The sequence below is a fragment of the Rousettus aegyptiacus genome, unplaced genomic scaffold, assembly GCF_014176215.1.
Source record: "Rousettus aegyptiacus isolate mRouAeg1 unplaced genomic scaffold, mRouAeg1.p scaffold_m13_p_4, whole genome shotgun sequence".
Classification (NCBI taxonomy): domain Eukaryota; kingdom Metazoa; phylum Chordata; class Mammalia; order Chiroptera; family Pteropodidae; genus Rousettus; species Rousettus aegyptiacus.
This window is the reverse complement of record NW_023416307.1, coordinates 7,963,280-8,230,904: the sequence shown is the minus strand read 5'-3', so window position 1 is coordinate 8,230,904 and position 267,625 is coordinate 7,963,280. Positions and strand designations below refer to the sequence as shown.

General features: G+C 34.9%; 9 protein-coding genes, 1 long non-coding RNA gene and 1 pseudogene across 12 annotated transcripts; 2 read left to right on the top strand and 9 right to left on the bottom strand.

The window, feature by feature from the left end:
• Positions 1-32,633: 32,633 nt before the first annotated feature.
• Positions 32,634-34,831, bottom strand: LOC118601674 (keratin-associated protein 19-7-like). Its single transcript, XM_036219459.1, has one exon. The coding sequence runs from the start codon at positions 33,251-33,253 to the stop codon at positions 32,948-32,950; it is 306 nt and encodes a 101-aa protein (XP_036075352.1). The 5' UTR covers positions 33,254-34,831; the 3' UTR covers positions 32,634-32,947.
• A 6,184-nt stretch (positions 34,832-41,015) lies between these two features.
• LOC118601679 (keratin-associated protein 20-2-like) lies at positions 41,016-42,826 on the bottom strand. The gene has a single exon (XM_036219464.1). It carries the CDS (start codon positions 41,536-41,538, stop codon positions 41,359-41,361), a length of 180 nt encoding a protein of 59 aa, XP_036075357.1. The 5' UTR covers positions 41,539-42,826; the 3' UTR covers positions 41,016-41,358.
• A 15,435-nt stretch (positions 42,827-58,261) lies between these two features.
• LOC118601608 (keratin-associated protein 6-2-like) lies at positions 58,262-58,525 on the top strand. Its single transcript, XM_036218913.1, has one exon. It carries the CDS (start codon positions 58,262-58,264, stop codon positions 58,523-58,525), a length of 264 nt encoding a protein of 87 aa, XP_036074806.1.
• Positions 58,526-62,221: 3,696 nt separating this feature from the next.
• LOC118601673 (keratin-associated protein 6-2-like) lies at positions 62,222-62,530 on the top strand. The gene has a single exon (XM_036219458.1). The coding sequence runs from the start codon at positions 62,222-62,224 to the stop codon at positions 62,528-62,530; it is 309 nt and encodes a 102-aa protein (XP_036075351.1).
• Positions 62,531-79,216: 16,686 nt separating this feature from the next.
• Positions 79,217-249,210, bottom strand: LOC107519591. The gene is made up of 3 exons (XR_001599127.2): positions 248,248-249,210; positions 214,374-214,440; positions 79,217-79,953 (listed from the first exon to the last, which is right to left on the bottom strand). It is a non-coding gene; the product is annotated as an uncharacterized LOC107519591 (long non-coding RNA).
• On the bottom strand, positions 183,223-183,343 carry LOC118602640 (annotated as a pseudogene).
• LOC118601672 (keratin-associated protein 21-2-like) lies at positions 184,413-192,897 on the bottom strand. 3 transcript variants are annotated; one of them, XM_036219457.1, is made up of 2 exons: positions 192,838-192,897; positions 184,413-184,949 (listed from the first exon to the last, which is right to left on the bottom strand). In XM_036219457.1, the coding sequence occupies exons 1-2, from the start codon at positions 192,858-192,860 to the stop codon at positions 184,745-184,747; spliced, it is 228 nt and encodes a 75-aa protein (XP_036075350.1). In that variant the 5' UTR covers positions 192,861-192,897; the 3' UTR covers positions 184,413-184,744. The 3 variants fall into 3 exon arrangements, with proteins under 3 accessions (XP_036075350.1, XP_036075349.1, XP_036075348.1); XM_036219456.1 differs by lacking the exon at positions 192,838-192,897 and adding an exon at positions 185,040-185,939 and having other exon boundaries at positions 184,413-184,901; XM_036219455.1 differs by lacking the exon at positions 192,838-192,897 and having other exon boundaries at positions 184,413-185,939.
• Positions 195,676-196,099, bottom strand: LOC118601678 (keratin-associated protein 21-1-like). Its single transcript, XM_036219463.1, has one exon. It carries the CDS (start codon positions 195,960-195,962, stop codon positions 195,690-195,692), a length of 273 nt encoding a protein of 90 aa, XP_036075356.1. The 5' UTR covers positions 195,963-196,099; the 3' UTR covers positions 195,676-195,689.
• On the bottom strand, positions 199,296-202,704 carry LOC118601675 (keratin-associated protein 6-2-like). Its single transcript, XM_036219460.1, has one exon. It carries the CDS (start codon positions 199,730-199,732, stop codon positions 199,436-199,438), a length of 297 nt encoding a protein of 98 aa, XP_036075353.1. The 5' UTR covers positions 199,733-202,704; the 3' UTR covers positions 199,296-199,435.
• LOC118601677 (keratin-associated protein 21-1-like) lies at positions 202,736-203,439 on the bottom strand. Its single transcript, XM_036219462.1, has one exon. The coding sequence runs from the start codon at positions 203,437-203,439 to the stop codon at positions 203,161-203,163; it is 279 nt and encodes a 92-aa protein (XP_036075355.1). The 3' UTR covers positions 202,736-203,160.
• On the bottom strand, positions 203,632-208,961 carry LOC118601676 (keratin-associated protein 21-1-like). The gene has a single exon (XM_036219461.1). The coding sequence runs from the start codon at positions 207,171-207,173 to the stop codon at positions 206,895-206,897; it is 279 nt and encodes a 92-aa protein (XP_036075354.1). The 5' UTR covers positions 207,174-208,961; the 3' UTR covers positions 203,632-206,894.
• Positions 249,211-267,625: the final 18,415 nt, after the last annotated feature.

Genomic DNA, 267,625 nt, shown 5'->3' with positions numbered 1-267,625 from the left:
ATATCTGACATCTTACACAATCACTTTTTTTAAACTAACAGACTCATTTTTTAGAAGTTTTAAGGTTATAGAAAAATAAACAGAAAGTACAGAGAGTTCCTATAGGCACCCTAGCACACACATATATGCACATTTTCTCTATTATTAAACATGTTAAATTAGTATATTATGTTAATTACAATTAATGAATCAATATTGATTCATTACTATTCAAGAGAGTTCACAGTTCACATTAGAGTTCACTCTTTGCATTGTACTATTCTATGGATTTTGACAAACGTATGTCTTATAACCACTATTACAGTACATAGGGAAAATATAATTTCACTGCTCTAAAAATCCCCTATGCTATACCCATTCTTCCTTCCAGTTTCCCAAGCTCCTGAAACCACTAATCTTTTGCTTGTCATTGTATACTACACAGTTTGTTTATCTGTTCACTTATTGAAGGATATCTTGATTGCAATTATGAATAAAACTTCTATAAACACATGTGTTTAAGTTTTTGTGTAGACTGTTTTTAACTTACTTTGGTAAATAACCAGGGAAAGTGATTGGTGTATCCTAGGTATAAGGCCATGTATACCTGTGTAAGGAACTGGCAGACTGTCTTCCAAATTTGCTGTATCATTCTGCATTCCCACTGGTAATGAATGAGAGTACCTGTTGCTTCACATTCACACCAGCATTTGTTGTTGTCAGTGTTTTGAATTTAACCATTTTACTGGATATGTTACAATTTCTTCAAAATATCACGTAGCCTCTGTCCTTCCAATAACTATTAGGCTATAGTGGTTAAGTAAAATTGTGAAGTATGTAAAAATTCTCCTTGACGCCCATCATTTTTTATTCAATCTTAATTAATCTTCCTTCCTCTTGTATCTTTACTTCTACCATAACAGTCTTCCTCTTGTATTTCCTTTGCCTATTCTGTTTCTTAATTCTTCTCAGAAAATACTATACTAGTCTCTACTAAGATATTAAATGATCTTTAAGGTTTTAGATGTTAAAAAAATAATCCAAAGTCTCTGTTAAATTAATAAGATGACATTAACATTGGAAGCATCTTCAGAGTATTCAATAGCAGATATAAGGTTTAACAATAAGGGTGGGAAAAGAGAATTGAGGCAAAAGAAGTTATAGTCACTTACAGACAAAGCTAATCTCAGACCTGGTTAAGTTCTTCTAGTTGTGCCCTTACTTTTAGGCTTGAGCCTTTAAGGCTTTGTTAACTTCATCTGACCTCAAATATTGTGTTCGGGTTCATTCAGTCTTTTTATTTTTAAAGGACGTAGTGTTTGGAGGGAGAAGTATTACTTCAAAAATTTAACTTTTAAATGATGCATTTTCCCACCTGGATTTCTTTAACTCTCTTTAATAATTACCAAGTAGTATAAAACACACAGAAAAAAAAAAGTGTTGAAAGGATGAATAAATTTTAAAGTCTTTAAAAGTTGGCATCATGCTTCTCTTCGACACAGATAGCTAGCTAGCTCTCTGACGGCATCTAAATAATAAGGATTTAAGGAAGAAATAAGTTCAAATGGCTTTATGGCTTTAGAAGAACATATAACTATAATTTTACACATAATTTTAAGCATAATAATAAATTATGTTACCTATACATTGAAGCATAAAGTTTGATGAATTTTTGCAAATACGGTCATGTGCCACAGAACAATAGTTCGGTCAATGAAAAACAGCGTATACGATGGTGGTGCCATAGGATTATAATAGAGCTAAAAAATGTCTATCATCTAGCAACATTGTAGCCATCATAACATTGTAGTGCAATGTGTTATTCACATGTTTGTGGTGAGTCTGGTGTAAACAAACAGACTGCACTGCCAGTAGCATAAATGTATAGCACATACAATTATGGACAGGACATGATACTTGATAATGATCATAAGCAACTATGCTACTGGCTTACGTATGTATTATACTTTTTCATCATTATTTCAGAGTGTACTCTTTCTACTTACACAAAAAAATTAGTTTTTGTGAGACAGTAGGACGTCTCATACATACCAGCTTCATACATACCATGTTTGCTGCGCCTCTTGATTGCACTATTATCTCTGTGTTTCATTTCATCTTGTCATGTTTTTGTTCTTTATTATGACCCATAGGTGTACAAACTTCACTACTATTATTTCTAGAAAAAGGTCACACTGTGTGATTGACTTGGAAACAAAATTAAAAGTGGTTAAAGCCTTTAATGTGGTGGTTATTGCTTGTCGGTCAGGCATGTTCCATTTCACCATAGCTATGATCTTAAAGAAAAAGACGCTGTCAAAAAAATCTGCTTCTTTGAAGGGATTGAGACTAACAAAAATTCTAGAAGGGCCTACATCAGATATGGAGAAACTTCTGATGACCTGGATTGAAGACCAGATACACAAGTGTATTCCTCTCAGCACCATGACAATCACAGCTATAGCAAAAGGTTGTTTGTCATTTTTTTTTTTTTTAAAAAAGAAAGGTTGAACCCAACTACAATGTTGAATTTACTGGTAGCTCTCAGCGGTTTAAAAAATTCAAGAATTGTTGTTTATTGCATTGTGTAGAAGTGAGTGAGGACCCTGCAAGTGTGGACTGAAGGTGGCTAGAGAATTTTTGGAAACTCTAGATAAGATGATTGTGGAGAAAAATTACTTGCCAGAGAAAATATTCAATATGGCTGAAAACTCCCTATTCCAGAAATGAATTCTTAAAAGGACTTTCACCTACAAGGAGCTCAAATCAATACCAGGTTTCGAGGCTCTTAAGGATAGGATAATTGTCTTGCTTGGGGCCATGTTGCAAGCTACAAATTGAAACTCTTTGTGATCTGGCACAGTGAGAATTCCAAGGCCTGTAAGCACGCATTGCCAGTATTCTGCAGGAGTGATAAGAAGTCATGGATGACCCTGCTCCCCTTCTAAGATGTTCTACTAAATTGATGCACCAGGGAAATGAGGAACTAATGTTTATAGAATAGCACACCTTCTCAAGCTTTTGCTTGTTGTTGATAATGTGCCTGGATATTGTCCTTTTATTGGGGATCTTGATTTTAATATCTAAGTAATATTTCTCCCTTTAAAAACTACCTCCTTGATCTAGCCAATAGACTAAGGAGTTATAGCATCTTTAAAGGCCTACTAAACGAGGAGAACCTCTGCCCAGGCTATTGTTACAACTGCGAAAGACACTGATGCAATTCTGGAAGGATTACAACATCTGTGATTGCATCAAGAATCTTGCTTGAAGGGTTGGATGATGTCACCAAGCGGTGTATGAATGGCATCTGAAAAAAGACACTCAAGAGTTTTGGCCATGACTTCAAAGGATTTTCTAAGGATGAGAAGGTTACAAAAATTAACAAGGCTGTGGTTGAGATGGCCAACAACTTCAACTGGGTGCGGATGAGGATGACATTGAGGGACCCCTAAAGGTGCTTCCTGAGGACTTGACTAATGAGAAATTGTTGGAACTGAAACAGTAACAAATAGTTGAAAATGCGCAAGAGAAAACTACTGAAAAAAAAAGAAGCCCCACCCCCCAAAAAAATTCACAATGAAAGATTTAGCTGAAATTCTTGCAGACATCAACAAGCTCCTTAATAAGTTTGAAATCACTAACCCCAACACCAAAAGGTTTTTATTAATGCAGAGATATGTTTATCTTTTGTCATCTGCTTACAAACAAATCTACGATGAAAACAAAAACAAAAACAAACCAAGCAAACCACCATGGACATATTTTTGAAAAGAGTGACACTTCCTCAAGAAGAGCCTCAGGTAGGTCCTCAGGAGGTATTCCGGAAGAAGGCATTGTGATCATAAGAGGTGACAGCTCCATGTGTGTCACTGTCCCTGAAGACTTTCCAGTGGGACGAGATGTGGAGGTGAAGACAGAGATACTGATGATCCTGACCCTGGTTTGGCTTAGGCTGATGGGTATGTCAGTGTCTTCGTTTTTAATGAGAAAGTTCAAAAATTAAAAAAAAAAATTTTTTTTCATTTGAAATAGAAAAGAAACTCCTAGAATAAGGATATAAAGAAAATATTTTTGTGTTTCACAATATGTGTTTTAAGCTAAATGTTATTACTAGAGTTAAAAAGTTTTAAAAAATAAGTTTATAAAGTAGTTACAGCAAGCTAAATTAATTTATTATTAAAGAAAGATTTTGTTATAAATTTAATGTGCCTTAAGTATACAGTGATTATAAAGTGCATAATTGTGGACTGTCATGTCTTAGCCTCCATGTTCACTCACTCACTCACTCACCTGGAGCACCTTCCTGTCCTGCAAGCTCCATTTATGGAGCTATACCACTTTTTTATCTTTTATACCATACTTCTACTATTTTTATGTTTAGATATGTTTAGACACACAATTATCATTGCGTTACAATTGCCTATGGTATTCAGTGCAGTAACATGCTGTACAGGCTTATAGCCTAGAAGCAGTAGGCTGTGCCATAGAGCCTATGTGTGCAGTAGCTAGGTTTCTGTGAGTTCACTCAATGATGTCCGCACAAGGACAAAATCACCTAACCATGTATTTCTCAGAACGTAACCCCATCATTAAGCAACTCTAATGATATGCATATATTAACCATATCTTAATTCCAAAAAAGGCTCTATTGCTCTTTTTCAGTCAGTATCTCTCCCTAAAGAAAACCATCCTTCTAGATTTTGACAATAGCTTTAGTTGATTTTGTCAATCATTTTCCAAACTGATTATTACATTTACAGTCTCACCAGCAATGCAAAAAAGTTCCAGGTGCTCCACATTTTTACAAAATTTGTCATTTTCAGACTATTTAATTTTTTTCACTCTTCTAGTCATATAGTAGCATCTGAGCATTATTTTAATTTGTTTTTTACCTGAGGAATAATATTGGTTATCAGTATATATGCTTATTGGCCACTTAGAAGTCTTTTTTGAAGTGTCTGTTCAAGTATTTTAATATTATTTTGTAGGAACTCTTTATACACTTGGGGACAGGTAGTTTTTCTGATCTATGTTTTGAAAATATTTTCTCTATGTGGCTTTTTTTTACTTTAAAAAGCTGTCTTTTTATATAAATAGAATTTGTTAATATAATGAGGTCCAATTAATTTTTTTAATCCCACGTTGGATGCTTTTTTGGTCCTAATTTAGAATCTTTGACTAACTCATATCTTATTCTTTAATTCCTCTTGAAAACTTTTACCACTCTTATTATTCACTGAAACTAAAAGACAGTTGTTAATTTGAATATTTCATTTAGATTAAGTCAACCAGAAGCCATAAAATCACAAATAAATCAGACAGATTTAATGACATCATGCTGTAATGCTAAAACTCTGCCAGATCTTCCCTCAGTTGTGGGGCTGATGATTCTGTGATGCATTTTCTCTAGAGAAGGTGACAACTTTTCTTTCAAAGGAAATGCATTCTTGGGCTCCTTCTCTCAACTCCAACACAAGTCAAAACACTCCAATAATAAGTATAATAATATAATAAAACTGTATTATACTAAGAGTGTTAAATAGTTTCTCCAAATAGTTATATTGATTGTTCTTTTTATTTGGATATATAAGGGTTTTCTTCAGACTGTGATGCTATTATCTAGTCAAAGAGTAAAATAGTTTCATGTGAAATTTTTTATCAATCAAACTAAATAGTATAGTCCTCCAGTGGTGACACTGAAATATATCGACAGTGATCTGGTCACTGTGAAGCTCCCTCTCCTGAACCGACTGGAAGTATTGTCTACAAAATCTGGCTGAGCAAATCAATTCATGTGTTCAGTTAAACTGGTCTGAGATTTTCAAATGTGTTATAATTTTAATTGAATTTGAATTTAGCCCTATTTACTAGTTATTTTTACTCAACTACGCCATAATTAGAAATAGATAGTTCAAGATTCTAAATCAGAATATTTAAAAATCAAAATAAATAGATCACTTACAATAATTAAACTTTTCAAAGATATATGACCAGAACTTTCAAGATGCTTTAATTGACAGCACGAAAGGGAAGTACACAATGAGTGGAATAGCACGCATGGGGAGGCAGACTATCTGGTATTCAGCGAAACTGGTTTTAGCCTAAGGCTCTTCTGCTCATCTCATTTTTGATCCTTAGTAATTTATTTCATTTGATGGAGTCTCATTTCCATCCAAGATTGTGTTAAGGTAAGTATACAGTACCCCTGCCAGCTTCACAAATTCATTATTATATTATTGCCTTGGTTTTATTGAATTTGGTTCGCTGGGAAAAAAAAAAGATATTCTGCTTTGTTTCACTATTTAAATATATAACTTTTTAATAACGATATTTTATTATGTATTTTTCACAGGCAAACATTTATTTGAAGTACTAACAAGAAATAGCTCACTTTTTGAAGGTTGGCATTACAAGATACCTGCAATTATGTGTAAAGCTGCAGGTCCCACCCATAACCTCCATAAAGATATGTCATAAGTGATGACAGTGATTTTTTAATTTTCCTGGTGAACTGCAAAATATTTCAATGTACTAATAATATTGAAGAACAATACATGTCATATCATGAGAAAACATGATGGAAATTCACAAAAAGAAGCTTATTTTCAGTATATAGTTAGAGATATATTTTATTCTATCATTTCTTTTTTTATCACTAAGAGCTAAATAAAAACATTTTCTTAGCAAAATGGGAAAATACTTCGTGTTGACCTCACTTTAGATATAAAAATATATAAAGTTGATAGTTCAGTGCTAAATTTAAATACCAGTGTTGTCTAACTACAGATATTGAATAAAATCTGGTCTCGTATTCAGAGAAAAAAGCTGCACTTCAACTGAGGGTTATGGTTTATATCTAACAGGCTATATGGGTGTGTGTGTGTGTGTGTGTGTGTGTGTGTGTGCGCGCGCGCGTGCACATCCATTACTTTAGCTTTTCATGGGTAAAAGTTTATTTTTTTCAATGTCATCTGGGTGCTATTACAAATAATTACTTTGATATTTTGAGATAAAAATAAAAGCCATGTGTGCTGTTTTAACATAGAATATTTTATTGAAAAATGAATACATTCCACAGTTATGAAAGCACAAACAAAGACACCAGGAGACATGAAGCAAACAATTATGAAGAGATAAATATTTCTAAAATCTTAGACACTAAATGCTTTTTTATCTTGTGTTGGTCCTGGATGATCTTGTTTAGTTTCTATGTTGTCTGCGGAAATGGATATAACCCTTTCATGGCCTCAGAGGTTAGACTCTTGGGGCAAGATTTCACTAGAAGCCAGAAAATTCTTATCCTTCAGAGATGATGGGCGACAGCAGCCATACCTGCAGCCTCCAAAGCCACCATCATATGCCACATCCGTGGCCATAGCCACAACCACCGAAGCTCCCTAGCCACAGCCAAAGGATCCATGGCAGTTGCTATAGTAGCTCATGGTGTCAGGCGTGGTGAGTTTGGTTTGCTGCTCAAGGCAAGCTCCTAGGTGTGAATGTCAGAGGCATGCCTATACATCCTGAGCACAGCAAGTGATGAAGCAGTTGTATGTCATTCCTTTGTGTCATTATGCATATTACTTGTAATGTAATTACATTAATCGGCTGGCTCCTGACACAGAGAGGGGCTCTCATCCTCATTAAAATAGTTTAGCTTACTTAGCTTTCTATTTAGTGTATCTTTGAGCATGTTGCTTTGCTTTTATGGAAAGAAATGGCTTACTCTTCGAAATTCATACATTCCAAACCCTAAACTGAATTGCTTATTACCAGGTGTATTACATCATTTACATTTGATGGCATTCATTTTATAATTAAACATTTCTCCTGCTTTGTCATCTCCTGAGTAGATAATTCCATCTCCAACTAAATTCACAGATATTTGTTCAGTTTATCAAAAAGCAAAGCAAACTTATTTATCAGGGTGAGGACTGAAAAAGTGTCCCTATTCAGAATACATGAAAACATGTTAAATTAAAGAAAAAAAGCACATGTTGATTTTAGCATTTCAATAAGAATAATCTATATAATATTTTTGTCTTTATAGAACTTTTTGGTTGCAAAACATGGAACAATTAATTTCAGAAATTGAAGGCACAAAATCCATCTCAAAAGCAGGCTTGTCAGAGTAGTAGTTCAATTTTTATTTCACATCCTAAAACTCTCCTCCATAATTGATTCTATTCAAATTCCTACTAAAATTGCAAATTACAGCCCCCTCTACATTCTTAAAATATGCCAGCTAATTTCTCCCTTCTTTTTCCTTCTTCAGTATTCCACATATGAATTCTACTTTCATTCTCACTTTAGTTTTCATTCTTCTCTTCCTCTTAATACCTACTACAAACAACCAGGTAAAAATTTAAAGTTGAAAATGTTTTCCCCCACCCTGGGCTTCCATTTGCTTATTTCAATAAACTCATCTTTCTATCTTCTTTTTATATCCACCATAATATTGTTCTTTTTGTCTATAGAAATCTATTCTGTAGCCATATCTTCTCAGGCAATATCTAACTACTCTCTACTAATCTGTTAATGGTTCATTAAGGTCTCATTTAAAAAACGAAACAAAACATGCAACAACAGCTAAGGCCTTCTGAATGTTAAAAGAATTTCTCAAAATTGAGACTATCTTCAAAGTTTCCAAAATGAAGACACAACGAGAAGAAGGCATGGAACCAAGGAATGTATTTGAAAATATCTGGCTTGGACTTCATGAAATCTCTTAGCTAAATTCATTGAGTTAGTCAACTGGGGCTGAGGCTGACATTATACCTGATTAATCTCCATGTAGTACCTGTCTGTTGACTTAGGCCACACAAAAACATATTTAATCTACGTGATTTTGAACATGCAATTGAGTTTTTATGAAATTTTCAAGTATTTTATCAAAGATAAATTTCCTCAAATGGCTGTTTCAGTTTGAAACAGCAAAATAAAGAGTTAAAAACTGTTTATTGAATTAATGTAGAAATTACAAGTAAATTTACAATAAACTACCATGGTATCACAATCTGTGAGATGCTCTGACTACACCTTAGCAAGCTAACTTTTTTTGAGACCAGAATATGGCCCAATATGCCAAAAGTCAACATTTTCCATGTTTCTTTTATCCAAATAGCTGAAATTTTTATTCTCAGTGAGTACCTTTGAAGATGTAAAACTACAAATAACTCAAACTGAATCACATTTGCCCATATACCTCAATCACATCATGTGAGAATGATTGATGGATAATTTGTTGTTTGTTTGGGTTAGAAAATGATGCATCCACTAGAGGTAGAACACTAAACAAGACATAAATGAAAAACTTCAATAGCCAAATAAAAACTAATACAGTTTCAAGGAATAAAATATGGTAGTTTTATATAAAACCTTTTAGTAATCATTAGAAGTACAATATCAACACTAAAATATTATAAAATATATAGAATACTTCATCTTGTTTTGTCCTAAGTGAAAAATAATCAAATGGAGTATTCATTGGATTTGTGAAAGTATTGGTTTTATGATTCGTTATTAGACACAAATTAGATTGAACCATGATTTTTATTTGTGAAAGTATTGGTTTTATGATTCGTTATTAGACACAAATTAGATTGAACCATGATTTTTAAAAAATTTTTCCCTCTTTTCACTTTTAAGAAATCTCTTTTGAAATGTTAAATAACCTATGATAATGGGTAGAAAAGAAGAAAGTGTGTTTCTACTTGGGATAAGTAATAGATTTTATCTATATAAAATAGAATTTTTTGCAATAAATTCTAAAGGTTTTCTTATAATTCAGACACAAGCCAATAAAATAAAAAGTAGACAAAAATATATTACATTATTATATTATGTTATATTATAATTATAGTGTATTATACTAGGAGTGTCACACATGCTTTTTTCTCTCATTTTAATTACAGTTATAATTCTTTTTCTTTGCAACTTTGTAATATCTCCCTCAGGCTGTGAAGATACTAACCTGTGTAAGGATAGAATAGTTTCAAATGAAATTTAGCTATATGGGTTAAAGTTCCTTTAACAGAGTTACCAACTTTTATCTCCCTACTGTATCCTCTTCTGCGCAAGTACATCTGAAAACTCAAGGGACAAGAACTGGCTGAGTTTTATTTTATTTTTTTCTATCTTCAAGTTGTAGAAACAAATCTAAATCTAATCAAAAACCTTGAGAATGGAGTTTTAATCTTCTTTTATTGAAGTATAACAAAATTAAAAAACTGAGTAGGTCATTATATATAATAAACTAAAATTCTAACAATAAAAAATGTTAAAGAAAACACAATAAAAAGTAGTTAAACTAATAGAATGAATTCCCATAAACTCAGCCATAAAATTGTAGCTGTTCATGGAAATATGACAAGAAATTTCCAGATGGTATTTAACTTTATAAATAGACAATGAAAGGGAATCAGCATGTGGACTACAGCACTAGGATTCAGATGAAATTGTTTCTGGTCTTGGTTCTAACCCATAACGCTTGTGACTCAAAGAAATCTCTTACTCTTTGGAGTTTCCTTACATGTACTGTAGGGGGCAGCACTACAGTCTTTAATGCGAGGTCCTGCTCTGCGGCTGTCCTTGTGTTACTGAATTTCACCAACTTGAAAAAACAAAAAACTTCACTTTATACTATTACCTGGATATGCCATTCGAACTTTAAAAGGCAATATATTTTATTATATTTTCTATTATGTGAAATGCCAAAAACAAATGCTTACTTTTTGGTGATTGATTATTGATTAAAATTCCACTTAAAAATTTTGGGGGGATGAATAATGATTCTCATTAAATAAAACTGCAGAGTGATCTATTTCTTTATATCTAGGTATTTTCTTTCATTTACAGTTGCAAAAAGCTTTAATGTTATGATGATGATGATAATGATGATGATATAGTAAAAAAAGAGGATCATGCATACCACAGAACAGTGACATTATAAAAAACTAAACCAATTGCTATTTTAATATGAGATACATTTCAATTACGTGATTTGAAATATTTTTTGTAAGTTTATAAAATAACTGTTTTTTTAAGAATACCAAGTGAAATGACAAGAAATAAAGATTATCTGTAATTAAAAAATTCATTTAAAAATATTTTTTTATAGAAGTTTAGAGAAATATTTTGGTCTAATATTGTTATTTTCTTAACACAAAAAATCTAAATAAGGACAAATTTTGAAAGATGGTATGGATTATTCATGTATTTTTGAATCATATTAATAATAGAATTTAATAAATAGAATTTTATGAAATGTAAATCATATTTTTTTATTTATTACCATAAATATCCAGCTCAAAATTGTTAAAGTTGATTTTTTATTATTGTTTAATTTAAATCTAAACATCTAATTAAAACTAAGGACATAAAATACCAACAGCTATATTTGAGACACTATTATTCATTTTGATCTAAATTTATTGTTTTTAATGTTTTTTATCTATGAAATAAATATTTAATACACATGAAAGTACATTGATTTTTCTCATTGAAAATGGAATAGTATTTATACTTATTACATATATAATTGAGAATAAATAAATTAAACAAAGCTATATTTGCTGTTTCAAATTAAGAGACTTTATTAAAGCCATTGAGGAAACATGATGGAGTCAAAATTGTGTAATTATAAATATACTTAAAGTCTTAGGTGCCAATTAATTTGAACAAATAGACGACCCAGCATAATCTTTACTGGTCCAAGGGTTGAACTCAGTTATAGCAAGGCCACTCATGAAACAACAAAATATTAGATTCACATAAAATTTTAATAAAAGCTAGATAATCCACATCCTCCATACTGAGAAGGGCAGCAGCAGACAAATCCTTTGCCTCCATAGCCACAGCCATAGCTCAGTCTCGGGAAGCTGCCACATCCACAGCCATAGCCACAGCACAGGCCACCGAAGCCTCCAGAGCTGAGGCCCAGGCATCTGCACTGGTTGCCATAGTATCTCACAGTGTCAGGAGTCAAAGGCTTGGTTTGATATTGAAGTTTTGTTTTCCTGCATATCAATGTCAACGCCCGTGCAGAGGTTTTCATGCCCTAAGTTTTGGTTTTGGAAATCACTCAGATCTACCATATTTTCATTCCTCAGAAGAAATTTTAGTAAACAAACATTATTGGTATTTTTGTTTTGTTAATACGCATGGAGTAATCTTCCATCTCAGTAGAACTTTTCAATTAACTTTTAGCTAATTAGGATTCCTGTAATTAAATTGTGTCTATAATGAGAAATATTATTTGCAATGTCAAAGACTTCTTTCTTATCAGGGTGAGCATCGACTCTACCTCATTTAGGCTGTCAGGCATCTCTGCAGTCCATTCAAGTAGCTGTCTGACAATAGCATCAAGATGACACTCCTTTGCTGCATATGCTCTCTTTCTTTATTTTTCCATAATGATTACCTCTTATTATTTGAGGTAAGTAGGACACTCATTTTGCTCTTAAATCCATGCTTGATTTGAAACTATAATCGCATGTCAAATGGCTAAAAATATTGAGATACAAACAACTTTTACTCAATGTCTATTGAGACTGACATGGAAATAGTCTCGTTAATAGTGCCCCCCATGTTTTCTCTAGCTTAGCTTACTTCTCAATTTTTAACAGACAATATTTAATCTCGATGCCTCTTTAAGACCATTCCAAACTTGAGACAGAAAGGATCAGGAAGGAGGGAGGGAGGGATGGGAAGGAGGGAAAGAGGGAGTGGGGAGGAGGAGGGAGAGAGAGAGAGAGAGAGAGAGAGAGAGAGAGAGAGAGAGAGAGAGAGAGAGAGAGAGAGAGCGCGCATGCAAATAAATGTTCTTAGTCCCCTATATTTAAGCATAATTAAAACTGATGGTGCCAAGTTGAATAAATGTCAATACTGCTTTACAATCATTAACTCAAAAAAATCAAGAGCGCATCCTAGCAATTGGGACTGCTTTCTGGGATCCAGGATTATGATACCGTGATAGAAAGATATAAATGTCTCTATTAATCTTCTTGTGCAGGAACTGGGGAAAGCAACAAAAATGTCAACAATGTGAATTATAGTGATTTCTTTCAGAGATTAATCCAAGGACATCTTTAATATGGTAAATTTTTTAAAATTTGGACACATTTTAAAAATAATCACCACCAAAGAATGAGCAAATTAAACAAATTATTAAGGTTTTACACATAATTATTAATAGGATGTTTGATATTCCACTGCCCAGTATCCATCTGTTTCAATCTTGAGAATCTGCTCTTAATAACTAGAGACATATCTGAAGTTCTTTTGAGGAGAGACGACTACATAAGTTCCAGATCATTGTGGTAATTTTAGAAATCACAAAATACTTTATGCCATTGATTTATTCTATAATCCCAATTTTGGTTCTATTGACCTATATCGATGGTATGATTTATGTATATTGACCAACCGATCAAAACATTAGTACAGATTCCACTCTACACAGGACTAATACAATAAAAAATAAATAAACTAACTGGATTTTCGAAAGGCACTCTTAATACCAAATGAGATCAAAAGCAAATGCTTGTACTGATTTTTGTACTGAAATATACTCATAATGCTTGGAAGATGTCAACAAATTCCTCAAAATAAAAAGTTCATTAAAACTGACATGAGAAGAAATAAGAACCTAAAGATTATATCTCTTAAGGAAATTAAATTTGTATTAAACAAATCAAAAGCAAATCTCTAACAAAGAAATCTCCAGGTTCACATTGTCTTAATGGTGATTTTTAGCAATTATTTAAGGAAGAAATAATACTAATGGTACACAAAATAAACTCAATCTACAAATCTAGGATGAAATTTTATATGAAAAATAAAATACAAAAATGTTATTAATAATATTATCAGGAAACACAAAATACAAATAATTTTAAAGAAAATTGTGCAAGACCTAATCTTAGTCCTTGGTAGTTAAAAATTAATGCTGGAAGAAATTAATTATGTATTTTAAACAGACTAAATATCCTGAAAATTATATATTAAATGAATCCTAGTCATAATGAAAGTACAAGGTAGATAGTTAACAAAAAAATTAAAAGATATAATGAAATCCAAATGACCTAGAATATGCAATGCAATTTTTAAAAAGAAAAATATAACTAACTGATTTTTAAACTTATTCAACTAGATTACTGAAGAGAATGTGATATTACTATAAGTACATACAAACAAGTCAATGGACACTATTAATCTAGAATTAGACTATTTTTCTTCCTTTGATAAAAAAAAAACTTTTTATCAAATGGTACTGAAAAAAATAGAATATTAATGTGGAATAAGAAAAATGACTTTAATTTCTTCATAGTGTATATAAACTCAATTCAAAATGTATTATAGATCTAAGCATGAAAGCTAAAACTCTAAAGTTTCTAGAAGTTTGTTGTTGTCCTGTTTCGTTTTAAGACACAAAAAGCACTATAAAATAAAATATTGTGAAATGAACTTCATCAATAGCCACAAACTTGAAAAAAAATGATAGCTATAGACATATAGATATAGATGTCATAGATAGGTATAAGTAGATAGATATAGATATAAATATAGAGATTAGATATAAATAGATGATAGATTGATAGAGATCGTGATAGAGATAGAGACAGATATATAGATATGTAGATAGATGATGTAAATATAGATGACAGAGATATACTGAAGATATCTTATCAGGATAAGAAATAGAATAGAGATAAAACAGAGATAAAGATAGAGGTAAATATATCCATCATATGTAATGATCTCCTACAAATTAAATTCACCCACTAGAAGTGCTAAAAGAAAAAGTGTTTTTCTTACTCAATGAATTATGTAGATTATGATTTATATAAAATTTCTAACATGAAAATATTTCTTATATTAGTGTGATTTTTAAGTCAGTTTTCAATATAATGTCTCAACTGAAATTATGGCCTTATGATAGATTCCCAAGAGAGTAAGTCTAAGGTTATGGAAATGCCATAGTTCCAAAGATTCTATCAACATGCTTAATTTAAAGCTATTTAAAAAAAAAAGTAGAAATAGTAAAGATTTAGAGAAAGAAAACCAGTCCCTAAAAGCTCTGGCTGAGGAGGAGATTAAGTATTCCTCACCCGACCAAACAACTCATAAGAAGGCTACATTAAAAGAGAATAAGTAACAGGATCTGTATGACTAGATCCATAGGCTCCTGGGTTCAGGTTCAACATGAAGCTCCATGTAGCTGCTTGATATCAATTTCCCTTCAGGAATTCAGAATACTGTGCATGTAACCAGGGTCTAAGTGGTCAAATAAATTAAAGTCATAATCAAGACTACAACTAGAATCTCAGTCCAAGGATTTTAGTTCTCAAATTATTGCTATAAATTAGATTTTACACCAATGTAAATTTTATAAAGAACTCAAAAAACCATCTAAGTCATATTTTCTGTCTAATAAGTACATTCAGTGCTGACTAATAAAGCTACTTGGGACTGGAAGTCTGGATTCTGACTCACGAATATAGACTAGGGAAGAATAGAAACCACAAAGACCAACCAGCAATTTCTCTCTCTCAAATGTAATCGTGATATTTGTTTTTCACTGATTTAATAATATGAATAATATGAATAAGTATCCTCAGGAAAGGAAACAGTTGCCTTCCTCTAAAATATCATAAAACTAAGGAAACTTATTAAGATAAATGACTAACGGTAAGACCATATTGTAATGCCATATTAAACACATTTATTGGAAAATGATTATAGAGCATTCTCCCAGTGAAAATATGTTTAAAATTTTTCAGATGAAAAATTAGTATCTTGTGAGTAAAAGGAGGGATAACTGTTGTGGTAAAATAACCAGTATTTACAGAATAAGTCCAAATTGCTATTGAACAGCTGTACATCCAGACAGCTCTTAAATCTTATGCCAACAAGTTTGCAAGCCTGTAATTCATCTTCTCTGACTGTTACAAGCTGGAAATAGAATTGACAGGATGAAACACTTGAAAAGTTAGATTCTGTTGTTGGATTTTTCCCACAAATCAAAGTTTCTAAAACAACAGAAACCAGAGGTCCAGTATCTTCCATAACAAATCAGATGACAACATTCATATCTACAACCATCATAACCAGAGTCATATCTATACCCTGTTCTCAAAGGCTGCCACATCCACAGACATAGCAACAGCCTGACCACCAAAGCTAGAGCCCAGTCTGGGCAGTTGTCAGTTAGCTCATTGTGTAAAGAGTTGAGGTTTGATGTTAAAGATATTTAACATCTTCAGTGGTAAGCGCAAGAAGTCTTAGGTACTCTAAGTGAAACATTTACACAGAATAACATACATGGTAAAACTAGATTTGTTTTCTCTTGTGTAAGGAGAGGGCATCACCTCTATTAAAACTAGGCTTGCTTTGGTGGATCAATCGATATTTCCCAATTCATGCTATTAGGTTTTAATACTGTTTACCACATGTTCACCTTGAGTACAGGTTTCACACTATGCCTTAAAGATCCTCAAGACACTATGCTTTTAAATAACATTGTATTTTTTTTCTGCTATCGTCAGCATGTCTCAAAAAGCAGATAGCAAAAATACCAGGCTGCTAATTATCCTGAATTTATGTATTAGGAAGATTTCATGCTCACCCTATAAGTATTATCATTTTCCTATTAGAAAAAAAAATCTATAGTTTCATTTAAACTCCCATTTCGAATTCTGTTTCTACCTCTCTTCTACCATTGATCATACCATATTTTGTTGTAGGTATTTGATGACAGGTCAGCCTCTGCTAATTTGCAAGCACCAGTTAAGATCTATTAGAGTCTACATAAAATGTATCTTTTTATCCATTGAATGCCTAGGACATAAAGTCTGTGTTCAACAAGTCTTATTGAGTCGATGAATGTACCTTCATTTGATTTGATTATATACACAAACCTCGATTACTGTGGCATTGTATTTGGCACACAGAGACAATGATCTGCTTTTCACCACTTTGGAAAAGTCAGACTTCTTTCTCTGGCATTCCAAAACTATTGTCTTCACTTAAATGGTACTTTCTCCTTTCCTACTCTTTACACCTCAAAATAATTTACTAGGACAAAGAAAATTACCAAAGAAATGTTTCCTTGAGTCTGCTAAGGATACAACAAAAATGAAAATTTTTAGGGCCACAATTTTCCCATTCACTTTTATTCCACACTGGGGAAATAAAAACCATCTGAAACCTAAAGTGCATTTGTAAGAAAGAGTCAAGATCATTATTATTTCTGTCACGAAGAAGTAAATTTTTTCACACTCTTATAGCTCTTTTTAAAAATTAGGTCCCATCAAATAAGCAAAGTCCAAATACTCCTTGGAATATCTTGGCTCAGTCACTTAAAAAGATCGTGGCCAAGGAAACAATCATGAGGGGAAAAAAATATCCCACTCCAGAAAGAAATTTTATTTTGCTGATTGGAGATGTTCTGTATTTTTAATCAGTTGTGGGTGGTAGAGGAGTAGACAAGAGAAGAATTTGTGGTGTCATAAAAACTTTATTGAAAAAAGCAACAAATGAACAGGACAAACAAACAGAAACTCATGGACATGGACTATAGACTAGTGTTTACCAGAGGATAGGGAGTGGGGAAAGGGAGGAAATAGGTGGAGTAAAGGGGTCAAATATGTGGTGACAGAAAGAAATCTAACTATGGGAGGTGAATATACAGTGTAAATATATATATGCCTTACTGTTGAAAAAGAGAAAAAAAAAGAAAAACCGTTACGGAAATGAAAACAATGACTGTACATGAGGAATTTAATGGTTTGGACACAAATCCCAATTTCAGCTACAGAATCCACAATCTTGCTGCTGATGCTGTTGCCACTTGTAGTTTTTGTGAAACATCCCCAGTGTTATGAAAGCTTTTTATAGCATCCGAGAAGAATATATTTAAAAACCCAGTGGGATAAAGATCTAGAAGTTGAACTTTCTGTCTCTAAGGCCCAGAAACACCAATAGGTTTTTCAGTAGAAATTAAATCCATATCTCCCAAGGTCAGAGTCAGAACCAAGACCTCCATAACTAGAGCCAAAGCCGTAGCCCAGACTGTGTAGGCTTCCACAACCACAGCCAGAACCGGAGTCCAGGCCGCTGCTGTCAAAACCCAGGCCTCCATAACAGCTCACAGTGCAGGACTGCAGGTTTGGTCGAAGGTTATCTTAAGTTCCTCTGTGTGTGAACTAACGCATGCAGAGAGGCTGATATACTCCCACAGCAGTAGATGTGGCAAACCGTGCTGATTTACTTTAAGTTTATTAAAAACCAATCTATTCTACTATAGAAATCCAATTAAACTATTCTTTTCTTAATTAGAAGAAACCCAATTAAGGAAGCTCAAAATTTTAATTTGATTTTCCTGCTGAGCTTGCTTTCCACAAAACCTATTGTGGCCATAATAAGAGGAGTTGATGGGCCCTGCAAAGCCAACCATGACTTAATTCTCCAAGTCAGCTCGATGCCAGGCTTTGAGGCATCAGGAAGCCCTCTGATGACATCACCTGGGATAGCATCTCCTAATTCACTCTATTTCCTTAGCCACTTATTTTTCACCAAGTTAAATGTACATTATTTCTAACTCATCAATGTTCAAGACACCTCTTCGACACCTATTAGTTATTGAAGATGTAATACTGCATAAAATTACAATTAAACATGACAAGAAGACAATTGTTTAGTAACAAATGTTTTTTGGAAACTTTTGTCCTTCAATTTTTGTAAACTATCTCATTTTACATTTTAGAGCTTATTTCCTGAATCACGTTTCAATCTTTCGGTAAACACAAAAGTTACTAAAACAGAGCCAAGAGGATTTTGAGCCTGGCATTTTAGTAGTTGATCAACAAGATCAGTATTAAATGTTTATAATTTATGTTTAGGTAATAGCAAGAAATAGCATATTTTCATATTTTTTAGTCAATACTATTTCAATTTTTTTATATTGAAAAGTAATAAATAATTAAAGTGTTTCTACATTTACAAGGCCAAAACAATTTCATAATTTTATAGTAAGTCTTATTTGATTTTTAAAATAAAATTATATTTTATTTATACACAAAGATCTTCCTTCCTTCCTTTATTGTTTCCTTTCTTGCTTCCTTATCTCCTTCCTTCTTTCTGTTCTTACTCTTAACCTCACTCTAACGTGTGTGTGTGTGTGTGTGTATATGTGTGTGTGTGTGTGTGTGTTTCCTGCAGTGTTTAGGAACTATATAATATTCTTGAGCAATAAAGATAAATAATACCCAGTTTTTACCATTAGAGAAAATCAATAAAAAGTAAAGTCTATGTGCTATAATTTAATATTGTCATAGTTGTGGTAGAATCTAGAATCTTAAATTTTACAGTATTAAATCTAAACAGCAAGGGTCACCAGCTGTCCTAGTTTTTTGGGGACTGTGCCAGTGTGGGCACTGAGTATACCAAATGCTGGAAAAACTCTACATCATGAGTAAACTGAGATAGTCAGTTACCCCAGAAATAATTCCTATCTATGAGGGGCAAACCGATGATCCTCCTATAAACATAATTACACAAGTATTAGATCTTTCAGAAAAAGTAAATAAGAATTTAACAGGTGGGGAGGAAAAAGGACAAATAACCTTTAGATTGAAGGAATGTTAAGTGGCATGACACAGAACCACAATAGAACATTGTGTGTATGGAGATTACAGTTAAATGATGCGGGAATAAAGAGTGGGAGATTGGTATAAGATGAGACAAAAAAAACCCTCTAAATTTCTAAAAATCGTATATGACTATTAAAGCAAAGATTTTTTTCTTAAGCCTGGTGTGTAAAGTACCTGTGAGAATCCCCGGAGACTCATGAAGACCCATGGGTCTCACCCGGTTTATTGAGAGTCATGCGAGGGAACATCTTTATGTATGTAAAACTCAAAAGTGAAGGCTAGCATCCAAGGAAACCAAGACTCAGGCAAAAGTCAAAGACCATCTCAGGAACAGAATTGTGAACAAGGTATAAATTAAGAAGCAAAATCCATACTGAACTAAATTTGGAAAATACAAACACTAATTTAGAGTCAATTTCTAAGTTCTAAGGTGAATCTAGTCTTAACAATTGATTTGTATATAATAATGAGATAACCAAAAATGCCATGATGAATTCTCAGATTTTCTCTCTTTTACAGAGCAGAAGAAGGCTATTAAGCAACAAGTTTTTCACATTTGAATTACATAATGAGGAAACTAAAATAGTCAGAATAATGAGCTACAAGTCAAGAATACTGCTTTCTTGATGAGCTCAGAAAAATAGCACTATCTATTGGGTAAGTATAACTCTAAGAAAAGAGTTTCCTTATACAGTGCTGAAAGTCTCACTAACTGATCATTATATAGAAGAGAGGAGGGCTATTCCATCAAACTTTACATATTATTGAGGAGAAAATGATAAACATTAGAAATATCTGAATTTATTTGGTTCTATAGGATGCCATATAAAAATGGAGGCATCAACTTAGCAAAACAAATAATCTGAATGAGTTGTATGCCTAAGTTAACGATGACATAAATTTCTAAGGAAACATGAACAAAAAGTAAATATATTCCATGAGAAAATATTTTCCAATGCAAAAATACTAATAAATTTTGGAAAACATAAACATCTAGTGCTTAGAAATGGTTGAAAGAGATAAAGCTTAGTATTTAATGTTCACAAGGAAAGTTAATTCAAGAGTAAGTCCAGAAAAATCACAGATGCAAAAATGAAAGAAACACAGGTCATTTTCTAGGGAAAAAAAAAAAAACTGACTCTATCTGAACAGAGCATTCGAATCATTCATCAGAGGCAGGAATATCAACTGATTCAATGAGTTCCAAGTGCATGGCCATATCTTCTTTGAAGAATTATTGTATTGGATAATAGAAATTAGACAAACATTCTGAGTTTCAAAATAATGATCAAGTTCCTCAGAAGAATCCAGGTGATCAGTATCTTCAACAGAAAGAGGAATGAGAGTAGCTACAGCCATGACTGTCAGTCTCCAAGACCACAGCTGAAACCATAGATATAACCCAGGCCACTGAAACCACCAAGGCCATAGCCAAGGCCACCGTAGTATTTGCCATAGCAGTAGCGCATTGTGTCAAGGTTGAAGATTTACTTGGATGTTAAAGGTAAGTTTCCTAAGAATTAAAATCATCATCTCATTTTATACTCCCCAGGTAGAGGGGTGGCAGACCACAATACGTGAGCTCCATGTACTGTGAATTCTCTTTGAAAATTCATCTTTGGTGAAAAATAGTACTATTGAGCCATATTTTTCTTACTAAGGATAATTTCAATGACACATGAAGAAAATTTTCCTTTGAAATTTTATTTTAATTTCTCATAACTAATTTTTGTAATAAGTATTCTTAACTTCAAAGTTAACATTGTCATATATTTCTACATCTAAATTTTAACATTTAGGCTTCTTGTTTCACATATACCATGGTTTCTAATACTGTCAAATCATATCTCCTTCACTTAGACTGATTTTCAATTAAACACAATATTTTCTCAATATTTGTTTTCTCTGTAGTGAGTCAATTAACTAGTGTAATGATTATGGGGAAAAAATTCCTCAATGGCTATTTACTTTGATAGTACCAAAATATATTTATATCTTAAAAACATAAGTACGTATATTTTTCTCCTTGCTTTTATATTTTTTGCTAATAGTCTTCATAATAACTTCATGTTTGTAGACAATATTCAATTCTTGTCAAAATATAACCAAAGCATAGCTTTTCAGCAGTGTTTTTACTAAAACCTGATGTGAAACATCCACTCTATCTACATGAATCCTCTCAAGTTGTTTCTTAAAACTTCGATTAATTTTCTTGCTCTAAGCTTTTCCTCAGAACATTTTATGCATCATATATTTTTTCTTATAGCTTCCTTTAATAATTTTAGTCCATAAATACCCACTGACCTCCTCCAACTCTTCGATGCATTACTCATTTGACTTTGCCCCCTTAAAAAACGAGTTTTGCATTTTGTCACCAGTTACTTGACCTGCAATATAAACTCTTCGAGTCTGAGAATTTGATATTTACATCCCTGAGACCTAATGTAACATCTGGTAAAAGTATACATAATGAATGTCTGTTAACTAAAATTTATATTTTTCTGAAACATTTATTTAAATATACCATAGGATTTTATATTTTTTATAAAATAAACCTACCTTTTACTATACATATATGCATGCAAACAAGTAAGTATATATCATGATGTATAAAATATGATAGGTGATTATATTACATTTCTAGGACTACTGTAACCAAGTACCACTAATGTGTGTCTTAAAACAAGAGACATTTATTGTCTTACAGTTCTAGAGGCTGGAAGTCCAAAATCATGGTGTTAGCAGGCTATGCTTACACCTCTAAAGCAGTAGGAGAATCATTTTTGCTTCTTCCCAGCTTCTGGGGTGCTCTGCTGGTGTTCCTTGGCTTGCAGCTGCATTACTCCAATCCCCGCTTTTATTATCACATGGCGTTCTCTACGTTCTCTTTCCTCTATGAGTGCTTGTCTCTATGTCTAAATTTCCCCTACTTATATGAACACCAGTCATATTGAGTCACCACACTGAATTAAGACCCATCCAAATGACCTCATCTTGACCTCATCTCCACTTGATTAAACCTTCACAGAATGATTGAAAAGTAAAGTCACATCCACAGGTATGGGGGTAGAAGGTTAGGTCTTCAATGTGTTATTTGCTGGGAGGAGCATAATTCAACCCATGTCAGTAATTAATATTTTATGTTTAATATTACTTTATATAGATCATATAATTAATAAATAATAGAGTAGAAACAGATGATTCATCATAAGACTTTTGATTTGTCTTAAAATTATTTTCTAATTCTAAGTATCTCTTCCCATAACTAAAAGAGATTTGAGAAGAGAAAATAATGACTTTGCTTTAGAATGGATTGTGTTTAAACTGACAATTAGAGGGTCATTTTAAACTGACCATTAGAAAACTTGTTGTTTTAATTTATAGCCTCTAATAAATATGTGCAGCCAAACGGTCTCATTGACACATCTTTTGGAAAATGTATTTGGAGTGGTGTGTTCATTTACCATTGTGCACTACTATCCAGGACCAGCTGGATTTGTTTGAGCCAAAGGAAATAGAAATCAGTGAAATAGATTCAGTGTCAGTAAGAATAGTCAGGTTTCCTCTGCTAATTGTCTACGGATGAGAGCAAAGTGCCAAATTCATTTTATAATAAAAGCATCAACAAAACACGGGCCTGAATTATTTAGTGGATATTAATCATTAGTACTAGAAAAATAATACAAAACAACAGTTTCATTGCTGATGGATCAACAGGAATCTTATTTATATTCAAACCACAAAATGTGACGTTTAGTGCCAGTCTCAGCCTATCAATAAACAATGTTGTGTCTGGACCCGTCCTTGCGGTTCTGCTTAAGATTACAAGAGGCCCTCCAGCGATAACCATCAGGAAACTTAGAAAAAAAATAAAGATTTATTACTTACAGGACCTGGAAATTACACAGCACACCTGGGGCCACACAATGGAAGTTGCAGAGGGTAGAGGTTGAGAGAGACACAGAGAGACAGAGAGAGACAAAGAGACAGAGACAGAGAGAGCATGGGGTTCTGCTTTTAATGGGGTCTATGCGTCAATGCTGGAGGCCTATGGTTTTGCAGGATCACACTTTTCTGGTGAATTTAAAACATAAGAGCAGGAATTTAAAGCACAGGAAGATAAAAAGGAAAAAAAAAAAAAGTGGTCCAAATGGTCAGTTACTGAAAGTATCCAATACTTCTAAAACAAAGGAGCCTCTGTGTGGGGAGGTGGCCTGGCTTTTGATCTGGACCTGCGGCTGGTAGTATATTTATTTGAGTTGGCTATCTTTGAAGTGTATGCCTCAGGAATCAAAAGTTAAGTCAGGCACTCACATTACAAAATAAGTGGGGAAAAAAGAAGAGTTATAATATATGTGAACTTAAATTATGTATCAATTATTTCATAAACACGATAAATGGTCATTGTTTCATAAATGGTAGAAGTGTCAGTATTATAAAGCTTTGTCTGTCTAAGACATCCAGAAACAAGCCCTCAAGCAAATTTGACCTTCTGAGCCTCTAATGTGAAATGTTCTAAAAAGAATACCAATTATATCTGTTCCTGCAGGGGCTCTCAGAAACAGGATTAACCCAAGGTAGAAATAAAGTCTGTTCCATATTTCTCCAGTCCAGCAAATAAATGCAGGGTGGTTCATTTTAGATCTAAATTAATTTCCTTAATAAAAAAGTGACAATCTTATTTCACAACAATTTGACACACAGATATTAATTTAAAAATTAGCATACTTCTTTTTAAAAAAATCTCCTAAAGGTTTAGAGAAAGTGCTTGTTTAATTTATTCAAGGTGAGTCCCTTATCTTTGTATTTGAAAGAAAACAACCAGCAGTAACATGAAGCCGGATTGACATATGTAAAATTATTTTGCCAGTTTTATTTTTAATTTTATTTTATTTAAAATTGTTAAGACTAAATGATTTGCACGTTTCCCTGGAACTCAGTTTCCCCAGTAAGACTGTATATACTGAAATTAAGTATCAGGCAGATGTCTCCAAGAGCTTACTGAATGACCACATTGTAGGGAAAGGCAGCTAAACCAGAAAGCATAACAATATATAAACTGAACATACCGTTCCCATCTCTATTAAGAACTGGTCTGAAATAAACAGAATATAAACCATCCAGAGGAACATGGTATCATATGTTGTCTTTCGATATATTTGGTCATATCAGATTTCCCCTAGCTTTTCTTCTAGGTGTATAAAGTCTTCGTACTAACTTTTAGATGACATGCTCTTGAAAGGCGAAGCATCCGAAAGCCACCATAAAAACATTTTTCACTGGGAGGAAGGCAGGGGTAGAAAGTGATATCAAACCTTGTTATCACAAGAGATCTTGGATACCAAGGTCTACAAGGTGATTCTACAAGGAAGTTTTGACTAATAGAAAGTCTGGAGACCTATAACAAATTACTATTACAAACAAATTATCTGAGAGCATCCTCCAGGAAACTGAAGTGGTAAATGCACTTCAGGTGTTTTCAGGGCAGATAGTCCTCAGGCTTACTTGAGAACCATACCTTTTGAGAAGCAACATCCTCACTCTACAGGAGGAAAAAAGGGAAGACAAGATATTTAACTTGTCAAAGAAGCAGAGTACTCCTATATATATACACATGCACACACACACATATATGCATATATATATATATAATTTTATATATTTAAGATATAAAGTTGACCCGATTACATATAAAGAACATTAGAAAATTTTAAACTCAGTATTGGGTATAAGTTTTTTAAATAGCATTCTTTGTACCTTACATATCATAAATATCATTTTGTATCAGCTTAATTTTTTAAAATATTTTCTTTGATTACTATAGATTTACTATCCCATAATAAACCTTAGAATACAAACTATTCTTATTGGAATAGAATTTGTAATTAGTTATTATGTTTAAGTCATAAAAATAATAATGTACAGAATTATTTTGATGAAAATGAAATTATACACAAAAAAATACAAAAATATCCTGAAAACAAATAAAAAGTAGGCCATATGTACTTATATAAGTGCTTTGTCTACCTTGTTCTCCCATAACCTTGACTTAGAACAATCCCAGCACATGGAGACATGCAGCGAAACTCCGCTGAACCAAGTTCATTACTTAATCAAAACAGTATTGCATCAAAACACCAACTCAGAGGAAAGAAGAGTAACATCCTGACTGAAATCCCTTACACCCATTAGAAATATATTGAAGTGAATTGAGGAAGCCACGCTCCCTATACCAGTAAAATATGTTTACTTAACAATATTTTAAAATACAATTTACCAATAGTAACAACAGATATTAGTAACTAAATAATAATGGGGGAAACCCTGATTCGATGGAAAGATTCTAGATTCTTCCAGAGGGTCCAAATGAACATTCTAAGAAAACAAATTGGATCATTTTATTTTTTCAGCCATTACATCTTTAAATCATGAAGTAAATTACTTCTAAATGTACAAACAAGGTTTTTCATCACCAAACTAATTTTCTTTATCTTGGTCACTTAATCTACCAGATATTTCTTTTTATTTCATATGTAAGTAACAAAGACAAGAACCTACTGCATGATTTTGAGACTTTACAGGAGCTGCTTCTTCACTGTGGAATCCAAATTTTACTTTTTTTTTTTAACCTATTTTATCCCAACCTATCCTTTCAAACATAGGTCAAGTGTCGCTTTCTCCAAGAAAACATCAAAGACATCCCAAGCTACTTTTTGCCTCTGCCTCATTTAGACAATCCTTCAGAGAGCTACCAATTGCCCGACAAAACTGTCTGCATTTCATCAGATTTTAGTGCACTAATTAGTTTATTTACTATCTTTTCCATTATGCTAGCTACTCCTTGAGGATAAGAATGTTTGTTATAATCACATTTTATAACTTTTGTGGATGCAATAAAAGAATATATTGTTAGTTGAAATCATAAATTATTAAATGGACAGATTCAGAATCACAGAGAACAAATTCTGTACAATCTCTGCCCTTTGAATCGTAAGGGTTTTCCATTCTTCTGCTGTCGACACCCTTGAGCACCAATAAGGTTATTTATATTTGTTTTTATATTCTTCTACTCTACTAAGTGATCTAAATTGAACTTAATAAAGAATTCTGGAATTTTTTTTCTGTTAATAATAAGTATTTTAGATTTCCTAGGTATCAATTCCATAAGTTTGAATCTCCTAATATGTCATCTAAGAAATACAGACCAAGAGAAAATTATATAATCACAAATTCTATTCTTTCAATATAACTACAAAACAAAGGGTACTACAAACTTCAAATTACAAAAAGAAGTAGATGAAAAAAAATCTATTTCCACTGGCGATCTTTCTTAAGTTTCCCCCCTAATCCTTTGTGAATAATAAATCAGCATAAATAGTGAAACAGAGTGCCAAAAACTGAAAAACAAAATTGTCTCAAGAAAGAGAAAAACTTATCCTTAAAGAAAAATGCTATTAAAAAAAATAGTAAATCAAGGCAAACTACAAGGAAGTGGTTAAAACAATGCAAAAATAAAGTATCAGTCAGTTTCGGAAAGGCAGGGATTCTGGAAAGGATAATAAAAGAAGGTAGGAGAGTGTGTTTTACTTTATAGTGAAGAAAATAAAATCTAAGGGGAAAATATAGGGCCCTAGTAGATAGAAAGAAAAAAAAAACTGAGAGACAAACTATCAATTCCCCTCCAAATGAAATCATGCAGTTATTTACCAATGTTTGATACACAGAAACAAGAGAACAAGCCTAAACTAAGAATGTCATAATGAACCTCAAACCAACAGCCCTATCCACAAATTCAGAGATGCAAGCAGTCTTCATCTATACAAAGTATATAATAAACGCAACAATAGAAACTGATTATCAAAGCATTTAGCTGCCAGCCTTCCCCTCTCCCCACCCCCACACACAAGAGAAGCAGAAAAAAACTTCAACAAAGTGCTTGATATTGAATTAAACATTTAAACATTAAATGTTCAAGAGATAGGAGGAAATAAAATGGATTTAAAAACTTAAGAAAGAAAGAAATGAAAAAGATAAAAGATAATATCATATCAGAATGAAGACCAAGTTTCAAAATGCCTAAAGAAACATGGATTCGAATGAAAACAAAAGATGACTTTGAGGAAAAGCAGAAAAATAATAAAAACAATGAATAAGTGGCTAAAAATAAAAAATAAAACAGTTAGCAAGAAAGTGATAAAATAGGAGACATGTAGAAGTCCTTTAATGAGGTTATGGGAAAATAGTTATTTTAGTACAATGCTCATGAGCATGCAAATTGGTAAAATCTAGATGGAGATTTGGTAAGGATAGTAATGTACCCCCTATAATGTCCATACCCTAGAACTATAATATGTAAACTGTCACTTTTCATATCTGATTATAGTCATGAGACTTAAGATGGGGGGAATTATCCTAGTTGTCCAGGTGGGCCCAGTCTTATCACATGAGTCCTTGAAAGCAGAGAACCTTCTCCTGCTGCAGAGAATCAGCGAGAGGCTAGCTTTGAAGACGGAGGAAGGGGGCATGAGCCGCTATGTGTGGGCAGTGTCTAAAAGCGGGCAAGGCAGGGATATATTCTCCCATAGAGTCGACAGAAGGGCATGCAGCCCTGCCAAGTCTGTATTGGGTTTCTGATATCTAGAATTAAAAGGTAACAAATACGTATTTTTTAAGCAACTGAAATTATAGTAATTTATTACAGCAGCAATAGAAAACTAATACATAAAATAATTGGCAACAACTACAAATCATAAAATTGTGAATCACCAGTGGCTCTCCCAGAATTTACCTTGAAGATATATCCAGCAATATGTATAAGGTTATTCATTGCACCATTGTCTGTAATTGCAAATAAAGAAACCTAGGTGCCCTTACCTAAGAGAAGGTTGAATCAACTATGGTATAAGCACACAGTGGAGTATTATATGACTTGAAACATTTGAAACTTTAAATAAATAAAGAATATATTTTGAAACTGTTACAATGTCCATTATTGACAGATGTTTACCTTGTTTCTAATATGGGGCTACTGTGAATAGAACTACTTTGAATGCCCTTATACATTTATTTTGGTGGGCATATATACTCTTTTCTGTTGGACACATTCCTAGGAGCGGAATTGCTGTGTCATAGAACACATGCATGTTGTTTTAACAGGTATGACCAAACAGTTTTCTAATGTGCTTGTAATAATTCATATCCTTTGTGATCATGTGCAAAAGTTCCTGTTGATCTACATAAGAATGTATCTACATGAACAAAAGATTGAGCCCTTTCATTTTACACTTTTCTAATTTGAGCATAGTACTATGTCTCACTTCAGTTTTAATGTATGTTTTTCTGATGACTAGTGGAATCGAACACTTTTATCTGTACTAATTGGACATGTGGATATCTTTTCTGAAATAACTGTTTAAGCTTTTTGCAATTTTTTTCCATTTTCAGATTTTTTTCTTACTGAATTGATAGGCTATCTATAATAGATAATGTGTGCCGGTACCTCCATATATTTATGTCAAACATCTTCTTAATCTGGGGCATCCTTTTCAATTTTTTATATAGCTTTCTAGTAAGCAGGGGTTTAGAAGTTCTTAATATTTTTCCTCCTCAAGATTGTCTTGAGTATTCTGTTTTTTGCATTCCTATATACATTTTAGAATCAACTTTTAATGTCTACAAAAATTTATGCTCATATATTTTTATGATGTCACTGAATCTATAAATCAAATTTGACAGAACTGTCAATAATAATGATTCTTCCAATCCATAATCATGATCTATCTGTCCTTCTTTAATCTCTAATGTTTTAAAGTTTACTATTTAGAAGAATTGCACATTTTTGTTAGATTTATTAATTGTTATAGAATCACAACGGTTTGAAATGTCAGATTATCATGATACGCAAGTCTGAGTCAGCATCAGAATTACTAATGAAGAGCAAATACAAAAAGACATAGGAACTATAGTATGCTCTGCATGAATATCACAGAGATCTCACATTATCAGATAGTTTTTATAATTCCCATTTCCACAACAGACACATTTCTCTTTCCAAGCAAGGACAGCTGATGGAATAAAGATTCGATTAACACAGGAAAGATAAGATTTAAGGTATGTCAGCATCTAGACATAGTCTTTATCTGGCTACCTTACTGACTTCCAATCTTCAACGAAACTTTAGTCCATGAATTTAAGACTTATTTACAGTAAACAATAGATAAAGCAGATATGTACTGTTTAAAGCATTCTGGGGATAGTCAACAGCTGGACAGAATACCCATTCGAAACCCTCATTATTCATTTTCCTTTTCAACTAGTTCTCCGATCAATCGATCAATCGCTGAAGGTAAAATGCCTCAGATATCTCTTAGGAGAGAGGAAGAGGTTGGGGATTTGCCATTAATCCTTTCCTTCTTGCTGTGTATTTAATGTTTTGATGCTGCTGCAAACTATATTAATTGTTAACTTTGTTTTCTAATTATTTATAGATAGAAACGTGATGGATTTTTGCAAATTAAATATATACTAAGGAAACAAATATATTAATTAACTAGATTATTTTTCAATTAGTTATTATGATCATTACTACTATCATTATTATTTTTGTTTTGGGATAATTGCTAGGAACCACTAGGTAATAATAAATAGAAAAAGAAATGTATATCTTCCCAAGCTGAAGAAGAAAAAAATGTATTATTTTACCATTAAATAGTATGTTCGTTGTAGGTTTTACCTTTGTTTTTGTTTTTAGATGTTCTTTATCCATTTCTGGTTTCTATTCTGACATGTAAAGCACTAGCAAGTCATCACTCTAATCCTTACAACAAAGAAAAAGCAAAGGAAAAAAAACCCTGAATATTAATGCTTTTGAACCCACCAGGTAAGGTAACGAAAGTTCAAAGCAAATAACCACGCTAAGTCTGAAGAGACAGTGAATCCAGAGTCAAAACCTTGATCCGCTTACCATGAACAGAAGCCATTGGCAATATAGACTATAAGGAACACCTAAATGGTAATTTTGACAAACTGCTGGAGGCTGGGTGTATACTACTGTGAGAATGACAGATTCCTTGGGGACAAGGTATTAAAGGAGTCTCCACAACTTGCTGGGCTTTACTCCCAAAAATTGTATTATGTCCTCACTACAGAGATCCAAGAAAGAGTTCTTCATGGCTCTGGCAGGAAAAGAAAAGAATGATCAGTATATAGTACATCCAAAGCCTTTTTCCATAGCAAAGGCCTACTCACCAGGGACAAAGACCTGGCATGAGCTCTGGCTTACCCGGGAAATGAGAATTAGCTCCACACCAGCCCCTTTCAGCCTCTCTGCCTCACCTAAGAGAGGGGGGAAAGCATAGTGTATAAGGGTCAGAACTACAATTTTATAGAGAGAGAACCCTACATCTAGGAAGACAGCAGGGGCTGTACGGCTGAAGAAACACGGTGAATGTCAGCCTTTAGACGCAAGTCCACTAAAAGCCTGGGATTTAATTGTAAGGTAATAGAATGATTCCTTTCCCCTAAACCATATCATTACACAGACTGGGGTTCTGATATAATAGTGAATTACAGCAGATAGAGCTGCAAGACACCAATCCTCTCTAAAGAAGAGTAGTTAGGGACGAACAAAGTAAAAAGAAAACAAGTTTCTGGCCTCTACAGCTAAAAGAAACACTTAACACAGCCCAACTCCTAACCAGACACAAAAATTCTTACACTAAAGTCCTCTTTGCCTCAGTTTTCACCAGGAACTGAGTACCCAATAAAACATCTGACTTTTAAAACCAAAACCAAATCAAAATCTAATACATATCTATATATGACATGCCAAAAGATAAGAAGAACACAAATAGAAGAGAAAATAAATCATCAAAGCTAGACTCAGACATAACAAGAACATTGAAATAACAACCTGAGGAATTAAAATAATCTGTGGTATAACCGTTATGTTTTTTCTATTTACCCAGTGAATATATTGACTTAACATTTATGATTTTCTAATGGTAAACTTTTCTTGCATTTTTAAAATAAAACTCACTTGGTCATGACGTAGTATCTATTTGATTTTCTAATGGTAAAATTTTCTTGCATTTTTAAAATAAAACTCACTTGGTCATGACGTATTATCTATTTGTTTATGTGTTCTTTAGAATTTTGCTTATATACTAGCGAGAAATACCGTCCTGTAATTTTCCCTGCTGATGGCATTATATTTTTATTTTGAGATACTGCAGGCTTCAACAAAAAGTACAGAAGAAATGTTCCCTCATTTCATATTCTCTGGAAGAGAAAGTATTTAGAATTCACCAGTGAAACCATCTGGCTTTAAATTGGCATTTTTGGCAAGATTTTTAATCATAGATTTAATTTCTACATGAGATATAAAACTATTCAAATATTTTTTCTTCTTGAATCAGTTTTCATAAATTTTATTTAATGCAGTAATATATATTTGAAGTTAGGACAAGTGGGTTTTGATTTTATTTTATATTTTTTATTTCATGAAACATTTTAAAAATACCCCGAATAAGAAAGAATAAATATTACAACAAATATCAAAGGCCCATCACCTAGATTTAATAATGATTAATATTTGTTAATTCTTTCATGTTTATTTTCTCAAGTGTTCTAAAATAACTTACATGCAAACTAAAGTTTCTCATTATTTTGTTTTGAAATTAACAATGTAGTTCCAAGGAATAATAAATGTAAAAAAATTAAACTAAAGTTTTATTATCATTGCAAAGCCTGTTAAAATTTACATAGAATTCCTATCTTCTGGGAAGGGAAGAAAAGATAAATGATAATGAGGAGAGGAAGGATAAGATGAAGGACAAGAAGAGAAAAAGGAGGAGGGGGAGTAGTAAGGAAAAGAAGAAAGGAAGAAAAAGGGGGAAGAAATAATCATGAAATAAAACATATTGGTAAATGTCGTAGATATATGAAGAAAATATTGTCATAGTTGATGATAATATTAATGCAAATTTATTGTGACAAAAATAATTGAAACTGAAAACATGTTTACTATGTCAGGAAAGTTTATTATTAGGTATCAGGTACTGAAAGGCAAATTTTTGCTAGTGTGATGACTCTCCATCCTACATAGACAGGGATCCCTGAAGAACATCATGATGAAGGTCAACATCTAGCTCATCAAGTTTTGTTCACATTGTTGTCAGAAACTAGGTAGTAGAAATAACAGTTTAGTTATCAAGACAGGATAGATGAAGTAGGCAGGTGATGGGATAAAGTTTTCTAGATGAATAAAAGTCTCACAGAAGACTAAGTCCACAAATCATAAACTTCCAAGTGTTAATTCAGTAGAATCTAGAAGACCAGTATCTTCCGTAGGAACATGGACTCCAGTAGCTATACCCGTAGCCTCCATAGCAAGAGGGGCGGTAGCAGCCACATCCATAGCCTCCGTAGCCACAGCCATAGCCCAGTCCACGGAAGCTGCCCCATCCGCAGCCATAGCCACAGCCCAGGCCAGAGAAGCCTCCACAGCCGTAGCCCAGGCCTCCGTAGTAGCTGCCGTAGTAGCTCATGGTGTCAAGAGTGGTGAGTTTGGCTTGGTATTGTAGGTCAATTTTGTGACTGTGACTGTGACTGCACAGGGACATTTATATATATGGATGGGAGTGGAAAGCCACACCTCTAACGTCATCCAATAGAATGCATTACTATGTGAAAACTATGTCAATTACCCTGTTTTCTAAAAGCAAACCATGCCTTCCACTTGTTTACGTAACGAGTTATTCAAGAATAATGTGATGCATTTGCCTGATTCATTTGAATTCCTAGAAAAATATTTTACTGTCAATAAGATGCTCTTGTGTTTATAATTCATATACATGTTTGTGTTTCTGAGTTTTAAACTCTATAAACAAATCTCTGTAACTTGAGGTATTCTCCAAATTGATCCCATGAGATCTCATCTACCCTCTAATTGTACCCTTTCCTGTATAAAGAGTCTGTAGCCATTGACTCTTTCTAGGCCAAGGGCATTATATTTCTTCTCTCAAGAATTCACATAAGTTGAACCATAATTAGTACCTGAAATACTAGTCCTATAAAAAATGGCCATCAGCTATAATGTACATCTTAATTCAACATGCTTCTAATGTCAGCGGAGAACCACATTTTGTGGTGCAATGGTGATATCTATTTTTAAGAGAGCCACACACTGATATCAGAGGAATTTCTCAAGTATCATGTGCCATGTAGAAGAAGCCTGCTTCATGGATACCAATGAAGATTGTATAAAAAGAGTTCCCGTGATTCACTATGAATAGCTCCATGTAGTACTGTCCTGCTTAATTACTTGCATAAGGTCACACAGCTAACTAGTGGCTGAAATGAGTTAAAAACCAGTTTTCTGGCTCAGAAGCCCGTGCTTTTGAGTTCATTATGTGGCTCAGTATTACCAGGTATAATACGAGGGGAAAAGTACTTAAAAGTACTAGGTATAATGAGAGAAAAGTACTTAACTTTTAAACAAGAAATAATTAAACCATTAAAAAATGCAATTGCTTTGAAAAGAAATTACAAATAAATATTTCTTTTTAAATCTACTTTAGTTGACTTAACAAAATAAAGCATGCCACTCATAATTCAACCTTTCTTAATGCTGTAGGAACCTCATCATGAGTATTGATTAATGCAATACTGTCATGCAGAAATATTTTGGGGCGTTATCAGCCTGCTGAAGGCACAACTTTCAGCGGTTAACACATTCAACAAATGTTCACTTACTGATTACTACATTTGAGACACTAATATACTCGGTTTAGAAAAGAAAAGTTAGCTTGTGAACTAAACGGAAGTTACATTGTAGTATAGGACTAGATATTAAAGCATTGATATACAAGCAATACATAACTAATGAATTTTGTATAAAAAAGATGAATTGACAATAAATGAACAAGGAGCTCTGTTTGGAGATCTGGGCACTTGTCCAGTGGTAGTCTGTAACATAATCATGGGATACTGATTTGTTGGAAGACTGGATTATTGTCCTTTAGCTAAATCCCAACAGAAGTACCATGTGATTCTGGATTTGTGTTTCTACCTTGCCTTGCCCTCAAGACCATGTCACTTTTTTACTATCGTCCTGATATTATTTTCAAATGATTAGACATAAACGAAACGTTGTTTCTTTTAATCAGAATCTTCTCTTGCTGCTTCATCTTTCTGCTCTTGAAAACTGTGTTTTCTCTCATCCATATTTTCTATTTTAATACATATAATTTTAATAGTTTTTATTTATTTTTCTTCTTTATTTTTCTCTCCAAAATGTCAGTGGGGCTTATATTTGCCAGTTATGATTAGTCAAAAAACATGTCTCTCCTCAGATTTGTATTGAATCTAATGAAATTGTAAATTGTTCCTCTAGAAACATTTACTGAGTGCCTAATATAGTCTAAACATAGAGCTCTATCCTGAGCATTCAGGAATGAGCAAAACACCACCTCACTCTGTTTCAAGGAATACCAACAGTGTAACTTTCCAAATGTCATCTCTTCAGATATCCTTTTTCCTTTTACAATCCACAGCATTTTTACAAACTTCTTTATCAATGACTAGACTTAACATTACAGGGGATTGTATGTCTTATGTACACTGGCAAAAACTTTGTTTCACCGACACACAATATACTTCTTAATATTAAAAGAGGAAAGTCATTAATAAATGTAAGATGTGCACTATATTAGCAAATTAATTATATTGGATCTACTCTGTTCAGTTCAGGCCAACGAACCTCATAAAACTCTGAGGACTAAACACAAATGCATTGCCTCTAATCTCAACTGAACCCTCACTACTACCTGTAAACCTGACTTGATGTCCCAGTTAGTTCCTTCCCCCATACCCACAGTCATGCCAGACTTATTTTATTAATTAATATTTCTCATTTAAGTAAGGTTGGTATACAATATTAATTATATTAGTTTCAGGTGTACAATATAGTGATTTAACATTTTTACACCTTACCATGTGATCAATTACCCATAAATTCCAGTAATAATCTGTCATTGTAAAACATCACATTATTGATTACTGAGAAAGGGGGTCAAATATATGGTGATGGAAGATGATCTGATTTTGGGTGGTAAACACACAATGCAATATACAGGTGATATATTATAGAACCGTACACTTGAAACCTATATAATTTTATTAACTGATGTCACTCCAATAAATTTAATTTTAAAAAGTTTTTAAAGATTGTAATTTAAGACCTAAGAGGAAGTAAAGAAGAACACAGGAAAGCATAAACAGAACAGAGATGGCCTAGTGAAATCTCATCATCTTAGCAAGGGGACTGGGCTGCGGAGACTCTCCAGGGAGGGAGGTGGCTGTTCGTGACAAGTGTGAGGACATGCACATTCCCATTAGTCTGTATCCTTCATTCTCCATGTAATTTTTTTCAAGCCTTGGTTCTTTCACAAGGGAATGGGAGAGGTGATTTCTAAAGCCATCTAACTTCATATTAACCAATTCCCTAACTGATTTGCTGCCCCAGGAGGCACCATCTGATCACAGATGACCATAGTGTCAACATGAACGAGTCCATTAATTAAATTGTCTTTCTTTTAAATGCCTTCTCACTCTCCCATTCTCTCACTCTGGCCCAGCTCCACCTCATTTCACAGAGCAGTCACCATCAGGCAGGGACTTGCAACTTCCCACCTTCTCTCTCTCATCCACACACTTATTCACTTTGAAGCTTGTTTCAAATTCAGTATGTAAAAAAAAAGGTGAAGAAGAAGAAGAAGAAGAAGAAGAAGAAGAAGAAGAAGAAGAAGAGGAGGAGGAGGAGGAGGAGGAGGAGGAGGAGGAGGAGGAGGAGGAGGAGCAGCAGCAGCAGGAGGAGGAGGAGGAGAGGAGGAGGGGGGAGGAGGAGGAGGAGGAGGAAGAGGAGCAGCAGCAGGAGGAGGAGGAGCAGCAGGAGGAGGAGGAGGAGCAGCAGGAGGAGAAGCAGGAAGAGAAGCAGGAGGAGGAGGAGGAGGACGAGAGGAGGAGGAGGGGGGGAGGAGGAGAAGGAGGAGGAGGAGGAATAAGAAAGAAAACACTTATCATCTTACCTCCCGCACACCCCGCACTCAATCTTTTCGCTCTTTCCTACAGTTGCTATTTTGGCAAAGAGCTTCAAATTCACCAGTTATCCTAGCCAGGAACTGGGATTCATGCCTAATGCAAGTTTCTTTTTTTGCTTCCTCCAAATTCAAATTAATTCTCATTTATTTATTCAATAAATAATAGAGAACATTTACCTACTTGTCTTGGAAATAAAGCAGTAGAAAGGAAAAAAAAAAAAAAACCTTCCCTGTAGTAGGACTAACATTTTAGTAGTGGAGACAGATCATAAACAAATACAGACTTACTTTATTCATTCAACAAATATTTACTAAATGGCTACTTCCTGCTCAACATTTTTTCAGACACTGGAAAGCATATTTCAAGGCAGAAAACAAAACAGACAAAAGGCCTGTCTTCCTGAAGCTTGCATTCTAATGGGGGAGGGGAGGGGCGGACAAATGATCCATCAGTTAACCAACCAATTAAAAGGGTATGTTGTATACTGATAATGGCAACATTTAAGGACAAAATACAAAGCAGAGATGGGGTGCTATGCAATGATCATTTGAGGGTATTGAAATTGTAACGAGGTTGGTAGGGAAGGCTCATCCTAGATAAGTGGCCTTTGAGTAAAGGCTTAAGAATGAGAGCATGAGCCACGCGGTCATCCTGGGAAGGGCACGCCAGGCAGAGGGATCCAAAAGCACAAATACCCTGAAATGGAGTCTTACTAGGCTTCTTTGAGGAACAAAGAAAGGGAACGAACTGTAGGGGACAGGAGAGAAAGACTGCATCAAAGATATAAGATGATTTAGGTCTATGATGAATAGTTACACTCATAGTAGAACTATTTAAGAATATAATTTCACATAGATACCCAGGGAGGTCATGGCAAGGGCTTTGAGTTTCCCCTGAATCGGGTGGGAAGTGGTCATGCAGGGCAGTGTGAGAACATGTCTCTGAGTTAAGCAACATGTTACAATGGCCCCCAAGATCACCCTTCCTTCCAGGTGTACACACCCTGCAAAATTCCTGCATGAGCTTGTAAAAGTATAGAGTTTTCTCTGGCTGGAAGCAGAAGACATAGACTCAGCATGAGGAAGGTTTGACACATCTTTGCTGGCTGGAGGGTGGAGGGGGTCTATGGCAAGGAATGTAGATGGCCTCTAGATGCTGAGAGTAGGTCCCAGTTGAGAGCCACCATAGAAATGAATACTCAGTCTTACAACAATGGGAACTGGATTCTGTCAACAACCAGTATGAGCCTGGGAGCAGACTCTTCCCCAGTTTTCAGACAACAACTCAGCCCAGCTTCCAGACAAGAACTCAACCCAGCTGGTGCCTTGATCTCAGTTTTAGCATACCCTGAGCACATGACCCAGTGATGCCATGCCAGACTTCCGACCTATAGAAGTGGGAGCTCAGAAATGGGTGCTGTTTGAAGCTGATAAATTTGTAGTGATTTCTTAAGGAGCAATAGAAAACAAGTACAGTCTCTTAGCCCTTCCATCCTGAATGCTCTTAACACTCAAATTTCTAAAATTAAATCATTAATAATATTCCTACACTTCATTATATCAGTTTTGCCACACATTTACAATTCAGAAGGTGCTCAAGGAGAATTAAGAAAATAATATCATGCTAAATTTAGAATATTATGTCTATTATTACACAAGTCAACAGTAAATATATTACAAGTTGAGTTTCTAAGGATGTGCTTTATTACTCTTTAGCATGGATAAGAGACTGAAGCTACTTAATCCGCATTCCATCTGTCGAACTTCAAAAGAGCATGCTGTTTGTTATCCAAAGAAAGTTTGCTTCTCTGTATAGATCAATAAACTAAAATTAAACTATTTAGCTTCTAGCTCTGATTATGGCACTTAATGTGACATTAGGCATTATGTTAAAATTCTTTTTGAAAACTGGAATAAAAATGACTCCAATTCAAAAAGCTGTTGGAAATATTAAGAAAGAAAATATGCAGGAATGTGCTTTGAAAAGAACATAATATTCTTGACTAACTAAAAATATCCTTAAATAATGTTTTACTTAAGGAGAATTCAATGAAAACCTTCGGCAATATATTTCTGATTAAAAGCTGTGACCATCAAAATAATGTCTTTCTTCTACAATTGGTTTTATAACTTCAATTCTCTTTAGACTTATAATGGTTAGAAGACAGGGCACTGATTCTTCCCAGTTATCCCCCCTTCAATTTCATATTCTCACCTGTAGCAATTCCTAGATAACTGCCACTATTATTTTTGATGATGGTTATCACCTATGAAATAGAAGAGCTTGCCAGGCAATCAAACTCCACCTTCCATTTCTAGTTTCTAAATGAATCTCTTGAAAATGTCAAATGAGTACACATCTACGCATAGAGAAACCTGCATTTAGTTACTGGTTATAGGAAATGGGCGATCTAGGTCACTCAGGTTAACACGGACACTGTGCCCAACACATTCTAAATCCCTCCTTCTCCTACATTTCTCCAGTGCTAAGTTCAGGCAGCATCTCTGGGGGCACTTTCACTGACTACAGGTGACTTGATGAGATGCCCCCCGGTCCCAGTGCACCTAACACATGAATCTGTCTTAAAAGTTAACACAGAGAATTGTAAATGTTTATTTATCATCTGAATTTCCATCTGATCCATAAGCTCATCTAGATCTCAGGAGGCTTTATGTCGTTCTACCTCTGGTACTCAGTATGTACAGAGAACGAGGTACTGGTACATTACTCCTGGGAGGATGGCTGAATAAATGAATGATCGAATCCATCCTGGGAGGCCCCAGCCATCAAGGTATCACCAAGCACAGCAAAACTGAATAAGCTCAGGCTCTTGTGGACACAATTAGCACAGCTATTTTTTTTAGATGATCAAGTCCAGTTTATTTAGTCATATGGATTTTTTTTGAAATGTAGACCAATGTATAATTATTTCATAAAGTTCATAGAAATTTTGTTATTGGTTCCTTGAACTCATACTACATATGACATGCTGCCTCTCACGTCTACTATTTGTTACTGATCTCTGCTTCTACTGTTTTATGAGTCGATAGTTGAAGACACTCATTATCAATATGTTCAGGAATATAAGCAAAGATACCACTTTATTTGTCATGATCATCTTATGTTCTTGAAAGAAATTATATGTGGCATCTTTCAGGGCGCCCCTTCCGCCCCCTCCCCCCCCCCCCTGTTTTCTAGATTTTATGTGCTTCTGACTTTGATCAGTTTGGTTTAGAGAACCCAAAGCTAAGGATGCCATCATCATAAGTTAATATATAACCAGGTCAATGCTGACCTATTTCGTGGTTACAGCCTGAATGTAGTTGTCTTTCAAAAGCTGTCATTCATCCTAAGACATTTTAAGAGAACTTCCTTCCTGACAATTAAAAAAAAAAGTTCCTCAAAGAGACAATAGCATTCCATACAATCTCCATTTTTCAGGATTTTATAATCGGTGAAGCAAGTCTTGATTTTTTGTTTTGTTTTGTTGTTGTCATTATTGTTTTAAGGTTGAGTAAAAGGTGAAGACATCAAATAGAGAAATAGATAAATAGTACAACCAAGGACAACGTAGTCACTCCTGGAAGACTAGAAACAAATAATGCTCATACACACATACACGTCATAAACTTGGACTTTGGGCCCTTTAAATAGAATCACAAACTGAGTTACATAAATATAATTAGTCTGATAATCAAGGGATAAAACTAATCAAGGTAGGACATTTTGAGAAACAAATATCTACAGTATGACAAGGGTCTTTTTGGGCAGCCAGCGTAAGAACTTATTGAGCCACACATGCAAATGTGACAAAGCTCTGGGTGCCTAGAACACAGGAATCTCAACTTGGCTAACCAATTGCTATATGTTTGTGAAGGCTGTTCGAGCTCCTTCAACTGTCATTTAAGTGAGGCCAAAATAGCAGCAGTGGTGGAAGAAATTCATTAACAGCACAGCTTCCGACAACACAGCGGAGTTGCGTCTGGCTTAGAAACCATAAAAGACAGCAAGATCTGAGGATGGCAATGGCACGTGGTGCCATAATGTGGCATAAAGATGCCTCTGTGAAGGTACGAGATGGCTTAAGGTCAGCTGCGGCCACAGGCCATCTGCTTTACCGAAGTGGGGAAAGAACTGCTGGACAGTCCCTCTACCCCCGTGCTGACACGGGATTACAGGTGTATGTCAGCAGCCTTCGCAAAGCACAGATACACACATAGACCCACACTCGATGCTTACACGCGTGGAAAGCCTATCTGTGAGGGATAGACATGAAACCCCGACACATTTAAAATGCCAAAGTAAGTTTAATGTAAAGTGAATTTTCACATGTCTCACCTGAACAATTTGGAATGAGAGTTTAGCCAAAATGTGGATTTGGAAAGAGAACCATTACCCAACTATAAATCTCCCCCTCCTCCCCCCAAACATAAGAATGGCAAGTTCAGATGGGTTTTGTCAAGTCAGTTCTCGTGTCCGGAGATCGATCGAAGGTCCATCACAGAAACCTAGGACTGGCTCATCGCTTCATCTTCTGAGAGAGGTAGGAGGCGTGAAGCGTCCAGAAGGTGGAATCAGCAAGCAGATACTTTGCCAAAAGTCATCAGTCGCATGCAAGTTTTCTTTCTCAGTAGCAGCCGGATGACCAGTATCTTCCATAGCAGCATGGGCGGTAGCAGCTGTATCCATAGCCACCGTAGCCACAGCCGTAGCCAGAGCCCAGACCTCGGAAGCAGCCATAGCCACAGCCCAGACCGCCAATGCCATAGCCCAGACCTCCGTAGTAGTTGCCGTAGTAACAGCTCATGGTGTCAAGAGTTGAGGATTTAGGGGAGAACAAAGTATATGCTTGCAGAATGTGAACTTCTCTGCTTCCACGGGGCCTTTTATACACCTTCTGTAGTGGGCGTGACAAACAACAAGCAATCCTGCCTCGTGTTTTAGCAACTACTTTGTATGAAAACTGTCATTAACGTTGTGTTCATCTTGAGGAGAGGCCCTCACACCCATTCATTTAGAAATTCCTTTATTGATGTTTCTAAATTCTTTAAGGCATCTCGTGTACCTTTAATAACAAAACAAAATTTACTACCATACTTAAGATCCATAACCGAGCTTCATGAGTTTGCATAGCTTGAAAGACACACACATTGTTTTAGCTTGCTTTGGAATAATAACATCGTCCCTCTGCGGACTTAAGGCACCAATGCACGGAGCCCCCAAGTTGTGATGAGCAAAATTTACAGGTCCTACCATATTATCACCAACATTACCTTGATTTTTGTTTGGGGAGAGATTTCAAATGTCCAGACAAATGCTGCTTTTTGTTTTGTTTTAGTTTTTTGGCAAGATTGATTTTGGTGTTTGATTGCAAATAATGTTTTTAGACCAAGTCATACCACTCTCATTCTTATTGGTTTGGGTGTTTTTATGTGGTTATATGGTATTCAGTTTTATATGCATCAACATTTCATAAGCATGAGAGATCTAAAAGATGTTTGCCAGCGAAAGTAAGTATGTATATAATTTTGTGTATGTATGACAACTGTGTGTATTATATTAATGCGATACATGCATATCTGAGGTATATATGGTAAAATGTATATATTGAGAGCTATATTTTGTATACTAATATCTAAAATACACCCATACTTTGTTAATTAAACACTTATACTCTCTTTAAATGATTATCTGCATATTTCTTAGTAATATACTAGGTTCAGGAAAAGATACAGCAAAAAGTATTTGTCCAATACAGCAAAGATCATGTGAACATTAATAATACAATGTAAAAGCTAATATTTTAAATTCTAGACTATGGATTGAAATGTGTAACAGTGATGAGCAATGCTGCATCTGACCGAGTTCTGCCTGACAAAACAGTCTGAAGAGCTTTATAAAGTTTCATGTCGTGTTTCTTCGTTGCCAAACATAATGTCAAATTATAGTGCTATTTTTAATAAAATATGTTTCCATCTCCATCTATTGCTGATGTTATAAAGAATGACAATGATATAAAGAGTGATGGTGTAAATATGGCAGAAATCTATATTTACCCAAGAAAGGATCAGAGAGTCTTTAGGAAATGGAATTATTGGAGGCAAAACACATTTAATTTTCTTATAAATGAAGATTTTTTAAAATATCTGATATGAAATTTTTTAGATCATTTTCTTGACACAATCCCAATGGTGATAATAATTGGAAAAGATTAAGTCATAACTTTAGTATTAAATAACTCTATAAATATTTTGCTATAGAAAAGCTAACCATTTTCTATATTTGTAAGATGACTGCTTCCTCTTAACTATACTGTTAAATTTTATTGTCAATGTAAAAACCATATATATACTTTGAAAATAAACACTGAAATGAGGTAAAGATTTTCACATTAACCACTGTTATTGATCATCTTTCTGTAGAGAATGTCAATGCCCTGGAAAAGTAAGTCAACCAAGAGATGACATAGTGGGATATAAATATTATTATAAAATTAACTATATGGTCACACTTGGAAAACACAAGAAAATCAAATCAACTATCAGTGAGAGTAACAAAAGAAGGCAATTAGATTGATAGTTATAAAATAAACATTATAAAATTAAAGACTTTCACATACACTAACAAAACCTTTTGGAAAGTGTAATTGAATAATTGCTTATTTCAATTTTAATAACAATGTCAAATAGAGCAATGGATTTAATGAGAAATGTACATAACATTGATGAAAAACTTTATGTAGTTATTTTTTGTGATACTTTTTTAAAGTTTAAGTACAAGAAAATTACCTTTACAGAATTTATTTCCATATTGATCTGTCTGATCTTTGAAAGTCTAAAAAAATATCTTTGAAAGATTGATTGGATATATTTCTATTTGCTTCTATAATTACTACTTTAATTAAATTGTTCATTCCTTCTTGAAATATTTATATAGTAAAGCATGACTTTTACTGAGATATTTTCAGTATGCAACCTAAATGCTTTTGTCCTATACTTGGGGGAAAAAAATCTCTGTAGTCATTATATATCTTCTTGCTTATGTTTAATGTTATTATGCACAAACACAAACAAAATTGACATCACAAGATTTTTTTCTATTTTCTTGATTCCTCCAACTGCCTAATCTATTTATCAACTCTATTAACTTTCTATACACTAATTTTTTAGTGTTTGGTTTCATTTTTATTATTTCCTCTTTCCCTGCACTTTGTAATAGACTTTCTTTTGCCTTTTCCTAATTTTGAACTACATAAATACATCTTTAACTTCATTCCTTTAATTGTTAATGTTAAATAATAAACATATTTAAAGCTCCACATATGTTTCATTTTATATGCTGAGATACAAAACTAGATTTTTATACACAGTGTTCTTATTTTCCAAATGTTTTATTATTTGTTCTTGAGTTTTTCTTTCATTCATTACTTAATTAAAATGTGTATTTCAATAAAGTTTTTATTAAACCAATCTCCAGTTTTACAGCATCATGGGTTGATAAATACAATTTATTTTTATATTTTTAAGCTATTGAGATTTTTCTGTAAAATAGAATATGCTTGCTGTTTTCCTAAATATTCTACAAATTATTGAAAAGAACTTATGGTTCAGAACATTTCTGTTTTTCTGTAGCATTAATTATATTTTTCATTCCACTAGTCTTTTTTTAATACATAATTTCTCCTAAATTTATAGTTGTGTGATATGTTAGAATGCAACTAACATCAGTTGCATTCTTTTTAAATTTGGTTTTTTATATTTTACTTTCTATTATTTTAAGTATTATTATTTGGCTTACAGTTGACCAAAATTGTAAATTAATTACCAATTGCAGTCTTATCAATGTGTAATAATAAATTTAGACTAAGTAATACTTTTAATTTATACTTTATTTCAGAAGGCTTTTGCTGCTCTTATTTTTATCCTGTTCTGCCTTTTATATTTTTGGCTATCTTTTTTTAAACATATATTTACTTTTTTTGTGTTGAGAGGAGATGACCATTACTGACACCTAGTGGTAATATACTCCAAATGCATGAAGTAATCATTTGTTAGAAATACTACTGATTAGATAAATATACGTCTTAGGTGTTGTCACAAAGTTCTGGAAGTTACATACCCTTCAATGTACTAAATCACTAAAAATTGTAATTTTTATTTTCACAAAGAAAACTATGCATATACAGCTTTTAAAATATAATCTCAAGATGTATATATAGTCGGTAATTAAAAGCACATGAAGTTAATAAAAGCTAAGTTAGATGATTTCATAGGCCAGACATCTAGTGTAGGACACTCAAATTACTATAGCATTAAGACATTAAAGGACTTTTTTAGAAAATCAAAAAGCATTAAGCTTACTATTTTCAATTTCTCTTTAGACGAAGAGAGTCATTCTCTTATATATTGTAATAGTCAACTTTTTGAGTTATGTAATTACTTCCAGAAAGGACTAAATAGATCCACCATTGGAAAGCCAAAATTATGATTATCTGAGAGAAAATGTATCTTATTTTTTGACAAGCTTAGCACTGGAGTCTTAATATCGTAATAATTCTAGTCAGTAAGGAGAGTCTTTCCCAGGCATACGGAACAAACAATTCATCTAGCAGAGTCAAAGTATTCACTGATAAAGGGACTGTCATGCTTTTAGCGAGATTCTTCAGGAGGCTGGAGTTACATTGAAGGATCCAAGTAATCTTCAGGGCAAAGGTGACCTTAGTACAGGATTTTAAGTACTTCCAGTCACATTAGGATGATACACTATGTAATGACTTTATTAAGTTATCTTAGTCTGATGTTGTTAAACATTCAGTTTCTGTAACTCCCTATGTTCTGGTTTTTGGCTCAGAACACAGCTTTCTGATTATTATCAGTCTCACCATTTCTTATGATAAAAGAGTAAGCTTTGGATTTAAGCCCTTCAGCCATCCTGACAGTGATCTCTCAGGGTAAATTAATAAGATGGCCTCTGATTATGATTTCATTCCCCATATAAAATAAAGATGATATGGTAATAAAATGGGTTTGAGTATTTCCATTTCCCTGTGACAGTAATTTGTCTCTGCAAATTAATAAAATGATCTGATTATAATTTGGATTCCCATGTAGGTTAACTAAAAGGAGAGTTCACAAAAGAAGTAAACTCAGGTATTATAGTTCCTGCAACCATTATGTCTTACTGTATATTAATAAGTTGGCATTAGGTTTTATAGATGACCTACTTGAACTTGTTAATCTTAGCCCCTTGAGAAATGGATTTGTCCTCAGTGTGCTAACTGAAACCAACCAATTAACTGAGCCCACAGGCTGAAGGGCTAGACTTCGAATACAGATAAATTTATCAGGGCAATTGATGTTTTCCTAAGAGGTTTCTAGAAATTTGACTTTTTCTCCTTGGGTAATTCTGGATATCTCTCTGTCTTTTGTGAGCTAAGAATTAATTATGCAATGAAACTATTTTTGTCAACATATATCTGGGGCTCAATCCAATACTTACTGTATTCCAAAAATTATATTTACCCAGCTCATTTATTTAATGAATTTATTGAGCAATAATCTATTATAAGCACAAAAACATATATGATCACCTATTACAATGGCTCTTTTTCCTGCCTCAATGATGTGCTCCACTACCTCAGTTTCTATGGTAACAATAGATTGTTTCTGCTCTTGTTATTACTGGTTTCTCCTTTGATGTAATAGTGGGTTAAATATTGTATTTTGCTTTGCAACTAGATGTCTTTGCTTAATTCATGAAGTTTGTTATATATCTCTTTACCATTTTTAACCCCATAAACTAAATGGCTAACCATTAGAACCACCTTACCATATAAATACTTGAAATTTCTCTCTGGACTCTTAGTTCTTGGATGTCTTTTTTATGGTAACTAAGACAATTACTCCCATGTCAGTATCCTGGCAGCCTAACTGTCTAGTAAACACTGAGATGGTTCATGCACAAACGGTAGTGTAAAAGTAGAACATAAACTTCATTAGCAACATGTGGGCAGTTATTAATTCCACATTTTCTTTAGCACTTTCCTCTCAGACCAAAAACCAGACTGATCCAAAGTCCACAGTATTCGAGTATTATGAATGCAGTCTTCACATTCTTTTTAAAAACATTTTAATAGAAACAATGATTTTCATAGCTAATTGTTGAAGCACATGGCTTCCCACTTAACCACAACATAGAATCCCCCGAATTTCTGGTATTCACCCAGAAATTTAACCTAGGATTAAGTGGGATGACAAACTTAGTGAGAGAAAGAAAATTAAGCAGGATTCTTAAATGTGATGCTCATGATTTTTTAATGGAGATATTTTTGAAATACATTGTGGGATAAATTCAAAGTAGCAGAGTCAAACGTCCAGACTATAACACTTTCTTCAACTATAATAGGATCACACTTGCTGATATGTTTTTGTAGTTATGTCATCTGCTATTGCTGAAGACTCTGATAAGAACAAGTTTTTGAAAGTTTATTCTTAAAATAACAGGAAGACTTCAAGGCATTTGCATTCTCATATTCTATTTACTATAGAGATATCATTTACTATATTATACAGTATACTATGAACCCTCATAAAGCCAAAGTCATAGATCGTTCTTGAAAAATAAAAACAAAAAATACTTTCGAGTATACAATACCTGTAATAATCATAATAATTCATTTTAATGACAAGATACAAAGTGATATGATAGTGTATGCACAAAGACGGTTCATCTCAATAGTTTTTATAATAAGAAAAACAAAAATGAGAAACAACCTACATGTACAAACGTAGAAGAATGGTAAAACAAAGTACACTGACAGCATGAAACATGTTGCCATAATTAAAAACTATGTTTATAGGGCATTTTAATGCCATGGGAAATCCCTTGTGATATAATGATGGTCCACAAAAGCAGTATACAAAAAACGCTGCATGATTTCAATGATCTAAACTCTGTAAAATCTCATGAATAAAAAAAGTGGGGACAGGGGTTAAAATAATAATTATCTATCTGATGAGATTAAGAAACAGCTGGTCTGGCAATTAAAAAGAAAAAAAGCCCTAGCTCCTGCTTTTCTCTTGGACCTGCATAGGCTCAGTCACGTGGGCACACTTACCTAATGTCTGCTGTGCGGGGCAGGCCATGATCTTTTGTTTTTCAATTCTATTCTTTCAACTTAGTACAGAAATTTGTGGTCCCCAGTATTTGGTGAAGGAAGAAAGGGAAGGAGGAATCCCGAGCTTGTTCTTCAAGCCATCTTTCTCACTAATAAACTTTCAACTTATTAAATTAGTTTCCTTGTTTATCAATTTGTTTATCAATCAATAAGTAATCTCATATTTGACAGTCTGAAATAAGTAAATATATGCCCCAAAGATCTCTAATAAACAACAAATGAAGTATTTATAGTAAACACCAAGAACCTAAGTACGAGGTGCAAAAGAAAAAAAGTTGGCTACATATTTCTTGTTTAAACTGTACTCATCATCTATAAATAAGTTTTACCTTAGATATTAAAATTATTTCAATGTATGTAGGTTACATAAGAGAAAAAAGCTAAATTTTAGATAAAATTGAAGTCGTCCCTTGAGTTCATTCAATCTAGTGGATGAGGTTGAAATTCTAATGCTTTGCATGTTGTGGATGAGAATTTACTTGCCATCGTTTAAACTCAACATAAATCAGAAGTATAAAACAACTCAGAAGTAAAAGCAGAGGTTCGGCGGTAAACAAGAACAAAGGTACAGTTACATTACCAGAATTTAAGTAGAAAACATAGGAACAACATGTCCCAAAGTGGCATGGCTGGCAGCAGCCACCAAAGCCATAATCACATCCACATCCATAGCTACCATGGCAGTTGCCACAGTAACACACGATATCGGGAGTGTAAGGCTCGTCTGAGGACCACCTACACGAGTCCTCGTATACTCACTTAGCAGAGGGAGTATAGAGAAGCGCTCCACATCGTATAGACTAATTATATGGGGAAAATATTAATATATTTCTTTAGGCAAGAAAAAGTCTGTATGCTCATTAAAATTAAGGTTACTTTGCTCTGATATCATGTACCTTTATTGAAAAATGATTATGTTGGTTATAAACCTTTTGCTTCCTTTCTATCCCTAAGGATTAGGGCAAGAGAGATGGAAAATAAACTCTCCGACAAGTTGTCTTCAAATCTACTTACATCACATACATAATACAAACTGTACCTCGGTTCATACATCTTGGAAATAATAACTGGTATCTCACTGCCAGAGTCAAAGCCATGAAAACATCAGAATTAGAGGGAGGCCCCTGGATGACCCACATGACTTCAGGGTAGGTTACTTTAAGTGCATTTTTTCCATTACCACTCTTACCCAATCCCCAAAATCAAATGCTTGTGGTGCAGTCCAGATACATTTAAAGGCATGCTTAAACTTGGTTCCTGTAAACTTTTTGTTGTATCGTTGTTGTTGTTGCTGTTTTATCATGGGTTTGCCATGGGTTTCCTTGTGTCTAAACTTTCATAGACTCTCTTCGAAACAAGATTGTGAACACATTTCTAGTTTCAGTTCTCAGTGAAACTGTGAATCCTTGTGACCCTTGAATTTCACATGCTCCTTCTCGCCTGCCTCTGTGTCTTATGTTTGGTTTTGTCCCTTGCCTGTATAATTATCTGGGACAATGCCATGCACAATGGCTTTATAGAAAAAAAAAAAATTATGTAATGTTTATTGTTGACTCTGTACAACAAAGCTTAAAGCTTTTTATATTAAACTTAATTCAATCATTCTTTTCCCCAAAGGAGCTAAAAATCATTGTAATCCAAGTAAACTACTTTCTCGCAAACAAGTGACGCAAGGCAGAGCCTTGATAATTGGAGAGATGGTTGGTTACGGTCATGGGGTTTATATGTTTTGCTTTCACCTCTGCTTAGAGTCAAAGGCCAAAATGGCAAAAACCTTCTCGTTTTACTGGCAACATTGGAGGGCTGGTTGAAGGACTAATGTTTCTGTGGCCTCTAACATCACTGCCACCTGCATCCTCTCCTGTATTTTTCCTGTGTCCCAAAGGTGAAAATTATGCAAATAAATGAATGACACAAAGGAGACAACTAACGTCCATTGTATTGGAAACACAAACAAACAATAGTGGTTTCTTACACGCTCTTCTCTAAAAAAGGAGCACAGCACCAAGAAATCTTGAAATGGCTTCAATTTTCTTTGCCCAAGCTACTGAGAATGTAATATATTTTGTGACTATATTTTGTATATCTAATCTCACAATGAAATATATAAGGTTTATGGGCCCAATGCAATAATGTTCTACATGTCTAAAAAGTGTCAGGATCTGTACAAAATGATCATGTTGTAGAAGGAAGAACACATTCTATTTATAGTTTGCAGAAAACAATTATCTGTAAACAATATGAGTCATTAGCTTAGAGTATCAAGCTAGTGTTAATAATAAATGTCAATATACCTAGAGCACTTACTATATTCCAGGCACTACAGGAAGCCTTTCATGGACATATTATCTCAAAATGTATTCACAAAAGAAACCTCTGAGGCAGAGTGTCTGTGCGTCTTTTCCATTTTGTAGAAGGTAAGACTCATGGCTGAATAGTTTAAAATAGTTTTCCCGAATCACAGAAGTAGTAGGTGAGACATGAAGTTCAACAGTCTGGGTTCAGATCTGCATTCTCCCTCACTCCACCCTATGTATAATGACAGAGGAAAATTACTCCAATACAGAGGCACCAGCTCTGACAATAATGACAACTCATTAACACATCCTTTACACCTTCTCCCTGGTAAACTATTTGTTAGTTGTCCTTTCGGTATTTTTAATTTTGTAAACTCCTGTGCAAATGTGTCACTCCATTAAAAGTCAGAGGCATATAATTAAATTAGTCAGTCCTACAATAAAAACAGGAGGAGGAGGTGAGGCTAGAAATATTAAGCCAAGTGAAAGTGTAGATGACTTTACATGCCCTGCTAAGATGCTTAAACAATAGCCTGTCAGTAAATCTTTCTTGTTCATGCTGAAGAGCTTATGCATTTGCTGAACTACCCAAGACAGAACAAAAAAAAGGGGCATCTTCCTGGAACATAACTTTTACTCAAATACTTCGATGAACTTTAAAGTGATTAAAATCTTAAAGAATCTTAAAGAATGTAAAATCTGAAAAATAATAAGAATACAAAATTGCGAAAAAAAAAAAAACCTATAAATATTATGCTTAGAATAGGCTGCATCAGGCAATGCTTCCTGGCCCTGCAGATAATGAATGAATTTACACCCTGTTTAATAAATTCATTCAAAAATTACTTACCGAGAACTCATTCTCTATAAGACATTGACATTTTGCGATATCCAAATAAAGACTTTGATTTCACGGATATTATTTTAGCTTCGTCATGGAAAAATTTGAAAAGCTATGGGCGAGGTAAAGATGGGCTTTAGAAAAAGCTCTGTAAAGTCAAGCAGGAATATAAGTGAAGAGACAGACAGAATAGACAAGGACTATTGTATTGCATTGGTCCAAGCAGAGAATGATGGCCCTTGGACTATGGATATGACAGTGGGGACAGAGACATTTTTAAGATGTGTTTGGAAAAGGCAATCAATGGAAATTAATAATGGATTTAATTTAGGGGTGAGAGAGAAAGAGATGCCTTTAATGACTTCCGGGTGTTGGCATAATAAATTTGGAGGAAGTTGTTTCATTTTCGGAAATCAAATATATTGAAGAAATGTTAAGAATAATAGGAAAAAATTAGTTTTGAGATGTCTAAAAGTGTCTTTCATAGGTGGGTAGTTAGATATACAAGTCAAGTTGTGTTGAGAGGCTTGGGCTAGCAATAAACATGCAGAGTTTTTTGCAGACAGTCAGTATGTAAAGCAGTGGAAGGGACACAGACTGCTTAATGGAAAAGATGCTGCTGGTGTACCATCCAGTCCCCCCAACCAGATGGGCACAGAGCTACATCTTTTTGAGATGTGCCCCTGCCTTCCTGAAGAGATGCCCACAGCCAGTGGCTAACTGATATGGGAGTGTAAAACCCAACCCTCCTTCCTTAAAGGGGGACAGTCCTAGGGCACCCTTCATATTTCATTGATTCCTCTGAAACCAGGCAGAGTCTATACTTCAACTGCAAGTATGTGTTTGCCTACAAGCTTCTTCCATGAGTTATCCTGCTTATTTTACTTTCTTAGAGAATTGTCCTTGGAGAGTTCCCCAATAAACCAATTGTCTACAAATCCCATTCTCAAGCTCTACTTTGGTGGAACCTGCTCTAAGACAAGTTAGAAGAAAGTACAAGGGAGCAACTGCGCATGAAAATATCCACGGGGACTCCATTAACAACACAGCTGAGTGAAGAGAACTGTGGATTGCAGTGAATCAAATTTCACATCATCAAAGGAAGTTTCAATGATGTTCAGAACAACAACAAAAATTCGAATGAATTGATTTGGATAGACAGAATTGGCAACAATATGTACACAAGATTATTTTGAGAAACTTGCCTCTGATAGAGAATAAAGAAATAAAACTAGGGAATGTGGTACATGTAATCGGTATTTTTCTTTTATTTTGGGTTTTGTTAAGTTGTATTTTTATGTGTATTTATTGTTGATGTATGTGCCTATTGCATACTCCACATATTGGATTATCCAGGTAATATTTGAAATTGAGAAGGATATAGAAAATAGAGAACTTGAAGTCACTGGGGATTTAGTGTTGAAGGTACAAAAAAAAAGAGAAGTTCCTAATAAGGTAGGAAATGATGGGATACAGAAAAGTAGAGCTGTTGGATAAAGTTAAGAAGACATCTCCTTTGGAACAGAGATGGGGAAAAGGCTGACAAGACTAAGAGGATCCTGTCAGATTAAACAGAGTCCATTGTTCACTTTTCCCCAGATTCAGGACAGCTCCCGACAGAGAGCTCATCTTCAATAATTGTTTGGTAAATTAATAGCTGGATTAATTAAGTGCGACAATAAGAAAAGACCTCTCATTCTGTAGCTGTACTATTCACCTCAAGGTGAGTCTATGAAGTTGATGATTTAATCTATTCAGCTGTGATTAACAGCCTCGGCCCTTGTTTGCAAAATGAATGATATTTGTATTTGTCTTCTTGGAGAAGAAATGCTGAAAACACATTAAACCTCAGCTTTGTTCCGGTGTTGAGACAGTCTTTTTAATATAGAAAGACTTGAGCATGTTTATAGACTAGAGGGAAGGGGAGGTGTCAGTGGGAAAAAAAGAAGCTGAAAATATAGGAGACAGAGAGGATAATTTATCTAGCAAGGCGTTGAAGGAGACGGCATTAAAGCAAAGTGGAAGAATTATTTTTTGGACAGGAGAGAGGATATAGTTTCCTCTGAGACTAAGATAAAAGGCTAAAAGACAGGTGAAAATGTAGATAAGTGTGTGAGAAGGGAGTTGATGCAGTTTCCCCGATAGATTCTCTTTTCTCCATGAAATAAGAAGTGAGAGTTATAGACAGGAAAGGGCAGAGGCAGAGGGTAAGCATTGAACCTGAGGCTTTGGGAATAATGGTGGAGGGGAGGAATAGCTGTCCTGAAAGTGAAAAAGAAAGAGGCCTGAGAATAAGCGAAAGGATTATCAAACGGGACTGAGGACTCAGCCAAAACAACAGTGCTGTAAATGCGTGGAGGCATCCCTCCGTGTGGCACTGAGATTTCCTCCAGCAGCTGTTAAGAGTCAGAGTTTGGACTAGAGAAGACCAGGATTAACACACAGGTGAGAGTTTATAAGGTGGAGAGAAAGAGACGAGAGCTTGTGAAAGAAGTGTGATCGATGAACACACAGTAGAGCTAGGAGACCATATGACTTTTGTCCAAACTTGAACACTTACATATCAAAGATGGCACTATCAATAATAATTACATGGCAAGAGATAGAGACCATAGCATGTACAGGAAATTAAGTTAAAAACATAACAGATTAAAAGGAGGGGGTAAAGGAAAAATCTGCATCGATTCTCTAGAAGAAATGGCATGGATGTAATAGAGGTGGGAAGAACTGGGGGAATAAGAGATGTAGGGATGTGTTGTTGTTTTTAAAAAGGAGCACCTCTCATTATTAGCAAGTATGGATCTGGGAGTGATTGGCTGAAGTGGAGCAGACATCATGAAGGGATCAAGGAATTTAGAGGCAAGGATGCTTAAATTGGTTGTCCACATGATAATTCGATACACTAAATTTAAGAACAGAATTTAGTGGCAGGTGCCACGGCCTTCAAAACTTTTAAGTTTTGTGATAGGGGTAAGTGATAGATATCAGTAAATATGGGTAGAGCCTGGATCAAGAGCAGTAAAGAATCAAAGAATCAGGGATGCGAAAGAGTAGTACCCAATGAAAGAAATTCATTTTTACTATCTTGCAGGAAATCCAACCAGAGATGCCAGCTTTAACCATCTGCTAATAAGCACAGAGAACACAAAGGCAAACAGCCAAATGAGATTGTTCTCTCTTTACTCTCCTTCCCTACGCTTTGATTCAATATAGCAGCAAAAAAAAAAAAAAAAAAAGCAATCACTGTTCTCTTTTTTTCTTACTAACCAAAAATTTTGTCTTCTACTCACACAGAGAATTGTGCTCGAATGGATTATGAATAACAAAAATCAGTGAAGAAAGGGCTAGAAGAGAAGGCGGCAGCAGGAGAATAGATTATAGGGAAGGAAGCCAAGAACAGATTGACCTGCCCTCAGGACTAGAAGGACTGGAAGATTTGCGATTGAAGTGGCTGCTAATGAAGGAAGCTTCTGCGTAGACGGGTAGCTCACCACAGGGCAAGTGTGTGCGGACAGCACTTCCAGCAGAGCAGCATAAAGGTACCGTGTGGTGAATGGTATTGTTGTCCCCCATGAATTCTCTCTCTTCTTTGTTAAGAGGATTGCAATTCCCAGCTCCACTGATACTGAGTTTTCCATGAGACATGTTTGGTCAAGGAATATGGGCAGCTGTGATTTATATCACATCTAAACACGCCTTTTCAGAGCAATTGAAAGTTTTCCGCATACTCCTGCTTTTCTTTTATGCAATCAGAACGTCTGCAAGGACTTTACTCCTTCTGCCTTACACCCCAGTATGAGAAAGTACGAAGAACAGACCAATAGCACTTGACCCAAACACATAACATGAGTGAGAAATAGTGATCTATTTTTGTAATCTGCTGTGATGTGGAAATGGTCGCCTCAACGACACTGGCTAATCAATTATTACAAGAAGTGAAATATTAATGTACGAGGAAAGAAACTATGTGTCATTGGTTTCAGGTTCAAGTTGCAGGTAAAGGGGAGAGCTGTCAGCGGAGGGTGGAAAAATGGTAACTCACGTTATGTACCGCAAAATATTTGCTGAAATTATTGTTTGCAATCATTCGGAAGATAGAAAATAAATTTGTGGCTTCAGATGAAGACATCCTGTTGTTGTTTTTCAAATTAACTAACTGCTCTTTAATGTGTCAGAGGTAAACTGACTTGACTTTCTAGAAATAAGTCATGAATTACTAGGGATTAAATTAAAAAAATAAACATCGTTTAAGTAACTTCATTTTTATTTCATCGAATAAAATTTATTTTCTCTATTATTTATTATGACATAGGGAGGGAAAAGTGACCAGATAAAACTAAATTTTCATATTTTTAAATATTATTGAAGTTAAAATTCTCCAGGAACACAATTGTAAAAATAAATAAGTAAAAAGTGATGTTCATTTTGCTTGAGTTGAGTTACACGGAGCTAGAAATGGGAGCAGGACCAGCGAGAAGGTAAGTAAGACCATGGTTATTTTTTCTGGTATGGAATGTGTTTTAATTTTAATTCAAATAAACGTTTAAGGTTAATTTACAAGGGATTTGTTTTAAATAAGGAAAATATTAAATATTTTTTAGAAAAATGGAAAATAAAAAGGAAATAAAACATTTACACATTTGCATCACCTTACAATAATCGATGCTGGCATTATGTTGTATATTTTTTCTATATTTTTCTATTTCTATTTTAACATATTTTGAAATATTTAACATATTTAAAAAAATTATGCACATATTTTTAGGCTAGACTTTCCTCTTGGTGTTATTTAGGTTATATTTTCTGATGGCATTAATATTTTCTAACTGTTTATTTTGATGGTTGTACAAGATTTCCAAAATATCTATGATTTTCAAATCGATTCTATATTGTGGAATATCATTATGTCTCAGGCCACAGGGAACATCCCTCTGGGAACAAAGCTCTACTGTCATCATGTTGAATCATGTTTTTCTGCTTCATTTATACAGACGAACATCTGTGACAATTTTCCGTTGTTGATTAGCATGCTGCTCCAAGATGTGCATGTCCTTCTCCCAGAAGACAGAGAACTTTGGGAGAGAGGACAATGTAACACCTGCAGATTAACTTTTTTCTATTAGAGAATTTTGAAAATGCTGCTTAGAATAGTAAATGAAGGAAAAGTATGGGAACTGGATGTCAATAAGGGCACACGACATCTGTTCTAAGAGAAAGTAATAAGGAGGGTCTGACAAATGTCCCTCTTTAGGACATTCACTCACTTAACTTCCGGAGACTTGGCTGCACAGTGTGACTCAGGGGTAGGTAAGTCCTACTTCTGCTCTAGACACATTTGGAAAAGCTAATCTTCATGCAGAATCATGGGTGTAAAGACAGAATAGGCTGAATATTTATGAGAAATTATATATTTTTTAAAAATCTTTTTAACTTTCTTCCTCTTGTTCCAAGACTCACTTCACATTATCATTGAAGACGTCGAGTATATCATAATAACTGCTCGATAAATTGCAAATATTAGATCATTTTTATAAAAATGAGATCATTGGATTCATTATTCAACTTGCTTTTTCACTAATAATGCAATGTGATTTCTTTTTTAAAAAATAATAGCTATTTCCTTTGTTTAAACTGTGCACAGCAGAGAAACTTTTACTTTAATTGTGTCAGATTAGCTAGTACTGTACTTGCCTTCCCATCATATTAAAATGGGCAAAATATACAAAAAACTGCATTCAGAAATTGTAAAACAGGTAGCTCAAGACCATAATGTTTTCACAAAGGGAACCCAATTATATAAGCCCTAGCAGAGAGGAGAACTCAAGCAGAGCGCAATATTAATATTGTGTTCAATGAAAAAAAGATTGAATTTCAAAGAGTGGTTCTAATTTTGTTTGGAGTCATGATAGAAAAGAAACAAGAGTTAAGCAGTGGAAGAACTCCAGGTATTTCCATAGTGGTCCTCTTGAGCCTGCCTTATTTAATGCGCAGACAATCAAGTGTATGTCAAAATTCCATGAGGAAGGGCAAAGAACAACTGCACTTCTGAAAGCCATATAATCCCCAGAGATCATACAGGACTAGGATACTTTGAGTTCCACCAGCCAGAGTGAAGAGATTGAAAATTAGAGCCCAAAGAGGAAAACCTGAATAGTTGGGCAAACTAGTGCTAATGACTACATTACACCTGCAGCTGTGAAAAGATCAAGAGATACACAAGCAACCTGACTGCCTGACAAAACCAACACTATTTAAAGAAAGACAACATAAACCACATTCTAAACAACAGGGCATTGACATTGCTTGGCATGTATTTAAAAATTACTAGACAGAGAAAGAAGCAGAAAGGAGTCGTGATCAGAAAAAAAAAAAAATCAGCCAGTAAAAGCAAACCAAAAAAAAAAAAAAACCACAGAAAAAATGGAATGAGCACTCTGTGATTTTAAAAGAACTGCTATAATCTAAGCATGCTCAAGAATATAAAGACATACATGAAAATGAGAAGATAAGTGAAAGATAAGTATTTTAGATCTGCATCTCAAAAATACAATGTCTGAAATAAAAAATGTAAAATATACTATTAAAATCAAATTTAACCAAGAGAATGGGAAGAAAAGTGACTACTGAGAGAAATATTTTCCAAAGACATATCCAATGCACCAATTCAGATCTTCACCTCACCTGACTCTCGCCCCAGACACCACTGCAGTGGCCATTCTACCTGGACTCCATCCACTTTCTTACAGATAAAACCTGAGGATACCTCACATTATGATCCTGCTGTTTGCCTCTGACCTCCAGCCTGATACTTTCCTGTAAATATTGAGACGTGAGATGCTGGAGCATCTCTTAGTGCCCACATACAGGAACCTTGGAGTGCATGAGGATTAATACTCTCTGGAGTAAAAAATCTAAAATGTGTTTTATTACATTCCACAGACATACTTGTTCAATGTGTAGGTTACATCTGTTTTCTTATAATTACCTTGATTAGCTAGGGCCAAATCTTAAGACATAATTGCCTGAAAAAAAAAATGGGTCCTTATAGCGTCTTAAAAAATGAAAATTGCTGTGGTAGTGAGGCCACAGAGTTTGTGTTGTGCGCTCCACCTATTTCTGGTAGTATATAAAGGTCTCACGGCAGAGATGACATTCAGACTTCAGAAACCTCCACCTGATCCTCTGTTGAACTACTGACCCCTCACTTCTGGACACTATGTGTTGCAACTACTATAGAAACCCATGTAGTGGCTGTGGCTATGGCTGTGGATATGGCTCTGGTTATGGCTGTGGCTATGGCTGTGGATACGGCTCTGGCTATGGCTGTGGCTATGGCTGTGGATACGGCTCTGGCTATGGCTGTGGCTATGGCTGTGGATACGGCTCTGGCTATGGCTGTGGCTATGGCTGTGGATATGGCTCTGCCTGCTATGGATGCCGGCCATTTTTCTATAGAAGATATTATTCTTCTTGCTGCTAGAATGTAACTGCAGTGCACCTTTTCCTCTAACATGATCATTCCAAGGCTGTTTCTGTTTCAATTATAATTATATCAGATCCCACAGAATAGAGAGTAGTCAGAGCCTGTAGAACATTGTCTTCCTGGAAGTCCCTGTCATTATTGAAGGGTCCTGAGTTACTCCAAGATATTCTTAGAGGGCAGAAGACCTCATTTTGTCCATATCCAAATGTTAACCTACTACCTTCTTATTTTGTTTCTATATTGTGATTTCTAAATAAACATGTTTCATTGATCCTAATGAGTTTGTGTATCTTTTGTGTCAGACATGCTACTGCCTCATATTTTGTCCATTTCTGTGACCGCCTCAGTGATTGGCAGGGCTAATGCTCAGCTGTTCATTCTGATTGTGTCTGTCTCTCTTCCATTCTGATTGGTCAGTACCTGAGACATACTGAATGCTACGAATCTTGAATTGCATCTCTGTAAAAATGGCTTCTTCTTAGTCGAATGTTGTGTTCTTAATTCATTTTACTCAAGGGTTTATTCTCAAGCCTTTGTGTTTCATGAGCCTGGTTTTATCCATTTCTTTTTTTCCATAGTAATTAACACTTATGCACTCATTAACACATGCTTGCACACATATACACACAGACAAATACCACAGAAAAAATATTTTTAAGGTAAATGCTAATGTTAGAAGAAGAGAGAAGATGCAATAGTTAGGCATATAAATGACCTGGAGACAGGCTAATGAGCCTAGATTGAGGTGGTGTCATAGATAATTAAAAGTAATAGATGAGCATCAAGGAATTTGTGAAGATAGAACTGTAAGATCTTAGACATCAATGGTGAAAAAGGGGGAAAAACTTAGAGAATATGATATCGAAAAAGTATAAATTTCTTATTAACACTTATAATTGTGGGGAATTCAGGGTAGTACGTACAGTTATATATCGAAAGATTGGTATTTCAAAATTAGTATGACTGGCACTGCAGATTTGCTCTGTGTCTTTCTAGAGACACCAATTAGGGTGGGATTAATGGATGATCGTGACACACAAATTTCTCAGCACAACAGCTCTTTCTAATATGTGACATCATCTGAAACAAGAATGACTTCCTCATTAGGTGCTCTATCGCTATGTGTCAAACCCAGGAAGCACCACTGAACACTAGTTATTTTAGGAAAAAATTACAAACTGATTTTACACAACCACTTCTGTTTCCACCTTACTCCGGGATACTATGGGTTAAGAATGAATTTGAGCTTTTAAGCCCAATTGTGAAAATGATGATGCTAATGCTGATAACAAGAAAATACAGAACTGGAAAATTTTATGTGGCTATATCTTGGAGGGGAAACCAGTCACTATAATATATTTGTTTTTAGAAATTTCATCTTCATAGCACTCAGGAAGACTGTCAGAATTGTAGCCAAGATTCAACCATCATTGTTAAATAAATTCATTGCTCCTAGAAACCCATGCATCTTTAAAAAAATTGCAGTCCTGTAAGAGGAAGGCAAAAAGGGGGTAGATGGAAAGATTGATCATTAGTCTTAAAGAAATAGAACCAATTTTTATGAATTAGATAAATGAGTAGTCTCATTCAACAAATACTTATTAAATTCTTAATAAAGATTTTTCATTATGTAGTATAAACAGAAAACTAAAATGGTGCATCTCTGCTTCCTAAAAGTGTGGCAAAGACTAAAAATTACACAAGCTACAAAGTTCAGAATATTGCTATAATATTATTATACACAAGGGTGTTTGGAAAATACAGGGGAAGCAATCAGAAGAGAGGCTAGGACTAAGAGTAAGTAGAAAATAAAAACAAGAACCTTTCTGAAAAAGAGACAAACTTCTAGTCTAAATATGAAGGTTGAATAAGAGTTGGTCAATCATACAAGAAGGGAAATAACTTTCTAAACAGAGGAGAAAGAGACATACATTTCATAAAATGCCCATATGCTGGAACCTTATGGTGATAACTATCATCTGTTCTGGAAGAAATGTAATTACTAGTTTGACTCATGAAATATATTTACAGGTGTAGGTGGGCAGAATTCTAAGATGATCCCCAATGGCTACAGCCATGTACAATCCCCTCATAACATGGGGGGAAAAACATTACTCTGGTGATTACATTATATTTGGGTTGGTATATAAAATTCAGAATGAATAAATTTTCATTCTAGTTTAAAAACATAACTTTTTAGTATAAAAGTATTTCATGCAATATTTGGGACATACTTGCCAATTTGGCACCTCTAGTTAAATTATACAGCAAAGAGATTTTCACGTATCCTGGCAGACATCTTGATGGCAATATTGTAAGATTCTGAGCAGAGAACCCAGTTAGGCTCAGTTTAGACTCCTGATTCACTAAACTGTGAGATTATAAATGGGTGTTGTTGTAAATTACTGTTGTTGTGGTAATTTATAACAGACTTCCTCTGCTGTTATCTAAATTATCTGATAAGAGGTGTGATTGACTTGGATGACCTGAATATCATATCTGCAAATTGACAAAAATTAAGAGACCAGTCATACAGATGAATATCAAGAACAGACCACTCTGGAGTGACAGTGAAAGGGAGAAAGGCACTATCAGCCATACTTGATGGGACGGGCTTGTGAACAAAACACTGAAACAAATGTTATCTGAGACTCAGAATGACATTGGAGATAATGAGAGATTCTAAAGAGTATAAAAACTCTATAACAGAGTAATTTTACAATCAAATGGATCATCATAGGAAATAATGAACTCCCTGTTATAGCAAGTGCTCTAGCATCCAATTATTAGAAAGGGAGACTTACGTAGCATAATAAAGAACACATACTTGATTTTTGTAATATATTAGCCGTGGGACTTTTAGTCAGTTTCATAACCTTTTTGTACCTCAACTTTCATGTTATAAGTGACCTGTCATATTATAAGTGACATTTTTACTGGGATCAAATAGATTAAATGTCTGAGGAAATTTGTGATTTACCAAACACTCAACAGTGTTATTGTAAAGATTATTTTTTTCTGTTTCTCTGATTTGAATTAAATGACCACCTAGAGCTGATAAACAATTGTGGAGGAATGTCTCTAGGGGTAAAATATATCATGAAAATAGTATATTCATGAGTATTTGGATTGATAATAGCTCTGTAACATAAAATTTTAGGAGTTTCTGTATAGTGTAACACTGGGATCTAATGTAATCTACTGCAAAATAATTAGTAATGAGTTAGCTAGTCAAAGTATTTAGTTGAGCTCATTTTAATAGTCGCATTCCAAAACACAAACTTCCTTCCCTCTGCAGAGCCCTGATACATAGAAAATATCTTTGGAATCATCCATTGATATGAGTAAATTATTGATGAAAACTTTTCTTATAGATTTGTAATTGCTCAGGAAAATGCCTGGGTAGCAAAAAACAAACATGGTTTCCCAATAAAACTAGCGATTATAATAATGGGCTTATTTACGGCAGTATTATAGCTGTGAAAATCCAAGTCCTCATTATCAGCTGACAGGAGTGACTTATACATACTAGGTATTAAATAAATATTTATTAATATTTATTACGTGAATCACAAAACTCATGACATTCCCTGGCCCTTCCTGTCAGTATATAAAGGTTCCAGGGTAGTAGGTGACATTCAAACTTCAGAAACATCCCTGTGCACCTCAGTTGAAACCTCACCTTCTGCCATCATGTGTTGCAACTACTATGGGAACTGTGGAGGCTGTGGCTATGGCTGTGGCTGTGGTTCCGGATATGGCTGTGGCTATGGGTCTGGCTATGGCTGTGGTTATGGCTGTGGCTGTGGTTCCGGATATGGCTGTGGCTATGGGTCTGGCTATGGCTGTGGCTATGGCTGTGGCTGTGGTTCCGGATATGGCTGTGGCTATGGGTCTGGCTATGGCTGTGGTTATGGCTGTGGATATGGTTCTGGCTATGGCTGCGGCTGCTGTACCTACAGACCATTTTGCTACAGAAGATGCTATTCCTCTTGCTGGTAGAACATCATCCTAGAACATGCCATGCCTCCCAAATGATATTTCAAGATTAACTTTTTTTTCTCCAAAAAATGTTCATTTTACTATCTCTATATTTAAGTAATAATTGGGTAAACCCATAAATTTACTTTGAAGAACCAATTTGTTATTGAGGAATCATAAATGCTTCCATGTTGTTACCTGAAAACAGAAGATTTGATTGTGATTACATTCAAAATGTAAATTCTTGCTTCTCCTATGCTATGATCTTGTATTGTCTGTGATACTTCATAGTTAGAGGAAATTATACTTTTTCAATAAACAAATTTCATTTATTCCTGCACGTTATTGTGTTCTGTGTCAGAATCACCACTGACTTTAGTATTTGTGGTCTCCTGGATGGCTGAGCAGCCACTGCACTAGCTGATCTTTAGTTTTATTTTTTCCTTCATTAGCTATACATCGTGCCCATTTTTTCACAAATACTACATGGCTTCATTTACTGCAAGGCTGTATTAGGTAATGTGAGTACTTCAGATTTGCTCCTTTTCAAAATTGTATTGGCTATTCTAGTTTCTTTGTTTTCAATCAAAATGTTAGAATCAGCTTGTCAATATTTACAAATATATCCCACAGAGATTTTTATCATGATTTAATTGTATCTATACATCAATTTTGGGAAATGGACATCTTAACACTATTGAGTGTTCCAATCCATGAACATATATCTGCACATATGTAGGTTTTCTCTGATTCTGTGGTGAGTCCTAATTCAAAATTTAACAAGAATAATCATCATTGCCCTAACGGAGAACATATTCTAATGGGGAGACAAACAAAAGTTTAAAAATCAATCAGACATCTAAATAACTGAATAAAAGTAATAAGTTAACAATTATAAAGTTTTTATAATGATTCATTAAATAAACAGCTTGCTATAAAATATCGTATGATCTGAAAAACTCGCACAAGAAGAAATAGATAATTTTTATAGGTCTGTATCTATGAAATAAATAGAATCAATAATAATCTTTTAAAACAGAAAGCACCAGGCACAGATGGGTTCTGTGGAAACTTCTACAAAACATTTAAAGAATAAATTATATCAATTCTCTATAATCACTTCCAGAAGATAGGATCAGAGAGAATACTTCCTAACTCATCCCGTGAGGTCAACATTACCTTAATGCTAACACTAGATAACAACATTACAAAACATAAACAAACAAACAAATAAATGAAACTACAGACCAATATCTAAATAAACATTGATACAAAATATCTCAACAAAATATTAGCAAATTGACATTAGCAAATAATTATACACCATAACCAAGTGGAACTCATTTCAATTATGCAAGGCTAGCTCAATACTCAAAAATAAATTTATGTAATCTGTTACATCAACAGCCTAAAGAAAATTCACATGATCATTTTAGTAGTTACAGAAAAAGCATTAGACAAACTCCAACACCCAATTCATGATAAAAACGTTCAGTAACCAAGAATAGAGAATGTCTTGAATTTAATAAAAACTATATTAAAGAAGAAGAAGAAGAAAAAATCCTATGACCACCATTATACGTAATATTGAGAAGTGAGAAACTTGAAGTTTTCCTAATAAGATCAGGAACAAGGAATGTATGTCCTCTTTTATCACTTCTCCTCAATAGCATTCTGGAAGACCTTGCTGATGTAATAATACAAGAAAAGGAAATAAGAGATATACTGAGAGGGAAGAAAGAAACAAAACTATCTTTTTCCACATATGGCATGATTGTCTATGTAGAAAATCCTAAAGAAATAAAAACAAAACAAAACAAAACAAAACAAAACCTCCTGGAATAAATAAGAGATTATAGCAAGAATGTAGTGTATAAGGTTAATATACAAAAGTCAATTGCTTTTCTATATATTAATAATGAAAATTGGAAATTGGAAAAAAATGCCATTTACTTGAGCAGCCCAAAAATAAAATAAAATAATTTGATATAAATCTTAAAAAAATGTTCAAGATCTATCTGAGAAAAACTATGAAAGTCTGATTCAAGAAATGAAAGAAAAACTAAATAAACAGAGAAATATTCCATGTTCATGGATAGAAAGACTCACTATTGTCAATATGTCATTTTTTCCTAAATTGATCTATAGATTCACTGCGATCTCACTCAAAATTTCAGCATATTGTTCTGTGGAATTTTCCAAACTGATTATAAAGTTTACAAAGAGGCAAAAAAGAAAAACAGAATATCTGATACAATATTGAAGAACAAAGTTGGAGAATTTACACTACCTGACTTCAAGTTTTACATTAAAGCTAGAGACATCAAGATAGTGTGGTACTGGTGAAATAATAAACAAAATATCAACAGAGCAGAATACAGAGCCCAGAAATAAACTCACATAAATATAGTCAATTGATCTTTGCAAAAGGAGCAAAGGAAATACAGCGAAGAAAAGATGATCTTTCCAACACATGGTGCTGGAAAAACTGGACATTCACACACACACACAAAAAAAATATATATATATATATCTGTTTCAAAACAATTATCTTGGTAATTGATAGAGCTAAGTAGACAGCAAATCACTAAAGTTATGGGAACAGAAACAAATTAACCAAATTAACTTTATTGGCATCTATAGCACATTACATCCAACAATGATAGAAAGCACATTGTTTTTAAGTGCTTATGAAATACTTCAAAATAGATCATATGTGGGGCTAGGAAAATTTTTCTAATAAATAAAATTCAATATATTAATAAGGATAAATTCTAGTGATATTAAATTAGACATCAAGAACACACAGATATCTGGACAATCCACCAAAATGATACAATCTAAATTGTATAGATCAAACAGAAAGCACAAGGGAAGTTAAAATACAATTTTAAAAGAATTACAATGACAATTTTAAAAAGTACTAAAAGTCATGGGATTATGTCAGCAGTAATTGTAAAGTCATTTATAGCTTTAAATGCATATAATATAAAAGAAGATAATGTGCTTACATATTTGTTTATGAAATATATACCTACGAAGACATATACATAGAAAGAAAACATTTTGAATGAATAAAAAATGTTTCATTTATTGGTATGATTGTATTAAAATCCTGTGTTCTTATTTTAATTTCTTATCAAGGCAGATGAAATCAATAACAGTAAAGGTTTAGTGTATTCACACCTCTAAAAATTAGGGGAGAGCTGATTAGAGGATCTCCCAAATTACCTTTGTCTATATTTTAATCTCCTCAATGTTACATAAACCACACACCACTATTTGACTTAGGCTGGAACAAGAGTTAAAATGAACTTATAGAGGGGAGTATAATTTGGGAAAGTCAAGGACAAAAAGAATTATTTGTAGTCAAGAGCAAGTCAATTGAAACTACTGAAATGCTCCCTCTTTATGTGATACCTGTTTATAGAATATTAAAGTGAAGCTTTCTTGTGAAAGCTTTGTAAGTATGACTGTACCATATTATTAAAGTGCCTCAATTGGTTAAAGCAAGACTTCTTTAATGCCTCAAGGGTTATACTCTAGTCTTGAAACAACATACTAATTATATTAGTTGTAAATTAGCCAATGACATGAGTACATGCAGTGGGTCCCACCCACACTGAAGGCACGGAAAGGATTCTCTGTAAGGAGAAATTTCCAGACAGTACTAATCTACTCGCCTTCCCTACCCAAAGTACAACAATCAACATTATGGGATGTTACCATGGAAACTACTACGAGGGCTGCGGCTACGGATGCTGTGGCTATGGAAGCCTGAACTGTGGCTATGGCTCCTGCTATGGCTGTGGCTGTGAATATGGCTCTTTCTATGGCTGTGGCTTGAGTAGACTGGGCTGTGACTATGGCTGTGGCTATGGCTACTACTGTTGAGGACACCATGGGGAATTCTCATCCTATATACCTGAACACGAGGATTCAACAATTGGGAATTCCACATGTCCTATACCTATTTCTCAGGTGACGATTATCCTGCTCGATTAAAGTCTAGTATGGTCTATTGATGACCTTCAGCCTAGCCTATAAATTCCTTCAATTTACCTCATTAAGTGAGATAAGGTGAAATTTACCTGTGACCCACAGTTCTGCTATCATCAAGAGATAATGTCACAGTAACTGCCTCAATGACTTTCATGCTGGAATTTGTTTCTCTGTTAATCTAATAAACTTGTTTAATTCAAATGGCAACTTTGATTTTTATTTCAGTCTTCTGATGTCTCAAGTTTCTTACTGATATTTTTTGGTTTCAGTTTGCAAGAAAGGTAACAATTGTTTCCCGAGAGAGATATTTCCCCTTACTATTTTTCTGTCAACTTCTTGACCAATTCCATTGTCGACTGTCTAGGAAAGTAAATCATTTTCTGTAAACTTCAGTTTCCTCCTTCACGACTGAGGGAATAATATTTGTTATGCTGGCTAATTCTCAACAATAAATGCACTATTATTTGTAAACTAAGCATTGTGTGTGGTACATTTAAACAATAAAAAATAAAACAAAAACTTCTTTAATTTTTATATTTAAATTTACTTGAGTCAGTTTCAGTAATTTGTATATTTAAAAGAATTTCTTTTATTTTATCGAAGTTATAGAATTTATTGTTACATCTGTCGTAATATCCACTTATCTTTTTTAATGCCTGTATGATCGTAAAAGATGTTGATTGGTTTGTTTTCATTAATAGTTTGTATTCTCTCTCTAATATTCTTGATTAATCTCTCTTAAAAAAAAAGATTTAAATAAGATCAAAATGTTCCTAGTATACAAAATATCCATCGTACTATCCTACTAAGAAACAAAAAATTACAACTTAAATGAGAAAAGATAGTCAACTGCCCCTAACACTAAGTTAATCAAGTGTTCAAATTACCTGAATCATATTTTAAAGTAATCATAAAAATGTTTCAAAATTAAATTCTATTGAAACAATTTAATAAAGAAAAGGGAAGATATTTTGTAATGATTGAAAGAGCAATCTATCAGGAAGATATAACAATTTTAAATCAATATGTACCTAACATAACAGAGCACCAAAATACACAAATCAAAAATTGATAGAATATAAGAGAGAAAGAGACTGCAATAATCATAGTTGGAGGCTTCAACATCCCATTTTGAATAATAGATAGATCAATAATGGATATTAATCATAATATAAATAGGCTTTAGACCTGCCACACTTCTAGAGAGCATTTTACCTAACTCCAATAGAACACAAATTTCTCTCAAGTACACATATAGAATGTACTCCCAAATAGATTATATGCTAGGTCAAAAATGAAAGTCAAATGAATTTTAAGAATTGAAATCATTCATAGTTCCATTTATTCGTTTATCTTCAACTGCTAAAAGAAGATATATCTACCTAATTCTCTCCTCTAGATATTTCCAGAAAACAAGCATTTGGGGGCAAGTTCATACTTTAATCTCTAGTCAGAAAGTATTTTTATATAGACCCATTGTATGTGTAAGGTATCCCAAATTCTAAAATTAGTTACTAAAATATTAATATATTATTGATTATATTTTATTATTAATACTAAGAATAATAAATGAAGAGAATTTAGAGAAGCTGTTTTAAACAGCTTTACTGAACATTATCCAGTCTACCAGGATCAGACTTATGTTTGTATAAGTGTAGGTAAGTAGAGATTGACTCCTTGAAAGTTTCACTAAAACAGACTTCAAATTCTATGTTTTCCTGTAATAATGTAAGAATGCTAGACAGGGAAGCCATTTGTGCAGCTAAAATGTGAGTTCAAGAACATATTGCCAATGAGTGAAAAAAAAAAACAGCAATAATATAATAATTTAGAAGAAAAACTTACATCTTCCCAGAGGCACATTTAAATATTGAGTATCATAGAAAGAATGAAATGCTAAGAAATGAAATGGTGAGAAAAAGGGCACCACTTTGCCTATGTCTTTTGTCAAACTTTGGACATACCAAATACAAAGCTTTGATTAAATCAAGGTAGATAATAGTAGCCCTTGGATCTACTAATGAAAAAATACATATTGCAAATGCACTGGATCCAACCACACTTCTAAATTATCAACTATAGGTTACCAAAGAGTGAACAATCTCAAACACAAATACATACACACACACAATCTAGATAAATAAGTATACATGAAAATATTGTAGGTATGCAAAACAAATTACCTTTGATGAAAAATAAGTTTAGATGGTTTTCCAAATGCAATGGTTAAGATCATTTTATTCACTGTATAATAGTAACACAAGATCAAATGAACATTTTTTTAAATTTTGGGAAATTCAGATAATTTCCATCAAAAAAATTCTGATGTTACATAGTAGTTTACCATTTGGTTCTCATTGTCTGAGCAGACAATAATATGGTTATAATGAATAATGTAGGAGGTACACATAGTGCCTCATTAGAGAATGTCTCAAACAGATGAGCAATCTAGAATTTCTCAGAAGAAGCCAGACCAGTAGTTCCCATAGCAACATGGACAATAACAAGTATATCCACAGCCATCATAGCTATATCCATAGCCACATCCCAGGCCATCATAGCCGTAGCCCAGGACACCATAGTAGTTGTAAAAGCTCATGGTGTGAGGAGAAGACTCAGTTGAAGAGCAGAGTTGATCTCTAGAGTTGTCATTTTATAATCTACACAGGGTCTTGTATACCAACTGAGTGGTATGCAAGGCAAACCACAGGTGCTGTTGGATTTATGTTTCAAAATGAATGGCATTATAATCATCTCAAGAATTCCTCATAAACCAATGTATCCAAGATAGTTTTGCTGTATCAGGATGCCTATAATGAACTCGTGTTCCTTTAATGAAAGATTCTTCTACTTTTGTGTCTTAATTAGTCGAGATGTAAAATCTAAATTATATTACGATCTACCATGAGATCATATGATCATACAGGGTTCACCTCTTTAAACTTTTTTTTCTTTAATAATATTCTCCTTATTACATGTGTATATTACCCTTGGGAACAAAAATGTGCCTTCAAAGTGGTAGGGAAGGATGAAAAAGTTGTGGAGAAGACATGATAGAAGACATGGCAGGGTTTAACTGTGAATTCTTGAATAATTAATGTGGTTTGTTATTATTTTGTGGAGCAATGTTATTCGTTTTTGTTTATAATTTGCAAATATATGCAGCTATTATTTCATGTGAGATCAAAAGCCATGATAGAGTCCCTGAAGTTTAAAGCTATGGACCGTGGTTATATAGAAATAGAAGCATTTATCCCATTAACAATACCAGCTTAAAAATCTATTCTAGAAAATATCAAAGATTAACTGACATCATGTACCTCCTGCTATGACAAAACTAAATAAGCACATCTCGCTGGTATTCTTGCTCAAAATGTATAACCTCTACTTTGTTATGAGAAAACAAACAAATTCAAATTGAGAAACATGCTACAAAACATTTGGCTCTTGAATATTGTCAATACCATAAAGTTAAAGAAAAACTGAGAAACTGTCACCAGTTGGAGGAGACTAAAGAGATTAGACAATCAAATAACAGGTGGGATCTTGGATTGCATCCTGGAGCAACAACAACGACAAAAAACACTAGTGATAAAAAAAAAATGTGAAATCAAATACAATTTGTAGATTAGATAAAAATATTGTCTAAGGCTCTTGAGAGCTTGTTTGGAGGTTCTAGCAGAGGATTGCGGCTACTCGTATATCCTAGACCAAAGAATGATCTTCTCTATCAGGGAAGGTTGTCCTCTCCAAACAAGCATTCAGCTTCCAGAGGGACATACACAGAGCAGTAAGGGAGGGAGGGGACATCACCTAGCCAGCCAGATCAGCCAAATCAACCCTGGAAATTAATGGGGTGACAGATGTCACAACCAGATTGCCCTCCCCTCAAAGGCAAGAGAAGTAAAAGCAAAAATAAATGAATGGGACTCCATCAAACTATGTACAGTAAAAGAAACCATTAACAAAACAAAGAGGCAACCAAATGAATGGAAAAGATATTTGCGAACAACACCTCCAATAAGAGGCTAATATCTAAAATATATAAAGAACTTATACAACTTAATAACAAAAAAACAAACAATCTAATCAAAAAATGGGCAGAGGACTTGAACAGACACTTCTCCCACAAAGACCGACAATGCCAATAGTCATATGAATAGATGCTCAGCCTCACCAGCTATGAGGAAAATGCAATATAAAACCACAATGAGGTATCTTCTCACACCTATTAGAATGGCTGTCATCAACAAAACAAGTAATAATAAGTTTGAAGAGATTCAGGGGAAAAAAGGAACCCTCATACGCTGCTGGTGGAAATGTAAATTGGTGCAGCCACTATGGAAAAAGTATGGAGGTTCCTCAAAATATTAAAAACAGAATTACCATATGACCCAGAAATCTCTTTTCTGGGTACCTACCTCCCAAATTTGAAAATATTTATCCATAAAAATATATACACCCTGATGTTTATGGTGGCATTATTCACAGTGGCAAAAACATGGCAACGACAGAAGTGTCCTTTGATAGATGATGGGATAAAGAAGATGTGGTACATGATACAATGGAATATTACTCAGCCATAAGAAAAAAATGAAATACTGCCATTTGCGGCAACATGGATAAATCTTGAGATTATCATGCTAAGCAAAATAAGTCAGACAGAAAAAGTTGAGAACCATATGATTTCACTTATATATGGGATATTAAACTAAAAGCAACAAATGAACAAGACAAACAAAAACTCCTAGACACAGACAACAGTGTAGTGGTTACCAGAAGAAAGTGGTGGGGAGGGAGTAGATAAGGGCAAAGGGGGTCAAATATAAGGAGTTTTGACTTTGAGTACTGAGCACACGAAGCAATATACATATAATGCAACACTGAATTGTATACTTGAAACCGATACAATTTTATTACCAGTCACCTCAATAAATTTAATTTAAAAAAAATGTGATTCTTGTGAAATGTTAAAATATTAGTGAAACTAACTGGAGCCAAGAGCAAATAAGATTGAGACAAATATAAATGTATTCTTTCTTGATGAAGAGATAACTATCCGAGGTTAAAATGAAAGTCTAATTTGGGACAGGACTGTGTACACGCGAGCGAGTGGGTGTCTCCTCTCACTGGAGCCCTCGATTGGATAAGGGGAGTCGAAACTGAGAGGCCAAACACCGCAAGCCTCCTGGATACCTCAGAGGTTTTATCTTATGACTGAAGGACAACAAACAAATTAGATTAGTCATAAAATTAGCCAATGGCATGGTGCATACGACTGGTCACACCCACACTGAGGGCATATAAAAGGCCCTCCTCGGGGACACTGTGCATACTGAAGTCACTTACACTCCTTCTCCACCCAAGGACAACCTCGACAACCGACACCATGTGTGGCTACTACGGAAACTACTATGGGGGCCGCGGCTACGGATGCTGTGGCTACGGAGGCCTGGGCTGCGGCTATGGCTCCTGCTATGGCTGTGGCTTCCGCAGACTGGGCTGCGGCTATGGCTGCGGCTATGGCTGTGGCTACGGATATGGCTCCCGCTCTCTGTGTGGCTGTGGCTATGGATGTGGCAGTGGCTATGGCTCTGGCTTTGGCTACTACTATTGAGGACACCATTGGAGACTCTCATTCTTGACACCTGGAATTTGGATTCACCAATTCGAACCATATATCCTGAGCCTTGCTGAAGACTTACCTTCCGGTGCCCCCTTAGCCTGAGGCACCCATCTTTTCCTTTGCTGTATTTAACTCATAAAAACCTAGAGCATGTGAAATTCATCCCAAGAATTCCTGTGTGGTCTCCCATTGGAACGGTGCTGTCGCAGACGCCACCTTTTGATTTTTATTCAGGGGCTATTTCTCTTTTTCCCTAATAAACCTGTTCAATCTGAAATCATAAACCTGTTGTTTTGTATTTTCCTTTATTGAAAGTGCAGTATTTGTTATTTTGGCTTTTTTTTTTTTTTTAAACTGGTTGAATCAAAGGAAACAATTGCCTTATTTAGGGGACATCTTTTAGTGTTTCTACTTCAGTTGCTCTACCAAATCCTTGATTTGTGGCATTAAGAAGTAACCATCTTGTAGCCCTCATTTTTCTACTCTGGAAAAGCAGTGTTGGTATGTGTAATTTTTTTTCAATTTAGTTAAGCATTGCATGGAAACATTATATATTCCAAGAGCTTTTACACCAAAACTTTCATCTGTGTGAAATCCTTTCAAAGATATGAAAACTGACACATAATTCCCCAATTCTAGTCTTTGTTCTCAGCATATCTAAACAAGAAATGTTTCTGATGCTTACCCATGTAAGAGGTAGAGCACTTTAAACCTACTCTACCCCTACCTAACTTTTATGTACCTTGAAATATAGTTTAAGTGACAGCTATTCTAAAATTCATTACATACTTACGCTTAGAGCCATTCAATGGCTTTCTATACTCTTGTCTGTCTGAGATTTTTCCTTCCTGTGATTTGTGTGTTTTCACAGTTGTAGCTATAAATTATTTGTTTTCCACTAATTTTCTGTGACTAATGCATCTGTAAACTTGCCAATTATCTTCATATTCCTAGCTCTTGAGTTGGGCATGAATGAATTTAAGCAGTGTTTTAGAGTAAGATAATGGATATGTTCCCATTCATTTTGACTGGTACAAAGTGGTAAAAACAGTGAAGCCAGAGGAAGGAACTAAGATCACTAGAAAGAGGATAACCCATGAGAAATCATGTTTTTCTTTAAAGTTATGCTTTTATAAAGACTTCTCTTTCCTATTACCTTTACTCTTGAAGCTTAGAACTTTCTATATAATATTATGAGAATATTGAGTGGTCTTTGTTCACCTATCTCAAGAAATAGTAGAGTTTTAAAACTACCTTGTCCTATAGGTTATAATACTTATTGAAAATAAACTAGATATTGATATAAACTAGATAATAGGACCTTCATTATAAACTCTCAAGACAAGATTTTTATTGATTATAATTTTGTAAGATCAATCCCTTACACATGTTTTAAAGTGAGCACAATTGGTTGACATTCTTAGTGACTCTAACATATTTAAACTTAAATACCACCACGAAAAGCCCCAAACATATAGTATGTACTCACATTGGCTTGTTTAATTAATTAAAGTCCTTAAATTATGAATTACTCTACCTAAAACTGAAAAACACAATTATTTTACACTTTACCCACACTTGTGTTTCTCTTTTCTTACAGTGAAAACTCTGGACCCCAATAATTTACTAGTTCGATTCACACAAAATACACACGAAATACACTCTGAATATCATGCTGAAAGCAATATCCATGAGAAACCTGCTAAAGTTCCTTAGCAGTACTTTTTATCATTAGAAAGTATCCCACTAAAAATGGAGAATATTGTGCTCAACACTTATGTAAATTGATTTTGTTCCTGAGTAGTCATGCTATTCATCTTATGTATAGGGTTCTTTTGTTTGTTTATATTTAATTATAGATGTACTTACTGTATTTTTTAATGTGTCAAATATTCACTTGGAAAGTAATGGGGCGGCTTTCTATACTTTTGAAAAAACTATGTAAAAGATGTATGTACTCAAAGAAATCTCACTCCATATTTATTTCTTCCACCCCATTCTCACCCTGTATGCGAGCATTTTTATTTTTCTCTGCTTTCTTATTGTAGAAACAAGCATATATAACATATTTATATGTTCTATGTATATTAATTTATGCATTTTTATCTCCCTCTCTTTCTTACCAAGAGTTTGCATACCTTTTTTGCATTTGTTCTTTTTTTAATCTTTTACTTTTTACCTTTTTAACCCTCTATGCTCATATTTAGTCTTTCAAACAGGACTCACCTAAATTTTGGCATTAAAGAAATGACCTGTTGTAGATTTTAGTACTCCAAAAACAATATTTTTCTAGACATAAACTTATTTCTTCCAGAATTTAATTTTGAAAAATGTCAAACCCCCAATTAAGTCAAGAAAGCAGTAGACTGAACACCTAAATACTGTTCACCTAGATTTTGCAATTGTTAATATTTCCCATTTTATTTCCTCTATCCCCCACCACACTCTTCACCATGCCCACCCTCCAGCGTAATTGCTGAACCACTTGAGAATATGTTTTATACTTCATGACACTACTCTTAATTGAACAGGGATGTTCTCCAAGTAGCCACGATCTCGTTATCACACACACACACAAAAACCCACATAGTTTTGATACAACACTATAACACAATTCGTAGTCCATGTTCAGTTTTTCCAATTGTTCTCTACAGCTTTTATTTTAGATCCAGAATTGAATTAGTGGAAAATATCATACTTTGAAATTTATTATCTGGTGTAATCTAGCATTTCATGATATCCAGAGCATTTCCCTAGCCTTTCATTATTTTTTGATGTTAATACATTAATACATTTTTAGTACTAAAAGACAGTTATTTACTAAAATATTCCACAATCCATTTTTTCTGATTGTATCAATTATAATGATATATTCCATAAACCAATATTTTAAAGACAAAGATTAAGATCATCAGATATGCCAAAAATTAGAGAAATGTAAAGCTTAATCAAGCATGGAGTGTATATAAGGTGACTGTGTGTTCTACGACGAAGTCTAAGAATAAAATTAAACATGTGAAGTATAAAAAATGTATCACTGAGAATTTTGTGCAATAGGTAAATTATTTAAGGATGTTACATGTTTTTTTTTGAAATTAATGACTGGATCACCGCTAACACAGGTAAGTTTATTTAAATGTTGTGTATTCACATTTTATCCATTCTTGGAAATGTTTTGTAAAACAGTACTCTATTGAATGCTGTGATATCTACTCTTTCCTCTTCGGCAATGAAAAGGTTACTCTCAAGCTGCTGAGGGTTGCAGGCAGATGCCTTAGGCGGCGAGCTGTCAGCCTTCCACAGAAACTGCCTGAGCGAAAGAGCGCCACTGGCATGACGCCACGCCTATTTCCTGCCTCCAATGATTGGTCCATTTGGGCTATAAAGACACATCCCCTTGCCAACCGACATCCCAGCTTCAGAATCTCACATACGGTTTTCTGAAGCCTCCTCGGAACCTGCAGCCAACTCAGTTTTTCCCTCTATCCGAAGATGCTACCTTCTCTTACTTTCCATAATAGCTCTTCCAAGAATCAATGGTTCCAATAAAGCTCTGACAGAAAAATAACCTAATCCAGGGTCAGGCAATGTACCTAGTTGTTATGTTGTCTAGTCTCTTTCATGACTTTAATATTTTTGTAGATTGCAAGAGATTTTTTTCTTTTCGAACATTCCTGTTTAGATTGATATATTTCCTCATGATTAGAACAAGGCTATGCATTTTGTCAAGTACATAAAGAAAATAATATTGTTTGCTTTTTATTGTACCCTATCTTGGTAGGGACTTGACGTTGATTTGTTCCATTACTATAGTGATAACTTTGATCAATATCATGAGTACCAGATTTTTCTAAAGTTTACTTTTACTTTTCTTTTAGCAAATAAGAAGTATTTTGGTAGAGATATTTTGTAACTTTATAAATATTCCATTCTATCCTAACACTTACCAATAGTCTTAACATTTATTTTTCTTTCTTGTCTGAATTATTTATAATGATGATGGATCACAAATGTTGAGTCTTCTGATTTTCATAATTTTAAAAAATATTTTAGCTGGCATTCTACTGCAAAGTTTTTCTTTCCACTCGATTGTTCATTTATTTATGTCAGTCTGAATTTATGGCTTTCTATTCTAAATAATCTATTATCATCGTAATAGGGGTAGCAAGTTCCAGGCTCTCTCATGAGTCAGAAAGTATATAGAAATATATTGCATCGTATAACATTTAGGTTCTGTCACTTAGCAGCCTACGACGTTAGGCAAATTATTGAACTTCTTTGGCCCTGGCATTCTTAGATCAAAATTAGCACTTACATTCTAGGGTTTTTTATGAGAATTAAATGTGCTAAAATACTTAAAGTACTTAAAACATGTCTGGAATTTAATAAATGTCTTTTATGTGTCATCGTTTACTATTATGTGCATAATTTATTTACTGCCTGTTTGTTTATATAAGAATATTTAGTTTATCTTGCTTGATTCTGTTCATGGAATTCTTATTTCAAAATTCTAATAACAGTAATAATTAAATAACATTCATTAGTTGTTTACCATAGGGCAATTATTTTATGAAGTATGTATGTGTGTTATCTCACATAATCCTCAGAACAGCCTTAGGATGTATTAAAATTATCCTCATTTTACAACCGTAAAAAATGTCAAGAGATAAAGCAACTTACTCAAATGGCAGGTCCCATAATTACATGAGTTTTATATCTTTGTATATAAATATAAAATACATTATTCTTCTAGCTAGCTAATATTTTTTCCAGTAAAGGCAAAAGAACTCCCAGAATAATTCAAATATTAAAATATTTTCATTATTAATGCCTGCTACTTAACAAACTATCTGTGAAGATGAAGTTTATATTTTAGGACTTCCCCTCTTAAATGCCTTCCATTTAAATCTCCCTGCTCCCTTTTCCTCTGTTTATCACTATTCGATTTCTACTCTCCTTTGAGTGAACATGTGCAAACATAAAATATATCAAGTTTTAATCTTATCTACTATGATCTACTGACTCCGAGAAGTCAGTTTTTTTAGGACCACAAAAGTTCAGAATGCTATTTCACTTAATCATTGAATTCAAGTATGAGCTTTATTGAAATAATAATAATGATGATGAAGTGTTTCTTGTATTCCTCACAGTCTGAGATATTTTACTAAAAGCTTGTATATTAGGAAAAAAATCTAATAGGTTCCATAAAAATGTATCTCTGCCAATGTTATTGTTTTAAATAAATATTTTTTAAACAAATTATTTCTTAAATCCAATAAAATCACATCATTTACCTGACTATGAATTCAGAATATAAATTTGAAACCTTTGGAAAATATTTCATATTTTAGAAATAAAGTGTTAAAAGTTTAAGGAATATTAATGTAAATGAGAAAGAAAAGTCCAGTTTTCTCAGGCCTGGTGTTCCAGAGTTCCAAACCATTTGATTCTTTTCAAAAGTCTCATGAAGCTGAGTGATAATATTGTTGTTTTTAATAATAAACCATCTCTCACTTGAAAATGAAAAGAATCTCTAAAGGAAAGTAATGGGTTTGGAGCACAAGGTAATAGATGGAAAAGCTCAAAGTTAAGGAAGAATACTATGGTCTGCTGACTCTTAATATAGATAAGTTAAAATTATTGTTTTTCTGGACCAGGTCAGAGTTTGCCAATAAAAATGCTATTTCTTGTTATAAAGAGGGTTAAAATGAGTTACTTAAAGATCTCATGAGTAAGGCTTCAAGGGTGAGACAATTGATTCCCATTAATGGTCCACTAAGTGGTTTAGATGTGACTAAGAGAAGCAGATCTCATTGCCTGCAAAGCCATGCCGAAAGCCAGGAGTCAACAAATTACTCACAGTGGTCCTACAAATCAGCCAATGACATGAGCACAGGTAGTGGGTCCCACCCACACTGAGGGCATATAAAACGCCCTCTGTGGAGACATTGTGCACACTGAACTCACCTACACTCCTCCACCCAAGGACAACCTCGACAACCGACACCATGTGTGGCTACTACGGAAACTACTATGGGGGCCGCGGCTACGGATGCTGTGGCTACGGAGGCCTGGGCTGCGGCTATGGCTCCTGCTATGGCTGTGGCTTCCGCAGACTGGGCTGCGGCTATGGCTGCGGCTATGGCTGCGGCTATGGCTGTGGCTACGGATATGGCTCCCGCTCTCTGTGTGGCTGTGGCTATGGATGTGGCAGTGGCTATGGCTCTGGCTTTGGCTACTACTATTGAGGACACCATTGGAGACTCTCATTCTTGACACCTGGAATTTGGATTCACCAATTCGAACCATATATCCTGAGCCTTGCTGAAGACTTACCTTCCGGTGCCCCCTTAGCCTGAGGCACCCATCTTTTCCTTTGCTGTATTTAACTCATAAAAACCTAGAGCATGTGAAATGCTGTCTTCGTCCCAAGAACTCATGTGTGGTCTCCCACTGGAATGATGCGGTTCCAGACCCTACCTTATGATTTTTATTCAGTAGCTATTTTTCTATTTCCTATTTAATAAATCTGTTCAATCTGAAATCATAAACCCATTTTTTTGTTTTTTGTTTTCTTTATTAAAAGTGCTATGGGTGGTATGGCTACAGAGGCCTGGGCTGTGGCTATGGCTCCTGCTATGGCTATGGCTATGGCTATGGATATAGATATGGCTCCTGCTCTCTGAGTGGCTGTGGCTATGGATGTGGCAGTGGCTATGGCTCTGGCTTTGGCTGCTACTACTGAGGATGCCATAGGAGACTCTCACTCTCTGAATCTTCACTTAATGGTTTGGCAGTTCTGAATCCGACTAGTTCTATGCCTCACCATCAAGTGATGTTTATTTGAAACTATACTGCAAACTTCTGATATGATTTTCTAAAGTTGTGATACCTAGATCTAATGCCTCTTGAAAACTGCATGGATATAAAATTCATCATGTGAATTCAAGATGATATTGGCATACCTCTTATTTTTGTAATTTTATGCTAAATTTGCTTCTCTGTTTTTCTAATTTCTAATTTCCTAATAAATCTGGGAGGTTTCATTTCCTTTTATTTATTATGCAAAGTTTGTCTTTGCTTTTTTGGTTGTTCTATCAGGTAGCAATTTTTTTTTTCTTTTGCAAATATCTTTCCTCAATATTTCTTTTTGCTATACTAATTCCTAGATTTGTGACTTCAGAAAAATCTGTGACCTTTGTAAATTTCAGTTTCTTGTCTGGTAAATAGAATTTTTTTTCCTATGATGATTTTAGCTATTTCTATTTTTTACTATGTAGATTTACCTAGTCTTTCAATTAGTACTTCAGGCTATCTTCAGTCTCAACAGGGACCTGGCATATTTGGCCGGAGTTGAGCTTTCCCTGTGTGACCAGAGGTCTATGAGTGTTGATATTATTTATCATGCTTAGATATATGGAATTATCTTTTTCAGGTTCTTGACAAACCCACAGTAAAAAAAGCCATATGCTAACCCCCTCCATTTGAATCCAAACAGAGCCCCAGTCTTCATTTATCCCTAGTCACTCACTTATAAACCATTCATATCAGGAAAGGAAAATTAGGAGCGGAGAATAAAGTAACATTTAGAATCTTACACAGATGTGGGATGATGTCAATACTCCAGCAAGCCATTTGACGCTAATTTTTATGAGTTCATCATGGACAGAAGATACTGCATCCTAAAAACGTATGAGCATAGCTGAATGCATAAAATCTTACCTTCAATATTCAGGTGTTTTCTTTGGCTTTGATATGCATAACATTCAATCATGAAGTTGAGACAAAAATTACAGTGGGATGAATCTTAGCAGTGCTAAAAGAAAACAACAAATAGTTACGTCTCAACAATTTTGACAAGATTCACAGAATCACAACGTAATATTCAAAATGTCCAGGATACAATACAAAATCATATGACATACAAATAACTGGCAATTGTGATCAATTTTCAAGGGAAAAAATAACTGAGAGACACCATAGCGTATGGACAAAGATGGCCCCCAATCTTTCTCACCTACTGGTATTCAAGCCCTTGTGTTACCCTCTTCTCCTTGAGTGTGACAAGACCTGTGACACAGTTCTAACTAACAGAGTATAGAAAGTCTAATAGAATGTTACTTCCATGATTATCTCACGTGAGATCATAACATACATCTTTCTTACATACTTTCTTCTTTGCAGACTGTGATCAAGAAAACAGCTACGTTGTGAGCTGTCAAATGGAGAGGTCCCCTCAGGAACTGAAAGTGGCCTCAGGCCAATAGCCAACAAGAAACTGAGGCCCTCACAGTCCCACCAACTGCAAGTAACTGAATTGTGCCAACCAAGTGGGCTTAGAAATAGGTCTTTCCCCAGTCAGTACTTGAAATAAATCCACAGACCAAGCTGATACATTAATTGCAGCCTTCTGAAAAGTACTTATGCAGAGGACCTGGCTAAGTGATGCCTGAAGCACAGACCAAGAGAAAAAGTGTGATTATAAATGTATATTTTTTAAGCTGTTAAGTTTTTAGTAACAATAGATTACTATTACAGATGTCAACACCAAAGTTAGTGGACACTTTTAAGTAGCTATTATAACTATGATTCATGGGATAAAAATAAACACTCTTGAATTAAATTATATATATATGTGTGTATATATATATTCATATATATATTCTATTTCTAGATAATAGATTGATAGATAATCTTCAACAGAGAAATAGAAATATAAAAAGTACCAATTGTAAATTTCATAACTAAAAAGTAAAATATATGAAATTCTAAAAAACATTCATTGAATTGGTCAATCGTAGAATTGAGATAACAGAGGAGAGAGTACTTGATGATAAATCAATAGACATTACTGAATTGAAAATCAAAAAGATACACATTTTAAAAATATGAATAGTCTCAAGAATTTTTGGATATATCAAAAGTTTTATCATTAATGGCATTAAAATCTCAAATGGATGGGGGAAAGTAGGTTGATGTGGAAATTATATGTGAAGAAATAATGATTGAAAATTTTCCAGACTTGGTAAAAGTCATTAATTCATAGAGTAAAGAAGTTATAAATCCCAGTCAAAATAAAATTTTAAAAATATGTTTAGATACATCATAACTAAGCTTTTATTCACCAGAAATATTAAATTCTTAAAAATAACTAGAAATAAACAACATATCAAATATAAAATATGATTCAAATTACTGCAGATTTCTTATCAGAAATAATAGAGTGAGAAATACAGTGCAAAATAATATATCTGAAGAGTTGATAGAAAAGAATTCAATATTTTGTACCCAACAATAATATCCTTCCATTAAAAGAGTGAAATAAAAAAATGCTAAGATGAAGAAAAACTAAAAGAATTCGTGTCCAGGAAACCTTTTCTAAAATAAATGCTAGAGGAAAATTTTCAAGCCAAAGGAAAATAACACTGAAGGGATACTTAGAACTTCAGAAATAAAGAAAAAGCAATAGGAAATTCTAAATATTGGGTAAATGAAATAGATTATTTTTCTACTCTTAAATTCTTTAAGATACACGTAGCTGCTGAAAGCAATAAGTAATAGCTTGGAATGAGGAAGTTCGAGGTACATTGATATATGAGATATGTAATAAGTAGAGGCAATGCTAAAGGGACTATAAGTTTGCGAGGCTTATACGTTTAAGTTAAAGTAGTAAAATATTAGCTCCAAAAATGCTGTGAAAGATTAGTTATGTATTTTGCAATACCGAGATTAACTACTAAAAATATAAAAAGATAGCCAAAAAGCCAGTAGGTACATTAAAATCTAACATTAAAAATATATAAATCATGCAAAATAAGACAGAGAAATGGAAACTGAGAAACAGAAAAAAATTAACAGAATGGTAGAGCTGATTATGGCCATATCAATAATTAAACATGTAAATATTTAAATACACGGATTATCAAATTTGCTAAAATCAAACCATCTACATATTGTTTATAAGAAAGTTACTCTAAATGTAAATGTGTGTGCGTGTGTGCATGTGTATGTCTAAAGGAGAACTTCTAGAGATATAAAATATTTTGAACTGAATGAAAATGAATATAGATGTAATCGATATTTGTGAAATGCGAATAAAGCAGAGCTTAAAGGGAAATTTCTGCAGTCAATTTCATATTGAAAAAAAGAAAGTTTTTAAATCAGTAATACAAGTTTCCTTAAAAATACTTAGTAAAGCATCAAAAAAGGAAGAAAATAATACAGATAACAGCTGAAATAAATATAATTTAAAACAAAATAGAGCAAATAAATAAAAAAAAGTTGATTCCATGAAAAGTTTAAATTGATTAACCTTTAGCAAGACTAACAAAGGAAAAAAAGGAGAATACAAGTTTTAACAATACTAGAAATAAAACAGAGGCATCACTACAAACTCTACAATTATTAAAAAGGCAATAAGAGATCAAGAGTGTTCTTACCATATTCTAATTAATAAGGAAGCTCACTGTGACTAGACTATTTGTACAAACAATGTGGTTTTCGTTGAACACATCTTTTCCTTCTGGGAGTCTGGAATTATGTTGGTGCTTTTTTGATCTGCCCCAATTAAAACTTCAGGCATTGAGTCTACAGATTTGTGGGCAGAAATATTACACACAGAATGCTTCATTTCTGTTGCTGGGGGAAGACTGAGCTCTGTGTGGCCCATCATGAAGAAGAGAGCATCAAATGTCTGCACATGGATACCTCCAGAAGCTGCCTGCGCATTTTTTCCTCAGAATCTAGTTATGTATCCTTACTCCTTTGCTATAATAAATCTTAGCCATGAGTGCAATCATATGCTGAGCCCCATGAATCCTTCTAGCAAATCTCCCAAAGCAGGAGTGGTCTTGATGACCCCAACACGAAATGACTTTCAGGAAAAGGCAAAACTATATTAATACAGAACAATCAGTTATTGCCATGGTTTATGGGTATGGAAATTATTGACTGAAAGGGAGTTATAAAAAGTATGAGAAATTTTTTTGGGGGGACGGGTAGAGTGATCACACTGTGTTGTATTTGATTATGGTTATTTTACCACAACGCTATGTGTTTTTAAAATCACAGAACTGCACATTAAAAGAGTGAAATATTTGTCTGTAATTTAAAAAGGAAACATAATAAATGATTTGAGGCAACATAGACTTTGCAGATGATATAGTTTGTGGAGGGAAAAAGTCTGCAGAACATTTACTATGTGTTAAGCAATAAGACTAGTTGATGAACACTATCTCATGTATTCTGAAAATTACAACAAAGACATGACCTCCTCTTTAAAAAAGGAGGACATTTACAAATATTAAAATGCTTTTCAAAAGTCACGAACCTAGAATTGATAGAGCAACTGAAATAGAAATATTAAGAGACTATATGCCATAAACAGGCAGTGCAAACTTTCTTGGAATCGAGCAAATAAAAAAGACCCCCCCCCCAAAAAATAAAACATTCTATTATATGTAATAAAAAGAAAAAACAAACAAACAAGGTATTTATTTCAGGTTAAGCCAGTTTATTAGAAATGCTAAGAAACAGAATTATGCATAAAAAATATCCAGGTAGGACCAGTGACTGCTTCATCTGGCAAAAGGAGATGAGTGAATTCAAAGGAGGAATATCAGATTCTGCTTTGCACAAGGCAAAACACGAGAATAGATATCTATAGCTTTTAGACCTAGACAGGGGCCACTGGACTGCAGGTAATCAGCAAATCTTGTTAGAAGCCTGTACTATATTATCCCAACCTAGTGTGGTGACTGACACAAGGGCACAGAATTCAGGGCTGGTGAATCATGATGTTACATGTGTGTGAAATATCTCCCATGATGTCCTCAATAGTAATAGCCCAAGCCAGAGCCATAGCCACTGCCACATCCATAGCCACAGCCACTCAGAGAGCAGGAGCCATATCTATATCCATAGCCATAGCCATAGCAGGAGCCATAGCCACAGCCCAGGCCTCTGTAGCCATACCACCCATAGCACTTTTAATAAAGAAAACAAAAAACAAAAAAATGGGTTTATGATTTCAGATTGAACAGATTTATTAAATAGGAAATAGAAAAATAGCTACTGAATAAAAATCATAAGGTAGGGTCTGGAACCGCATCATTCCAGTGGGAGACCACACATGAGTTCTTGGGACGAAGACAGCATTTCACATGCTCTAGGTTTTTATGAGTTAAATACAGCAAAGGAAAAGATGGGTGCCTCAGGCTAAGGGGGCACCGGAAGGTAAGTCTTCAGCAAGGCTCAGGATATATGGTTCGAATTGGTGAATCCAAATTCCAGGTGTCAAGAATGAGAGTCTCCAATGGTGTCCTCAATAGTAGTAGCCAAAGCCAGAGCCATAGCCACTGCCACATCCATAGCCACAGCCACACAGAGAGCGGGAGCCATATCCGTAGCCACAGCCATAGCCGCAGCCATAGCCGCAGCCCAGTCTGCGGAAGCCACAGCCATAGCAGGAGCCATAGCCGCAGCCCAGGCCTCCGTAGCCACAGCATCCGTAGCCGCGGCCCCCATAGTAGTTTCCGTAGTAGCCACACATGGCGTTGGTTGTTGAGGTTGTCCTTGGGTGGAGAAGGAGTGTAGGTGACTTCAGTCTGCACAATGCCCCTGAATTGGGCCTTTTATATGTCCTCAGTGTGGTGGGAACCACAACACGCGTCATGACGTTGGCCGGTCTTATGACTAATTAGTTTGTTGCTTCTCAATCATAAGATAATGGTTCAGAGTTATAAAGAAAGCTTGTTTTGTTTGGCCACTTGGGACTTCCCTGGAACAATTCAGTGCCAGTAATGAGAAGAGACAGTCATACATACAAATTCCTGCATTACACCACATCTTCACTTTAACTTCGATAAGCACGCATCATTTAAGAAGTAGCACTTGCAGCAGGCAAATTTTGACTTGCTCATGGCACAAAATAAAATTTTTATTTTTCTCTTTTTCTTTCTAAAATGAATAGCAGTCACTTTTAACCAATGAGTTTTGCTTTTGCTTTGTTTCAAAACCATTTTTTTCTCTTCAGCATTTTAGTTTTCCCTCTACCTATAAAAGGGTGAAGCATAGAAAATTGTGACACTCTTTCATCTCTATAATTCAAATATCTTAAAGAACCAGCCTAAGCCAACTGCATCTGTGTTTTTTACTTACACAAATTATTGTTTTATTATATAGTAGGACACTATAGAAATAGTTTTTTCAATAGATTCCATATTATTTTCAGAGCCTACCACCAGAAAGAATAATAATGGATTTTATTTTTTGAGATTTCTATCAATTACCATTTTCAATAGATGCTACTTTTTAACTTTTGAAAAGTTTAAAAATTTTTGCCAATCATGTACTGTGGACTTTATTATATTTGAAATGGTAGTTCTAAGACTTTTTTTTTTTTAATTGTTCACTAGAGAGATCTATTCTTACTGAGGATATACAATAACCAGCTAATATTCCAACTAACTGGTATTTTTTTCCTTCAGACATTTTATTTTACCCATCAGACAAAAGTTAGTTTCTTTGTAAGACACACCATGTTAAATCAGTATTCTAGTTTTAATCAGGTGTATGGAATTTGCTCATTGGATTTTTTAAATTGTTTTTACTATGATAATCCAGGATATTAGGAAGCATAAAAATGCCAAGATAATCTTTGGGAGGATTCAGGAAGGATGTGTGATTATGCACACATATCCATAATAACTAGAGTGGTGACATTCCAATGATGCTCTGTGTTCAAAGACTGTTATCACATATTTCTTCACATGACCTCCAAGCACAGTTACAGAGCACGGGATTGGGTTATGCTGCAGTGAGGAGGGGTCAAGACGGGAAACCACCTGCAATTCAATTAACCCTCCTGAATTCAGGTCACAAGATCTTTGTAATTTACTCAATGCATCTGCTTTGATAAGTAATATAAATTAGTCAAGAGAAAATAGCCTCTTAAGAGAACTGAACAATGTTTTTCTACTAATAATCAGGTCAAACATCATTTATCCATTTACCATGCATTTTTAATGTATTTTCTATTTTTATTGAGAAGCATATTTCTGAAAAATAGATAGTTACATATTATTTCAGTCCCCCTTCATTGAGAAAATCTTTACTATATCAGATATTTTAATTTTTCCCCTACAGAAAATGTCAGTTGATTTGAATCATCATACTTTCAACTCCATCAATCAGTTATCATTCAATTGAGAATTATTATGACCATTAGTTGAAATGTGATAGCAGTTTATATTCCTTTTTTAGATTTAACTCCTATACATTGTATAAATTTATGGACCAAAAAAGAGTATGTTAAAATTATATTGGTTAACAAAACAATGATTCAGCAGGTAGTTTTATAACTGGTTTAAATAATTGTGGCAGTTACTGTCCGTCATATAACTTAATGTCCCCAATACAAAAATTTATGAAGATAATTCTCTTAAAATTTGTTTTCAGGAATTGTTCATTTCTTTTGAAGAACTGATATTTATTTTCTTTCTCATACAATGAGTGTTCTATATACCGTAACATTCCTTTTTTAAATTAATAAACATTATTTTTAGAGCAGTTTTAGCTTCACAGCGAAATTGAGTGGAAAGTACAGAGATTTCCCATGAACTGCTTGTCTCTACATACATACACAACCTCCTCAAATATGGCTTTGTGGAACAGGAGTGGTACATTTATTACAAATGACAAACCTATATTGACAGGCTATTATCACCCAAAATTTATAGTTGAAATTAGGGTTCATTCTTAGTGTCATGCCTTCTATGGGTTTTGACAAATGTATAATGACATGTGTCCACCATTGTAGTATTACATAAAATGGTTTCACTGTCCTAAAATCCCCTGTACTCTGCCTATTCATCTACTATGGCTTTAATTTTATTTTATTTTATTTATTTTATTTTATTATTTTATTATTTTATTTTTAAAAAACATGTTGCTGTACTAATTTTCTGAAATATATAATTAGTGCTTGGTTATCTCTCATGAAAAACAAAACAAACAAATCCTTCCCCAAGAAAACGTCTTTGAATTTCTCAAGGTGCTTCCTTAAGTCACTATTCCTTTTCATAGAAAATTTCAAAGATTCATTTTGCCATTTCTTTTCTCCCAAACATTTGTACTTTTGACCCACCAGTCCACTGAAAGTCTCTATCAAGTCTTGGCAAATCCAAAAATGATTTGTTTCTGTTTTCGTTTTACTGAAGCTCTGAAACAAAATTCAGGTTACTTGAACTCTTCCTCCCTGAAAAACTCTCTTTAATATCTAACACACTGTACCATTTTATTCTGCCACAGGTTTGACCCTTTCAGGATTTTACTATTATAATAATTATCTTCTCCACAACTTGACCTCAATCTCAGAGCTATGTATTGGCCTTCCTATGCTCCTTACCTTCACACTTTTATAGATGTATATTCAACTGTCTACTTGATAATTCATTTTTTTATTTTTAACAGCCATCAGAAATTCAACATTACCAAGACAAAACCCACGCCCCCTCATGACACCAAATGTATTCTCCTCCAATACTGCAAACTCACAGCTCAACAGAAATCAAATTACAGCCTTTCAGTGGATCATACATACATAGAATTCCTATTGCATTTTAGAAAAAAAAAATCCTATAATAACCTGATGTCTCTGACATCATCTCCTACCATTTTCTTTTCATTTGTCATCTCCAAACACAGTGGCTTTTTAGAATCTCAAATAGACCAAGGTGCCCCACTCCTAAGACCTTTGTCTTTCTACTGCAGATATTCATTAAAATGCCATGTTCTCAGATATATCTACTCTGGCCACCCAATTTAAAATTAAGTCCCCCCAAAAACAATTAAGTTTATTCATTCATTTTTACAGTTTTTCAAGAACTCATCCCTATCAGAATTTATAGTATTTACTTCGGAATTTACTTGTCTATTGTCTGTCTCTCATTATCTTCTCCTCAATCATAATGTGATTTTCATTAGAATAAGAACCTCATCTACCTTTTCATTTCTCTATCCCATATGCTTAAAATGAATGGAGTGAGTTTATAACAGACATGTGAAGAATAAGTGAGAAATGAAAAACAACACAATAGAATAGCTTTCTAAACTGAGATTTCTAATGGAATAAATATTTCCTTTCCATGCTAAATGCACAAAGATAAATGGCACAAACTCAGCCATTAAAAAAAAAAAAAAAAAAAAAAGGAAATCTTGCCATTTGGAACAGCACAGATGAAACTATAGGGCATTATGTGAGTGAAATAAATCAGAGAGAGAGAAATAAATACTGTAGGATATCACTTATATGTATGTGTGAGGGAGATGATGTCATAGAAACAGACAATAGAATGGTGATTGCCAAGGGCTGGGAGGAGGGTGAAATGAGGTGATATGGGTTAAAGGGTACAAAATTTTAGTTAGAAGAATAAGTTCTGAAGATCTAATGTACAACATGGTGACTATAGTTAATAATACATTTGTATGCTTGAATGTTATTGAGTAGGTCTTACGCATTCTTTCCACACCAAAAAGAAGAGGTAACTATGTGAGCTGATAGACACGTTAATTATCTTGGTCTTGGTAATTATTCCACAGTAAATATGTTTGTCAAATAATCAGATTGTACACTTTAAATATATGCCATCACATGTCAATTATTTCTAAGTAAAATTTTTAAAAATTACCTATCTTATCTTAAAAATAAATTAAAATTAATAATAGTATTAAACGGAGGTGAGGCTTACGTTTTGTCTAACATCACATGGAAGCTGAGTTCTCAAGCAAGCAAACTCTATGTAATTAGGAGACAAGTTTTGTATTAAAGGCACATGCCATGACAGCAAAAGAGTTCTGAATATATTGGTTGTGATGTATTCTCGAGATTTTTTAAATGGCAATTAGTTTCGAATGGAGTTAATCCTGCCTGTGGTTTTCCCACACACCACTCAGCTTGTATAATGGGCCCTGTGCAGACTGTGAAATTCAAACTCAGGGAAATGAATCTGCTCCTACCGAACCCTCCATTCCTGACGCCATGTGCTACTACAGCAATGACTATGGGGTCCTGGGCTATGGTTACAGTGGCCTGGATGGTGGCTACAGCCATGGCTGTGGTTATGGTGGCTACACCTGCTACCGCCCATGCTGCTTGGGAAGATTCTGGTGTTCTAGCTTCTATTGAGATATTCCAGAATGCTGATTCCTTGGATATTTTTTTGTCGCTATATAATGATTCTTTATTATATTAGTATCATTTTCTATTCTAACACTAATATCTAAAACATAGGCTACTTGTGATAAAAGAATCACCAATTATTATCTGGAATATCCAACGATTTTGTGGGGGAACAAATTCATTCATTTTTGTATGTTTGCATAAATCTAGTCAATATTCCGTTGGGAAAGTTCTAACTTTGTTTTTTATTAAATATAAATTAATTTGCAAGCAGAGAGTATGTTTTTTACATATACATATTCATTTATCTCCATCCTTTCTGAGTGGAAGAATATTTGCATGTGTTAGTGTGTGTGTTGCGGGGGGTCAGCTGTGGGTCTGCTGCCTGCTGCAAGCTAAGGTCTGCTCCAGTTAATTCATTGGCACTTGAAAGGAGAAAGATTTCATTCTGAGAAAATCGATGCTTTGCAATAGGAAGTCCCCGGCATGACTGCAATGATAAATGCAGAGAATATATTGATGAGGCACCAGTAAGCATCTCCTAGAGTTCACTCTGACCCACTCAGATGCAGTCATATCTCATATTATGTTCGCTTTCTTCCTTCGCTTCCTCTTACAGACAACAGCTGGCCATGAATTCTCAAAAACAAAAGAAAATTAAACAAGACAAGGATTACCAGGATGAACTCAAGTCATTTTTTAGCTACAAGTTGGTTTTTTAAGCAGTACTTGACAGTCATCATCTCTGTCTTTTATTTCCTTCTTGCTTTACTAGCACTTCTGCTGGCCCAGGTAGTTTACCTGGTGGAAGAACCTAAAACCTTATCCCTGTGAAGTCTGAGCCCCTAGTTCCTGTGTCCTCAAACAGCTGCAGTCCTTTGGGAATGAAAAGCAAACAGAAGATATTCCAGTAGATCTTGTGAATTTCTGACATATGTTCTCATATTCCAACTGTATAGCAGAACTTATATCTTCTCATAATAATCGAAATAATGATTTATTTCCCTGCTGATCTACTGGCATGAGGAGCCCACTATTATCAGTATTATCAGATAGGCAAAAGCTTTATATTAATTCATTAAGTGAGAAATAGAACAATTCTACATATTTTTTCATATATATATATATATATATATATATATATATATATTCCAAATACTGGAGTACCACTGGTTAAAAATGTATTCTGCATTGTAAAAACAATACAAAATTCCAGAGTATAATTCTTAGCTCATTATTTAGCTCCATTTTAAGAAGCCATTTAAACTGTTTGATGTGATATATGCTAAGACAGATTCCTTAGCAATGAGAATATTATTTCATCTTTTCAGAGAATGTCTTAGTACAGAGCTATGTTATGCAAGATTCTATGATGACGAATAAGACACTGCATGTCTCAGATATTAGTGCTGGTCATGTCACTGTGGACAGGAAAGGCAAACTCATACTCCAAATACCTATCATTCCCATTAAACAGCAGCTTCTATCTGTATGGAAAGAGTCTGCTAAAATCAAGAGATGGTTGGTATCCTCTAAGTGTGTTATCCCATCAAGAGCTCAGTGAAGTCCTCTGGTGATTTCAGAGCGTATGTTCAGCTCCAATCTTAGCTAGTTCAGCCCTGTAAAATGAGGTCCTTCCCTGTCATATGGCTACTTTATTCTTGAACCGTCACACATATCCTGGGATTGCAAATAACAGAAGATATTGGACATTTACTGGCTGATCTACTGTGCACCTGGCTATTTAATACCTCTTCTGTAGTGGAGTCACTCTGGTGGAAACTGGCTTCAAACACAAATATCTACATAATTTTTATCCTCTCTGATATGTTCATCTACATAATTTTGGACCAGATCTCTTTCTTTAATTGTAGTCCTTCCAGATCCCTGAATGATTAGCCAAACTGTTAGTAAGTGTCCAGATATCTTTGTATATCCTTACTTCAGACCACGTCCCTCCACATAAAATCGATCAGGTGTACTACAGGAAGCTCTGTCCACTGAGATGTTTTCCCCTTGCTGTTCTCTCTGGGGCTGTGGTGTGACCACAGTACATTTCCAGCTAAGGCAACACGCTGACCCATCCATGAACCAAGCCCATTTGGTCATATAAACATTCCCATGGGGCCATGGAAGTGGGCTTATGGAAAGGTTTTAGTGCTGCAGAGATAGATAATTTACTCATGACTTTTGTACCTGTTCTAATTGATCCCGAATCTATATTACTGCTTAATATTATATTCTTGATGCTATATCCACCCAAACTGATGATTTGAAGGTTCTGAGAGTATCCGGTCTTGATGGTTAGCACATATTTTCATGTGATGTCTCATAGTGAGAGATGTTCAGTCTCTACTTGGGTCCATTTGTATGCCAGGAGCTTCTTTTTGAGCTGTGACTATATTCTGTCACAATGTGGCCTTGATGCAGAACCCTAGCAATCTGTGCTGCTACTCTCACAGGATTTGTCAGAAACTCTGAATTTTGCAGGAGGAACACTAATGAATTACACGTGCGTATGATGGGTACTGCAACTCCTACACCCTTTAAATCTTTAAAGGTAACAATAATCTGCCATTCAATGTTGTAATGGTTACTTTTTATGTGTCTACTTGACTGGCCTAAGGGATGCCCAGAGAGCTGATAAAACATTTCTGGATGGGTCTTTGAGGGTGGTTCTAAAGATTAGCATTTGGGTCTGTAAACTAAGAAGATCACCCTTACTAGGGTGTCTGGGGAACATTCAATATATCGAGGGCCTAAATAAAACAAAAGGAACAAAGGAAGGGAAAATTTTCTCTCTGCCTGAGCCAGGATATTCATCTTCTCCTGCCCTTGGACATTGGTGCTTCTGGTTCTCAGGACTTTGTACTTAAACTTAATTATACCGCTGGTGGCTTTCCTGATTCTCTAGCTTGTAAATGGGAGGTTATGGAACTTCTCAGCTTCCATAATTATGTGAGACAATTCCTATAAAAAATCAGTTGAAAGGAAAAAAAAAGGAAGGAAGAATTGAAGGAAGGACAAAAGATGATAGATGAGAGGGAGAGAGGGAGAGAGAGAGAGAGAGGGAGAGAGGGAGGGAGGGAGGGAGGGAGGGAGGGAAGGAGAGAGGGAGAAAATAGATAATAGATAAGTAGGCCGTTTGATCAATCTATTCTATTGGGTCTTTCTCTGGAGAACTCTGACTAATACATGGGCAGTATGTGACACTGATTCTGGTATGCTAAGTTGGCTGCTGAACATTGTCAGGGTCTTCTAATTGAACATTCCCACTACACTTTACTGGTAAGGGAACCATGTAAGGATTTTGTTAGCTTCTATGTACCTCCATACCAGGGCTGTAGAGATTACTAGAAGATGGGTTCATGGAATCATTAATCCCATTATAAAACTCATTTGAACCAAAATCCCAATTAATAGCATCTGGTCTTTGTGTGCCTTCAACCTAATAAAAGGAAATTGTTGTATTTGTGGTTTCTATAGAAACATGAGCTCAGACTCTGACAAATAGCATCCTAAAATTTTGAGTAATCTTCCTAGTATTCAGTTGCTCTGATAAATTCTCAAGGTCCCTTTAGAAAGATATCGAATATATATCCCTTTAGAAAAAAGATTAGATAATAGATGACAGAGATGATGATAGGTGACAGATAGATAGAAAGATAGATAGAAAGATAGATAGATACATAGATAGATATGATATATATTTTTCTGTGACATTAAAGCACTCTTTCTCAATGGAGTACAAGTTCATAAGAGAAAACCATAGGCAAGTAGGTAATGGGGAGAATCATCATATATTGAGAATAGTAGCAAATACATTTAGCATTTAGATGTCATAGACTTAGATGATTAAATAAACCTCATCCTTACAGCCTGCAATGTCTGCACTCGGGAAGAGGCATAGTGGTGTATTCCTAGAACAACCATAGTGAGTTTTTAAAAATTATTATTTCATTATTCCTGGCTGCATAGTCTTCTCATAAAATCTGACAAAGCTAATTTCTTTATTTATTCAGTATCTGATATCTGTTCTACTGTTGGCCATCAGGAAACTTGACTGACTCAACATTATCATAATATTATGTATGTGTATATGTGTGCATGCATTATGTGTGTGTGTGGGGGGTGTGTGTGTATAATAGAGAGAATTTATATTGGCTTTTGGACCAAAAATGGCTTCAGAAAAGAAGGGAAGATAATGGTAGCAGTTTTAAAAATCTATAACACTGAAGAAACTAATAAATGGTATCATACATATGTAAGTATTGCCATCCATATGCAAAAATCTTGAAAGTATTTCTCTGTGCAATTTTAGAAAATTAGAAGAAAGAAAATAGTTTAAGATTCTATGTTTAAGAAAGAAGCATTTACCTATGGAGAAAATAGAAGAAATCTGACATAGATCAGCAGGACAGCCACAATAAACACAAACAATAAAATCTTTTATATAGTGTTGGAAATGACTACCTTCATTTTCCCACACTGTAAGGTCTCCCTTAAAAATAATTGTTTTTGCTAAATAAGCAAAACAAATTAGAAATCTAAAAAGTGTCATGTACAGTTGTCTGTGTATAAAAGATTTGCTTGCATATGAATACAATAAGTTCTGATGAAACAAATCTATAGGCTAAGTACTGGGTATGTAGGTTATTCTTTTTAAGGATAAAACCATATGAAAATAACTAGTAATAAAAAATAAAGGATCAATCTAAGATCTTAGAATGAGCCCACCTATTAAAATTGTGTTATTGCAGGAAAAGGTAAAATCCTTTAACATATTTTTTTAATTCTAAAATTTATGTTTAAGATCCGCAGACTATACAGAGCTAGCTATAAAAAGCATACAAGCAAACAGAAAACTATGAAAAGAAGAAATGTATATTTGTCATGAAAAATTTACTGAATTTGTTGAAGACAGAAAATTTAACATGAGGTGAGATGAGGAAAAAACTGAGAGGTTCTACTAGGATTTGGAGCAAAAGCATGAAAAAAGATAAAAATTATGCAAACTAACAGACACACAAGAATTTCTACCAGTTTAATATAGGAGGGGTGGAATTTCATCAAGAAAGTGGCAGCTAGAAAATAAAAAATAAAGAAAGAATAAAGTGGAAGACTTTATTGTGGAGGGAAGGATTAAAAATAAAATTGATCATCATATATATTTTAGTTTAGTATTAGTCAATGACAATTAAATGATACGAATAACCAAATTTATCCTGAGAGATTCTTCTGCATTTAGTAGGGGAAAAAAATTCTTGCAATTATCTAAGCAGGAAAAACCAACATTTTATATTAACATGTAAAGAGACAACAAACGTGGTTATGAGACATCTCTTTGCACATTAAACCTACCAATGAGAAAATTATTTTATCCCTCTTTACTTTTATTCAGCTGTAAAATAGGACTCATTTTAACACATCGCAGAATTGATCTGAGGCTTATGTGAGATAATGTACATTAAGGACTTAGCAAGTGATTGATTGCCCTATGGTAAACAACTAATAAATGCTCCACGTACATAAAAGACTTACCAAGCCCTGTGGTAAACAGCTAATAAATGCTACTTTATTATTATTATTTAGATTATAAATATAAATTATTATACACAATTTTAGAGCATGAATTATATAATCAGCACTGAACAAATTTGATAGAAAATTACTCTTTTATATGCAAAGACTCGGAAAATAAGCCATGCATGTAATAGTAAAGTTATGCTTTTTAAATACTAAACATTGTTCTAAGTGCTTTACATATTTTAGCACACTTAATTCTCATAGCAATTCTAGAAGGTAGGTTCTATCATTATACTTAATTTTTTTATATATAAAAACACTGATTCTAAAGCGGTTACATAATTTGCCAAATGTCACAAGTCGGTAAAGAATCGGATTGTGCTTTAGGTGTAGAAATTTAAAAAGTATGATGTGTATACAGTTGGATAGAGAAATTACAATGATGTTGAGGTAGAGGGCTTTTCACTGTAGGAAAAGAGATATAAATAAGGAATAAGATATAGAAAAATCCTGTGTATTTCAATTTCAATGTAAGATATTCATAATTTGAAGGCTTTAAAGTGAATAAACCAATGTGAGAAAATGGATGTTTATCTGAGAATGATCGTTGTGGCATTTAACATCAGAATCAATGCATTAGAGCTGCTGAAAATGTTAACCAATTTTAGATGACATTAAATCACATGTAAGTGGCCAATCTTAGAAAATCATAGTAAAGAACAGCCTTGGTTTCTGAGTTAGATCTAAGGCATTTTTTGTGCCCAGCTATTATGGCTTACCCAGCAAACCAAAATAGTTTTAAAATCCATTATTTATTGAGATGTGTACACATAGATTATCCCATTTCCACTTAATATTAAACAAAAATTCTAAACTTTAAGAATAAAGTAAATAGAAAAGACAGATCCTCATACAAGTATACTTTAAGAGAAAAAATAAAAAATCAAAGTTCTCTCTGAGGGTTTGAGTTTTCCGGGGATCTTAATTCCTCCTTGTAAGGTTAACAATTTTAAACTGTAAACTTGTCGACAGGAGTTGAAGCATATCCATCATCTTAAAATAAATATAGCAATTATACTCATTCTCGTCAAAAATCTAGAAATCCTATTTCAAGAAAAGATAACTGCTAAGTTTACAAACATGTGAGTCAAAGAAAACAGGTGGAAAGGCAAATGGCTGCAATAAACTGTGGAACCACTCAAACCACGGGAAAGAAATATTCAATACAAAGAATGTAGAATGCCATGAAAAAGCTCTAAACATAGACATATAATGGGTTTTAGAAATGTCATCTTCTAGAATAAAATATTTAAACCATAGTAAGGTTTGGAATGTTAAGTAGAGAAAGGCAAGTTTGACCTCTACTTATTGAGCTGGACAAGCAAAATAAATACTTCTTGCTTAAATACATCCAAATCAAAAATTAGAATCAAAATCATGTGTCAACGTTCACATCTTCTAAGGAATTTCATGAAGATGAATGTTTGGGTGTAAAAACCCTTAGACTGTATCATGCTTCCAGACAATGCTTAACAAAATTAACAAATATTAACTTTGTCTGTCTTGAAAATAACTCAGCCTAACACGTATCATTCCTGCTTGACCAGAATAGAAGACTGATGGCTACAAAGATTGTCACTTTCTTATAGTCACAACTCAATTAAAAATATATTTTTAAATAGATAGCCCCTAAATAAAGCAATTGTTTAATATAATTCTAAAAAACTAAAAACTAAGTACTGGATATTAAATGAAAAGAAAATCACGATTGTTATGCCAGAATGAATAAGTTTATTAGAAAAACAGAGAAAAAGACCCTTCAGGAAAATCAAAAGGCAGCATGAGTGAAGCATCATTCCTATGAGAGGCCACACAGAAGCTTGCAGGATGAATTGCACATTCTCCCGCTTTTACTGAGTCAAATTCAGGAAAGGGAAAAGTTGATGTATCAGATCCAGAGGGCGCTGGAGAACAAGTTTTCAGCCAAATCATGTCAAACACTGGTGTAAGATAATCGTCATCCACCATGAGGCTCAGAACCTGTGGTGTTCGGGTTGGTAAATCCCGAAATCCATCTGTAGAGGTTGAGTCCCCCATGATGTCCTCAATAGTAGTAGCCCAAGCCAGAGCCATAGCCACAGCCACACAGAGAGCGGGAGCCATATCCGTAGCCACAGCCATAGCCGCAGCCATAGCCGCAGCCATAGCCACAGCCCAGTCTGCGGAAGCCACAGCCATAGCAGGAGCCATAGCCGCAGCCCAGGCCTCCGTAGCCACAGCATCCGTAGCCGCGGCCCCCATAATAGTTTCCGTAGTAGCCACACATGGTGTCGGTTGTTGAGGTTGTCCTTGGGTGGAGAAGGAGTGTAGGTGAGTTCAGTGTGCACGATGTCCCTACAGAGGGCTTTTTATATGTCCTCGGTGTGAGTGGGACCCACTACACAAGTCACGCTATTGGCTACTTTGCAGGACCAATCTGAGTAATTTGCGGGCTCCCAGTTTCAAGGCATGGCCTTAGGGGCCAAGGAGGACATCTGCCATTGTTTAAACACGACTGAATCATCTGTGAGTCATTAATAAGAATCAATTGTCTCATTTTCAAAAAACTACTCACACAAGCTCTTCAAATTACCCATTTGTAACCAGTTTTTATGACAAGAAATAGCATTTAATAGACACTCTAACCTGAGCCAGACAACGGATAACTTACCTTCTTTTGGCTGATATTCAAAAAGTGACAATAATCTATCTTTACCTTGAGTTTCTCCATTTCTTCCCTGCTGCACCAAAACCATTTTCTTTTTCTTTAGTTCTCCGTATTTTCATAAGAGAAATGGTTTACTATTAAAAGCTAAAAGTTTCGTGAGACTATTGACAAAAAGCCAATAGTTTGAAATTGTGAAACAACAATCCTATAAAATTAGATTTCTTTATCACTTACATTAATATTTTCTTTTATGATTCTATTTTTAAAACACCAAACATTTTTCCAAAGGTTTCGGATTTATATTCTGAATCTATATAAAAAAAAAAATAGACATGATGAAATTTTACTGAAAACATTGCATTTTTATGAAGGAATTTTCTTTAAATTTCAACATATTTGTAATATTTATGTTCTGGCTCAAAGGTACATATAAACATTTCTTTATTTAAAATAATAGTGGCAAAAGTAGCTTTCATGGCGCTATAGGTTTTTACAAAAAAAAAAAAACCCATAAAACAAAAAAACAAGGAGTTCGTAGTAAAATATTTCAGGCTATGAGAAACATTTTACTAAAGATAAAGACCACTATATTTTTTTGTATGCAATGAAGCTCAGATCTTCAATGATCAAGACACATAACCCTCTAAACTTATGTTCTTGGATGTTCATAGGTGCCAAAAGACCATAGTAGATAAGAGTAAAACGTCTAGAATCAGCCACCTGGGTTCAAATCTTACCTCTATCACTTATGACTATATGACCACTAAAACTGTGCCTCAGTTGTATTACCTGCAAATTGAATGGTAACAATAATACCTATTCCACAAGATGATTTTGAGAGTCAAATTAGTTAATATGTGTCAAGTACTTAGAATGATATTTACTCACTATTTACTCTTATTATTTATTCTTATTATTTATTTTATCCCATAACTGTAGTCCCAGATACAAGCTTCAGTGGAGAGTTGAAGAATTGAACAAGAGAACTCAGACATGGTTAAGTCCTCATGAGGCACCTTTTGTCATTGAAACAGAAGGAAAAAGAAACCCTGCATTAAGTAAATGCATTTAAAAGTAGAGAAAGGCACACTCTGATTTTTCTGAAGAGGAACATGTCCCATGAGTTGTCCAATAACCACAACTAAAGCAGGTAGAAAATGCACAATTCGTGTCTATCCAAGATGGACCCTAGTGTAGACTCTGATTTTCCTACAACAATCAAAGACTCTTCTGGTTGTAGAGCCACAAGGGCATAGCACTGGATGCTAGGTAATGGATTCACTAGAGGAGTTTTGGGGTTATGGCAATGGAAAATGGCAATATGTATGCATTATACCAGCCACAGATGTCGGCAGAGGACAAATGATGGTGCAGCCTCCAATCTACGGCATACCACTGCACATTAAAGTCCACCTCTGGGGGAGGAAGAATGGTGAAACTTTTAATACAATCGAATTTTAATCCTGATTAATAGAATTTCATTAAATTTTGTTGAGTTTACATGGAAGGAACAAGCATAAATGTATATTGTAAACTTGTAAACTTGTATCTGGTAAAAATGTTACCTGAATTATGTATTTAATACAAAATTGTTTTATCTATGAAGACATATGGGGCAATATAACAGGTCTCATATTTTAAGTAAACCCTTCCCATTAGCATTTCCATTTCCCCAGGATAATTGCCTCAACTGCAATAGACAGATGAATTCAAGGGTGTGAATAAACAAAAAACAATTTGAATCAGTTGCAGTTTGCATAGTTTTTGTGATTTTGCTGAATCTCATTATGGAATTGAAATTTGAGCCCTTGATGAGGAATGGCTTTAAACCTAAATCAAACTATTATTTAAAGCACATGGTTTGATAGTGAAAATCTTGATGCAACATTTTGTCTGGGAAGGTCACTCCATGTCTAATGAAATGACAGATCACGAGAATATTGCTGTTTGTATTGTTTGTGGTTAGCACAAAATAATTTATAATGAGGGCAGCATGACTTGCCACACCTACTACTGAGGAAATATAAAAGTTCTTGTGAAGATGGTGAGATTAAAACTCAGAAAACTATCCATTCCTAACATCATCCACCTCTGACCCCATGATTTACTACAGCAACTTCTATGGGGGTTATGACCGTGGTGGGCTCAGCTGTGGTGGGATTGGCTGTGGCTATGGCTGTGGCTTTGGTGGTTATGGTAGCTACAGATATGGATGCTACCGTCCAACTTGCTGTGGAAAGTACTGATCATAGAGATTCTACGGGAAAATTCCAGAGTCGCTAAACCCACCATATTTGGCCTCCTGTGAAACACAGATTCTGTTGCTGGCCTTGTTCATCTCACCTTGTCTCTCCAAAATAGCAAAAATATGTCTTGGCTATCATGAAAGAACTATAGAGGTCACCTTTCTCTGGTTCCATTATGTCTTTTAAAATGCAACAAAAGTTTTCTTTAATCTCTGAGTACTTCTTTCAATAATTTTAATCTCATTGCAAATATGATATGCTTTGATGCTTATTTATGTTCATGGTCATTTTTGCCTACAGATAATTATAAGATGGAAGCTTGTGTATAGTTACTATCACAAGGGGTGACACTACTTTCCTTCATTCTTTTTAAAATTTATTATCCCTCTATATATCTCTCATACTATTTAAAGCTAAGCTTCCATATGATATAGTTAATGGATTTCTCCTCATAAAAATTTGGCATCTTCTCTTTAATTCATGAAAAAATACTTTGTAATGCACCTGGAGTCTGGTAGCTTCACGGGGCTGACTGATCTTGTTTCCCAAGAATGCAGAGGAAAACACCCACATTTTAAGTCATGCTTCTATGAGTTTCCCAGGGGTCTGCTTCCTGACTCTCCTCTGGTAGCTTCATTGCAAGAAAGCCTCTCAGTTGTCTGATGTCACTAGTATCAAACTTGTTGTCCAGGCTAATATGGGAATGTTGTGCCAATCCTGAGATTCTTGCCATGTTTTTAGTAAATGTTTTTATAAATAGACCATTTTTACTTTGAAGTTCATTTTATAGCATTATTTACTCATTTACTCGTTTATTTATTTATTCAACACTTAGCTCCTAAAGTACCCCGGGCATGTTGTTGTTGAGAGACAGCATTTATAAATGGATATTTGGGATTGTTTTCATTGTGACATTACTAAATTTTATATTGGTATACTATCTGTAAACCTTTGATATCTGTGCTATATTAATATTTTACAATATAATATTCTAATGTTTTGAAATTGTTTTCAAATGAAGAATGAGAGTTTTGGCTCCATTTGCATAAAAAACCCTCTCAATTAATTTATAAAGACAAACTATTGAAATTAAGGAAGTTGTATATTAGCTAAATTTAAAATACAAATTATATAGCTAATAAGATTAAAATGTATTATCACAATTTAATGTAGGAAGTAATATATCTTTTTCAATAATTAAAATTAACCGAATTTCAAACCAAAACTTCAAATCTATATATTACAAAATCTTTAAAATTTTATAATGTATTAAAGCATAGCCTATCATGATGTGAGTTCTTTTATTAATTTTATATTTTATATTTAATGATTATAGGTAATTAATGCACACAGAAAATTGTAAATAAATTGCTAAATTAATATTTGGGGTGTAGGTCCAAATGTTTTTTGGTATGTTTTTCTGATCTAAAAGTCTAAAAGATCACTGCTTTAGAGCAGGGCTTATCATCATGTGGTCTGTTGACACCTGTTGGAACCAAAGACCCTTTCAGGAGATTCAAAAGGCCAAAATTATTTTTATACTATATTTGAATGTCCTTGACACTCTTATCAGCTCATGAACATACATGAAGTTTTCCAGATATATGCTATTAGGATGAGTTGCCACAACAGATTGAATGTAGAAGCAGATATGAGAAGTCCATGTCACATATTTCTTCCTCCACTATTTCAAGAAAATCTTTCTGGAGAAATGCTAGAACCAATTTAAAAGCAAGCTGATTATATGGAAATCCAAGAGGTGAGATGTGGGAGGAGATCTAACGCCAATACTTGGATTTCTAGATAAATTGTTGATTGTGTAACATAATGATAAACTCATACAGAAAAAAAATCAAAGTTTTGCTTGACAAATAAATAAACCTCAGGATAAAAAATATATCACTGCATATTAGTATTTTAATATTTTACTTCAATAATCCCTCACTTTTATAACTTCCTTACTCAAATAGACATACTCTGTCTCCTGATTGCATACTGAATATTCAATGGAAATTAATATTGCAAGAAAAAATAAAAAAGAAATTGAATCCAAAGGCTTGAATGTTGACAGCATTTTTAAAAACCTGAGTATGGACTTAAATAACAAAACAGACTGACAAGCTCTCCAAAATATAAGAAGAATCTCTAATTTAAAATACATGACATGATTATCGGACCCTAGGAAACATAATTAATAATACTTGCTATAAGGATCTGTCCTTGCTTATTGAAATAAGGGTTTTATAAAATTTTACTATTTAGCTTTGTCTGAAATGAGAGGCCACACTTCATATGGTACAGAAGTTGTATAAAATTCTGTGTACAGATGATGACATTCAAACTGAGGAAAACAATTCCCTTTTCCACACTGAAACTTCTACTCCTGATACCATGCACTATTATTATTACAACAATCATTATGGCAGCCTGGGCTGTCACTTTGGCTGTGGGTGTGGTGAGTATGGGCACAGCTGCCCATCTTACTGCGGTAGAGCCATCCAGAGGAGCTCAGACTACTGAACTTCTTCACCTGTAATTTCCTGGCTCTGCCTCCAGTTTTCTTTTTTATTAAATTTATTGAGGCGACATTGATTAATTAAACGATAAGCTACGAAAGAATGACTGGGTCAAAGAAGAAATAAAAGGAAAGAGCAAAAGATGCATAGAAACAGATATAGCAATTATTTATTATTAGAGTCATATGTTTTTATATAAAAAAAACTCCTGGTGGATACTGACATTCAGGCTGAGGACATTGTCATCTGACCCTTCAGCTCCTAACACCATGTGCTACTACAGCAACTACTATGGTGGCCTGGGCTGTGGCCATGGCTGTGGCTATGGCTGTGGCTATGGCAGGTATGGATATGGCTGCTGTCACCCCTCTTTCTCTGGAAGTTACTGGCCCTTTGGATTTTACTGAGAAACATCTAGGAACATTCTAGAATTCATTCATCTTTGTATTTTCCCAACTCCACTTTCTGAGTTCTCTATGAAATAGTGCTCATCTCATCCTAGTCTACTTGAGAAGGAGAGAATAATTTAAATTCTACACCCATTTCAGTTGAATAAAATCATCTGGAATTTCTTGCTGTATTAAATAAATTTCTCCTCTTGTTACTATGCTACGATTATTGCTCTGCAGATATTTTAGTTCAACATCCTTCATGTGAGACAGAATTTATTTTAATTTTAAATAAAATCTCTGGTATTGACAATATTGCTTTTTTTTACATTACTTTTGTTGTATCTATCTGTTGCATGCACATGTGTAAGAATATTATGATGAAAACATTGCCTTTCTTGTTATGCTAAAAAATCAAAGCCTACAAACAAGTTATTTTTAAATGAAACTTGCTTTTGATGAAACTATAACCAATGCCACTGCCTATACTTGATCATATGTAAACATCAGCTCATACGCTAAATGTTTAATTAATAGATAAAATCACACAGCAATATTCCTATTTCCCATAAATATATTCTATGCACCTCTATCGGGCTCTTTCCTTATACTCCACATTTGAGCGTGCTGGACTGTGTTTCTTGGTGGTTATTTGATTTTTCACTTCCTATCTTTTAAATGACCCTCCATATATTGTATCTGATATTAGCACACAAAATGTGTATGCAAATCATTTCTGTCTTTGGGAATTTCTAGATAGTGTCACCCTATTACCAAATCAGCACATCAAGCATAAGAAATTTGATTACTGCTCTCATGGAACAGCAGTTTTTAATTTTATATGTCTAATTTCTCTTTTGAAGATATCATAGCTTATTTTTATATTGAATACAACTTTCCTCCAGACTCTACCAAAAAAAAAAACTGAATAATGTAATTTCAACATCAGTCTGTTGAAGACTCATTTTGAGTTAACATTTGAAATTACACTTTTCTCTAAATGATTGATAAAGGCATAGCTACTTTATTAATATGAAATTTCAACATATTTCATGTTGCAGATATGATTTCTTAAGAATGATATGCATGGCCAAACAACTCTTCAGGAATTGCAAATTTATATTAATTAATTTTTAAAATAAGGCTATGAGATTAAATAAGGATGTTTAGGGTTTGCCATAAAGTATTAGAGGTCATATCTCATTTTCTCAGTACGTAAAGTTTTTAAATCTTGTATCCATTATAATGGAATTTTCTAAAGTGGCCTCCTAAAAACACCACAGCTTGTGTTATGAGGAAAAATCCAAGAATACTAAGAACACAGTACTACTGACAGAATTTCACATGGTACCAGCACCTAGGACAGTGCCGGACAGTGGTGAGGATATGAAGTTTTTTGTTTTTTGTTTTTTTAACGAATGAAAAATAAATGAATTAATAAAGCTGACAAGTCTTTGTTTTGTGTGACTTTTTAAATACTTTAAATTAAGAGCTTACTTTTAACTATAAGAGCAGATGAAAAACATGGTTATTTAGATGTGAATACATTTATCTCTCTCCAGAGCATCAAGGCCCAAATGATTTTATTTTGTCAAATTGGTATTGTTCAAATCCTTCCCAAAATATGGGGGAAGATAAATCAGAGGGTCAGATAAATCCAGTAACAATGAAAAGTAAAGAGTTAGTGCTTCTCTATTTTTTACCCGAAGTGCTTATGGCCAAGAATCATTGGCCATAAACTATAATCATACGGCTGCATGATATTAAACCCTCTGATGATTCTGATGAGCAAACTGTACAATTGCATGCTTAAGATTATCTAATGAAACAAAACAAAATTTACTTTTTATTCATAGTTGGAAAAACATCATCAATTCTCTCACATGTTCGTGAATGATACCTGTCTTGAGTGGTACTGCGCACATACTGTTGCTTCTATAGATTTCAGCCAATTGAACACATGCCATGTCCACTTTTGGGTTTACACTTGGATCCAGCCAAGGTTGGTAAAAAGCACAACTCAGTAATGAAAATTAAATGTTAATAAAGAAATGAAAACCTAGAGTATGTTCTCCTATAGACAGGGAATTTTTTTCTACATACCAAGAACGACGCCCAGTTGATTCCCAAACACAATGACTTCTGTTCTACAATACATGCTCCCACTCTGCTACTCATCAGTTGTGTGTGCATAGATGCTCCCCAGAAACATAAGAGCAAAATAAACCCTGGGAACATAGTAGTGGTTAGGAAGGAGGATGGGAAAGAACCCAACTCCACCAACACCATTAAACTAAGCCTTCTTTATTTCCAAATCTAGGTCAGAGGGACTGAATCAGACTGTGATAGATGAATGTATAAAATGCCAAAGTTTTTCACTAAGAAATAAATAACAGACTCTCTGAAAACGGAACCATTGTACATTAATGGAAAAAATATAAAATAAAATCTAATTTGCATGGGTACATAATCATAAAATATAATCAAACACAATCGTTAAAAATTAATGTAACAATAAATTTAACATGACATGTTATGGAATTGTACATTTTAAACTTATGTAATTGTATTAATCGATGTCACCCAAATAAATTTAGTTAAAAAATTAATGTAAATGTCATAATGAAAGAAAAGGTATCCTTATAATAAGATAGAAATGTATTTGTAGTTAGCCAATTAATCGGTGCCATTAATGGGTGAGAAACATTATATTAGAATGAAAAATCTTTTGCACTAATGAAAACAGTTCATTAAATTTATAGACATGTAGCTTCAAGTACCTTTTTTCCCATCTACCCACCTCAGATCTCATAAGGCAGTAAAAGTTAATATTCTTTAAATAAAAATGGTGAAAAAAAAACCCAAAAGGTCTTATGTGCTCATGAAATTAGGTGGAGACAGATCTAAGATAATATATTTTTATATAGTAGTTTACGTAAAATGGATAAGACTATTCAAAACAGAATAGCTCCTCCTATTAAAGGCAAGTGAATAGATTGTAAGAACCCAGGCATCATGGCCTGAGGAACTCACTTCACATAAAAAGAAGATTGATGAGTAGTTCTATTGCAAATTAGTCTGAAATATAGAGTCAACACTGTTTGTGGTTTGCCCCATCTATGATTTATTTTGTTTAAAAAATGCTTTGCAGACCGTGACATTTAAGCTCAGGGAACTTATTTCCTAACAGGATGTGCTATGCAGTGACTACTGTGTGTTCTGGACTATTGTGAGCGGTGGTCTGAGACATAACAATAGAATTTTTTAAATCAACATTTTAGAATTTCTACCAATAATGACTCTTAGAAACTAGCATCAAGTGCAAAAATTAGCAGATAAGAACTGATAGGGAAGATTGTAATATGAACTCAATTAACAGTCTCAACACTACTGAATTTGAAGTAATGGGAGAACCAGATACAGATGCCTCTTAATATTATACGAAAGAAAGTACACAGAGCACCTGTAAAGTATTTTTCTTGCCAAAAAAAAAAAAGAAGAAGAAGAAGAATGACCAGGATCACATCGGTGCTCCACATCTACCTATCGGGATACAAACGGTATGAGAGACAGAGAAACATATGAAAAGACAGATAAAGGAAGACATGAGCCACATTTAAAATATAAGAATGCTATGGAACAGTTGTACGGTTTCCTCAAAAAATAAAATACATGATGAAAAGGGTTGGCAAAAAACTATGATGTCTTTTAAAAGAATGAAGAGATATTATGCCTTAAATAATAAGTCCCAATGCAAAAAAAAATTAACCATAAAAACATATTTGTGAACCAATCACAGAAACCCGATCATAAATTTAATAGTAGAGGATTCTAAGAAACTTTTTTTAAAATTTCACCTGTGTGATTGTGGTATTGTAATCATATATTTAATCTCACGTTGTGATAAAGATAGGCACTGAAGTACTTAAAAGAAAAATGCTAAACCTTGTCCAGGATTTGCTTTAAAATATTCAGCAGAAATAACAACAATGATAAAAAATATATGGAGCGAAAAGGAACGGGTGGTAGAATATTGACAGTTATTAAATCCTGAGGATGTCTGTGAAGCTTCAAAATACAATTCTGTATAGTTTTATGCCTTCATAAAATCTACTTATTGAAGTAAAAAATAAACACAGAAATGCTTACATGACTCTATCAAATTAAGAAAATTATTTTTCACCTTGTAGAAGAGATTCATATGTTTAATGCAGATGTCATGATAGAATTTTTAAAAATACATTGAAGAACCTAGTCAATGATTAAACTACATTAAAAACTAGTCAAATATTTTAAGCTAAATAAAGGGTGAGTAATAGTTATAAAATGAGAAAAAGAGAAACTTTGAAGGCATGTGATTTGATCCTAGGAATGCTGCTGACTCAAAAGCAAAGTAATCTTCCTTACAAGGGCCTCACATTGTCTAATAAAACAAAGATTCAAGAGGTACGCTAATGTAAATTAGTAGGAAATATGTCATTAACAGTCACGTGATGTGTCCCACCCCAAACCGAGGGTGCATATAAAAGGTCCTGTGCAGGTGGTGATGTTCAAACTAAGGAAACTGATTCCCTGCTCCTCAATCAAACTCTTCACTCCTGAAACCATGAGCTACTACGGCAACTACTATGGAGGTCTCGGTTATGGCTACAATGGCCTGGGCTGTGGCTACAGTGGCTGTGGCTATGGTGGCTGTGGCTGTGGTTATGGATGGGGCTATGGTGGCCTAGGCTGTGGCTATGGCTGGGGCTCTGGAGTATATGGATATGGAGGCAGTCGCCCATCTTGCTGCAGAAGATACTGCTCGTATGGATTCTACTGAGATACTTCCAAAGAAACTCAACCAGTTGGTCCACCTAGGCTTCCTGAATCTGCCTCCATGGTTCTTCATATGAATAATTCAATTTGCTATTCTAAAAGTCGACGTCATCCTAAACGATTTTTTAAAAAAATAGGTCAGATTCCGCAAGACTCATCTAGAATCCCTGAAATCATCTGGAATGTCTCACAATTTTTAAAAGTTTTTCCTTTGACAGTTTGACTCTGAAATTCTTACATTTTTGATCAGTAACTTCTATGTGAGAAAAAATTAGGTGAATTTTAATAAACATCACATTGAAAATATTGATTTATTGCATTTAAACTGATTTCACTTCATTGTGTTCTGTATGTGTTTTGGTATGTTAGCAAGTGAGTTGCTATGATGGTTAATTTGACCTGTCAATTTGGCTGGGCTAAGGGATGCCCGGACAGCTGGTAAAACAAAATCTGGGTGTGTCTACATGAGTGATTCTGAAGGAGATCTATATTTGCCTCAGCAGACTGAGTAGAGAAGATGGTCCTCATCAATGCAGGTCAGCATGATCTAATCCACTGTGGACCTAAATATAACAAAAAGATAGAGAACGGACAATTTTGCTCCTTTTGCTTGAGCTGGGACATCTTCGCCTGTCCTTGAACATCAGCACTTCTGCTTCTCAGGCTTCTGACTCGGATTGAATTACGCACTTGTCTTTCCTGGTTCTGTATCTTGCAGATGGTAGATCATGAGACTTCTCGGCCTCCACAGTCACGTGTGACAATTCCTACAATAAACTTCCATATAGAAATAGAAGGTGTATATGTATACATACATGTACATATGTGTATATACATATGTGTGTGTATCTTATTGGTTCTGTTTTCTCTGGAGAACTCTGACTAATACAGGTGGGAAAGAAGAGTACATGAGAGAAAGGGAGAACACTTGTCTTTGGCACATTCTCAGGCGACAATGATACAATATGACATCAATTCATATAAAACATATGCTTCCTTGGGATTCTTTAGCCACTGCTCCCTCTGTCTCATCAACCTAGAGTCTTAGCATCATGCTCTACAAGTTTAAATGCCTTTGAATTAATGGCTCTTTTCCCCATGACAACTGTCAACAAGCTTACATGTTTAAGCCTGGTGTAGTGGTGCTGGTAAATTACTCTCAGGAGGAAAAAAGGTCCTGATTTGTGATGTTTGCATATTTCCATAGTGAAAACACTCTTATTTTTTCTGCTTAAAGCTGTGAACGTGATGTCACAAAATGTGGCAATAAAAGGAAGAGGCTGTCTAAGCTGGTACATCTGGCTCCTAGACACCACTTGGAGGCTGCTTAAATAGTATATCTGTCTGATATTCTGATATTCTAGTACAAATCATTCCTCCAGGAGAAGCTCATTGATATACTCTCAATACGGATTTAACGCAGAGACTCACTTCATATTTTATAATTTTTTGTATATGTAATAGTTGAGGTACTCTTTTCTGCCTTGATGGATCTAGGCTGAAGAGGCAGGACTTTGTGTGAATAAAAATAAAAGCACAATAAAGTGACTGAGTGAAATCTAGATTTAAATGAATAGTTTCAGAGCTTCACTAAAATGGCATCATAAATGTACCCTCGAGTTGGCGTATTTTATAGTGTATTAAAATACAATTCTCTTCTATTTTATTTAAAGTTTATATCTGTCACATTTGATTCTTTCATCAGAACAAACAGTTCTTAGTATGATTAAATATAGATAATTCAACAGATATTTACTGCCTACTACAATCTAGTAACAATTTAAGGCAGTGGATTACCGTCCTTTATCTTTCATAAAATAAAATTGTAGAAATTATGAAGGGATGAATTTGTTTCAGCAAATTCCTTCTAAAAATTTTAGAGGAAAAATATAATATCAATATTTAATATATACTAAGTTATGATTTATCATAATTTTGGACAAAATCATACATATAGTTATATATAGTATAATGAATATCACGGGCTTACAAAAATTGCTTTCAGCTTTCGAGATACCCACTCATCCACTAAATACAAGATTTTAAAACTATAGTACAATAATATAAATTATGTATCTATATAATATATAGAAATTTTATAACATAAAATTTCAGACTGCATAATAGAAACATTATACATTTAATATATATATATCAGTTTTAGATTTACAGAAAATTTGAGCAGAAAGTACAGAGTTTACATGTACCTCTTCACCCTCCTGCCTCCAGAATCTATTATTAATTTCTTGCATTAATTTGGTACATTAGTTAGAATTGATGAGCCAATATTGATACATTGTTATTTACTAAAGACCACAGTTCACATTGTGTTGCACTTTCTATGGGTTTTGACAAGTGAATAAAAACGTCTATCCATCATTAAAGAATAGCTTTGCAGTCCTAAAAATCTCCAGTGTTTCACCTGTTCATCTCTCTCTCCCTCCTCACAAAACCCTGGTGACCACTGATCTTTTTATTGGCTCCATAGTTTTGCTTTTTTCAGAATTCCACATAGTTGGAATCAAACAACGTGTAGCCTATTCTGGTTTCTTCTTTTACTAAGCAATATGCATTTAAGTTTACTCCGTGTCTTATCACTGTTTGATAGTTCATTTCACTTTATTGTGAATCATATTTCATTGCATGGGTTTACCAGTTTGTTTATTCATTCATTCCTTAAAGGGCACCTTTATTGTTTGCATGTGTATAAATATCCATGTATAGATTTTTGTGTGAACATATGTTTTCAACTCATTTGGGTAAATAGTGAGCAGCACTATTGTTGGTTTTTATGGTATGAGTATTTTTAGTTTTATAAGAACCTGCCAAACTGTCTTCTAGCGTGACTGTACCATTTTTCATTCCCATCAGCAGTGAATGAGAATTCCTGTTGTTCTGTATTCTTGCCAACATTTGTGGTGTTAGTGTTTTGGATTTTAGCCATTCTAACAGGTGTGTAAAGGTAGCTCATTGTTTTCATCTGCAATTCCCTGTAACATATGATGTTAAGCATCTTTTTGTAGACTTGTCACCCAAATATCTTTTTTGGTGACACGTCTGTTCAGATTTTTTGCCCATTTGTTTTTTTGTTGTTGAGAAAAATGAATCCTATGAAAGCCACATGAATTGACTTCGAAAATCCTAACATTGTTGCAAAGTAATCTTGGTTATGAAGGCTTCATTTCACCTTATGAATTGAGAGACTCTAAATTTTTTTTAATGAAAATTAGTGTGAAATATGCAGTAAACGTTGCCTATGGCTTTCCCCACCTGCTATCAAGGGTGTATGAAAGGTCCTGTGCAGATGGTCGCATTCAATATGAGGCACCGTTTCCCTGTTCAACTCAACTAAACCATCACTCCTAATACTGTGTTTCTACAGCAATTTGTTGCAATGGGCTGGGTTATGGCTATGGCTGACAGGGCTGTGGCTATGGCTGTGGCTGTGGAGGATACGGATACAACTGCTGCAGCTCATCTTGTTGTAGAAGATTCTGGTCCTGTGGATTCTACTGAGAAACTTCCAGAGTCTTTCACACAACTTGACTCCTCCTCCTGTGATTCCATGATTGTTTCTATAGCTCTTCACCTGGAATTCTACTCTCCAAAGAGTACCTAACCCAATCTTAGAGGAAGAGAGGAGTGAATTTCAAATTTGCCATGTTTTTCCTTGCTTAAAGTTATTTGAAATGTTATGATTTATATAACTTTTTCTCTTAAATTATAGTTCTATTTTATTTCTATGTACAATTTAATTCAACACTTTTCATGAACAGAACATTTTAATTTCATTTTACAATCAACATCTTCACGTCAGTATTGCTTTATTTTCACTTACCTTTCTTCGTTTTCATTAGTTTTAGGTGATTATAACTGAAAGCACTGTGTTATTTGCATTCTCAAAGAGTGAAGTGTCAAAAAGATGTGGCTATCATTTCTTCCCAGGCAACACTAATGTAGATTCATATGCACTCGTGCATATGCCTACATTCATTGCTTGATCACACGAAAACCTTATCTTCACAAGCTAAAATTTTAACTAATAATTATCTTAACTACCTAATAATACTTTCTACAATAGTAACCTAACTTTCCATGATTATATTTTGGTGTCTCAGTTCTTAGCCTTTTCCTGGCATTGCACACTTAGATTAAACTATTTATTGCTATGTTTTTGTATGAACTTGTTCTGGGTTTTTTTTTTTTTTCACTTCAAATATTTTTCTACTGAGACTTTCTCTCCTACAGATATAACATTAGAAAAAGTTTCATTTGATAAGATTTCAATGAAATACTTTTTTTCCATTAAATGAGATTTTTTGACAACTTTCATTATATTTTAAAATTTTACACAAAATAAGACTTTACTAAAATAACTTTAGTTCATTTTTTTACAAAGATGGATATTTTTCTAATGGCCTTTCATAGTTGTCATTTCTTCATGGTATGAGAGTGAAAAATATAATAGGACAAAAAAGAGTAAATCATATAGTTCAGAACCTGGAAAAATAGTCACCAAGTATAAGCACTGTATGGAGTAGTCACTTTATAAATATTTGTTAGATGAGTCAATTAATGAGGCTAATAATTATGCAAAGTTTCTAATTCAATTTTTATACTCTTTCATTTAAAACACATGACAAATTCAATCTGCTTAGATATATTCATCAATTGATCTCCAGAATCTCAATTTTTTTTTAATATATTATGGCATTTTTGTCAATTTATACATTCTTTGCAGCATATAATATCTGAGTAAACTCTGAGTTTCTCAGTAGTGGGATCCATGTTTCTATAGCAGCTCATCACTCATCAAATCAACACTGAGATGGTTATGTGTCCAGATATAATAAACAAAAAGCAGATTATTCATATCAATTGTGGTATCAGCAGAGACCAGTGGGGATTTAGGCTTACATCCCCCATTTGAGGGCAATAAGGTAGTTCAATCAAGCACCCTGTTTTCATCAGAAGGTGTCAGGTGGATAGAGGTAGTAAACTTCTATTCCACTCATCTGCAATGAGGAGGCAGTGTGAGTTAACACTTCACTTTGCCAGGGTGATTTCAATAAACCTGACAGGAAGCTAAAGAGACACATAGATCCAGGCCTTGATGCTTTACAAGGGGATTTCTTGCTTTCAAAAAACAGAGAGATGAAATGGAATCCAAGTCTCATAATACCCAAAATACACAAAACACAATAAAATATTACTCTTCATACTAAGAACCAGGAATAGAATGAGAAAAGACAACCAATGCACACATCAGAATAAGATATTAAAATTATGTAATAAGAATTTTTTTTAAATCATCAGAAAATTGCTTTAAGAAGCAATTAAGAAATTTTTTGAAACAAATGAAAAAGTGGAAAATCTTACTAAATAAACCTTATAAAAAGAATCAAATGGAAATTATATAACTGAAAAATGTAATAACCAAAATAAACATTAAAACTGAGTTTAATAGTAGAGTGGAGATGACAGATGATATAATCAGTGAACATAAGGGCAGACCCATAGAATTTACACAATCCAAACAACAGGGAGAAATTAGACCAAACAAACAGAGCCTTGTGGACTTGTGGGACAATAACAAAAAACTAACAGTGATATCATCAGAGTCCAAGAAGGAGATCAAAAAGAGTAGAATTGAAAAAATTCAAAAAAATAATAATCTCTCGAAATGTACTATTTTTTTTTTAACATATTGGGAAAAATCAATTTGAATAACAGTAGATTTCTCATCTGAGACCACGGAGGCTAGAAGGAAGTAACACAACATTTTTTAAGTACTAAAAAAAAAAAAAAAGAAGAAGAATCAACTGTGAAATTTATGTTTGGCCAAAATATCCTTCTGGGAAGCACACATAAAAAAAAAGAGAGAGAGAGAAAGAGATTTTGTCACTAGCTCACCTACTTTTAAAGAAAAGCTAAAGAAAGTTTTCCAAACACATGTGATAACAACAGAAGATTTGAAATCTTAGAAAGAAAAGCAAGTCATTAGAGTAAGAATTTGAGTAAATACAACAGACTATTCTTTGCATGGATTTTTTAAATGATATTTGATGATAGAGCCAAATTTTATAACACCATCTGATATAATGTTGGATATATGTAGAGGAATCAAATATGTTATATTCCATTTTCTTTCTATTTTATTGATGATTATCAATTAGTCTATTATTCTTGCAGTGATTCACTAGAGAGTAAATCATGTATTTTTATTTATTACACACATATAAATTAGCATTTTTTACTACTTATCATATAGGCTAAAACCTGAAAACACATCAACTACAATTATACTCTTGCCTTTTGTGTCAATGTTTTCAAGCCTATTGGTTCTACGTATATGTTATATCCCCCCACAGATGAAGATGAAGATTTGTACAGGTAATATTCACTTAGCTTTACTATCATATTTATTCATTACTTTATTCATTACTCTTTAATTTATTTGTGTTCCCAATTGAAATAATTTTCTTTCTGACTAAAGAATTCCCCTTAGTATTTCTTTTAGCACAAGTCTGTTGGTGACAAACTCTGTTTGTTTCTCTGAACATATAATTATTTTTTCTTAACTTCTAAATATTTTCACTGTAAGTTATTTTACTAAAGACTTTTAAATATGCTATATTTTTTTAAAAAAAAGAAAGAGAGAAGAAGAAATTCATTCTGCAGCACAATAAAAATGCAGGCATTAATTTACATTGAATTTTACATATCATATCTTGTTAATAATATTGTGTGCATATCAACATTGTTAAGTGCAGCAACCATAATTTAGAAAACCAAACAGAAAACATTCTGGGCATTTAGGCAACAAAATATTAAATTAAGGTAAATGGTAGTTTATTCAACCACTGGAAGTTCAGAAGGAAAAAAGTCAAGACACATCTCCCATGCTGCTCAGACTTATTCTGTTTCAATGAGTCAGAGAGTGCAGAACCGCAAGTGAGCCTCAGAATAGCAGCCAGTCTCATGATGAACCTCACATGTTCAAAAATGTATATTATCCCACTGCTGCTGCTATCCAATAATGTGAATTTTTCCTCCATCTAATCTTGATAAATCTTAGACAAAAGCTTGTCAATAGAATAATTAACACTGAAACATTTCTAGCAAGCAATTCTGAGAAATATGGTCTCCAGTCCCTGTGATGAGTGGACAAAAATAAAAAATAATATCAGGTGGTCTCAGAAAATCTAGCGCTATAGGTTTCAGATAATGCATTCCACTTTTTTCTAGACCAATATCTCTTGTTCTAATATGTGGATCTTCTTTAGAGTCCTGATATTAGACAAAATTTTTAGCCCCATTATAATATAAAAATTTATAAGGATATATATGTAGGTTTAACCAATTAGGAAATTAAATTGTACCTCTAGCAAGTTAATTAATATATTATAAAAGAAATGGATATATAAGTAATTGCGAATTGAACAGTTCAATTGATAAACTCACATAAACACAAAAATGATACAAATCTAAATGTGAATGGAAAGATCTACTTATATGAATTTGTGAAACAAAAAGCTTATAAATGACTGAAAAGGCAGCTAGTCAACTGTAAGTAATCATTAGAAATGCTAACGTTTGAAGAAGTGTTTATATATTAAAAATTTAAAAATATAAAAGATAATTATTCATTTTTTGGCTTCGTTAACTTTTCCCATGCAAAAATATATACTCACAAATAAGGATATGTATAATTCTACATTACGCATTTCAGAAATAAAAATAAATACCTCCTTCCAAATGTGATATAAGAGCTAAGGTTTGCTCAAGGAAATAGAAACTCATTTTGTATATTTTAAGCAAAAATGGATTTAACATGGAGAAATAAGTACATAACTACATATGAAACCAGAAGAAAGACCATAGAAGCAATGGTTGAGAAACTCCTCTACAATCGCTCAAATTCACTATTATCTTTCGGTAAGTAAGAAAATTTCAGGAATGTATCAAACTGACCCTGAAAGTTACAGCTGCCTGCAGTAAGCAGGGCAGTGTTTCACAGGAGAGTATATTTCAAAAAAACCCCACATTTGCCAAAGGTCATATATCTTCTCACTAATGTCGAGGAAATAACATGGCTTCCTTCTCTCTTCTAAATCCTAGTCATGCTCAAAGGTCTACCACTGGCAAAGTTTATGGGGAATCTTCTTAGCAAGTAACATGGGAATATAGATGTCTGTTAATGGAACACATAAAAGAGAATAGAAAGAGATTAGAAGAGAGCATAGCTGCTGATAGAAAATCTAGTACTGTAGATTTTACCCAAAGATGCCATCGTGTTTCTATTTTTGTCCATGGCACAATTTTTTCTCTAATATCTGGGTCTATGCAGTGTAGGCCAGGAACACATCAACTATGAAGTTTAGGATAATCATTTTAATAAGGAATATGGAGCGTAATCCTGCTTAGAAGAGAATCACACCTTATGTAAATGAGTTATTACCTCTCTATAAAGCATAAAGCATCGTTAACTCACAGAAATGACTGCCATTCAGGACTGGTATTGGGCCAATGTTTGCATGTTTTCTTTGCCAAGGTCATGCTACTTCTAGAGGGCGAGAGAACAGGCAAGGGGAATTCCAGATTCAGAGAGAAGAGTGAGAAAGATCTCATCCCTGTACCTGAATATGAACAGAGTCTTCATCAGTATCCAAATTTGGAACAGAAGGTTTTGACAAGAGTGTGACTCACAAATTCACCAAGTTGTATGTCTATCGAAGAGATTTAATTAATCATTTCCAAGGAAAATTAATAAATAAGTAGATGGCAAAATGTGCAATTCGATGGCAAAATGATCTGGACCAAGGTAAAAACACTGAACAGCAGATTTCAAGGTGAAGGAAGAAATGGCAGTAAAACGACAAAGGGATGCGTGTGCAACCGTGTTACCATAAGTGATCACCAGAAACGCAGAGCTAGGGGAAATAATTGTTTGCTTCTTAAAAAAAAAAGGTAATTTGGCAGCTGTGCGACTTCATTAACTTCTCTAATTCATGAACCCATACACCCACATATGACCATTTATAATTCCTAACCACACGTTTAATGGAGATAAAAAGTATGATAATAAAAATAATAATCATTAAGGACGTGAAAAAAAATGTGCCTCCTATGCAAATTTGTCATATACCTTGAACTGAAAAACATAGTAAGGAGGGCCTTCTGAATATACCAAAGGCTGTATGTCAAGGTGTCTACTTTGATTGTGAGACTCCTGACACAATAGCAAAGGGTTCTTAGTAACGAGGGCTTCTTTGTACCTGATCAACCACAGATTCTGAAAGTATATAAACTATTGTAAAATAGAAGCCTAACTCCTGCCTTTGATTTGTTCCACCCACAAAGGAAGGTGTATAAAAGGCTCCGAACAGATGTTAACATACACATGCAAATGGACAAAATTGATAAACTGCTCCTCAACTGATTCTTCCATTCCCAACACCATGTCTATTACAGCAACTACTATGGCGGCCTGGGCTATGGCTACCGCGACCTAGGCTGTTGCTATGATGGGTATGCATCTGGCTGCTGCCACCCATCTTGCCATAGCAGATATTGGTCCTATGGATTATACTGAGAAACTTCTAGAGCCACTCAGCCTGTAGAACCCCTCACATGCTTCCCAATTATCTTTTCAGGGTTCTTCTTATACGCAATTCATTTGTCTTTACAAACAGTGAAAATTTTATCCTAGACCACTTCGACTTCGGATCTAAAACTATAAATTTAGCATACTTAACTTGATTGACCAAAGTTGCATGTAACACTTCATGATTCATAACAAATGTTTATGTTTGACATTCTGTTTCTTCTTCCTTAATTTGAACTTAACAACTTTGCTGTGAAAAAGTATTTGAAGTTTATGCTTTAATAAACTTTTTCTTTTATTGCAAAATGCTTTGCATTTATATTCATTTCTCTCTGCCATTTGTAACTGTAGGTTTAAGTGTATATATTCCATTTAAGGGCACGTGAAAAAAGCAGACATTTTACAGAGATACAGCTACACACCTAGAGAGTCTGGATAGTAAAATGGTAATGCTGGGTAGGATGGGTTTGCTTGCCAGGTACAAGGAAAAACTTTGTTCAGCAGTAATATAAAATGCAAGGCTTGGGTATTTTATGTCCCTTATACAATTTTTTGGTTGTTTTAAAGAGTAAAGATGTGTGATTTATATAGATCGCTTTGTTTTCCAAAAGCTCCTTCAGTTAAAAATAGATTAATACATAAAATTACTTTTTCATACCTGCTAAATATACTAATAATTCGCCAGTATACATGTACAAACAGATTACGTGAAGGATACTCTGTATATACTCCTTCATGGCTGAGCTTTGCTCAATCCCACTCTCCTTGTGTTCTTCATTTTTCCTTCCCACCACTTCGTTTGACTCCATGATGAATAATACAAAATATACAAAATGTGATGTTTTACCTTAAAGAAAATCTTAAAGCAGCATCTTTTCAAATTGATTTAGACTTTCTATTAGTACAAATTTCTCTCCATTTTTACAAAGCACCTCTGTTCTTAACTGAATGGTGAGAAAGATGAAAAGCAGTCCTGTCCTGTTTGCCCTCTGCCACCATCCAAAAAATGCATGGCAAGCCCAGGGCAAATGGAAAGCAAAAGTGACCTCAAAGATTGAGGCAGAATTGCATTGAGAGAATTCCCAGTACTAGAACTGAGATTTAAGAGATACCTCTGCAGTACCCACATCCAGGACAGTGGCATTTTACAAAATTGTGATATGTAAAAGCATAAGTCAGATAGCTAGAGATAGACAGGTGGACAGATAAATGGATGATGGATGGATGGATAGATGGATGGACGAATGGATGGATAGATAGATAGATGATAGATAAGTGGTAGGTAGGTAGACAGACAGACAGACAATAGAAGAGAGAAATGTACATGTAATAAAATGTTTATGATTGAGGAATGTGAGTGAAGAGGACATGGAAAGTTTTTTCACTGGTCGTATACTTTTCTGTTTGAAATATTTTAACATAAATTATAACAAACATTTTAAAAGAAAAGACAAAGTTCTGATCAACACATCTTTCTAAACTGCTCATATAAAATGCTTTCATGTACATCTGAGTCACTCCAATCATCTACATCTGATCTGGTTAAATTCTTATCCTCATATATTAAGGTTTTACATGATGTATTGCCTATAAAAATAGCACTGTTCTTTTACATACATATTGTTGGAAGTCTCCTGATGCCATTGTGCTCCTGTATGATTGCCATTTGTTCTTTCCATTTCACATTCTTCTGATTGCTCTTTTATAGTCCAAGGGAGAAGAGCAGAACATCTACCATGCCTCTTGGTTGCTGACTCAGTGGTTCTGCCTTACAATAATATGCAAAAAATCTTCCAGGAATGAGCCCTCACCCCCAGCTCCACACTCCAGCTTCAACAACCTGGATCATGGCTTTCCTCCTACCTCACTGATTTTTGTATATAATTCTGACTTTTGCTTTGAAGTTTTTTCACTCATTCTGATCTCTATCATTCCTACTCATACAAGGAACAATGGGAAAAATGGAATTTCACTTGAGGAGATACAAGTCAATTAACAGAGACAAGAAGAAATAAGAAATCTGTATAGTCTGATATCTATAAAATAAAATTAAATTGTATTTTAAAACATTTATGTCAAAGAAAAAATTCTGGCCCAGGTGGCTTCGCTGGTGTATTATTTAAACCACGTAAGAAAAGAAAAAAAACACCAATTTTACACAATCTCTTCCACAATATAGGAAAAGGGCAGTGCTAACAAAATCAAAACTTAACAAGGACACACAAGAAAGTGACTATTTCTTGTGAACATAACTATAAAAACCTGAAACAATATGTTATCAAAATCAAGTCCCATAAGCTATTATATTTCAAGATTGCAAAATCCTAGATCAGGTTAATATATGAAAATTCAGTCAGTGCAATTCACCACATTAACAAAAAAAGGAAATCATGTATCTTGATACAGATAAAATATGAAATTCAGTATGCATTTATAAATATTTTTTTAAATTGCAGTAAACTAGTACCAGAAAATAATTTCCACAATTTTATAAATAGCATCTACATAAAACCTACAGCTATTATATCATACTTAATACTGAAATATAGAATGATTTCCACCTGAGGTTAGGAACAAGTTGAGAACGAGCATCATCACAACCTAATAAAAGTTTGTACCACTTTGGTACAACTTTGCACCAGAGGTACAACTTTGCAATAATATATAGATAAATAAATGCATAAATGTAACAAAGACTGGAAAGAAAAATACAGACCTGTCACTATGAACAAATGACATACTCTTGTATGTGGAAAAAACAGTTGATAACTAGTTTAAAAATAAGTACATAGGCCAATTAAAGAGAGAGCCTATAAACAGCCTCAAACATATGAGTTACCAGGTTTATACTACTAGGATACCGCTGCAGTATAGAAGATGAAAAAATTGACTTCACAACAAATAATGATTAATTTGATGACAACGTGATAGAAAATGAATCTTGGTTCATTTTTTGCATCAAAATACAACGTAAGAATGTCTTAATTTGAAATAGGCAACAATTTCTTAAATAAAATTTAAAGAGCACTAGCTATAAAAGAAAATATTAATAAAATTAAACTTTATCAAAATTAAGAACTTTTTCTAAGAGAGTGAAAAAGCTACTGATGGGGAGGACATTTATAATGCACATATGTAAAAAAAGGATCAGTAGAAAAGATTCAAATTTTTACAGATCACTAGACAAAGATATAAACTATAATTTCAAATGGTTAAAACCTTAAATTATTTTATAGCACATCATAGTAAAAGATGACCAATTTCATTAGAACAAGAAAATACAAATTATGACCATAACAAAACAGTACTGTCTACAATGCAGCTAAAATTAAGAGACCAAAAATACCTAATAATTTTGAGAATGTACAGCAACCAGAACTCATGAACATGACTGGTGGGCAAGTAATTTGGCATAATCTCTACAGAAACAGTTTTGCAGCATCTAAAAATGCTCAACACACATATACCCTAAAATCCAGCATTTCTACCCTGTAGAAATGATGGTTTTTATCCAACTCAGCTATCTTGTCCCTTCTACACACTCACAAATCCACATATGTAAGTTCAATTCTTAGATTGACTTTTGATAAATTGAGAACAAACAAGCCAACAAACCAAAATTTAGAGGAAGATTATATGCTTTATGTCATACCAAGTAACCAAGACATATAATTTCAACTAAATAAATATAGGTAAGCATGAGCAATTAAAATAGGGGGAAACTTTTCTAAAAGCATATTATTCAATCAAAGTCATTCTGATACAAATATTCAATCAAAGTCATTCTGATACAAACGCGAAGTTAAGCTTAGCAATAAGGATCCTCACTTTGTCTAGTGACTCAAAATATCCCAAAGGACCTCAAATGCTTTCTAATGTCTTTCTATTTGGCGGTATTTCACACAGAATCTTATTTTGCAAGGCATCTTGGAAAATGTAGTCCCAGACCTAGTTATTTGGCTTGAGAGAATGATAAACTGATCATCAATGTTAGATTAATCACATACAGTCTATAGCCATACCAATTTGAATGCACTCAAGTTGGTCTGATCTTGGAAATTAAGCAGAGACTGGCCTGGTTAGTATTTGGATGGGAGAATAATCACACACACAGTAATTGCTTTTCAAACTAGAACAAAATGTCTTATCAAATCACATGGTTTAATTTTGGGACACTTAATAGGCAACCTTATGTCTGATGAACTCTCTTTTCCAAAGTAAACAAGAGATTTGGTAATTTTTTCTAGTGAAAGTTATTCTAAATTACAAGGCCAGCAGTGCCTGTGGTTTCCCCCTCTCTACCACTGATAGTGTATAAAAGACAGTGGGCAGATGATGATATTTAAACTAAGAAGAAAATTTTTGCTCCTCAATTGAATCTTTCACTCTTAACACCATGTGCTACTACAGCAACTATTATGATGGCCTGGACTTTGGCTATGGCTGTGACCATAGTAGGTGTGAATAGAGCTGCTGCTACTCATCTTGCTGTGATAGATAACTGGTCCTGTGGGTTATAGTAAGGATCTTCCTGAGAAGCTCAGCCTGAATTCCTCTTCCTTCAATTCACTGATTCTGTTTCTGGGTTCTTTAATTTGATAATTCCATCATGACTCAATGGCACATGCATACTAAGATACATAAGAAGTTTGGATTTGGCATGACCCCAACCTAACTGACCAAAATTAACTGAGTTATCTGCTATTATTCTTGGAGGCTTCAATACCCCCTCTTTAGTAATTGATTGATTAAGCAGGCATAAAATCAACATAGTATAGTTGACTATGTCATGAACTACACAGTTGATGACATCAATTAAATTTATCTATATGACTTTATAGAATACTCCAAACAACAACTAGAAGACACACATTCTTCTCAAGATCACATGGAACATTCATGATGATAGACAACATTCTGAACCATAAAACACAGCTTAAAATTTTTAAATAAAATGAATTACACAAAGTGTGTTTTCAAGTCACAATTGAATTAAAGTAGAAATAAACAAGATAGCTGAGAGATCCCTACATATTTGGAAATTAAATAATACATTTCTAAATAACACATGAGTCAAAAATGCTCAAAATAAATTCGAAAGATGAAATACAATTTAACAAAATAATGGGATGCGCCAAAAGCAGTGCTCAGAGGAAAATTTATAGCGTTATATGTACATATTAGACAAGAAGACAAGTCTAAACATCTACCTTAGGAAACTATGAAAAGAAGAGAATGTAAACCTAAATCAAGCATATAAAAAGATATAATAAAGCATGGAGCAGAAATCAAAGGAATTGAAAACAGGAAAACAATGAAGAATATCAATAAACAAAAACTGGTTCTCTGAAAATATTGATAAAATTTATAAATCTTTAGTCAGGATAGCCAAAAACAAAAAGAAAGAAGATATCAGAAATGAAAAAGAGATTATCATTACTGATTTCATGAACATTAAAAGAATAAAAGACTACTAGAAACAAGCCTATGTCAAAATTGAGATGAACCGATTTTTTGAAAGATGAACTACCAAAATCAACACAAAAATAAAGATAACTTTGAATCTTATATCTATTTTTTAAAAATTGAATCAATAATTATTAATCTTCCAGAAAAGAAAGCGCCATGCCCAGATGTTTGTACTGGTGAATTCTACTAAACATTTAAGAAAGAAATAATACCAATTCTTCACAGCATCTAAAAAATAAAAGCAAAAGAAACACTTTCTAACTTTTTCTTAGATGCCAGTATTACCCTAATATTTAAATTAGATAAAGAAATTATAAGAAAGGAAAACTAAAAAAACAATATCTCTCATGAACAGAGTTGAAAAATCTGTCCCCCAAAATGTTAGCAAATCAAAAAAAGACTATATAATGTATGATTCTAATTATATAACATCTGTACAAGGCAAAACTACAGAAGTGGTAAAAAGATCAGTGGTTTCCAGGGGTTCAGATGGAGGGGAAGGAAGGTTGAATAGCGAATGATAGGGGATGTGTTTAGGGCCATGAAACTATTCAGCATTATCTTGTATTAGCCGCTACATGACACTGTGCATTTGTCAAAGCCCACATAACTTCGCAGCACAAAGAGTGAACCTTAATTTATGCAAATTTTCAAAAACTAATTTAGAAGAAAAGGCGATCCCAGAATGGAACACGGAATATTACAAAATCACCTAATGGTATGAAACATCCTCACTGAAGGTAATAGGGGAAAATGCTGCTGACCTAAGTAACTTTGGAAATGAGCAAGTAGGTTTTAAGGCAAAAGACAAAAGAACTATACATAACCCAAGAATCAATTCCACTTAAGCCAGTTTACAGACTCAAAGATCCTTGAATGAATGGAAGAAGGTCCTGGCTACATTAACTAAAAATTATACTGTAAATCTTCTCTTCTGCCTTCCTCAAAGGGACCTGTGAGAATTCACTAGTGATGGTGACAACGGACTAATGACAGAGACAATTTTAGTGACAGTGCATTTAGGAAGAGCAAAGAATGAATTTTTAAGGATAACCAGACACTGGCTCTAAACAGGAACTCACTTTTCAGAGTCCCAGAACCCCTTTAGGATCAGGTCAAAAGATTAATGGAGCTTTGGCTTGGTCATCATAATGAGCTTAGTGAATCCACAATTCCTTCCTGAGAGTATGCACAGTTAGTGTAGATATATTTACAACTGGCAGAATCTGAGTCATGATTTCCTGGAGTGAGGTGTATTATGGTAGGAAAGAACAAGACCCCTAGAGCTTCCTCTTCTTACCAAAATAGTAAGACAGGAAGTAAGTAAGTAAATAAATAAATAAATAATTTCTTTCTGGAAAGATTATAGAGATTAATTCTACCTGTAGTAGTTTCATAGGGCTGATATAGCAAAGTACCATATGTTTGGTGGCTTAAAGCAACAAAAACTGATTCTCTCCAAGTTTTGGAGGCCAGGAATTCAAAATCAAAGTGTCAATGGAAGCATGATCTCTCTAAAATTTTTAGAGGAGAATCTTCCTTATCTCTTTCTATTTTCTGATGTTGCTGATAATCTTGGTTTTCCTTGTCTTTTTTTATTATTTCAATTTCTGCCTCGATTGTTCCATGTAGGCCTCAGTATCTTCACATGGCCTTCTTATAAGAACACCAATGATTGGATTTAGAGTCTACCTTAATAGAATGAAATGGGACCTCATCTTAACTTGATTACATCTACAAAGACACTGTGTCCACATGAGGTCACATTTGCAGCTATTAGGAGTAAGGACTTTAACATATCTTTTTGGGAGACACAATTCAAACCACGACCCTACTATTAAACTCTTGAAAGTTTCAGGGCTGGCAATTTCACATTTTTTATTCAATTTACCTATTTGTCCTCTACAAATGTAAATGGATTCGAAGTAATGACAGTGGGCTGTCTTAAACTTAATCTAGTGGTAAGTCAAATGAAGCTTTTATTTCAGGTACTGTTTCTTTGTTGAAGCAAATAAACACATCCCCTAGAACCTGGTATGCATTTTTGACTTGGCAGAGAATTTTTTACTCTATCCCTCTACATAAAAAAAAAAAAAAAAAAAAACACCGGAATCAGTCTGCCTTTGGCTGGAGGGACCAGCCACGCTTTTCCTACTTCAGAATTATGCTAACTCTTCAGCCTGCAGGCATAAATTAGTCTGCAGAGACCTTGATTCTGCATTTCAGAGGACATCACATTAGTCCACTGTATTGATAAATGACGGTGATTAGAACCAGTGAGCAGGAACTAGCAACTACTGCAAACATCTTGGTAACAGATAATGGGAAATAAATCCTACAAGAATTCTAGCACCTGCCACCTCAGTGAAATTTCTAGGGGTCCAGTAGTCTGAGTGAAGGACAAGTTGTTATACTTGGCCCCTCTATTACTGATCAAGAAGCACAATATTTAGTACGCTTAGGGTTTTCTTAGTAACATATTGCTCATTTGGGCATGCTACCCATTATCCATTTAGAAAGTAATAAAACAGTTGTCAGTTTTGAGTGAATTAAGAGCAATAGACAGCTCCAAAATGGTCACAGGCTGCTGCATCTACTGTTCTGCTATTTGGACCAATTCAGTGGCACTTAAAGTGACTGTGGAAGATAAGGACGGTGTTTAAAGACGTCCACAGATCTGAGTAGGCAAATCTCAGGACAGGCTTCTAGGATTCAGGAGCAAACCTAAGGTGTTCTCCATAGACTTATATTATCCTTTGGAGAAAGAGCTTCTGAATCATTACTGAGTTTTTTTCTTTATATTTATTTTTTCGGTTTTATTGAGATATAATTGACATACAAGATCATATACGTTTAAAGTGCACAACGTGATTTGATATATGTATATATTGCTAAATAACTGTCACAATAAATTTAGTTAACATCCATCACTTCGCATAGTTATAATTTTTCTTGTGAAGAGGACTTTTAGATCTACTCTTTTTTAGCAACTTTTAAATATATGATACAATATTATTAACTATAGTCACCATGTGGTACATCACATCCCGAGGACTTATTTATCTTATAACTAGAAGTTTGTACCTTTTGGTCCTCTTCACCCATTTCCCCCACCCTTCACCTTTCATCTCTGACAACTACTAATCTATTCTCTGTTTTAATGAGTTTAGTTTTATTCAGGTTCTTGAGTTCTTGACCATGGGCCACCGAGTTACGATGGGATTTAACCTTCCCATTATGAACTCGATATTGTCTGACTCTCTAAGCCACAAACGTGAATATACACAGCAGATTTTCCATCATCAGATGAAAACAATGTACATGAGATTGGTCTTAAGGAAGTACACAAAGCACAAATTAACTGCAGAAGCAAGTGGTTCAGATTCTCATGGATTCCACTCTGCTGAGATGTCTCCTCTTTCTCGATACACGCTTATAAATTTATGCTGACTTCCAAGTTGAAGGAAGAAAAGAAAATCAGTCCTGGATTTGCCAATATAGTGGCACCACCTAAAAGTGGATGGCTGCAGTACAACCACCCAAGGATCGAGCATGTCCTAGAGGATGGTTATAAATAAAAATGCTCAATTGTTCTCAACCATAATATACAAATCAACCTGCCCCTCAAAACTTTAGTTTATGAACAGGTGCATGATACATACAGAGCCAAAATCCTTAAATAAAAAATTTATAGCTATGCCTATCATCAAATTTGAGCTTCAAAAGGCTCTGCTCTTCAATAATAATGATATCGACCACCTTGGAGTCAAATGAGATTGTCAGTGCTTTTTCTGTATGTGAAGAAATGTACACACTCTGGTGCAGGTACAGGATAATCAACGAGACAACTTTTTTAAGGAACAGAAAAAAAAAAATAAACTATACAAGCACAAAGTGGCTTTCAAGAGAACACAGCAATACAAAAACCACAGAGAAAAATGTGATTGGAGTGGGTGGTAGTTTGTACAGAAAATATCCTCCTTGCTCCTAAGATTTATAAAGATAACATCACAGCTGTGTTGATTATGTTTTAAATCTGCATATAAGATGAAGGGTATTATTAGCAAAATCATTGGAGGAAGAAGGCATTTTCTTCCTCCATGTGATACCATGCATAATGGTTACAAAGGTTAAATTCAGCATCAGTGTGAGCAAGGTCAATGAATTTGGTATTTTATTCTTTCATTTAAAGCACATCAATGATTTGGGAGAATCCTATCATACTAAGAAAACAATCTCAGCTTTAATGAGTATGTGCAGTCTTTTTTATCTAAAGAAATGTGATTAATGAGATTTTTAAATACAAGTCATTCTATATAAAAATGTCAGGAGTACATCTACAGCTTGCCACATCTACAGTGAGACTGCATAAAGGACTCAATATTTAATGTTTTACTCACTAAAACCTAATCTATGACCAATACTATAGAAGACCGAGCTGTGGATATGGTTATACCTGTTGCTTCGATGCCTTTAGATACTTTGGTTGTGACTATTCATGTGGTTCTAATAGGTATAGACTTGACTGCTGACCTCAAAATTGTCATAGAAAATACTCATTCCCTGGCATGAGCTGAATAACATCTGCAATTGAGATCATTTTTGTGTGAACTGTGATTCTATTCTAAAGTATCTTTTTGCTGAACCTGTTGTACTCAATTTGTATTACTAATAATCCAATCGAATCCTAAATAATCAGTATAGGTTATTAAATTGGCAATGTGTCCACATCAGTGTCCAAGATTAACTACATTTTTCTTTTTCAAAATGATATCTTTTTAAAGATCAAATACCAGGTAAATTATAATTTTGGCATGTTTTGTGACTAGGCAACTCTAGGTTCAATTTTCACTAAACTTACTCTGACCTGGATAATGTCGTTACTTAGTTGTTGTTGTTTTTTAATTTATTGCTTATTCACTTTTTAAATCAATATTGATTGAGCAATTGCTAGATAAGTCTTCCTGTTGTCTTAGAGTTACGAATCTGAAAAGATGTGTTAAGTTGGAAAGCAACTATGTAAAAAAACATGAATACTGCAACATGACAGGTGATATAAAGATCAAGTGAAAACAGAGGGAAAAGCTCATGTCTACATCTTAAAAAGAGAGATGCTAGTGCAAAGGGAGAAACGAAATACGTTCTCACTAAAGATTACATTTGGGTCAATTCTTGATGGAGGATCAATATATTAGAGAGGAGAGGTACATGCCTGGCAGGAGGAATAGAAAATGCACAGGCATAGAAAAAGTATTGGATGGCAGAGCTGTCAGTTGATGTTACCCTTGGAAAATAAATAGAACAAAGCAAGTGGCAAGAAGTGAGGCCCAGAGCAGGTAAGAGAAACCAGAACATCAAGGCCATATACATCTTGCAATGAGTGCACTAAATACCATTTTTAAAAATTGTGATATTTTCCTTAGAAATGTATGTTTTATAAAAATCTTAATGCTAGCCAGTTAAAAGGAAGTTAGCCGAGAATGTTGACCACAGACAGAAAGATTAGTCTAGAGGATATTTAAGCAGCCGATAAGAAGTCTTGATATAATAAAGCAGCAACTAAGATTTCCAGGATGGTCTAGATCAATTAGGTATTTAAGATTTAGAATTTAAAGGATTCATTTATTTGGTGTGCGACTGAAGGGTAACAAACAATGAATTTAGGAACACACAATGAACCTCACATTAGAGGCACTGAGCTAGATGCTGACAAATGGTCAATGAGATGGGCATCTTCTCTGCCCTCACACAAGGTACAATCAAGAAGGATGACAAAACATTACACAGGCAATTATCATAAAATAATAGAGGCTTCGGTCATTACTTAAAGAGGGTCTTTCATGTCTAGGAATGGACCCTAAATTCCATCTACATGATTACCATTTTAAATATGATTCCTATGCTCTGGTCAAGGTTCGTGGGTCCAGATCTGACCGCTTGAACAAGATAAACTAGAAAAATCTCCTAGAATTTGCAAATAGACCAATGTTTTTCTACTTGATGACATTCTAAGGACTAATCCTTGATACCGATTAGCAGCTATGTGTTTGTCACTTCTTGTAAGGTGCCCATTACCAGTTCATTATAAGGCATCTGCTGAATAACCCCTTACATGTTCTACCTGGAGATACTTCATGGAAAATCTTTTTTAGCTTTTCTAGTTTGGCCATCTCAGTAAGTGGTATTCCATCAAGTCTAAGAGACTGGCTGTCCTAACAAAATCAAGCGAGTAAATGTAAAACCATCATCACTCCCTAGACCTACACACTGACCTCAAATGCTGTCCTATGTTAATTCATTACTTGCTTATGCAACTCAAAGGTACAGAACCCAGACTTGGTCATGTTTGCATGGAAGTAGATAAAAAAGTCATTATGAGTGAGACATCATACAGAATCTATAAGCCACAGTGAGTAAACTATGTCAGGAAATTAACATTTTCTGATAGCTTGAAAATATAGCACCCAGAAGGAGTCAGAAGGAGTATTTTCACTAAAGTTGTGATAGTAATGACAAGTCAAAAAATATCTGGGAAAAAATTTACTACAATATATACAGCATGAAGCAAAATGTCTGGTCTAATGACTGAAGGCAATGGCGAAAATTAGACCTTAACTAGACTGAAAGGAAATGTACTGATGGCCAAAATATTAAATTATTTTTAGTCCCTTTTAACAATTTAAAAATCATAAATTGTTATAGAACTAAGTTATAGTTGGCTCCTGAACAGAGAGATTTTGCTCCAATATCTATATGGACCAAAGAGCACTCAAAATGATCAGCAGATCTGTAGCTCTAACAAAAAAAAAAAAAAAAAAAGCTTGAAACTTAACTAAAACATTGAATGTAATATTGTTCTGTGTGTGTGCGTGTGTGTGTGTAAATGAAATATATATAAATATGTATGCATATATTGGGGGAGAGAGGAAAAATATACTAGATAATCTAGCATATGATTATTGACTTATAACATATCCATAATACATATCAGTATTAAAAAGGCAAGGGCCCAGGATGTGTGGTATGATTTTTTTTCTTTGAAACAACAAACTCCAACCCCCCATGTGTGCATTATTCTGGTTATAGACAAAATTGCTTACACATATATGAGGAAAGAGAAAGTAAAGAAAGGGTCCCTGAAGCAGATAGAATGGGCGGGCAGCAGGATGGGAGATAATGAACTTGATCTTTATAAGTATTTGTATTGTTTCACTTGTTATTACAGGTATATATTATCTTGCAAATAAAGAGAACATCAAATTAAGAACACACTTAAAAAATAAAAAGATGCTTTAGACAGCAGAAAACTGAATCAGAGACCCATAGAATTGGATGAGGCTTCAGAGAGCTGGCTGTATTTAACTTTGCTTGATTTTTAATTCATTTGTTAGTGTTTACTGCAGAAGATTTCAAAGTGTGTTTATAAACAGCTGCCGTTCTATCTTTAATTAACTTATTTATATTTGGTACACTGTGCTTACTTATCCTAAAGAGAAAGGGCTACGTGTTCACAGCTCTCCAAATAACTGTTAACGTGTAATTGTCATAAAATCCAAAGAAATGAGGTCATGTGAAATGCAATGACAACATAAGTATAAATTTTTAACAGACACTGGGTTTTAATGTCAGGAGAGTCTCTTTGCCTTTATTAGCACCTCCTTCCACCACATTACAGAGGTATATAATGAGGACCAAGATTATTTTAGGAGACACAATAATTTGAATTTATATGCAGCTACCCAGAAACAAAATGTGTGCCGTGTAAAGTTCTCTGAGGAGCTACCCAGTGTCATCTGTCAGGTGAGATGGCAGTTTTATTTACTGACTAAAACAGTTCTAGTATATGCTAGAGCTGTAATAACCAAAGTTGATTCATGCTTTGGTAGCTTTTCCTATAAATGCCAATAGAGACAAAAGGAGGAATATAGGGAAAGCGTTGGATGGCAAGTGGGAGAAATAACTCCCCGGGGGTCTTCAGCTAATTTAACCCCTCTGTGGTATTTCTCGAATGGAGAAGGGAAGGAGATGAACTACCTCGACAGCCACACTCCTGGACATGCAGCTAGGTGTTGTATTATGAGGTCTTTACAGATAACTCTTTGAAAAATATCTTTACTATAGGAAATTGTTACAACTACTTAAAGAGACTTCTGGCTGCTATAATAAGCAGTAATCGGTTTACTTAATTAAAAATAGTCTTGACATAAAACAATAGTTTTTTCACAGTCAGAGCAAATCAAGCATTCATTCAATTCATTTAGGGGGACAAATATTCATTGAGTGCAGTCTATGTGTGTGTTCTTAGTACTTACATGGTCTGTGTGCACGGTCTTAGTACCTACAATTATCCTTACTGCTATATGTTGCCTTTGCTCTTGCCATGTTTGGTTCTTCCATATAATATAGGTAGCTTAAATGAAGAAATACTTCTGTATTTAATTTTTTTCTTTAAAAAATGAAAAATACATGAGTAAATTCCTGTGGAGACAATAATAAAATCATAACTATATATATATATATACACACACATACACACACACACGTAATAAAAATTTACAATATCCCCATTGCCATGTGGAAAAATATGATATGTAGAAATTGAATTATAGTGACCTATGACCCACTTGATCAGACAAGTTTAACACAAAATAGAAAACGTATGGTTGACCCTTAAACAATGCAGGGGTTAGGGGCACTGACCCTTTGCAGTTGAAAATCTGGGTATAAGTTTTGTCTCCCCAAAACCGTAATGACAGTTATCTCTCAGTATCTGTTGGGGACCTATTCCAGGATCCCCATGGACACTGAAAAAAAGCAGATGCTCAAGTCTCTTACATAAAACAGTGTAGAATGCATACAGTTGGCCCACTGCATCCACAGATTCCCAATCACAGACTGAAAATACTGTTTTTGATCCACAGTTGATTGGATCCATGGATGCAAAACCCAGGGATATGAGAGAGCCGACTGTCTATTTATTGGGGAAAAAAATCTGTTTAGTCAAGTTTTCCTGATTGTTTAAAAATGGCATTTTAGTTTTTGTTTGTTTTTTTAAATCAAGATTCAATAAGTTCCACACATTGAATTTACTTCTTATATGTTTTAATCATCTTCAAATTCAGACTAGCCTTTATTTTTTTTTTTACACTATTGACTTATTGAAGAAATCATATCAGTCATCCCAGAGAACAGCGGTCCCAAACTTTTTGGGACCAGGGACCAGTGCTCCTGTGAGAATCTAATACCCGATGATCTGAGGTGGAGCTGAGGTGGTGATGCTAGCGCTGGAGAGCGGCTGCAAATACAGATGAAACTTCGCTAGCCCACTGCTTTCCTCCAGCTGTGTGGCCTGGTTCCTAACAGACCATGGTCCGGTAGCAGTTCACAGCCCAGGGGACAGGGACTCCTACAATACTGCTCAAGGGTGAGACTGTGCAGGGCCTGTTCTCACAACCATAAAACTACTAAAGCTGGGGATTTGAGAAAAAGAGTAATGAGAGCTAAATTGGGAAAGATAGGCTGGAGTGTCTCTACAGAAGACCTTAGTTATTAAATATTATACTGCAAAAAAAGAGGGGATGAAAAAGCATGATGAAATTTTGAGCAAGACAGTGATAAAAGCAGTGAATTTTTGTTTGTTTTTTTCTGGTTTGGTTTGTCTTAGGAAGATTAAATAGGTTATGGCTTTGTGGAATGCATCATGGAATAAAGAAATACAAAGCAGAACAATAATTAAGGGATTGCACTGAGAGCCCAATATGTTTTTGTCAAAGCAGAGGCTGTGAGAATATGAATCATATAAAGAAAGGAGAGACACAGAAGATTAACAGGACTCAGACGTGAGAGGGCGTGGGAATGGCAAATATAAAATCGCCATAAATTATTCTGAGATTTCAAGCCATTAGCAGTAGAAGAAAGAAAGAAGATGAGGTCAATTGTTTGTTGCAAGGTCTGATACCACGTATAACGCATCTGATTTGAGAGACAGTGAAATGCGAGTGTCTTGCTAAACCGGGATTGAATCGGCCATTTGATTTGCAAAAACTCTGAGAAGTAGTTTATTCCACTTCTACTTAATCAAACATTATATCAACAAGTAGAGTTATTTCTTTATAGTCTACTATCATGGTATCATCTAGATAAAATTGAGAAATATATAGTAACTATAAAAAGTAATTTTAATTTGCATATGATTCATCAAAAACATAATAAATCCCTTTTTGGGCAATTATAATTTATTGTTCCTGGGGATTCAAGTGTATGTGAATATTCTGTTATTGTCTGCTTTGAACACTAGAAAATCGTCCTTATTTGATTTGTTTATTCACTTCCTTCAGTATATTTTTACTAGGTATGCACCATGCCTGATCCAGTACTAGGATATAGATCAGAAAGACAAATAGGACATGATCTTGCCTTCTGCTGTCCAGAGACAGATATATAAATGTTTGCCAATGTGTTAGTGGCAAAAGAGTGGTGTGCACAGTGGGAACCAACTAAAAGAGAGACCAACTTTTCTTGGGATGTCATGGTTGGCTTCACATGGACCTGGATCTTAAAAGATTACCTGGCTTATCAGGGCATGAAGAACATTGTAGCCTATTAATATTCACTGTTCTTGTGTTTGCGGCGTATTTGACAACTCACTAGTCTATCTAATAGATATGACTAGATCAACAGATACCCTCAGTTAAGGTACTAATAAGTGTTTTATATAAAGTAAAATTTGCCATCCTATCTGTGAAGGATGTGCAGTGCATAGTGTCGGGGACGCACTTGTTGAAAACTCATTACATTCATAAAGACAAGTGAGTTATCAGAATATCAGGGAATAAAGAAAAAAAAAAGAACTTTATGGGACTCTACTGGAAAGAGAGTTATCCAAATAAGCCTGTAAAGTTAGAAACATTTTTCGAGAGGAGGGAGCCAGTCAAATAACAGACACATGTGGGTGTAGGTACCTGGACAAAGAAACAGAGAGAAGCATTTAGGTCAAAGAGGAAAAAATCATTAAAGATGTATAAAAGAATGCTATGGAATATTTGTATCCCCCTCAAAATTCATATGTTGAAACGTTAACCTGCAATATGACTGTGTGGACTCTGGGATGCTCGGGTCATGAAGGTAGAGCCCTCATGAATGGTTTTAGTGCCCTTATATTTGAGACCCCGCAGAGTAACCTATCCCTTCTGCTATATGAGGACACAGAGAGAAGATGGCCGTACATGAACCAGATGCTAAATCTGCCTGTGCCTCGATCTTGGTCTTTTCCACTTCTAGAGCTGTGAGAAATAAATGTTTGTTGTTTAAACCACCCAGTCTATGGAATTTTTGCTGTAGCATCCTGAATGGACTAAGAGATAAATTGATACATAAATGGACCATTAAGGAAAATTCTGATAAAAGCTCGGGAAAAGAAATATATATATATAAAAAAAAAAAAAAAAAGAGGAGAGTCATAGAGAAATCTGTCTTCCAAGGTAGTACGTAAGTAATCACAACCGGAACGTTGGTAGGAAATGTGGCTGGTAAAGGACAGCCTGATGAGGCCTCAGGCAGAAACAAGGAGCATGGTGCTGAGAAGGGGAGGAAACGCCGAGCAGCAAAGAACTTGGCCGAACGGTGTTCGCATCCCAGTGTTTTGTGGAAGATAGAACTTGCCAGAAACGAACTGTATGTTTAGCTGAAGAGATTTCTAAGCAAAATGTTGAAGGAGTGACTTGGTGGGTTCATTCTGACTGCTCATAGTAGAATGTGAGAAAAAAGAAAGGACTTAAAGGCAGAATTGTTAAGCAAAAATGAAGCAAAACTTAAGATGGAGAAAATTCTCAGTCTATCACAACAAAATAGAACAGTAGGCTGTGGCCAAGCAACCATTTCAGTACATTGTCTCTCCCTGTCAGGCTTCTGAATAATACAGTAAAGCTATTAATTACTTTTGATAATCCCACTATTTTTTTAAATTAATGATCATATAGTCAGGACTATGGCAGAGTATATTTTCCAAAAACAGCCACAACAACACTTCCACGCCCAAAGAGTATTGCAGAACCATGCAACTCTGAAACTTATGTCCCCAGCCCTTGACAGTTGTCTGACTCTTCCAACAATCTCAACAGAACAAAACCAGAAAGAGCACAATACAACAGACTGCTTACTCGGGGGTGATATAGTCCTAAACTGTGATCACAGCCCAGTAGCGCAGCCTGGGTCATTTCAGGCCCCACTCATGCCCTTGGGTGGGCACCTTGAGAAAGGCACAACCTACTCATCGTATTCTGAGGTGCCACATGTAACACACATAACTGTAAACAAGTTTTATCTAAGAGTCCCAGAGATCTTAGCGGCAACTCAATCTATCCAATTACATTTCTCACATGAGTCCTTTTAAGAAGAGCATTATGTCAACAAGAGAAAATGATAATATAGGTAAGAACCCACAGTAAAAATAAGTTACATTCAATTCACTGATCAGTTACTTTAAGTATAAACATAACAGGATCATGATCTGTAGCAGTATTCATCCATTTTTTAACTTCAGGCTCTATGTTCTAGACAATTAATGACTATCTAGACCGGTGGTAACTAGGTAAGAGTCACCCTGCTCGTTCTTTATCAGTTTATTTCTTCTTTGGGTGCCTGTTCTTAATCATTCCTCATTCCTCTTTCCAATGCCATGCTCTGTGTTTTAAATTTATTCATATTGATTCTCATTAGACTGCTCAATTCCTTACAATTTCTGACACACTGATGATAGAAATGCTCCCTCTCAAGTATTTTCTCAGTTTTCGGGCATCACTAATCCACAAGATTTCTAGAACTCCTTATACTGTGATTACTATTACCCTGGACAGTGTGACTGAGCAACATTGAAACGTAAAGGCAATTACTCTGCTCGGAAAAGCTTCGATAAGTTGCCTGCTACAAGCACACAGGGGAAGACTTCCCTCCTCGACTGTGGGCCCATGAAGAATTTCCAAAGATTACAATGTTTTCCCAGGAAGAGCAGCGACTTCCTGGTGGAATTCATCCTCAAAAATATTTCCCCATCACTCAGTGTTTCTTGTTGGCTCCTTATAACAACAAAAACTTGCTATGACTTTCTTGTCAGATAATTAAGTATTTTCTACCCAGAAAAATTGTTTTTCATCTACTTATCAACGAACCATGTAAGCAATGATAAAAAGTCCACATAAATTCTGACAGACCCTGTCATCATGTAGACTCATAGATACTTATCATTTCCCAGGACCCAATGTTGTTGATGACTATGCATTTTGGTTGTTGAGATCTTAACACACACACACACACACACACACACACACACACACACACACACACATGGGTGTGTACCTAGCTTCTCTGTGCCTTCATCTCTGAGTATTTCTGATGGGTCTTAGGCAAAATCGCTTTGTTTTTAAGTTTTAGCTTTAAGTTTCCTACAGAGACTACATACTGCCAACACCTCAGCTTAGAAATGGTGGATTCTGTAGTCTCTTCATATTTTTTTCTGGGCATTTAAAAATATAACACGCTTGAATTCTATTCTGTGAGCAGAATCACTATTTTTAGGGATAGTATCTCAACAAAAATGAAATCAAGCGCTTGCAGCTAAATGTTACAATACCTTCCCAGATGACTGGTTTTAGCTTGATGTCATAAGACAGTATGAAGAAGTTATGTGAGAAAATCTGTATTTGAAAATGCTCATCTTTCTACTGACCTAAAGAGGTTACATCTGCTTTGACTATCTAAAAGAGAGAGCAGGCATATTCATGTGTTTAGCTGAAGTCCTAGCCCTGGGAAAGAATGTGTTCAGTTTATATATAAATCTATATATTCATATATAAGCTATGGCTTTTTTATTTTGAGTTAGAGGATCAAAAGAGATTTATAAAACTCTGTCTTTTTTTTTTCTAATTGGCCATGGAATTCTAACTTTGCCACAAGGATTCTAATACCATTGCATTTTTTGTTTTATTCATATGTACCAGAATGAGTTATCATTTTGACATGTGGTAGTTTATGGAATTAGAAATTATAGTCCTAGAATTTTCCATAGTCATTCCTGGCAGTATATAAAACTCGCACATATACTAAGAGTCAAACTCTGAACACTCACCCTCTGCCTCCTAACAGCCCTCATCTCCCAAGACTCTATGCTACGGCTATTATAGGGATACTTTGGAGGTGGTGGCTATGGAGACTTAGGGTGTGGCTCTCACAAGGACTCAGGAGGCCTGAGCCAAGTCCATGAATACACTTAGGGTGGGTACTGATATGGCCTCTGTCACCCATTATGATGTGAGACAGCAAGATCTATGGCTTCTACTGAAAACCTCGACAGCTTAAAATTTCCCAAAGATTCATCAGCTCAATTTTGAATTATAAGATACCTCTTTCTTTCACCCACAGTTTATAACTGATGATTACCTCTCCATTGCTGAGGAACTCTCCACTGCTGGTTACCATGACTACAATGGTCAGCCGCGTCCATCATGCAGATCCAACTTCTCTGGCATCTCAAACAACTGAGGGCTTGAACTACAAATGCCAACATTCTCACTGGGCTGCCTTCTGTCAAATTTATTTTTAAGTTTGATATCGGGTATTTCTCCTGAATCCCATGTCTTACAATGCTTATGGTTTCACTTGTTCAATATAAAATCTGAATTTTATTAGCAAACATTGTTTGCTATTTGTTTATTCAGTTCGATGGGTGTCTTATACCATAGGTACATCATTTTGTATCCAAACATGAATTTCCCTTGACTGCAACTGCAGGTGATTTATGCTGCAGGAATGGCTGAGTATGTATTTGATAAAATTGTGTCTCTTAACATCTTGCAGCTTCTCAAAGAAGAATTAAACCAGATATCTTGTTTACTTTTGCTCTTTTCATGAGAAACTGTATTTTCCTCTCACTCTCATCTCCAAACACAGTAGACATATAAGATGCATAGGTTCCAAAAACCAGAGATAGTTAACAGGAAAAGCAGTCCTACATTAGTTTTCTAGGGCTGTCATAGCAAAATACCACAAACTGGATGGATTTAAATAACACAAAGTTACTCTCTCACAGTTCTGGAGGCCAGAAGTCAAAAATCAAGGTGTCCACAGAGCCATGCTCTCTTTGAGGCCTCTAGGGAAGAATCTGTGTCACGCCTTTCTCCTAGTTCATGGTGTCGCCAGTAATCCTTGGCATTTCTTGAATCATAGATGCGTCATTCCAATCTCTGCCTCTGTAGTCACATGTTCTCCCTGTGTGTTTCCATGTTTCTTCTCTTCTTATAAAGACGCCAGTTATATTTTGTGCCCATTCTATGTGAGTACGACTTCATCTTAACTAGATTACAACTGCAAAAGCCTTATTTCCTAATGAGGTCATATTCACAGGTAATGGGGGCTAGAACTTTAACGTGTCTTTTGGGGGTACATGATGCTACTGACAATGTGTCTCAAATCAGACCAAATAGACCTGACCCTTTAAGAGTTTAGAGATCATTCATCCTATAGGCGAAGAATAAATACAGAACTTAAGGCATCGGGAAAGACGAGCACATCACATTTGTGTTAGAAACTGAAAATGCCAGGCTGACAAGGTCTATTGATAGAAAAACCTAATGACTATAAGCCTGCCAAGGACATATTTTTCAGCTTATCAACTAATTTAGAGCATGGATTTGGTCTTAAGTCGCACCTCTGCCGTTTAGGTATCTGTGTGATTTGAAGCAGGTACTTCATTCTTATAAATTTTTCTTTCTTCATATGGCATCCTCATAAGGTTGTTGAGTGCTTCATACAATCAGACATAAAAGTGCTTAATAAAGGTTAAGTGCATTTATATTTATAATTCTACAAAATAACAGATAAACAAAGAATTCTTTAATCAAAGTTCACAAAGAAGGATTTTAGATATTCCAGGAAATAAGGCATTTCAAATTATTCCTTATATGTTTTATGTTAGAATCTTCTATTTCTTCTGGTTGTACATAGTTATGTAACAACTTCCCTCTCCAGTAATCTAGAAAACACTTACAGTATTTAATTTCAATGTACACTCTGATGACTGGACACTTAGCATCCCTAAAAAATAATGAAGACATGCTCGTTCATAATTGAAAAAGAATTAATTACTTGAAGTTAATGAAGATGATGGTTAGAAATTTCCCCATAATCAAATATTTGCCATAGTATGACAGCACATATGACCTACGTCTCCTCAAACAATGTACCCTGATTTCTTATTAAGATGCCCCCTATCCACTAGAATAGAGCTTCATAGCAGCATAAGTATTCAATATCTATGTGCACAAGCAACTCAGTTTATAAGTCATTTAACCTGTTTAAGTGTGCCAAGGAGAATATGATAAACAATTTTCAAACACAGGAGTCATCCAGGTAGGAATGGGAAGGAATAGAGCATAGCAAGAGAGGAAGCAGCCTATATAGCATCCCAGAGGTAAGTAACTTCATGTTGTTTCTGGAACTATAATTCATTTAGGATATCATAAAATAGAGAATGGCAAGGAGAAGTGAAAGGTGAAACTGGAAGATTGAAAACCAGGTTAAGAATGGTTTTTGCAATGCTAAGAAGTTTGCACTTTATTCTGAAGGCTCTTTGAGATATTCTGGCTACAGAGAAAAGAATAGCTCATTGGGCATATGGGTAAATATTATTCCCTTTTACTGAGATAAGAAGCAGAAGGAAGGTCAGTTTTTAGAAGAGAGAGATGTACTAAATTTGGAGCACATTAACTCTGAGGCCATCTGGAAATAATAGATATTTAGATGATGAGGAAAGAAGGAAGGAAGGAAGGAAGGAAGGAAGGAAGGAAGGAAGGAAGGAAGGAAGGAAGGAAGGAAGGAAGGAGGAAGGAGGGAGGGAGGGAAGGAAGGAAGGAAGAAGGAAGGAGGGAAAGAAGGAAGGAAGGAAGGAAGGAAAGCAGGATGGCTGCTTAAGAAAGAATCACTTGGAACAAAGATATTGATTTGAGAATCATCAACACATAGATATTATTTGATGCCATGCTCATGGGTAAGAGTATACAGAGAGAGTATACATAGTGATAGAAGAGGGCCAATTACAGAATAATTATAAGTAGTAATATTTAATGAAAAGATTAAGAAAGAGAAGAATGAGTCAGACATAATTATATTACAAAAAAGAATGATAGGTAGAATTTCCAGATATGACATTAACAGAATGGCTGAGAGGGTCAGTAATATAGTAGAAGGTCAAAGAGCACCCATCAAATGTTGCAACAGAGATCTCGAGTGAGTTGAAGAGCAAATAAGATGGAAAAAAACCCCGCACAAACAGCCTGTGTGTTCTACTCTTTCAAGAAAGTTGTTAAAAAGGAAAGAAGTGGTACATTATGTAGAAGGACAAGTTGGATCATGTATTTTTGTTTTGAGATTTAAGACAGAGGTCTGGGCTCAATAAAATTACTGTGAGAAAGAGTGAAGGAAAAAAGCATTGGATGCTTGAGAGACAGAAGTTCCTATGATACAAGAGAATTTGAGATCTAGAACCTGGATAGATGATGAGATAATCCTGACACTGAGAGAGAAAGGAGGCAAAAAAAAGGTGGACATTTAAGTTCAAAAGTCTGGCATCTGGAAGTTAGCTAATTATCCTTTAGCAAATTTTCATCCTTTTTGTGAATTTTTAAGGAATAATATACTCTAAGAATGAACTGTGTGGTATGTTGGCTGTAGGAAGGAGGATATAAAAGTCTCAAGAGTATGGTAAACGTTTGAAACAGGCATCATGGTTTGGGCTTTCTGCAAAGCAGATCTGAGACACAATTTGGTGTTCAGGATGTTTATTGAGACATGATCTTGGAATCAACACTGGAAATGGAGGGTGGAGGAAGCAGGAATAGACAGAGGGAGAAGTCAAACTTCGGTGCAGGATGTATAACCTCAGCCCATCTCATGAGTTCTGGTATTAAAATGGCCCATCAGAGTTATCCCCAGTTGGCTGAATGGACGGGCCTTTATGCTACTTACTTTGATCATTCATGAGATATAGGCCACTTCTGAAAAGTGTGACCTGAAGCAAAGTTACTTTATTCAGCTGAGACATTCCTGTCGGGGCTGAGAGCTAAGGTGGTCTGCTGGCAGGACCTCCCGCAGCCAGAGTATCAAAGCCTTCCCTGGATGTGGGATCTTGGTAGAGCTTTTCCATGTTATCACACATTATACATCATGCTTTCTGCAGCGCTACAAAGCACATGTTTCCATAAATAAAGAGTGAATGATCTGTAGCAATGAAACTTTATCACCCAGTGTGGTTCCTTTATGTGTCACCAAAACAGATCCTTGCGGAAATCACAGGGTCTAATGAAATGTAAAAGACTGTAAATTTCTTGCTGTATGTTATGAAAAGAAATGTGAAGCTTGCTTAGTTAGGTAAGTTTATTAGGAAACTGATTTAGTTTCACTTTCTTATGTATTTAACAGGAGACAAACGATCTACCTAACACTACTGGGGTGTGATAGAAGCCAACATCACTTATTTGAGAATACATCTTTCAGGCAGTCTAATTTCAAAGTATAACAGAGTGAAACTGAGGTTGTGGTCTTACCTCCTTGGAAACTGATAAACTGAGACTAAGGGAGAAAGAAACTAGCGAGAAATATTGGAGCATTACCTAAGTCCTGGAACTTTTACATCAGAGTATAATATCGTTTGCATGTGTAAAAGGCTATAAAATGTATAAGGTAGAAAATAACTGTCTACTCTGTCAAGAAATTTGGATACTTTCATAATTGTAGTTAGAACTATTAACCACAAGCAGCCTACCAAAGGTATTATAAAAATATATATAAATGGAGTTATTTTAAGATGGAGCCAGAGCTGCTATCCCAGAGGGACTTCCTTGCATTTCTTATGTCTCAAACCTTTAGAATGTTAAAATGAGACAAAATAACCTTTGGACTGGGCCTAAAGCAATATTGTGTCCCAAAGAACTACTCACAGAAATAGCAAGAAAGCAGATATTATGACTGCCAAATGGATAGCTACTGGACTGAAAATTAAAAATATTTTAATTTAAATAGAGGAAGTAAAACTCTCTCTTGTATATATGAAGTAGCATCACTATGTTTGTTATCTGCATCAGTAGAAAAGCCTTTTTATCTGTTGACGTAATTATTTCCCTTCCCTTTCTCATAAATACCCCTTACCTTTTCCTCCTAATCAAAACACTATTTGGGTTTCTACCTGAGTCAGTGATTCTAGAATAGCTATCTCTTTTTTATCTCAAATAAATGCTTCTTGCCTTTCACTTTGAAAGGTTCTTTATTTTTAGGTTAACCATACCATGGTCATGCAATATCCAGGTGTAACAAAATCCACAGCTACGGCTACAGATAGAACCATTCGCACATTCCCAGTGGACATTTCCTTGTTTGGCAGGCAGTTTTCTAAAATGGCTCTCAAATGGTGTCCACTTCTTGGTATTCGCACCCTTGTGTAATGTCCTCTCTTTGAGTGTAGGTTGGGCTTAGAGATTTCCTCCTACTGGATAGAATACTCCAATGTAATCAAATGCCACTTTCAAGATAAAATTATACTAATCTAGTCAAGATAAAATTATACTAATCTAGGAGTGTCACCTTGCTGGCATTCTCCAACACTCTTTTCATGGTTGCCTTCATGATCACATGGCAAGGAACTGTGGTTACAAGTCCGTTAGAAACTTAGGTCCCCAGTCCAACAACCCTTAAGGAACCGAATTTTGCACACACCATGTAAGTAAGCCTGGAAGGGGATCCTTTCCCAGCTGAGCCTTCACTTGGGACTGTCGCTCCAGCCAACTCCTAAGTGAAGCCTCATACAAATCCCTGAAGCAGAGAACCGAACTACACCATGCAGTATTCCTGGCTCCCCAGGTACGATGAGGTAATTAAGCTCTATGGTTTTAGGTTGCTCCATTTTGGGCTGATTTGTTACACCACAATAGATAACTAATATAGCTTGGTAGTTGCAACCCATGATGATATCGAGAGTAGAAATTTCAGTTGGACAACAAAAATAAGTTATTTGTGTTTGAACACCATCTTTTTCGGAAGGTCATACATTTATCTTCAAAACTGATTTTCGTGCATGGGCTGACACTTCACTCTGACTAGGTTGGAGTACTTTGTAAAATTGTACTGTCCTAGCATAATGGTGAATAAGTCCCATTTCTGGAGAAAGACTGAGTTCAAATCTAGACCTACCACTTCCTAGGTTATTAACCAGTTTGTCCCTCATTTGCTTTATCTGTACTGTATAGATAATGATAGAACTATTATAAGGTGTTATTTGGGTTTAATTCCTCAGTACATGAAAAAAGCTTAAAACTCTGTCTTGTAGTTATAAAGAGCTCAGTAAGTGATTGTCAGTTTTATTTTGAAATATCTAATGATCTTCAGTACACACACTACAAGTTCCTTCTCATTGCTGGAGAGTTTTCCAGTTTATTTTCAGCTAATCTGTGAAAACTTTTTGTCTGGATCTACTGTAAGGAGAAAAGAGTACATCATTCCAGTCTCCAGACTAATCTCCTGCATTGGTATTCATGACTTCAGTAGACTCTCTGCTAGTTCAGCAACAACAAAAATTTATGTATGTCCTGCTGTGTGCAAAGAATTAGTTCAAATGCTCATATAAATTACTAAAATAGCCCACCTTTGCAGAAGTGTAAGCAAAATAACTTAGATTGGAAATGGAAGAAATTTCATTAATCTGGTACAGTGATTTTCAAACCTGGATGTTCATTAGAAACATATGGGAAGCTTAAAATACATATATACCTGAGCAAGGGCACTGCTCACAGAGAATCCAACTCAATTAGGATGGAGCCTAAAATTAAATGCTTTTCAAAAGCTCTCTAGGAGATCATAATGTATAAGCAAAGTTGAAAACCACTGACTTAGCAAAAACCCTCCCATTAAAGTATTAAGACTTATAGAGGCTTATTTCAGGTGACATAGATAGTGTTAATGCCAGGACTAAAATTCAGATCTTCCGATACTGGATAAGTGATTGTTTAACTATCAGGTAGCTTCTGAGGGTCCCTGCATTTATTTATGCATTTGATATTCATAAAGCCAATATTTACTGAGCAGTTTGCCAAGGCAAGAAATGGGGATACCATACCACAGGCTCGCACAGTGATCTTTTCAAGATTAAAATTTTCAGAAGGAGATCGATAATAAAAAATAAAATAAAAATAATGAAATAAATATCTACAGGGATATGATTGCAACCTTGAGATTGCACCAAAAACAGAATGGCAAATGCATTAAGTGTATGTTGAGAGACGTGGTTGAGATGAGGGAGGACGAGAGTTCTCTCTAGAGGTGATTTTCAATCTAGGGATTATATGTAGCTGGATTTCACAGACAGGCTTTTAAAGATTATATTTCAAAGGTAGGTCTTCTCTTTCTTTATCCATAGAAAGATCAATCTCAATGAGGTTCGTAAAAATATTCCTTAGAACATTATTTAAATGATAAAGACGATAATAATAATATCAAACGAGGATCATTTGGTTCAAGGTATTTTAGATAGAGCTGTACCCTCGGCATATTGTCTTTCCCAGTATATCTTTCAGTCATTAGAATGAGATGATGATTCCCTGAGTGCTCAATCTAGATAAGTATCTTCAAAGACATTTTATGCTAACACTCTCATTTCACAGATGGCATTTGAGAGGAGCTAGACACTCCTGCCACAGAGTGTGATCAGCAACTTCATGATTTCCATGACTCCCTTAGTTGATCCTGCAGTCTAAGCATAGCATCTGAAAGTATATAAAATAGATGGCAGAGTGCATAAGTCAAACTATGGGCGACATTATTATATAATTCAAAATGATGAGTGAAGACCAAGGGAAGGCAGCAATAAATCATAATTCAAGAAACTGCACACAGAAGCAGGGACCCAATTTCATAGCTAACAAATGTCATCTTGAGAACCAACACTTTGGGGCTAGCAACAGCCAAGAAGGAATCTATCACCCATTAGACAAGTTATGATAAACTGGAACTGATTAGTTAGTTAGGGCTATTCAAAATTAACATTTTTCATTATCTGTTCTATCAGGTTCATATATATATAGCTGATTTTCTTTGAGTATGACAGTCCCTCTCCAAATCACAGAGGATATATCTGGTACATGGAAATATACCCTGAATTAAAAACCTGTCTAGAGTGAAGCAAGGGGCACCAATATTAATCTACATGAAGAGGACTGAGATTTTTAAAAATATTACCTAAGAGTAGTGTGTTTGCAAGCGTTTGGGGTCCCTTTGAGGTACCAATAGCAATGACTGCATGAATTCAAGCTTTCTCACATGTGGCCAAAGCTTTGAACAACAAAGCTATGGATCTCAATAGATTTTATTTAACAGATTTTATTGCAGGGTATAAACAGAAAACCATGAAAATAAATGCAAGGGGTGAAGAAAGGCTTTACAAAGGATGTAGAGTTAATACAGAACTTCTTGTTTGGCAAAAGAAGAAAGATAATTTGGGATGATGGAAAGATATGAATAAACGAAAGAATGAAGAGGCAAAAAATAAATGTCCAGAGAATTGTGAATAGATCATTTTGGCATTGTACAGAACTAGAGAAATATAAATGTTTGATGGTATATAATGGAAAAATAAAAAGCTAAAGTGTCATTGGAGACAAACTAAAAATGTATTAGGTGAATCACACAGTGATCATCATACTTTTGAATAGTGCTAACTGGACAGCGTTCATGGGAGAAATAAAAGGTTGAATCTAACAAGATCAGTTGGGAGGCTCTTGTTGCAGTTATAATGAATCACAGAGCCATAGATGAAACTATAGAATATTGAATTTGGGGTCTCTGTTATCCTCGATTTCTCTGAGACTCTGTGCCTATAAAAGTTTCAGAAGGTGTCAATGTCCACATTCACTTGAGGGACTCATACAGGAAGGATGTAAAGAATGTGGTAATTAATATAAAAGATAAGCTTGACATGGTAAGTGTAGTGGAAAAAACAGATGTTTTTGTAGCAGCAAATATAGCCGTAGAAAAAAACTAGGGTTGCCAGATAAGTATCAGCTAACAATAAATACAATAAAAAATAAACACATTCACTATATATTCCTCTTTTTAAAGCCCAGTATAAGATATTTGTTTTATTGACAGTGTTTCTCCCACCTCAATTTATAATATCATTCTGTCACTTGCCTCCAAAGTTATGAGATCCATAAAATGGAGTCATCATTCTGGCGTCCTAGGATATTTGTTCAAAAACCACAAGACACTAAAGGTTTCAAGTACAAAGCATGTATTCAGAGCCAGCCAGCTCATTTCATGGGAAGCACATGACTTCCTGCAGAATGGCTTTAGCATCCCCAGGTCACTTTGGTCTGTAAGAGAGCCAAACCATGTTTTGGACAGTTCAACCAATTAAAAAGCAAAAGAACTGACCAGAGGCCAGTGTTCTGTAGTCATCATTCAAGTATGACATCACAAGGACTTTACAGAACACACTATAATTTTTCCTTCTTTGGTCTGCAATGCAATGTTTCCCATTGGAGAGGCCTAAGGCTCTATACTAAAAGCCAGGTGAGATCTAAAAGTTTGTAATTTCCTGATATTCCCTGTTCACCAGTGTTAAAACTTTGATTACCCGCTTTTCATCTTGATAAAGCACTTGGAACTGTAGGTCATCATTTCAACACCAGAAGCATGGTTTTACTTCATAGTGTTTAAAAGGGATCCAAGAGCTTCTATTTGATGTCCTCAACTACTTCTGTGAACTCTATTTTTATACATGGGATTAAATATGTATTATGGTCCTAGAACTAGAAATATAGAGGCAAATTAATGTTTATAAGAAAATGAGAACATGCTGGGGAAAGAAATGGGAAGCATGATGAACCATCAACTGCTAATTCCGTCACCTGCTTTCTTAAGATATATTTCTATGATCACTTGAAAGTTTCCTACTGGGGCAACCCACGGTAGTGCATCACTTACTCAAAATGTCTCCCACTTGAAATAGGAATGAGAAGAACAAGCCATTTTTCAACCAAACATGCCTAAAAGCAGTCTAGAGCCAAGTGGGAATTTGCACATATAAAAAGATATAAAAATTCAATTTTGCACTAAATCATAAAAATAAAATAGCCATTAAGATGCTAGGCCAAAATACATTTAAAAACTCATAAAACTCAACAACAACAACAACAAAAAACAAACAATCCAATTAAAAAATGGGAAGAGGACCTGAACGGATATTTCTCTAAAGAGGAAATACAGATGGCCAAAGGACATATAAAAAGATGCTCAAGGTCACTAATCATCAGTGAAATCCAAATTAAAACGACAATGAGATATCATCTCATACCTGTCATCAATAAATCAACAAACAACAAGTGTCGGCAAGGATGTGGAGAAAAGAGTACCCTTGTACACTGTTAGTGGGATTGCAAATTGGTACAGCTGCTCTGGAAAACAGTCCAGAGGTCTCTCAAAAAACTGAAAATGGATATACCTTTTGACTCATCAATTGCACTTGTGTGTGCTTATCCGAAGAAAACCAAAACAATAATTCATACAGATCTATGCACCCCTATGTTAATGGCAGCACAAGTTACAATAGTCAAGACGTGGAAGCAACCTAAATGCTCATCAACAGATGATTGGATAAAAAAGTTATGGTTCATATATACAATGGAATATTACTCAGCTATTAAAAATAATTGAAATCCTACCATTCACGATGACATGGATGGACCCAGAGGTTATTATGCTGAGTGAAATAATTCAGACAGAGAAAGATAAATACCATATGATTTCACTTATATGTAGAATCTAAGGAACAAAAAGAACAAACTGATCAAAAACAGATACAAATATAGAGAACAATCTGGTGATGGCCAGAGGGGAGGGGGGTTAGGGGGATGGGAGGAAAAGGTGAAGGGTTAAAGAAGTATAAATTAGTAGTTGATAGATAGTCCCTGGGATGGGGAGCACAGGATAGGGAATGCAGTCAGCATTAATGTAATGACTATGTGTAGAGCCAGAGGAGAGAAAGAGCAATCAGGGGGATTGTTTTATAAACTATATAAAAATGTCTAACCAATGCACTGTATACTTGAAACTGATAATAAAATAAATTTTGTTTAAAAGATGCTAGGCCAAGTTTTAGATTTTTCAAAGATTATCACAGAAACCCAAATCCAGAATTTGTGGATTCCATCACACACTTAGAATACAGATGAGTTGAGAAGAGAGAGGAAAAGAAACAATTGTAGACTAATTTCCTAGAAATTTCTGTTGACATGCTGTAAGTTTTCACTGCTAACTCACAATGGGAAAGGGATTTTTTTCCTCCTTTACTCAAACGTGGTGAGGAGGGCTTTCAGGGGAGAACTGGGAACGCTTGAGTACTTTTTGCTGCAGGTGGGAGATTGATCTGGTTCTGATAACTCATAAAACAAAAAAGCATCCTGTGGCAGCAGGTTGGAGGTAAATGTTTTGGAATCTGCCCCCTTAGAATTTGTTTTTTTAGAAAATGGTACATGTTCTACATAAACCAAATAAAAGACACATGGAAGAGAGCCTTCATTGGGTAATCTGTCTAATTGGGTCTTGGGAAAGGACAGCAAGAAGCTGTAGGTGAATTTTAGATTCCTGAAGGCCGAGGAAGGAATCACAAGTCATCACCATGAAATGTTTTTTTTCCCTAAGACAAAGAATTTCAAGAGAACATTCTCCAACAGTAGTCATCTGCAAAAGCCCATGAATTCACTGTTAGAAAAATTTAAGTCATGGAGTAAAAAGAGGTTTGAAGATAGTAGAGTTCAGGTATAGCCTTTCCTATGCTCTTAGATTTTTTTATAAATGCTTTGGACCCCACTTGAAATCAAGACCTTGAATTTAACATTTAATTAATAATTTAAAACATTTTGCAATAAACTATTACATTTTTTTTTCTGATAGGAAATTTTATCTGAAAGAATTTTCAGCTAAGGGCAGAGGAAATTTACTCATACCAAATGTATCTTAAAGAAACAGTAAAAGACAAAAATGAAGTTGCTTTTTTTTTTTTTTTACATTGCCATGGGTTTTGTTTTTCATTATCCTGGTGCTACATATGGATTGCTACATATACTCACTCTCTAATCTATAAGTAGAAAAACTGAGTTAAATAATTTTTTAAAATCAAAAGCAACATACCTCAACATAATTGGTAGCAATCCACATAATACATAACTAAGAAATGCCTGTCTTTATCTGAAAAATTTTCTATTTGAGAGAACACATAGGTTTAAAAGTGATATTCATGCAATCGTGAAGAAAGAGAAAGTTGCTGCAGTTGATTGCAGAATGATTCCAATCCATCTCTTATCTCTGTGTTTATGCCATTTCCATCAAGTTATTTACCATAACCTCAGTTTTGACTAGTGACTCAACAATATTTACTTTGGCCAGTAAAATGCAGTAGAGGGATAATGTGCAAGTTATAAGCCAAGGCCACAAAACTCATGTGTCTTTCTCCTTGTTTTCTTGTTCTTCTGCCATTAAAGAGAGAACACAGCTATGCTAGTCTGTTGGAGGATGAGAGACAATTTGGAGCTGAGTCACCTAGTCAGTCCAAATAAGGCCAGTCTAGATCAGCCAACGGACTTCCAACCCCTAGACATGTGATCAAACCCAGTCAAAATCACCGGAGTCACCTGGCCAACCCACAGACAACTCCAGTGATTCAAAACTATATGTGGTTCTTTGTCACATATTTGTGGTTACTTGTAAAACACCATTACATGACAACATGAAGGTGGTATATCTGTCTAGTCAATAACAACAAAGGAATCCACTTTGGGTAATAAGAGATAATAGAGTCACAGCCAGATGATTCTCACATCTAAGACACATGGGGCTCTGTACATAAACTCATGGAGTTCTTTTCATTTTATTTAAATACAAACCAACATGAGGACATCACATTATCAGCTATATATGTCTATGTATGCATAAATTTACTGCTAAACTATACAATATATGCTGAATCCCGAGCATGGTCACAATTGGAGTCTTAATGCAGGGCTACAAAAGAAGATGACACAAAGGTCATGTGAATGGTAAGATTATCTCCACGCATTTTATGAAAGAATAAGAAAGCCCATGGTGTGGATGTGATGTTTGCAAAGGCGAATTTACCATAAGGAAAATAATGAGTAAGTTACAGGGCTCTTCTTTGGATGGGCTTTTCCCAAAGAACAGAAAGGGACTCTCAGCAATGTATTCACGTAACTTTGTTATAGTTAACATTTTAATTTTCAAATATGAATGTGATAGTCAAGCACCAAAATGACCCCCAGTGATGCTCAGCTCCTGGTATACATGTCCCTGTATAGTCCCCTGCCACACTGAATAGAGCTGACTTTTGTTATGACCTTATAACCAATATGATACTGAGAAAAAGATGGAATGTGACTTTTGAGTCTAGGTCGCAAAAGACATTGTCGTTCTCTCCTTGCTCAATCTTAGATGTTTTGTTCTGGGAAAGGCCAGCAGTACTGTCATGGGTTCACTCACGCAGCCCTATGGAAGGTCCATGTGGCCAGCTAATCCCCTTCCAAAAGCATGACCTACAAAAAATAGTGTGTGAAATAACAAATGCTTACTGTTATTTCAGGCACTGAAGTTTATTGTAATATGTCACACTGCTTGTGTACCATGCTAACACAATAAGGCTTTTTAAATTTATTTTTGCTAAAATGGGTCTCATACAAGCTTACACAAATTAAATGCACAAAACCTGGATCTTCCTCCCAAATGTCTAGATGTGTTCTTTCTCTCTAAAATGTTTGTATACAGCTGAATCTTGAATTATGGCCATCCTTACTGCCTTGGATGATATATCACTTTTCAAGATTTCAAAGGAAAAAAATGTCAAGGGACTTTTCAGAAGTCATTCTCTCTGAAGATGAGGGCAATTCTACAACCCAGATCTCTCTTGCCTGAAGCACATTTGGTCAGGGTCCGTTCAAAGACAATCTAAGAACCCAGTGAATAAGTAAGTTGTTTTTTTTTTTTTTTTAATTTTTCAACAGCAGAGTTACAATGACCTTATATGTGTGATGCTTGAAAAGAATTTCTAAAAGAAAATAAATTTTGGTTATCTTTCTGGAATCTTAGCATTCTTTTGTTAATGTACCAACAGATATTTAAAATGAAAATAAATTGCACAAATAGCCGTGAAAGGGCAAACAAATAAAAGTCTTGAGATTAATAAGAAAACAAACAGAAGCAGAAAGAAGCAAGATAGAAAGGGCACTGAATTGCTCATTTTTTATCATGTCATGGATTTCACAACTTTTAAAAGTTTGACTGTCCAAGGAAAGTTGTCTCTGTGTGTGTGTGTGTGTGTGTGTGTGTGTGTGTGTGTGTGTGTGTGTGTAGACAGGGTGAGGAAGAAAGAGAGGGGGAATATGATAAATTTATATACATATCTGTGTGTATATATCAAAAATATTTCATGAAGATGGCAGTATAGAGGAAAATATAAGTGTGTAAATCACACTTATACTGAAAGGCAATCAAGTGAATCTGTTTGAAGGCCATGTTGGATATGAATGTTTAGTGTGCTCTGGAAGGCAGGAGGGACTGGAGCAGTGGAGTGACTAGATCAGAAAGGGGATGCTGTCCATCTCGACTAGAAAGGGACCCGCCTGGGCAAAGCATGGAGGCTTCAGCTGGGTAAAGCATTCCAGAAAATCCACAGGTAGGTATGTCTAGCTGGTATGAAGGATGTGTGAGTAGGAATGGTAGATGGTTTATAGAAAGGAATGATAGTAAGACTCACGTGATTACGGGCATTTTTGTGGTAAATTAACAATTTGAGCATATTTTCATAGATATAAAGAAGTTAACCAGTAGAGAGATATAATTTTTTATTGTTCAAAAAGATCGTTCTGGCACCATGTAAATGAAAGACTGGAGAGGAACCATGTAAGAGGCAAAATGGCCTGGGGGCAAGAAGGGGCAAGCCTGAGGACATAAGCCAGAAGAAATGTGATAAAGGTGTAAACAAAGACAAAATAAGTAGGAATGTATGAAAGTGGAATAGAATCAGGAATAGAATCGAGGGTGTCCCAGCCCATTATTTTTTAATTAGGCATATATTTTATTATAACGATATAAATGATGTATGCATAATTTATTTATCTATATAATTATCATACACAAATTGAAAGTGCTATGATAATGTGAAAGAGAATATTGGATTGTTTTATTGAAAGCAGATTGTTTTTCCCTTTACACTTAAAACACAATAAAGTTTATAACTTGATTTGGCATCACCAAGCTGCTCAAAATAAAGTCTGTAACACAATTAGTTTAGTGTTTAAATCCCAGAGCAAGAGGCTTGGAGGGGAAAGTATATTCAGTGCAAATGGAAGAATTACTTTAGAGTGAGCTCAAATGTAAAAATATCCCAGCCTAGCAGAAAAACTATTTAAAGGCAATAATCAAGGGATTTTCCAGATCACGTGGTCGAAAACTTCATTTTTGCTTCTACTTAAGCACTAGAAATAGGGGCCTATAGGAGAAAATAGAAATATAAGTAGAAAACCTGAAAAAATAAATGGAAAAATAAAATAAATAAGTATCAAGTTTCTTAATAAAGAATAGGTAAAGAGTAACTTTGAAGCTTCCTGAGAAAACTTTATACCCCAAATTTACAGAGGTTTCCAAGCTAAAGACTAAGGTAAAGCAATAATTAATAATAGAAAATTGTAGGAAAACTCTTTGATTTCCCATAGGGTCTTTTTCACTATTACTCAAAAATGAATGTCAACTGCTTAAAATTTAATTTAAATTTATTTTTTTAACAAATTTTCCATGTATTTCCTGGCCATTAAGCCCATAAATTCATAACCCAGAAGGTAATGTCTTTCTGATGAATTCTGTATTCTAGTTTCAGAAAATATAAAAACGGATATTTAACCTTACAGATCAGATATATGGTGGTAATAAATATCACAAGCTTGAAAATTATCAAAGCGTTCTTGAGTATAAGTAGAAAAGCTTTCACCAAAATTTGCTACTGAATAGAAAATGTCAAAGAATACTATATGAATAGCAAGAACACAGATTAATAGGATTTTAAAACAGCTCTTAAAAGTAGGCAAGAATGGTCTAAGTACATAAAGAGGAAAATGGATATTATTTCTTTTTACAATAAATATTTGCCAAACACCTAATATCTTCCAACCATTGTTCTAGGCATTTGAGACATGTTAGTGAACCGAACATACAAAGATCCATGCCTTCATGGAATTTATACTATAATAGGTTAGTTTCCTATAGTTGCTGTAACAATTACCACCAGCCTCATGGCTTAAAAGAACGAGTTTATTTTCTTGTATTTCCGAAGGCCAGAATTCTAAAGTCAGTATCACAGAACTGAAATTAAGGGGTCCGTAAGGCTTTATTCTCTTGAGAAGCTGCAGGGGAGACTCTTTCCTTACTTTTTCCAGCTTCTGGTAGCTGTAGGCATCCCCCAGCTTGTGCCCTCATCACGCCAATGTCTGCCTCCCTAATCACATTGCCTTCTCTTTTTCTGTCTTTCAAATTCCCATCTGTTTTTCTCTTACAAGGACACACGATTGCATGTAGAGCCCACACAGATAATCTCCTGTCTCAAGATTCTTAACTTAATCACATCTGTGCAGACCCTTTCTCCAAGTCAGGAAATATTTACAGAACCTGACATCTTTGGGGGCCATTGCTAAGCCTACCACTGCAGCAAAGACAGAAAATCTACAAAGTGAAAAATAAGTGATATAGTAGGCCAGGTGGTGATAAGTGATATGGGAAAAAGGAAAATATGGTAAGGGGACAAGTGGTTCCCAGAGTCAGGGTATAGAGGAAGAAGTTGTTGTTTAAAGTACTCTTCGGATAAGCTTCACTGAGCAAAGGAAAGGAGACAAGGAAGTAAACCACATCGATATATGCAGAAAGAGTTTCTAAGCTGAGTCAAGTCTTAAAGAAGGAGGTGGCCTGTACTATCCTTGGATCAAACAGCAAGGAGGCCAGTGTGGCTAGAGAGGAGAAAGTGATGGAAAGAACAGGGAGCGAGCTTAGCCAAGGTAAAAAAAAAAAAAAAGGGCCAGAACCCATATGCACTGTAGAGAGCTAAAGAAGATGCAGAGGGAACTCTGAGGCACTTTCCAGTAACTTAGGTGAGTGAAGATGGTGGCTAAGACCACTGAAGTGAGAATTCTAGATATATTCTGAAGTTAAAGCCAAGTATTTTTTTCCAAGGAGTTGGCTATGGAGAGCGAAAAGGGGAATCAAAGATGGCACCTAGGTTTTGACCCCTCACAACTGGAAGGATGGAGTCGCCCTTAACTGAAATGGTGAAGGCATCAGATTTTGGGAAGAGGAGATTAAGAGTTCAAGTTTAGACAGGATAAATGTTGATTAGAAATCATGTGGCAATTTCAAGGAGGCAACTGACTGCACGAATCAGAAAATAAAAAGAGAGAAGCTAGGGAAATAAACTTGTAAGTCATCGATATTTTATAGATGATACTAGAAGTTGTAAAACCACATGGGCTCTGCACATGACAGAGAAACAGATGAAGACGAGGGAGCCAAGATATCCATGGACCGAGACAAGGCATTATAATATTATGATGTCAGGGAAAAGTAGAGGTATGAGAAAGGAGACCGATTTACCAGGAAAAGAGGAGAGAGGCAAAAGACTATGAAGACGTAGAAGTCGGGGGGTGGGGGAGGGGCATTCAAAGAGAAAGAAATAAACTAGTAAAGGCTGGTGATAAGTCACGTAGGCCGGCAGTGGCAAACTGATCTTGGATTTCACAAGAAGATATCATAGATTAACGGAACAGAAGATGCTTTGAGAGGGGTGAAAAGGTAACTGCAAGCAGTTCAAGGGACTCTTCTGAGTCACAGCCCATCAATCATTCCACTAATCCATTCTACAATGGTGTCTGAATGGAAGGTAATATCTCATTTGCTGTGGAGTTTATAATTTGCCTCTTTAAGGTAGTTCTAAGTAAAGGAGCTAGACTCTTTTCTACTCAAAGTGCATATGTTTCACTCTGTATTTTGCAGATGTTGGATTTATTTTCTGCTCTCCTCCCAGCTTGAGGATCATCAGACTGGGTGATTTGCTCTACAAACACAGCTGTATGGATTTGAACACTGACGACAGGTTCGCCTGCATGGAGGCATCGTAAGCAGCACTTCCTTGTCCTGGTAGAGATAGTCCCTTCATAGTGAACAGAACAATGAGAGCATAATTATCTTTATCTCAGGCAGCAAAGTGTCTGCTGAGAACATTTTGGGATAACTTCACAGAATAAAAAAATATATATTCTAATTACTTTCTGACCTACAGAAAATGTGTGGAGACAGAAATGGAATGAGTGACCCTGCATGATCTTCCAGATTTTTTTGCCTTCTAGCAAAGCAACGGTCATTTTTCAGTGTAGAACTCTCCTGTCTTAAGACTTAAGATGAAAAATTCTTTGTAAACTGTTTAATACTATCAACTGTTTAATACTAAGATTTTATGTACATATATATATATATATATAAGATTTCAAGGATATATATAACATATATAGCCTTAACTTGTACTTTATTAACTACCTTTGGAAGAAAGTCTGTGAAGCTGAATCGAAGGATGGAAAGAGACTAACCAGAGCAATGAGACTGTAGGTGGAGAGGAAAAACTCACAGAAAAGAGCGGTTGTTCCATTCAAACCAGAGCTGGAATGATGAGAGGAGGAGGAGCAGGGTAGGGGTGGTGAAGATTCTTAGGAGGTTTAGACAAATGACAACCCACAGCCTTATTAAGTACTGTCGCTATGGGCTATGAATTCGACTCCCTTTTTAACATTTTGGAGGAGAAACAGCCGAAGCTCAAATTTTGTCATTTATGTTTTGCTTTGGTTGTTTTGACTATGATTCTTGGGCTATTCTAGATACTGGACCACTTGCACTGAAGCTCCATAAAGGTTACACACACGGGCTTGCTTCCTTCAGTTAGCAATCTCTTGTTTTATGTGACAGTAACATCTTTCCCATATCAACTCAAAGAGCTGTAATTCTTTATTTTCGATGACCACATAACATCGAAAAACACTGATGTTCCATAGCATTTACTAGCACACCTCTGTTGGCTACACTGAGAAGGTTTCCCAGGATTGGCACTTTCACACATAACTTGTGAGAATTTGGACTACAAAACTTTTGGAGGGAAAGCTAGGAGTTCCTATTTTACAGGCACCAGGCAATAATATATAGAAGAAAATACATTGCTGCTTTGTTTGTATAGTAAAGAACTGGTTATAACAGACATTGTCCGCTGAATAATTATAGATATTTAAGTATTGCGTTACACGTTTAATTGCCTCTTATTCTGGACATATATGAAACAATACCATATGTTTCACTCCTGCAACTCGCAGGGTCAAGGGCAACCTCTGTTCCATTTTACTGTTGAGCATTAAGTTCTACCCATCAGCGCAGGAGGTGGCTTAATTCATATTATTTGAAAATAATGATAATGAAGCACAGAGAAACCCTCCCTTCATTTGCCAGTGCTTCTGCCTCCTTAATTGTGCATGAAGGAAACTAATTATAATATTTTTATGCCTTTCCTGAAGTTATGCTTAACTACAACTTAGAATGTAAAAGTTAAGGGATGTTTCATGTGAAACAAATTCTCCTTTCAATCACCCGACCTTTAAAAAATCCTTAGGTCTTTACTAGAATTATTTTGCTACATAGCAATTTCATAAGGAAAGTTGAATATTTTAGTTATAAAACTTACCGATGTATTTCTTTTTAAATTTTGAAATGTCTGCTCATGCTTTTGCCTTATGAATGTCATTTTTACACATCCTCACTATCTTCTGAAACTAATGCCTTTCTCTCCAACTTTAATGAATCCTATTTCCATGTGAGCTCACAGGAGTCTGTCTTCGCTCTCCCATTCACCCCTCTTTAGGTATTTTTCATATTTTTGTCCAAACTGTTTGTTTTATGTAGAGTGTATGAATAATTTTAGCTAACTAAAGACTCTCAATCCTATTGAGCTGAAGGAATGACAAAGATGAGAAAAGAGATCTTGGTCCAGTCAGATACTGATTCTTTTACCTGCTGTATCGAATGGTTCCCAGTAGATAAACAAGAACCGCAGAAGTGGGTAAAGGTATAGCAGTTTGGTTGTGTTAAATGAACATTTTATCAGATTAAAGTAGTAAAGGTTTTGATTGCAATAAATATCAACCAAAGAGTATAGTTCAACAGTATAGCCAAGGTTATTTATTTTGCCCATTCATTCATTTATTCACTCACCCGCTTAACAAATATAGCCATTTGTTACTATGTCCTCGACCCCATGTCCATAAGAAGTGAATCATGTTGTAAGGGAAATAGACATGAACATACCAGAAAAAAAAAAAAAGAGAGGGGAAAGGAAGCTAGAGGAGGGAAAAGAAGAAGAAGGAAGAGAAAGAAGAGAAAAGACAAGGAATATCAGGAGATTAGGTATAATAGGACTATGGAAAGAGTAATGTGGAAGCAGAAAGGTGAAAAACAGGGTAATTTTATACCACAAAATAAAATTGATTGATGGGGAAGATTTCTTCAGATGAAGAAAGCAGGGCAATAAACACCTGTAAAAGATAATGTTACCACTCTGATGTTTGATTCCTCCATTTACTTTGTTAAAAGGTATTTGACACAATGGACAGTTGGTGTTCTGGGCTCAGGTGTGACCTGCACTGTATTGAGAGGGCAGACAGTGGAAGATGGGCAGAGAGGCTGAGAAAAGCCAGTCAAGTCCATCATCCAGCATGTGTGGAGCCATCTGGCTGAGCCTCCCTGGAGAAGTGTGAAGCTTCTTCTAATTAACCGGTCTCCACGCTAGTAAATTGATTCCAGACAGCCCAGATTGTTGACTCTTACCACCATTGTTTGAGAGACACTTTCTGTTGTACGGGTGTCCACAACACCCAGGCAGGGAGAGCACTATGCAGTGGCAGAGGAAGGGTGCAGGACAAGAAAAGATATTGGAAATTTGTTTTCAGTAATCTTTCTCTATTGTATCTTTTCCTCATTAGACTACAGATAGTCATGTAGGAGAAAATTTAGATGAAGCATGAAATGAAGACTCTGTTTTGTTGTTAAATCTAAGTGTCTTAGAAATGGAGAGAGGGTAAAGGGCTTTAATATCGTTGAGGAGGAAAAAGAGTAAAAGGGAAACAGAGAGAGCCAATCTTACCTTATGCCCTTGAAAGAAAAGAGGAGGGAGGTCTGTGGGTACCGTTAGCAACAGAAACCTGGGTACCACTCCAGGGTAACCCAAAAAGTTGGCGAGGCCTCAAAGAAGATGAAAGAGTTATGGTGAATTCCCAGCTCCAGCAAAGATCCCTCCACACTTTCCCTAGAGAATTTAGCAGACGGATTTCAAAGCCTTGTGACAGACTTGCACAAAGAGGATGTTGTTCGTGATCACCAATAGAGGAACCTATAACAAATTCATGGACAGAATTTCCTGTTAGCTTATTAAGGGGGAATTTGGTCTCAGACTTTACCTGACGTAAAATAAATGTTAAAATTCTATTTATTGCACACCTTAGCTGTTAGAAAGCCTAATTCATACCTATTAAAGCACATGACATCAAATCTCAGAGAGCAGTTTGCATTTTATCCTTTTGGTTGGGTTCTCCCAGAAGCCCCTTCAGTTATCCTCGCCTTAGCCAGGCTTCACATAAATTTATCTTGTGTATGTAACAAGATACAAAAGGAAGAATATACAGAAGATAATAATTTATGTGCAATTACTCCCAGAAAACAAATCAGAGTATAGATTTTACTGATGAGTGGGACTGACTAGAATTATTTAAAGATCTATAGTAGTAAGTCTAACGAAAGCTAGAGATGGCTAAGACCCCATGCACTTGAATCTTCAATTAGCCCTGCAAGGTTTCCTAGGGAGAATGCAGAGGAAACTTTTCAGGTAATTAAATAGTTTATTCCAAGTATGACTTTGACCCTGGACACCTACATGGTCTTCTGAACGTTTGCCTACCTTGGGGAATGCTCTGGATTTTAGCACTTCCTCCTGCCATTAGAGTAGTGGATTCAGGATCCACTTCCGCCACCACACTGTGCCTTCTCGGATAACCGGTATCATGTATTCATATTCATTTCCCTGGTACTAGTGCAAACGTTTAGCATGTGTTTGTACCAGTTAATTTAATTGCAATTTTATGAAGCTGAAATCTCCCGCCTGACTAGCAAAGTAAAAATATAGCTTTTCCTCATGTCTCTACCGCTAACCAACTGATCAGCCCTGGGCAGAATAATCCAAGTTATCATATTTACGCTGACTTGTATAAAGATGAAAGCTGTGAGGAAATGACATTCAAGGCCATCTTCTGAAATGTGTTTATTTTTGTTAATGTCTTTTGAGAATTTGAAGACTACCATCATATATCTTTTAAATTACTTTTCTGCCAAGTTCTCATAAGCTGGCTTGTCATTAGATCACTTCTGCTGTGGAGTGCCTTAGCTCTTAAGAAAGGATAAGGATGTTTGAATTAGCATCTCTGTGTGGTTGTACTTCAAGTGAAAAATTCTCGGGGGAAAAAAAAAACGGTTTTAAACTAAGTCACTCGGACCTCAGAAAGAATACAGGGTTAATTTCAGTTGTCCGTTTGCTTTGGTTGTTTGCTTTTCGTTCATATTTAGTATATTTAAGGAGACCTGGTTTTAGGTGGTCTTCTATCTGTACTTGGGGGTGACTTTTACTGTCCCCTAGCTGAAGAGAGGGTCAAAACTCATATCTCTAACCCTGGAGAGCTGGCAACAGGCTGTCTGTCCTGGCAAGGTGACAATGGATCCGAAGTGCTAGGAAGCTGTAGCTCACTCGTATAGCGGAGAAAGAAACATGGATCTCGCTAAGGTGTATTAGGGAGAGAAATTCGGACCCCGTAATACACGTCCCTGCACTGTCTATGAGACGTTTCCTCTGAAGAAGCATCTAACTAGGAAGTATATTTTAGAAAAAGACAGATAGGTGTTCTTTCCTTTAAAATAAAAACTCGAGGAGGAGGAAAATGAAGATAATGGTGAACAGAAATGTGTCATCCTTTTTACCATTATTCTTATTCACCATGGTTCCAGAATGTTTTCCGCAGTTTCTCATCGAAAGAACATTTGTAACCAAGAGGTCACGGAGTTTATTGTAATATTTAATGTATAAATACCATGAACTGTGGATTTACATATGATGACCTAAACTATTTATGTTTTGTATTATTTCTTAGTATGAAACTTAGAAAACAAATGTATAGCTTTTACAGAAAATGGAAGGGGTGGGATTAAATGGTGTAATAGAAAATAACCTAAACCATACATGTTTTGTATGGTTTTGTTTTAGTTAGTCTTGCTATACAACTGGAAAAAATATTCATAAAACTTCAATAGAAAATGGTGTGTTAAATACTGCTTTCTACCTGAGTAGCGCAATATGTACATATGATTCATCAGTAACAAAAAGGTTTTATTGCAGTTTTTTTGCTGCTGTGTGACTGAAGCTATGGTATGGATGAAAGAGAAACTAGAAACTAGTAAATTGGTTACCATTTATAAGCTATTAATGTTATATTTTCTGTTTAAATTTGAAGTTTTTATTATTGCTGTTGTTTGTTTTCAAAGAGTAAATGTTCTAATTTACAGATGGTAGATCTATAGACCAAAATTTTATTTTATATTTTAATACTTGCTAGTGAATGTGAAAATCGAATAAAAGACCAGGTGTGACAGATACTCTTAAATGGATTTCACCTACAATGGAATGCAAGAACCTCTCTACTGTTTCTATGGTGAAAGTGAAAATGAATTGTCATGGTTAGAGTTTCAAAGGAGTGTTTTTTTGATCTTCATTAGTGCTTAATCTCAAATAGTAACAAATTGTTTCATTTCTATAGAATTCATTTTTCCCAGAGGCATTTTACCATTATGTTGCATTTTAATTGGAAAACAGTATGGCAAAATACACAACGCATTCAGTAATTATGAGAAAACAATCACTCAGGCAATATAACAACATTCCTCAGGAGGTCATACTCTGCTTTATTGTTGAAATTCTAAAGTTATTATTTTCTCAACTATGAAGTTCCAAAGTGGAATTCAGGAGAGCCCGAAGGACTTCCTGATGCTTGCAAGTTGAGATGTAGTATGTATATAACATAAGATGATGCTATACTTTTAAGTGAAATGAATATTTGTATTATTTCTTTGGGTTTTATTTCTGTGAAAAAGAAAGCCAAAGTAGCTCTAAATAATTTCTAAGTATTAAAATTTAAAATCTCATCACTCTGTAGATGTTTCTAAGTATCTGGATATGTAGCATGATAATTGAGGAAATGCCTAGAGTTCAGGTTGTTATAGCAATCTTGCGTCCCATGGATTCCAACGAAAGCATGAGACAAGGCAATAGTAACAATAATACAATCCAATAACATAAATTGGAGGCTGCTACCTCTCAAAAGTTGCAAAGACTGAGGATTACCTTAAACGTGATACAAAACAGCATACACAAGGAGTCATTGTGCCAACCACAAAACATGGTTCTTTATTGAATACCTACTACACGTTGAGCTTTGTACTATGTTCCATTATAATATCTTAGCTATGAAAACACCTCAGAGATCAGTGTTTATATAATACTTTTATTTTATGGAAAATGGAAACAAGCTTATTGAGATTAAGAAGCCTTCTGATGTTCGCACAGCTAGTAAATGAGAACATTGGGACCTAATGCGAATCTGTGTGGACCCCAAACCTGTGCTCTTTAGCAAAGAAAAACAATGTGACTACATTTTGCACTCAGGAGAATTGCTGATTACCCCACACAAATACTCCGGGTCTCAGTTTATCAAAGGATTTTCATTTTTAAATCTAGAACGTTAACACAAAATAGAAAAAAGCAATAAATCATCGTTAAGAAAATATTTGGCTTTGTTTATTGCTTCATTGAATTATTCTTATCTTACAAATTCCTAAACCCTTACTCTTTACAATAGTGGTTGCAAATGTAGCCGGAATTAATAGTAAATAATGATTATCATAGCTAATATTTATTGAATGCGACCATTTGAGGCACTTTAAGTAGATTATCTAATTTAGTCCTCGAAACAACCCTAAGAGGTAGGAAAACTCTAATTTACAGATATGGAAACTGAGTCAGGAAGAGAATAAATAACGTGTCAGATCGCATAGTAGATGGAGTTGCAATCTGAGGGGAAGCTGACTTTACAGTCTGTGCTCTTGAAACAGCCCTTTTTTTCGAATAATATATTGAAAGAGTGAGCGGGACAGACAGAGAAAGAGGGTGACAAAAGTTGCAGAGAGGGAGGGAGGGAAAGGAAGAGGATAAAGGAACAGGGTAAGACATGAGGATGCATTTTAAGCAGGATGTTTAGCAACGGCTTTTAAGTGGTTCACATTGACCAGAAGCCTGAAAAAAAAGTGGCAGAGCTATGAGAATATTGGAGAAACAGCTGCTGCAGGTAAAATAGTTGTGTAAGAATGCATTTCCCACCTCCTCAAGAGCAACACCTCCACGCCATTACACCCAAATCCAAACCTTAGGGATCTAATATTTTCCCTAATTTCCAACCATTTCACATTCCTTGCATCTACGAATGAAAAAATCAGGAATCTCACTGACTCTTTTTGAACATAAATATTTGTTAACTCTTTTATCTCTTAATATAGAATTATCAGCTTTTATTTCCTTGTCAGTGTGCATGTGTTTGGCAAGTAATTTTTATCATTAATCTTTCTGCCTGCTTTCTCTTCCAGCCTTGGGACCAACTGTCATAGCCTCCAAATGACCAAGACCCATACCAATCGATGTCCCCTTAGGTGGCCTTCTCCGAAAAGGAGCCCAATTGAACGAGAAAGTCCATGAGTATTTTAAGGAAAAGATTACTTATACCCAGATACAGGGAAAATTTGGTGCTAATTTTAGATAGCTGAGTACATTTTTAAATTTTTTTTATATTTTTGAGGCAAAATTACCTACATTAAAATGCCTACTCCTCAAATGTACATTTCATAAGTTTTGACAATGTATAATTACACATAACACGAATTAAAATATAAAATATTTCTATGACCCTTTTTGGAAAATTCTACTTCATCCACAAAGATCACTATTGTTCTGATATCTATTCCTATATATAATCTTTGCCTTTCTAGAGTTTCATATAAGTGGAATTTTATAATATGTGTTTTAATGGTTTCTTTCATTCCCTATGTATATATTTTTTTGAGATTCCTTTTTATTGGTAAGTAGAATATCATTGCATGAATTTGTCACAGTTTACTTATTTTCCTATTGACAGTAGTTGATTTTGGTAGTTTCATTTTTCTTAGAAGAAAGCAGTAATATACAAGATTTTAAAAAAATGTTTTAACTTAGTTTAAATAAATATATGGGAGCAAAACTGCCAGATTACAAACTATGTGCAACTTAATAAGTGTGTGACTCACACACACACAGAATTTTCACATTTTCCAAATTTCACAATAATCAGCCATATTTTCAGTCTCTAGATGATGCCACATGATGTCCAGGACTAAGAGGAATTTTGAAGACAAATGAAGTTTTGATCAGGTAATGGGTCATCTTTTTTTGACTGGAGGGCTATCAGGGTTAAGGGTATTTAAAACAGAGTGGATCTTCAAGGAATTAAATAAGAGATAAAGGATGCTAAATGGTGATGCTTTAGAAGCAAGAATCGTAGAATCTTCTGTAACAATATAGTCATTAACCAGAATAACCATAATAATTGCTTCTATGACAGTGGGAGCCATAAACACAGCCATAGCCACCACCAAAGCAGAAGCCAAAGCCCTATCTTCCACACACAATTCTGTAGTAATTAAACTAGATGGCCTCAGGAGATGAGTATTCAGCCAGGTTAGAAAAGAAAGTTTCTTGAATTTCAGCACCATATACAGCCTTGGAATCTTTCTATATAATCAGAAGTCTACAGAGTACATATCACACTTTGCTTTCTTGTCCCCACAAAAAATTTACAGTAAAAAAATCATTGTTATTTTATTTGATGTCATAAGAAACCTTCTCATTTCAGTTCCTTCAAATTGATCATAGCCTTTCAGAAATAACTTGCAAATTCCGTAGGCTTGTTCCCAGTGACTTCCAAATATACATACCAAAACGTCATGATGCAAAAGAACGCACTGCCTTTCTCTTCACTAATCTATAATTTCATCTTGTACTCAAATTTGATCTTCGTTCAAAAATTTGCTTGGTATATCTCTTAAACCAATAGTTGGCCTTTTGAGTCTTCATTATTTCCTCTCAGTTGACTTAGAGTCAATTTATTTTTAAAATAGTGTCAGATTTTCGGTCTTCAATGTGAAGTCCTTGCACAGTCATGGTTCCTTATTGTTTCCTTTTTTTCGATTAGTATTCTTCAGTTTCAGCACATTTTCAATATTTACCATTCTTCAGTGTGACTTCATTTTATTTCTATATCCTCATATTTCAAAAGACCTTTACATTATTTCTAGTTTTCAGATATACGATTTATAAATTGTCAATGATATCTCTCTAGACTGGAATATGTAAACTCATACTCACCCACTCTGTCTCCTAAATTAGGTAAATATTATTTCTCCAGGACCCCAGAGGGAGAATTTTCTCAAGTGGTCCTTTAGCTTTGTCCCTTCGCTCTTACCTTATGTGTATATCACCCAAAAATGTAACCCTTGAACTCTAATCTCAATACCTTTTTGCTTACTGCACACTGCTTCCTCCCACAAAATAACATAACTTTCTATCTAATAGATCCAGGGGCTTTCTCCTTTATATCTGTTTGTGAGACCACCCATTCCATGAATATTTTAACTACTTGAGCAATCAACCCCTGAAGAGTACACAATCTGCATTGTATTTCTTATATAAGTTTTCACCTGTCAACCCAAGCAATTGATACCAATTAGAATAGTGGCAGAGGCAGAGAAAATCAACACGGCTCATGGGCTTTTTTTTTCTTTTATAAGGAATATTCTTTTATAAACAAATAAAATATAGAACTGGTGGCCTGAAATTTAATTCCTCTCCACCCCCCACCCCAAAAAAGGTGATTTCACACTGAAAAAAAAAAAGACATAATATAGGAATTTCTCTTTTTCTATTCTCTTTATATAGTTTCTCTATGTAACCATTATCATGTTTAGAGTAGACAGATTTTATCTTTGACTGCTGCAAACTGTCTAACAGACAATTGTCTCTAAAACCTTATCTGGATGTAAGTAGTTGCCTGAGTTTCAGAAGCATCCTTTGATAGATGAGGATTACCAGACAAAATATGTGGACACACAATATGAATTTCAGATAGCAATGAATAATCTTTTTTTAGTATAAGTTTACCCCATGCAGGCTTGGGGAAATAATTACATTAAAATATCATTTACTGTTTATCTAAAGTTTAAATTTAACTGAGCATCTGTATTTCTGTTTGCTAAATATGGCAACCCTGTATGAGTAAAGGAAAGACTTGAGATGTCACTAGTATACATAACTATAGTCTTTATATTTGTAAGCTATGTTGAGTGTTAGTGTAACATGCTCTGAAGGAAGTAGAATTAGACCTTCAGTTACTATTATTAATTGCTAGAAATCATAAGAACCACTTTTATATATTTTATACATTTCTTTCTGAGAGATCACTGAAAGGAGGTGATCTCATCATGTTCTCGTGGTCTTTGTAATGGGACAAGCACTATCAGGCTGCCTCTTAGACTGAAACCACAGGCTCGTGACATTTGTTTGTGTTCTGAAGCTATGGGCCATGAAGCATTTACAAACCATTTTACAAAGCATCATTCTAAGGAGTCATTTTGACTACTTCATAAAGGCCGCATTTGGATTACTGCTTTATGTTCTGGTCCAAATAAAACATTTCATTGTCTAAAAGTAGCATGCTATGCTTTTAAAAATATCTATTTCAGGACAACAAACACAAACATGAAATTGCATGTGCTTTTAAAAGGTAAGTCATTGATTGTAATATTAGCCTATGTCATGTCAAATACATGTGAGAATAACATATTAGCCCCTCTACAAACATATGACCCTATCATTTTAAAATTAAGGAAAATTAACAAAAACAAATTTTTCAGGAAAGTCAGAAAGCATACATGTACACATATACACAGTTGTTAAAAGACTAGAGCAAAAGTAATAAAATTGCAGAAGTAATTTTCTCTAGTGAAATTATGGTTTATTTTAATTTCTTTAAATGTTCCGTAGTTCATAGATATAAAACAGTGATAGAATATTTCTTTTGTAATAAAAAATAAACATGAAAAAGTTGTTTTCTAAGGTTTTCTTCTTTAAATCTAATAAAAGACAAATTAATGCAAGTGATAAACTCCTTTGCATATTCTGGTTATTAACATTTCCCTACTACTTCACCTTATGCTTATTTCAGGAAAATAATATCAATTGATAAATTGGAGGAAAAAATTATTCTAACAATAGCCAGCACTTTACCCTAGGTTGCTATCTATATTAGTGTGCAGGGGCTGCCATAACAAAGTAGTAAACTAAGGGCTTAAACAACAAAAATTGATCATCTCACAGCTCTCAAGGCTTGAAGTCCGACATTAAGGTGTCGGCAGGGTTGATTCCTTCTGAGGCTGTGAGGGAGAATCTGTCCAAGGCCCAGCTCCCAGCTTCTGGTGGCCTCAAGCATTTCCTGGCTTATAGATTGTGTCCTCCCTATAGCTCCACATTGTCTTCCCTCTCTGTTTATGTCTAAACTTCCTCTTTTTACGAGAAAATGGTTATGTTGGACTAAGGCCCACCCTAATGATCTCAGCTTAGCTTATCTACACAAACCCTATGTCCAAATCAGGTGACATTTACAGATACTGGGGTTAGGACTTGAACATCTTTGGGGGGGGGGCACAATTCAATCCATAGCAGTTGCATAAATTGGCATGACTGGAAAAGCAATCCTTTTGCTGTTAATAGTTAAAAAAAAAAGCCATAATTTAGTCACTATAGACAAAGGAGGATGTCTCAACTATTGCGGTTGGGGATAATAATATTTGTAGCGTGTTAGGAATTGTGCGTCTTCTCCATCTGTTTGCAAATGTCCTGGTCCCCTATTGTCACAATCTGAATAGCACTCTTTTGTGGACATCAGCAGGGACTCCAAAAAACTCTATTAAAATTCAGTTACAGAAGTAGTGTGGCTTTCCAGTGACAGGTGACCCCAGCATTTCATGGAAAAAAGAAGTTCTGGGGAGCAGTGACAGAATAGCTTGTTTCTGGAAGGTTCTGTTCATTAATTATAACAACTTATTTTAAACTGAGAAAACATAGTTGTTAGGAAACTTAATTCCTGATTTTATTTTATCATCTACTGAAGCTCTCCCTAATTGGATGTCTGTACCCCGCTAGCGAGAATGTAAAATAGTACCACTGCTATGGAACGCAGCATGGAGGTTCTTCAAAACATAAAAGTAGAATTACTATATGATCCTACAATCTCACTACCTGGTATTTATTCAAATATAATGAAATAAGAATTTGGAAAAAAATATCTGCACACCCATGTTCATTGCCTCTTTATTCATGATTGCCAAGATGTGGAAGCAACCTGAACGTCCATCAGTGGATGAATGGATAAAAAAAAAAAATGCAGTATATGCACACAATGAAATGTTATCCAGTTTTCACTATGAATGAACTTGGAAGACATTATGCTAAATGAAAAAAGCCAGTCACAAGACAAATACACTTATGTAAGGTATTTAAAATAGTCAAACTCACAGAGTCAGAGAGTAGAATGGTGGGCTAGGGATGGTGGGGGGATGGGAAATGGGGAGTTGTTCAATAGATAAAAAGCTTCAGTAATGCAAAATGAGCAAGTTCTAGAGGTCTGCTAGACAGCATTGCACCTCTGGTTAATAGTACTGTATTGTGTACTTCAAATTTAAGAGTAGATCGTATGGGTTTCCTCACAATAAAAAAATAAAATTAAATAAATAAAGCAAAATAAATTACATTGTTAAATTAAATTGGTAAATTAAAGTAAATTAATTAAATTATAAAATTAAATTAAACTAAATACTGCTGGGCAAAATACTACCATGGCCCTGAAGGCTTTTCCATAGTTGGCTGCACCGATTCTCCTTTCTGCCATTTGGCTTAAAAGCTGACTGTCGGCTTTGTGGGCCCCGCCTGAATCACAGCTATGCTGCAGTCTGAAGCACATCTGCTTGTCAGCAACCTGTTCTAGGGGACACTGACTCCATAGGTATATGCAGGAAACAGAACAGAGAACATCAACAACAACAACAAAAATGCACGCTGTGTTCCCTCCTGTTTTCTTTACAGATAACTCATAGGTACTCAGACATTATGGATGGTGGAGACAGGTATAGTTGACCTTTTACCCTGATATATTATGTTCCATGCAAATATGACAAATTTGAAATCAAGTGTAAATTATATTTCAGAAAAATGTGTTTCCTGCTTATAGTTGTATCTGGAGTATATATTTCACCAGTGTAAAAATCTAGCAGGTTGTCACAACAAATAAAAGAGTGACTACAGATGTAATTCCAGCAAAGCTTGGCTCTTTTTCTAGGGTGCTGCCCCCCACAGATGCGCACTTTCCAGAGGGGTTTTCTTCAAAGTCCTGTAGATTTTAAAACTATGGAGCTATAAATTGCTACTTATTGACAACAGCAAGGAAACTTGCTAGGAGCACTGAATTTATTAGTACCTATTTCATCTTCTCATTTTTTATTAATCATACTGAAGCCAATCAGAGCTTTATATCAGCATAAGATAAAGTGTTAGTGCAATATATCAATTAAATTATAGTCGGAGGAAAGAAACATTTTTAAATGTCCTTTCAACACAATCACACAGGAGTATGTATGATTTCCCAAAGGTTTTTATAAATGTCAAACATAATTCATAGATTCCATTACTAATTTAGTAGAACCTTATAGATTCAGAAACTTCGGGTTGAAAAATATTGATTAGTGGATTCTCTAAAAGTTTTATTTTTAAAAAATCAATACATGATGACCATAAATATCACTATTTTAGCCATATGCTATGACATTCAAAAGATTTTCTGATTCAAAGGCTAAAGAGACATAATTTAAGTCCATGTTAATAGTCGGTTTTTATCCATGTGAGTAGTCATTCTTTTCTGTAATCTTTATTACATGCAGAGTAATCTCCTGCCTGTATAATTGTGTATCACTCAACTGTTCAGATATCTTTATTGGTTTAGCATCACTGTTCACGATAATCATGCTCACAACTTATTTGTCCACCTCTGTCCTTTCTTCCAGTAAACATATCTTGGCTAATTCTTCAACTTTCTCCTCCATATTGATTCCTACCACAAGTTGGCCAAACACTATCCTTTTATGACCTTGAAAGTATTCTTATTTGCTTCTATCCCATATGTTCATATTCATTGTAAATATAGAATTACTCTTACTCCCTTCCCTCGTGAAGTCAGACTCCGAACCAATACAAAATATGTGATATGTAATATTTACTTGTGATTTTTATCAGTTGTTTATTTCATATCTATATATAGCACATCCGTGTTATTTACCATCTGGCCTTCCTGGTGTTCCTTAAAATAGTGTATCGGTCATACATAAATAAACAAACAAGTTAATGCATAGAGTCACTCCTGAGAAGAAAATTTCAGTGTGATGCTCACGTTGGCGCTCTTTGCATTCTGTGCCCACATTGTCTTGATAGCTTCTGATCCAACGCCAATTGCGTCCTTGAGGCTTGATGGTGAAGATTTGATCAGATTGGGTACTTTGTGACCGGAGCTGTTTTCAACTTGAGCAATGTGGCTATTGGGACCATAAATAATCCTTTCATTGACTCCGACAAATATGATTCAGCCAATGCAAGTTCAATGGTACTATCAAGGCTGAAAACACGAAACAGAGCAAGTAGAAAGCCCAACGCCATTTTCTAGGAGTGAGATACGGCTAACATCGCACAGAGTAATGTTGGTGCTGTATATGTTGTGAAGTCCACTGCACCTTTTTTGACAATTTATTAAAGTATAAATGATATACAAAGAACTACAAATACTTAATGTGTACAATTTAATGATTTCAGACATATGCAAACACCATGGTACTCGTTACAACAATCGAGGTAATAAACACATTCAGCCCTTTCCAAAGTTTCCTTGTTTTAACCCCCTGAGAAAACACTGGTCTTCGCCTTAAGAGGGAAGTCATTTGTATTTTATTTATTTGGTTTATTGTTTATTTTTCTCACTAGAACATAGGCTCAGTGAGGGCAGGGATTCCTTTTTTTTTTTTTTTTTTTTTTAATTCTCTTCCCCTTGGGAATAAAACAGAGAAAAGAGTCTGATATACTGAAGTCGAGCTGAATAATAAAGGTATTTGAATATCAAGTTAAGAAGTATGGAATTCATTCTAATGGAAAAGGAGGACAAAAGGAGCTTTTGAACAAATGAATGGCATAATCAGGTCAATGTTTTGAGATAACAGCAAGCATTACCCCTCTCCAACTCATTCAGTCATGCACTATTTCTTTGAAATCATTATTTGCTAAACTGCTCTTGAGCGAAGATCTTTCCTTGAGAATTAGCCCTAATTGCACTGGATTGGTGGTAGTTTATGTAAACAGCCTTCTCCAACTATTTCCATGAATACTGGGTCTGGGAAATATTAAAAGGTATTCCAAGAACCAGAGTTTGCAGTATAAAAATATGCTGTTAAATGCTATAAAATAAAGTCCCTTTCAGGATATTCACAACTCACATATATTCTTTAAGTTTCACCTAATCGGAAAGCCAACTGGAATCTAATAGGAGCATTTTTATGTCCTCAGACCCATCATATCAAAAGAACCAGTCTGAGACTGGTCAGCAAACTAACATATCTATGAAATAAAAATAACTTTTAAGTTATTTTGAAAGGTACTATTTTAGAGTATGTATCAGACTATGAAACTCTTACGGGCACACAAGTCTCCAAATCTTAAAGAAAACAATTGGCGTTTTTATACAGCACAAGGGAATCTAGGCCATATTAGGTCAAACAGGTTATTTTTTAAATAACCATTTGGGAGGCAGATTTCCCTGGATTAAATTGAATATTTACAAAATAAACTTTTGATAGGGCTGACTTAATTGTCTACCAAATTAGTCTCAACTCATCCTCAGTATGGTATTTACTTGAGGATGAGAGATGAAAAACCTTGTTTATGATGCTGCGTTTTAATGAGATAGCCTAAAGAAAACTTCTGAAATTTGGTACTTTATTTGAACCACCTTTTGTGGCAAATAAACTGTATTATGACATATTGTGTGTTTGTTTGTGTCTTATGTTACTGATTGTAACATATGTAAGGTCTTTAAAAATTAGAACCCTGCTATTATTTTTTAATTTTTTGTTTGATTCTGCTCTATGCATTCTACACTCTGGGAAATAGTTTTGCCTTGTGCATCCTTAAGAATACTAGTACTGCAACATATGTTCTGTGGAATTACTTTGTTCCATAATTTTGTTCACTTTAGCATCTGTTTCTTTTCAGATTTTTGATTTTCAAGTGACTAGAAGGAATTGTGGTTGCTATTTTCCCCATTCCAAAAATGCTTAATTGTTCTGGCAAGTATTTTCTTATCATATAAGAATTCATCTTAGTCTTATGGAAATTTCTTTCTACTTAATTGCTCAGATACTGATGATAGTATGTTATGTAATTATCTTAATTTTTTCATTAGAAAAAATTTACCACATTCAATAAAATACAAAATTTACTACTTGGTTCATCTTTCCCATATTCTCCTTTTCATTTTTGTACCAGTGATCTCACAGTAATTATGAATGAAAACTCTGTGCTGCTCTAAATAAAATTTAGACTTTTTGTACTCCCAAGTCTAATTCATAAAATTATACCTGCTTCTTTTACCACAACAGCCCTTTCCATAAAACCACGAGTAAATTCCTAAAAAATGTAATGGTAAATTTTCTACATTCTTCCTCTAGCTATTTTCTACCTTTTTACCAAATATACTCTTGACTCTCTAAACTAATTTTCTTTCTTGAATCTATGCTTTTTTCTTATATCATTGAATATGGAAATCTCCATTTGTCTCCCCTTTAGAAAACTGCTTAATTCTTATGTTCTTTATCCTTCATGAAGATTTCTCCAATTTAAGGGAAACAAAGTGTGACTATTAACCTTCATTTGTCCACAAAAAAAAATGGAAAATATAAAATAAGTAATATATGATCCCACTACTTTGTAATTTATATTTATTAGATTTAATTTATCTAGTTATGTAAAATAGTCACATAAAAAAAACTCAATACTATCATAACATTAATGGAAATCTGTTAGTCCAAAGTCAATGTTCATTAATGTGTACTTTAAAGTGGCAAATAATTTATAGTGGATTACATCATCTGTAAGAAATATTTAATAATTATAGATTTATGTTAATAAACACATTTAATTTTGAAAGGGAATGATTGTATTGAAAATAAATCATATCTCCTTTCTATATTATCTTCGGCCTCAGAGACTATGGCTCTTTTTTTCTTTTTTTTTTAATTTCTCTTCTCCAATTATTAGTCTGCCACCGCTGTTGCATCCTGCCTTGTTTCCGCTTTTATTTCTCTCTGACTTTTTCTTCAACAGTCTCTTTAACGACACTTTCTTTTCTGTCTACTCCTAATTTTGATTGTTTTCTTTTCCCAAGCCCAATAAACTTTTCCCATTTTTTTTACTTCTGCTGTGTTCACTACCTTCTTCAATCTCTTTCCATACCATCCTCATTATCGTTCTACTCCTATACTTCTCACACGTTTTCTCACTTATTCCTCTGCTTTTACCTTAACTGAGGACGTCCTCCAACACTCGGTCCCTTCACATTACTCCGTCTTCCTCTAGATTCTCTCATTAAATTCCATTTTGTATCATAATTTAGTGTTTGGCCTATAAGAAGACCCTCAATTAATACTTAAAGGATAAATATGCATGTATGTGTACATTTTCTCTCATTTACAGCTTTAAATAACGAAATAATATTGTCACTTTCAAACCGATGAACCATGTACTCTCCTCTTTCTTGAATCTATAAATCTCACCTATGTAACTGTCTTCTTGGATGTGTTATCATAACCTCAAATCCATGTATCTAATATTAAATACATCTTTCCAGCCAAAGTGGAGATATTTCTACTAATAGTAGCACTTTCTCTTCTGATGATTACCCAAGTTCAGGATAAAAGTATCGCCTTTGCTCATTTATATATGGTTCCATTGGGAATGTTGCAGATCCATTTTCTTAATCTCTTATTGCAACAAGCCAAATTCTGGCCCTAATTTCTCACTCTTGGATCCCCCAGTGAACCTTTAGCTCCAGCCACTCAAGGCATCTTGCATTTTCCCACTATAATTTGTTCTTCACACTATTACTAAATTTATATTTTCTATCACTGATTTCATATTACTGATTTTTTTTCTGCTTAATGTTCTAGATTTCCTACTATGCTAATACTAATTCCTCTGCATGGCTCACAGAACTTTTAGAATATACCTCTTCACCCACCATCTAAACCGTTCACCACTCCAAGTCATGGTAATCATCAGATTATTTATTAAAGTCATACATATGCAAGACACCAATCATTTTCCCTAGGTGGCCTCTCTCCTCACATAATTCTCCCACCCTGAACTTTCCCTGTCTCTAATCTGTCGGTCTAGTTCTTCAAACCTGGTTCAAGGTTTCCCCTCAGTGGCACCTTTCTGCAGTTAGCAAAGGCCTCTGAACTCCTGCCACCCTTCCTGTTTGTGTCACGTAGCTGTTACAGACCACGTTTTGTTCTTGGGGTGTTAGTCTTGATTCTCCAAATAGGCAGTTAGTTCTTTGACGACGGTAACCACATCATATCTATGTCTCCACAGGACCTGTCACAGTAGTGATCTCCAACACATACAAAGTGCTCAGTGAATCACTGTTGATCATGTGCTGAATCCAGGGAGAAGCAATTTTCATTGTTAGTTCACTTGTTCGGTTCCATTTTTTTTAAGAGCCAGAGCTTCTAAAAGTGTGGTCCATGACCAGCAGCATTAGCATCATTTGGAAACTTGTTAAAAATGAAAATTTTAAGATGATCCCAGATCTACTAAATCAAAAACTCTGGGGATAGGGCCCAGAAATCTGTGTTTTTCAAGCCCTCTGAGTGATTATGATACACACTATCATCTGAGAATCACTGCCGAAGATCAATCGCCTAGTCGTCAGAGCAATATTTCCAGATAAAATAGCACCGGGCAACACAAATGGTTAATTTACCAAGCTCTTATTTTTCAGAACATTCTGACCTGCATAAAACAAGGCAAATGGTGATTAGCAATGTACTTTCTGTGATTCAGAAAGCTTAGATGATAATGGAAAAACAGCCTATTTGTGCAATCATTCTTCTACAGCTAAAAGGTTTTGCAGTAAAGGTTAATATTCTGTTTAACTTTTGTCTTGTTCTTTCCCAAAACTGACTTATCATGCAGTTCTGAAATTGGAATCTTAAGTACAGGGGCTATTGTTGAAAGCACAGTCTAGCTGCCCCACACTGTAGGATATTTGGAAAGATTTTAAGATGCAAACATTATATTTCAGTTACCCTATTCACCATCCTTTATGAATAATCTCACCTCAGGGGCTCTGACTAGGAGTGAGATCAGGAACAGAGACTACAGACATTGAAGCTGAGGACCTCAAAAAGGCCATTACCTACTCACAAGGTTTTAAGCATAATTTAGGCAATTCAATATTGATCTATAATCTGTTCAGGGGCCAAAGGGAAGCCATAAACCCCAGAGATGTAGTAGTCAATTTTATTTCCACCTAATTGGATGGTATATTAGTCAGGGTTCTCTAAAGAAAAAGAACCAGTTAGAGACAGGTAGTTAGCTAGATAGATAAATAGACGATATGTAGGATCTAATTGGAGATATATGTAGGATATAATAGAAGATACGAGAGAGATTCATTTTAAGAAATGGGTTTACATAATTCTGGGGGCTGTCAAGACCAAAATCTGCAGAGCAGGCTGGAGACACAAGGAAGAGTTAATAGTCTGGAGACAGTATTTTCTCTTTCAGTAAACCTCAATCTTTTTTGGCCTTCAATTGATTGGATGAGGCCAGTGTTTACGGAAGGTAATGTTTTACTCAGTCTACTGATTTAAAAGTTAATTTCATCTAAGAAATATCTCCACAGAAACATCTATCCTGGTTTCTGAGTGAACATCTGGGGTCCACAGACTAGCCAAGTAGACACACAAAATTCACCATCACAGGCGGTGAACTGCCTGGGGCCTTGGCACGTGTTATAAGGTACTTCAGATTTTCTGCACATATTTAACTAAGAGGTACTTTTCAGCTTTAACCTCAAGTGGAAAGTACATATTTCCAGGTGACTTAAAGAGAAAAGATTCAGTTGTTTGGGGAATTTTTTTTTTTTTTTTCCAATTCTCTAATCCAGGGCTAGACAATTTTTCTTACCAGGTTTTGAGGTGAGAGGAAAGTTTTTTTCATTCACGGTAGCAGATGAAATTTCCTAGGAATGCTTTTATAAAATACCAACAGTCTCACCTCACACCGGTTAAATCAAAATGTCAGGGATAGGGTCCAGGCACTGACATTTAATAAAAGTTCTTTGGGCGAACCTGATGTGCATTCATATTTAAGAATCTCTGCTCTAAATAAAGAAAACCTTCCCCCAGCATGTCCTACAACTCCAGTCATCAGCCAAATCTGATATTGCAATATCTGAGAAAAATGATCAGCAAGTACAGAGGGTTTGGGCAGAGCACATTAGACTGGACCCTGAAATGCTGAGAAACTTGGAATGATGAAACTGCTTCCCAAGAATCCGAGGCTTCCTCTGAGCTTCTCCAGACCACTTTCTCTCCTCCTTCCCCTTCCTTTTCCTCTTTCCTTGTCCTATCTTTTCCTCCCTCTTTTCCCCTCTCCCCGCTCCCTTTACTCCTCCCCCTATTCTCCTTCTCCCAGGTTTAAGGGTGGCAGCATTATCGACGTAGAGATAATGGTAGAGATTTTATCCTTACTCTCTAACTACCCCTAGGTTTTGGAAGAAACCTGTGAACCTATCCTAGGAGAGTTGCAAGACTGATAGATGCTAGATTAAAAATTCCCACCAAGGGAGTGGAATTCAGGGGCTTGAAGTGTACTTTATTATATGACTGTATTAACTAATGTTACCCCAATAAACTTAATTTAAAATATATATGTGTGTGTAGCGAATTGTTAAAGTTCTATTTAGACCATTTTATCATTATATTATTTATAAATTAAACATGAATATTTATGATTTCAAAAAATGGTAGAAATGAAAGGGTGGTGAAGATTTGGCAAGGTTTAGTTTTTTTGTGCAGTGTAACTGGCTAACTTGTCAGCTTCCCAGGATAGAGAGCTACTCTGAATGCAATTCAGGGATCAATGCATTAGACCACCTGGGAGCCTGTTTGAAAGGCAGTCAATTCTCAGACTCTGCCCAGATATCCTGAATCACCATCTCTGGAAACGGGGTCCAGCAATCCTGTTTCAGCAACCTCTCTAGATGACCATAACACATGATAAAGTTTGAGAACCCCTGGTATAAAGTTAATGGATTACCCCTGGCTCTCTCCTCACTTCACTCTATTTCTAATGTATTTTCTACCAGATTTTATTGGTATTTATCTGGATATATTCATTTTAAACTGACTCCGATGAATTCATGATTTACTTCTAATTATTTTTTCAGTGGCTGTGCTGCTAAGTTTTCTGAGTCAATAGCTAATTCATCCATAAATTATATTATCATGCACTTGTTTTATTTTATTCCCTAGTAATAGTTTTAAAAACAATGGTGACTGTACATTGGTGTCCTGTTATTCTTTTGTGGGCATTTTTCAGAGTTAAAAATTTTTTTTCCCTCAATCTGTAATTCTTTTATTTCCTTTTCTTATTTTATTGCACTAGCTAAAACTTCCACCACTGTGTTTAATAAGAATATGACAGGGCACATTGTTGCCTTATTTTTTTATCTCTTTTATATTGCAATATAATTGACATGCTGAAATGTGTTTCAAAAAGCATAAACATTTTTCAACAATTTTACTAATAACTTTTTAAATTATGATTGGATGTTGAATTTTATCAAGTGTTGTTCTCTAACATCAAATTATATAATAATTTTATTTTGATCTCCTTTAATCATAAGAATTCATAATAGGGACTATCCTAGCAATCAAAGAATGACCACTTAGTCACAGCACTTATAAAATATAACTGTACTTGTTAATTTTCTACATTTTTGCCTCAGTAGTCAAAGTAAAAATGCTATTTTTGTGTTCTATTTAACAAGTAACAAGTTTTGAAGATTTCCTACTTTTTTATATGACCTATAGATTATTTAAATTCTTCAGAATCGTCTTTTCTAGAAGTCTTGAAAACTTGAAGCTATCTGGATAACTTTAAGTACATATTTAAAAATTTCCTCAATAAGTCCATGGATAATAAACTGCACTTGGCTCCTATTTTAGTAATATTCAATAATTTACATCTTCCTAGAAAATAATATATTCTTCCAGACTTTAAAAATTATAATGTATATCAATATAAAGCATTATCCAGTAAGTTTAACGTCTATGTCTGCTGGCTTTATATTCTTACTTACTCTAATTTGTGTGCTTGTCTCTTTTTAATTTCTTTGATAAACAACTTAGATGTTTATTACTGTTGCACTATGAGCTTTTGGATTTATTAAACTTTGTACTGCTTCTCAGTTTTCTATTCCCTTAATCTCTGCTTACATTATTATTTTCTCCTGCTTTTATGTATGTTATGCTGGTCTTTGTATAATTCTTTTTTAAAGTCAATGCTTTTATGTCTATTTTCATTTTTATATAATAATACTGTGTTAAAGAAGGTAATAAAGGTGCTAATTTTATGTACCGTCCTCTAAGTACACCTTTTAAAATATCCCAGAGGTTTTTATATGTATTCTTCTCATTTATTTAATTTTAACAATTATTTCCTTTTTTTGGCTATAAAATTATTTACTTTCACCTTGTTAATTTTACTTCTGTTATTTATTTCTAACTTAATAATACTATTCTCTGTATCTCCAACCTACACTAATTCTATCTTTTAGAACTGATTTTTAAATCTGAAAAAAAAAATTATGAGTGGTTGGAAAGATTCTCTGTAGAGGATAAAGTATGTTATATATCTCTTGAAATCCTTTTTTATCTTTGACTTACTTATCTGTGATCAATATGGTCTTTCAAGGACTAGAGAGAAGAAATAATTTTCACACTATCACTGATTTTCTGTCAACTTCTAGATATAATATTTTCTTTGGTTTTCACTTCATAGGTTTCAGTACTAAGTCACTTGCTTAGGTTCATATCAATAAAATTTAAACACTCTTATAATTGTTTTAGGTAACCTTTGCTTAAAATTTAGTATTAGTATTGCATTTCATTTTATATTTGTGTCTGTTTGATGATGAATCTTTGCCTTTCCTTTGAATTTTGAACTACTTATTTAATCTTATGTGTGCAACTCATAGAAAGTACATACTTGCATTTGTAGTTTCCTTTTGTCTTTTTATTGTCTATATTTTGCTTTATAGCCTGTGGTTTCTTTTTATTTCCAGGCTCCCCAAATTGCTCTTGCTTTTTATTATTGCAGTCTAAATTTTTTTTACTTATTATTATAGTGTAAATTTTTTTACTTGTAGTATTTAATATCTTCATTCAATTTTGGATGAAGTTTATACTAAAGTATATGTTTAAATGGTTTCGGTGCTCACCATTGCTCCTTGCGATAAAAATTTCCTTATTTACAAATTTATTTTTATTCAATCTTCAATTGGCTAATGTATTTCTTTAAGGAATTTTATTTTGTTTTGCCACCATCAAAGATACATTACTGATCTTCTCCCCGTATCTTTGTATACTTGAAAATCATTTAATGTTATCTTAATCTATGGACAATATCAGGAGAGGTTAGATTTTTAACTTCTTAATTTAGCAACACTTTCAAAATACTGTAATCAATGTTCTACTTACTTTTGTAATGGCTATAGAAAATATTTTGGAGAACAGAATTGGTTTTTTTCTTCTCTTTAGATAATATTTATTCTCGATTCCGTGTAGAAGTCTTCTTGGTTTATACTCAAATGTTAATAATTTCAGTGAATTATGCTTTATTACTACTGCATTTCTTTCATTTTAGTGGACATCTACAGCTCTTGTTATCAATAGATTTGATTTCTTCAGCTTAATTAACATTTATCTACTCTGCCTTTGAATGATTTTCTCTTTTACTTCTAATTATTTTCTTTAGAAATACCACATAAGCTTATTTTGGAGAGCCATCATCTCCTGGGTGACATTTAATTGGATAGCTATCACGTTTTGATCACCTTCCTCTCCATGGCTTTTAATTTTGCATTCTATATATTTTTCATGTGTGGCCTCAGTCACTGATATGTTTTTCATCCACATTAGTTATGATTTACACTTCTTTTAGTCCTTTTCAAAATTTTTATTGGTATTATTTCTCTCCTGTCTTCCTTCCCTATTTCTGCCAATACCTTTATTCATTCAATACAGTAACATTTAATCTTTCATTGAGTTGATTCTTAACATTTTTTAGTCTTAAGCAATACACTTAAAATTTTTCTTCTGTTTCCTGGTATAAATTTTCTTCAGAAATAACTTTCACTTTCATAATTGAATTGAAGCCTGCAATTCCACCAACATCTTCCACTGAATTCTTTCCCTTTTCTGTCCCTTAGCGCTTTGAAGTATTTCCAATTATGCCGAAGACAGTTTTATAAGAAATAACTTATTTAGAAAAAATACAAGTATCTAAGTATTTGTGAAAAAGTCTAGTTGTATTATATACAAAATTTGAATTTTAAAATTAATGGAGAAACCTAGAGACCTTGATAAAAAAAAAAACACAGATTTATAAATATTTATTTGAGGCAACTTGCTAGGCTTTGGATGAGGGCAAACATTTTAAACGATGTTATTGTCATTGCAATCTCACCCCATTACCCCATTACAAATGCATCCGTACGCTAATATCTTATATTGCAAAAGCTGTCAATATAAAAATCAAAGCACAATGAAAAGATCCACTGTCCTCTCTTTTCGCAAAACCTACTGTGAGTACAGATGTTTGCACATCTGTTTTTAAGTGTCAAGAATTAAAACACTTGTTTGCGAACTGATGTTTAATTTGAACTAAAACCAAATAAGCAATACTATAGTTTGTCTAATGGTCTAACACATATTTTAAAACAGACTTTCTATTGTAAAGAAAACTTTATTAGAAACCTCATTTGAAGCTTCTATTCCTAGAATATGCTCATAATAACAAAGCAGAATCAGCAAACATAAGTGTTTTTCTGAATGTATGAATTTTTATATTATCTTCCAAAAATGAAACATGGACTCTAAAAACTGAAATCTTTCTGTTGTAAGCAAGTGCCTAACAACAAAGTATTTATAGTGACTTACAAACTTGTACTGAGAGGAAAATAATTTGAATATAAGATCAGAGAAGGAAATAATCTTAGAAGACCATGTTAAAATTGTTAAAATATATGGAATATGTTGGAAGTAACAATATAGAAGAAAAATAAATGGCACCTTTGGTCAGTGGCTAATCCATAGCTATAGTAACCACACCCGTAGGCAAACCAAGAGCAGTCTCCCGTCCCACTGTCCTTAGCAGAAGCCAGAGGAACCACCTCCCCCCACACTGCATGAGTGAACTTGCTTTCCCAGCTCCCTGTCAGCAACAGGTGTAAAAATTTAATTTGCATACATATGGCAGGGGCCATATGGAAGTCTTTCTTCCTTCTCATCACTAACACTTCCTAAAAAAATAGTCTCAATTTTAAAAAGTTTGTTAGCCATATCTGACAAAAATATTGTTTTCGTGCTTTTGATTTTGAATTTCCCTAATAATGAGTGAATTTGAATACCTGCTAATATATTTGGACATTTGTATTTCTCTTAGATGGACTGTCTACTTATATTCTCTGCCTATTTTTTTTTATTGGGTTGTACGGCTTTCTGTACAGTATTAAGACATTAATACTCTTCTGTTATCTTTATTTTATTTATCTATCTTTTTGTTCATAGCTTCTAGCTGTCTGCTTGATAGAGGTCTACATTATCCATAGATTATATATATGTATTCTCATTGATTTTCTATTTTGCAAGAATATTTTTGCTTTGTTTTGCTATATTTAAATCTTTAATCCTTTTGAAATATTTTTATGTAGTATAATTCAAAGTCCACATTTACTGTTTTCTAGATTAGCACTATTTATTAAAACTTCTTACTGCATTATACTATACATTTTATCATATCTTACAGTCTCAAAGGTACTTGTATGTTTCTCAAAATTCTTTATTATATTCTTTTATTCTATTTTTTATTCTTAAACTGAAAATATATTCTTTTTTATTATTTCTTGATGAGTCTTAGAGATGTAGTTTATATATATTTATAATAATTGTATTTAATGAAGAATCCAGTAGATATCTTAACTTACATATTAATATAGAGATTTACATATCATGATAGGTCTTTTTATTCAAGAAAAGATCTGCATATCCACTATAGATTTTTTTAAAATAAGATATTATGGTATTCTTCAAAAATGTCTTTGCATCTTTCTTGATAATTTTTTCCTGAGACTTTTATAGTTATATCATATTATAAAAATCATTTTCCCATTTTTTAAACATAAGTAACAAAAAAAATCTTCTTTAACATTTTTCTGGTGTCCATATAGCTTACAAATTTTTTGATTAATTTTAGTATTATTTTACTTTAGTATACTGAGTTTTCTATGTATGCAAAGATATAATCATCAAAAAGATCATTTTTCCCAATGTTAGAACCTGTTATTTTATTTTCTTCTCTCTTTACACTTGATGATGATCATGACAGCTTCCAACTCTCTCCTTAATTTTAACTGAAATTATTTTATTTCACTAATGTAGATAAAATTAATTGCTTTTATTTTGTTAAGTTGCTTTATTATATTTAAATGGCTTTCTTATTTTGCATTTTAAGTATTTTAGTAAGAATTATTTAATTCTATCAAAGACTTTTTTCTCATCTATGCATAGACAGAATCAGCACCAAGAGCTACAGTTTCTATGTCATTTACAATCATCTAGCTCTTGAGAAAGGATGGGACATGGATATTTCCAGAAAACAGCCTAATGCTCTTAACAAAGCTCTTCACTGTGATCAAGGACATCTGAGTCTTGTTTGTCATATAATATTGGTCTCAGATAATATTTGCGCTTCCATTGCAGAAATCTATTCATATCAAAATAGGTCCTCGATAACAAATTTCCACAATAAAATGTGAATTATGTTTCAATGTCTAATTGCATCTATTTAAACCCTTGTTGCACGCCAAGTCTCTTAGAGTAAATTTAACCTTCTGATCAGTAGTGCTGATTCTCTTGTGTTCTAAAGACCCCAAGTAGTAATTTTATGACTTATTTTCAAATCCTTCTTTGTCAGCCTTTGTCACAATTTTAAAGTTGCCAATATTTAAGGATGATTTTTCTATTCTGAAGCCCTTTCTCTCTTTAGTTATAGCCACTTTTCTTGCCCCCACCCCAAATTGCAAAAAATAGTTTTTCATAAATTGTTTTTTTCTGTTTTTTTAGGACTTGTTTTCCTAGAAAATTTTTTATGAAAATTAAAGCTAAATATATTACAGTATTTCATCACATATTTTTGTTTAAAAAAAATCTTTCTTTACAGATCCCTTAGATTGCATCATCTGCACAAAAACTGTCACTGAAGTATCTTTCAGATTCTCATTATGTCTTTGCTTCTTTTAAAATTTGGGTTTTATCACCCATTCCTAGGTTAATTTATGAATCTTCACAATGTGAAAAATCTTTTGAGATCAGAGAGAATTGGGTCAGAATTCTGGCTTCACCATTTACAAACCGTATAACCTTAAGAAATACTATTAAGCTAAATGGGCATCAACTAAAAATGTATATGCACTCCACGTATTTATTCAATTTCTCATAATTGAACTTTAATAAAGTAAACACAACCAAATCCTAAGAAAATTAATTATTAGAATGTTAAACCAACTATAATGTGATTGAAGTATTTTGTACATCAAATTGTTACTTGAAATATTCAAATTGAGCTTAGCATTATAACATATTCATTTCAGTAATTAGAGGTAATGTATACATTGTATCTATAAATCTTTTGGCCTCAAATCATTCTATGGTTTCAATATAGAAAACAATTGAAAATCTTTTTTTTTTTTTTTTTTTTTAAAGCGAGGTGAGGCAACACTTGGTTGACCTCACAGATTGCAAGGACCTTGTCAGCTTACAATCCTTTATATTTTATTTTTTATGCTTACAGCACCTGGTCTTCCCAGGTGGTCTCCCATCCAAGTACTAACCAGGCCCAACCCTTCTTAGCTTCCGAGACCAGACTCGGGATCAAGCTCGTTCAGGGTGGCATGGCTGTGGACTGAGATTCTTCTTTCAAATTTTGGGGTCACTAAAGGATTAGCATTGTAGAAAAACAGATTACATCTGAGAGTATGACTACTCTTAAAAATATGCAAAATTTAAAATTTTTCGACTAGAGATTTAGGTGAACATAAATGTTGATTATAAAACATCTATTACTGATTACAGAGAATAGGTTTTAGAGAGTTATACAAATAAATGTATTAATTTCTTAAAGCTCTGATTACTGCTTTCCCTCTGCAACTTCCCAAAGAACAGAGAAATTCATTCTAGCAAGTCTTTACAATGGTTCATGCTGTGCAAATTGTCTTTGAAAATATTATGAAATATGAACCACCCACAATATTGAGATGATATTTTATCCACATTTTCTTATGAGGAAACTTAGTTTTAAGGAGTGACTATGTCACTAGACCAAAGTAATAAATCTAATAAGTAGCAAAGTGCTTTGCCATTCTGCATACATACTCCTGGCAGATGACCAGCTCATTCATTCTTGAATGGTTATGGTAGTGAGTTGTTTGTTTCTCAAGGCAACTAAATTATTATCAACACATCATATAATTTCTCAGCAACCTATAATGGATAGATCCCAATGTCTCATCAAGAACTGAAAAAGACTATTCGTCATCACATTAGTCTCTAACCACATCCATGAGTTCTTCTGCAAAGGCTTTACTGAATCTGGTCCCTCTCTTTCCCTAGCCCTGGAGAATTACCTACCGCACTGATGCAGAAAGGAGAGGGGAGGGGAGGAGAGGGGAGGGGAGGGGAGGGGAGGAGAGGAGAGGGAGAAAAGAAAGAAAAGAAATGCTGGGTGTGATATCTGTGTTTATGTTTGGACATAATGAAATAAATGAACATACAATTCATTAAGAAATATGAAAAAGAACTGATATTCGAATTTAACCATTAAAAACACATAGACTTATCCTGAGTCTTATCCTTAACCTGGTCACCCAGCTTTCCAGGGGGCCACAAACCCTGAAATTAATAATGACTCTGAGTTAAAACCAGACTCATTTGTAAATAAAAACTTTTATTAAGAAACTACTATTTTTGCTCCATTTTAGCATACTCCAATTGTATAATCTTCCTGTGCTTGTGCAAGTAGCAATAGTACAGAGACAGGAAAAAAGCTGTAAGAATTTACATTTGAAAAATGATCAGAATAAGATCTTCTGTCTTCAGTGATGTCATAGAACTACTCGGTGTCCATCAGTTGCAAGCAGTTCCTTTGAGGTTAATCAGGTTCCCGACAGACAATAATTCTTCACTTTGGTGTGACATTAATAAATAAGAAAATTCCAACTGGACTTGGAGTGATTGTTTCAAAGGCACAGCGTGATGTGTAGTGATGATTAGCAGCAAAAGGAATAGCATCTTCTATAGCAAAATGGCTAGCAGCCACAGCAGCCAGAGCCATATCCACATCCATAGCCACAGCCATAGCGGGAGCCATAGCCACAGCCATATCCACAGCCAGAGCGATAGCCACAGCCGTATCCACAGCCATATCCACAGCCAGAGCCATAGCCACAGCCGTATCCACAGCCAGAGCCATAGCCACAGCCATATCCACAGCCAGAGCCATAGCCACAGCCACAGCCATATCCAGAGCCATATCTACAGCCATATCCACAGCCAGAGCCATAGCCACAGCCACAGCCATATCCAGAGCCATATCCACAGCCATATCCACAGCTAGAGCCATAGCCACAGCCATAGCCACAGCCCCTACAGGAGTTTCCGTAGTAGTTGCAATACATGGTGTCAGGAGGTGAGGTTTCAGGTGAGGTGTAGGAGGGTATTTCTGAAGTCTGAGGATCACCTACTTTTCTAAGACCTTTATATACTTCCAGGGACGGATGGGTCATACCTCACATGGGCCCTGTTCTCTCATTTTACAACTATTTGTCTAAAATGAGCTCATTCTGTGTACAACAATTTTGTTAGAATGCCGTAATTTATTTACTGCTATCCTGGACATTTTCTCAAGCCTTAAAACAAAATAAGGATACATTTCCTAAGCACCCACGCTTAAACAACCATAATTTTATCTTTCATAATTGCACTAAGTGGCCATGACATAACACTTCACCAAAGTATATTTGACCTACAAATGTGTGTTTATTTCTTAGCCCTTTCAACATCTTAGAAATCATCTATTAAACATGAAGTTACACTCACTACTATTAGTATCCTCTTCCTCAACATTATCATCAGCATCAGCATCAACATTTTTTTTCTGTCTTAATATTTTTGGGTTTTTTTTCTATCATAATCATTTTTTATGGATTTTTGACAAGGAATTGAGTATTTCAACATGTTATATACACTCCCTGAAATATTCTCCTCCTCTCTGCAATAAAATCTGCCTATCCCCTACTTTTCCAGTCAGGTTATAACATTTCCTTCTTTGGGGCAAAAAGTTTTGTTAAACTCCTAATGGGTAAATTCTGTAAAATTTATTATTGATTGTTTAAACAAAAAGGACAAAATTTTCTAAGAATTTCAACTTAGAGTGAGGAAAAATGCCTTGGTTTAATAACTTATTTATTAAAGTCCAGTTCCTAAATGGCTGTCTGTTCACGAGTTTTCTGACTGGTCTCATGTTTGTGACATTCTTCACACTAAAATGTAATCGATCACTATTTATACTTCCAGACTCTGTAATATTTTCTTGATTTTATTCTCACCTGTCTTCTCCATCAAATAATATTTTAGTAACGATATTTACTTATATTACTTTTGTTGGATACCTTATAATCATAATGTTAATAATAGTTGAAATTTTCATGGTATTTATTGTTTGTCCTTACTTTTAACTTGATATTATATTTCCCCATTGCTTCCCTGACAAGTGGACTTCTTAGTCCATTACATTTCTTTCATAAACAAATCTTTATTTTTTCCCAGGTTTGCAGCTTTTTGTGGTTACTTTATCCTCCATCTTTGCTTTTCCCTTTACACACTAGTAAATACATATATATATTTAATATATTATATATTATTTAATATATTATATATATAATATATATGTGTATATGTGTGTGTGTGTGTGTGTGTGTATACACACACAAGAACTGCTAGAACTAGAGATCTCTGCAGCTATCTGGGTCCAATCAAGAGATGGAAACCATCCAGTAGGTTAAATGGAAAAAGGTTAATGTAAAAAAAATTATTAGAATACTCAAGGAAGAAAGAACTTAGAAGGGTACCCCTGCCTACTGGATAGGAGAGAAGTTCGGTGGTTCGGCCAGTTACTGGGCAAGCAGGAGACAACTCAGGGTGAAAAAACAATTAGCAACAGGCAGCGTGGAGGTGGAGAAGGTCTGGGGAGACCTGGAGCACAAGCAGGTGATGGGAGAGCAGCCTGTATAGGGAATATGAGTGTCTGTGTGTGCAGGAAGCCTATGGAGACTCATGGATGAGAAACCTTCGAGGCGCTGGGTTTCATCAAGGGGGAGGGGTCAATTAAAGTTATTGCCGGGCTGAAGCTCCAACATCGCTGAGGATCCAACCTATTCTGCACCCACTGCTCAGTTGATCTTCATCAGCTGTCCTCATGGCCACACTGCTAACACCATGTACTTCCTTCCAAGGCTGCAGTCAAAAAATGCAGAACTGCTTGCTCCTACAACATCTCTGCAGCAGCCTCTACTGAGGAAGCTTAATGCCTATGCTCACACTAAACGAGAAATGCTTAAGGAAAATCCAGCTTAAGTTATCACAGAGCATATGCTGCAGGGTGAGCTTGAAGCTCAGAGGCAGTAAGGTTAGATAACTTGTACATCTCTCTTCAAAGTTTCAGAGGCTCTGTGATAAATACAGCTTGTCATGGCAAACAAATTGATTCATTTCCTGGCTGAGCTATTTACTAATTATTTGACCATGGAAAATGTCGTTGAGTTTATAAACCTCAGTTTCTGCAACTGTTAAATAAAAATAACTACATGGTATTTAAAAATTTATTGAGAGACCTATAGAAAAGATATAGGAAATACGAAGGGTATAGCCCGGATCCTAATATATAGTAGACACAGTACATTCTCTTTATTTTTCCCTTTTCTTTTATCTAAGCATAAGCATTTCCAAATAAACAGTTTTTCAAAGATCTATGTTTACTTGTATGAATATATTTATTATACTAAAAGTATAAGATTTTACTTTATAGTTGCTATGGTTTTAGTGTATGTGTGAGTACGTGTGTGTGTGGGGGGGGGGTTTCGCAATGACTTTTTAGAAGTGACCCAATTCCTTTAGAAAATGAACTACCACATGTGTAATTGACCTCACTGTACTTTGCCTGAAACATTTTAAACAATAACATTTTTCTAAAAATACAGACTAAAACAATATGGCACAAAGCTTGGCTTCGCGGCTTATTCTGAGGCTCAGTCAGCATGAACATCTATTGAAATTAGATGCACTGAACTTGAAAACAGGTCGTGTTTGATAGGGAGTAAGTAGTCTGCATTCCAAGATTGTCATAGGATTGCTATGTAAAAGTCGAGTCAGTCTCCTTTGGGAAGGTGACCATATTGCAGTTGAAGATTGCAGCAAAGATGAGTAATGTGTCATTCATCATAAAATGGTCCCTCCTGATTCATGACTTTCTAAAGGTACTATGAGAACCACATGCATGCAAATACACTTTCCCTCTCTTTATCCTCTTTCTACTTAGATGTCAATTCAATCTGAGTCAAATGTAATTTGATCTGACTCCTCACACAACTAGGCAGTATTCTCTACCTTTAAAATGCTTGATCTGCTGAAAAAATTCCACGTTCTGATGTCTATATTGGAGCCTTTAACCCATTCAGTGAAACTACCAGAATGTGAATTATGAATGTCATTTAGCAAAGGCTGAATCTTGGAAAGTTTGTTTCCAAATCAAAATTGTATACCTAAATTTTCTTGACCTAACACACGATCTATAATACATCTCCAAAGACATGCAAGCAACTTCTCCTTGAATATTTTCAGTGTTGAGGAATTCTCAACTCCTTGTTTTAAATGATGCCATTTTACTGGGAAGTCTCTTCTTGTTAGTAATTTCTCTACAATCCAAATCTCTCAGAACTCACCATCAGAAGAGTTCCTAGTGTCAAGATCCTTCCTTGCATGCACAATACTTCTGTCCCTGATTCCTCTCCCATAAGTCTCTAATATAGCCTTTGGTTAATATTAAATATTTTTATCTTGCCTTCTCTAGATTTAAGTTTCTGCAAATGCTACAGCCTTACTTTGCAAATATGGTTGCTATTAATTACCTCATGCCAACCTTCGTGCCTTGTCTCTTCTATGGGATAAGATATTTAAAATATATTCATCATCTCTGACCATCTTCCAAAACTATAGTTATTTCTCTCACCTCTTTCTTATTGTTTTTAAGAATACTGCCACATTTTTCAGTGACTCTAACACTATGCCTTACAGATTTTGTTTAAATTATAAGATCAACTTTTTTAAAAAATTAAAGTAGGAAGAAGTGTTAAAGATCAGACAGATCCATCTGGCTCCTGTGTGTTTTAATTTCTTTATGTCATCCAGAGTAAGTAGTAATGTCGCCTGGACTCAGACATTCTCAGAGCTAGATAACCCCTTCTGGCACTAAAATCCATTTTCAGCCATTATGTTTATAAAACTGTCACATATTAAGAAGATAGCCTCCTTGTAATTTCAAACATGTTCCTCTAATTTTGGCTCCTTAAAGTAGGAAACTAATATTAATCTGTGTTCCATGTAACATTTATTTAAATATGGGGAGGGGAGGGAATAGTGCCTTTAACACAAAATGTTGTGGGATGTATACTTCTAAGTACTCCCTCTTATACCCTCCTCCTCCATTCGCCTCACTCTCTGAGCTGCCCTTTCAAATTTCCAAGTCCAGACACTAAAAATATTTTTTTTTTCTTTCTTCCACAGTCCAATCCACACACAGGTGGAAATGGTGTGGATTTGGGTTTGTAGTTGATATGAAATGTTATAAAGAAGCAGAAAAGGAATGAAGAAGTTGCAAAGACAAGGACAAATAGATGGATTAACCAATAAGTATCTTAAAATAAAATCTAACAAATCTTGACTCCTTAGACTATCAGGCCATCTGGCCCCTATCTACCACTCTCGCCTTGATTCTTTCTGCCTTCCTGTCACCTGGACCTCCTTACAGTCTCTAAGTACACTAAACTATCCCCTTACAGCCTTTACACTGTTCTCCCCTCTGCCTGCATTAGTCCTCCCCTAGTTCTGACACCTACCCATTAGACAAATGCCAGCTTAGTTGTCATTTCTTCAGACACTTAACTTGACCTTCCTATCTGAAACAGTACCATATGATTTTTTAATTAAACTTTCTTCTTCGGAGTAATTTTACATTCACACCAAAGTTGAACAGAAACTACAGAGATTTTTACATACACCCTCTGCCCCAACCCATGCATAGCCTTCTGCATTACCAACACCCTCCATCAGAGTGATATATTTGCACTGTTTTCATTTGTATCATGTCCTCGTTTGCCATCTGTATATCTTCTTTAGTGAGGTGTTAAAGTCTTTGGCCATTTTTTTAATTGGGTCGTTTGTTCGTTATTGTTGCGTTTTAAGAGTTCTTGTATATTTTAAATAACTGTCCTTTATCGGATATGTCTTTTGCAAATATCTTCTCCTATATTGGATTGGGGCTTATCTTCTCATTCTCTTGCCATTGTCTTTCACAGAGAAGAAGTGGTCAATTTTAATGAAGTCCAGCTCATCCATTCTTTCTTTCATGGATCATATCTCTGGTTTTGCATCTAAAAAGTCATTGCCAAACTCAACATTATCTAGATTTTCTTCTATATTAACATCCAGAAGTCTTATAATTTTACATTTTACATTTAGGTCTGTGATCTTTTTTGAGTTAATATTTATGAAGGGTGCAATGTTTGTTTCCAGGGTTTTGTTTGTTTGTTTGCATGTGGATGTCCAGTTGTTTCTGTACCATTTGTTGAAAAACCTGTTTTCCTTTGTATTTTCTTTACCCCTTCCTCAAACATCAGTTAATTATATAAGTCTATTTCTTGGACCTCTATCCTGCTCTGTTGATCAACTTATTTTTCACCTAGATATACTGTCTTTATGACTATAGTTTATACTGTCTTGAAGTCAGATAGTGTCAGTTCTCTATCTCTGTTCTTCTCCTTCAATGCTGTGTGGCTATTCTGGGTCTTTGCCTCTCCATATAAACTTTATAATATGTTTGCCAACATCCAAAAAATAAATTGTTTGAGATTGCTTTGAATCTATAGATGAAGTTGGGAAGAAATGACATCTTGACAATATTAAGTCTTACTATATATGAACATGAAACAATATCTCTTGACTTTTTTTGTTGTTTCTTAATTTCTTTGAAAAGTTTTGTAGTTTTCTTCATATAGATTATATACAATTTCTTAGATTTATACCAAAGTATTCTATTTGGGGGCTGCTACTGTAAGTGGCATTATGTTTTAAATTCAAATTCCATGTGTTCAATGTTGATATGTAAAAAAGTAATTAACTTTCATATTTTAACCTTATATACTCCAACCTTATTATAATCTCCTTTTAATTCCAGGAAGTGTTTTTATAAATTTATTCAGATTTCCTATGTAGACAATATTGTCATCTGAGGAAAAAGGCAGTTTAATTTTTTTTCTTATCAGTATAACTTTTTTTTTTGTCTTAATACATCAGCAAAGACTTCCAGAATAATGTTGAAAAGGAGTAGTGAAAGAGGACATTTCTGCCCTTTTTCTGACCTTAGCAAGAAAGCTTTTGGTATCTCATCATTAAGTATAACATTCGCTTCAGGGTTTTCGTAGATATTATTTATATAGTTGAGGAAGTTCTTCTCTATTCCTGGTCACCGAAAGGTTTTGTCATGAATGGGTGTTGAATTTTGTCAAATACCATTTCTGCAACTATTGGAATGATCATGTGGTTTTTCTTTTATATGTTTTTGATGTGATGGGCTACATTAAGCAATTTTTGAGGGTTGCACTAGCCTTGATTAATTGGGACAAATCCTATTTTGTTATGATGTATAACTATTTTTATATATTGTGGGATACAATTTAATAACATTTTGTTGAGAATTTTTATATTTTCATTCATTTAAGGTATTGGTCTTCAGTTGTCTTTTCTTATAATGTCTTTATTTGGTTTTGGTATTAGGGTAATGTTTGACTTATAGAATTAGTTGGGAAGAATTCCTTCTGTCTTCTGGAAGTGATTATGCAGAATTGGTATAACTTATTTCTTCGATGTTTTGTAAAATTTATCAGTGAATACATCTTGGTCTGATGCTTTCTGCTTTGGAATATTATTATTGATTTATTTTATTGATGAAGTGCTATTAAGATTATTTCTTCTTGCAGTTTTGGCAGACCATTTGATATTTCTGTAGCAAGTTTATTTGTATTTTTTTTTATTTAGATGTCTGATTGGTTTTTAAACTTTTGTCTGACACCCCTACTAGATTATCTTTAAGTACAAAAATAATCACTCTTTTTTTAATGTTGCATTAGAGACCACCACAGAAATCAAAAAAGACCTAAATATATTCAAAGATATGGCATGTTTATGGATTGGAAAAACAAGTATTGTTAAAATGTCTATTCTTATAGTAAATCTATATTTAACTCAACCCCAATTAAAGTATCTGCAGGATATAATTGTAGATATTGAAAAGCTAATTTTAATGTTTAGATGGAAACCAAAAGAACTAAAACAGCCAAAATAATTTTGAAAAGGAGCATTCAAGTGCTCATATTACCTAATATCAAGATTTACTACAGCCTTGCAGTAAAAAAATATAATAGTATTAGTGAAAGAATGGACACTAAATAAATAGTACTTGAAGGAATAAATAAACCTACGGCTCAGCTAATGCACTGGTTGCCTAACTTCACAGAAAGTTTACAAATACTAACATCAGTGATGATTCCAGTCTGGAAGACACAAATATTTGCAGGAACAAATGACATTTATTGAAAAAATATAAGTTCCTCCAACTATGGAATATTTATGCTCATGGACAACTCAAAATCATAGGCTAGGATAACTAAGAGTTTACATTTTGAACATAATCATAATCAAATCTTCCGTCTTCAAGTAAAGTAATGGAAGCATTCATAATCCTTCAAAAACAAAGTTTCTTTGAAGTAAATACAGGTGGTATCCAATCCTTATTTGAATGTAAAGATGATAAAATGAGGCATCCTTTGGGGAAAAAGTGTTAATCTTGAAATATCATTTTGGAGGCATGGCATGTTCTAGGATCATGTTCTACCAGCAAGAGGAATAGCATCTTCTGTAGCAAAATGGTCGGTAGGTACAGCAGCCGCAGCCATAGCCAGAACCATATCCACAGCCATAACCACAGCCATAGCCAGACCCACAGCCACAGCCATATCTGGAACCATAGCCACAGCCATAGCCACAACTATAGACACAGTTCCCATAGGGGTTTCCATAATAGTTGCAACACATGTTGGCAAAGGGTAAGGTTTCAGTTGAGGTACAGAAGGATTTTTCTGAAGTTGAAATGTCACCTACTACCCTGGAACCTTTATATAGAGCCAGAGTATACCATCAATTTTGTGATTCATGCAATAAACATTTCATTCAATATCTGGTATGTGCAAATCATTCCTGTCAGTTCATAACAAGATGACTTGGAAAATTCATAGCTGTAGCATCTGCCTTAAATTATTAGTGTCGAGTCTCCAATTTTTACTGGGAAACTGTGTTTGGTTTTTGTCACCCATACATTTTTTTGAGCCAAGTACAAATCTGTAAAGTAAGTTTCCATCAATTACCCAATTATTTGAACGCAGGATTACAAAGACATATTTCATGTAATAGGACTCTGTGGAGGGTAGGGAAGTTTAGGTACTGGAATGCAACTATTCCAATGAGCTTGACTAATTACCTTGACTAGCTTACTACTCACTAATCACCTCAAAGGAGATTTTAATGGTAACACAATGCTGCCCTGTACAGAAACTTCTCAACGCTGTATATCACAGAGTTCCTATGAATCCAATTACTTGTGAATATAAATTTCTGATACATTTTTACCACAAGGGCCACTCCTCAATAAATGTTTATCAACTCTAGGTGGCCATTTTCTTCAAACCAAAATAACACGCCAAAAAAATCCTTTATTATAACACTGTTGAATATTTAGTAAGTCACGAATTTCCTTCAGACTTTTTCATCTATTTGATCCTAATGAAACTGTAAAAGTTGTAGGTAACTTACAATATGGAAATTGGGGTATAAAGAAGTTAGAAAACTTACGAAAATTTTCACAGATAGTACATTACTAAGATTAAGTGTTAGCTCCTCTTTGTTATGCTTCATAAAGCCTTCCTTTCTAAGCACTGGAGACTTCAACACTTGCTGTAACAAGAAGCTTATTGTTTCTTATGCTGACCCTATCCACTGTGAAATTTCTTTATTATAAAATTCTCATGTGCTCTCGTTATTTACAATATCATTTTGCGTCCTTGATGAAATTTATTTCAGCATTCTGTTCACAAGCCAGTTCCATCAAGTATGGCTGATAGGACCTCTCACCCTTTCTCTTTTACTCCAAAGTGATCTACATTAGATATTCAGTCCTATGAACACTCTCCTGATCTGTACTGATATAAAGATATATCAGTACAGATAGCCAGGCCAAGTCAATCATAAGTATAATGTGAATGAATGATGCACTACTTACCATCTAACTAAAGATTGTGAATCCTTTGAAGAAGGGACTATGTGTTTTACCTTTATATCCCCAGGGCTAATCACAACACACAGCTGGAACATGGATCTTTAAATTTGCAAACTGACTGAAAGAACAAATAACTGATTATACCATTTAGAAACTCTACATCATGCAATAGTTCGCCCAAGAATAGAATTTTGCGCTTCCTTATAAAGGAGTTTTAAAGCTTAAATCATTTCCTGACTTAAGAAAGCACACACTAGTATCAACAGTTATTTTTTTTCCTTCATATAGTGATTAGACATAAAATATATGCAAAATCTTCATTTTCTCAGCCTTTACCAAACAAAAGCACACCAACATTCACACACGCAAACACACACATGGCCACACACACACACAATCATTTTCCTATTTTTATCACCCCATCTCTCTTATAGTAACATCATTTTAACTTACTACTCTGCTGAAAGTTTCAAATATTTTTGATTAAGAAAGTCACAATGTCTCAGATTTTGACGACACGCTAAATGGTAGCTTGTGAAGACCATTTCCTGAATATGGAAATTATCTTATACATACCTAAAAAAGTATCTCTATTACCTCAACCCTTCTCTTTTTCATTAACCTGTTTTATTCCTTCCATACTGATTATCTGTCTATATTAATCTTAATTGTTTTTACTTGTTTTTTTTCTCTTCACCAACTAGAATTTTAAAACTCTGAGAATAAGAAAGTGTCTATATTTTCCTACTATGTCATCACTTCATAGGATGTGGTCCCTTCAAAACTGCTCAAAAATATTTGTCTATTAAGTGCATTAAATCAGCATCTTCAACCTCAATATGTGCAAGCAAATATATTTATACTTCAATCAAATGCAAATGACATAATAAAATATTTGTCTTCAAATTAGTTCTTTCCATAGTTCTTCACTGATAACGCTAACACCTTAGTCACGTTCAAATTAAGCAATCAGTAAGCCTGGAAACTCTCTATCCTATTTCTCACTCCTTTAAGTGCTCGGACCATACTTTCTATCCCTAAGACTTTTGTCATAACTTCCTAAATAGGTGCCATTCCCCCCATTCCTTCTCCACCAGCTTCTCTCCAGACACAGTGCAATATCCAAGCATATTTCTAAACAACATGACTTGTGGTTGAGTAGGTGAGTGCCTGAGCATATGAACATGAGAAATAGATGAAGAAGACATGATTTTTGACACTGGTATAAGAATAAATGATATTATATCAAAAAAAAAATACAAGGTTCAGGTACCATATCATTAGTCCAGTTTACCAGAGAGGCCATGATGCTTCAAACTGAAGGATTTCACAATCAAGTACACACAGATTTGTTAGAAACAAAAAACATTTTTATTGAGAATGGTGATTTGCCCAGCTCTAAGATGTCAGTATCATCAACGGTCATAATAACAACAAGAGAGTAACACTGAAAAATAGTCAGATGATACCACAGAGCCTACGGGCACAAAGATGCCATTCTAAGAAATGGGTCGTTGGAGGTACAGATGCTTGAATCTGCATTATCTTTAGAGGTGCCATTTCAGAAGCAGATGAGGCTTGGACGTGATGTTCTAGCAGCAAGAAGAGTAGCATCTTCTGTAGCACAATGGCCGGTAGCCCCAGTAGCCACAGCCAGAGCCATAGCCACAGCCGGTTCCATAGCCACAGCCGTAGCCGGTTCCATAGCCACAGCCGTAGCCGGTTCCATAGCCACAGCCGTATCCAGTTCCATAACCACAGCCATATCTGGAGCCATAACCACAGCCACTATAGGGGCCAAATCCACAGCCATAGCCGTATCCACAGCCATAGCCACAGGAGTTGCCATAGTAGCTGCCACACATGGTGTCAAGAGAAGAGAACTCAGGTGGATTGCGAGAGGATGTGCAGAAGTGTCTGTGTCTTCTGCTTGCCTTGGACCTTTATATAGTGTCAGTAATTGGCAGAGCATACCATTCCTCTCCTGACTTAGCCAATAAACATTTAAACAACTGCACATTATGTGCCAGTCACTGCTGACAATCAATAATGCTTTGCTTAAAATGAGCTCATTATATGGGCACTCTGGTTTTATTTAAAGAGCATCATTTTAATTTGCTCTGCCAAAGAATTTTCTCAATAGGCTCATGTGCCCCAAATTAAAACTAACACCCAATTTAAAACTTCTTGTTTCTAAATAATGGGGGATTGTAGGAAAATGCTGCCTTCTTTTCTCTCTACTCTTTCCTATGATGTCCGCCTCTGCCCATAAGGAGAAAAATAACTCCCATCTCCTTTCTTGAATCATTGCAACTTTTTCTCAGACTTCTAGTACCTGGATACTTACTGCCAGGTACCTACTAGCATCTTGTGATAGAAACCAGAAATACTGCTCATTCTACAGAGCACAGAGCAGCCCCCTCAAAACAAAAAGACATATGGCCGCAATGTCATAGTGCTGAGACCTAGAAATCTTGGTTTGAGCTATACATCTATAAAAAGTTTTATCTGTAAATGTCTAAATTGAAACATACCTTCTTCTTACTCTATACCAAACATCTAAACTTTTTATCACCAAATGTGCACACAAAAAATAATGGGATTTTTACATGATAGTATGGAAGAAAGATTTTTGTGTTTATCTTGCTTTTCTTGGTTTTCCTTAAATCATCATTTTCAGAAACAGGTAGACTCAATAATATTTAAATTATTTTTTACCATAACACCTATAAAATCAATGCTGGAGGGGTGTATAAACTCTGGAAGATCATTCCTTGTAGTGGATACTCAAATTTAAACAACAAAGTAAAGAGTGGTGATCCAGTACTATACTGAATGCCTTCTACAGGCATTTCACATACATAGATTTCACATGCTGCCAATTTCATTTTCTGAGAACTTTTAACATTAGACATTTTTCCTTCAGTTGTGAAATTTTCATCTATTTTTTTTGTGATATTGGTCATTGGCCTAATCTGATCATTCCGCTATATTTCAACTCTAACATTTAGCATTAAAAACAATATCTTCATTACAATTTTTGTCCTTCAGTTTCTTTCTCCTTGTCATCCTTGAACTCAAAAGCATAAATTCCACCTCACAAATCCCTAAATAGACGGTACTTTCAGTACCATTCCCAACACCACTTTCGGGCCACAATGCCTCTAGATTATTAAAAAAATTTTTCTATTTATATCACATCATTTCTAATGCCTTTCTATTCAGACTTCTGAATACTGATCCATAATAGCAGAAACGATCTCTACTATGTGCAACCCTGCAAAACCAACTGTGAGTAAAGTGCCTGACACATAATTTGCACTCAATATTTTCCAATAAAAAATAGATGGGTTAAGTCAGTCAGATGTCCAAACATTTGTCTCACTTTTAAGCCATAAGGTATTTGCACATATTATCACCATTTTCTCATTTTCTTCAAGCTGAAAGAATCAAAATCTTTGACTGAGAGTCACACCATTTCTGATGTTAAAGATACATTAACTGCTAGATTGTCAAGGCCCATTACTGAATACATAATTATCTTATGCATGCCTAATAAGTGATACTCCTTTTTTGGCTATATCAATTATCTTATAATACCTAATAAATACTATTTGTCCTATTTTCAGAATGTCTACCATAACATGGACCTTAACGAAACAATAAGTTAGATTTTCAGAGCTGTTATTACTACAAATTCCTTACCCTGTTTGTAAGTCTAGCCTCAGAGTTACCCAGAGCACATCAGCCCTAACATCTGACCTGACACACATGCCAGCTGCAAAGCAGTCTCACTGTGGAAGAACTCCTCGTTCTTCATCACTTGGACCGATTACAACCTGAGCATCAAGAGCCTCACTCCAGGGCTGACGTGGATAGCAGGGCTGTCTTCCTCGGAGTTAGCCATTTTGTGGCGTCTCCTAGCTCCAGGGACCTCAGCGTCACGCTTTGTGCAGTGACCTCTGTCACGGAGGGGACACAGTGATACATTGGCCACTGCAGGTTGAACCTGAGTCTGAAAAAGACATTTCTGTCATCAAATCTAAATGCTAGAGTTCTGTCTGAAAGGTCAGGTGGTAAAGGACACTCACATCACAACCCAACGAAGTAATAGGTTCTCCCAACCCAGAAAGTCAACGGGACATTTTAATCCCATTTCTATATGTGTTCCATTCAGGCACAGGGCCTTTATGCATCACACCCAATACTCCATGAATGTCTCTTCCTCTTTTACACCCAATACTTCACACCCAATACTTGATCACACCCAATACTTATGAATTTCCCTAATACACATGCTACTATTCTTTCCAATCTTACTTTGCAACTGTCATCATCTCATTTGTCACGACTGCAAACATCTCTAATACTTCAACCCTCTCTCCACTCCACTGAGTTGTCTTAGTCCCTCCAGAGCAATTATCTGTCTGAATTTCTCTTAATTATTTTTTACAATTTTTAAACTTTGCCTAATAAAATATAAAGTCTGAGTAGCAAACTTGTTTGTACCTTTTTCACTAAGTGTTAGTGAATGGGATATGGCCCTTTCAGACATACCTGATATATGTCATAAAGAGGCAAATCACTTTCTCTATCTTCATGGCATAGACAAACATATTTGCACTTTCATCTAATGCAGACTATACAATAGACTACTTTTCTTCCAATCTGCTCTTCTTTACTGCTTCCTTTCTCATGCTCACCATCTGTGTTTGCTTCTAATTTCTGTTACTCTTGAGAATATCTCTTCCATTCTATTACTCCTTTAAACACTCAGGCCACATTTCCTCTGCCAGGGACTTCTGTACATACTTCTTAGGTAGGTATCATTTCTCATTTTGTTTCTCTTCTAGATATAGTATGATTCCAAAGCAGAGTTCTAAAGTAGTGCAATTTATGGTTGTGTAGGTGAGTGCCTGAGCGGGTGAGACAAGGAAAATAGGTGAAAAAGACATTATTTTTGATGCTAGTATAAGAATAAATGCTTGCATTATATCAAAGAAAAACACAAGGTAGCATACTGTTAGCCCAATTTTCCAGAGAGGCCACAGTGCTTCAAAATGAAGGATTTCACAACCAAGTACACACAGATTTGTTAGAAACGAAAAAAAACATTTTTATTGAGAATGGTGATTTGCCCAGCTCTAAGATGTCAGTATCATCAACGGTCATAATAACAACAGGAGATTAACACTGAAAAATAGTCAGATGATACCACAGAGCCTACGGGCACAAAGATGCCATTCTAAGAAATGGGTCATTGGAGGTACAGATGCTTGAATCTGCATTATCTTTAGAGGTGCCACTTCAGAAGCAGACAAGGCTTGGACGTGATGTTCTAGCAGCAAGAAGAGTAGCATCTTCTGTAGCACAATGGCCGGTAGCCCCAGTAGCCACAGCCAGAGCCAGAGCCACAGCCGGTTCCGTAGCCACAGCCGTAGCCGGTTCCATAGCCACAGCCATAGCCGGTTCCATAGCCACAGCCATAGCCGGTTCCATAGCCACAGCCGTATCCAGTTCCATAACCACAGCCATATCTGGAGCCATAACCACAGCCATTGTAGGGGCCAAATCCACAGCCATAGCCGTATCCACAGCCATAGCCACAGGAGTTGCCGTAGTAGCTGCCACACATGGTGTCAAGAGAAGAGAACTCAGGTGGATTGCGAGAGGATGTGCAGAAGTGTCTGTGTCTTCCGCTTGCCTTGGACCTTTATATAGTGTCAGTAATTGGCAGAGCATACCATTCCTCTCCTGACTTAGCCAACAAACATTTAAACAACTACACATTATGTGCCAGTCACTGCTGACAATCAATAATGCTTTGCTTAAAATGAGCTCATTATATGGGCACTCTGGTTTTATTTAAAGAGCATCATTTTAATTTGCTCTGCCAAAGAATTTTCTCAATAGGCTCATGTGCCCCAAAGTAAAACTAACACCCAATTTAAACCCTCTTATTTTTAAATAAATACCTTATATAATAAGGTATTGTGGGATTGTAGGAAAATGCTGCCTTCTTTTCTCTCTACTCTTTCCTATGATGTCCGCCTCTGCCCATAAGGAGAAAAATAACTCCCATCTCCTTTCTTGAATCATTGCAACTTTTTCTCAGGCTTCTAGTACCTGGATTCTTACTGCCAGGTACCTACTAGCATCTTGTGATAGAAATCAGATATGCTGCTCATTCTACAGCGTACAGAACCCCTTCGAAAACAAAAGAAACATATGTTCCAAATTTCATATTGCTGAACCTAGAAATCCTGATTTATAGCTATGCATCTATAAAAAGCTTTTTTATCTGTAGCTGTCTAAATTGAAACATACCTTTCTTCTTACTATAACCTAACATCTGACTTTTTTACACCAAACATGCACTCAAAAAATAATGGGATTTCTTATTTGATGGTTTGAAAGAAAGATTTTTTTCTCATTTTTCTTAATATTTCTTAAATCACCATTTTCAGAAATTAGTAGAACCAAAACTTAAATTATTTTTTACTAATACAATGTGAGATCAAAGGTGGATGGGTATATAAACAGCAGAAGATCATTCCTTGTAGTGGATACTCAAATTTAAACAACAAAGTAAAGAGTGGTGATCCAGTACTATACTGAATGCCTTCTACAGGCATTTCACATAGATTTTACATGCTGCTGATTTCATTTTCTGAGAACTTTTTTCCATCAGTTGTGAAATTTTCATCTATTTTTTTTGTGATATTGGTCATTGGCCTAATCTGATCATTCTGCTATATTTCAACTCTAACAATTAGCATTAAAAAAAATATCTTCATTACAAATTTTGTCCTTCAGGTTCTTTCTCCTGCTGTCATCCTTGAACTCAAAACCGTAAATTCCACTTCACAAATCGCTAAATAGACGTTACTCTCAGTACCATTCCCAATACCACTTTCGGGCCATAATGCCTCTAGATTATTAAAAAATTCTTCTATTTACATCACATCATCTCTAATGACTTTCTATTCAGACTTCTGAATACTGATCCATAATAGCAGAAACAATCTCTACTATGTACAACTCCGCAAAACAAGCTCTGAGTGTAATGCCTGACACATAATTTGCACTCAATATTTTCCAATAAAAAATAGATGGGTTAAGTCAGTCAGATGTCCAAACATTTGTCTCACTTTTAAGCCATAAGGTATTTGCACATATTGTCGCCATTTTCTCATTTTCCTCAAGCTGAAAGAATCAAAATCTTTGACTGAGAGTCACACCATTTCTGATGTTAAAGATACGTTAACTGCTAGATTGTCAAGGCCCATTACTGAATACATAATTATTTTACGCATGCCTAATAAGTGATACTCCTCTTTTTGACTATATCAATTATCTTATAATACCTAATAAATAATATTTGTCCTATTTTCAGAATGTCTACCATAACATGGACCTTAACGAAACAATAAGTTAGATTTTCAGAGCTGTAATTATTACAATTCCTTCCCCTGTTTGTAAGTCTAGCCTCAGAGTTACCCAGAGCACATCAGCCCTAACATCTGGCCTGACACACATGCCAGCTGCAAAGCTGTCTCACTGGGAGAGAACTCCTCGTTCTTTATCACTTGGACCGATTACAACCTGGACATCAAGAGCCTCACTCCAGGGCTGACGTGGATAGCAGGGCTGTCTTCCTCGGAGTTAGCCATTTTGTGGGGTCTCCTAGCTCCAGGGACCTCAGGGTCACGCTTTGTGCAGTGACCCTTGTCATGGTGGGGACACAGAGATACATTGGCCACTGCTGCTTAAATCCGAGTCTAAAAAAGACATTTCTGCCATTGAATCTAAATGCTAGAGTTCTGTCTGGAAGATCAAGTGGTAAAGGACACTCACGTCACAACCCAACGAAGGTGCTCTCTCAACCCAGAAAGTCAACAGGACGTTTCAATCCCATTTCTATATGTGTTCCTTAAGGCATAGGGCTTTTTTCTTTTATAGTTAAAAACTGTGGTACCACCTGATGGTACCAAATACTTCATAGATGTTTCTTCCTCTTTTACAAGTGCTACTATCCTTCCTAATATTACTTTGCAACTGTCATCACCTCATTTGTCACGACTGCATATATCCCTAGTACTTCAAACCTCTCTCCAGTCCACTGAGCTGTTTTATTCCCCAGAGCAATTATCTGTCTGAATTTCTCTTAATTATTTTTTACTATTTTTAACTTTGCCTAATAAAATATAAAGTCTGAGTAGCAAACTTGTTTGTACCTTTTTCACTAAGTGTTCGTGTATGGGATATGGCCCTTTCAGATATACCTGATATATGTCATAAAGAGGCAAATCACTTTCTCTATCTTCATGGCATAGACAAACATATTTGCACTTTCATCTAATGCAGACCATACAATAGACTACTTTTCTTCCAATTTGCTCTTCTTTACTGCTTTCTTTCTCATGCTCACCATCTGTGTCTGCTTCTAATTTCTGTTACTCTTGAGAATATCTCTTCCATTCTATTACTCCTTTAAACACTCAGGCCACATTTCCTCTGCCAGGGACTTCTGTACATACTTCTTAGGTAGGTATCATTTCTCATTTTGTTTCTCTTCTAGATATAGTATGATTCCAAAGCAGAGTTCTAAAGTAGTGCAACTTATGGTTGTGTAGGTGAGTGCCTGAGCAAGTGAGACGAGAAAAACAGGTGAAAAAGACATTATTTTTGATGCTGGTATAAGAATAAATGCTTGCATTATATCAAAGAAAAACACAAGGTAGCATACTGTTAGCCCAATTTTCCAGAGAGGCCATAGTGCTTCAAAATGAAGGATTTCACAACCAAGTACACACAGATTTGTTAGAAACAAAAAACATTTTTATTGAGAATAGTGATTTGCCCAGCTCTAAGATGTCAGTATCATCAACGGTCATAATAACAACAAGAGATTAACACTGAAAAATAGTCAGATGATACCACAGAGCCTACGGGCACAAAGATGCCATTCTAAGAAATGGGTCGTTGGAGGTACAGATGCTTGAATCAGCATTATCTTTAGAGGTGCCACTTCAGAAGCAGACAAGGCTTAGACGTGATGTTCTAGCAGCAAGAAGAGTAGCATCTTCTGTAGCACAATGGCCGGTAGCCCCAGTAGCCACAGCCAGAGCCATAGCCACAGCCGGTTCCGTAGCCACAGCCGTAGCCGGTTCCATAGCCACAGCCGTAGCCGGTTCCATAGCCACAGCCGTAGCCGGTTCCATAGCCACAGCCATATCCAGTTCCATAACCACAGCCATATCTGGAGCCATAACCACAGCCATTATAGGGGCCAAATCCACAGCCATAGCCACAGGAGTTGCCGTAGTAGCTGCCACACATGGTGTCAAGAGAAGAGAACTCAGGTGGATTGCGAGAGGGTGTGCAGAAGTGTCTGTGTCTTCCGCTTGCCTTGGACCTTTATATAGTGTCAGTAATTGGCAGAGCATACCATTCCTCTCCTGACTTAGCCAACAAACATTTAAACAACTGCACATTATGTGCCCGTCACTGCTGACAATCAATAATGCTTTGCTTAAAATGAGCTCATTATATGGGCACTCTGGTTTTATTTAAAGAGCATCATTTTAATTTGCTCTGCCAAAGAATTTTCTCAATAGGCTCATGTGCCCCAAAGTAAAACTAACACCCAATTTAAAACTTCTTGTTTCTAAATAATGGGGGATTGTAGGAAAATGCTGCCTTCTTTTCTCTCTACTCTTTCCTATGATGTCCGCCTCTGCCAATAAGGAGAAAAATAACTCCCATCTCCTTTCTTGAATCATTGCAACTTTTTCTCAGGCGTCTAGTACCTGGATAGTTACTGCCAGGTACCTACTAGCATCTTGTGATAGAAACCAGAAATGCTGCTCATTCTACAGGGCACAGAGCAGCCCCCCAAAACAAAAAAACATATGGCCCCAATGTCATAGTGCTGAGACCTAGAAATCTTGGTTTGAGCTATACATCTATAAATAAGCTTTTTTATCTGTAAATGTCTAAATTGAAACATACCTTTCTTCTTACTCTATACCAAACATCTGAACGTTTCATCGCTCAAAAAATAATGGGAGTTTTATTTGATGATTTGGGCGAAAGATTTTTTTATCTCTCTTATCTGGTTTTTCTTAAATCACTATTTCAGAAACAGGTAGATTCAATATTTAAATTATTTTTTACCCTAACAACTATGAAATCAAAGTTGGAGGGGTGTATAAACTCCGGAAGATCATTCTTTGTAGTGGATACTCAAATTTAAATAACAAAGGAAAGAGTGGTGATCCAGTACTTTATTGAATGCCATCTACGGGCATTTTACATAGATTTTTGCATGCTGCCAATTTCATTTTCGAAGAACTTTTATCATTAGACATTTTGTCTTCAGTTGTGAAATCTTCATCTATTTTTTTGCGATATTGGTCATTGGCCTAATCTGATCATTCCGCTATATTTCAACTCTAACATTTAGCATTAAAAAAAATATCTTCATTACAATTTTTGTCCTTCAGGTTCTTTCTCCTGCTGTCATCCTTGAACTCAAAACCGTAAATTCCACTTCACAAATCCCTATTTAGATGGTACTTTTAAGTACCATTCCCAACACCACTTTCGGGCCACAATGCCTCTAGATTATTAAAAAATTCTTCTATTTATATCACATCATTTCTAATGCCTTTCTATTCCGACTTCTGAATACTGATCCATAATAGCAGAAACGATCTCTACTATGTGCAACCCTGCAAAACCAACTGTGAGTATAGTGCCTGACACATAATTTGCACTCAATATTTTCCAATAAAAAATAGATAGGTTAAGTCAATCAGATGTCCAAACATTTGTCTCACTTTTAAGCCATAAGGTATTTGCACATATTGTCACCATTTTCTCATTTTCCTCAAGCTGAAAGAATCAAAATCTTTGACTGAGAGTCACACCATTTCTGATGTTAAAGATACATTAACTGTTAGATTGTGAAGGCCCATTACTGAATACATAATTATCTTATGCATGCCTAATAAGTGATACTCCTCTTTTTTACTATATCAATTATCTTATAATACCTAATAAATACTATTTGTCCTATTTTCAGAATGCCTACCATAACATGGACCTTTACGAAACAATAAGTTAGATTTTCAGAGCTGTAATTACTACAAATTCCTTACTCTGTTTGTAAGTCTAGCCTCAGAGTTACCCAGAGCACATCAGCCCTAACATCTGACCTGACACACATGCCAGCTGCAAAGCAGTCTCGCTGAGGAAGAACTCCTCGTTCCTCATCACTTGGACCGATTACAACCTGGGCATCAAGAGCCTCACTCCAGGGCTGACGTGGATAGCAGGGCTGTCTTCCTCGGAGTTAGCCATTTTGTGGGGTCTCCTAGCTCCAGGGACCTCAGCGTCACGCTTTGTGCAGTGACCTCTGTCACGGAGGGGACACAGTGATACATTGGCCACTGCAGGTTGAACCTGAGTCTGAAAAAGACATTTCTGTCATTGAATCTAAATGTTAGAGTTCTGTCTGGAAGGTCAGGTGGTAAAGGACACTCACGTCACAAACCAAGGAAGTAATAGGTTCTCCCAACCCAGAAAGTCAACAGGACATTTTAATCCCATTTCTATATGTGTTCCATTCAGGCACAGGGCCTTTATGGATCACACCCAATACTCCATGAATTTCTCTTCCTCTTTTACACCCAATACTTCACACCCAATACTTGATCACACCCAATACTTATGAATTTCCCTAATACACGTGCTACTATTCTAATCTTACTGTGCAATTGTCATCATCTCATTTGTTACGACTGCAAACATCTCTAATACTTCGACCCTCTCTCCATTCCACTGAGTTGTTTTAATCCCTCCCGTGCAATTATCTATCTCAATTCCTCTTAATTATTTTTTACTGTTTTTTAACTGTGCCTAATAAAATATAAAGTCTGAGTAGCAAACTTGTTTGTCAGTTTTCTGCTTTGTCTTTAGTGTATGGGTTATGGCTCTTTCAAACATATGTGATATATCTGTCAATTAAGTGACAACTCAGTTTTCTCAACATTCATATATACAGACAAATATGTTTGCACTTCCATCTTATGCTGATGATATGATAGACTATTTTTCTTCCAATCTGTTTTCTTTAATGCTTTCCTACTCATGCTTACCACCTGTGTCTGCTTCTAATTTCTCAGTAACCATGGAGTCTGTCTCTTCCATTCTATTACTCCTTTAAACACTCAGTCCACATCATCTTTCCCTGGAACTGTTGTACATACCTAAGTAGGTATCATTTCTCATTTTGTTTCTCTTCTAGATATAGTATGATTCCAAAGCAGAGTTCTAAAGTAGTGCAATTTATGGTTGTGTAGGTGAGTGCCTGAGCAAGTGAGACGAGAAAAACAGGTGAAAAAGACATTATTTTTGATGCTGGTATAAGAATAAATGCTTGCATTATATCAAAGAAAAACACAAGGTAGCATACTGTTAGCCCAATTTTCCAGAGAGGTCACAGTGCTTCAAAATGAAGGATTTCACAACCAAGTACACACAGATTTGTTAGAAACAAAAAAAACATTTTTATTGAGAATGGTGATTTGCCCAGCTCTAAGATGTCAGTATCATCAACGGTCATAATAACAACAAGAGATTAACACTGAAAAATAGTCAGATGATACCACAGAGCCTACGGGCACAAAGATGCCATTCTAAGAAATGGGTCGTTGGAGGTACAGATGCTTGAATCTGCATTATCTTTAGAGGTGCCATTTCAGAAGCAGATGAGGCTTGGACGTGATGTTCTAGCAGCAAGAAGAGTAGCATCTTCTGTAGCACAATGGCCGGTAGCCCCAGTAGCCACAGCCAGAGCCATAGCCACAGCCGTAGCCGGTTCCATAGCCACAGCCGTAGCCGGTTCCATAGCCACAGCCGTAGCCGGTTCCATAGCCACAGCCGTAGCCGGTTCCATAGCCACAGCCGTATCCAGTTCCATAACCACAGCCATTATAGGGGCCAAATCCACAGCCATAGCCGTATCCACAGCCATAGCCACAGGAGTTGCCGTAGTAGCTGCCACACATGGTGTCAAGAGAAGAGAACTCAGGTGGATTGCGAGAGGGTGTGCAGAAGTGTCTGTGTCTTCTGCTTGCCTTGGACCTTTATATAGTGTCAGTAATTGGCAGAGCATACCATTCCTCTCCTGACTTAGCCAACAAACATTTAAACAACTACATATTATGTGCCAGTCACTGTTGACAATCAATAATGCTTTGCTTAAAATGAGCTCATTATACGGGCACTCTGGTTTTATTTAAAGAACATTATTTTAATTTGCTCTGCCAAAGAATTTTCTCAATAGACTTATGTAAAACTGACATTCAATTTAAAACCTCTTATTTCTAAATAAATACCTTATATAACAAGGTTTTGGGAAATTGTAAGAAAATCCTGCCTTCTTTTCTCTCTACTCGTTTCTATAATGTCTACCTCTGCCCATTAGTAATAAAATAACTCTCATCTCCTCTCTTGAATCATTGCAACTTTTTTTCAGACTTCTTCCACTTGCCCTGCAATTTGTATACTTCCAACTCCACTAAAATGCCACAAAACAGATCAGCATCTAATAATTCACATCCAACAACATCCATTGGGACTCTGACTACTTATAAGTGTGGAGACAGTATTCTTATGTAAGTGCTTCATCTTATATTTCTTCCTTCCATGCAGTAGGCTAAGTACAATACTAGATACATAGAGCAGCTTTCTTTTTTTTTTTTTTTCATTTTTTGTCGTTTTCTAAGTCTTGTCATTGAAGAAGCTTGTACTGCCTAACAAGTATTTTTTGGATATTGAAGAAAAACCCTTATTTAGACCAGTATCTAAATTTTTTTTTCACTGCAGGTCTAATCAACATTTTGTATTATGAGGTACAGGTGCATTCGTAAAATCAAAACCATTTTTTTCTTTTTTTATTACTACTATTTTTTGCCTATTTAATGCAGAAGCCAAAGGAGAGGGGATGACTTTAAGACACTTACCACAAAAAGCCCACCCTCAACTCTCAACACTTGCATGCCATAAAGTAGCACAAAGATCAATTTTGTCCTCTATTTATATATACATTTTATCCTATTTATTCAAAGTTCTCAAAATTACCCATTTATCAGAAGTTCTCAATCTTCCATAAAAATGATCCCTGTGATCTTGAAATATAATGTCCCCCTTCTTCCAAATAATCATTTCTATCACACTTATCTTTTCAACATATAAAAGAGTAAAACGAATATCATTTTCTCTGCCATTAACATTTTTCTTGCCACGCTTAATTCTCAGCTAAAACTCCTATTTCTATATCAAAACTCAGATCAGCAAGCACTTCCTATAGAATATTTTTTCTGTTGCCATCCATATTGAACGATCTTGCTCTTTGCTTGTATATGCAGATTGATGTCATAGCACTTGCCGAGCTTTGTTAAAACTCTGTCTTGCTCAGTAATTAACACATGATATTCGTGAGGAAATGCTCCACCTCCCACACTCGAACTTCCAGGCAGAGCTGGTGTTAGATCACATTTTACATGAGAAAAACGCAGGGATCAGTCTGGGTTAAAGAACAGACCCAGCTGAAGCCACTGCTGAGGCATAACGGCGCCAAGACGTTTTCACACCACACTAATTGAAGGCCGAAACGTGGCCAAAATTCAGAAAACTGTGTTTGTTTCTCTTTGGCCTTCAAATTACCACCACAGTCCGAAAAAGTCTGATATGTATAACTTCTTTCTTTATTGTCTCTAAATAAATGAATATTTTTAATTTTATTTTTACGGCCCCATCTGAAAAATGGTAATCTTCAAGGAGATACCTATAAATTAGTGCTTATACCTAATATCTCTCATATATATATATTTATATACACATATATGTATATATGTACATATGCACACAATATATGTATGTATAAATACACATAATATATGTATATATGTGTACAAACACATATATAAATGTGTATACATATATATACACATATATGTGTATATAATGTATATACATGAAAAATATATATACTGAAATTGAGGCAATATATAATATTTATCTTGTACTATTAGTATATATTATCATATATTACCTCAGTAGAAAAATTCCATTATATATATAATCCCTGTATATAATATACATAATGGAGTTTTGCGACTGAGGTAACATGATAATATATACTAAGAACTATATTACCCTCTGTTGCCTCAATTGCAAAATTCCAAGTGCAATGCAACACAGTCCAGTGAACACATTCTTCTGATGTGCTAAAAGTGACTTGGATAAGCAAAGTATCCACGAAAAAAGGTATATTTTTCATTAAACTTTAACTTTGCATTCTTATCACTAAATGATTACGAATTTTGTGCACATCTATTATATAATAAAGATGAGAGCTCAACATCACTTATCAGAATTCCTTAGATTTTTATGACTGATTTTCCTTACAATGATCCAGGTGGTTTAGACTAATACGAAAGGATCATAAAGACATTTGCTTCAAGCTCTTGATATTTTAGAAAAAGCATAGAATTGAGTAGACGGTGAAGTATTGTCCAGAACTGAGCAGCATGACTTGCTCTGCCTTTTTCCTCTGACCATGGTTTTTCCATGGGGTACAGCATTGCCAATAACATTCTTTATGCGATAAGGTGTTTGTTGGAATTAACTAAATATATTTACATCACCATCTTGCAAGAATTTCCACCTAAACTCTATGACTTCCACTTAAAAGAATATTTATAAACTCTAAAGATGACTGGTTCTTGAAACAAACTTAGAAAGGAAGACTATGCACCCTTCCTATGGGATGTGGAAGGGTATAGAGAAAAATGCCAGGATCTCCAGTGCCCTGTTCTCTGTAATCAACACCCTCCCCTAGGTTTCTAGTGTCCCAGAAAGACCGTAGCCCTAAAATCTAATCCCGGAGTTCTAATCCAAAGATCAATGAAAAAGTCTTCTATCTTTATTGCATTATTTCTAATATCTTTCCATTCAGATCTCTGGATACTGAAAACAATCGCTATTTTGTGCATCTCTGAATCACCAGCTTCATGTATAGCACCTGGCAGATCATTTGGATTCAATCAGTATTTCTCCAATAAAAAATGGATGATTAAGTCAAACACAAATTCAAATGTTGGTGTGCCACTTGTAATCTATAAGATTTTAGTTCTAGCCTTTAGAGCCAGACTTCTCTTGCTCAGGCCCACTCTCACATCTGGAAGTGTACTTTCCCTTCTAATAAAACTTTTCTTTTTTACTGAAAAAAAAAAAAAAGGAAAGAGAAAAAAGATTTTAGATATATTCTTAAATTCTCTGAATACCAATTTCTTTTTTTTTAAAATTGAGTTTAAGCATTTTACATAATCGTTTTTCATGTTTTCATGTTTCATTATTCAGTACTTTTGGTGCAGAAATTATACTCAATAGATGTTATTCCTTTCATCTCATTTTTTTGACACGATGGTTTTACATTCTTATCTAATAATTGTTTTTCAAATACCATACTTTTGTACTGAAATGCTGATTTCATCTGAAATTAATGTAATAACTTTGTAGCTTAAAGAAGGTTATTCTATGGTATATATATATATATATATATATATATATATATATATGCTCTAATTAAAAACTTTTTTGTGATGAAGAAGTAAAATCCTTTGGAAAATAAATTACTCTCCTACTGGCCTTTTTGATCCCTGGCTGAGCCATTTTGTATACTAATTTGTTACTGAAAATACAAGGTCAACATTTTGCCACTAGACATGGTACCGTGCATGTTTTCAAGTTCAGCACTTAGAGGAAGACTTTATGCTTTATGTATAAATCACATCATCTGGAAACATGATGTACATATCACGTAAAGAGTCAATATGAATTTTTTTGAAATTCCAGAAGAGTCAAAAGATCGGTCCCTAGTAGAAATATATTTTATTTTTAGGACTATGTCTGTTTTAATAGCTTGATTAAGTATCATCATATAATAAGAGATTTTAATCAAGATCAAAGACTTATTAATCAGTAAATTCTCAGTATCCACATGAAATATGTTCTAGAGTTTCTTATTAGAATACACATAAATAAATTTCCCTCTTATGGTATAGTATTTTTTCTGGCTTTTAATTCTCCCCAAATCTTCTAATCTAAACTCTTGTTAAACAATGAAAACATTCCCTCTAACCAGTCCATCTATGCTGTATTTGTAAAGTGTTTTACACGGATTATCTCTATTTACTCTCACAATTTTGTGAAACGACTAGAGCGGGTTGACAAACAAGCGTTTGGAGAAAGAAGCTGAAGTTCAGAGTGATTAAGTCACTACCCTAAAGTCACATGGAAGATGAGTGTCAGAGCCAAGCCCTCTTGGTCTTTTGCTGATGGACTCATTGGCACATGCTCCTCTTGGCCTGGCTGCCTACTATTCATTGATGAGGTATGTGCTACTCTCCAGATACAATCATGAGAGTAGGGAAAGCCTGGGGATGCTTCTCCAGATCTGGTTAGTGATCCCAGCAGTGTCATAAGTTACTGTCCTGATCTCCCACTCAACTGGCCAATTCCTATTCATGCCTCAGGACTCAATGCAAATGACCCCCTTCTTGAAACTTCTTCTGCCTCTCACACCATTAAATGACCCCTCTGTCTTTCACAACTCCTATAACATATTGCTATAAAAACAATTACCTCAATCTATTACTCCTACACAAGATTGTGAATTCACTGAGAACTGGGCCCATTTGGATAAATTGTTGATAGATGACAGATAGATAGATGATGGATAAATAAATGGATAGATAGATAGTAGATAGATAGACAGATTGCCTTCTTATAATACCTACCATAACACAGGCTTTTTCTCTCTTTCCTTTAGCCTCTAAACTGGGTAACAACTTTCTACACTACCCAGTATGCAGAAGATTTTATTTGAAGAAAGAATGATTGAAATTCACACCGGCCATGATATTTTTCCTATTTTTCTACCATACTTTGCAGTATGAAAAGCTGACTCCTCCCTTTATCCAAACTTTCTATTCTTTCTATAAATACAGGAGGCAGCAAGTGAGGGAGGAAGAGAGGGAGGAAGCGAGGGAGGAAAAGAGAGAGGGAAGGAGGGAAGGTGGGAGAATATCTCCCTTTACTCTCTTATCTCTGAGTACCAAATGGTCAGGCTCAACACTTACAAGTCATCCTTGATGAACCGTTCACAGAATTTCAAGGCCAGGAATTTCACTAGGTCACCACTTACCCTGGAGTTCTCACTGTGGTCTTGCCTGCCCTGCTGTGGTTGGGCAGGTCCCATCACATGAATCCCCAAAGAATAGCCAATTTGACGACTCTCACAGCTGTTATTATCAGAAAGATGTCTTACATTTAGAAGTTATTAAACTATAACTACTATCTTTTCATTCCAATTGTGATCTCTGTGACATCATAAGAAAATAAAAGCCTCTTGCCACATCAGACTAAATATGTTCTGATAACCCAGGTCACTGTTTTCCTCACAAGTATGGCGATTATACAGATACATTTCCACTCAGTTTGAGAAAACACTTGCAATTTGATCTCCTCTTTTCCACTGACATCAAAGTCCATCTACGGTAAAAACAGTTCAAAGGAATAAAAATAGTCAGTGGCTACTTCTTGGAATAAATTTCCTGCATTCACTTCATGAGCAAAGGATGCCTCGGTAGTGATTTTCTAATAGCAAGAGAAATAGCATCTCCTGCACCGAAATGCATTATAGCCCTGGCAAGCACAGCCATAACCAGAGCTGGACCCAAGTGGCCACAGCCATAGCCAGATCCACAGTCATCCCCCAGCTCCTGGGAGTGCTTGCATCCAGACAGCTATGGCCAGAGCTTTATTCACATCCTCAAGACGAATCACTACAGAAGTAGAACTCATGGAGGTGAAAGTGTCAACTAGTCGTAAGGTGGGGAAGGGGGCGCCTGCAAGTCTGACTGTGACCCACACTATCAGACTATCAGACCTCTACATGCAGCCAGGGGTGGGTGGGAAACATAGAATTTGCCTGCTCAGTCACATAGCAATTTGTTTCAAGTTAGCTCAGTTTACTAGGCACTCTAGTTTTATTAGGGAGTCTTTTTAATTTGCTGTCATCCAGGGTTTCTCTCTAGTCAATCATGAGCCTGGAATAAAATTGACTTCTTTTTCATCACCCCTAATCTAATAAAAATATAACTCTCATGTAACTTATAGCCTTACATAGACCAAAATATATGTTTTATCCTCTAATTAAATTTAGTGATTTTGAAATAGTGAGTGTGTGCATGTATGCTGTGTACGTGCGTGTATATGTTTAACCTTGTTTGGCAAGACTATTATTATCGTTAGTCTTATTTTACACAAAACAATACGGTAGTCACCTTTTTCTGCAGGGAATACGTTCCAAGATCCCCAGTGGATGCCTAAAACCACAGGTAGTACCAAAACCTATATATACTCCTTTTTTTCTATACGTACATACCTTTTCACTTAAAGGAATCACTTTATGGCTTCTTTGTAGCACATTCAAATTGTCAGCACCATTACTCTTATACTTTGGAACCATTTTAAGTAAAACAAGGGTGACTCGAACACAAGCACTGTGATACCAGAACATTTCATTTGATAATCGAGACAGTAACAGGTGATTTAACAGTTGAGACACATATACAGTGCGCATACAAGGGACAAAGTGATGATTCGTGTCCTGGGTGGGATAGAGCAGGATGGCGCGTGATTTTTATCATGCTATTCAGAACTGTGTACAATTTAAAACTTATGAATTGTTTCTTTCTGGACTTTTTCATTAAACATTTTTTGGACCGCAGTTGACCAGGGGTACCTGAAACCACAGAACGAGAAACTACAGAGAAGGGGAGGACTACTGTACCACAGCGCTGAGACTTAAAAAAATTCAGTGACTTGGCCAGAATCACACAGCTGTGTAATGACTGACACATAGCTTAGTCATTTGACTCCAAATTCCATATTCTTTACGTTTGACCGCTAAAGAAAGCCCTAATCTAATAAATTAGCTTTCATTAAACACATCACGATGCTAATACTCACATTTCAAAAATTGCCAACCTCCAAGCCTTGCTTTTTTATTTTAATAGACTATTTCTTACATTTCGCTTTGACCTTCACCAGTTTGTATAAACCAAATGCAAATCGATAATATTAACTATGCTCTGTGAGTTCCAAGTATCTCTTAATGAACAAAATACCATTCTTACCTGCTTTTCCCATCACGGTGCTCTAGGTTTTGTCCCTTGAGGTCAGAATTGCCTACTATTCTTCTTCCTAAAAGAAAAGGTGGGTAAAAATAAGTTTAAGAGAGAATTAATATGGTTGTTAATAAGTGTTTTAATTCCGGGTCTAAGCCTGTGTAAACGTATATTAACTTTATTTCATGATCATATAAATTTAAGCCATAAAATAAAGAGCATCTTGAAGCTTAGATTTTTAGCATTATGGTCTGTACCCATTCTCAACAACAACAAAAAGTCCCAATACACATGAATTCCTTTAAAATTCCTGTTTCATCCACACAGCAAATGCTTCTCTGCCTTCTCCCCAGAGGAGTTCATCATGATGATATTTACTTGCACAAGTTTAGATTTTTTTTTTACTACATAGTCACTAAATAAATCAACTTACCCAACATGTGTTGAGTACGCCCCACATATAGATACGATGAGGGCCAAATGCACAGGTGCACGGCAGTGGGCACAGTGCTCAAAAAGGGGGTCCGTAATTGGCGTTTAGTGCTCCGCAGTCACCATCTTTAAGTTCTTAACACTTTTATCTTTGAATTTGTGGTGTGTAATTGAAGTTTCCCGGAACAATGGAACATGTGCTGGGACTTGGGGTATCATCTCACCACCAACCTACCCCCTACGACAGGTCCTCAGTTTCCTAATGCCCTGTCCCCTCCCAGTGACTGTTGTCACCTTCCGCCCCTGACAGCAGGCTGGGCACAGGCGTGGGCAGGTCGGGATCCAGCACCTAGAAGGTCTAGACTCACTCGACAGCTATGCTCGTGCCCAAGAACATGCGACACTAAATAGCAAACAAAAAGGACCATGATGTGCCAAAGATAAAATGAAATATATGAAAAAGACTTAATTTCCTGCTTTTTAAACAAACGGCGTCACATTTTCAGTTCGTACTAACCCCTGTAAATTATGTAGCTGGCCCTAGACACAATGCCGAGAATTGAGAGAATGTAAATAGGAATACCATGTGTTCTCAAACCTTCAAGATTCTATCAGCGTTCTAGAAAGTTGTTCTTGACCCTGCATCCCAGTCCAGTGCTCATTCTAGCTCATTGCTTCCCCTCGCAACTGCGCTTCTTTGAAGAGTAGGCTGCGCTCAGTGTGTCTTTCCTTTTACCCCTTAATTTTTTCAGTTCATTGCAATTTGCATTCCGTCCCCACCATTCCTCTAAGCTATCCTTCATAAGTCACCAAGGACGGCCTCACTGTGTGGTTACTGAAGGGACCTTAGTATCAGTTAACCTCCTTGAAGCATCAAACGACATAAATCTCCATCTTCTTATTGAATTTTAATTAGTTAACACAATTTTCTCCTCAAAACATGCAATTTCTCCCAAAATACAACTGATCAAATATCTATACTTGTTAATAACAGCTCTACTAATCTTATAACTGAAGTCTGTTGAAACAATGTATTCCCATATTCTTAAATATTTTCTTAACTTCATCTATATTAAAGTATGGTGATTCCATTGTAAATATGTATTAATATTTTGAGAAAGAATAAAACAAATAAGACCAAACACTTATATAATAACTAGCCTTTGAAATTTTACTACCTGTTTTCTGGAGCAATTTGTACAATAATATATTTTTAAAAAACAAACACTAACCAGTACATTGCTAGGCTCAGCATCATGTCATAATTTGGAGCTCATTAATATGAATAGGTGTATGCTAAATATTAATGACCTAGGAACATTCTTATGTATAGTATACATAAAGGAAAGTCTTATACTGATACTAAATACATTCTTTTTCTCATGGCAACCCACTAAATGATATCAATGCTAAGTCAACAAACTACTGAGTCATTCTCTCACAGGAAAAAAAAAAATTCTTCACAGAAAAATTTGTGTCTGCTTGATAAACAGTGGCCTTAAATTTTTTTTAATTATTTGATTCCAGAAAAATATTGTGAAAGAAGTAGTACAGTTATTTTAATCCTAGTTTTACAGAGAGGATAAAAATGAGACTGAAAGAAAATGGGATTTTCCCAGGCTCCCAGCTCATAAGTGGCTACACAACAGTCTTTGGATGTAGAGCTCCATCTCCTGATCCATGTCATACAAGGTTAATTTCCCAGTTTCTTACCAAAATGTCATAACAAAGATATGACTAGTTCCCAGGGAAATCTGTGCCACTGAGAAGTAGTTCCAACTGTTAGAGTTGCCCCCAAGTGTCACAGCATTCAACAATGAGAAGTCCCCACTCGTGGTCTCATTGTCTACACTGGATTTCTCTCAAAGTCACTTTCATAAATCTTGATGCAATGGCCTTGCTTAATGCATTTTTTTCCTCCATTCTCAAATCCTGGCTGACATGGCAGGACCCACTGACTGCTACAGAGGAGTCGATATGACATCGCCCGGCGAGGCCTTCAAGATACCGAGAATCTGAGGAGATTTGTGAGAGAAGCCCGAGCTTACCTCTCCCCAACTGGCTCTTTCCAGTAAAAGCCAGACCTCTATCAACAACATGACGCTTTGCTGATTCTCTCTCCCTTCTGTGACCTGTAAGGCTATTTCCCCAATCATCTGGCAGTCTACCCTCCATTCATCTTTCAAGAACCAATTTGAGTGGCCTAAAATTTCCCATTCTCTACTATGTCTGATTTTGGTGCCTCCCTGGATAGTTTCCCAGGACACCCAATGCACAACTATTAGAACAATAACCTCGTCCATAACACAAGCTGCCATTGGGGGGGGCTGGGAAACGGACTCGCTGGAAAATAAATTAAATAAATATTTCCATTTTGGCCAATTTCAAACTACCAACGCACTGTCACTGATGTAGAGTTGGGAAGAGATGCACACAATTAGCTCTCACAAGCCGGTGCAGGCTGCTTCCTGAAATTTTAATCACTACCTGCCAAATAAATCTAGACTTAGAAGGCCTCTTGCTGTGGCACTGAAAAACATAGATCCTGGCTTCAAATTCTGCCTCTGCCACTTACTAGCTCTAGACTTTTGGAAAACTAATTTAACTTTTCTGTGCATCAGTTTCCTTATCTATAAAATGAGTAAAATGATAGCATCTACCTCTTAAATTTGTTGAAATAAGTCGAGTTCACTTAGAATAATACCTGCCCTATAGGAAGTGCTGTTTAATTGTGGTATTCTCATTAAGGTCGCCATAATTGAATTATTTATCAAACCTAACGGATGTTTTAAAATAATTACTCTATTATTTGATGCAGAAGTAGAAAATTAAAAGAGTCAAACCAGAGAAATACAAGATCTTACTTTTAGTGACCTTAGTACACTTTGCCTGAAGTGCTTTATATCATAATTCATTATTTAACATGTAATGAAAGCAACCTGGTATTATAATAGAATACTTCGGAGTTCAGAAACTAAGGGACAAACAAATTTTATCTTTACATAACATCCTATTTGAGGATATTTCTACAGTTTATATTGTGAATAGCTATAACTCTTCCTTGAAATACTTCTATCATTAAATGGTTTTGATGACATGTAGATGATTAACTCCTAGAATGTAATAAACCCTGCTCTAAAAGCTACATTTAATACAACACTCTTATGAGACAGGCACCATTATTCCCTATAATTTACTTTTTAATATACAATTTAGGAAAGAAAGTAAATTTTTCAAGATCACAAATCAAGTAAATGACAGAGAAAAGATTAAACCTTCGAAATCAGAATTTTCATGCTATATTCTGGAATTTTAATCACTACCTGCCAAATAAATCTAGGCTTAGAAATGTTCAATTTTAATGAATTAAATTAGTATTTCTTATAACAGGAGATTCTAATGGTAATCAATGTTCCCTTTAATATTCATCTAGAATACAGAAGTTACCATTAATCAGAGTATCACAAATATCACCTGACTATAAAATATTATCATTTTTCTTATACTCTCATTGTTTTCCATAGAATTTTGCCTTAATCTGCATTGGTACTTATTTAAATACTTTTATCATAAACCTTACTAAGTAAAAATAAAAATCTTCCCTACATGCCCTTCTAGAATGCCACTTCTCAAAGGTTACTACGATTTGGTTGCAGGAAGATAGAAAACTAGGTAAAAGCAGGGTTCGCCTCCTCTCAGGTCCACATTGAAATTACAACCAAATTATAAAATAATCAACGTGGAGAATCACCTGAAGTCCAGCTGATCATAACACTTACGTCTGATAATATAAAGAAGGGGCTACATGGAAGCGGGTAGCAGGGACGAAGTCATGAATCGAGCTGGACCCGCACCCAGGGGTGGTGGAGGAACACTGGGAGGGTGACCGAGGCTGCAGAGGCTCCCCTGAAGGGGGGGGGGGGTCCTGGCCTCATTTGGGGGCTCCCCAGCCCAGGGAAGAGGAGATTCCAATAACTCTGACTGTAAAAACCAGAGTGGATTCCCGGCCATCTGGGTGAGATGGAACGAGACTGAAATCCACGCCACCCCTTTGAAGGAGCCACGCACAGGCTTTCTGACCTGTGGACACTCACCCAGGACACCGGTGGTGGATTGGAGACTCCGTGCAGGATCCATACCGAGAAAGTCTGCATTACTTGGCACCAGATCGAGGGCTGTAAGAGCAGCCACCATTGTGCTTTAAGTCTGGCCCTCTGACCGGGTGATCTGCCAACCTCCCCTGCCTGCCTATGCAGACCCCTCCCACACGGCCATTAGGAAGCACTGGCCTGAGGGGATCAGCTCACCCCACCCAACCTGCAGATCCCCAGGACTTTTGTTGCTGGATGGCTGCCACGCCCTGCGCCCCTGCGGGGCCCAGAGTTCACAGCAGGCAGTTAGGTCTGCACTGTGAGCAAGCATTTCCGAGAGGGTTTCAGGCAGATCAGCGCTGCCAACTTGGGCGGATCTCAGGGATTTGTGGGCCAGTCCCAGACAGCAGCTGTTCTTGCTGTGATCCTGGACTTCTGAGGGATGTGCGAACGGTTACTGAGGTTGCAGCCAGACTGTGGTTGTATCAATTCGAAGGCCATTATCTCCCTGAGACCCCACCCTGCCCAACCCACAGATTGCCCCAGGTGGCCTGCCTCTCCGCTGGGTCTCACAATCTGCACTGGCAACAAAGTTTGGCTAGCACAGGGTGGGCATGCAGGGAAATCAGCTTCGGGCAGACCTCTGCTACCTGCAAGAGCTGCAATATCGCAGGGAGATAGCAGGGGGCTGTGGGACCGCCCCGGACAGCAGCGGGTCTCACTGTGATCTGTGACTACAGTGGGAATGTCCCGGCACAGAAGATGCAGCAAAACTGAGGCTGTGTTGGCCTGATGGCCCTTGTCTCCCTGAGATCCCACTTCACCTAATCCTCAAAGCACCTGCAGCCCATTGACAGGCAGCCTCCCCAGCCCTGCCCTTCTCTGCCATTGTGCATTCCGCTCAGGCAACAGACTTTGGCAAGCAATGAGTGCATTTTGGGGAAAACAGTTGTGGGCAGACCACTGCTGCCTGTACGAGCTACAATCTCTCTTGGGAGGATTTCAGGGGTCTCTGGGACCACCCAAACAGCAGTTCGTCTCCTGTGATCTGCGACTACTGTGGGAATGAGCAGATATAGAAATTGCAGAAAACTGAGGCTATTGGCCTGACAGCTTTTGACTCTCAATCCTACCCCATTCGATCCACTAAGTGCCTGGGCACATTGATAGGCAGCCGCCCCTGTCCTGGGGTGGAGCACTCAGCTCAGTCAACAGATCTCAGACAGCGAAGAGAGCAAAGTTCAGCAAATACAGTAACAGGAAGATCATTGGTGCCAGCATGAGATACAGTATTGGCAGATGTTAGGGGTTTTGTGTCCCCATCTCACATGACATTATGTCATGCAGTGATACCTGACTTTGGTGGGAGTCTGCAGTCCCAGAGCTAAGAGCTAATCTGGTGCTGTGTACGCCTGATGGCCCCATGACTCATTGAGACGACACCCCACCTAACCTACAAATTATCTGTGGCAAGCCTACTCCCAGGCAACCTAGTCCTATGTAGGCAATACAGATCTATCTCAAGAAATAAGAAAAAGCTCAAACAATCTAATACTACATTTAAAAGAACTAGAAAAAGAATAGCAAAGAAAGCCCAAAGTGAGTAGAAGGAAGGAAATAATAAAGACCAGAACAGAAATAAATGAAATAGTCTAGAAAAATTATACAAAAGATTAATAAAACCAAGAGCTGGTTCTCTGAAAGGATAATCAAAATTGACAACACTTAATCAGACTAATCAAGGAAAAAAGAGAAAGGACTCAATAAATTAAATCAGAAATTAAAGAGGACAAATAACTATAGACTCCACAGAAATACAAAAGATCATAAGAAAGTACTACGAAGAATTAAACGCCAACAAATTGGACAATCTGAAAGAAAAGGAAACATTTCTAGAAATATACAATCTCCCAAGACTGAGTCAAGAACAAACAAAAAATCTGAACTGATTGATTACCACCAATGAAATTGACTCAGTATCAAACATCTCCCAAAACACAAAAGTACTGTACCAGATGGCTTCATAGGCAATTTAACCAAACATTCAAAGAAGAATTAACACCTATTCTTCTCAAACTATTCCAAAATTTTCAGGAAGAGGAAAGGCTCCCTAACTTCTTTTATGAGGCCCCCATTGCCTGGATTCCAAAACCAAAAACACTGTAAAAAAAGAAAAATATAGGCCAATATCTTTTATGAATATTGTTGCAAAAATCCTCAGCAAACCGAATTCAGCAATACATTAAAAATATCATACACCATGATCAAGTTGGATTTGTTCCTCATATGCAAAGTTAGTACAATATCTGCAAATCAATTAATGTGATATACCACATTAACAAATCAAAAGATAAAAAACATATGATCATATCAATCAATGCGGGAAAAAGTTAGACAAAATCCAGCATCCATTTATGATAAAAACTCTCAGTAAAGTGGGAATAGACAGAACATACCTCAACATAATAAAGGCCACATATGATAAACCTACAGCTAACATCATACTCAATGGAGAAAGGCTAGAAGTGTTTTCCTTAAGATCAGGAACAAGACAAAGATGCACACTCTCACCACTCCTCTTCAACATTGTATTGGAAGTCTTAGCCACAACAATAAGACAAGAAAGAGAAATAAAAGGTATCCAAATTAAAGAACTTAAACTCTTGTTATTTGCCATTGACATGCTACTATACAGAGAGAACCCGAAAGATTCCACCCAAAAACCGTTAGAATTGATCAATGAATGCAGTAAAGTAGCAGGATATACCAATGATAAACTTTCAGAAAGAGAAATTAAGAAAACAATCCCATTTGCAATTGCATTGAAAACAATAAAATACCTGAGATTCAAATTAACCAAGGAGGTAAAAGACCTGTTCTCAGAAAAATATAAGTCACTGGAAAAAAAAATTGAAGAAGACACAAATAAATGGGAGCATATACCATGCTTATGGGTAAAAAGAATCAACATCATTAAAATAATCATACTACCTAAAGCAATCTATAGAGTCAATGCAATCCTTATCAAAATACCAATGCATTTTTCAGAAAGCTAGAACAAATCATCCTAAAATTTACATGGAACCATAAAAGACCTCGAATAGCCAAAGCAATCTTGAGGAAGAAGAACAAAATTGGAGGTATCATGCTGTATATCAAACTGTACACAAGGCTACAGTAATCAAAACAGCATGGTACTGGCAAAAAACCAGATACATTGATCAATGGAACAGAATAGAGAGCCTAGAAATAAATCCACACCTATACACTCACTTAATATATGACAAAAGAGACAAGAATATTCAATGGAGTAAAGACAGTCTCTTCAACAACTGGTGCTGGGAAAATTGGACAGATACATGCAAAAAAGAAACTGGAGCACCTTCTTATGCTGTATACAAGAATAAACTCAAAATGGATTAAAGGCTTCCATGTAAGACCCGAAACCATAAAACCGTGAGAAGAAAACATAGGCAGTAATCTCCCTGATATTGCCACAAGTAATTTCTTTTTAGATATATCTCCCGAGACAAGGGAAACAAAAGGAAAAATAAACAAATGGGACTACATCAAACTAAAAAGTTTGTACAGCAGAGGAAACCATCTACAAAGCAAATACACAACCTGCTGAATGAGAGAAGATATTTACTTATGATACCTCAGATAAGGGGTTAATACAAAATACATAAAGAACTCATAAAACTCTACAACAAAAAACCAAACAAACAATCCAATTAAAAGATGGGCAGAAGACCTAAACAAATATTTCTCCAAAGAGGAAATACAGATGGCCAATGGACATATGAAAAGATGCTGAAGGTCACTAATCATCATAGAAACGCAAATTAAAACCACCTCACACTTTTCAAAATGGCTATCATCAATAAATCAAAGAATAAGTGTCAGCAAGGATGTGGAGAAAAAGGAACCTTCATACACTGTTGGTGGGATTGAAAATTGGTACAGCCACTATGGAAAGCAGTCTGGAGGTTTCTCAAAAAATTAAAAATGGATATACCTTTTGACCCAGCAATTGCACTTCTGGGTATTTATCCAAAGAAAATCAAAACAATAATTTGTAAGATCTATGCACCCATATATTCATGCCAGCACAATTTATAATAGCCAAGATATGGAAGCAACCTAAATGCCCATCAACAGATGATTGGATAAAGAAATTATGGTTCATTTATACAGTGGAATATTACTCAGTTGTTAAAAAAAATAAAATTCTACCATTTGCAATGACATGGGTGGACTTAGAGATCCTGCTGAGTGGAATAAGTCACACAAATACCATATGATTTCACTTATATGCCGAATCAAAGGAACAAAAAAAAAACTAATTAAAAACAGACAAATGTAGAGGACAATGTGGTGACGGCAAGAGGAGAGGGGAGTTGCGGGGCTGAGAGAAAGGGGTGAAGGATTAAAGAAGTACAAATTAGTAGCTGATAGATGGTCATAGGGATGGGGTGCACGGCACAGGGAATTCAGTTAGCATTAATATAATAGCTAGGTGGAGAGCCGGAGGAGAGAAAAAGCAATTAAGAGGATTGCTTGAAAACTATATAAATGTCTAACCAATGTACTGTATACCTGAAACTAATAATAAAATGATTTTTTTTTAAAGAAAGAGCAAAACATACAATTAACTTTACTAATAAGAGGCAGAAATAATAGAGGTAAATGAATAGATAAATCTCAAAGGATAGATGATAGATGAATGGTGTGTTTGTGGCATTCCCATACTTGCTGTTCGTATCTTAAATAAATGTATTAATGATTCAAAAAAAAAAAGAAAGTTTACTACAATTTAAAATATGGTGTAATTAATTCCAGACCTTTGGGAGAATGAGAAGTGGAGGGAATTCATCTTCAGGAAATAAATCATTCCTTAAATTAGGAATCTAACTTTCTTGATAATTTTTATTTTTAGTAAAGGAAGTAAGATCCTAGGAGCATAAGCTGGATGGTGGTTACAAAGAGAAATAAATTACTCTTTACATTAAAAGAGAAAGCGATAGAATTTGGAAACGGAGAACAGAGATGGCATGATGAATGGTGGTTAAAGAAGAGATAGTTAGCCAAAAAGAAATCCTTTATGAGACAGATGGCAGATAATTATAGACTTTCCATTGAAGTATAACATGCATGCAGAAAAGTACATATTTGAAGTAGGCTGCTTAATAAAATTTCACAAAGTGAGCACAACTGGATAAGCACCATCTAGATCAAGAAATAAAACATCTGTTTCTCTGAAGCCCTCCCCTTCCTCATCCTAGTTAATGCCCCAATCCTCTTCTCAAAAAGGAAAACCAAATTATAATCAATATCATGAATTTGAATATTATAAATTAGTTTTACATGTTTTTAAATTTTATACAAATGGAATCATGCTCAACCATTATTTTGTATCTGACTTCTTTTGTTCCTTCTATTTATACAACTCTTTCCCATTTTGTATATATCGAAGTGATGCATTCTTTTTCATTTATCTATAATATATAACTTAATGAAAATATCATATTTTTTGCAAATCTAAACCACAATGAGATGCCATCTCATACCTGCTAGAATAGCTATAATCAACAGGACACGTAATAACAAATATTGGAGAGGATGCAGAGAAAAAGGAACCCTCATACACTGCTGATGGGACTGCAATTTGGTACAGCCGCTATGGAAAACAGTATGGAGGTTCCTCAAAAAACTAAGAATTGATCTACTGCACGTTCCAGCAATTTCTTTACTGGATATTTACCCCAAAACCTTGAAAACTCATATCTGAAAAGATATTTGGATACCGATGTTTATAGCAGCATTATTCATTGTGGCCAGGACATGGAAGCAACCAAAGTGTCCTACAATAGATGACTGGCTAAAGAAGCTGTGGTACATATATACAATGGAATATTACTCAGCCATAAGAAGAGATGAAATACTGCCATTTGTGACAATATGGATGGACCTTGAGTTAATCATGCTAAGTGAAATAAGCCAAACAGAAAAAGTTGAAAATCATATGATATCACTTATATGTGAGATATAAACCTAAAAGCAACAAACGAACAGGACAAATAAACAGAGACTCATGGACATGGACAATAGACTAGTGGTTACCAGAGGGTAGAGCGAAGGGGAGATGGGGGAAGAGGGAGGTCGATGGGGTTAAGGGGTCAAAAAGAAAGAAATCTAACTATGGGAGGTGAACATACAATGCAAATATATATGTGCCTTACTGTTAAAATGGACGACTGAAACACTGAATTTCATTAACCAATGTCACCATGAAATGCAAATTAATTAATTTTTTTAATACCATATTTTATTTATGCATCTTACTGTTGAACATTTGAGTTGTTTTACATTTTGGCTATTAAAAATAATACTACCTAGAATATTCTTGTATATGTCCTTTGACAAAAATATATATGCATTACTTTTGGGAATAGTCTTAAAAGTAGAATTACTTGTTCATAGGGTATACATAGGTCATTTGATGAGATAATGCCAAGAAATTTTCCAAAATTGTACCAATATACTTCTACTCTGGCAATACGTAGAAATGCCATTTACCCATATCTTTAATAACTCTTGATACTGTCTGTCTTCTAATCTTTCATCATTCTGGTGGGTACGTAATAATATCATGTTGTAGTTTTAATTTATATATCCATAGTGACAACTGAAGATAAAAACCTTTCAGAATGTTTGATGGCTATTTAAACATCCTCTTTGGTGAATTATCCAAGTCTTATGTCCATTTTTCCACTGGGTTATCTTTTTTCCTGATAAATTTATATTTTTAAATATATTTTGGATACAAGTCATTCATTAAATATAAATATATAAACATGTTCTGCCAGCTTATAGCTTGCCTTTTACTCTCTCTTTGTTAACCTCCACACTACTTTCAATATTAAAAATTAAATTCAACATTCCCTATATGATGTGTCAAATGCCTAAGACATAGTCCCACAAGAGAAAGGTCTGGCAAAATCCAATCCATCATTTGAGAATCAACACAGGAGGCCTTACCTGGTTCCCATAATCTGATTCACATATTCCTCCTCTGAGGTTGTAGCTCTATGCTATTTCTATCATGACTCCTACATATTGTATTATTATTTTCTCTTTGATTGTCTACCTTCCTTATGAAATTTTGTTTGCTGATAAGAAATGCCTTTATATTGTATTTATTTTTTTCTAAATCTTAGTACCATATCTGATTTAAAGGAGACACTGGGCAAATGGTGGTTTTATAAATGAAAGAATGAATGAAAAAATGAGTTAATGAAAAGTGAGTTGATTAATGAAAGACAAAGGATTATTAAAGCTGATAATATTTAAGACCCTTCCAATTCTAATATTTCACCTTTATTATTTTAATATAGAGATAAAAACATTCAACAATAGTAATTAAAATAACTACAAAAATTAACAAATGTATTTCATTATAAAGCACTCCCATCGTGTTAGCTCATGTTATTCTCAAGAGTCCTGTGAGAAGTGTTTTATAATTTGTTCTTCTTGTTTTTTATATAAATAAATAGGCCGGTGTTAGAGATTAAGTTATTTACAAGATCACTCAGCTCTTCAAAATTAGAACTCAAGTTACAGTAAATTTAATGTTTATACTTTTTCCTTAATGTCCCAAAATAAAAGAATAAATAATTACTCGATTTTCTTTATAAAGCTTATATTTCCTTTTTATCTCGAAATTTTTTGTAGATATCAAATTTTCCCCCGTTTGATCAAAGCATCTCTGATCAAGAGTCAGGTTTTCCAAATTTTGTCCCTCGGGAAGGACCTTTTCTGGGTGTCATATCTCACATTGGAGGAAGAGCACATAGATTTGGAAGCCTACAGAGGTCACATCTGCGTACCAAGGAGTCACTGAAGAGAGACTCTCAGGACCTTCCCATCTAAAGGCCATATTATATTAAGGCTCTAGGCACTGAATATCATTTTGAAACATTGAGATAGCATCACCTTCTCAGGCATTTCACTTTTACAAAAGTTTAACAGGCAACAAAATATAAACTTAAAATAATCATATAAAACGGAGTCAAAGGTAGCATGACAATTCCAAATTGTATAACGGTTCTAAACTAGGACCTCAAACCTGAAAGTAGCCAACTAAATAGAGATTTAATAGTGTGGGCCAAATAGAGACATCTGATATGTTATTTCTGTGACATACATTTCAAGATAATAACTAGAATTATGACTAATAACGTGATACCAAGACATATCAGAATTCTGGAAATTTTATGAAATTCTAGAACATATATTAGTAACATGTGCCCATATCGTATAACCTAAAAACATTTATTATTACTTATTTGACTATACTTGCCACGTAATTTGATATTTCAAATAAACCTAATTAGTTTTACGTCCTACTTTTCATAGGAAGAAGAACAGATTCTTTGAGAAGTCCCAGAGGCTTCTTAAAATTCCTAAAATTGCTTTTAGGTCAAAAGACTTTATTTAGAATTTAATTTGGGGAAGTTTCTCAAAAATATCAAAAAGTTTTTAGACTGCTTGACCAAATAGGATTACATAAAATTATAAAGCAATACTTAATTACCCATTTTGCCAAAGTGAAAAAAATTTCAATGGCAAATACAGAACGGTACATAGTTCTGAGCAAAACCTAGATCTTTTAATACTGTTTCCTGATAAAGACAAAATGCAGAATTCTTGTTTCCTTGGCAAATTACATTAAAGGTAAAGAAATATTTTTACAACTTTTTATGAAGAGTAAACCAATAATCTGAGAAGACGTCATACTTTTAACAGAAAAAAAAAGTTCTAATTTTACACCAGGGTACTTTTAATATTAAAACTCATTTTTTAATTAATTGATGTTAATCTGCGCTTAACCACACATTCGAATTTCTTTTTAAAGATTCATTTTCTACAAACCTTCTATAACTTTCTATGTCCACTTTAGCTTGTCCGCGTTCTTAACCTTTTCAAAATACCAGCTTTACTTTAGCACAAAATCACTTCCTCTTTCCTCAACAAAAATGCATTTTTATTTCTCATATTTTCCTTTACCAACGACACATATCCAAATTTCCTTGCATAAGAAAATGTTTACCTCATGATTTCAAGTAATCTCAACGACATGTATTATAATTCTCAATCCTTTGAATTCAATTCCTAGTGAAAAGTAAGTGAGCAATTATGGACTGACAGATTTAGTTTCTTTACAATAGAGAGCAGAAAGTAAACAGACCTATGTTCAGTAATTAATGTTATAGTATTTTATCTTGTTTGGAGAATAATCTAGTTATCCAATAAAATTCCATTATTTAATTTAACTGAGCAAAATTCCAAAGTTTTAATTTACCCCAAAAGATTCAGGGATGATCATTTTTAAGCACACATACCACGAAACATAATTATTGCACCTAAAACTCTTATCCCATTTTTTATCTATTTAAATCCTTTGGTTAGGCTATATGTAGATTACTTACAAAAACTTCCTGAGACACAGCCACCATCTCAAGACAATTTTCTTGCTGAGAAATTTTGCAACAACGATAACATAAATTTATTGTACTGTAATTCCAATTAAAATAAAAATATTATATTTAAACCGACAACTCTAAAAGCATTCCTGTTTCAATTAAACCAACGAACTTAAACTACTTTTAATTCAAAATATTTTCTCAGATCACGTAAACCTAAAGAGCATTTGGATTAGGTTCTATTCTATTTTTGAGGCCCTTTTTAGAAATACTTAATTCATTCAAGCATTTGATTTTCCTTAAGCCAATTAATTAGATCTCTTTTACAAATTAATTTTGGCAAGATCATCCAGAGGTAGAAAAATATCATATCTCTATAACATACATACATAGATATACAGAACATACAGTCAACCACAGAGATCTTATAGCTTTCATTTTAAATATTTTAGCCTTGTTTCAGGTACAAAACTCCACAGAATAGTTGACTATAAATTGTTTTTCTGACACACACACTAAGCTAAGGTTACATGCTCAAATGGCCAAAGTTGTTTTTCTTTTTTCCATTTTACCAAAGGTTTTTTATTTGAATGCTGTAACCATTCGTTTAGAGCTACTTTTTAAGTCATTATATCTTTAAAAAGCACCTGCATACCATCTAAGACTGTATTCCATTGTCTCTGAGAGATTTGGGATCCTCTCTTTTAAGAATACCCTTTAAGATGGACCTATCTAAAATAAATGTTCCCCAGATAGCCATAGCAATTCCCATTATCCAAAAATTCACTCATTTTTCCAGAATGACACAAAGTTCTGTTTTCCAACAATTGTTCTAAAACACCAGGAATCACATTGTTTTCCTTTTGAACGGGATGAGTGACTTATCAAGAGGCTTCGATGAACAGAAACAGAAATAGAAAGCAAAAGAGTACTCACCAGGAAGGGCGATGACTTCGTAAAAACAAAAATAATTAAAAATCACAAATAACAACAGTTCCAAATGTAAAGAAAGCAGAGCTTGGATCCGGGAGAGTTCACTCTCAAACTTCAGAGTTGTTAAGAAAGCAGAGAGCTCAATTGGCTCTGTTAGGGTCTGCACCTGTTTGCTCACCAGCCTCGGGGTTGTTGGGGCTTTTCTCTCTGGATCCCATTTCTGATTACCAAATAATGTCGACTTTAAAAATAAAATAGTCAGTTGTTTTACCAGCAAATTGGACTTATTTGGGAATAGCAGAAGAATTGCAATTCGGGACAAGCAAACTATGGTAAAATACATAGGCAATTCCAGCAAGCAAGGAAGGAAAAGGAAGGAAGTTGGGAGCAGGTGTTTTGAATGAAAGTCCATTGGAGCAAAGAGAATTAAGGATGGTGCAGCGTTTTTCATTGGCTGGGCTTGTCGCTGCGTGAGGAGAATTCTTCCCGTTGGGGTCTGTAATAGATGCCTTACTATTGGATTTTGTAAGTGACCTGGAGTGGTAGTGCATGAGGACTCCCCCCTCTGGCCTCCTGACTCCATTTTAAACGAGGTTCCCTGTATTCTCTCTCACACACCCAAGCTGCAAACCTGGGAGTCATGCTTCACAATAATATCTCCATCAGCCACCAACATCCGCGCAGTCATTAAGTCCTGATTCTGCCTCTTACATATTTCTCTGGAATCTGCACTACCCCCTCAGGTCATGATCTAGTCACATATCATCATCGTCATCATCTTCGCCGTCATCATCATCATCATCATCATCTTTCCTGCATTATCGATATAAATTATTTGATCTTTCTAGCACCAATTCATTGTGCTAACCATTACCATAATTTTTCTAAGTTGCAAGCCTATTGTATATCTTCACTAATTCAATACTCCCTGTAACCATGACAGGGAAACAAAAATTCTGAACATGGCATACTATGTATGTTCATATGCTTGCCATTGTACTCACGGTACAATGACCAGAGTCCTAGACTGCAGTCCTATTCAATAAATAACTGTTGAATTTAGTTGGCAGGAAGAATCCCAGGTTTTTCATACTTTCTGTCTTTTTCACGTGCTACTATGCCTGCCTGGAATATCCCCAATCTGTGGCTATTCAGCAAACCCGGTCTTCACCCCTTTTGTGGTGTTCTTAAGACCTCCCTTTATACCACCAGACAATGTCCAGCGCAGTATTCCATTAATGGTTTTACAAATGAGTAAACACATGGATTAAGGAGAGGTATTACTTTTATTTGTTGCTTTATTATTCATTTTAAACCTTATGTAAAAAGATTCATAGAAAAGTCTAAATTGAAAAAAAACTACATAGCTGCCTGACATAACTTTGTTACAATTTTTATCTTGTTTTTGTTTCTTTTCTTAAAAGGCTATGAATACCTTTGGTGCAATAATTTATTCTCATTTTTACCTTATATTCCCCCATTGCCTATCAAATGCAGCAACTGGGATATGCATGCTGTCATTAATTATTTGCTACATGGAATGGGATGTAATGGATGGAAGGGAAGGGAATGGAATTTGGTTGTTTACAAAAAGTTCTTGCAGCATGTTTAGTATGAATTGGACAAAAGAAAAACTGAAATTACGGAGAAACTTTGTGAGGTTATTGCACTAGATAGATAAAAGGCAAGGAATTTTTGGCCTGGAGCATTTGAAGTGGTGCCCTAAAGAAGGGGAAGTTATAAGAAATACAAACAGAATTTGCCAAGAGATTGGGTCTGGTAATGAAGAAAACGAGGAACAGATGATGGTGTTCAATTTTCAGACCTTTGCAACTTGTCCCTGATGACATCCTCTTAGCATTTGTTATTTTATTTTTCTTTACAGTTCGGATGATTTCTACTCTCTATGTGTAATCTCTTTGGGATCAAGGAAAGATTCCCACAAAGCATAGTAAGAACATGGCCCACTTTATATCACCAGGCAATAACAGTGATTAAAACGAGTAATGAAAGCTCTGATATTTATCTCCGCTGGGTATTCCACACCCAGGAGACGCTCATAAAAAGAATGATATAGTTATTAACTTTGGCTCCTGTTGTAACCACTACAATCCCTTGTTATCAACACAGTTGGCAGTCGTTATGTCATTTATTTTGTCATCTCAGTATAATAGCAAGTGGGGTAACCATGGCAAGTATAAACACGGGCCAGCCTAAGTGTGCCTCTTAGGAGTGACCCTACTAGTTTTATATCAGACAATTTCTTTCTCAGAAGCTCTGGATCGCCAACAAACTGTAGTTGGCTAAATGTCTGGGAGAATATAAATTTCAATGGTAACTGGTCATTACATCTTTAGAGTTACGGGCCAATCCGGGGAAGCAAGTGTTGGGCTCTGCTCCTAAATTGTGCAGAGCAGAAACCCAAGGATGGGCGTGCCCTGTGGCCTGAGCTGTGCTAACGCTGCTGTTAGAAAAATGAGAAGTGTTTTTTTCACAAGTAATAAGACAGTGTTTGTAACCACTAAACTTGCAAAATGAAGATTGAATGGCAAACCATACACAATATTTTATAGCCAGTATGTTTTTTGTGCCACTTGCATAATTTTGCTGGCTTTTTCAAGAGAAAACTAGAGCAATATATTGCATATGATATTGAGGAAAAAAAAGAAAATTATCTCAAAGAGGATAAACTATGCCCCTACAATACTAAGGAATGGTATGTACCTGAGAGCTGAAATTCATGAAAAGACCCATGATAAACTAGACTTTAAACAGGCAGCAAGAAGATTCTCTCTGTACTATCTATGATACTTGGTAAACTAGACCAATTTTTCACTTAACACGAGGTTATTGCTATGGACTTGTATGTCCCCGAAATTCACATATTGAAGCTTTAACCCCCAATGTGATGGTATTTGGAAGAGGGGCTTTTGGCTAATTAAGTTTAGGTGAGGTCATGAGGGTGGTTCCCTCACAACGGGGTTAGGGTCCTTGTAAGAAGAGAGACTGAGGGCTCACTTCCTCTCTCTCTTTTCACCATGGAAATGAAACAGCAAGAAGGAGGCCATCTGCAAGCCAGGAAGAGATCCCTCACATGGGAACCTTGATCTTGGTTTCCTAGCATCCAAAGCTGTGAGAAATAAACATATTATTTAAGCCACCTTGTCTATGGTATGTTGTTATGGCAGCCCAAGCTAACTAATACGGTTATGGGCCCAGAGCTAGTATGGTCATTTCCAGTTTCAGCAATAACATTCAAATCAAGAGACTAATAGTTTCTATTTAGATTATTTATGGTAGCCAGGGGTTCTCAGATCAAAAGAGAAATTGTTCAAATGATAGGTATTCTGCACAAAAAGTGACAAATGCCAGATTATAATTTTTAATATTTTAACAAGTAATTAAAATAATATACCCAAACCCAGCTTTCTTTTTTCAAGTCTCCAGAATTTGAAAACACACAAAGAAATTGCTAGAACTTAATGTATTTTGTAGGATATAATTTGACTTTTTCTAAACTTTCATCTTAATAGAACCAGGTCATTACCTTTTTATTTAAAAATTGCATGCAGAAAGCAGAGCAAATCAATTCGAAAGATGCTCTGTTGAGTAAATATTTATCCACCAAGAAGAGTTATGGAAAAAAAAATTTTAAAGGCAAAAATGAGAGAATTGCTAAGTAGGAGAAAGAAGTAGGATAGATGGATAGGTTGAGATTATTGTTGAATATTTTAAAATTTATTTTAAGGGAAATAGTATATGATCAAACATTGTCCAAAATAAAAACAATAGTTTATGGATGGTCAGATCTCCTTAACAATGAATAATTGGAGAAACCAAACAATAGACTCAAAATTTTTTAAGGCCTTAGAAAAATACATTGCTCACAAATTAAATGCTTTCCTCGTTAAAGAAAATATCATAAAAGGAAACCAGCCTAAGGATAATACCATAAATCAATCATTTCCACTTCTGTTGAGTTTTGCCCTGTCGAACTCAATCAATGAGAAATAAGCAGGTAACAAAACTTTAGGTCTCTTTCCTCCTCCTTTCATTTCCTCCAGACCTGAAATACCTCTATCATAAATGAATTGATACAGTTTGGCAAGTGAATTGATTTTAATATCAGTAAATTTTTTTCTCTGCTATGGCACTAGAAAGATTTTATCTCCCTGCCTACATTTTAAGGTTCAAAATATTACTTCAGGTAATAAATATCACAAAATGGGTGCTTGATTAGATATAATCTAAATTCAATGAATACAAAAATATAACTCTCATTGACACCTCATATAATACAACTCAGAAAGATCTGTGTGTTTCATCAATTTAACTAGGAAAATACGCAGACCTTGCCTTCACATGATTAAATGTCTTATCTGAAACCTGAAAAAAAAAAAAAGACAGTATTCTAGCTACTTCAAATATTTGAGTGTTTAGTTCTTACAAACAAGTGTCTGCATTTGCTAAAATTTCTAATTTTCATATATTTGTCATGGTCCCCCCCAAAATCAATATGACCATGAGATGGAGTAGTCATAACACTCTACCACTCAATCCCTCAGGCCATTGATTAATGCAACAGTTGGGTACCTGACCGTTACCTCTGATTAAGCACTCTTTGATTTTATTGGCAATTCAAGAACTCCAGCTTAAAGCTGAGGAGAAAATCTAAAAGAATTAAATCTCATATATTTTTTCAGAGTAATCAGACCACACTAGATAAGGGGGAATCTGTGGAGATAGACATACTGAAACATAGGCATACATAAAATGAAAAAATAGAGGGAAAAATATCCCATAAACTCACTAGGCTTTAACAATGGCCTTGCTGTTGAGTCAACCATTCTTTCCAGTGAATTCTTTTGGAACTCAGATAATAACTAATGAAATAAAGTCTGCTCCTTGTGATCCTAGGAATCATCATGTCATTTAACAGTCTTTCTTGATTTTCCTGTATATCCTATGGATGAGAAGCATGAGCTACTACAGGAAATTATCAGAGTCTAGGGAAACACCTGAATACAGACCAAGGAAAAGAGGGGTACACAAAAGACTGAAGTTGGGGAGGAACTCAGTCTTGGACGTAGGAAGAATTAGATTTTGTAAAATGGAGATTGTCATATTAGCAGTAAGCCTGCAATAACCTTAAATTAAGTGAAAAAAAAAAATGGGCTACTTCATAGATAATGCAGAAAGAACCATCATTGAGTCCTCCTGCTGCCTACCTACCTTAAAGTGTAGCTTATCCTAAGTCTTTTCATGGGTTTCAACGCTCAGGTGTATGCACAATGCTTCATGTGGCCTGTAGAGGCACAACTGTATTTTCTTGTATCAGTACTTCACTCTTTTTATTGCCAAATAATTTCGTTATATGGATATACCACATTTACCTATCCATTCATCAGCTGACAGACATTTGTTTTGTTTCCACTATGCAGCTAATGTGAATACTACTATGTAGATTCAAGTACAAGTTTTTGTGTAGACATATGTTTTATTTCTCTTTGATCTATATTTAAGAATTGAATTGCTGGGTCGTATGGTACCTTATATTTAAAACTACTGAGAAACTTCCAGGATGTTTTCCCAAGCACCTGTACCATTTTGTATTCCCACCAGCTCTGTAAGAGGGTTCCAATTTTTCTACCTCCTCATCAACATTTATTATCTGACTTTTCAATTACAGCCATGATAGTGGGTGTGAAATAATAATACCTCACTGGGGATTTTGATTTGCATTTCTCTGATAGTTGATAATACTCAGCATCTTTTCATGTGCTTATTGTCCATTTATATATTCTCCTTGGAGAAATGTCTATTTAAATTCTATGCTCACTTCTTAATTGGATTATTTGTCTTTTATTATTGAGTTGTAAGAGTTTTATATATTTTTTAAATAAAGTCCTTAATAAGATATATGATTTGCAAATATTTTCTTCAGTTCTATGGATTGTCTTGATCATGTATAATGAAGTCCAAAGGTTTTTGATTTATAAGGTCCAATTTATCTGTGTTTTCTTTTATCACTTGTGCTTTTATTATCATAACTAAGAAGATTTTGCCTAAATGTTATGAAGGTTTACTGCTACCTTTTCTTCTAAGAGTTTTATAGTTTTGGCTATTATATGTAGGTTTACGATCTATTTAGAGTTAATATTTGTGTATGGTGATAAGAAGCATCCAACTTCATTCTTCTGCATACGAATACCCAGTTGCTCCAGCACCATTTATTGAATGGAATGTTTTTTTATAACTATGGGAAAGATATATCGACATTCACAATGTATTTAGCTTATCGGCATGTTTTATAAGAATTATACAATATGTCTTAGAGTATTTTATAATTTTATACAATTTATTTAAACTATTTAAAAAAGTTCACCCATTTCTCCAGCCTCCCACTTCCCCCTTAGGCAACCACAAATCTGTTCTGTTTTTATGAGCTTCATTTTTTATTTATTCACTTATTTATTTTTATTGTTTAGATTCTACATATAAGAGAGATCATACTGTATTTATCTTTCTCTATATAACTTATTTCACTTAGCATAATGCCCTTGAGATTGAACCATATTATCACAAATGACAAAATTTCATTCTTTTTTATGGCTGAATAATACTCATTGTGTTTATATGTATCTATATACATTTTCTTATTCATTCTATGATGAACGCTTAGATTGTCCACACCTTGGCTATTGTAAATAATTCTGCACTGAACATAAGGGTGAATGTATCTTTTTGAATTAGTGTTTTCATTTTCTTGAGAAATACCCAGAAGTGAAATTGATTGATCATATGGTAGTCCTATTTCTAATTTTTTGAGAAACCTCAATTCTGTTTTCCATAGTAGCTGTACTAGTTTACATTCCCACCAAAAGTGCACAACGGATCCTTTTTCTTCTATTCTTATTATTTCTAGTCTTATTTTCAATAACCATTCTAACAAGTGTGAAGTGATATCTTATTGCAGTTTTAATTTACATTTCCTGATGACTAATGATATAGAGCAGTTTTTCATGTACCCATTGGCCACCTGTATATCTTATTTGGAAAAAATGTCTATTCAGATCATCTGCCCATTTTTAAATCAGCTTGCTTGTTTATTTGTTATGTTATTTGAGTTCTTTATATGTTTTAGATATTAATCCCTTATCAGATATATGATTTGAAAATATTTTCTCTCATTCAGTATGTGGAATTTTCATTTTGTTGATGGTTTGCTGTGCAGAAGCTTTTGTTTGATGCAATCCCACTTGGTTATTTTCACTTATATTGCTTTTGCTTTTGGTGTCAGATTCAAAAAATCATTGCCAAGACTTATGTCAAGGAGCTTATGGGCTACATTTTTTTCCAGGAGTTTAATGGTTTCAGGTCTTATGTTCAAGTCTTTAATCTAGTTTGAGATAATTTTTGTATATGGTATAAGTTAGTACCCAGTTTTATTCTTTTGCACATGGCGGTCCAATTTTCTAAAAACCATTTATCGAAAAGACTGTCCTTCCCCCATTGTATATTTTTGGCTCCTTTATCATAAATTAATTAACCACATATGTGTGGGTTTATTTCTAGGCTTTATTCTGTTCTCTTGATCTATGTGTCTGTTTTCATGCCAATACCATACTGTTTTAATTACTATCTCTTTGTAATATAGTTTGAAATCAAGTAGTATGGAATCTTTAGCTTTGTTTTTCTCTAATTTATTTAATTATTCTCTTTTATATTTATTCAAAGAATATTCTATTTTGTGCAGAGAACAAAAATACACAATTTTTAAGATTAAAATGTGGGGTTTGGAATCAGCATCAAAAAATTATTATTCTAATATTTTAAAAACATTCAAATGATCTCCTTGTTTTCCAGAGTAATTAATCATATAGTAAAATAAGCATGGATTTGGAAATCAGAAAGCCACATTGAAACTCCAACCATATTTGTTCGATATTAAATAAGTGATTTAAACTCATTGAGATGGAATTTCTTCACTTTTAAAATATGTTAAGACCAATCTTACCCACTTAGATTATTATGGGGACTTTTTGCAAAAGTGTTTTGTATTAAAAAATTGAAGGCAATACAACTCCCATCATTATAATTTTTAAAAACATCAATTAACTTATTTCACAAAAATACTTTGCGTCTATATATGTTGGACACTCTTATGGGGTTGGGGATACAGAAATGAATAAGAAATAAGACCCAATCTCTAACCTTACAGAATTTCTAGTTAGAAGATGGGCTTTCAGCCTTTTGATAACTATAAATTATTTATTTTATTTTTTATATTTACATATATAATAATTACTCCAAAATCTAAAGAAATAATAAGACAGTGAAACAAATGTTCATTAAGAAAAAAAAAAAAAACAGCCTTAGTGTTGGCATCTTGCATACAAATTTTTGGTGCCCAAGGGAACTTTTACTGTGAAATTCATTGTTTATTGGAACATGATATTTTTGAAAATGTTAAGCAAATTTCCTCTTACATTTCACTTTCAATACATCATTTTCTTCATTTATATGAGGACTCTCTCATTTTATTTTTTCCAATATCTGGGCTTAGGGTTCCCTACCTAGACTCACTGAAGTTATAAACTATATTTCAAATGTGAAAGTTGTGTACGAGCCAAAAAAGAAGTAAAGATAGACTTTAAAAAATATAAGGAAGGCCTCTGCAGTTTATTTTATAATGGACTCACTAAAATACAAACCTAAAACCTAAAACCCAGACTGATCATTAAGCGGTTTTCAAGGTTGTTCAAATGCTGCAAATTAATAAACACAGTAATATTTTTATGTATTACAAGAGTTAAGAAAAAGCCTATAGTTTTTATAAACATCGTTGTAGAAAGTAAACAATTGTTGTACATTATAACAAACTAAGACTCAGAAGGAGAATTCTCAAATAATATTGCTCTACAGCACTTGAAACTTAGAAATTGGGCATATAAGACAAAAAAGATTGGAAGCAGAGACCCCAAACAAGCCAAGTTCTTTAATCAATCTAATTCTTGTTTTCTTTTGTGTCCATCTCTCTAGATAAACCAATTCTTTTGGACCATTACAATTCTTAAATGTGGCCTGGTTTATAAATAGTAAAGAGAACCATAAACTCTGACAAACACAAATAGAAGAATATCCTGTGAGGTGAACTTAAATGTATTTATTTAGGAATTGTGCTATAATATGTAAACTAAGTAAAGAGGTTGGAATATCATAGTATATATAAGAGCAAATGATTAACTGTTGATTGTATAAAAATGTTGAAAACTCTGCCCCAGAGACTGAAGAATAAACTTCAATGTCATGTTGTCTTCCACTGTCCACAGTGATAAAGACAACTGTAAGGAAAATCAACACAGTCTTCTTGAAATCCATTACAGAATACTAGTAAGAGGTATAAAAACACTGAAAGTCAAAAAACCAGCAGCAAGATGACCAACATTTTTGGAAATCAGATGGTCAGCAAAGAAAATAACCATGGCAAGGGCTGTATCCACACCACAGCTTGACTCAGAGTCACCACCATAGCCAGAGCCTTAACCATAGCCTTGTACCAAGGAGCTTCTGCAGCCACATGACAGCTACAGCCGAGGCCACATCCACAGGCTCCCTCAAGAGTTGCTGCCATAATTGAAATGCATTGTGTCAGCAGGTGAGGCTTCACTTTGTTGTAAAGAAAGACTGATGTCATTCGGAGCTCTAGAACTGTGTATCAACTGCCAGCAGTGGGTGGGACACGTCTCATACAGACTCTGCCTGTTCCTCCACAGTCTCTCATTATTTTGTAGTGTCCTCTTAAAGAGGTTTGTCACATCAGTTAAGGGGATTTTCAGGACACCACCTGCTAACTTGTGCTTTCCCCAAATAAATCTTTAGTGTGAAATAAGAAGTTATATTTTTATAAAAATTCTTCTCCAGTTTTATTATACATAGCAAACAGGGTGACACCATCTCTTAATGTGAAGATTCCACATGAACATGTGTCCACGTGAGCTACTACAACAAACCCTCTTGCCTTTTTCATCATCCTGTTGTTTTACCTAAGACCATAAGCTCATCTTCTTCCTCATTACAATATACCACATCAAATTAGCCAGGAAGTTATAGTCCCATTAATGCATAGTCCACAGAGGCTATGTGTCTAGCTGCTTTCAAAACAACAGACAATGATGATTGTGTTACATATGCCATCAAACCCAAGAGTTAGTGAAGGAAGTTATCAACACATGTATCAAAAACTGTGCTCTAAAGTAAATAATTTATTTTTTCTCTTTGTAATATCTGCCTAACTTGGTGGCTGTTAATAATATTTTGATAATTTATCCATCCTTCGTGTAATTGTTTCATGTATTTCTAGTATTTCTATTACTCAAAATTCATTCCTATGGTAAATCTAGTAAAAAATGTTCCATGCTTTTATCATATTCTCCAAATTCTTGCCCTTCATTTTGTTTCTCTTTTTCCATGGCCAAACATCACTCATCATCTGGCTTACCCAAATGAAGAAATAACATACAGCAAAAATATAATTCATTTTAAATAAGTTGTTTTACTGGAAGTGTAATCACAGTGTAAAAGTTAAGAGGGACCATGCACTTGATTAGTCGGTGTAAATATTAATATTGCCACTCTTTACTCTCAAAGGTACTGCAGTTTGGATAATAAGTTATATCAGTGTCTTATTATCAGTGGCTTGAGGGCCAGTCTTCCAAGGTCAAAACCCAAGCTTCGTCATTGACCATTTGCATAAATTTGGACAAGTGCAACCTCTCCTGTCTCTCAGAAGCTTTGTTTGTTACTGAAGATAAAAACAGTAAGTGTTAAGGATTAAATAAATTAATATATATATGCAGCATTGAGAACAGCTTACATTAAATGTTAGCTATTGTTATTATTGCATATATTAAATTCCACATTCAGAGAGAAAGAGAGAGAAGACAAACGTGGCCTTATAGCTAATGGCACTTCAGAAGTAAAACAAATATGAGATAGAAACCAACTAAAAAAGTCTTATTTGATTATACATAGAATTGAGGACAGGGCATGTTAATAGGGACCTTGGGACTGAGAAACTTTTAGAAGGAAACAGTTATTAGCTTTGCTACCTTTTACTTGAGGCAAAAATGTATGCTAATATTTTAGAGAAATGTTAACAGTTGGATTTGAATATTAGTTTAGTTTAACAGTCATAGAATACAAATAGGATGAATTTAGAAAATCCTGAGGATAAAACATTTAAATAAATTTCTGTTAATATGATAGGTAGTTTTTAATTAAGTACTTTGTGTATTATTTTATATTTGAAAGATAATAGTGGAATACTTAAAGATACCTATCCTCAGGATTATAAAGGCATTGTGGAAAGTGAGAATAAAATTAATTTATTTTCTAAGACTTTACTTACAGAGTGGTTGTATGCTACCTACTGATGTTTCTTGAAATCTGGGAATTAAAAACACTTTTTAGGAAGGTATGTTTTCTATCTCATAGTATGTTTTGGATAGCTGTATCTAGTTCTATTAGCATTTACATAGTTTTCCCTTTTTAGAGATGTGACAAACATAAGCCATCAGTAGACTATGTATTTGAGTAACTATTTCTAAAATCAACAGTGGATTTGAAATAATTAACCCATGGTTTTGGAGTTTTGTTTTGTTTTTTTCCTTTAGAAATGCTAACATGCAGATTAAAGGTGATTCAACTGCACTGAAAGCCAAGACAAGGTCTTGAACATATCACACTCATCTCCCCCAAATAAGAATCATGCCCATGACCTGCACATCATTGAAAGAGTCACAGACAGGAACGACTAATTGGACCAGATGCTCTCTTACATTCAGTGTTGCTCCCAAGTTTTGAGTTTTCCCCAGCAGAAAATTCAATTGTACCAGGAACTATAGCGAAGTCAAAACAGTCACAATCATTAAATCAAAAAGTTCAGAAAATTCCACAACTCCTAAGCTAACTTACAGCTAGAGTGCGAATAAAAAACTATAAGAAGATACTTCTACTTTCAGTTAGAATACAGAAAATTAAGAAAGAGCTTCCTTTGCATAACAACCAGAAAAGGTTAGACAGAACAAGATCATACTTCCCCACAGGGCTAATCGAGAGCAGTACGTCTAAGTAGTCCTTGCTGTACTTAAGTCAAAAGAGAAACAAGCCTCATAGAAAAGTGGGAAGCCATGGCATTTTCAAGTCTGAAGGCAGATATCTGCTCTAGATATAAGTAGGTCGGATACAGAGAAAGAATTTAAAGACAATCCTATGTAATTTCAAACATGAAAGAGAAGCCAGTTTCCTGCTTTTGCCCCAACTCTGTGAAGCAGCATGGGTTCTGATTTCCAACAGAGAAATTGAAGGCTAAAGCCATTTGAATACCTCCAAATGGGTACTGGTAAGCCACAAGAGAGGGAAACATGTTTCAACTCAAGCATCCAACTCATGAACATCCCAGTGTCTTTTATTCGAAGCCAGTACTACTTCCTTTTAATGTGCATCTGACATCACTGTGATAGCTTGCTCTGGGACTGAAACTGACAACACATAAAATGTAATGGCAGCCAAGTAGAGCATTACAGTTCCTGAAATGAAAGGGGATTTGCTGTAATAGAAACTCAATTGCCATGTACTGCATCAGCTGCAAATGACATGTTAGAACATAGAACGCTAATCCTAAACACACCTTATCTTAACACTCAGCGCCTCGGGCAAAGACAGGCTCATAATGGATGTCTTTATAGACAGACAAATAATAACAGCATTTTACATTTTATAGCGTTTTACAGTTTACAAAGTGTTTTCACATATATAATCTAGTATGGCAATTAAAAATTATGAATTCAATTTTACAGGGAAAAAAATGTTTTCCCCATATAAACACGAGTCACACCTTATTCTTCTTTAATATTTTCTTGACTGCCATTTTCTCAGGGACACCTTCACTAACTATCTTATTTAAAGTTTTTATTTGGGTACAAATCTTCTTGATGATACTTGTTTATCCCTTCTTAGCTCAATTATTCATCCTTAACATGTTTACATTAGATTTAAATTCACCTAGTGGGTATATAGAAAAACTGACTGTAAACAAATATACTTAACAACAATCATTAAGATATACTTGTAATGTAAGCTTAGTATTGAAAGTGCATGAAAGACATATTTTGACCAAAGCCAAACCAGTCATAGTTGAAATCAAGATTTGACTGAGGCGGAGGTCAACATGAAATATTACTATCACAGAGTAAAGTTCTGATAGATATAAATCTAAAATTTTAAAAATCTTATTAAAAAATATGCAGACAGATGTTTAGTGTTTGATATTTTCATTCAGAAGAGTAATTTCTCAGTACTCTCATCTGTGAGATTATTCCTGGGGTCACCAAATTGAACATTTGCGAAACTGAGGAAATGTTCGCTGCCAGTCCACGTGGGTGGAAAGCAAAGTATTGTTCTGTCACCTTCGACCAGGTGCTGTACTGAAAACTGCATTGTCACGGAGACAGTATTCCTCTTCCTCTCTAAAAGAATCTACAAAAAAGACATCTCCTCTTCCTTCAACTCTTGACTTGAAAAAGTGGTCCTTGACATTGATAATGTATTTTTACTGAAACATCTCACACACTGAAACTTAGGTTGATGCTTTCTGAATATTTTCCAAGATGGACTTAAGAATTTCATCCTTCCTTTTATAGAAAATTAATCTCTAATATCTTCGACGTTTTACAATATAGGTTTTATTGTTATTTAGGTAGAGTGAGGCCAACAGGTTAGATGACTGCCATTGAAAAGAGGGTTTATTTCACCCACGGATCCCAAGAAGAGGGGGCATGCCATACTCAGAGGGCCACATAGAGAAGCATGGGGGTGCGTCAGGAGACAGAAGGCAAGGGAAAATGTGAGCAAGAGCCTTTATTGTGGTTCCCATGGGAAAGGAATGGTGAGGCAGGGTAAGCAGGTGTAGGAGTGGTGAGACAACTAATTTCAGTGGACTGAGGGAGTGGGGGCATAGGAACTTTCCTTAGTTGTCTGGTACTTACTTGGTCCTTGGGTGATGTGAGCAGGTGGCCCGCCGCCCACACACACCCCTCCGCCCCCAGTGTGAGAGCCTAATGAAGGAGGGGATTGAGGGTGTGGGCTCTGACTTGGTTAGTTTGCATTCAAAAGGTACACTCATGATGATTTGTTTGCAATCTCAAAAACTAGGCCAACCCTAGTAGGGGCAGTTACTCTAAGGTTACCAAGGCCCCAATTAGCTAAGTATCAGAATACGGAGAACAAAAGACAGAGTTAATACATTCGCACATGGTAGTTTGTATGTGAACTATTTATGCAAAATGAACTATTTATGAACTTTGTAGGCCTCAGATTTTATGGCATACACACCAAGCTCAGCATCTCCTCTAGAATAAAACAATGCAGAGCCAATACGATGGGAGAAATACATGCTTGAGTTTGGTTACTTTGGTAGCAGACTGCAGAGAATGGATCAACTACTTACAAGCAATCACATGTCCTCTGTATTGGTATTATCTGCCAAGTGTAATATTCATGTTCTTTCAAGGACCACATAACGTGATAAATGCTATTCCATATTGTCTGGAACGTCTTATATAAGCACATGACAAAGAAGTTCCAAAATTCTCTTTATGTCATGGAGTTTGTCCCTGGCTAAAGAATAATGATTTAATTAGCTCCTATCTTCCTAATTAGAGAGAATAATTTTGGTTTTTTACTGTGTGCTGTAATTATGCCCTGAATATAAGACTGAAGGGTGAGAAAAAAATTGTAATGTTTATAATTACTAAATCAATCACTCATAGCCTTCCTCTTGTTTTCCCCATTTTCACTGTCAATCGTAATCACTTTTCTTTTCTGATTTTTCTTTTTACAAATATATTTTTCTACCAGATTCACAATATTGTTCACGGTGTGAGTTCCAGAGATCTCTCAGCAAAAAATGTAAAGTAGAATTATGGTGAGTTTCATCATTAATGTAACAAATTATCAACCTTGAAAAATTTTTTTCTATTGTATCTGTGTATCAAAAATGTCTAATGTGAAAGATAATGTAACACATTTAATTATATCATTCACCTAATGGGAAACAGAAGAATCGATTTCAGTAAAAAAATTCTAAGTTAAGCTAAAATTAATTTAAATGTTTTCTTAAAGAAAATCTGTACCTTAGAGTCAACCCTTAAGAAAATCTCTTTATAATACTAAAATCTCCACCCAAGACAGGGCTTACTCACCATTTTCTGTATATGCAACGTATGTATAAACTATGAATGCTTACTATACAAGCACACTCCCAACCTACCCCAGTATGCTATAATGTAAGCAACTGGCCCTATAATAGAATGCAGTATTTTGTTCTGGAGGAGGCACTGCTTTGGGAATGATCCCCAGTACAGTCCTTGCTTGCTAGCTTGCAAAAACCTTTCTACAACCAAAATCGGCTTGGAGTGTTCTTTTGGCTGACAGTTACTAAATGGCCAGACCCTGATTCTGTTTGGTAACATTACTAATTTTAATATTTTAACATCCTGTTTTTACTTCATTGTCAAAAGATATAATGAAATCCCAGATAGAATATTTATTGCAATATTTGTATCCACTTGAAATTAATAATTAAAATTAAAATGTGTCTAGTTTAATATTATACAAGCTTGACCATAAATGATTCTAAAGATTAGAATACATAAACCAAACCTTTTTTTTTCTTCCTTATACAAATAGTTAATTTTTAAAAATATATTCGTTGGCTCAAAGGCACATTGCATTCATCCTAAGGTTATCTAGATTCTTGGCAATAGATTGTTAGACCAGCAGCATCAGCATCTCCAGGGGCTTACTTGAAGAGAAGAACGTCAGGTCCCAATCCAGACCATTAAATCACAGTCTGATTTTAACAAAAATCTCATGTAATTTGGGCCCTACTTTGGGTTCTGTACCAAATTCCAAAGTGTGCAGGGTGGGGGCAGGGAGTTTGTTCCACTCTACCCAGCAATTCTGGGGACACTGGCTGGCCATCTTACAAGTTAACTCAATTCTGAACTCTCTACCTGGAGGTACAAGCAGACCCCACAGGGTAAGGGGTCAGTTCTACAAGACTGCAATCCTTCAGATGCCAGTCACATCTGCAGATGCCAGTTACATGCCCAAGTTGTTGCCTATACTTCTGACCAACTGGCTATAAATTGGTGGTTCCAACAACTCCCTTTTTTGGGTCATTTAATTTCCTGGAGAGATTCACAGAACTCAGAAAAATATTTTACTAATCAGATCTCTAGTTTGTTATGAAAGGTGTTAACTCAGGAACAGCTAGATGGGAGAGATGCATAGGGCAAGGGATGACAAAAAGACACCAAACCTCCATGCCCTCCCCATATCTCCATGTGTTCCCCAACCCAGAAGCTCTCTAAACCCGTCCATTTGGGATTTTATAAAGGCTTTATTACATGTGCATGATCGTTGATCTGTTGGCCATTGGCAACTGATGATTGAATCAGCCTCTGGCCCTTTGTCTCTCTGCTTACTGGAGGTCAGGATATTGGGACTGGAATCTAATGGTTGGCTCCTCATCTTTAGATAGGCTCTAAGAATTAATTCCTTAATAAAAGATAATTGTATTGCCTTCATCACTTAGGAAATTCCAAGGGCGTCAGAGCTCAGTGCCAAGTATGTATTTATTATAAATCACAATAGCAGAGGCCCACATTAAACGTTAATAAACATTAATCTAGATAGTATGTGCTTTCATAATATTTGGATTACTTATCAATGTGTTTCTCTCTTTATATAAATACTTATCAATTATGAAGAGTTTTGATCCAAAAATCAAAAGCTTTCACAATCATTGCTAATTACTGCAGAATGCTTATCCTATGATCATGAATACCTCAACTGTAGACAGCATTTCAATATACGGAAACATAAAGGTTTAATTTACCTCTGAACTGCTTGCTTATGTCTGAAAGTAAATATTCAGACAAAAACTACAAATCTCAATGACATTCCTTGTCTGGATAATTGATATTGTCACACCGCTGGAACCACCACAGCATCAGGAATAAAGAAAAGTTCAAAGATGCCAAGAATGAGGTTGGAGTGGACATTAGGCCATTCAGATTTCCTGAAGCCGAAGAAAATGCTAAATTTACTCTGTATATACATTTTCTTTCTTTTTCTATGACTTTTCTTCTTAAAACACAATATCTGCTTATGTTTATGAGTATAGGACAACTTGTTCCTAAAGCACAATCTAGAACATACTGCATCTCTCAGCCAGGGTGAATGCCATCCTCTCAGATACCCTCTTGTGTGAAATAACCCATATTAACATTTTGACAAACTAAATATGATAACATAAAGATCGTTATATGTGTTAACCTAAAATAATGAAACCTAGTGAGAGGTAATAAGCATTTATTTGAGATCCAAAAGAATAGCTATTTGAGAAGCACTGCTTTAAGCAAAAACCAAAATAGTATTCTGATTAGAAGATAAAGTCAAGGGATATTTATGAGAAAGGAAAGGGGAATAATTACACAAATAAAATGAAAAAATTTCCAAGAGTGTCAATAAGCTAAGGAAGGAATTTCTATAGGTACAGATAAGCTAACATAGTGATGCTAATTCTAAAGAATGTATTTAATTTGGGGTTCAGAATTCATAACAATCAGTTAGTTGTTTGGAATACAGTATTGTTTTAGGCCCAGTCCAAGTGTTATTTTGCACAGTTTTAACATTCCTAAGGTTTGAGGAGTGAGGTATGCGAGGCAGTTCATCTGGGATGGAAGCTCCAACTCCATTTATACTGTTTTTCACGTGTATTGTGCTTTTCTCATGCATATTAATTAATATCACATGAATATCATAAGCTTTAGAAATAATAGTGCCCCCATTTTTCAAAAAATTAACAGTAATGATAAAAAGGTCTTATATAATAGATGCAATCCTGACTTCAATTACGTAATCTACAAACACTCAGGACTAACTCAGAAAATGTAGTCAGAAATGATCAATTATCTTGCTGCTGCCCACGGCCCATTTGATGCTACATTTTTGGAGTAAGTGTATGTTATTCATTCATTTCTCTAGGTACTCAACCCTTAAAACAAGTTTAAAAAGCAGAAGACCAATAATTAAGGACTTAAATCTTTTACTATTGATATTAACTAAATATTAGGAATAGTATAATATAAACACAAAATATGTTCTGTCCTTGGGAGATTTTCTTAGGTAATATTTATGTTCTAGATCCTAAGGAAGGGTGTTACATTTTCAGGAAATTGTAATGTTCTTCTTTGGACATTTTTAGTAACATATAGGTCAAAATACTTCAATGTTTCAAGAATGAGCAAAGAGGACCATGAGGAGTCACAATTTTTAAAGAAAGCCCAAAATCCAGACATAGCTATGAAGAGCTTTACAGAATAGAACAAAAGAAAAATCTACCCAAATATGAACCTCCGAAAATTCAAAATCGTAAGTCAGTCCAACAGAGGGAAAATTCAGGAAAGTAAGAAAAACTGGCATGTAAACACGGCACATAAACATAAACCTATGACCCAAACTGAATGCAGAATTTAAAAAAGAAAACATATAACAACAACAATAAAATAAGATAGATCCAAATAATCAGGAAAAAAACAAACGATTCAGCAATTGCTGCTCCAGAATACTTAAAAAATTAGCATAGAAAAAACAACTCCCCCCCACAACCCGCCCTGTTGAAACTAAAGTGATCTATGAACTCTATCACCCAAGCATAACATTCCATTAAGAAGAAAATGAACCTTTAAATGGAGAGTATCTGAGGAACGTCAGTAATATTTATTTCAGTCAATCTACTTTAAAGCATGTGGCTTCCCAAATAAAACAAAGAACAAAGAAATTACTCCCAAAAAATAATAGAGAAACTGGCACCTGGGTGTAAGCTGAGTGGGCAGATGAGATGGTGATCAAGGTGTAGAAGTCCCTGGTTAAAAAGTGGTAGAGTCCAGATGACCAATATCTTTCAGAGCAGAGACACATCCAGAGATACATCCAAATCGCTGGAAACATCCACAGCCATCACCGTATCCATAGCTAGAGACCCAGCTGTAATCCAGGTCTCCAAGTATATCATATCCAGGGGCACAAAGTCTAGAAAAACCTGGGGGTCAGGGGAGGGTACCAGCCAGAATAGCAATTGTTATAGTACATCATATTAGAACTAAAAATATCCTCTGATCAACATTAGACCATCCCACTCTCCAAGGTCCACAGGTCCACTGCAAGTAAATTTCCCTAACTAATTATTCTAATAACTGATTTAAAAAATAATAATAAACCTCCTTAATCAGTTGTCCTTTTACACAAGGACTGACTTCACACTCATTAAAGGGACCTAAATATGCTCTGGGATTAAGTTGCAATTTCCATAAACCTATCTCAATCTGTAGTCTACTGAGAAGAGAAAATCTTTAATTTTTTTTACCCCAGATTTAAAAAGAAAGCTCTGAAACAAAAATGTGTTCTATTCTGCTCGAATGTACTAAAATTTCTTTGCCCTCTAGTAAGATCTCATTCATATTTCCTTCCAAAACCTTTGACTAGGTAAACTTTCCCAGAAACAAATAGCTTTGCCTGCTTTTCAGAGAATGCAGGTATTTCAATGAACACCTATGCTCAGTAGGGGTCCTACCAAACTTAATAGTTGCTGGCCCCTGAATCGAAGGAAAGCCCAAACAGAAACAGGGCTCCTCTCAAGTGTATTTGAAAATGAAGTCTATTCTACTACGCCCTGATTTGTCACCATAACAACAAAGCAACATAAACAAACCTCACCTATTCAACAGGTCTCTGGACTGGACTTTGAAACCTACAGAAATTCCATCTTAATTCTAGAGTTTTACCTATGTTCGTATTATGTTGAGAATCACTAAGTGCTGATCTATTCATAGAAAATCACCAAAGTACTGGTATAATCAATAAAATACTCTGAATTGCTGTGCAAACATAAGGTAAACTATTGCACAATCACAAATAAAAGTTTAGAATAAATAGAAATTGGTACACATATATCAGTAAATTCAATAAAAAGAAAAGCCATTTTACCTTCATGGCAAAATTAGAGCCAACAGTAATGTTTAACATAATACTCAAAAATGAAATCATACAATGCTAGGAAGCCAGGCATATTAGGGTAGTGGCTGTCAAAAGGAAAGTTAGAACTACATAAAGAATTGCTAGGATTGAATGAGCTCTAAAGACAGGATTTGTAGGATTACCAGAAACAGCATTTTGGCAAATACCTGAATATGATCTTCCCCAACACTGTCACGAACACTTCTTTGCTCTCTTACCCAGGAACACTTCTTTGCTCTCTTACCCAGTCCTGCCTCTTGTCAACAGTCAGTGAAAGTATTTATTGCTGCTCACTTCCCATGGAGTAGCATTTAACCTCTATGTCATGTTGCCCTGAGTCTTGGCCTCACTATTTTATTGACTCGCAAAACAATGTTTGGCTCAACTAACTTGTCAATTTACAGGAAAGGTCATGTCATTTTATCAACTTCTCTTCTCACTCTGTTGGTAATTGTACTGTTTGTATTTTGATTTTTCTTTAGTTGAGCTGTCATATGGGTCATGAGTAGTGGCAAGAGTCTTCTAAGAGAAACAGAATATTAAAAAAAAAAAAGATTGAATATCGAAATATATAGTATTTAAAGAACATGAATATATTTTATTAAAAAAAATCACAATAATCTTTATGATCTACATAGTAGTAAATGTATCTTAAATATTATTTCTAAGATAGTACCTATAGAAAGAGAATCCTAAAAGCTTTCACAGGGGAGAAAAAAAAAAAAAGCACATATACAAAGGACTAGAGATGTACTCTGCCAGAAGCCAGAAATGCAAACACCAGTTTAGGCAATAGGAGATGTTAAAGAGAGAGAGAATAGGGGGATTGGGGCTGCACAGCTAGCCTAAAGGGCTACAGTCCAGACTGGACAGAGAGTAGAAGGACAGAGAACTTTGAGAGGAATATTTCTAGGTGGAGCATAGAACTGATGGATTCTCTGATGTATGCAAATCTATTGTGAGGAAATTTACAGTTCTGCCAAAGAGATTAGAGAGAGCTTCTTCTGGTAAATTTAGGCAGTTAGTAATTCCTGCAAAGGAAATGCAATTCCAATATACCGTGGATTTGAGATAAATATTTTTAGTCATGCAAATGTAAATACTACTGTGATAGAACCATATGGGAAGGTAAGGAGAAAAGTGTGTGTCTTGGATGAAGAATATATACAAACATATAAATACTCATTTCATATAATTTGAAGCCAATAAATTATGTGTGAAATTGAGAAAACAAAAATGTAAAATAAAATTATGCAGACATGATTAAGTATGAAAAAATATCCAAAAGCACTTACTTGAAGATGGTTGTCACTGGATAAAAGAAATGGAAGATAGGAAGGGATAGGTCAGGAGGCTATATTTTTTGCTATCTGATTTTTTGTACAACTGTCCATTAACTGCTTTAATGACTTCAATAGTTAACTAATAATTTTGAAGATGATTTTAACTAGCAATAAGTACTATAAACAGAATAATTGAGTAAGGGGCTTTAGGACAGGTCTCTGCAGGGTTAAGGAATAAAGAGTTTATTTTAATTGCAACAACTAGCATTGGAGGATAACATGTGTCCTGAACCTTAGAAATATTTCTGACCTTTGATTTCAAGTGGTAGGTGTTTAAAAACATTCTAAATATGTAAACCTGAGATTAAATAAATGAACTATGCTGCATTTATATAGGGGAATATGATGCAGTCATTTTTAAATTATGTTTTCAAATAATGTTTAATTACATAGGAGAAGGTTCAAAATAATCATACTGCAAAGAACATAAAAAATTATTTTGTTTTCAGTTACTAAGGAAATAAATTAGTTATTCTTGATTAATGGTAATATTTATGTTCTTTATTTTCCGTATTGTTTACAAGGAACAATTATTCATAGAATTTTTTTTCTACAAATCAGAACCTGTATTTATCTGATCTTTTCCTATGGAGCTCAATTGTTTTCCCTTTTATAATTTCTAATACTTTACTCTAGACACTTCTTCAGTTTCTTATATCCTTAATAAAATTCAGATGATAAAAAATAATCGATATTCTAATAAGAATTTGGACAGTGCCATATAGCGAAAAGATTAATGATCACTTTCTATATATCATACTTCCAATAACTCACATTGTATCAGGTTTTTTTTCAATTATACATTATGTTGCTGATTCATTCCTAGCATATAACATTTGGGTTCTGCAATATTTTCCTGAGGCAAGATTTCTCCATCCTTTGCCGAGCGCTGTCTCGCACACATCCCTCCCATGCCAACTTTCATTTCTTTCATTTTTGCCAATTGCTTCAGTTAGGTCACCTTTCTCTTTTTTCCCGGCTTTATTGAAATAGACAATTAGTTGCTCGTATTTACATTGCACAATTCAATGAGATTTTTTTTTTCAAATACAATTGGTGCACAATAATATACCAGTTTCAGTTATATTGCATAGTGATCGGAGATCCACAGAACTCGCAGAGCGATCACCCCACTAAATTTAGTACCCTCTTTCCTCTTTAGGTCACCTTTCAAACCTATTCCTAACTTTCAAGGTTTGGGAACACCAGCCAATTTAGTGACACTGGAAAAATGTTATAAACATGTCAGTTTCTCTATCTAGATCGGTGTTTCTTAAAAGTGATTCTGATATCATCTGCTTTATAATCATTTTGTGCTGGTTAAGAATTCAAATAAATAGGCTGTGCTCCAGACCACTGAACCAGAATTTCTGAAAACAGAACTCCGAGAGGTGCATTTTTTAACAGCTTGGCTAGAATTTTTAAGCATGCTCAGATTAGAAAACCACACAATTCGGTTATTGTAAAATAAATTTCATGTATTTTATATATTTGTCAAGGTTGATAAGACAGTTTCAGAAAACCACACAATTCGGTTATTGTAAAATAAATTTCATGTATTTTATATATTTGTCAAGGTTGATAAGACAGTTTCAGAAACTGCTGGGTTTACCATCCCACATTTCTTCTCTGCCAATGGCTAAACCAATCAACGTGAACATTCCAGCCTATCCCAGATTCTGGAAGAAGTTCTGCTCTTTCTGCTCTTACCTTACTCTTAGCTTCTTTTTAGCCAAAGACAGATTCAAAAAGCTTAGTGAGCTCCATATAGGATATAGCTAAAGAAGTCTGTTTCAAAATGTTATACACCATATAATTCCATTTATAGAATCTTGACAAAAGGACAAAACTATCATGAGGGAGAACAGATCAGAGTTTGTCAAGAACTGAGGAAGAGTTTGACAAAAATAAAGACAGCATGAGAGAGTTTTTGGGCTGATGGAACTGTTCTATATCCTGATTGTTGTGATAAGTATACAGATATAAAATACATGTTTTAAAATATGTATGCAACTTTACTGTATGTTGATTTAGTTTAAATCTAGTTTGATAGAGAATTTCCCTAAAAGTATCAAAATCTTCCATTCATTTAGATGGTCCATATTATATCCTTATATAAAGTAACATTTTTAGACAGCTTTAAATATACACCGTTTTGCTACTTATACAAATGCCTTTATTAGATTTTGCTTTGATGTTGCCACTTCAAGCTTGCATTGAAGGAGATTATAGAAAATAGACATTAGAAACTCATTACAATGTTATTTACAGAAGTGTTCTTAAAGTGATATTTAACAATAATATGGTAATTATATATATTTAATATATTATCAAGTGATATATCATATTATGTGTGTATATGTATTTATGTATATATAGTTGTATGTATGTGTATATATATGTATGTATGTATATACATATACATGTATATATATATATGTGTATATATATATATACGCACACATTAGGATCAACAACTCAATGCTAGACTATGAATGCACAAAGTTAGTAATCCAGGAGATGCAAGTATTATTCTGGGAACTGTAGTTTTTGCTCAGGTTTAATCCTCTAAAGCAATGAATTCTTCTGCCATTTGTCTTTGATGTCTACTTTTAAGATGTCAAGTTTAGTGATTCATGAGTAAACCAAATGTGAAACATAACTCACTGTAACAAAATTCATCTGTCTTGACCTTTTATATTTAAAGAAGTTTAAAATGCATTTCTCATCTTCCTTTGTGTAGTAAAAGAAGAATACTTAAGAGAATAACCTTTTCTTATTTTGCTATGTGAAGTGAATACCACCCTGACATTATTGGGATTTATTTTACTTTACAACTTTGTCCTTTTGTTAGTAATGGTTTAACCATTAAACTCGTATAGCAGACTCAAGAAATTAGCTATATAAACAAAAAGTGAACTGAAAACAGCATATGATGGACATAAAAGCAATATGATTTTTAAAATAACTTCTGTATTCTGGTTCCTCTAGTTGACATTATAAACACTAAGCCAGAATAAAAACAACTGAAAAGTGGAAAGTATTCTTTAAAAGCTAAAAACTTTTTTTTTGAGGCATATAACATACTGGAGATTGAAGAAGTTAGGGCTAATTTTAATCTCTAGATTTCTCATTCGAGTATAATGGGAGATATTTCCAGTCAAGATGATGGAGTAGGAAAATGAAATGCTATGTTTGCTTCCTCTCACGACCACATCAAAGTTACAACTAAACTACAGTACAACCATCATTCAAAATTGCCTGAAGTCTAGCTGAACAAAAATCCTACAACTAAAGACATACCAAAGAAGCCACCTGAAGACTGGTAGGAGGGGCAGAGAAATGGAACAGGCTGGTCCCACACCTGTGTTTGGAGGTTAAAAATCAGGAGGGATATCTCTGCTGTGGAAGACCCCCAGAGAAACAAGGGGTCCTGTCCTCACACGATGCTCCCCAGCACAGGGTTCCAGATCCAGTAAGAGAAGTCCTCACAAAATCTAGAGGTAAAAATCAGTAGGGGTTGTGGCTGAGTGAGACAAAGGGCTGCTGGAGTTTCAAGCATTCCTTCTAAAAGGACTGTGCACAGACTTACCTGCTGACAGACTCACTTGCTCTCATCTCCAACACTGGAGCAGGATTTCAAAAGGTGCAAGGGGAGATGAAAAGAAACTGAATTGTCTGGCTTCAGGCGAAGGCTGGAGGGGCAACTTTCTCCCAAACAGAAATACTAGCAGAGGCCACCATTCCTTTGCTGAGCCTTCCTGCCAGCTTGCAGTTGCAGGTGGCTGCCATATTTGAGTATTCATCAATCTGGCTAACCCTGGCTGCCCTGCCCAGATGATTTCCTGAGACCTCTGCCCCTACCTAATTTATAGGTCTACACAAGCTAGTTCCAGTGGATTTTTCATATAAACGGCCTATCTTGGCTCATGCTGCATGCCTTCCTAAAATTTCTCAAAGGTTCACAAAACCTAAACAAGCAGCATCTGGTCTCGGTATGCCCCATATCTCTAGCCAAGCAGCCCTATGCCTGGCACTAGCGGCTACCAGCCTTGGTTTGCAGCTTGGCCTCTTGAGGCACATCCAAGCCCAGCAAGGGTATCAAACAACTACATATTGCTTGGTGGCACATGCGAGGTGGCCCTGAACAAGGCATAGGCTGCAATCAAACTTGGCCTGTGGCAAGGCCCCTCCCAGGAGGCACTGACCTGCATGTTCAGTGGCTGGCTTTGGTCTGAGCCAGACTACCACCCAGGTCACATCCAAGGATGACACATCCAAAGGACAGACTGGGTAGGCACTAGAGCCCTGCTAAAATAAATCTTACTCCATATGGTCAACCTCTGAACAGCTCCTCCACTGTAGACACTGACCAGTCCTCACGACTAATCAGCTAAAGCGTCAATACCTCCCACTGACATGCAAACAGCAACTAAGGCTTAACTACAGCAAGAGGGAACATACAACTCATACAAGGAACACACCTGGAGCACCTGGCTCAGGTGATCAAGGAGACTGCACCACTGGGCCCCATAGGACATCTACTACATAAAGGCACTCTACAAAGTCCAGGATACCTAGCAGCTCTACCTAATACACAGAAATACAGGAAGACAACCAAAATGGGGAGACAAAGAAATGTGTCCCAGATCAAGGAACAGAACAAAGTTCCAGAAAAAAAAATACTAAACAAAATGGAGATAAGCAATCTCTCAGATATAAAGTTCAAGACACTGGTTATAAGGATGCCCAATGAACTTAGAAGAAGAGTAGATGAACTCAGTCAGAATTTTAACAAAGAGATATAAAACATAAAAATGGAGAGAGAAAACATTAAAAAGAACCATCAGAAATGAAGAATACAATAACTGAAATGAAATTTACCGTAGGAGGAATCAACAGTAGATTAGATTAAGCAGAATATCAAATCAGCAATTTAGAAGATAAGGTAGCAGAAAACACCCAATCAGCAACAAGGAATAGAATCCAAAAAAATGAGCAGAGTTTAAGGGGCCTCTGGGACAGTATCAAGCCTACCAACATTTGCATCATAGGAATACCGGAAGGAAAAGAGAGAGAGCAAAAAATTTAAAACCTATTTGAAAATATAATGATGGAAAATTTCCTAACCTGGTGAAAGAAATAGACATACAAGCCCAGGAAGCACAAAGAGTCCCAAACAAGATGAAACCAAAGAGGACCACACAAAGACACATTATAATTAAAATGCTAAAGGTTAAAGACGAAGAGAGACTCTTAAAAGCAGTAATAAAAAAGCATTTAGTTACCTAAAAGGGAGCTCCCATAAGTCTGGCAGCTGATTTCTCAAAGGAAACTTTGTAGGGCTTGGCACAAAATATTCAGTGATGAAAACCAAGGACCTACAATCAAGATTATTCTACCCAGCAAAGCTATCATTTAGACTTGAAGGACAGATAAAGAGCTTCCCAGAAATAAAAAGCTAAAGGAGCTTATCATCACCAAACCAATATTATAGAAAATGTTGGAAAGATTTCTTTAAGAAGAGATAAAAGAAAAAAATATCAATAATGTGAATTTTAAAATGGCAATAACTACATATTTAGCAATAATTACTTTGAATATAAATGGATTAAATGCTCTGTTCAAAAGATAGGGTGGCTGAATGGAAAGACCCTTACATATGTGGACAACAAGAGACTCATTTCAGATCAAAAGACACACAGAGACTGAAAGTAAAGGGATGGAAAAAGATGTTTCATGAAAATGAAAGCAAATAAGCAAAAAAGGTGGGGTAACAATACTTATACCAGACAAAAATAGACAGAAACAAACTCATAGATACAGAAAACATTTTCATGGTTGCCAGATGGGAGGGGTATGGGGAAGTAAAAAGGAAAAGGGATTAAGAAGTACAAATTGGTTGTTACAAAATAATTATGAAGTTATAGAGTATAGAATAAGGACTACAGTCAATAATTTTGTAATAACTCTGTATGGGTGTGATCACTTTCTAAGTTATGTAAATGTCTAATCATTCTGTTGTACACCTGAAACTAATATAAAATATATATATAATATTATATGCCAACTGTAACTGAAAAATAAAAATAATAGTTAAAAAAAGAGTATAATAGAAATAAGAATGATGAAAGGAGATTCTACGTAAATACTCTATGGACTGTTTACTTTTTCCTGAAATCAATATTCCTTCAGTAGATAGAATACTTATGATAGCCAAGTATTATATTCACTGCAAAATGCAATAAGAAACTATATCCACAAAGAATGAATCAAGAGAAAAGAACAAAATAAAAATTATATTTACAGATTAAACTGAGTATATTATGAGTGCAGGAAAGTCAATGAAAAAAAATACTGAACCAGAATCTAGGAGGAAACAGGAAAATCAAATATACTAGTAGAATTTAAAATAATGTTTAGTATTCTATTAAGAAAAATTAAGATTTCAATTGAAAGTTTAGTCCATGAAATTCATGATTACTCTATTTTGCACAGTTCAATATATAAAGAATCTGAAGTCCACATTTTATCTTCTGGAAAGCTGTCAATAAAGCATCACTTCAAGTTTGGTTCCTGGGGACACTAATTGTGATAAAATTCACATGGTCACAAGTTTATTCATAAAGGTCAATGTCCAGTATCTTCTGTAATCAAAAAGTCAGAAGCCACCATACCCATATGCAAAACCATAGCCCACTGGGGAGTATGTGCTGCCACATCCACAGTCAAAACTATGACCTGGCAGGTAGCCACAACTGTCCCAGTCTGATCCTGAGTAGATACCCTCACTGAAGAAGCCAAAGGACATTTTGTCAGGAGCTGAGCATTTAGTAACAAAGATCGTGTTTCCTGAGAATGACTTTCTCACTCCATCCAAAGTCTTTTAGACATACCCACTAGTGGGTATGCAACAAATAACCCCCTTGTTCCTTGGCATCTTCATTGTTCTTTAAAATTTCTTGAGGTTGACTGACTGCCTAGTATCCCTTGATAGGTTCTATCCCTATAATAAGAAAGCTACTGACATGTCATCAAAGTCTCTGTGAAAACCAGATTCCCAGTTTCACCATCAAAAATCAGGCTTTTAAACAACTAGAAATATTCTTACTATATTATCCAACATTGCTTGCAAGATTGCCGGTACTTTCTATAATATGAAAAAGGATATTAACGCTGTTTAAACTGAGATGTTAAAGATACCCAAATATTCTTCTTTGAAGAAATTTTTAATATATGTTTGAGCCCATTATAGATGTTTTCCAAACGAATATAAATCCTCTGTTAATCATATCTCATGAGATTTAGCAGTGTTAATTTCTCATTAAGAATCTATTCCCCATGACAAGTGGGCTTCATTCCAAGAGCAGAGGGATGGTTCAACATACACAAATCAATTAATATGATGCACTTTATAAACAGATTTAAAAAATGAGAATCATATGATTATATCAATAGGTGCAAAAAAAGCCTTTGACAAGATACAGCATCCATTTATGAACAAAACACAACAAAATTGGTATAGAAGGAAAGTAATAAACATAATAAAGGCCATATACAACAAACCCTCAGTCAACATTATACTTAATGGTGAAAAACTAAAAACCTTCCCTTTAAGATCAGGAACAAGACAAGGATGTCCACTATTGCCACTGTTATTCAATATAACTTTGGAGGTCCTAGCAAATGCAATCAGGCAAGAGAAAGATATAAAAGGCATCCCAAAAGGAAACTAAGAAGTCAAACTGTCACTATTTGTGGATGACATGATTTTCTATACAGACAACCCTAAAGACTCCACGAGCACACTAAAAACAATAAACAAATACAGTGAAGTTTCTGGGTATAAAATCAATGTTCAAAAATCCATAGCATTCCTATACTCTAATAATGAATCATCAGAAAAAGAAGTGGAAAATATAATTCCTTTTACAACTGCAATAAAAAGAATAAAATACCTAAGAATAAATCTAATGAAAACTATAGGACCCTATTAAAAGAAATTGAAGAATATACAAAGAAATGGAAAGATATTCCATGTTTCTGAATTAGAAGAATCAATAGTTAAAATGACCTTATTATCTAAAGCATTATACAGACTTAATGCAACCCCCAGCAAAATTCCATAGGCATTTTTTAAAGAAATGGAACAAAAAATCATCAAATTTGTATGAAAGCACAAAAGACCCCAAATCACCAAAGCTATCCTGAGAAAAAACAATGAGGCCGGAGGCATCACTCTGCCCAACTTCAAATTATACTGCAAAGTGACAATAATCAAAACATCATGATATTTGCAGAAAAACAGACACACAGACCAGTGGAACAGAATCCAGAGTCCAGAAATAAACCCGTGTTTATATGGGCAAATAATTTTTGACAACAGAGCCAAAATAAAAAGTTAAAAAAAGAATCTATTCTACAATTTAATTGCAATTATTTTATGCTCCATGATCATTTGATAGTTATTAATAATGGGGAAATCTATTTTTATGTTTAATGGACTGATCATGTTTAAATCCACCATTCGAAAGAAATTTGAATCATATAAAAATTTATTAGAGCTATATTTAATATCAGGGTGAAGAACAAAGTGTGGTCTTTAAAAATTAAGAATGCACTAATATATTTATTTATTTCCTTCAGTAATGTGTATAAAATGTCCAAGAATGTATCTAAATCTTGCACGTACTTATATTTTCATTTTTATCACTTATTAGAGTGTAATTTGGTCAATACGTAATATACTGAAAAGACCACTACAGTGGAATCAGAAGATTTGAATCCTGTTCTGAGATCTGTGTACTGTTTGTCCTAATTTGACAGTAACACCACATTCTGCCTTTTCTAATTCATAGAGTTTTGTGAAGCTCTAATAAGATAATGTAGATAAATATACAGTGAAATCATAAGGTACAATACAAACATGTTTAAAGTGTTGTGGGGTTTTTTGCTGCTGTTGTTTATTTTATATTTAACTCTTAAAAGTGGTCAACCAAACTATTCGATATTAATTCAATGAACCAATGCATTTAACATTCTAGAGCTGTATTTAGCAGACAAAGCTTGTGTTGGCTTCTCCTAGACAGCTTGTTAAAACACACACTGCTGACTCTGTAGGTCTTGGATGCAGGAGTCAGAATCCTTGAGTTTGCCTTTCTAAAACACTCCCAGTCGACGTTGATACTGTCAGTCCAGAAACCATACATTGAAGAACAAGTTTCTAGAGATGAGAGAAAATATAAAAGACTAGTTGGATACACAAGGGTATGTTTATAACCACACATATTAACATATTTAATTAATTTTTAAATAAATTTTAAACTGAGCTAGTATATGGTGTATACTTTGATATAAACAGTCATTTTGTAGTATTTGGGATCCAATGTAAATTGGTTTGATTTTATTATAGGACTTTGAATATTAATATGTAAATCAGATTAACCTGAACATCACTGAATTCCTGTTTCAATTATCCCAGATATTAGGGCTAACATCTTGTGGCAATTTATATAAAAATCAATCTTTATTTTACTGGATTCAAAACATTGTTTTTATTGTACAATGTAACTGAAAATATGACCATCATAAATATATTCAAACCAAAGGGTTAAAAGGATATTCAAACCACATGTCCTATTTCAACTCAGACAAATTTTTGAGGAGAAAATAGAGGTACCCTCAAGATGAAAACTTGCTGACAAATCTGCCAGAGAAAAACATATTTCAAATAAGAATCACAAATCTAAATTATGAACTTGTGGAGAAGTTCAAAGACTGAAAGTGGAATGTCTTGAACTGAATCTGATTCAGTGTATACAGAAGCTGGATTTGGCCAAGCAGCATCTTAGGACTCAAAGAAGAGTAGAATCAGAATAGAAGCAAAAAAAAAAAAAAAGTTCCAGAAGTACCAAAGCCTCAGATATGCAGATCAATCAGTAGAATCCTGTTGCCCAGTACCTTTTATGGACAAGTGATCAATACTTTCTACAAAGAAATTGCTGCCAGATCCACAGTCACTACTATGACCTAGGGAAGACCCATAACTCCCCCCATTAACCATTTGGGTTGAAGTTGTTAAGAAAGAAGTTATAACACATTGGCCAGGAGACAAAGTTTGATCAGGCAGCAGGGTCAATGGCTGTAGCATATAATCAAGTCCTTCTTCCCATGTAATTCTTACAGAAACTCAGGAGAGGGCTGTAATAAAGAAATGTATCTCCTTCTTTAAATCAAGGAATTAATGCTCTCACTAATCTCCTAGATCTTATTGAAAAACAGAAGAGATCCTCACTTTGATTGAAAGAAGTTTGAACTTGATTAACTACCAAAGTCAAAGAAGGATTCTTCTTTATGGGTTTTGTCACTGTACTGAGAAGTTATCGCCATGCCTTCAAAGTCTTTAGTTAAATCAGACTCCCAGTTTAATCTTCCAATTTTCAGACTTCTCTACAACAAAAACCTTGCTGGTTGCAACACCTAACCATGAATTTACTGAACAGTTTTATGCTTCATAAAGGCCTATACCAAGATTTGAAGTATAGATTTTAAAGAGCTCATAGATCTAACAACCCTTTAAAACTAGCAGCAAAAGCAAAACAAGCCTACAATCAGCATAAATATGTGCAGCTAAATGCCATAATTATAAAATGTTGAGTAGATGCAATGGAGCAGGGTTTACAGCAGGAGTGTATATACAAAGTGGTACAGATGAATTATAATTTAAGATTGATGTTAAGACCAAGGAGAGTGTAACATGGCAGTCAAGTGAGAAAAGAAAGTTTCTCTTCATATAATTCATTACAAAAACAAAATTTGAAAGTAGAGAACGAACACTGAGAGCTGAGATGTGTTAAAAAATTATTTGACACTTCTTAAAGATGAAAGGCTATTTAAAGGGATCTACAACAATGTAGTGACATGAGCTTTGTAATAGTGAAGGGAGATTGGGCTCAATTCCAAATACTAGGAAAAGTGGGAATTCATAGCCAGGGAACAAGGTGAGAGTCAGTGGATGGAAAATTACTGGGAAAACATCAGGGAGATAGAGGAAAAGGGTTGGTTTCAGGCTAAACCATCCTAACAGAATTCCTGCTGATGGGGTGGGGGGCAGAGTTTTCAGATGTCTCCTAGGAGATGAGGAAGATGAAAAACCCAGTCAGCTATTGACAGTGAGAGGTTTTAGTGTAACTAACTTAGCAGGTTTCTAACTAAAATTAAGCAATGTGGAGACGAACATGGAAGTCAGAGCCTAGGGAAGCCAGTTCAGGAGAGCCTGACTTAAGTTTGGTCAAGGAGAAAATCTTTCTGTGATGAGCATGCTTCTTTCCCTTCCCTTTTCTTCCTTATTCACTGGCCTTCTAGCTCTGGGCTGACTATCTTTGAATAGCTTAGTATCTCATCATTCTAAAGCAAAACACCAAATCGTTTTTAACATTAATGAAGAATCATACTGAAAATGCTCTATAGTCAATTCCTCTAAAATCCTAAGAGACACAGGTGAATGAATGTCACTGTGAGAACTAAGGAAATTGAGATTGCTGTATTACGTTAACGCCTCATCCCCTCAGTAGATCCTCCATCTCACGAGTATGTTTCTGGGCTCAGAGGCCACACATTCATAAAATTTCTCCTGGGTGTCACCAAAAAACAAACAAACAAACAAACAAAGAAAACAAACCAAAAAACCAATATAGTGCCATTTTTAGATTTGACCAAATGACCTTCAGAGGATCACATTGCCATGATTAGGAATTCCTTAATTTGAAAAAAATAACATTCTGTCTTTTTATTTATGAGATATTTATTGGGGGTTAAATGTGAGCCCAATGCTATACTTTATTTTAGGGATACAGTGGCAAACAAGACAGATAAGTTCCCTCAAGCAACACACAGTTCTACTGGATTCAATCGGAGTCAACTCTGGTTAGCAGGAGGCAAGAAGCAAGGCTCAGCATCAAACACACCCAAATTAAAAACCCTGCTCTGCCTCTCTTCAGCTTTGACACCATGACACATCTTTGAACTTTCTGAATTCCAGCTTCTTCATGTGTAAAATGAGCATAATAGAACCTGGAATAAAACCAACCTCATGTGGTCATAAAGAGGAACAATGACCTACTTACAAGCCCAGAAACATATTAAATATTAGTTCTTTTGCATAACTATTTTTATCATTAAAATGATTGAAAATCATGCTAGAATATGATTGAAATGATAGCCTCACTTAAAATCTCAAATAAACCCACTTCAGAAAGTTTTCAGTGTTATAAAAGATCAATGGGACGAAAACTTTTGTTAACCAAACATCTAACTCAATGTAATTATGCTATTATAGCGATGTACACAAGATTGGTTGGTCGGTTCATTGGTTCATTGGTTGACTTACTAGCAAATATGCCACTAGAAAACCATGAGTTGATCATGTCCACTGGGTATCAGCTAGTACGCTTCAGATGGCTCTGAGAAAATCTATCCCTTAGCTGAAGAAGAATTATGGGAAATCGAAAATCACACCCATGTGAGTATGAAGCATTTTCAGTTCTGCTTTGCTTCCCGTGTTTAAAATTATTGACGAAAGAGCAAGCAGAACCTTCTTTAGTTGAGAAAAAAAAATGTCATTTTTCATTTTAGTTGAAAGCTTTTCTTTCAGGTCTAAAAGCCAGAGCCAGTGTGAATCCTTGAGGAAAAAAATGGTTTATTGTGACTGTGACATTTTTCTGTGCTGAGAAGGTACTTCTCTTGATCTCTCATCTTGCCGCAAAACTACTCATAGATCTACTCAGGAATTGACCCTACATTAACAACATCTACGGGAATAGAAGGGAATCCTGTGGTACTCTGTGAAGTAAGAACTTGAGGACAAAGATATGGAAGCAAAAGAGAAAGAGAAAATGCAGGCAAAGACAAATGGGAAGGGAGAAAAATTATTTGGTCATCTCATCTGCAATAACAATGTAAATATGGTCTAAAATCTAAGTATATTAGACTCTATGTGGCTCTCTCATATTCACATTCTTGATCGCCATAATTTCATGGCCAACATTTTTATTGGATTATGTCATCAAACACCTGCTGACATAAGGAGTGCCCTTGGGAGAACACTTTAAATAACCTTGTAACAAAGGGCAGATGTCAGATGCCTTCAAAACAGGCTTTAAAGAATACTTGAGAAATGTTTAACAGAATAGCACATAACAGACTTTTTATCAAAGGTAGCCTTGAAGAATTCTTTCAGTCTTTAAACCTCTCCTGTAAAGCAAATGGTCAACTATAAATTAACATTCATATATTCCACTGTGACTAATAAAGCACTACTTCTGAATAATCAAGGAATTGGTTTACCTAATAATTAGAATAGAGGGCTTATGAGAGTGGACAAACAAGCTGAAACCAGGTGATAAACACCAATGAAAGACATAGAGTACATTTTTGATATACAGAATACGAATATGTTAAAAAAAAATTTTAAAGAACTTAGCATTCAAGATTCCTCCTTTATGAAAATAAGTTTGTTATGGAAACAATTAAGAAAATAGTAAGGGTTATACAATGTGATTCTGTTAGTGCAACACTTAGTCACAGACCCACAACTCAAGAAAGTACTTCAGAATATTCTCTAGCTATGCCTTTCTTCTAGGAAGAATTACTCTAGACCATCTTAAAAGGTAGGAAGAAAATCTCTCTCTCTCTCTCTCTCTCTCTCTCTCTCTCTCTCTCTCTCTCTCTCTCTCTCGCTCTCTCTCTCTCTCTCGCTCTCCCTCTCTCTCTCTCTCTCTCAAGGTTCTTCATATTCAAATCATCTTTTTCAATAGTTCTACAGGCTCTATTCAGCAGGGTAATCTTAAACATACACAGCTTAATTTTTTTCACGAGGAGGAATAAACAATTAATGAGAAAGTAGGAAGAAAAAAATCATGCTTTTTTTCATGTGTGACCTTCTGAGATGAATCCAAGTCAAAATGTTCAGATATCCGGGTTCCAGTCCACAATGACTATGAATTAAAGAATAGTTACAAGATGTTAGCAAATGGGTGTTTAACGTTTTTCCATGTTTCTTGAAGAAATTTGTCATATAGTCCAGTCTAGATTGATTGAGATTTTCCTACATGCAGAGCACTAAACCTGGCTCACCTCAATACCAGAACTGACCTGCAATTAGAAACAAATACCTAACTTCACCCTCTACACACCACAGCTGAGCCTGAACACAACATCAAGTGTTCTTCTTCTCTGTCTTTTCACTTATCCATAAGATGTATTCATTCTGTGTTTATTTTTAGGAATCCTACATAAATATGGATGAATCTTTTTGTTTCTGGATTCAAAATAAATGGAGGAAGCCAAAAAGGATGGGAACTAAAAAAGCCATGAATAAAGGATCCTGTCATTGTTCCAAACAGGTGGAATGAAAGCATATGTCTTATAGAAATTTTTTCTTTTTTTAAGTAGATTGTTTTAATACAAATACCAGACCCCATAGACGATCACATTAGAATTTTCAAGGACAAGATGTGAGTATATGTATTGTTTTTAAAAAAACACGGACATGAATTCCAGTTAAAAATCACTGAATGACACCAAATAATGTGGAACATTTTCATATTACATAGGAAAATATGAGTTTATAATAACATACTTTTTTCTTTAAGCAATGCATGGCATCAAGACCTTCAGCTCAAGTACTATGGTTGAAAGGTGACAAGCACAGATATTGTACCTCAAAGTACATCTTGTACATCTTCGGGATGTAGAGAATATTCCTTTCTCTGCCTTGTCTTGTTGAGATGTAAACGAGTGTTCTTTGTCAGGACTCAGTTTCTTGAAGAAAATAAACAAACAAACAAACAAACAAACAAATGTGTGTGTGTGTGTGTGTGTGTGTGTGTGTGTGTAATGGCCTGAAACAATTCTTAAAGTGTGGGCCTCAGGTCACCTGAGCTAGAATCCCTGAGGCACTTTGAAAAACTTTAGGTTTCTAGTTCTTCCATTTCATTGTAAATGACAAAATTTTCTTACTTTTAATAATATTTTATTATTTAATATGTCATATATTCAATTATTATAATTATTTTAATTAAAATAGTTTTAACTTTTTTAGTTTAAAAATTCTTATAATTTAATAATATATCATGGTATGTTTTCTTTATCCATTCATCTGTCACCAGACACTTAAATTGTCTTCATATCTCAGCTATTGTTAATAATGCTGCAGTGAACATGAGTGCAGATATCTCTTTGAGATAGTGATTTCATTTCTTTTAGGTAGATACCTAGAAGAAGAATTGCTGGACCATATGGTAGACCTATTTTTAAATCATGGAGAAACCGCCATACTGTTTTCTGTAAGTGGCTGAACCAAGTTACATTCCCACCAACAGCGTATGAGTTCCCTTTTCTCTACACCCTCGCCAACACCTATTGTGTCTTGTCTTTTGGAATGATAGCCATTCTAACAGGTGTGAGGCAATAACTTGTTGTGGTTTTGATTTGTATTTCCCTGACGATTAATGATGTTGAGTATTATTTCCCATACCTGGAAAAAACGTAACCATATGAGATGATGGGTATGTTAACTAGCTTTATTGTGGTAATCATCTCACAATGTATACAATTATCAAAACATCCTGTTGTAGAGCTTTAATATATACACTTTTTATTTGTCAATTAAACCTTAGTTAAACTGCAAAAATGTTCAGATTTCTGAACCACACCTCAGATGTTCCAAGTCAGAATTCCTGGGGATGAGGTATAAGATTTTACATTTTAAGCCAGCTACGCAGGTGACTCCATTGCATCTCACAATTTCAGGAACACTGGATAAAATGTTCTCTGAGGTCTCTTCAAACACAATTTTATATAACTCAGTCACCATTCCAGAAGAGTCAAAGAAACACTTTTAATTTCAATCTTACCCTCTAATTCCTGACAAATCCCTCTTTTCTTTTCCTATTCTATTCTAACCTGCATGAATGATTAAATAACAATTCTCAGCATGAGTTAACATGCTAGAAAGTTTCAAACCAGAGATTTTATTGTCTATAACAATAGTCTACTAGAAAAGAATCTACTAAATAGAGCCTTGAAAAGGTTTTTTTTTTTTTAAAAAAAAAAAGAGATATTCATTGAATGAAATATGGTAGAGAAAATACTCTCTTTCAAAATAAACTCCCCATATAGTTCACATTTCTAGCTTCCAGGTGAATTGTATGCAATATAACCACATGCAGATAGTCAATAAAAAAGTAGCATTAAGCCAAATCCTGCTGTCACCAAGAATATTTGCACTATATAAAAAATGTTTCGACAGGAGGCTTGAGACATTTTTGATTTGGTTTCTAAAAGAAATATTGCTCTTCTCTACAGGAACACAGAAAGGCTGATACAGCTTCAGAAATACTTCTTCATTATGTTACCTTTGTTTTTCAAGTCTATGAAAAGGTGCTCGTGTCTTTTAAGAATGAAACTCACTACCTGGTATTGATTCTACAAAGATTAAGAAGTTTTCCGCCATTGTTTCTAAACTAAGCTGTAAAACAAATATCTTGGTTTGATACAGAGGATTGATCCCTTCCACCAAAAGACTCTCAGACTCCTAAAATAGGTCTAATGTTATTATATCACCTGATGCCCCAGAATCTTTAAATAGGAGACGTGGTATTTTAGTCTACAATAATTAGCCGTAGAGAAGGTACATAGTGGGTATCATTTGCACTAATACAGAAATAAGTGAAAAAAGCCCTTCGCCGCCTGGTTTTCTTGAGGAGGCATGGGAGTGGTGAGGTTACCACTGAGTGGAGACACCTCGCCATGAACGGGGTTCCCTTGGCACA

Coding starts and splice junctions, on each gene's coding strand:
- LOC118601674 (XM_036219459.1), bottom strand. CDS start 33,253: ATGTCCCTGTGCAGTCACAGTCACAGTCACAAAATTGACCTACAATAC.
- LOC118601679 (XM_036219464.1), bottom strand. CDS start 41,538: ATGAGCTGTTACTACGGCAACTACTACGGAGGTCTGGGCTATGGCATT.
- LOC118601608 (XM_036218913.1), top strand. CDS start 58,262: ATGTGTTGCAACTACTATAGAAACCCATGTAGTGGCTGTGGCTATGGC.
- LOC118601673 (XM_036219458.1), top strand. CDS start 62,222: ATGTGTTGCAACTACTATGGGAACTGTGGAGGCTGTGGCTATGGCTGT.
- LOC118601672 (XM_036219455.1), bottom strand. CDS start 185,221: ATGACCCATCCGTCCCTGGAAGTATATAAAGGTCTTAGAAAAGTAGGT.
- LOC118601678 (XM_036219463.1), bottom strand. CDS start 195,962: ATGTGTGGCAGCTACTATGGCAACTCCTGTGGCTATGGCTGTGGATAC.
- LOC118601675 (XM_036219460.1), bottom strand. CDS start 199,732: ATGTGTGGCAGCTACTACGGCAACTCCTGTGGCTATGGCTGTGGATAC.
- LOC118601677 (XM_036219462.1), bottom strand. CDS start 203,439: ATGTGTGGCAGCTACTACGGCAACTCCTGTGGCTATGGCTGTGGATTT.
- LOC118601676 (XM_036219461.1), bottom strand. CDS start 207,173: ATGTGTGGCAGCTACTACGGCAACTCCTGTGGCTATGGCTGTGGATAC.